This window comes from Xenopus laevis, chromosome 9_10S (assembly GCF_017654675.1).
Source record: "Xenopus laevis strain J_2021 chromosome 9_10S, Xenopus_laevis_v10.1, whole genome shotgun sequence".
Taxonomy (NCBI): Eukaryota; Metazoa; Chordata; class Amphibia; order Anura; family Pipidae; genus Xenopus; species Xenopus laevis.
The window spans coordinates 23,788,535-24,076,892 of NC_054388.1; the positions used below are offsets into that span (position 1 = coordinate 23,788,535).

At 42.6% G+C, this 288,358-nt stretch overlaps 3 protein-coding genes and 1 long non-coding RNA gene across 4 annotated transcripts; 3 read left to right on the top strand and 1 right to left on the bottom strand.

Moving 5' to 3' along the window:
- Positions 1–20,673: 20,673 nt before the first annotated feature.
- LOC121398764 lies at positions 20,674–167,651 on the bottom strand. Its single transcript, XR_005964516.1, has 4 exons — positions 167,222–167,651; positions 163,964–164,069; positions 20,950–21,086; positions 20,674–20,846 (listed from the first exon to the last, which is right to left on the bottom strand). It is a non-coding gene; the product is annotated as an uncharacterized LOC121398764 (long non-coding RNA).
- Positions 34,017–73,400, top strand: fscn2.S (fascin actin-bundling protein 2, retinal S homeolog). The gene is made up of 5 exons (XM_018238335.2): positions 34,017–35,449; positions 47,973–48,129; positions 52,018–52,139; positions 60,399–60,566; positions 71,899–73,400. Exons 1-5 carry the CDS (start codon positions 34,624–34,626, stop codon positions 72,102–72,104), a joined length of 1,479 nt encoding a protein of 492 aa, XP_018093824.1. The 5' UTR covers positions 34,017–34,623; the 3' UTR covers positions 72,105–73,400.
- On the top strand, positions 124,851–128,281 carry XB5964940.L (uncharacterized XB5964940 L homeolog). Its single transcript, NM_001095192.1, is given in 2 exon segments — positions 124,851–125,899; positions 126,344–128,281. Coding segments are annotated over 2 exon segments (1,473 nt in total). The 5' UTR covers positions 124,851–125,182; the 3' UTR covers positions 127,100–128,281.
- Positions 167,652–196,697: 29,046 nt separating the features above from the next.
- LOC121399034 lies at positions 196,698–201,370 on the top strand. Its single transcript, XM_041578817.1, has 2 exons — positions 196,698–196,770; positions 196,877–201,370. The coding sequence occupies exon 2, from the start codon at positions 197,811–197,813 to the stop codon at positions 201,357–201,359; it is 3,549 nt and encodes a 1,182-aa protein (XP_041434751.1). The 5' UTR covers positions 196,698–196,770; positions 196,877–197,810; the 3' UTR covers positions 201,360–201,370.
- Positions 201,371–288,358: the final 86,988 nt, after the last annotated feature.

Genomic DNA, 288,358 nt, shown 5'->3' on the forward strand with positions numbered 1-288,358 from the left:
ATCTGCTCCCTAATATTCCAAATCTTGAATTTGATATCCTTTTTGCAAGAATTTATCAGCCATTTAACCTGATTTATCCTTTTTATGTCTCATCTTTAGAGATAATTTTTCTAACTCTGAACATTCGATGATAGGGGGGCTTGGAAACTAGAGGATCCTAAAAGATTATTGCAGTCTGTAAGTTTGCTATAAATGGAAGTCACACATTTCTTATAAATACAATAAGGGGCACATTAAGTTAGCTCAAGTGAAGGATTAGAATAAAAAATACTTCGAATTTCGAAGTATTTTTTTGGCTACTTTGACCTTCGACTACGACTTCGACTTTGAATCGAATGATTCGAACTAATAATCGATTGACTATTCGACCATTTGATAGTCAAAGTACTGTCTCTTTAAAAAAAACTTCAACCACCTACTTCGCCACCTAAAACCTACCGAGCACCAATGTTAGCCTATGGGAAAGGTCCCCATAGGCTTTCCTAGCTTTTTTGGATCGAAGGAAAATCGTTCGATCAATGGATTAAGATCCTTCCAATCATTAGTTTCGAAGAATTTAATCGTTCGATCGATGGAAATGCGGTAAATCCTTCAACTTCGATATTCGAAGTCAAAGGATTTTACTTCGACAGTCGAATATCGAGGGTTAATTAACCCTCGATATTCGACCAATAGTAAATGTGCCCCTAAATGTCCACTTCCAGAAAATGAATATTATCGAATCGGTATCCATCGAAAATTTTATAGTGGGCTGGAAACAAATAAATGTCTTTTCAAAATAGTCCACAAAAATATTGGCATATGTTTGCACCCATGGTACAGCCTTGCACTTGTACATATAACATGATCAGTTGATATACCTGGAATGATAGCAATCAGTTGATATACCTGGAATGATAGCAATATGTTCCAAGAGGTTATGTTTTGTTGCTCTAGAGTAGTCAAAATAATGAAACCAAACATCTAATACACTGGTGCTATGATATTCAGAACAGGGACAAATGTACAGTAGTACATAATATATATATATATATATATATATATATATATATATATATATATATATATATATATATATATATATATATATATATATATATATAACAAACAAGGGAAAGTTGTGCTCACCACTATTTTTTAAAACCATTAGGCGGGGGTGCAATGAGGCTGTGACCACAAAATACATATAGACAAATACAAGAGTCCTCTGCACTCAACCCATTATCAATATATTCAAGACAGCGACATTTTGTGCATACTGCTACTAAAAAATGCCTTACCCTTTAAACAAAACAGGGATTGTTTGTCCATATATTGCAATATATTAAGCTGGCCAACTACGTCAAAGTCATCCCATATCTGGCCAGTCCTATGCTCAATTTTATCTGATTCATTAAGAATTCTATTGCTTCATTATACATTTTACAAAGGGACTAGGTTTTACCTGCAACTTACTTGCTGCTTTCAAAGTAAACCTCCATACTTGGCTGCCCTTTTATTAGACACCAGTGGGATCACCTGACTATAGCTGGGAAGGGTGGGAGCTACAACATGGAGCTGGTCACTGCTCCTGTATAACTATAACAAACAAGGGAAAGTTGTGCTCACCACTATTTTTTAAAACCAGTAGGCTGGGGTGCAGCAAGTAAGTTGCAGGTAAAACCTAGTCCCTTTGTAAAATGTATAATGAAGCAATAGAATTCTTAATGAATCAGATAAAATTGAGCATAGGACTGGCCAGATATGGGATGACTTTGACGTAGTTGGCCACCTAAAATCTATTGCAATATATGGACAAACAATCCCTGTTTTGTTTAAAGGGTAAGGCATTTTTTAGTAGCAGTATGCACAAAATGTCGCTGTCTTGAATATATTGATAATGGGTTGAGTGCAGAGGACTCTTGTATTTGTCTATATATATATATATATATATATATATATATAGAAGACTAGATGGAATGGTGCACACAAAACCAAACAACATCTGCCCGGGTGCAGGTGAAGAATAATCACATAGTACAAACAATACACCGCACTCCGGGGGCTTGTGAAAATGCAAAAAGATGTGGTTTATTCGACGTTTCGGCTACCAAACTGGAGCCGTCATCAGGAGCAAAAGAAATTAACACACAGAGTGAAGCGCTTTAAAAGCAGTTAAAATTGGCGCCAAAATCAAACAATAATGACATCATCAAATAGTGCCCAAATACAAATGTCAAAATTACGTGTAAAAAATACCAAACTTTAGTTATAGTGTAATCATATAAAAACTATTAGAAACATCATAGCAGAGCATACGTGATTATTTGTGACTTTATACGGTGTAAGTATCAAGTGTTAATGTTTAAAAGTGATATACTATACCACTGATCTCTGGCTGGGCTGGATCGCAGACATAGGATCGAGCTGGTATGGTGTATTAAAAGTACCACAGTGAGATTACGAGAGTGATGTAGATAAGCTGAAACGCTACAAAGTTGTGTATCATCGCGGCTGTCAGTCCCGGACTCTATGATCTCGGCTACAATTGTAACACATTTCCTACTAGGCACGCCCCTCTCCTTCAACTGACTGTCAGTACGTTCACGTTCTGTTACTCTAGTCAGGGGAGGGGGAAGCAGAGAGGAATCCTCTCTGCTTCCCCCTCCCCTGACTAGAGTAACAGAACGTGAACGTACTGACAGTCAGTTGAAGGGAGAGGGGCGTGCCTAGTAGGAAATGTGTTACAATTGTAGCCGAGATCATAGAGTCCGGGACTGACAGCCGCGATGATACACAACTTTGTAGCGTTTCAGCTTATCTACATCACTCTCGTAATCTCACTGTGGTACTTTTAATACACCATACCAGCTCGATCCTATGTCTGCGATCCAGTCCAGCCAGAGATCAGTGGTATAGTATATCACTTTTAAACATTAACACTTGATACTTACACCGTATAAAGTCACAAATAATCACGTATGCTCTGCTATGATGTTTCTAATAGTTTTTATATGATTACACTATAACTAAAGTTTTGGTATTTTTACACGTAATTTTGACATTTGTATTTGGACACTATTTGATGATGTCATTATTGTTTGATTTTGGCGCCAATTTTAACTGCTTTTAAAGCGCTTCACTCTGTGTGTTAATTTCTTTTGCTCCTGATGACGGCTCCAGTTTGGTAGCCGAAACGTCGAATAAACCACATCTTTTTGCATTTTCACAAGCCCCCGGAGTGCGGTGTATTGTTTGTACTATATATATATATATATATATATATGGACAGCACCTCGTTCCCAGCAGCTCGATTATCTCTGCCCCTGTGCACGGATCCAATTGTATACAGGGGCGATCCTGGCCCCTCCGCCGCTTGAGGCAGCAGTTGCTGCTGCCCCCCCTCCCGCCTCATTGGCGAAGCACCCCTGATTGTATATACAATAAAGAACAAAAAATGCCAGCACCAAGGGTCTTGTGTCCAAAAGCTTGTATTAAGACATGATATGTAAAAACCGACGTTTCGGTCCCTCTTGGGACCTTTTTCAAGGTAAAAATACACACATGATAAGTTCATTAAATAACCTCCACCCACATCACAGACTGTGCCTGTGTTTCCTTGTGCGTTTAACCTTTTGTATGGCTGTTTGCAGCAGTGAAGCAAAACAACTTTTTTTTTAAAAAAATTGATACATAAAAAAGTATTTCATATTAAAAAAATTAAAAAAACTTTCTTAAAAAATCCTTAAGCATTCTGAAAAAGTGCTGAGTGCCTAAAATAGTGTAAAAATTTTTTTATACCACACAGAGTGTATCACCTCCTCCCTTTAGAAACATAGTAATGAAAATTGTATAACTCGATTATACTGTTGCCAATCATGACCTAACGGTTATATATAAAAAAAATAATTAGTGCACTCAGAATACCTGATTAAAGCCTAGGTGCAGGAACATGAAGTCATGAATACGAATAAACAAAAAGAGTCCGCACTCATAGGTCTTGTGAAGAAAAAAAGTGAATTTAATCAACGTTTCAGCTCTTAAACGTGAGACGGCTCACGTATAAGAGCCGAAACGTTGATTAAATTCACTTTTTTTCTTCACAACTTGATATATATATATACTCCACCGCATGGGTCTGCACACACTTTCAGTCTTAAATTACAATTTTCTCAAGCTGGGTGCTGTGCTCGTTTTGGAAATGTAGAAAGATAACAGGTATAGCACGCACTCCAAGTAGAATAAGTATTTATTGATTAAACATTTGGTTTTGCATCTTGACAAAGGTTCTAGGCCAAGAACCGAAACGTTGATGCTTTTATAATGATACCTTTTAATCAATAAATACTTATTCTACTTGGAGTGCATGCTATACCTATATATATATATTTTATAGTTATCATATTACTCTCCAGAGTGAATAACCTTTTACCAAGTTAGTTGCCATTCTCTGGACCCCTCTATATATATATATATATATATATATATATATATATATATATATATATATATAGAGGGGTCCAGAGAATGGCAACTAACTTGGTAAAAGGTTATTCACTCTGGAGAGTAATATGATAACTATAAAATATATAAAGGGGATCATATAATAATCTCTCCGATGCTTTATTTACCAGTAGGTCCTTCCACCTGTCACAAGGTCACTAATTCCAATTAGAAGAAAAAGAATGGTTATGTCCAGGGGCGAATTTCTACCGAGGGCGCCCAGAGGCCAGCGTCCTCCCTCCCTTAGGATCTCGAGCATTCGTATGCTTTTGCTACCGGAGCACTAAGCGATCTCCAGAATCAGGCAAAACTACCGGTGTGGCTGGGTGGCATGCCGACCCCTTAATTTATGCTTCCCTAGGCCTGGGCCTTTGTGGCCTCGCTGCAAATCGGGGTCTGATTATGTCTGTATATTCGGAAGGGTTTTTTTTCAGTGAGAGCTGTGAAGGCGTGGAATTTTCTCCCTGAATCAGTCGTGCTGACTGATACATTAAATAGAAGGGGTTGGTGGCTTTTTAACAAGGGAGGGAATACGGGGGTTATGGAAGACAGCTCATAGCACAAGTTGATCCAGGGACTAGTCTGATTGTCATCTTGGAGTGAGGAAGGAATTTATTTTATATATAGACTACAGACTTATTGAATTTAGACATGTCTTTTTTTAACTTATCTTATTATGTTACTATATATATGTTATGAATGCAAGAGAAACATAACATTTTCCACACTGAACAGATTCTTCTTGTCTGACTGGTAAAATGGGAGAGCTGGAGCTGCTGGTGATGGAAGGAAAATATGATGTGATTGGTGTGGCCGAAACATGGCTGAATGAGTCGCATGACTGGGCAGTAAATATCAGTGGCTATACTTTGTTTCGGAGGGACAGAGGCAATAGAAAAGGAGGAGGGGTATGTCTGTATGTTAGGCAGGATTTAAAATCTCATATAAAGGAGGAGGTTGTGTTAGAAAATGAGGGGCCAGAAGTCGTATGGGTGGAGTTCTTCACCAATTGTAAAGAATCCAGCAAATTAATTGTAGGAGTATGCTATAGACCCCCTAATGTAAGTGAGGAGGAAGAGACAAAGCTCCTAATGCAAATAGAAAAGGCTGCTAGTTTAGGTAAAGTAATGATAATGGGGGATTTTAATTACCCAGATATTGACTGGAGCAACGGTACTGCTAGATCAGTTAATGGGAACAAGTTTATAAACTTATTGCACAACAATTTTTTAGCACAGGTTGTTGAGGAGCCTACCAGAAAAAATGTTATTCTTGATTTAGTGATCTCAAATGACCCAGAACTTATAGCAAATGTGCAAGTCATTGAACCCCTGGGTAATAGTGACCATAATGTTATATCTTTTAATGTCTGGTGCAAAAAACAAAAATATACTGGGGCAACAAAAACCATGAATTTTGCCAAAGCTAATTTTAGTGCCTTGAGGGCTGCCCTACAGAGCATTGATTGGGGCATTAGGTTTTCAGCTAAAAACACAGAACAGAAATGGTTGTCCTTTAAAATGATATTAAATCATTACTGTTCTCAATTTATTCCCTTAAGGACTAAACGTAGAAGCTCTAAGAATCCTCCTGTGTGGCTTAATACAGAGGTAAAGATGTTAATGGGAAAGAAGAGAAAGGCATTTAAAAACTACAAATCTGTAGGGACAGAAGCTGCATTTAATGAATATAAACACTGTAATAAATGTTGTAAATCAGCAATCTGGAAGGCTAAGAAAAGAAATGAAGAGTAAATTGCGGTGGAGGTGAAAACTAACCCTAAAAAGTTTTTTAAATATATTAATAGTAAAAAGATGCAGGTTGAGAGTGTTGCTCCATTAAATAATGGTACCAGTATGGTTGTAACAGATACAGATAAGGCAAATGTGTTAAATCAGTTCTTTTCTTCAGTGTATACAATAGAGGAGTCTGGGTTCACAGGCTCACTTAATAACAGAGGGTGGTTGTTAATGGGACATTCTCTACTTGGAGTAAGGTTCTTAGTGGGGTCCCCCAGGGCTCAGTATTGGGTCCACTTTTATTTAACTTGTTCATTAATGACTTAGGGGAGGGTGTTGTAAGTAATGTATCAGTGTTTGCAGATGACACAAAATTATCCAGCCCAATTAATTCCATCCAGGATGTGGCATCCTTGCAACAGGATCTTGACAATCTGGGCAGCTAAGTGGCAAATGAGATTCAATGTTGATAAATGTAAAGTCATGCACCTGGGATGTAAAAATATCCAAGCCACTTATACCCTTAATGGGACTGCACTAGGCAAATCCATTATGGAAAAGGACCTTGGAGTCCTTGTAGATGATAAACTTGGCTGTAGCAAGCAATGCCAGTCAGCAGCATCAAGGGCAAATAAGGTCTTGAGCTGTATTAAAAGGGGCATAGAGTCACTGGAGGAGGGGATCATTCTTCCACTGTATAGAGCACTTGTAAGGCCCCATCTAGAATATGCCGTACAGTTTTGGTCTCCATCACTCAAACAGGACATTATTGTATTAGAGAGGGTACAGAGAAGGGCAACTAAGCTGGTAAAAGGTATTGAAAATCTTAGCTATGAGGAAAGACTGGCCAAATTGGGGATGTTCACGCTGGAGAAGAGGCGCTTAAGGGGTGATATGATGACTATGTATAAATATATAAGGGGATCATATAACAATCTCTCTAATGCTTTATTTACCAGTAGGTCTTTCCAGCTGACACGAGGTCACCCATTCCGATTAGAAGAAAAGAGGTTCCGCCTAAATATTCGGAAGGGGTTTTTTACAGTGAGAGCTGTGAAGATGTGGAATTCTCTCCCTGAATCAGTTGTACAGGCTGATACATTAGATAGCTTTAAGAAGGGGTTGGATGGCTTTTTAGCAAGTAAGGGAATACAGGGTTATGGGAAATAGCTCATAGTCCAAGTTGATCCAGGGACTAGTCCGATTGCCATTTTGGAGTCAGGAAGGAATTTTTCCCCCTCTAAGGCAAATTGGAGAGGCTTCAGATGGGTTTTTTGCCTTCCTCTGGATCAACTGGCAGATAGGTAGTTAATAAACAAAAAAAAAAAAAAAAAAGGTTGAACTCGATGGACATGTCTTTTTTCAACCTTACTTACTATGTTACTATGTTACTATGTTACTATGTTTTAGTTCATTATGATTAGTACAACCAGACAACCATTCTAGGGAATCATCTCACAAACAGTTACAGGTCAAAAAAGGAAGGGCATTGTAAGTTAAACAAGTATAAAAATTGGAGCAATATTCTGTGCTGGATTCAAGCTGAGAAGGTTGTATCAAAAGCTGGCAATTGTCACAGAGAAAGCAGAAGCTATAAAGGGGAACAGAAAGAGAAAATTAGGAATTTACAGGAATAAAAAAACAGTTTACACAAAATGAAAAAATGAGTTACTGATGAAACAGAATGCATATGCAGACACCTCCAAAAAGCAGCTTGGCGCAATATATAGCATATCTAGTTACTGTGGTAGTGGTCATGATGGGACCAGTATAAATGTGGTTGTTCACCTTTAAATTCTCTTTTAGTATGATGTAAAAAAGTGATATTCTGAAACATCTTACAATAAGTTTTACATTTTTATTATTTGTGGGGTTTTATTTAACAGTTTGCAATTTCAGCAATCTAGTTGCTGGAGTCCAAATTACCCTAGCAACCATGCACTGATGTGAATAAGAGACTAGGATATGAATAGGTGAGGACCTAAATAGAAAGATGAGTAATAAAAAGTAGAAATATCAATAAATGTTTAGCCTTACAGAACATTTGTTTTTTTAGATGGAGTCAGTGACCCCAATTTTAAAGCTGAAAAGAGTATGGCAAGTCATTGAAAAACTAAAAAATAAATAATGAATACCAATTGAAAACTTGCTTAGAATTGGTCATTCTATAATATACTAAAAGTTAAAACATATAATGATACAGCTTAACGGTAGGTTCTTCACTAAGCTGATTATATCTCTGGTGCCCCCCAGCAGCTGCAAGATTTGTTTCATCTATATTTACATTATGAAGTAAGCGACCCGCATGGGAGGCTAGGTTGAACACCGAGCACCTGTGAGACGGCCCTTCGGTCACTTTCTCGGTGGGCACTAGAAGGCCCAGTCCCAACTCTGTGAAGCAATATCCAGCATCCAGAATTAAATAGCTACTCATGGGATCAGAGGCAATGTAATGTTCAAGGGTTTATTAATGAACAAGGCTTGATAACCATTAGGATAAAGGCCCACTTTTTGTGTTGAACGAGTGGTGCAACAACATTGCCCTCAAAATCTCTCTTTGTAAGATTTGTCTCTCTTTTGTTCTGATGAAGATGATCTGTTTTGCACACACACATATTGGAACTGCACATCAGTCAATAGCGCCACTGGTATCAATAAATAAATCAGCTGGGCCCCTTGGTAGATATAGGCTTGTAGTGTGAATGGTTACACTCCCGTTCTGAAGCCTTGATTACCCTGTCCCTAGTGTTCTGAATTTTCAGATGGCAACTACGCCGTATCAGCAATGCCACCCCATGACAACAGCACAGGATAATTAATTGTGGATGAAAGCAACACAGGAGTGAATTTTAAGTAAATTTAGTCTGAAGAATGTAAGATTTAGACAAGAAAATAAATCCATGTAGGTTATTTACCTTTTTTTATTGTCAACATATTCTGAGTACTTCTGAGTAGAGAGATTATACAGGTATAGGATCTGTCACCTCTGACACAGGCAGCACCTGTGCTATTTTTTTAGACTTTATCACAGTGACTTCTTGGACAGCCAGACACACAGGTGGATTCTTTCAGTAATAGCTCCAGGGCACCATCCTCTGCTCCCGCACACCAGCTGTTGCTGGAATGAGTACAGGCAGCCAGCAGAAACGTGTGTCTTTTACGCTATAAAGAATACATGGGGGAGGCTTAATAGAAGAACGGCTTCAGGTGCTATAGTAAACTTGCTGTTATACTGAGAAAGTACTTTAAGTATAGTATATGGGCACCATGATTTTAAAATAGAAAAATCACATGATTCCTACTAAAAACCTGAATACTTTAAAGGGGAAGGAAACCTCGTCGGCGCTAACCCCCCTCCCCCCCTCCCGTGTATTGCCCCCCCTCCCTCCTCCCCCCTGGCCTACCCCTCCCACTGGGCAAATGCCCCTAACTTGTTACTTACCCTTCTGCGCAGGTCCAGTCCAGGGAGTTCACAGGCGACATCTTCTTCCACGCGATCTTCTTCCTCCTTTGACCGGCGTTTTGGCGCATGCGCAGTAGGAGCATTTTGCCGGTACGGATCTACTGCGCATGCGCCAAAAGTCACGCGCATGCGCAGTAGATCGTACCGGCGAAACTATCCTACTGCGCATGCGCCGGTCAAAGCAGGAAGAAGATCGCGTGGAAGAAGATGTCGCCTGTGAACTCCCTGGACTGGACCTGCGCAGAAGGGTAAGTAACAAGTTTGGGGCATTTGCCCAGCGGGAGGGGTAGGCCAGGGGGGGGAGGGAGGGGGGGCAATACACGGGAGGGGGGTGGGGGGTTAGCGCCGAGGAGGTTTCCTTCCCCTTTAAGCTCACATTCCCAAACTGTATCAACTCTTGTAGTGACAATGATTCAATATAATTTGGTAATGATCTGTTGGTCTGCACCCTAGAGCAACAGTGCAAAAGTGTCCCATATCATCAAATGATACAGTGACTTCCAGCATGTAAAAGCCAAAGTGATCCACAATATTATTGCAATAGCTTCTCCCCAGCAAAAATGGCACAGAGACCCTCAGAACGAAATTGCACACTGTGCCACAGCATTAAATAGCACAGTGTCTTTTATCATTAAATGTCACAACAGTGGTTATTTATGACTGCAAAGGCAGTGTTAAAACTGCAAAAAACAGGTGCAATCGTCATTTGTTTGCACTCTGCATACTGCCTCTATGAAGACAATGTCCAAGTGTTCTAACAGTGAAAGAGTTATCCCTCATTTAGAAACAGCCCAGACATGAGGTTATTACAAAACTACTTGTTCTGTCTCCTAGGCAATAGGGAAGAAGAACTGAAAAACTCAGGACACCCTATGTGCTATATTGTTCCTGCCACTGATCATGACCTTTTTGTTTCTGGAATTGCAATTGCAGGTGTGGCCTGCTGGTCCTTTCATTTTGACATAGGTTTTGCACCATTTGCTGGTACCTTCATCTGCACCACGCAATGCACACTTACTGCTTTTGTAAGGCTGTGGCAAACAGGGTATATGGGTGACTCCTGCTGGTGTCAATACAAAGAGTTGAACAGAGAGCTGTGGATCCTACCTGCAATTACAATAATTAAAATGTCATCTTCAGTATAAGCCTTACCTCATCTAGCATCAAATTAACAGGATAAAATGGGATCTCCTATATGGATCATTTGTTGGACTGGGTGGTAGTTATACAGCCTCATCCCTTTTTGCAGATAGATTGAAGATTAGTGATGGGCGAATTTGCGCCGTTTCGCTTCGCCGAAAAATTCGCGAATTTCGCGCGAAATGGCGAAAAATTCGCGAAACGGCGCCGGCGTCTCGTTTTTGACGCCGGCGCCCGTTTTTTCGACGAATTTTCGCGGGCGTTTCGCGAATTTATTCGCTGGATGCGAATCGCGCAAATTCGCCGCAAATTCGCGCCTGGCGAATAAATTCGCCCATCACTATTGAAGATAGAGAACAAACTGAATCATCTTTATCTTCTGTAACCTTGTTATAATATCTGATTAAAAGTATATCTGCAGCTTCCTAAAACATAACATTTTTATGCTACCCCTGTCAGTACCAAATACTGCACTACCATAATCACTCATGTCATGAATCCCCCACCACCACTCCCAGTGAACAGCAGAGCCATCTGGCAGCCGACAACATGGCCCAAGGGTCTGAGACAGGAGACATTAACAACAGAGAGAAGACTCAAGATATATAATTATAACCTCTTAGTTACACTTTTTCTTGTTACGTATAAAAGTGTCAGTGTTTCAGACCCCTAAAAGACCCTAAAAAGGCTTTATATATTAATTATTCTGCCTGTAGTTGGTAATATGTACTTTTTGCATCAGTGTTCATGCTTTATACTACTTTTTCAAATGAAAAGAAATGTTCTAATATCAATAAGGCTGATTAGTAATGTTAGGGTACAAAAGTGATTATATTTTCTTTATGTTATCACAGAAATGTACGACTTTAAAATATAGCAAATGGACTGGTTTACTTTAATTTCATTTGTATTCTGTGTTAATAAGTTTGTCAAATTATTTTCACCAAACACCAAAACATTCACCATGTTTTGGATGTCACTTTGGCAAACTCATAGCTGGTATATAATTTATCTCTCTCTATATACTGTATAAGTGTAATACTTATTTTATGCTACAGATATGGGATCTATTATCCAGAAACCTGTTATCCAGAAAGCCCCAAATTATGGGAAGGTCATTTTTTAAAAAGATTTCCTCTTTCTCTGTAATATTATACTTGTAATTAATCCCAACTAAGATATAATTAATCTTTATTGGTGGCAAAAAAATTATATTGGGTTTATTTAATGTTTAAAATAATTTTAAGTATACTTTAAATAGGCAAATTATGGAAAGGCGTCTAATCTGAAAACCCCAGGTCCCAAGTATTCTGGTTAAGAGGTCCAATACCTGTATTATGAACTATAAAAATTACAAAAATATTTTGCCATTGTTCTATTTATAAACTTAATTGGCAAATTATAGCCAATGCTTTTAGGCCTATGGCACATTTGTGTTTGTGGGGTTATTTACATAGACCCAGGGGAAAATAGACTTGTGACAGAGACCTGTACTAACCGCCTGCCCTTGCACCTCTGGCAAATGCAGCCACACCAGAAGTACATCCCAAATTAACACTAAGAGGCAATTCCTTGCAAGTGCAGTGGCTGACGGGGAGATTTATTTTTATTAATTATTTATGCACGACTGCAGTTTCCTTCTGAAATAACTGATATATAAAACCTACATATCGCAAAGTTTCCTCTGGAGACTTCAGAAGAACAAATTGATGTGCTGGTTTTACCACCAGCGATTTCAGTTATTTCCAGTGGAGGCACATTTGTCACCTCCAGTCATAAAAGTATCCTAAAAGGAGAATAGGCCCAAGGTTCAATTGTGTCCACAAATCCCAGCCGGCTCCTACTTGTATCCCTCCAAGTCCGCAAATCTGTTACTGAAATAAAAAAGCCAGCGCCAAAGGCACGGGAGACAGACAAACAGGCAAATAGGGTAATATAGTTTTGCGATGTTGCCACCTCTTGTGTAAGAAACAGACCACTTGTTTCACCATATATGTGTTGCCCTCCTTTACTATCGACCTCCACGAAAGGGTTAAAAAACTTTCCTAAAAAACCTGTTTGGGTGGGTACTCACAAACAGGGAATATCAACTTGCACGTCCAGGTGGACGGTGCATAGATATGCTCTTTTTAAACTTTTCACCAAGGTAGAGAGAACCGACGCACACCCTTCACCAGATCAGCCCGGTGCTCAATCCCAGAGGATCCGGCAGCCTCCCTTATGCTAGAGAACAAAGAAGGATCGGCACACAGGCATTCAAATTTGCAGTGTTACCTGCTCGTTTAGGGGCAGATGTATGAAGGGTCGAATATCGAGGGTTAATTAATCCTCGATATTCGACTAGGAACTAAAATCCTTCGACTTCGAATATCAAAGTTGAAGGATTTAGCGCAAATCCTACGATCGAACGATCGAAGGATTATTCCTTCGATCGAACGATTAAATCCTTCGAATCGAACGATTCGAAGGATTTTAATCCAACGATCGAAGGAATATCCTTCGATCAAAAAAACTCAGGCAAGCCTATGGGGACCTTCCCCATAGGCTAACATTGACTTCGGTAGCTTTTAGCTGCCGAAGTAGGGGGTCGAAGTTTTTTTTAAAGAGGCAGTACTTTGACTATCGAATGGTCGAATAGTCGAACGATTTTTAGTTCGAATCGTTCAATTCGTAGTCGTAGTCGTAGTCGAAGGTCGAAGTAGCCCATTCGATGGTCGAAGTAGCCCAAAAAACACTTCGAAATTCGAAGTTTTTTTAATTTGAATCCTTCACTCGAGCTTCATGAATCGGCCCCTTAATGTGCGGACTGCAGTCCGCACATTAAACGAGCAGGTAATACTGCAAATTTGAATGCCTGTGTGCCGATCCTTCTTTGTTCTCTTTTTAAACTTTTGCCATGTGAGTGCATTTTAAGCTTTGTTTTTAAAAATATTAAAAAGGTATTTTTACACTATTCGCTGCTGCATGTCGATTCACAGTTTATACAAGGAGAAGCGCTTCATGATTTTACTTGCAAGTTGATATTCCCTGTTTGTGAGTACCCACCCAAACAAGTTTTTTAGGAAAGTTTTTTAACCCTTTGGTGGAGGTCGATAGTAAAGGAGGACAACACATATATGGTGAAACAAGTGGTCTGTTTCTTACACAAGAGGTGGCAACATCGCAAAACTATATTACCCTATTTGCCTGTTTGTCTGTCTCCCGTGCCTTTGGCGCTGGCTTTTTTATTTCAGTAACCTCCAGTCATACATCTTCTTTCTGCGGGCAAAAAATCAGTTCTCATAAAAGAAGAAATCTTTATGTCATTAAACCATAAAATGACAATATGCTAAAAATACATACAGTACATACTGTAAATTAAAATTCACCCAATAAAGGACCAGATTCAATTCAGTGAGAAAACAGTTCATCACGTGAAAACTCACGGACAAGATTTAATTTGAGATGCAAATCAGAAAGATATATCTCACGATTTTTCACGTAAAAACTCTATTGAAGTCTTTAGGAAAAAACTGGAAATTAATTTCTCCTCAAATTGAATATCCTCTATGAGTTTTAACGTGCTAAACCATGAAAATATTTTTGTTTTTAAACCATGAAATATATGTGTTTTTAAGTAATGAAAATAAAAAAGTAATGAAAGTATAATGCATTATTGCACTGCACTAGTAATACTGGTGTGTTTGCTTCAGAAACTATACTCTATTATATAGAAACAAGCTGCTGTGTAGCCATGGGGGCAGCCATTCATGTTGGAAAAAAGGAGAAAATGCACAGGAAACCCAGCTGATATCAGATAAACTCTGTAGAATACAATGGGATTCTTCAGAACTTATCTGTTACATTCTGTGTCCTGTGGTTGAATAGCTGCCCCCATGGCTACAAAACTTTTTTTCCATTCTAAGTTACTGTTCCTTAATGTGGCACAAAATTCGACAATGCAACTTGCAATTATGTGGGGGTTTTTATACACTGTTATAAAGTCATGGGTTGATTGAGTCCATGAAGTAGAGATAAGTTGCTTTATAGTGATAATTGGATGACTTAAAGAGACACTGACACCACAAATTAAACTCTTTTTTATATCTATCATAATATTGCCTTTGAAAGCTACTTATAACTTTGCCATACAGTATTTGCACAATGCATTTATATTACCTGTCTGATGCCCCATGTTCCTGTATGAGGGGGCTGCCATATTTGTGCAGCAAGCGTCCGTTAGCATTAAAAACTTTAACTGACAGGCTGAGATGGGTCAGGTTGGCAAAATAATCAGGTTTAGAAACTTCAACTAACAATAACTTACAAAAACAAAACTCTCAGCTAAAAACAATGAACACGACCTATAGGTAACTTTTAAAGGGATTCTATCATCGGAAAACATGTTTTTTTCAAAACGCATCAGTTAATAGTGCTACGCCAGCAGAATTCTGCACTGAAATCCATTTCTCAAAAGAGCAAATAGATTTTTTTTATATTCAATTTTGAAATCTGACATGGTGCTAGACATTTTGTCAATTTCCCAGCTGCCCCTGGTCATGTGACATGTGCCTGCACTTTAGGAGAGAAATGCTTTCTGGCAGGCTGCTTTTTTTCCTTCTCAATGTAACTGAATGTGTCTCAGTGAGACATGGGTTTTTACTATTGAGTGTTGTTCTTAGATCTACCAGGCAGCTGTTATCTTGTGTTAGGGAGCTGTTATCTGGTTACGTTCCCATTGCTCTTTTGTTTGGCTGCTGGGGGGGAAAGGGAGGGGGTGATATCACTCCAACTTGCAGTACAGCAGTAAAGAGTGATTGAAGTTTATCAGAGCACAAGTCACATGACTTCAGATTTCAAAATTGAATATAAAAAAATCTGTTTGCTCTTTTGCGAAATGGATTTCGGTGCAGAATTCTGCTGGAGCAGCACTATTAACTGATGTGTTTTGAATTTTTCTTTTTCCCATGACAGTATCCCTTTAATGTACATTGATATTTTAAAAAGTAGTTTTTTAGTGTCAGTATCAATTTAAGCTTCCACTCCAATAGTTTTTAGCTCTAGACGGCTAATAGTATCAATTAATGTCTGAGTCAGGATACCTCTCAGAATACTTCTCAGAAAAGCTAAAAGATGACAGTAATTTTACTAATTTTTTACTAATTTTACTAATTTTATTGTCCCCGGATATCGGTTTCAGCCACCTATGTGAATTTGTTTATAGCAATGCAAGTAACAAAGAACATTCTGCTTGCACAATAGCCTTTAAGGTCTGTAGTGTGTAATCTGCCTCCTTTGACTCAAAGCTAAAACCCACATGACCAAATTTTGCCATAAGACAGTAATCAAAATGACCACTCAGACAACATAATTAGCTTTGGAAAATAAAGGGGAGGTCATATTTATTAAAAAATCTTAATGAATAATTTTCCAATAAAAAATGTGGGCCCCCAAATCATTCTCATTTAAAGGATAAGACACTTATTTAGCCCCATTGCAAATAGGCAGGCCCACCACCATACATACACATATATGGGCTTCTCCTGTAGGGAAACTACCTGACCCAGAAGCAAAAACCAGTGCCAGTAAGCCCCTCAGTGGTTTACCCCCAAGGCCTGAAAGCAAAATTCAGTGCCAGGTGGATTCCCAGTGGTTGCCACAGTTCCAGGGCCTGCCAAGAATCAAATGGGGCCCATATTGCCGCTGCACCATTGCGAAATAGATTGGCATTCCCATTTAAGCGATAACACACTTTGCACAGTTGCAAATGGCCAGGCCCACCACCAGTTACCAGATGCTTAAGGGGCTTTTCCTGTAGGTGTACTCCTTGACCCAAAAGCAAAACCAGTGCCAGTGAGCACCTCAATGGTTGCCATTAGAATGGGCTTTGCCATTTTCCAATGTATTATTTGGCAACGGGTCCTGAAAAAAAGAATGGTATAGTAATAAGTTTTAGTAAAGGCTTGCAATTTAAACTTCACACTGTTAACAGGGACCAAATGGTAGATATGTGTTACTTGTTGGAGAATTACAAGATACAGAAGTGACACTGCTTAACTACTATGCACCGAATGTGGGGCAAGACGGCTTTTTTGACAAGTTACGAGAGATAATACAATTACATCATAAAGGTCATTTGATACTAGGTGGGGACTCCAATATCTGCCTTCATGCCACATTGGATAAAACTTATAAAAGTCCATCACACTCAGTTATAGATACAAAACAAGCTAAAAAAATATTGGGTATATTACAAACACTATTGGTGACAGCAGGTGCGCTCCGCCAATGAGGCGAGCTGAGGCGCTCGCCTCAGGCGGCAGCGCCAGATAAGTTTCCAGGGGCGGCAAAAAGCCGCTCCTGTCACTTTAAAGAGCCGAATTTCCGGTTTTAAAACCGGAAATTCGGCTTTACTAGTGCGAGAGAGCGCAGTTGCGCTCTCCGCACTAGTGTTTCTGCGAGGGGAGGGGCGGCATTTAAGGAGCTGCCTCAGGCGGCGTCTTCATTAGAATCGGCGCTGGGTGACAGATGCTTGGAGGGAGAGATGGCCTACTACTAAAGACTATACCTTTTTTTCTAACCCCCATAGAACATATTCTCGTATAGACCATATTTTTTTGTCACAAACGCTATTACCAAATATAGATGCAGCTAAGATCGTGCTGGCTACATGGTCTGACCACTCTTTAGTGCTAGTAGAATTGAGGTCTTTGTTATGTAAACCTACGCAATTTCGTTGGAGGCTAAATAATGCCATATTGGCGACACCTCAAACGAGATCGCACATTGAGGGCAGTATTCAGCAATATTTTGCTATAAATCAGGGCACAGTAGCTTCTCCAATCACGTTATGGGAAGCACACAAATCTGTTCTAAGAGGGGAAATTATTAGTATAACAAGCGCCTGTAAGAAACAGAAAACTGAAAAAATACAACAATTACAAAACAAATTGTTAATTCTGGAAAAGCAAAATAAGGAAACATTTTCTCCTAAAATTCAGGCTACTATACTAGATGTTAAAAGAGAACTAGATCTGCAATATACACAAGATGTAGAAAATGTACATCAATGGCAAATCAATAGACGATATAGTAAGGGAAACAAATCAGACACTCCCTAAGCCCGAACGTTACATTCTGTGATGACCCCAAATCCCCCTTTACATAAAATCCGAACCAAAACCGGTTCCATTACAGGCAACCCAAAGAAGATCTTGCAAGAATTTACTGATTTCTACTCCAAACTTTATAAAACCCCTTCAAAATTCAATGTAACCCAAGCAGACAATATCTTTGCTAAAATGAGATTACCTACCCTAACTCCTGAGCAAAAGCAAATAATGGATAATGATATCACGATGGAGGAAACTTCACTAGCAATTAAATTACTTCCAAATTCTAAATCACCTGGCCCAGATGGATTTTCGATTATGTATTATAAGAAATTTAATTCGCTATTATCACCACACCTTACAAACATGTTCAATAACTTGATGCATGGAGGTAAAATGCATTCAGAATCTATCTTAGCACAAATTGCATTAATACCCAAACCTAATAAAGATTTATTGGAATGCGGTAATTACCGTCCTATCTCAATCTTAAATAACGATGTAAAAATTTTAGGTAAGATATTGGCCACTCGTTTGAATTCCTTTTTGGCAACCCTGATTCACCCTGATCAAGTGGGGTTTGTCCCCAACAGAGATGGCGGAGAAAATATAAGACGTCTGATACAATTAATATATACTCTTATTCTTCACGAACTTCAGCGCTGGTGATGGCTTTAGATATTCAAAAAGCTTTTGATTCAGTCACCTGGGAATATCTATATTATGTGTTAAAAAATGGAACTTTGGAGACAAATTCCTCTTATCTATCCAAGCTTTATATAATACTCCACAAGCTTTTCTGAAATGGGGTCCCTTTGCCTCTGAGACAATTACCTTGCATAGGGGAATGAGACAGGGGTGCCCCCTTTCGCCATTGTTATTTATTCTAGCGATTGAACCTTTAGCAATATTGATCAGGCAAGACCCAAATATAAGTGGGATAACAATAGGCCAGCAGACTCACAAACAAATGTTATTTGCTGATGATATATTGTTGACAGTAACAAAACCGCTTACATCTCTACCACACTTGTTTGATAATCTTTATCAATTTGGCCTCATATCTGGACTGAAGATAAACCCTACGAAATCCTGAACATTACCCAATCTCAGAAAAAATTGATTCAACTTAATTTTGATTTACAATGGAGAGATAAGCACTAACATTATTTAGGGGTAGAAATAACTCCAACTCTTGAAGGTCTATATCAAGCCAACTATCCTCAATTATGGGCGGCAGCTGAGAAATCGCTTATGGCGTGGTCAAAACTGCATATATCCTGGCTTGGTAGGATAAATGCAATTAAGATGGTACTGCTGCCTCAAATATTGTATTTTTTCCGGGTCTTACCGATCGAAATAGCAAGGACTCACCTAAATAAAATGCAATCAAAACTTATGAAATTTGTTTGGGGAGGTAAAAAGGCAAGACTATCCCAGAAAACGATAACACTACCCAGAAACAAAGGCGGCCTTAATGTTCCCAACTTACTTTACTATTATCAGGCCGCGCACATTGTCCCGCTAATCCACTTTTATAGACCCAATCTCCCGCTCTGGGCTCAAATTGAAATAGCATGTTTGAAACCAATAAATCCTGCAGTGTTACCATGGATCCCTAAACAGGAGAGACCTACTGCTTCCACTCCTGTGCTCAAAATGGCATTATCAATTTGGGATCAAACCATACAAAGAACACCTTTGATGTCTCCTCATTTCCCAGCAATGCCTGTACTTGGGAATCCTATTTTTAAACCAGGGCTACAGGACAGAGACTTTTGTTGGTGGAAATCCCACAATATGATGTATGTCACTCAATTTCTAGGCTTGCAAGGCATTAAGAAATGGTCTGCTATAGTTGAGCAAGATAGTCCCCCAAAATCAGAATGTTTTCGGTATCTTCAAATACAACATTTTCTTAATATGGTGATTAAAGGGTGTACTAATATTTTGACCTCTTCTGCCTGGGAACAAATGTGTGTTAAATTCCCTTGTAGTGGAGGAATGATTTCCATTCTGTATAAAGAAATTTTGAATTCTTCAATTGCTACCCTTCCACCTTACACTAGACAATGGGAAAGAGAATTGAGCACTATAGTAGATGAATCTACATGGCAACAATCTTGGACTAACACGGCTAAGATCTCGATAAATATTTTGGCTCAAGAAACATTATATAAGGTAGTATCTGGATGGTATATGGTCCCCATGAAATTGCATAAATTTTATCCTACTTCTAGCCTGCTCTGCTTTCGTAATTGCGGCATGGATGGTTCTATGCTACACATTTGGTGCCAGTGTAGACAGGCGTTCAGATTTTGGTCCAGAATATTTACATTAATTGATGGTACTACTTAATGCGACTATTCCAGTCCCGAACAAATATCATCGCAAACTCATACGATTTATCTTTCTGGCAGCGAAACAGACTATTGCTACATCTTGGAAAAAGTGTTCAATTCCTATAATTCTGTTCAGGCTGAAAATGAACTGGATTATGGTTAATGAGAGAATGTGGAGTATCACTATGGATAAATATAATGTCTACACCAAAATCTGGATGCCTTGGATAACATATGCCAGGTTACGATAAAAATATAAGATGAGTACTTGATCATTTAAATTTATATAATTAAACAAGTGTAGCGAATTGTACGGTTAGATAGAGTTGAAACCTACAAGATGGAATTTTGCGTGGTTATCAACACTGTATTAGGAGCAATATTGTAACTTCACAGTAAACACGGACACGGAAACGGTTGTTTAAGTTTATTGGTTTAATATTTGTTAATATACAATTTCCAATGCTAAATTGTTTTGGTCTATGCTGTATACCTGTGTGAAATGATGGAAACAAAATTTTTTTCTTAACCCTTAGGGTATTTGAATATGATGTCACTGTCCTCCTCTGCGTAGGAGAGTATCCATTTTCTGAAAGTAAAAATGTACAAAAATCAACTATGATGAAAGTAAATGCTGTACTGTTATCTAATAAAAAAGTGTTAAAAGAATGGGCTTTGCCTGGGTTACCCACAAGGCTGGAAAGCAAGATCAGTGCCAGGTGGATTCCCAGTAGTTGCCCCCACAAAGTTCCAGGGCCTGCCAACCACCACACAGGACTAGCATTGCCGCCACTCTCCACAGATTCTCAGTTGTCAATCCTATAAAAAACTTAGGGAGGGAGGGTGGGAGAAAATCACATTTTAGTAATGATGCCACTCTGTTTACTACCACTCTAAGTACCCTTGCAATCCTAGTCCCACCCACAGATTTTCCCTCCTCTCTAGCAGCCTATTGTTTTCCAACAGAAAACCTCCCAGACTGGTCTCACCACCTCCCTCAGCAGCCAGCCCATTGCTTCGCTTGTAGTCAATGCACTCAGCCTGTTATTTAGTTGGAAATGAAATATTGTTAAAATGCATGTTGCTCCTATGTTTAACAGGGCTCAGTAAACATAAATAAAAAGTGCCTATAAAGACTTCCTGCATTTGCAAAAAGCACTATGTAAAATGCATGTTCTGTTTTTATATTGAGTAGGAACAGTAGGGCCTACATCAGGGTGGCACAGGGGGGACAGTTGTCCCAGGCTCAGCGGGTTTTTGTGTCCTAGGGGGGCCCGGCCATACTTCATTTACTTGATTCACTGGGCCCCTCTGCTGTCAGTGTGCTGCATGCTTCAGAAGAGAGGATGGGACCATGTGAAGCATGTGAAGCATGGCCAGGCCCCCCCTCAAAAGCCAAACTTTTATTGGGGATCCTGGCAAGCAATTTTATTTTAATTCGGGACGGGGGGTCTAATGGCTTTTAATAACTTGTGGTGGGCCCAGACCATCTTTTTTTTGTTTTTACTTTCAGGGGGGCCCCTAATCACCAATGGCTTTTTATAACATGTGTGGGAAGGGCTGGCCACCAATGGCTTTTTATAACATAACTGATGTCTGTGTAGCCTTTTTACTGTGGTGTGGACGAGATATAAGGTGGTGCTTGGGGGCGGACGGGGACCAGGGGGCCCAGAAAATTTTGCCCTACAGGGCCCTGTGAATTCACACAGTCATGTACAAACATTCCCACAAGTGCTCTAACGTCGACAAACTGGAGCTTGCAGTGGGTGGTGAACTTTCTTGCAGTGTTTTGGGGGATTATATTACAGCAGATCCCGCTATTCGGGCCTCCTGTGTCCTGGCTTCCCTCCACGACTAAGGGGTCTGCTGAATTATAGTTTTGCCACTGGTAAAACTGTGCTTTGCATTCATAAGTTTTCGCTACTGTTTTAGTGTTTTAATAATTGATTTGTGACAGGGTTATAATTACAGGGAGCACAGGGGACATAACTGCAGGAAAGACTCCAGGGAGCTGATTTATTAAAGGGCAAAGTGAAGGCCACTAGCGAAAATTCGCCAAAAAGAGAATCTGCAGGGACATCGGAAATTTACTAAAAGGCATAGAGGAAAATTCGCTAGCAAAAGAGCTCAGCACTAACAAAGTTCCACACACTTTTGCCAGGTGAATTTTTCGCTCAGGCGAACAATCATTTTCAAAATATCATTGAATATTTTTACATTTGCTTTCTTTAGACAAATTTTATATATGGCCTAAAACTCCTATAACAACTGAGTGTCCCCCAGTCTGCTTATTAACCTTGTAGTAATGCCCTTTACCAGGGCCACAATCATGGGGGCACAGCGGGTACAGCTGTACTGGGTCTGGCAGTTTTTTTAAGCTTGAAGGGGGGTCCAGTCGTGCTACACCCCCTTGAGTCACTAAGCAGTGCGAAATCCACTGAAAGCCCCACCAAATGGACTTGGAAGCCGAGGAAAGGTGCTGAAAGCTGACGAATGGAGCCAAAATCCAATTAATAGAACCAATGTTTTTTAACTTGTGGGGGGCCCAGGCCACCAATGTTTTTTTATAACCTGTGGGGGCCATGGCCACCAATGCATTTTTATAACTTGTGGGGGGGCTTGGTCACCACTGGCTTTTTAAAACTTGTGGGTAGGGCCTGGCCACCAATGTTTTTAACTTGTGGGGGCCCAAGCCACCAATATTTTTTTTACTTATAGGGGGACCTGGCAACCAATGGCTTGTTAAAGCTTGTGGGGGACTGGCCCCCAATGTTTTTTTAACTTGTGGGACTGGGTCCTGGCCACCAATGTTTTTATAACTTTTGGGGAGGCTTGGCCACCAATGTTTTTTAATTTCTGGGGGGCTCAGGACACCAATTTTTATAACTTGGGGGGTCCTGGTCACCAATGTTATATTTTTTAACTTGTAGGGGGGCCCTGACCACCAATGGCTTTTTATAACTTGGGGAGGTGGTGACCAATGGCTTTTCATAATGTGTGTGTGTGGGGGTATTTTTACTGTTGTAGCTCTGATGTCTGTGTGGCCATTTTAGTCCGGTGTGGGGTGTACAGTACCTGTGGTGGGGTTTTGGGCCGGGAGGGAAACAAGGGGCACAGAAAATTTTGTTGTTCAGGGCCCATGATTTCTGATGGCGGCCCTGCCCTTTACACCCTTACTTATGTCTAGGTATGAGGAAAACATAATTTAAGCAGGATCCTCTAGACACCTTTTTAACTTTTGCAATACCGTATACAATTTTAGTGCTGAGACCTAGCAACCTTGTACCTTTGCCCTATGTGATGGGAAGTCAGGTGCCACATTGATGAATCTTTATATAATACGTAGATATTTTTTTAATAGGTTATACTAACACTGTCCCCAGGACATTGGGGGATCAGGGTCCTACCTCTGACTGCTTGCCCAACTGTCAAGTAGATTTTACAAATTTTTACAAATGTGATTAGCTTAATGGCATCTGCCCCCAGAAAAGTATACATGTGTTGGGAGGTGGCACTGACTTCTTTTATTCTCCTCTCCCACTGAACAAGGGCATGATGTATGCCGGTAAGCCCCTTAGGGGTTGTTAAGTTGGAGGAATACTTATCTACAGGGTTAGACTGGACTGCTATAGTACCAAAGGATCTATTGGTGGTCCCAGCCCAGGCCTTAGTGGATCGTAGCTTGGGGCAATGCCTATTAGCCCTTTGTTAATTCCACAATAAGCCTATATAATGTGACATTGTTTGGTACTAATTGTTGTGATAGTGGGAGTTGAAGTCAAATTATCTGGTGACCCTAGAAGGCCCATTGATTTATTTATTTAGATCACTATTCAGGGGTTATGACCAAGCTGAGTTGGGTTGAAGACCATTTTTCTGTTCAAATCCACCACTGTTCAGTTATAAGCCCATAACAGACATTTTAATTTCAGGATTTACAATGTAAATGCCCACAACGCCTTGTATGTTGAGTCGACTACTGTTACTTTGTTTCAGTGGTAAATATAGTAAGGACCAGCAGTGCACGTAATAGCAAGAAAGATACTGTTTTCAATAGCAATTATATTTACATATATCATTAAAATCACAGAACATTTTAAAATTTGCATTGCTTAAAAGTGCTATAAAAATTGAAAGAGTGTCCCCAGACTTAATCATTTGACATGGTAGCACACAAGGGAGCTGTACACAACATAGAAAGGCTTTCCACTGGGAAACATATGTTCTTTGTTAAGAAATGCGTTAAGGTCAGGAGCAGCAGCAAATTGTAAATTGGAGCTTGTGAAATGCAGTTTAACTTGAAAGACCATATCTGTTTTTTCTTCTGGATCCAGTTCTTTTTATTTTCTTTGTCAATTGCAAATGACAACTACTGTAAATGTATAGGGTAATAATACTAAAAGAGGATTATTTGCCTATAGCTTTTGCTCTCCCTGTCCTTCTTTTTTGCACCAACTTGCACTGTGGTAATGCCGGGAGGCCAGGAAAGAAGCAGCTCTGCCAGCCGTGCGGGAGCAAATTGGGCCTCTGGGGCCCACTGGGTTTTTCCCAGTCTCCCACCGGCCCAGTCCGACCCTGGGTATGAGACAAAACAAATGCTGAGTGAGACACAAACAAAAGAGCATAGTTTCCAGGAAACCCTCGAAATTTATTTGGCTTTTTTGGATATAGACTGAAACATGTTGTGAAACTGAAGTGCCGCTCTTCAAACCCTGATCTCCTTAGGTCAGACCAATATGTTAAGAAAAGGACCATTCACTGCAGAGTAATGTAGAAACATATGAATCATTTAGCCACCAGAAAGTGCTAAGACCTAAGCAGTCTGTAAAAATGTATAAGAATGATACATTGTTTTCTATGGAAAAAAGGCCCTTGTGAGGGGACATGATTACACTTTACAAGTACGTTAGAGGATATTATAGACAAATAGCAGGGAACCTTTTTACCCATAAAGAGGACCACCGTACCAGAGGCCACCCTTTCAGACTAGAAGAAAAGAACTTTCATTTGAAGCAGCGTAGGTGGTTCTTTACAGTGAGGGCAGTAAGGTGGTGGAATGCACTGCCGGTTGATATTGTGATGTCTGATTCTGTTAATGCCTTTAAGAGTTGCTTGGATGATGAATTGGACAAACGTAATATCAAAGGCTATTGTGATACTAAACTCTATAGTTGGTATAGATATGGGTATATATAATTTATGTGAAAGTATGGATGGGTGTATGTATGGATGCTGGGTTTTCATTTGGAGGAGTTGAACTTTTCAACTATGTAACTATGTAACATTAAAGAAATACAAGTACCTCCATTCTTCTTGGCTTTTTAACATTTTGGTAGGCTGAGAATCCACTCCTCCACTGCTCCTCTGCGCCTCTTCTGTTCCATGTGCCTACACCCAGATACATTGCCGACACTTGGGTGCAGGCAGATACAGTGGATTCATTACCAAAATACAAGCTCTCATGTTTCAGTACCAAAATCTGCTGCATCTGGCTCCACCCGAGTGTGGGGTAATGCATTCAGGTGCAAGCCAATGAAACAGGGTGGATTCTTGGCCTGAATTTTTCCCTAGCCTTACATCATAAAAATACCTGATGAAGAAATGTATTTTTTTCCTCAAAAGCTTGCATACTTTCCTATATCTGTTAACTTTCTGTACCAGGTTAAGCATTTTTATAACAGTAATAATCCAGGTCTTCAAAGTTGTGCACAGGAGCATGGCTTTTGCCAGTGACATGCTCAGTGTGCTCTGGGCAGCTGTTGAGAAGCTATGCCTAAGGGTCATCACATGTCATCTTGCACAAAATGAGGTATATCTGTCATAGAAGCTGATCATTTAATTACAGTGCAAACTGCACTGATCTGCCATTGAGTGGAAATCTGAATTTATCATGACATTTAGATATTGAATAAATTGACCCTAAGATTAGGTAAGTGACAGCAACCCAGAAAATTTGCATTGAAACAGCAGACATGAAGATGGGGAGCTAATGGGGGCACATTCTAAGGAACAGATCTTCACTGCTGAGGGTCTTTAGCCACTATACAAACCGGTGCAAGTGGGTTGAGGTTATACTTTAAAATTAGAGCAGTTATTGAAACCTTACCTTACCTGTCTGGCAGTAGGATGTTAAGATAAATGTAGTTAAACAATAGCTGTGAGTTCACAGGCTGTATATTAGTGAACACAAATATTATATTTGCACACTCAAAAACCATCCGAGACTACTGTGATTATTGATGGGTTGTCCTTATGTTCTATATACAGCCATTGTGAATCATGTGGTAAAGCATGAAACAACTAGCCAAGAGCTCATGGCAATGCATGGGCAAGTCTTTTTACAAGATTATTATTATTATTAATAACATTTACTTATCTTCAAAAAATTAAGAATAGAAAGATACCATGTCTGTAACAATTAATTAGTATCTAGTGATAGATTAAATCCCTCCCAATAAGAAAGGTGATTAACTTAAATTAAAGTGCAGTGCGTGCCTAATCATTTAGTTCATCAACAATATTATATAAAAACCAATCACTTCCCAAATCAATTAATTCCCAAGCAAATTCATAGATATTAAGTTTAAATATAAAGTGCAAATTAGTGCATATACCCAATGACTGTTGCCCAATTAATGGTAACAATCAGTTCATTGACAATTCATGATTGGACGCGAATAAATTGAGTTAAAAAAGACCAAAATTCATTAGGAAGTGCCAAAAGTTATACACAAAGTGCTTAATAGTAGATTGATGTTCTAAAAGGAATCAAATTATGCTACAATTGCAAAGTGCCAGGCATATAAATATCTATTACTAGAAGGATAAGTTAATGAGAAGAGTCTAAATCTAATTGATTATGACCCGGGATTGGGCAAAGGCCAACCAGAGAGCTACGGTCTTATAGAAAGATTGTAAGATATAATGAAAAAAAGAGGGCGGAGCTGTCCCAAAACTAGCTGCCTATTATTTTCTAAGACTGGGACACCACAAAGAGGAGGCAGGACAGGGTAACCAGGACTGTGGCCTTGTAAATCAACTTGCCCTGATCTTAATTGAGACTATGTTAAACCTGAAAAGCCACAAATCACTGGCCCCTTAGAATGGAAGGAAGAATAAGTAGATATAAAGTCGACAGTAGCAGCAATGGATGAACCCAGCCCAATTAAAATAAACCAAAGATAAAAAGTTTGTTAAGCGTTTCGCTTAAAAGCTTTATCAAGGCGAAAATTTTTTAAAAAAAAGATTACATGGTATCTTTCTATTCTTAATTTTTTGAGCACTGATTTTCTGACGGTCGTCAGCCCCCGATTGTGACTTTTGAGATCTTGTTTTTTGTAGTGATAGAGTTCTTTTCCTTTTTATTTTGTTTTATTTACTTATCTTCAGCCAACTCACTACACACTACATTATAGATGCAATCCTTATACCAGGTGCTTACAACTAATGTATATTGAATTCCAGACCGACAATCAGCAGGGCTTAATTTAACCCTTATATCTGCCATATCCTCTCTTTCCAGTACTCTTTTTCTTTTCCAGAGTTTCAGGTAATCCCTACATACCACTGGAATTACCCATATGTTTACCAAACTTGAAAAGCTAATGTATGCTGTATAAGCTGGTACATTCACTCGGAAAGTTGAGTACATTTGCGGGTACATTTGGATGTAGTAATGTTGCCATGATATTTGATGCTGCATTATATTTGTCTTTCATAGTAAATTACATAGTAAGTTAGGTTTAAATAAGACACACATACATCAAGTTCAACCTTTGAAATCTATTTTAACATGCCTAACTGCTAGTTGATCCAGAGGAAGGCAAAACAACCAATTTGAGGCCTCTCAAATTTGCCTCAGAGGAGGAGAAAATTCCTTCCTGACTGCCAAAATGGCAATAGGACCAGTCCCTGGATCATCTTCCATAACCCATCTTCCATAACCCTCCCTTGCTAAAAATCAAACCTCTTCTTGAAGATATCTAATGTATCAGGGAGAGAATTACACATCTTTTCACGGCTCTCACTGTAAAAAAAAAACCCTTCTGAATATTTAGCTAAAACCTCCTATCTTCTAATCAGAATGGGTGCCCACGCATCAGCTGGAAGAACCTGCTGATAAATAAAGCATCAGAGATATTATTATATGATCCACTTATATATTTATACATTGTTATCATATAACCCCTCAAGCGCCTCTTCTTCAGAGTGAACAACTCCAACTTGGCCAGTCTTTCCTCATAGCTTTTACCAGCTTAGTTGCCCTTCTCTGGACCCACTCAATTTTAACAATATCTTGTTTGAGCGCTGGACCCAAAATTGTATGGCATATTCTAGATGAGGGCCTTACCAGTGCTGTGTACAGTGGAAGAATAAACACCTCCTCCTCATGGCCGGATTTGCCCTGGAGGCCGGCGTCCTCCGTCGCCCCCTCCCTCTCAGAAGATTGCGTGCATGCTCATCGTGTCTAGCTTGCAGATGGCGCACGCGCATGCGCATCCTGTCAGATTGAAGATTGTACATACGCATGCGGCTCCTGTTACCTTGATTCAGGAGCACTAGACATTTGACGCTAGCGCTCTGGCAAGAAGCTACAGCCAAGTTTATTAACTACAAAGACTCCAATGTCCTTTACCAATATGGATTTGTCTAGTGCATTCCCTAGCTAAATCAGTTCTTTTATTCAGTGTATACAATAGATAAGTCAGAGTTCCAAGACGCACCTCATAGCTGCACTGTTGTTTCACCTCAAACTAGTCAGTGACTGACTCTGTATATGCTTCATAAAGCTTTACTAAAAACTAATGTGGACAAGGTGCCAGGGCCATATGTAATACAATCTTTGGTACTAAGAGAGCTTAGTTCAGTTTTAGACAGGCCTTTAGTTCTGATTTTCTCAGACTCTCTTTCATCTGGCATGGTGCCTATGGATTGGAGGAAAGTTGATGTAATTCCTATATTTAAAAAGAGATTACAATCTCAACCTGGCAATTATAGGTCAGAAAGTTTGACATACATTGTGGGCAAATTATTTGAAGGCTTGTTAAGGGATCACATTCAAAATTTTGTCCTTGGTGAATGGCATTATGAGCAGTAATCAGTATGGCTTTATGAAGGATAGGTCATGTCAGACTGGTGGCCAGGGTGGTTGTGGCTGGGGGCAGGGCCAGATTTACATAGTGGGTGCCCCTAGGCCCACTGCCGTTCGTCGACCCTGTTCCCTCTCCTTTATTCGTGCAAATTTTCACCATCTGGACTGGAGCAATGGGGATTGGCTCACGGGAGATTTAAAAAAATCATTGTATCTCCTGCGCATTCCCAGTGTTTTTGAACCAATGTGGGTATGGTTGGGCAGCATGCCGCCCGCCTAAAATCCTGTAGCCCTAGGCCCGGGCCTAGGTGGCCTTTCCACAAATCCAGGCCTGGCTGGGGGGCCTTGACAGGGGGTGTGTGGGCCCATGAGGAGGCAGCCTAAGTGGGCCCACACACACACCCCAGTCTGGTGCTGTATATGCGCTGTATATGTTGTCTAGTTTTTTGGAATTATTAGGCTTGGGCATTTCATTGCCACCTCAGTTCACAGTTTATCTGCCACGTTTGTATAATGAAACCATAGTACAGGGAACATCTAGAGATCTCCTTGTACACACTAGGCAGATATGTCATTGGTTATGGTGTAATGCAGTGATCCCCAACCAGAGGTGTTAGTCACCAACCCTTTGGATGTTGCTCCCAGTGGCCTAAAGCAGGTGCTTATTTTTGGATATTTTTGCAAGCTTTAGTTGCATAAAACCAGATGTACTGCCAAACAGAGCCTCATGTCAGTTGTCAGTCCACATAGAGGCTATCAAAAGTCAATCACAGCTCATATTTGGTACCCCCAGGAATTGTTTGCATGGTTATGGTGCTCACCAACTTGTTTTTACATTTGAATTTGGCTCACCAGTAAAAACAAGGTTGGGGAGCCCTGGTGTAATGTCATGGGTCTTGTTACTGTAAGAAAAATTATCACATGAAACAAACGTAGACCTTGCTACCTGTACCACTGTTTAATTTACTTCCTGACCTACTGCTTTCTACAATCTGCCTCAACCACAAAAATGTATGTCAGTATGAACACAAAAGTGACATCATCTGAGAATGAACAGAAGGGAGGCAGCAATGAACAGAAGGGTGAGGTGCCTTTCATTTAACTCAGCAGTGCTTCCTTAGGAGATACCCTAGATCAAAATACATGATTGGAATAAAGGATTTCATTAAGTGGCCCCCTGCATGGGTCTAGAACTTTATTTTTGAAGCTTGCTTCTTTATACAGGGGTCGCTTGAGAAGATACTACAAGGACAAGAAACCCCCTTTGATCATTATAACTAGGCATCTTTAAAGGAATACAACATGTTGTGCATGCATTACCTAAATCTTATATGAATTTGATCATCATCATGATTAGCATCAAAATTAAGCATGAGCTGACGTATTAAATAACCTCTAAACTATATAGTTTATACAGTCCCAGATCCTACTACGTATTTATTCAGTTATATAGTAAAGAGATAATATTCCCTTAATTTGTATACGTATATATTTGACTCTGATGACGACTCATTTAATGTTTATGCATTTCTATGGAATTTGAACTCTACTCTGCTTTCAAGAATATTAGGACAGCTTACATTTTTAAAAAAATCTCATTTGATATATATATATTACATAACACATTAAATTATACTGTCAGTGTTATAGCAGGGTGCTAAATTGCACCAGTGCAGTCACCGGGGCAACCAATCAGAAATAGCTAACTGCAAGTTAGAAATAAAACCAAAGATCTGGTGGCTTCTATAGATAATTGCCCCTGGATATGTAATTAACTAATTCCTGTTAATGCACTGCAGTTACAGTAGTTATGAGGTTATCTGAAGACCTCTTATATTCTGTCTCGGTTTCCTCCACAAAACTTAAACAGCTAATTTAAAAAGAAAAATAATAAAAAAGATATATATATTTATATTTACACACACTTGATCATAATTTAATGACTGAATAACTGAAGCCATATATATATATATATATATATATATATATATATATATTATTTCTTTAACACCAACTGGCAAAATATACATAGTAAATTGACCCAAACCTTCTTTCTGCAGTAGTACACTCAGTTGCATTAAATGTTACAAGTATATGTTATCCTAAACCTACCGTGGAACTAGCTCAGCTGGCAAAGGATGATCTATCCTCTAAGGCTGGAAAGAGATAACATAGACATGAAAAAATCATTAGAACCCAAGCTGCTGGCCTTATATTCAGGAAGGGAGAGGGGTACCTGAAACACAACCCTCGCATTTAGGGAAACAAGTAATGACTATAGAATCCGACTATTGTCCTTATTCCATTATCATTATCTGAGGTAGATAAAGAACAATGTTTATCTTGCTAAATGTTAACTGATGCATTCATTCTGTTAAAAAAACTCACTAAACTACATTTGGCATTTACTACTTAAAGGGATTCTGTCATGATTTTTATGATGTTGTTTTTATTTCTAAATTACACTATTTACACTTCAAATAAATAGGAATTCCCCAACTCATAACACTTTTATCAATGTTTTCATGGTTATATCAGGGGTCAACTAGAAATTATCTTTGAATCCATATTGAACCACAGTTTCTCTTCATTTTACACATATTAATGACACCCACAACACATCACTTTCACACACACTGTATCAAAGAATCAAAATTGTATTATGGACCATCTGACTACCTGTGGGATCCCACCATACAAGCAGCCCTGACTGACTGAATGATAGCATCTTCAACAACACAATAACATTCACAGAATGGAGAAATGCCATTATAGTACAGGTATGGGGCCCTATTATCCAGAATGCTCAGGACAAAATAAAAAATATTTTTGTAATTAGGATCTCTATACATTGTCTACTTAAAATGTACTTAAATATTAAATACGCCTAATTATATAAATTAAATATAAGTTTGGATCAAGCACAAGGTAATGTTTCTTAATTGCAGAGAAAAAGAAAAGAAATTTTTAGAATCTGATTTAATTAAAATCAAAATCAGATCCTGACTGTTCCCACCAGTGTGTTTTCTAGGCAAAGCATTTCCATGTTTCTTTTTGGGAAGAGGTGACAGACAAATAAGGACCTTTTGACCTCCGTCTATATAAATGGGCAGGTGTGTTTGTGTGTACAACTCACAAGAACCTCTAAGTGGCTCAGCTGTACCCACTCTAAAGCAAAATCACCTGCTTTGAAAAATACCATCTGAAAAGACAGAGTTCTGTTTACAGTGTTAATCAGGTCATATTGGAAAAGCTCAGGACAATAGACCTTTTTATTAATAGAGCAAACAGCATAGTCCATAGGAGATTTGAATTTCAACCCTCTGAGTCTCTGCTATTTGCTCTGTTAGGGAGGAGGACTGTTGGCATATGCCAAGAGTGCCTTTATTAAAACGGGTAACAGAAAACTCTATTGTAGCTATTGTTGTTACAGCTTGAACTACCTGGGTTTCCAATTTCTCTTCAGTTTTACTGTATGTGCCTAGATTCTTAATTGTAGAAAGAGAAAAGTGAGTTGATTGTACCCAAGCCAATGCACAAGCTTTTTAAGTGGCTCTTTTTTAAGAACAGTTGTATACAAGGTGTAGAACAGTTTGGCCAAGTTATATAAAGGCTTTAGATGATAGTTATATAAAGGTTTAGATGATGCAAAAAAGCCCTTCCATTTATTTTGTGTCTACTGGTGTATCAAGGCAATGTGTTGAGGAAACAAAAAGAGTGGTAAAACACTTTTCAGACTTAGAAGCAATAAAAATAAGAAGCAATAAAAACAATTTTTATAGAGCAGAGCTTTTTTTGCAGAGCTTTAGGTCACTCACATCAGTCCCTGCTCCTGTCAAACTTACTATTGTTTTCTGCCACATTTAAACACACTATTTTACCAGGAACCAGGAAACTTTATGTGTGTTTTTGGAGTACAGGAGGCAGCTAGAGTATTGCAGAGAACCCCATACAAGCATGGGGATAGTGCCCTGAGTAGATGCAAACCTAGGACCCCAGCACTGCCAACATTTTATACCTGTATGTGTTTTCTTTTCTGCCAGTAAGGTATGAGCTTTTTTTTTTTTTTTGCATCAATGTGTTTGTGAAATACAGTACAATTAAATTAGAAGAAAAAGGCAGCATAATTGTTAGCAGCACACAGCATCTGGTCTGTTTGCCTAGATTAAAAAGCAATAAAGCGTCCTAATACCCCTTACCAAGTGAATGACATTGGGTGTGTACCAAAGAGCTTTCAAGGTTATATCTAAGCGGTCAATATAAGCCTTATAACAACACAGTATTAGAAAAATGAGGAACCTGTTTTTACAGTTGTACCAGTATTTAGTCAAGAGCCTGCATCCCCATGTGCAGTCTAGGGTGTATTCTTATGGAATCCCTCAGAGGTTCAAAGACTCAAACCTGTAGGAGTTTTGCACAGATGGAAATGAAGCACAGTTCAGAGGCAGAGGAATGCTAAACGGATTAAACAGAACAAAAATATCAGGATAATTGTTAAGGAGATTATACCCTGGGCTGCAGAATGGGGGCATAGGAGGTGACCTATACAGGCAGCCTAGGAATCAGAGAAAAAGGTAATATTATACAGGTGTAAAAACGAAAAGATACAGACAGAATGCAGCTGATGGGAAGAAGTATTGTATTACGATTGTTTTCATCCTGCAACATTTTAGTCAGAAGAATAAGGCACCTGCCATTGGATATTATTGTTGTTTTGCAAGGAGCCATAAACAAAATATTTTATAGCAAAACACATCCCTCTTTTCAATGAAACTAATTGTAATAGCTCTATAAAAACAAGGAGAAAGTGCTCACTCAGATGAGTTGAATATTTGAGAAGCAACTTGACAAAGGCACCATTGTTTGTGGCTTATGAAATATTCCACTATTGGTTACTGGAGGTTTGCAGTTCATTGAAAACCAGGGACAGAGCTTTTGTAATCCAAGATGTGGCCAATTAAACTGACTGCAGCTACTGAGCAGTCTGGATGCAAGCTAAACATGTAAAGACGAAAGTCTTTCTCTCCATTCAGTCTGAAAGAATGATGCAAGCCTAATTTCACCGTGCAGATTAGAGGAAGGCAACTGATACAGCCCAAAGTAGAGGCATCAGGAGCCGGATCAACAGAGCGTCATAAGGTGTTATGTGGAGGTGCTCTTAAATTCATTCAATTTAATCCAGATCTGACAGGGCATCTTACAAAGACACAGACTGCAGTTATCACAAGGCTCTTGCATTTGATCTGCAGAGAATATTTCCCTGCAAAAGGAAAACATGCCAACCAATGGAATACACCAGATTCTGAAGATCCAGTTTGGTTTGATCAACTGTGATAACAGGTATCTTACAGGAGAAGCATTTGCTTTTAAAGTGTATGCTTCGGCTCCAAGCCTGAAAAAGAAGCAAATATGGACTTTAGAACAAGATGAAGTGGACAGTTCAGTGGTCTACCTTAAAAGCCATCACCTGGCAAGGTATTTGTCTTCTGACAAAGATGGAAATGTGTCTTGTGAAGCGGAGAAGCCAGAAGAAGATTGCCGTTTTACTATCTCTGCCCAGTCAGATGGAAGGTGGGCCCTCCAGTCTGATTCCCACAAGCGCTTCTTTGGGGGATCAGGGGACAAGCTGTCATGTTTTGCACAGACCATAACTGAGACAGAGCTCTGGGCTGTACATTTGGCAATACACCCTCAAGCCAACCTTCTCAGTGTCAGCAGAAGGAGATATGCACATTTGACTCCCCAGGAAGATGAAATCTCCACAGACAGCAACATTCCTTGGGGAGTAGACTCTCTTATAACTTTGGTCTATCATAATAAAAAATATTGTTTGAAGACATGTGACAACAGATACTTGCGGAATGATGGGAAGTTGGTGAAGGAACCTGATGAAGGGACTGGCTACACCTTGGAATTTAAAGCAGGAAAGCTGGCCTTCAAAGACTGTAGTGGGAAGTATTTGACACCCATGGGACCCACAGGTACTCTGAAATCTGGGAGGAGTTCGAAACCTGGCAAAGATGAACTCTTTGATTTGGAGGAAAGTCACCCACAAGTTGTCTTTATGGCTTCCAATAGAAGATATATTTCTACAAGGCAAGGTAAATATATTCACCCCTTAACATCAAAGTCAGAGTATAACCCTCTAACATGCCACTGACAGGCAATGTTAGTTCAAAGAAGTATATTTCAGACCATAAATGCTGCTAATCGATATCCACATTCAATCCATTTGGTACAATAGTTTTTAACTTATGAATCCAATGAGTTGCCCTTCTGTTCAACCTATTCACTGTATCTCCCCCTCCCTCATTGTCCTTTACTATTTCTATGCCAGTTATTTTTAACTCATTATATTATATTTTGTATGCTATAACCAGAATTCTAATAAATGCTAAAAGGAAGTCAGTAATAAGATTTTTACATAAAGTTTGTTGCCTGAATGTCTGTTTGAACGCAGACAGTGCCCTTCCACTAATTGGTCTATCCTGGAGTGTAAGATGATGCGTGAAGCCCAAGCAGCAAGTAATACAACTCTCATTTGCCTCACTTGATACTCTGTCAGAAGCCACATGCTGTAACCAAGTCAACAAGAGAGGGGCATGTATCCTGCAGGATGAAGATATTTCAGTTTCATCAGCTACCACAAACAATGCATAGATTGTGGGCATCTGTTTCTGGAGCAGAAAAAAAGTTATTTCAAGCCAAAAAGTATTCATTCTATGCCATATACCTTACAGATTATAACTTTAGGCAGAAATAGGATCAACTTGTACAGATGAGTGGGGTACCAAGGCAAGTTTCAAACTACACTGCTGTTTCTGTATAAGAATTGGTTATGACTTTACAGCAGTTTATAGTAGGGAATACATAATTCAAGTTGTAGATTTTAACATAACAGGCCATATATTATTTGTTTGGAAGACAGTATCTAGCAAATGCTTTTGTGGTGATTTCTTCTGTCCATCACATACAAATTGTCACTCATCAGAGCTAAAATGTTATAATTCTATTAGTCTAGAAGACAGAGGTAACAATGTGTTGTAGGAGGGGTTTGAGCAGTTGGAGGATCTACTGTAAGGAAAATATTGGTGGAGATGAGGGGAAGGCATTGGTGTAGTAAGCATAGATACACCTTATCTATGCATATTACACTCCTCCTTGCAACCAGATATGAATTGGCAGCATGGCAACAATGGAAAAATAGCTAGGAGTAATTCATGCCCTTAGGAAAGTTACCTTGCCCTTTAGAAAGCCACAGACAGTTGTAATAGTGACAGCTCTTTCTTAACTAGAAAAAAAGCTGAAAATGTAATGGCTTGTTTAATAAGGTCCAAAACATCAGAAAAATCCTAGAATAAATAATATAAAAATGCGACTGAACAATAATTTAGGTATTTTAAGTACTGTATTGTGAAGGAAGAAAGAGTATAGTTGAGACAACATATTATTAAGCTATAAATATAAATGATTTCTGCAAAAAGCTAGATATCTGCCCCCTACAGAATAATTAAGACAAAATGAATTGACTAGGGAATGGGACATTAGATTCTGTGTTGATAAATGTAGAATAATACTGGATGACGCATTCATTTTATACATATACATTAAGGGGCCCATTTACTTAGTTCGAGTGAAGGAATAGAGGAAAAATAGTTTGAATTTCGAATGGTCGAATATGGCTACTTCGACCATCGAATGGGCTACTTCGACTACGACCTTCAACTTCGAATCGAACGATTCGAACTAAAAATCGTTCGACTATTCGACCATTCGATAGTTTAAGTACTGTCTCTTTAAAAATTTCTTTGACCCCCTAGTTCACCACCTAAAACCTACCGAGGCCAATGTTAGCCTATGGGGAAGGTCCCCATAGGCTTCCTAACAATGTCCTGATCGAAGGAATATCCTTATTCCTTCAATCGTTCGATCATAGGAATATCGCAAAATCCTTCGACTTCGATATACGAAGTCGAAGGATTTTACTTTGACAGCCGAATATCGAAGGTTAATTAACCCTCGATATTCGACCCTAGGTAAATGTGCCCCTCAGAGTTATGGTTGAAAGTATTTTACCCAATAGCTAAAAAAGAAATATTTTAACTTTCTTAGGTTGTAAACCAGCAGTGTCAATTTCATGGCTTTCCATCTTTTGCAATCTACAAATAGCAATATTTCAAATAGCTAAAAATTTGATTTTGATTTTTCTCTATAGAATGCGATTATAATACAGCAATGAAATTGAGCACAAAAGACATACTGGTATATAGTGAAAGATAAAAATTGAGATTGAAGAAAGATCAGAAGCTTTGAAAGAGTGGGGAAAATACTGTATGAATGTAATGTGAGCCAAGAGTAAGTGAACCTGTAGATTGGATAGGGTTCAGTATAAAAGAAGGAATGATGACTGAGCAGTTGTATTAAGGTTAGATTTCTGCAGAGAAAGTTGTCAAGAAGGAAGATCAGTGAAGAAGCTGCAGAAAATAATGAAGGCCTGAGTTAAAATTTTGCAGTAGACTGAGAAAATGTCAGATTTTAATTCCAGTTTCAAATGTCCAAAAGTTGTTAAGGAATAAGAGGCACACATTCAGTTTGTGGAAAGCAATTAAATTGTCCTGTTGCTCACCTATACAATACCTTGTCAAAATAGGCACATGCTCAATTAATTTGGTAAATAGTAAATAAGAAGTGGCTAGACATAAAAAAGCCCAAGACAAACTACGTTTTTAAAAAAAATAGTAGGTTTTTCAACTCCTTCAGCAACACTCAGCAGCTTACTGCTTAGTGATAGCCAAATTTCCTTGGATAAGTAATTTCTATGGGATAATTCAAAATGTTTCTGTCTATAAATTCCCAATGGCACTCAACAGTTTGCAAATGCTGACAATCGAGCTATTTAGCTTAAGGGATATGGAACCTTAAGCACCTTAGGCACATGACTAATCAGCTGGTTGGTTCATAATAAGCCAGTAATTCTGAGCCTTTAGAAGCAATAGCAAATATATTTTAAGAGATCAACGCAGTGCCTGCCCCTGTCAAACTCTTCCAATTAGGGATGCACTGAGTCCAGGATTTAGTTCGGGATTCTGCCTTTTTCAGCAGGATTTGGCCGAATCCTTCTGCCCGGCTGACCTGAATCCAAATCCTAATTTGCATGTGCAAATTAGGGATGGGAGGGAAATTGTGTGACTTTTTGTCAAAAAACAAGTAAGTAAAAAAAATTTCTGGTTTGGGTGCTAAATAGCAAAGTTAAGTGTGCTATTGTGCTTACAGCAAGTTTGTCACAACCTGCTTTACTTTGCAGTTAGTTTTCCCTCAGTTTTAGGGGTTGGGGTTTGATTAGTTGCACCTGAACAGACCCCTGTGACTCCATGGGAGATTGCTCTAGTGTTTAGCTGCTCTTAAGTGGGGGATCTGTAAGTGGAGTTACAAATACAGGAGTTACGTGGGGGATCTGTAAGTGGAGTTACAAACACAGGAGTTACGTGGGGGATCTGTAAGTGGAGTTACAAATAGAGATAGTTTAGTGGGAACAGAACAGCAGGAGGATGTTTAGGCAGCTAGCTGGGTGCCTGTTAGAAAATCTAAGGTGGGCAAAAGGAAAATGGAGGCTAAACCAGAGCTTATACATCTCAACAAATTTGCCAGATTGTGTGAAGAAGATGGGAGTGTGAACTCTGGATTGGCAATTCTAGATGGGGCTAATCTCTCTAACAGAGACCAGTTTCTCTAGTAGTGGTGGGGAGGAGACCAAAGCCAGGCCTAAGCAGATTGTGGTTGTAGGGGATTCAATTATTAGGAAATTGGATAGGGTAATTTGTCTTCCGGATTGCTACAACCGAACAGTTTGCTGTCTACCTAGTGCCAGGGTGAGGCATGTGGTTGATCAGGTAGATAAATTATTGGGTGGAGCTGGGCATGACCCAACTGTCTTGGTGCATATCGTTACTAATGACAAAATAAATGGTAGATGGAAGACCTTAAAGAGTGATTTCAGGGATCTAGGCTCTAAGATCAAAGGAAGGTCTTCCAATGTAATTTTTTCTTAAATTTTGCCTGTGACACTTGCAAGTTTAGGAAGACAGCAGGAGCTTAGGGAGCTACATGTGTGGCTCAAGTCTTGGTGTAGGAAGGAAGGGTTTGGGTTCCTAGAGCACTGGGCTGATTTTTCCTTGGGGTACAACCTATACAGTCAAAATTAGTGATGGGCGAATTTGCAAAACGACGCGTTTTTGACGCCGGCGGCCATTTTTTTCTACGCCAGCGACAATTTTTTTTGATGCCGATGAATTTTCACCAGCGAATTTGTGCGATTCGCCGCCAGCGAATAAATTAGCGAAACGCCCATTTCGCTAATTTATTCGCTGGCGGCGAATCACACAAATTCGCGCCTGGCGAATAAATTCACCCATCACTAGTCAAGATGGTTTGCACCTCAATGGAAGGGTGTCCACTGTGCTAGGGGAAAGAATGGCTAAGAGGTTGGAGAAGTGTTTAAACTAGGCAAGGGGGGGTGGGTGAGATAAAGAATTATGGGGAAGCTAGGGTAGACGGGGTAGTGGGATTAGTAAGGGGTCATGGGGGAAGAGTGAGTGGGGCATACCGTTTACCAGCTAAGGAGGTCCCTCTGTTACAAGGAAAACAGACTACTACTAACTTAACATAAACTATGCAAATTTCAAAAATAAAAGTAGTAACCTCCGCTGTATGCTAGCAAATGTACAGAGTTTGTCAGGTAAAATGGGAGACCTAGAATTAATTGCATGCTCTAAAAATTATGAATGGTATCACTGCGACCTGGTGGGATGAAATGTGACTGGACTGTGATTTTAAATTGTTACACCATTTTTAGGAGGGACAGAGGGATTAAAAAGGGTGGAGGAGTGTGTTTGTATGTAAAGCCTGAATTAAAGTCATGCACTAAAGAAATAACCATAGCTGGCGCTAGTGAGGGTGTAGAATCCCTCTGGTTTCTATTTACAAATTACAAGAGAATTAGCATTGGTGTATGCTATAAACCACCTTGTATAAGTGACGAGTATGAAGCTCAGCTACTCTTGTAGATACAAGCAGCTTCACAGCTGGGTCAAGTTGTTCAATTATCCAGACATTGAGGTAATGGGGTTGCCAAGACTGCCATGCTTGTTCAAGAACCTACTAGGAATAACTCTCTTTTGGACCTTGTAATAACTAATAATACTGAACTCATCTCTAGCATTTGCATGGGTGAGCATTTAGGGAATAGTGATCATAACATGGTCTCATTTAAGATTCTGTTGCAGAAGCAATTCTATAAGAGAGTAACTAAAACACTAAGGGGCAGATTTATCAAAGGTCAAGGTGAATGTCGAGCTATTTTTTGTGTACTTCGACTAGGGAATAGTCCAAATTCGATTAGAATTTGAAAGAAATTTGAAAATTAGAATATCGAAATTTATCATGTACTGTCTCTTGAAAAATTCGACTTTGACCATTCCCCATCTAAAACCTGCCAAATTGCTGCTTTAGCCTATGGGGGACCTCTTAGAACCTATTTGGATTTGAATCGTACTATTCAAATGCGTTATTACTTTGATACCTACAACCTAAAACAGACCTATTAGATCGAAAACTGACCTATTCGGCCAAATTCGAAATTCGACCCTTGATAAATCTGCCCCTGAATGTTAAGCTCAATCTCAGCAGCCCCCCCCCAAAGCTAGAATAAGCAGTCAGTTTGTTGTAGGTAAGAGCTACAATGACCATTAAGTGATTTGGAAAATCTATATTAATATTGCAGAATGTGTCGGTCAGTAATAACTGTTACTCCCTTAAAGGAGAACTAAACTCTAAAAATTAATATAGCTAAAAAAAAGTAATTGTTTTTACTGAACTTATTGCAAGAGCCTAAAGTTTCAGCTTCTCAATAGCAGCAATGATCCAGGACTTCAAACTTGTTACACTGGGTCACCACCTTGAAAATGTGTCTGCAACACTCACATATCCAGTGCACTCTGAGCAGCTGTTGTTAAACTTAGAGGTCATTGGAAATTATCAAGCAGAAAATGAGGTTGGACTGTAATATAAACTGATGCTACAAGGCTGATTATTAAATTGTGATGTTAGTTGCTTCTGTGCTGCAATGTAATAATTATCTGTATTAATTAGTAATCAGCCTTATATTGTGACATTTATATTCTGTGGAGCATATATAATATATTGTGTAAACCAAACTTCGCCAAAAAAAACACCAACGGTGTAAACAACTGTGTAAAATGAATGGCAAATTTATCAAGTTGATACATTTTATATCCAATAAATAACCCACCAGCACACCCTGGCCTTTTCTTTAAGCGATAGTCTGGTGCAAATTAGAAGGGAATGACACCCTCTAATATACTGCAAAGCAAAATTACTGGCACACAGGACACAATGCAAGAGGGGAGACCTATACGTATTTATTAATGTGTAACGCTTTGGGGGCATGCCCCTTCAGACAGATGTCTATTATCCCATTGATTCTTACACAATATAATAAATATGCCCCTATATGTACTGTACATTTTGAGTCGGTCCCTAAGCTCAGAAACTGATAACAGCACACAGCATGTGCAGTGAATCAGCACAAAAGAATATGGGAAGCTATTGGGGCATCTCCAGAGACAAGATCTTCACTTCTAAGGGTGGTGGCAGATGGGAAGATTAGTTGCCTAGCGACAAATCTTCTCTACTGCGGGCTACTAATCTCCCCAAATGCCTTCCCATTGGCAAGAATGCGAATCGCCGGTGGGATAGCATACGCAGCTCACGAGGAAACTTCGGGCGACTTCGGAATTTTGATGGAATACCATCCCACCAGCGATTCGCATTCTTTCCGGCAGGAAGGTATTTCGGGAGATTAGTTGCCCGCAGTAGAGATGATTTTCGCTGGCCGACTAATATCCCCGTCTGCCACAACCCCCTGTGGTTGCCTTGGACTGGTACAGAAGCCCAAAACATAATGTACAACATTTGTAGCCTACTTCTTTAATTAAGCATAAGTTCTCCTTTACCTGACACACAACAATAGGTCCTGTTGTCAATTACAACATCTCTTATACATCTAGCTTGTCTCCTAGCAGGCACAACAAACTTGGATTAAAATCAGTTGTATAAATGCAATACCCAGCAGCAAATCAATAGTGGGTATATGATTTGAACCTAAAATGTATAAACAATATAATGTTCTGAGATCTGAGCACATTCAACAGTTGTGTACAACAGTCCTGGAGCCATGATAAGATCTTCTTACAGACTTTCATCCCACAAATATTAGGAAATTAGATCTAGCTAGGAGTTATCCTAGACTCACATCTGTCTTTTTCACCACACATTCAAACACTTGCAAAATCTTGTCGTATTCAACTGCGCAACATTTCCAGAATACGATCATATCTCAGTTCAGAATCAACTAAAACACTGATTCAATCTCTCATCATCTCCTGTCTTGATTACTGCAACCTACTCCTCACAGGTATTCCAACAAGTCACCTTTCACAACTCCAATCTGTTGTAAATGTGGCTGCTAAACTCATTCATCTATCTCACCGCTCAACATCATGTCCCTCCACTGGCTCCCGATCTCCACTAGAATCAAATTTTAATTACTAACACTCACATTCAAGGCCCTTAATAATGAAGCCCCTCCCTATATTTCATCTCTGATCTCCAAATACACTCCTTCACGAAACCTTCGCTCTGCTTCTGATCTTCGCCCCGCTTCTCCTCTCATCACTTCTACCCATTCTCGTCTACAGGACTTCTCTCGGGCTTCTGCTTTTCTCTGGAACTCTGCCTCGAGCTGTCAGACCTGACCCAACTGTTTAAAGCAGCTTATTCAATGTACCTTAATCAACCATTGCTGTATCATAAATCACAAAATTGTTTCTAAAATCCCAATGTCTCAATTATACCCTAACCTTTAGTTTGTATACTCTAATTTGTAGGGCCCTCTAATCCTATTGTACTCTGTAACCCTTGTTGTTATCCACCATTTGTTCCCTGTTTGTTATAACTAAGGTAAAGCGCTGCATATCTTGTCGGCGCTATATAAATAAACGATGATGATGATAATGATGGCAATATAAATCATTTACTACATGTAAATTGTTTGATATCACCATGCTATCACCCTAAGCCCCCCCCCTTTCACGCATATGCCTTATTGAATTTTCTCAATATACAGTACATTACCGTCCTGAACATATTTTTGTATGTATTTCAGTTTGGTGATTATGCAACAAGTTCACAAGTTCCTATCTTAATAAACATGACACCATTACAACAACATGTTTTTTTAATTCTAGTGAAAATCTAGGAATGGCTACTTAGTCATCTCTCCTTTATGTTTAAACTTGTTATACTGCTAATAAAAGTGAGGAAATACCTGTCTATCAACGGTGTCTCTAAACCCAGCAAATGCAAGCAACTTTGAGTTCAATTCTAATCAGGCTGTTGTTGCATTTATTGATAGGATATCAGATTGATGAGGACATTGCTAGTGATGGGCGAATAAATTTGTCAGGCTTTTATTCGCTGCGAATTTGCACGGTTTGCCACCCACAAATATTTTTGCGAAACTGCAGCGAAATCCACAGACGAAAAATCGGCGGCAACAAAAAAAATAACTAACAATTAACTAAATTGACTTTAATGCATTTGGATAAAATAGTTGCTTGCGTGAAAAATTGTCGAGCGTCAAAAACATTTTGACGCCCATTGATTTCAATGCACGTCACAAATTTGTTTGCCATTTCGCAAATTATTCGGTGAAGCAAAACGGGACAGATCCAACCATCACTAGACTTTGCTAATCTTTGTTCAAAACTTGATCATGAGGAAGGAAACCACTCCACCTTGCTAGTTGCCGATTTAAATTTTGCCAGATGACTAGTGTAAAATGACCAATTACTTATGATAAAACACCTTAGAATGGCAAATAAATAAAATATACACCATGAAGGAAAATGTGCTTATTAAAAGTTGCCATAATATTAATATATAAACAATTTCATCAATCATATCCAGTGTATAGTGCATATAAAAAAATATCATGTTGGTGCATGTAATATTAAGATATCAATAAAATCATATGTTAATGTTAAAAACAACTACGCTGCGCAAGCTAGTCAAACCAATACTATTACTGTGCTGTTCTGGCTATTGCCCCCATTATTAATCTATCTAATAATACACGCTGTAGCATGGTTGGGAAAATCATAGATGGAAAGTATATCCCTCCCAGAATTCTCTATGAAGCAGTGCAGAGGGATGTGAAAATGAGGCTCTGAGTAGCAGGGAGGTAATTAGCCTCATCTGGAGTAAAAGGTGGGGTCTCAATTAAGGCTGCTCTCTGCCCTGGAGAGAGAGAGAAAGGAGAGCTACTGGAGTGCTGTGTTAAAAGTTTGCTTAGTAACTGCATGTTACCTGTGTTTAAAGCATAAGGACTTTTATTGCTGGGCACGAGTTTCCAGAAAGAGACAAGTTATCTGGTAGCAAGGACTGGCTACTAGCCAGTGCCGGATTTCACTTTTGGGCGCCCCTAGGCCGCGCGGTCCTAGCGCCCGCCTTCCCAGCGCGCCGGCCAAAAAACGTCGGCGCAGCTGGTGCAGTTGAACGGCGGCTGGGCGGCATGCCGGCCCTATTTCTTTGCCACCCTAGGCCCGGGCATATGCGGCCTTGCCGCAAATCCGGGCCTGCTACCAGCTACTGCCTTAAGTGTTTGGGGAGCGGCTGCTTCCAGGAGAAAAGCACAAGGAATCTCCAAAGGACTGTGAGTTAACAGTTAATTTTGTTTGCTGGACTTATATTGCCCCAGTGGGAGACTGTGGGACCTTTGGGAAAAGGACATTTTCATTTATCAGTACAGCTGGACTATTTTTTGTTTACTGCCTTCCCAAAGGGTATGAACTGTTATGTTGGTATTTAAGCTGCTGTGTTAAATAAATGCACACGTGAGATCAGCTGGAAACCTGTGTACTGTCTACTGTCTGTGTGAAAGGAGTTGCTGCTGCTACTACCTAAAGAGCCATTCCACCACAACGCCAAATATAGCATTGTAATCTATATAATACAAAAACCATCAATATAAGCCAAATGTAGCATATCACTTTCACAGCAACATAAGGATTTCTAAGACGCGCCGAGAGATCTGATTCCTCGCTTACCTCCCGGCACGTCTCTCTTCCTGCTCCAGTACGCAGGCGCTCACTTCCGGGGTAGCCAAGCATCATGACGTCACTACCTGGCGCCAGTTTGAATCTTTTGGCGCCAAATCCTTGTTAAAAGCCGGATTTGCCATTTTATCAATGCCCAAGCTAGGCTTCATGTTTTTCCTGCTTAAAGGAGAAGGAAAGGCTAAAATTAAGTAAGCTTTATCTGAAAGGTCTGTATAAATACACCAGTAAACCTTCGAAGTCCTCTGTCAAAAGAAACACTGCATTTCTTCCTTCTATTGTGTACACATGGACTTCTGTATCCAACTTCCTGTTTTCAGCATAAACCTCCAGGGCAGGGCTTGAGCATGCTCAGTTTGCTCCTCTACCCTGCCCTCCTCCCATCCCTGCTGTAATATGAGCCCAGAGCTATAAGTGAGAAGGGAGAGACTCAGGCAGGAAGTGATGTCACACCAAGCTTATATGGCAGCTTCTATCCTAAACAAACAGAGACAGTGTCTAGAGCTGTTTATTCGGGTATGGTAAAGCATTCTGCAGAATAAATATAGCGTTCTAGCTTGCACTATTGTGGCTAATCTTTTGAAAATAAACTGTCTTGGAGCTTTCCTTCTCCTTTAAGCGTATTTTTGACTTTGATCTCCTGGTTTTTGACTTCCGCCTAACCCTTGATTGCGATTCCTGTCGCCTGCCTTGAACCCTTTGCCTGATTCTTGACTACGTTTCTCCAACTCCTTGCCGGTGCCTCACTTTCGGACTTGTTTCTAGCTACACACATCCTTGTTGGTTTCCGCAGCAGAAAGCCTGGGGGCCCCAAAAGGGTGTTGGTGAACCCCAGAATCCACAGGGTCCACCTGTGCATTCGAGTGTATCTGTCACTGCACAAGGTTCCTGATAACGTGAGTGTTACAGGATTACATCATCCACATGAAATCCTATTTAATATTGTACATCAATCATAAGTAGATATGGATATAAAATGCTGATAAGAAAGCTGACCACACCTGCGGTTGGATTGTTAGATTGCTAGTATGATCAGCGCCGGATTTCAATGAGGGGCGCCCCTAGGCCGCGCGGTCCGACCAGGCGGCCGCGCGGTCCTAGCGCCCACCTCCCCTTCCCAGCGTGCCGGCGAAAAAACGCCGGCGCAGCTGCTGTAATTGAATGGGGACGCACACGTCCCCATAATGTGGCTAGGCGGCATGCCGCCCCTATTTTTTTGCCGCCCTAGGCCCGGGCCTATGCGGCCTTGCCGCAAATCCGGGCCTGAGTATGATAGACTACTATGGATTCCTGCTGGCACACCAGAACAGTATGGGTTCTGCTTTTCTGCTACGGAAGCTACAGCTCCTTCTGCTCCTGCAGCTTCTGGGCCTTCAAACGCACTAGATCTCTGCTGGGTACAGAAACAGCTATGTGTACAAAAAAAGAAAAAAATCTAATTCAAAAATTTGAATTTTTTTTTTGTGCAGATGTTAAAGACTGTATTTTAGGTGACTGGGTAATTTTTACTCACTTTCCTGTGATTAAACATGAGCCTGGTTTATACCAAAAGTACCCCAACAGAGCTCAATTGACTTGCACCATCAATGAGTCTCTCTATGAGCATAATCTAAGAAATCACTTTACATGCAGTAAAATAATGCCCCTTTATTGAAAGACTTAAACGAATGGGTAGGATATTGGGGGTCTTTTGTAAAAATATATTAACCAAAGCAAGAAAAAGATGTATATGCTTTGTTAGGCACTATATATATATATATATATATATATATATATATATATATATATATATATATATATATATATATATATTCTTATATTGTTTATATTAACATTTGCTCCTATCAGCGATATGCATCTGCCAACCCACTTGGCAGACCCACTACTACAAATTCCACCATCCCCCAACACCCTTTGGCTGTCCATACTAATAAATATTAAATATATTGATTTTAATATATTTAATATATGTAGACAGTCATATTCAAAGGCAGTTTGCATTTAGTCTTTATGTGACAAGTTTCTGTTTTGGCCTTCTCCAGGTTGGTATTTAAACTATAACTAAGTTGATACAATAGAAAGTCAAATAATTTAAAAGTCAAGAAAATACAAAAGTCTACTCAGTTAACTTTGAATATCATGGCCTACATCATAATTATATTTAATTTTAACCTGACAATACACTTTACAGCACTGGAACAAGTAGTAGCTCTAAGCTTATCCAATAGATGAGTAAATCGTAAAGGTTGAGTGAAGCCATGACTGCAGGCAACTGCAATTTAGATAAATTTAAGTTATTTTGAAATTTGGTTGATCACTAACAGAGCTATTAATTGTCCAGATTAATGTGCCAGTGCACTTAAATTTATTTATTCATGTGCTGTTGCCATATTTGATGACACAATTATTACAAAACTTATCACTTCTCTAGGTGAAAATGTCTCTGCTAATCAGGATGAGGAGACAGATTATGAGACTTTCCAGATGCAAATCAATAAGGACACCAATAAATGTAGTTTTCACACCAACGCAGGCAAATACTGGACTTTGGTGAGCCATGGTGGAATACAGGCAATGGCCACAGAAATGTAAGTACTCCAACAACTTCCCTAATAAATTTGTAACAGGATTGTCCTCAAGCAGAACTTAAAGGAATTTTTCAGTATACAAATAAAAACTGGGCAAATAGACTGTGCAAAAAAAAAAATCCATTATAGTTAGTTAGCCAAAAATGCAATGTATAAAGGCAGGAGTGACATAATAGCCTGAGCACTATTTCCTGCTTTGCAGCTCTCTTGGTTTCCACTAGGGATGTAGCGAACTGCCGATTTGGTGTTCGCGAACGCCGTTCGCGAACACCGGCAAAAAATGCGAACGTTCGCGGACAGTTCGCGAACTTCGAACACCCGCTAAAATCGTTCGATTTGAACGATCGAAGGATTTTAATCATTCGATCGAAGGATTTTCATTCGAATCGAACGATCGAAGCCATTCGATCGAATGCTTTTCATTCGATCGAATGCTTACAATCGTTCGAACGAATGGAAATCGTTCGATTTTTAGCGGTCGAAGGAATTCGAATGGTCGAATGGTCGAACGATCGAACGCGAACTCAAAATGCGAACGTTCCCAAACGTTCGCGAACATTCGGCGGACGCGAACGGTCGAAGTTCGCGCAAACAGTTCGCTACATCCCTAGTTTCCACTGAAACCAGTCAGTAACCAATCAGAGACTTGAGAGGGGCCACATGGGTCATAACTGCATTTGAATCTGAGCTGCATACTAAGGATCAATTTCAAACTCACTGAACAGTGAGTGTTAGAGAGTTGGAAAGTATGAAGTTCTGTTATATTCTGTTGAACATCTTTTTATTTTGCACATCTATTTATCCAGTTTATTTTTACACTGAATCGTTCCTTTAAATCTAATATGGCAGGAAATAAAGAAGGAGACATTGGTTACTCAAGTAGACATGAGGTCCAGATGTGCCACCCTGAATCAATAGCTATAGGAGCAGATCAACTTTAATCTCAAATACCAGCTGTTTATTAAAATATATCCTTTAGGGAAATTTATCATACACAGTTAAATTACATATAAATGAAAAGGTTATGTTGATTAAAATGAGTGGACTACCATTTCTAGGGAATACAGGCGAAAGGTCTGATGGTGGGCCCTAATTCACGGTAGACCATTGTCAAATGCCATTTTTGCTCATTTGATTAATACAGGGCTGGAGTTAGGTATGGGAGTATATCTCCTGGTACATATGTATCAATCCTGAATTCCTTCAGGACAAAAAATGTTCATGCCTGGCTTTAAGGCACATGTTTGAATTGGTAGAGGTGTATTAAAATCCCAAAACTTGTAATAATCACACCACTAACAACAGAACTAAAGGGCACCATGTAAAGATAGCTCCCATACATCGGATTCACATTACAAATGAATATAAAAACTAGATGCAGAGGTCATAAATGAAAAACATGGGTATCTTTCTGGTATAAAAGCCAATTCCAGTGTATGGCTAAAGACAGTGGCACACATTGATAAATATATATCTAAGAGTGAAATTAGAGAGCACCACAGCCCGCTAGAGTGAAATACCACCTCTCTATCTAACAAAGGGTGAAAGTTCACCATTTGATAAGTACGACTATAAAAGTCCCGCAGAAAGGAATGGAGAGAGACGATATTTCACGTTAGTGGACTGTGGCGATCTCTAACTTCACTCTTTGATAAATATACCCCATACCATTTTCTACATTGAAGTAAATATAACAGATTATGTCAAATCCATTATGGAAAAGGACCTAGGGGGTCTTTGCGGCTAATAAACTTGGTTGTAACAAACAATGCCAGTCAAGAGTAGGGTTGCCACCTGCCCGGTATTTTACCAGTAAAAATGATGGTTGATCTCAATGTAATTAGAAAGGAAATAAAATAAATATATAGGAAGGCCGGTATTTTTGTCCAGAAAATGTGGAAACCATAGTCAAGAGCTGCAAGAGCAAACAAGGGTTTTAGCTGTATTAAAAGGGGAATAAATTAGCTGAGGATAGGGTCATTCTTACATTTTACAGAGCACTGGTAAGGCCCTATGCAGAATTTGCTGTGCAGTTTTAGTCTCCATTGCATGAAGGGGATATTATTTGAGTCCAAAGAAGTTAAACTAAGCTGGTAATATAATGTTTCAGTCATAAGTAAAGGCTGGCCAAGTTGGGGTTGTTTACACTGGAGAAGAGACACTCAAAGGGAGGGATATGATAACTATGTATAAATATATATGGGATCATATAATATCTCTAATGCTTTGTTTACCAGTGGGTCCTTCCACCAGATGCATCCACTGTGATTAAAAACCTTTTTTCAGCTTAGTTGTCAGATAATTCACCAGAAATAAAGACTTTTTGCAATTACTTTCTATTTTCTATTTGTGTTTTTTTTTAATATTAAAGTGTAAAGTTTAAATATTCACTTTCTAAAGCAGCTCTGGGAGGGGGATTGCTGACTCTGCAACTGTTTTAAATTGATACGTTTTTTATTATTGTCAATGCTAAACATAATCCCTGAGTTTCATTAAAGGAGACATTTTGTGTAAAAGAATGTACTGGTGCATTATACTAATTTAGTTATAGAAGAATTGTGCTTCAAAAAAGTGTTTCAGGCTGATTTATTGAATATTTCTGCAAAAACCCTAATAATCCCTCCCTTCACTTCCACTTCCTACTCCCTGAATTCCCAGGCTGTAAAGGGGAGCTGGCAGCACTCCGCTCACTGCACTGTAGGATAGGAACCAATCAGCAGCTAACAGGACCTGATAGGGAACTGAAGCCAGTGTTTGCTGGTGTGACTGCAGGGCTGTGATTGGCTGCCCCCTCCTACTGTGCTTCTGGCAGGAACCGTTAGGACACGCTCACCCCTCATTTGAAACAGGGACAAAGACCAGTGAACAGCTATAGGGAGCTCTAATAAAGGGGCTATTTTTAAATACAATAATTTTTAGCACCATGTAAAAGCAACACCATATATTACTCATAATTGCCTACAAAATTATTTTTTTTTCATTTATATATATATCCTTTAAAGGAGAATTCAACCCTTAACTTAAAAAAACCCTACCCGCTACCCTACATAGACCCCCCTCCCTCCTCCCCCCCGACTAAATTTTACCCCGGGCAAATGCCTCTAACGTTTTACTTACCCCTCGGTGCAGATTCAGGCATTGGAGTTCACGGGCGCCATCTTCAGCAGCTTCAGTAGTCTTCAAAATGATACTGGCGCTTCAGCAATTTTCGTGAACTTCGGCACATGCGCAGTTGTTCCAAAAGTTAATCCAACGGCGAATTCACCAACATGCTGGTCTTATTACGAAGACTACCGAATCGGCTGAAGATGTTGCCCATGAACTCCGATGTGCTGATCTGAGGCTGATCTGCTTCCATCTGCCCCATGTTGTGTCAATGCTGACAGACATGCCGCCCTTCAGATCAGCACAGGGGCAGATTTTGCTGTAAAATGCATTTCTGCAATATGCAATGTGTGCATAACTGGGCCCGATACCTTGCGTGTCAGTGTGCATAAAATATGAGGCAAATGGAAGGAGATAGTAGGAGTTTCACCAATATATCTTGTAAGCCGGTGTTTTTATTTATGGCTTTTTATACATTAGAATACAGTTTCCTCTAGCCAATATTTATATTGCCCTTTTCTGTCTCTTGATATGTTTTCCAATAATGGAAAAAAGGAATGACTACAAATATCTGAGGGCCAGCAATATGTAAATTTAGTAGCTGTAAAGCACTGCAGAAAATATGTATCATCTTATAAATACTTGGTAGTTTTTTTTATATACGGAATTTACATACAAATTAATAAATGTCCTCAACAAAAAAAGTGGTCTACAAATACTTAAAATCTTCATGTTGGGTTAGATGAAAATTAAGCAAGGCTTACATTCTTCTGTCTGTTACAGTGCTGCCAACACAATGTTTGATATAGAGTGGCGAGGCAGAAGAGTTGCCCTGAAAGCCAGCAATGGAAAATACATCTGTACCAAAAAGAACGGACAGATAGCAGCTGTGGGAGACACTGTTGGTGAGTCATCATACAAGTATTTAAGTAGGTATTTACAAACAAACCAAAGTTTACACCCAGCAACTGGCATGGGCCATTGAGACAGAACTACTTGAACTTAATATAAGTTGAAGCTCAGACACTATGGAGCATATATATCAAAGAGTGAAGTTGGAGATCACCACAGTCAACTAGTGTGAAATTCTGCAACTTTCAATTCATTTCTATTAAATTTTTAAAACAGTATTTATCAATGGGCGAGAGTGAAAGTTCTCCCTTTGATAAATATACCTTTAAAAATGCTATAGAATTAAATGGAGAGTTGAGGAATTTCACTCTAGTGCACTGTGGTGATCTCTAACTTCACTCTGATAAATATGCCCCTTTGGCTTGTCATGGTTCTGGGTTTATAATTGGACATCTAGGAGGTTATTTACTAAATTCTGAAAATTTCTATTTATTTTAGTAATACCACTTCTACGAAACTCCCATCCACATTTTTCCCTCATTTAAATCTTCATCAATTTAGGTGCGAGGAAAAACAGAATCATACATTTTTTTTCCGAATATGATGCCCAAAAACAGTTATCGGACTGTTGCCCGAAAACTAATTTTTTTCGGATTATAGTACGAAATCCAGCACAGATCATGATATCTTCCAATTTCAAACAGGACATCTGCCATTGACTTCTACATGACTGACAGATTTGAGATAAGGGAAAATTTAACTACAATACTTACCAAAATTTTCCTTTCCTGGTTACTATGGGCAGCCTATACACCTCTGGGCTTTCCCCGCCCTCTTACCAGTGATAGGACAGAATTCAAAAATGATATACCACCTACCTATATAGCACACATCCTCCTCGTAAGCTTTGTCTTTGTGTCCGAGACTGACTCTTTTTTAGGGGGGAATGCAGTGTATAGGCTGCCCATAGTAACCAGGAAAGGAAAATTTCGGTGAGTATTCTTTTACAGCAAATCAGATTTATTACAATCAAAGCTGCCTTTAACACCTTATTCCCAAACTCTTCATGAGCTCTGGGCTGTACTTCCACATGATAATGGTTCAGGAACGTCCTTGCTGAACTCCATGATGCAAATCTGCAAATCTGCTCCATTGAAACCTCTGCCTGTAATGCCCATGAAGTACTCAACGCACTTGTCGAGTGTGCCCTTACCCCTTTGGGGAAATGCTTTTCTTTCTTTTGATAAGCCAAGCGTATGCAATTCACTATCCATCTGCTGATGGTAGATACTGAGGCTGCCTGCCCCTTCCTGTTGCCACTTGGTATAATAAAAAGTCTATCAGACTTTCTCCAAGCCTCTGTTCATTTTAGGTACACTGATATGCACCTCACTAAATCAAGTGTATGACATTTCCCTTCTTGCTCTGAGGTGTCTTCGAGGAAACAAAGGAAAAACGGTCTCATGATTCAAATGTTGCATTCTGACCACCTTTGGTAGATACTCTGGCACTGTTCTAAAGCGTTAGCTTATTCCCTTGAAAGACCGTAAATGTTGGCCTTGCTGAGAGGGCCTGTAAGTTACTGACTGTTCTAGCTGAGACCACCGAGCGTTAAGAAAACCGTCTTTAAGGTAAGTAGCATATCAGCTATCTCTTTGACAGGTCCGAACGGCTCTGCTGTCAGCACTTCCAATACTAATGGCAAATCCCATGAAGCCGATAACATTCTGCTTGGTGGTCTAAGGTGCATTACACCAGTTCAGTCCAATCTTATTATTTTAGAGTCCTTTGCCCATTGCACTCCTGTTAATGCTGATAAGGCAGATATCTGCAGTTTTATGGTTCTCAGGCTTAATCCTTTATCAAATCCTGTTTGCAGGAAATCCAAAATTTGTGAAGCTGAAAGCTCCTCTACTGTTGAGCCCTTTTGCAGCAACCAAGGCAGAAAAACTTCCCAGACTCTTTCATACATTTTGTTTGTAGAGTCCCTTCTAGCTGCCAAAATTGTGTTTATTACAGAGTCTGAATACCCTTCTCTTATCAATTTTTGCCTCTCAATCTCCATGCCTTCAGAGATAGCTTCTGTGGAGCTGGATGCAACACTGGCCTCTGATGCAACAGATCTTTCCTGTCTGGTAGGGGCCATGGTTTGTTCAATAATGACTTGAGGAGTGGATTCCAATGTCATCTTGGCCAATCCAGAAGGATTGCAATTATTTTGACCCCTTCTGCTCTTATCTTCCTCAAGACTCTGGAGATTAGCAGTATAGGAGGGAATATGTACATCAGTCCTCCCTTCCAACTCTGCATCACCGCATCCGTTGCCATTGCTACCGGAGTTGGGTATCGTGAGAAGAATCTTTTGATTTTGAAATTTTTCTGAGATGCCATCAGATTCATGAGCGGCAAACACTTCTTGACATTCTTGACATCTCCCATTCGTGATCTGTCACAGTTACTTTGCTTAGATAATCTGCCCTTACATTTTGGATCCCGGGAACATCTGTTGCTGATAAATTCTGGAGATGTATCTCCGCCCATTGCATAATTTGTTGAAGTTCTAACATCAACCTCTAACTGCGTGTTCCATCTTGCTTCTTTATGTAGGACACAGCTGCCAAATTGTCCATTCTCACCATGAGAGAAGTTCCCTGTAGCTGTCCTCTGTTGTTAACGTCGTCCATCGAATTACGGACAGAGTTTGACCTCTGGATAAATTGAAATTGGACATCCACCATTCCATCTTTGTCTTGACTATCCTCGATGTCTTGATCTGATTCCAGTCTTGATTGGCGCGTTCCCACTGCTCCAGAAATGTCCACTGCAGTGGTCTCAAATGGCACGTCGCCCACATCACCATTGGTGCTGTTGAACTTAGTAAACCTAACACACTGCTTTCTTTTCTTGCTGTCATATAATCCTTTTTGCATAGACTGCAAATTGAGGCTTTTATTCTCTCTTTTTTCTCTGCTGGCAAAGTGACTAATGCTTGTGCTGTCAGGAACCTCACTCCCAAATGGATAAGATCCTGCATTGGTTCTAACTGACTTTTCTGTAGGTTCAGGACCCAACCGTGCTGCTGCATCTTTTGCCTTTATCAATATATCGTCTAAATAGTGATATATCATAATGTCTCTTTTCCTCAGTTCTGCTATTAGGGCTTGAAGCACCTTTGTAAACACCCTCAGGGCAGTCGATAGGCCAAAAGGGAGGCATGTGAACTGATAGTGCTGATCTTGCATTATAGCAAACCTTAGGAACTTTTAATGGACCTCCGCTATGGGCACATGTAGATACACGTCCTTTAGGTCTAGCGATAGCAGCCAATCCCCTTGCTGCACTTCTTTTATTATAGTAAAGATGGATTCCATCCTGAAGCTCCTTATATGCAGGAAAGCATTTATCAATCTCAAGTCTAGCAAAGGTTGAACATTTCCGGTCTTTTTCTTTAACAGAAACAAAGTTGAATATATTCCTCTTCCCCAAAACTCTTGAGGTACAGGTCTTATTGCCCCATCTGTTAGGAGCTGCTGAATATAAGATATTAGAATCTTTCTTTTTTCCCTCTGTTGCGGAATCTCTGACATAACGAACAGATCCTGTCTTGGTTTTTCTATGAATTCTAAATAGTATCATCTCTCTATTGTACGAAGTACCCATTGATCTGTGACTTCTAAAAATGCTTGAAGCCTCCTGGGTATCCCCGAAACTTGGGCTGCCATACCTTTATAGTGGTTTATTTGTGAATTTTGTGTTCTCTTGCTTAGGCTTCTGGGTCTTGAATAATGATGATTGACCTCCTCTCAACAGCTTGTCCTGTTGTTCTGGACCTTTGTTCCCTAAAAGAAGGTCTGCTGCGAAAGGAATGTCTGCTCTGGGACGCATCTGTTTTCTTTCCTGAGGTAGGAAGACGCTCTTCCCACCTGTTACTCTCTTGATGATCTCATCTAATTTTGGTCCAAAAAGCATTTGCCCCTCAAATGGCAGGTTACATAAATTCATCTTAGAGGCTTTGTCCGCATTCCATGCCCTTAGCCAAAGAGCTCTCCTTGCTGCCATAGATAATGCCATTGCCCTTGAAGATGATCTTACCAAGTCTACTGAGGACTCTGTGATGAAATCTGTCGCCAGCTTAGCTTCTGCTAATGCGTCAATGATGTCTCTTCTATGAACCCCTTTTTTTCAGGGCTGATTCCACATTCTGCAGCCACATCTGCATTGCACTCGAGACTGATGTTAGTGCTAAAGCTGGCCTGCAAGTTGCCCCCAATGCTAAATAGGACTTCTTAAGTGATGCTTCCACCTTTCTATCCATGGGGTTTAAGAAAGACACCACTTCTTCCACTGGTAGTGAAGTTCTTCTTGACAGTCTTGATACAGCTGCATCCACCCTAGGCGGCTTATCCCAAATTTGCTCCTCCTCTACTGGAAACTTTTTTTGTAGCTTTGATTGTATAGGAAACTTTGCATCAGTTTTTCCCATTCCTTTACAATCACTTCTTTGATTATTTCGTGCAAAGGGAATGTAGCCTTTTCTTTTCTCAAATTTAAACGGATTAGAAGATGACTGTTGCACTTGTATCTTCTCTGGCAAATTTAGCCAAATTTAGGGTTCTACCAGAGATACTTCAAAGTTAGAGAAACTTTCTTCCTCCAATGTCTCCTCTTCCTCTGAAATCTCTCTTTCTTCCCATCTTGGAGAATTCTCTCTAGACTCTTGTTTTGGGCTCTACACCATTTCTTCTCTGGATTTTTTAGCTGACTTAAGTCCTTCTGTTACCACCTCCTTTATCCAGTGTATAACATCTGCTGTATCAGCTTGCTGACCCGACAACCTTCTTGTGCATCTCTGACACAACTTAGAATGCTTCATTGCTGGACTATCAAAACACAATTTTTATGTTTCTCCTTACTGGTCCTCTTTCTAGGGGGGGGACGACACACTGTGGAGAAAACAAATAATTTTAGCACTCTTTTGCCTGCCTAACCAACACTACAAAGTTACTGTAAGGTGACTCACCTCCTATTTTCATTTGTAGCATTTTCTGGGCTATTTGGCACTTGATCTTCCATATCTGCCTAACAAACAATAAAAACCTCTGTGATAATCAAAAGAAAACACAGGATTAACCCTTAAATAAAGGCTAGAAAACTTACTGCTCGCAAAGAAGAAAAGTTCTCCATTGAATTTGGCGCCAGAAGAAAAGTCACCTGCTGGAAGTCGCCTTTTTATGACGCCAGCATCCATTCAGTAACACACGCCTAAAGAAAGCGGCTCTATTATGCCAGTGAATAGACAGACGCTGGCGTGACACCAGGTGCCTCTGACGTCAGACCCCGCTGCTTGGAACGCAAAAATTTCTGAAACTAACTAAGTGCCACCCTGTTGCCGGTTTAAAAACACGGCTAAACCAAAATCCCTGCACTGGATATTCCAGATAAGCTGGGTGGTGAAAATCAATGACCCCTGGGCTGCTAATAACGGGGGTCCGACCCGCTGACCTCCTCTATAAGGAAGTGCTTTGCTAGGTCCTACCAGGGAGAGAGGCTGAACTCCCCAGGTATGGGATCCCAAATATGGGTCCTCATGAGCCACAAAATAAAAATATAGAGCTTCCAAAGACTCCAAACAAATCCTTCTTACTGACGAGGACAGAAAAAAGACAAAGCATACAAGGGGGAGGTGTGCTATATAGGTAGGTGGTATATCATTTTTGAATCTGTTCTATCACTGGTAAGAAGTATTTTTTTATTCAGACTTTTAGCAGCCTCGGGTATAATAAACCTGTTTTTCTACAAAAAAAAATTGTATTTTCCTATTTAAAACTCTGACCAGAAAAAAAAAAAAAAAATCGGACAACAATAAGACTGTTTATAATGAAAACCATTTTACACTAAGGCCAAGGTCACATTGGGCTGATTCACAGCCTTTCGATAAGCAGTGGCTTAAGAATCAGCCGCTACGCTTGAATCAGAATTTTTCTGTGCCTGCACCTGGAATCACTATGTCAGGCTGGGTATATGGAGTGTATTTCAGCTCTTGAGTATACATTTTACATATGCAGAATCCCCTCCCCAGTCTATTCAGACATGCAGGCTCAGAATCAGCCAAGTGTACCCTTGGCCTTAGATCCTACAAAATCTGATCCCCATAGCTATAAAGTAAACAAATTAGATCAGAAGTCAGATGGTGTGGTTATTTCCTGCATCTACATCCAACATAATGTCACGGCCGGCACCCGATACCAGAACAAGTGCCAAGTACCCTGGTCTTGGCTCGGCTTTACCAGTAGTGTGACCACCGTTGGACTTCGGGAGGAGCCCTCAGCTTACTTGGGTGCCACCTGGACTTAACGAGAGGTGCAAGGCGAGATGTTCTGGCTGGCAAAGGGGCACGGCTGTTAGCAGAGTCTTTTTGGGCCAAAGGTCACGGTACAAAGGATTAGGCAGAATCGTAGTCAGGCAGGCTGGGTCGAGGCAGGCAGGCAGATAGCAAGGATCGTCAAACAAGCAAAAGGGTCAAAACCGGGTGATCAATCAAGGGGTTAAACAGAAGAGTAGTCGTAAGCCGGCAAAGGTCAGGATCCAGAAGTCAGAATAGTCAAAATAGCCAGGCAGGGGTCACAACAGGAATCAAACAGGTTCAGAAGAAAGCAGACAAATAGCACAAGGCTCTGCAATGATTACAGAAAAACTGGCCCTTAAAAAACATTTAAACTTCGCGCCATTGCGCGCCGACGTAATCACGCCTATAAATTACAGGAGTGCGCGCCACGCGCACACTAGGAAGCCGACACACAGAGGAAAGAGGAGCGGCGTGGCGGGCATCCCCGCCGCACCACTAGACTGCAGGGCAAGGTATTTTTATTACACATTCATTGTATTTCAGCCACCATAAGATTTTACCTTGTCAGATGAAGACAAAGCATGCAGTGTTCATCTCCATCAGTTGTTTCACGTCACATGGCATGTCATTTTTGTATCTGTCCCATTATATTTTGACCCATGTGACTACATTGTTTGTAGGATGCATTCTGTTGATCCAGTACATACTACACAATCTCCAGTGTAGTTTAGCCTAAAACTTTTACAACTGATGCTTAGACCAATATTTGTGCTCCGAGATGCCAAATGTATTGTGTTTCTACTGACACAAGATACATTTATGATTGGAACTGACAATATGATGATGATATTGAAATCATAATGATTATGATATTGAAAGTTATGAGTTAACCTAAAGTATCAGATAAATTTGAAATGTTGCAATATAAATCCAGGATATTCAGATGAATAAGAGCTCGTAGATGGATAGCTCTTAGTGATTCTTGTTACTGAACACTAATGGTGGGCAGATGCTGGCTATACTTACATTTAGCAGAGGGATTCCCATGCACAAATTAAGCACTAATAGACTCTAAAGTCAATATTTTCAGTGCCTTTTACCATTCCTTAACACCCTGGCTGTATACTTGTATAACTGGGAAGGCTCACATTCATAGTGAAAATTAACCCTAAAGAAGAGCGTACACAATTAGTGCAAGGCATTACCACAAATAAATATGGAAGATTTGCCAGAGAAATAGATTTAGAGAGCAGTTATGCAAGGTGAAATGCATAAAAATTATTTTGCTAAGGAAAGAGTGATAAACATAGGGGTGATCCTAGGGCTGCTCCCACCTGAGGCAGCAGCTCTAATGCCACCCCCACTTTCACCCTTCACTCTCCCGATTAAAACTATAGCATGAGAGCAGGTCAAAGGAGGGCTGTATCGCTATTTCAAGTAGTGATATAGTGCCCTCTGCGCTACTGGAGCCGAATTTCCGGTTTAAAACGTAAGATTTCAAAGTTACAGCACTGATGAAGGAACTGGTTTCTGTCTAGTCTCAGTGGAAAAAAGTGGGAGGAAACCATCTACTTGGAGGCCCAAAGACAGGTGTTGAACTAAATTAAGTACAGGCAATCAGGTTATTAACAAAATCTAATTTTTTAATTTATAGAGAGCAAAGCCTATACTTGTAAGCAGTCTACAAGAGAATACATAATACATTCCAGAATACCTGCATATAGAACACAATTATGCATGAGAAATATTAATAGAATAGTCAGTTTCCATGAAAACATACCCAATGGTACATCTATAGAGCCAAGCTTAGATTTGTAGGAAGACCATAGCTACCTTGACCTAAGACGGCAGCTATGTGCTCATATACATTGTTTAAAACATATGATAGCTCTAGAGGTTGGACAGGTTGGCTGTAAATAATGTAACAGCCATGTCTTATTATCTTGCTGTCAATGTATTTTTGCAGGTGAAGATGAGGAATTCATACTGAAGCTGATTAACAGACCTATATTGGTACTGCGGGGAGATCTAGGCTTTGTTTGTTACCATAAAACCTCCAATATGTTGGATGCAAACCGCTCATCCTATGATGTCTTTCAGATAATCTTTAATAATGGAGCATACCAAATTAAAGGTCAGTATGTGATTACAATGTGTTTAGTCTCAGTTGCATTTTGCACTGTGTTTTCTATTATTGAGGTTGCAATGTATATAATACTTGTTGCTGTACTCCCTGTTTGTTAATAGACAACGTTAATTTTCAAAAACTGGTGCCCCACCCTATACAGAATATCTGTGTTATGGCCTTGAAATGAATACTCTTTCTTTAGTATCAGCAAGAACTCCCTCTTGTTGTAAGGCAGGGGTCCCCAACTGTAATGCAGGGTATCCTAAACTCAGAACAGACCCCAAGGACCTGGTTGTAGCCCACTCTTCCACCTATAACAGCCACCTTTGGCTTCAGGACTAGCCCTTCGCTACTCATACACCACTAGGTCTTACTGTAAGAGGCCCAAGGATAGTGTTCTGAGCGAGCAAGGGAACCAATCGTGAAGTAATAGAACAGGGAACAATAAGCGTAGTCGAAAGCCAGACCAGGTCAGTAACAGTCAGACAATGCAGTACAAATAAAGGAGATGGAGGAATAGTCGGGATCAGAGGCCAGGTCAAACACACCAATTTCGCAGTCCAGAACACGATCCAAGAGAGTAGTCAAAACAAGGCAAAAGTCGGGACAGGCAGCAAACTAGACTGAGATCAAAAGGAGATCAGGAACACACTTTAAATGCACCAGGAACTATAAAAAAGACCTTATGTTGGGCAATGAGTTACAAGAAAAGGGCCTTTTAAATATTATAATTGCGCACCAATGCATGATGACGTCATTCGGTGCAACGCATCAAAACCCGGAAGTGGCAAGCGCGGGCTGCACAAAGAGCATTCTGCGTGCAGTAGAGGATACGGTGGGCTTCTCTGCCGGGAGCACCACAGGCATCCCTGCTTGCCCTCTAGACCACTAGGTATTTCCTTTACATTACTCCCCCTCTAGAGGGGGCTACTGGACCCCTAGGATTGTTAGGAAACCTGGCATGAAACTGCCTTACCAACCAATCAGCCTGAACATCAGAGGCAGAGACCCAAGACCTCTCCTCAGGACCATAGCTTTTCCAATGGACCAAGTACTGTCTCTTACCCCTAGAAAGATGTGAGTCTACCAACCTTCTCACCAAATACAACAATATGATAGATGTCAGGTTATGAGTTAACCTAAAGTATCAGATACATTTGAAATGTTGCAATATAAATACAGGATATTCAGATGAATAAGAGCTCAATAGATGGGTAGCTCTTACTGATTCTTGTTACTGAACACTAATGGTGGGCAGATGCTGGCTATAGTACAGTACTTACATTTAGCAGAGGGATTCCCATGCACAAATTAAACACTAATAGACTCTAAAGTTAATATTTTCAGTGTCTTTTCTTACTATTCCTTAACACCCTGGTTGTATACTTTAAGAACTGGGAAGGCTCACATTCATAGTGAACATTAACCCTAAAGCAGAGCGTACACAATTAATGCAAGGCATTACCACAAATAAATATGGAAGATTTGTCCGAGAAATACATTTCAGGCTGACCTTCAACAGAAACTGGAGGAGGAGGAAAAGACTGTCGTACAGCACTAGCCAACTTTAATAAAGAGACATGAAAAGAATTAGAGATTTTGAGTTCAGGAGGCAGATCTAACCTGACAGTGCTAGGATTAATGATTTGAGACACCTGAAAAAGACCAATGAATTTAGGCCCTAACTTGGCGAAAGGAACTTTCAATTGGATCTTCCCACAACATAGCCAGCCTTATCACCCACCTGAGGTGATTCTTTCAGATGTCTATCAGATTATTTTTTTTGAGCGGCCACTGCAGAAGATAAGGAATTCTGAACTCTTAGAAAGGTGATCAACCAAATAATTCACCACAGGCACATCATAAGACTGATCTGAGAAAGAAAAGGCTGTAGTATTATAGCCAAAAACAGTAAAAAATTTAGATTATTCCGTGGCTGATTAAGGCATTATTACGGAAGAAAATCTGCCCAGAGTGACTGATTACTGGAAACATAACACCTGAGGTCCTGTTCCAAAGACAGATTTGTTCTGTCTGGCCATTGGTCTGAGAATGATATGCAGACGAGAAAGATAAATCAGTCCCCTTGAGAGAACAAAAAGCCCCCTATCAGAAACAATGTACAGTGGGGCCCCATGATATTTAAATATATTAGATAAGAAGCGTTCAGCAAGAGACTTGGCAGAGGGGAGGATGGGAAGGGGAAAAAAAGAGACATTTTACTGAAAGATCCACTACCACCCAAATGACAGTATTCCCTCTGGAGGGAGGTAGCTTCACAATAAAATCCATGGATATATGGGTCCACTGTTTACCAGGAATAGGAAGTGACTATAGCAGTCCCTGAGGTAAAGACCTGGAAGGTTTAGAACATTGGAAACTGGGCATGACTCAATATATTTACCAATATCCTGTTTCAATCTTGGCCATCACAACAAGAGAGACAGAAGTGAGCAAGTCTTACTGCGGCTAGGATGTCCAGCTACCTTGAAGTCATGAGTTTTCAACAAAACCACCTCACAAAGGGCTTCTGGAACTAACAATTTAGGAGGCACATTAGGTGGCAAATTAATCTGGGCTTTATAGAAGGAGGAAGACAGATCCGGACTCCGGGCTGCCACAACCACCTCCATATGCACTATAGGATCTGGTCAGGGCCGGAACTAGGGGTAGGCAGAGTAGGCACGTGCCTAGGGTGCAAAGCTGGGGGGGCGCCAGGCACGTAGCTGCTCTTTTGCCTACCCCGTGTCCGGTCCCATCTCTCCTAGACTGTCGCTTTCGCGTAAATGCGCTTCTGCACCCGTCGTTTCGCACATGCGCGCTGGAGCTCAGTTTCGTAAGCACTGAGCCGGCGCCGTGGCCCGCCAAGTTGCCTAGCCCGGCTCTGGTACACATTCTTCCTTAGGAGTGGAGACAAAACTTCTAGAAAGGGCATCTGTCTTAACATTCTTTTCCTCCGGCCTGTATGTGATAACAAAATTGAAATGACAAAAGAACAATGCCCATCTGGCCTGCCTAGGTTTTAAGTGCTTACCAGATTCGATGTATAATACATTTTTATGATCCATGAAAACTGTGACAACATGCTTAGCACTGTAACGTTCACAACGGGGAACCGCTGTAACCGAGGATAGCCACTCCATGGGGAGTGGATATGGTGGGAGCCCAGGGGTGTAGCCATAGGTGATTGGAGGCAAAGACATGATGATGAAAGTAATAGGTTTATTGGCAGTCAAAACACAGAAAAGGCAGGAACAGGCAAAAAAGGCTAATCAAGGTATCCACATGGTGAGCGAAAAAATGGGGAACACAGGAATAAAAGGTACTCACTCAGGAAACAAGGTTTTCAGGAACAAGGCATACAAGGTTTTCAAGGTTCAGGTTCAGGTTGGCAGGTCAGGAACAAACAGAATACATTCAATGACTCAGCCCTGAGCAAAGCTCAGGGCGTGGTTTATAAAGGGAAGGTGATTAGGAATGGGAGACACATGAGGGTAAACGAGGTGGGTGGAAAACATACTGTGAACAGGCAGATAACAGAAACACTAAACACAAGAGTTCAGAACCAGTCCCGAGAGCCCCCAGTGGCTCAATGAGGTAAGTGCTGCAAATGACCAAAACAGCACCACCAGAGTTCCCAGGCTGATCCTGACATTACCCCCCCCCCCTTGAGGATCAACCTCTGGGCGATCCCAGGATCAAATGGTCCTCCATCCTTTTTAGTCCAAACACTGGGGAAATGGACAGAAGCCTCGCCAGAAACGAGAACAGGAGCTTCTTGAGGATTGACCTCTGGGCGATCTCAGGATCAAATGGCCCCCCAGCCTTTTTAGTCCAAACACTGGGGAAATGGACAGAAGCCTCGCCAGAAACAGAAGCGTGAACAGGAGCTTCACCAGGATGGGAAAACAAAACAAAGAAGCTACTGGGGTCAGGAGCCAGATCAGAAACATTGGCAGAATTAGGAGCCAAGACATCAGAGTCGGAAGCCAGGACATGAAGATAGACAAGACCAATACAGGCACCCATTACAGGTGGTGGACCAGGAGCTTGAACACCCATCACGGGTGGCGGACGAGGAGCACAGGCACCCATCACGGGTGGCGGACCAGGAGCACAGGCACCCGTTAGAAACAGGAAGAGGCAAGCCAGGACAGCAATACCACCACTTACAGCAATAGACCTGATAGAGACAGGATTAACCGCCCTACCAGGTCCAGTAGCAGGGAAAGTGGAACTATACAGGGCAGGCTGGTTCTCAGGCCCGGACGCCAGGGCAGGCCGGTCCTCAGGCCCGGAGGCCAGTCCTCAGGCCCGGAGGCCAGGGCAGGCCAGTCCTCAGGCCCGGAGGCCAGGGCAGGCATTTCCTCAGGCCCGGAGGCCAGGGCAGGCCGGTCCTCAGGCCCGGAGGCCAGGGCAAACAGGTCCTCAGGCCCGGAGGCCAGGGCAAACAGGTCCTCAGGCCCGGAGGCCAGGACAAACAGGTCCTCAGGCCCGGAGGCCAGGGCAGATAGTACAGAAACTGGCTCAGGAAGAAGCAGTCGTCTGGGAGCTGGCACGGGAACGGAGTCTGGCTGGGCTGCAGGCACGGAGGCTGGAACCGGCTGGGCTGCAGGCACGGAGGCTGGAACTGGCTGGGCTGCAGGCACGGAGGCTGGAACTGGCTGATAGAGACAGGATTAACCGCCCTACCAGGTCCAGTAGCAGGGAAAGTGGAACTATACAGGGCAGGCTGGTTCTCAGGCCCGGAGGCCAGGGCAGGCCGGTCCTCAGGCCCGGAGGCCAGTCCTCAGGCCCGGAGGCCAGGGCAGGCCAGTCCTCAGGCCCGGAGGCCAGGGCAGGCCGGTCCTCAGGCCCGGAAGCCAGGGCAGGCCGGTCCTCAGGCCCGGAGGCCAGGGCAAACAGGTCCTCAGGCCCGGAGGCCAGGGCAAACAGGTCCTCAGGCCCGGAGGCCAGGACAAACAGGTCCTCAGGCCCGGAGGCCAGGGCAGATAGTACAGAAACTGGCTCAGGAAGAAGCAGTCGTCTGGGAGCTGACACGGGAACGGAGTCTGGCTGGGCTGCAGGCACGGAGGCTGGAACCGGCTGGGCTGCAGGCACGGAGGCTGGAACCGGCTGGGCTGCAGGCACGGAGGCTGGAACTGGCTGGGCTGCAGGCACGGAGGCTGGAACTGGCTGATAGAGACAGGATTAACCGCCCTACCAGGTCCAGTAGCAGGGAAAGTGGAACTATACAGGGCAGGCTGGTTCTCAGGCCCGGAGGCCAGGGCAGGCCGGTCCTCAGGCCCGGAAGCCAGGGCAGGCCGGTCCTCAGGCCCGGAGGCCAGGGCAGGCCGGTCCTCAGGCCCGGAGGCCAGGGCAGGCCGGTCCTCAGACCCGGAGGCCAGGGCAAACAGGTCCTCAGGCCCGGAGGCCAGGGCAAACAGGTCCTCAGGCCCGGAGGCCAGGGCAAACAGGTCCTCAGGCCCGGAGGCCAGGACAAACAGGTCCTCAGGCCCGGAGGCCAGGGCAGATAGTACAGAAACTGGCTCAGGAAGAAGCAGTCGTCTGGGAGCTGGCACGGGAACGGAGTCTGGCTGGGCTGCAGGCACGGAGGCTGGAACCGGCTGGGCTGCAGGCACGGAGGCTGGAACCGGCTGGGCTGCAGGCACGGAGGCTGGAACTGGCTGGGCTGCAGGCACGGATGCTGGAACCTGAAGCATTGGCATGGTAACGGGCACAGGCAGCTTTCGGGGAGCCGGCACAGGCAGCTTTCGGGGAGCCGGCACAGGAGCAAGGACTGGCTGGGGAGCCGGCACAGGAGCAAGGACTGGCTGGGAAGCCGGCACAGGAGCAAGGACTGGCTGGGAAGCCGGCACAGGAGCAAGGACTGGCTGGGAAGCCGGCACAGGAGCAAGGACTGGCTGGGAAGCCGGCACAGGAGCAAGGACTGGCTGGGAAGCCGGCACAGGAGCAAGGACTGGCTGGGAAGCCGGCACAGGAGCAAGGACTGGCTGGGAAGCCGGCACAGGAGCAAGGACTGGCTGAAGAGCCGGCACCAAAGCTGGAGACTGGAGAGCCGGCACCAAAGCTGGAGACTGGAGAGCCGGCACCAAAGATGGAGACTGGAGAGGGTGCTGGGAAACCGTAGAAAAACGAATAAACTGGGGTTCAGGTCTGAGAGAAAAAGAGGGTGACCTGGGTTTGGCAGCTGCCACAGGAGCAGAAGGTTGTGGAGGAGACAAGGGCCAAAAAACTGGAGGTGGCCGATCTGACACAGGCCAGATAGCAGTTTGTAGTTCATCTTCATCCGAGTCTAGATCCTCCCAGTCCTCATCGAAGACTGAATCCTCCCAGTCATCATCGGAGACAAAATCCTGCCAGACATCATCAGTGAAATGGATAGCGTCTTCTGCCTTATCCTCTCCACCGAAAGGGAGTTGCAGTTTAACAACGGAGTCAGAAGGCATGGAGGGCTTTCCCAAAAGCTTCCTGCAGTTAGGCTGAGTCATTCTGTAACGTTCACAACGGGGAACCGCTGTAACCGAGGATAGCCACTCCATGGGGAGTGGATATGGTGGGAGCCCAGGGGTGTAGCCATAGGTGATTGGAGGCAAAGACATGATGATGAAAGTAATAGTAGGTTTATTGGCAGTCAGAACACAGAAACCAAAAGGCAGGAACAGGCAAAAAAGGCTAATCAAGGTATCCACATGGTGAGGGAAAAAATGGGGAACACAGGAACAAAAGGTACTCACTCAGGAAACAAGGTAACAAGGTTTTCAGGAACAAGGCATTCAAGGTTTTCAAGGTTTTCAAGGTTCAGGTTCAGGTTCAGGTTCAGGTTCAGGAACAAACAGAATACATTCAATGACTCAGCCCTGAGCAAAGCTCAGGGCGGGGTTTATAAAGGGAAGGTGATTAGGAATGGGAGACACATGAGGGTAAACGAGGTGGGTGGAAAACATACTGTGAACAGGCAGATAACAGAAACACTAAACACAAGAGTTCAGAACCAAATTAAACCCAAAATTTGTACTACTACATCTGGATTCTCCAGGACTCAGTCCAACGGGGCGACCCAAACCCCTAAGTGATCTATTGCTCAACCTAATTTTGTTGTTTACAGCCACTACTAAGAAATTGTTGTTCTTAAATTGGCTGTCTGAATCCACTCCTTCTTTACCAGATATACAGTCCCTTTTAAATCAACTCTGCTGGCAAGAAGCGATAAGGATTAAATCAGCAGAACCCCATCTTAAAAGAAGATTTACTGAAACTTGGTCAATATTCTGGGACCAAATTGATTCTAGTTTTAAACCACGTATTCTGGACTTGTTACAGTTATAATTTTCTTATAGTGGTTAATCTGATGTGTTCATAAAAAGTAGTTGTCATTCCTTGTATGACCTTACATAAATTCACTGAGCGTAATTAGTTTGTTGGTTTTGGTTTAATTTACTTGTTTGTAATCTAGTATAGTGTTTAGGTGGCATCACCAATTAAAAACTATATTTTATTTTCTTTCTGTGCATTTAGCCACAACAAGTTGTACAGGTGTGCCTTATTGTATAGCTTTGTTCTTTGATCTTTGTTTGAAATCCTGCTTGTTTAATTTGAAAACAATAAAAACAGTTAAACAGAAGAGTTCAGAACCAGGCCCGAGAGCCCCCAGTGGCTCATGAGGTAAGTGCTGCAAATAACCAGAACAGCACCACCAGAGTTCAAGTCCCGGGCTGATCCTGGCAAGCACCCTCTAGAAGATGTCTCTATTCCTTGAAGGCCCATTTTGTGGCCAATAACTCCCTGTTACCATGGTCATAATTCATTTTGGCAGGAGAAAACTTTCTAGAGAAGAAAGCGCAAGGATGAACCTTATTGGTAACAGGGTGTCATTGAGACCAAACTGCCCCTGTGCCAGTCTCAGAAGCATCCACCTCCACTAAGAAAGGTAGTGTAGAGTCTGGGTGCTGGAGTACCGGCCCAAAACAAATGCTTTCTTTAACAGATCAATGCCTCTTCTGGTTACGTATTAGGATCAGCCCCTTCTTAGCAAGTGCAGTGATGGGAACCACTAAAGTGGAAAAATCTTTAATAAATTGCCTGTAGTAATTGTGAACCATAGAAACCTTTGAACAGCACGCAATGACAGGGATTGCGTCCAATCTAGAATGGCCTGGACTTTGGCTCCATCTGGACAAAATGTACCACAAAAAGTGTACGGAGGGTACCTCGAATACACATTTCTCAAGTTTGGCATAAAGCTGGTGTTGCCTTAACCTATTTAGGACTTCCTGAACATGGTTACGGTGGTCAGATAGACTAGAAGAAAATATCAGGATGTCATCTAGCTACACCACAACATACTGGCCCAGAAGATCATGAAGATATTGTTACTAGTTCTTGGAAGATGGCTGGGGTATTGCATAAGCCGAAGGCATTACCAAATATTCATTATAAAGGAAACAATTAATAGGAATGGGTGAACTCTACTCTTACTGCAAAAGATCACTTCGCTGCATCACCATCTTGTTCAGAGGGATCCACTTATACCAAATACTCATAATGCTCATCTCGAGTATTAAACGCCATCTTCCACTTGTCTCGTAGGGAAATTCACCAGACTATTCTTGATAGACGTGGCCAGGCCTACCCTGAACTGACTCTTTAAAGCTGTCTCATTCCAGCCCATCTCTACTGCCCACAACGGAATTCCATGCAATAATCCTTCTACCTGCCCTCTAACCTGCCTGAGATTACGGATAGCAGCATCGGCAGAAGCAGCACGATCAGGATCATCATAAAGGACAGACATTGCCTTAAAGAAGGCTTCTAGGCAGAGACAGGCTGGGTCACTAGCAGACAGGCTAAATGCCCAAATCTGGGTATCCCGTTTGCAGCAAGGTTATTACAAAATTAACCTGTGACTCCTCAGTAGGAAAGGAGTAGGGAAGGAAGCTGAAGTGAAGCTTACAAGCTTCCCAAAAAAGCAAAAAATCTACTTTGGTCACCACTGAACGTCTCCGGGAATGGCAGTTTGGGCTCCACCATAGAGTTAATGGTTGGAGTTGACGGTAGCCTGCCTGGCGAGACTGGAGCAGACATGGAAGCTACCGGTTGCTGCTGGATGGTGTCTAATCTTTCATACAGTCTGCAGACATTGCACTGGTCCTATTTAGACTCTTGTTCCCCGAAATGCAGAAGTAGGCTCACCAGGATTGCTTCGGAAGTTGTAGGGGGGGGGCGGTAGCACCTTCAGCTTCCATGTTCGGCCCAACGTACTGTAACACAGGGTATCCCAAACTCAGAACAGATCACCAAGGACCCGGGTGCGGCTCACTCTTCCATCTATAACAGCCGATTTTGGCTTCAGGACAAGCCATCTGCTACTTGGATACCGCCAGGTCTTACTGTGAAAGGCCCAAGGAGGGTGTTCTGAGCGAGCAAGGGAACCAAGCGTGAAGTAATAAAAGGGTGAACAATAAGCGTAGTCGAAAGCCAGACCGGGTCTGTAACAGTCAGGCAACGCGGTACAAATACAGGAGACGGAGGAATAGTTGGGGTCACAGGTCAGGTCAAACACACCAATTTCGGATCCAAGTAGAGAGTAGTCAAAACAAGGCAAGAGTTGGGACAGGCAGCAAACTAGATGGAGTCAAGGCAAACAGGAAGTCAAAAGGAGACCAGGAACACACATTAAATGCACCCAGGAACTATAAAAAATAGACCTTACGTTGGGCAATGAGTTACAAGACGAGGGCCCTTTAAATATTTGAATTGTGTGCTAATGCATGATGACATCACGCGGTGCATCGTGTCAAAAACCGGAATTGGTGATCGTTTTGCCTGAAGAGCACTTGGCATGCAGAAGAGGATGTGGCTGGTTTCCCCCTGGTAGCATGGTGGGTGTCCGCGCATTGCCCCCTAGACCACCAGGTATTTCCTTTACACCAACCTTTTTTTACTGGTGAGCCACATTCAAATGTAAAAAGAGTTGGGGACTAACACAAGCATGAGAAAAGCTCATAGGGAGCACCAGATTAGGGCGGTGATTGGCACCAGGTGGACTGGCAGCATTCAGGGATTGGTAGTGCATGGTATTTATGCCTCAAAAACTTGCCTCCAAACCAGGAATTCAAAAATGAATACCTGCTTTTATGAACCTGGAAGCAACATTAAATGGGTCAGCGAGTAACATATTGCTTGTAAGCCACTGGTTGGGCATCACTCTTGTAAGGAATAAGCTTGGCCAGTGAAAGTGGATTTTTGAAGCCCCTGTTAGCAATATGTGTTATATTTTTACTGGATATTGTTATTTTAACTTCATTTATACTGATCTATAAACGCTTTCAGTAGTACCTTACAAGAATTAACCAAGTTCCTTTCAACACGTAAACACAGAAAATATAAGGCCATCTCATAAAACAAATTGTGGTATGCACAGAGAATATAGGATCATATTTAATTCCATGAAAAAAACATATCATGTGCTTTATCTTATGAAAACTTGATAGAAGTCTGTGAGGCTAGCTAAAATTTAATTAGGAGATACATTTTATCTTATCAAATAAATATTTCTCCCAGTGTCCCATTGTCTGAAAACTTTAGAACTTACTTGAATTCACCCACTTTTTATAACCATGGATTTTAAAAGTGCAGGGAACTTGGGCTGAACATTAAAGGGATTGTTTACATTTAAATTAGCGTTATAGAAGTCTGTGAGGCTAGCTAAAATTTAATTAGGAGATACATGCAGGGGACTTGGGCTGAACATTAAAGGGATTGTTTACATTTAAGTTAATGTTTAGTATATTAAACGTTTGCTCTAAACTTTTAAGCAACTTTTAAATTGGTCTTCATTATTGGTATATTGGTCTTCATTATTTAATTTTTATAGTCTTTAATTATTTTTCTTTCTTCTGACTCCTTTCAGCTTTCAAATGGGGGTCACTAACCAAATGCTTTGTAAGGCTACAAATGTATTGTTATTGCTAAATAAAAAGTTAAATAACTCAAAACCACAAATAATAAAAAATTAAAATTGTCTCAAAATTTCACTCTCCCCAACATTTTTTACCCACGAGCCATATTCAAGTATGAAACAAGTTAGTGAGCAAACAATTAGTAGCTCCTAAGTAGACTACAGAAGGATTTGTTTGTCATTATACCTGGTATGCAAGCAAAACTTGCAAAAACCCATCACCTGTCTTGAGGCTACTGGGAGCAACATCCAAGGGGTTAGTAAGCAACATGTTGCTCATAAGCCACTGGATAGGGATCACTGCTCTACATCATACTAAAAGTTAACTCAAAGCTGAACAACTACTTTAAATTAATTAAATCTTTATTTTCTCCTCAGGTAAGAGTGGAAAGTTCTGGTACATTTCTAGTAATGGCACCATTTGCAGTGATGGAGATATCTCAGAAGACTTCTTCTTTGAATTTCGGGAGCACAACCATGTGGCAATTAAGGGAAAGAATGGAAAATACTTGCGTGGCGATCAAGCGGGAACCTTAAAAGCCGATGCAGATTCTGTGAATAGCGCAACCCTGTGGGAGTACTAATGCACACTCAGTACTGCTCAGGCATAAATAAGTTGCTCTTGGTGCAAGAAGCTAAGAAAGGCAGAGTAATGCAGGGGGCACCAAGATACCCATGAAGTGATCTTTGGGAGATGGGCAAAGCCCAATACATACGTTTATATTTAACTATAGTAGCTATTTTTTTTAAAATTAGATCATTGTCATTTTTGTCAAAAATGTAATGTAATCTAAAAACATAGGGTCTAAAAAAAAATGATGGGCTATGCATTTAATTAGATATTTACAAAGGAATGGTTAGTTTTTGTTATTTATATTAGCTTTAAAAATGTTTAGCATGGCCTAAGGATGCAGCATCTAAACTGATTTTAAATGTACCTGTTACTTCCCATAATAATAAGCTATATACTGGGCTCAAAGAACTTCAGTAGTGTCAATAAGCTATTTCAGTCTACCTGCACTGAACATCAGGGGTGTTTCTCATCTTAAAACTCAGGGTGCTTTCCACAAGTCATTTGCCCAGTGCTCTAAATCTTGCTAACTTCTTAATATGTATATATTTATATTTTTAAAATATATCAGAAGCTATTGGCTTTAAACACTGACTTCATGGGCGTAACTATAGAGGAAGCAGACCCTGCGGTTGCAGGGGGGCCCAGGAGTGTAGGGGGCCCAGTGAGACCCTAATTAATGAGCAATTTTAATATATCTTGGTAAAATAGGCCAACTTATAAATATTTTGGGGCCCTAAATTGAATTTGCTATGGGGCCCAGTAACAACTAGTTACGCCACTGACTGACTTTGGTGCCAGTGTGCAGCGTGTAGTAGTGATCTCTGTGGGTGGTAATACAGACTGGTGCCATGTTTAATGCACATCCCATGTACAAACATAGTAACATAGTAAGTTAGGTTGAAAAAAGACACACGTCCATCAAGTTTAACTCTCTATTTTAACCTGACTAACCACTAGTTTATCTAGAGGAAGGAAAAAAAATTTGCCTCAGAGGGGGGGAAATTCCTCCCTGACTCCAAAATGGCAATCGGACTAGTCTTTGGATCAACTTGTAGCATCAGCTATCTTCCATAACCCTGTATTCCTGTGTAGGTTAGAAAAAGAGATACCCCTTCTTAATCAATTCTGGATTGTTAAAAAATAAGCTGGAGTATCTATGTACAGATTTTTATAAAAAAAACTGGATGATTACACCACGTACTATGTCTTAATTAAAATTGCTGAGTTATGATATTGCATTAATTGTCCACATGTGCAGAGCTTAATTAATTAGAACCATATACTAAGTAAAAGTGCTAGTGCAATAAATTAAATAAATTCATTAACCTCCCCTCCCCTCCTAAACTGGAGTAATCATCCAGTTTTTATATAAAATCTGTACAGAGATCGTCCAGCTCAATTTCTAACAATCCACAATTGATTAAGAAGGAGTATCTCTTTTTCTAACCTACACACAAGTACGTACTGACGCGAGGCAGACTCCTTTCTTAATCAATTTATGAAATATACTTGTAGATAGATCGCTCTCTCCACAGCTCTCACTGTAAAAAAACTCATGATCCCCTTATATATTTATATAGTTATCATATCGCCCCTTAAGTTCCTCTTCTACAGCATGAGCAACCCCAATTTGTCCAGTCAATCTTTCCTCATAGCTATGATTTTCCATACCTTTTACCAGCTTAGTTGCCCTTCTCTATACCTAGACCAAAACTGTATGGCATATTTTAGATGGGGCCTTACCAGTACTCTATACAGAGGAATAATGACCCCCTCCCCATGTGAATCAATGCCCCTTTTAATACAGCTCAAGACCTTATTTGTGCTTGATGTTGCTGACTGACATTGCCTGCTACAGCCAAGTTTATTATCTACAAGGACTCCAAGGTCCTTTTCCATTATGGACTTGCCTAGTGTAGTCCCATTAAGGGAATTAGTGGCTTGGATATTTTTACATCCCAGGTGTGTGACTTTACATTTATGAACATTGAATCTCATTTGCCACTTAGCTGCCCTGATTGCCAGTTTGTCAAGATCCTGTTGCAAGGATGCTGCATACTGGATGGAATTAATTGGGCTGGATAGTTTTGTGTCATCTGCAAACACTTATATATTACTAACAATACCTTCATTAATGTTCAAGTTAAACAAAAGTGGACCCAATACTGATAACCTTACTCCAAATAGAGAATATATCATTAACAACCACCCTCTGTGCCCTATCCTGTAGGCAGTTTCCTATCCATGTGCAAACAACTTCATGAAGCCCAACAGTTTAGTTTAGAAAGTAGTCTTTTGTGGGGCACGGTATCAAATGCTTTGGCAAAATCCAAATAGATCACATCTACTGCTCCCCCATTGTACAGCATCTTACTTACCTCATCATAAAAAGCAATCAAATTTGTCTTACATTCACTAGGACAAAATTTTGAATGTGATACCTTAACAAGCCTTTCAAACAATTTGCCCACCACATACGTCAAACTTACTGGTCTATAATTGCCAGGCTGAGATCGTAATTCCTTTTAAATATTGGAATGATATCAGCTTTTCTCCAATCTATAGGTACCATACCAGATGAAAGTGAATCTGAGAAAATCAGAAATAGGGACCTGTCTAAAACTGAACTAAGCTCTCTTAGAACCTGGGGGTGTTTGCCATCTGGTCCTGGTGCATTGTTTACATTAATTTTTATTAAAGCTTTATAAATTATATCCTGAGTCAGCCAATGACTATATTGAGCTGAGCCAACAGTGCAGCTATGAAGTGAGCCAGGGAACTCCGACTCCTCTATTGTATACACTGAACAAAAGAACTGATTTAGCACATTTGCCTTTTCTGTATCTGTTACAACCATACTGGTACCATTATTTAAAATAAGCAACACTCTCAACCCGCATCTTTTTAGTATTAATATGCTTTAAAAATGTTCAAGTTTACAGTATGTGTCCCTGGTCCTTTGAGAAGCTAACAACACCCCTAGTAGACATAGTAAAGAACAGTTAAAAATGCCCCTTAAAGAGATCCCATACCGGTATGCAACATGTAGCAGTTATCACCATGGAAGGTAATACAGACTGGTGCCATGTTTACTCCACACCCCTTTTACAGATCTGTGTATCTGGTCTTTTGAGAAGCTAGTATCATGCTTGGTAGACATAGGAAAGAAGAGTTAGATATGTTCCTTAAACAGACTCCATGCAAAGGACCCATTGTATGTCTCCCAAACTTTTCTTATTGCAGAAAGATACTAAATGTAAGGACACTTTAAAAAATACAGATAGTTTTAAAATCATGTATTATTGGCATTATTTCAAATAAAGATGTATTTGTTGGCCACTCAAAAGTGTTTCTTGTATTAACAATACCATACAGTGGAGTAAGTGAAACATTGTGGCACAATTTGTTTGCAATGGGAGTAACATCCCAGCTCCATGAACCTCTGCCATTCTAGGTATCAGCCACACCTAGGGTTGGTGATACAAGCCCTATATGATTTAGGCTGCTTACAGCAAGCTACAAAGCTAAAGTGCAGCATTTTAGCAAGTGATAAGGAAAGTCGTCAGGATAGAATAGAATGTATATGTCTGCCTGTTGGGTCTGTGTGGGTTTTTCCAGGTACTCAGGTTTCCTTCCACACTCCAAAAAAAAATCTGTAATCCGACCCATGCCTGCCTTGACTCTTCTGATTTGATCTGTTGGTTTTGACCCTTGCCTGTCTGACTTTGCTTGTATTCTGCCTGCACCGACCCGGCCTGGTTTTGTTTTCTATCTGCTCCTTGAACTGTGACCTTCTGCCCAAAAAGACTTTGCTAACGAACGTGCCCCTCTGCTCGTCCAGAACCCTTAGCTTGGCTCCTCTCTTAATAAGACCTGGTGGCATCCAATTAGCCGAGGGCTCCTCCCAAGGTGAAAGGTGGCTTTTAAAGGCGGAAGCAAGAGCCGAGGCCAGGGAGCCTACCATTGGTTCTGGATTCTGGGTGCCGATCGTGACAGTACAACTGGCCCAAGATGGACGCCGAAGGTCACGCTGCAGCTGCTCCTCCTGCTACTGAAGCTCTTCTCACCAATCTTCTGCAGCGCTTGGAGGATCAAGAGTGGAAGCAAGATTACCTGGTTCAAGGTCTGCATAACCTATCTCGCAGATTGGACACTATGCAACAGATGCCGAGTTCTGTAGCTCAACCTCATGCTGCCGCTCAAGTGGGTCCTTCTGCAACCATGGGTAACAGCTATAAATCCCATGAGCCAAAAATTTCCTTCCCCGATAAATTTAGTGGGTATAGGACACAATTCTATGTCTTTCAGGAGGCATGTAAATTATACCTTAGCTTTTTCCCCTCACTCCTTTGCTACTGGAGAGGAAAAAGTGAGGTTTGTAATGACCCTATTACAGGGCGAACCACAAATATGGGTTATCTCCCCTGATCCTAGAAACCTTCTTCAATTGTATGACACTACTTTACGATGACCGGGATCGTGCCTCTTCAGCCGATACCGCGATTCGTAAATTATGCCAGGGAAGAAGGGCCGTAGCGGAGTATTGCACTGAATTCCGTCGGTGGTCTGGTTGGAACAATATGGCTCTTCGTAGTCAATTCCGGTTAGGGCTTTCTGAGGCTGTAAAAGGCAGTCTAGTAAATTACCCTCTATCTGCTAATTTGGATGATTTAATGTCTATAGCCATCCAAGTTGATAGAAGACAAAGTGTGAGAAGTGCTGAAAAGGGTACTTCTTTTTCAGTGACTCTGCCTCAGGAGGAACCCATGCAATTGGGTATCACTCCTGAGGAAAAGGCCTGCAGGCAGTCTCAGGGTCTGTGTATTTATTGTGGGGATAAGGGCCATTTTCTTAACCAGTGTCTTAAGAAGCCGGGAAACTTCAAAGCCTAAATGGAGAAGGATGGCTCCATTTGGGTTTAGAAGTTTCCTCTCACCAATTTTCATCTAGGATCATGGTACCTGTAATGTTAACCTGGCCCACGGGTTCTGTTAAGATCTCTGCTTTTGTGGATTCTGAGACGGCGGGAAATTTCTTGGATGCTGCCTTCGCAGTAAGGTATAACATTCGCTTAACACCCCTTATTCCTCCTATGAGAGTCTTGGCCATCGAAAAAAGTCCCTTGGGGTCAGGTTTGGTAACCAAAAAATCTGTAGCATTAACCATGTGCACTAATAACATGCATTTTGAGGAGTTATCCTTCCACATTGTCGAGGGTTCTTCATCTTCTCCTTAGGTCTACCATCGTTACGGGTACACAATCCCCATATAGATTGGGTATCTGGGGAAATTATTCAGTGTGGTCTTCAATATAAAGGCTCTTGTCTAAATCTTCCTCAAATGGTGGCTAATTTCTGAATTATTCGATAAGGTTCAGAACACTACCATCTATACTAAACATGATCTTAGAGGTGCATATAACCTCATTCGTATTAGGGAAGGGGATGAATGGAAAACGGCCTTTAATACCAGAGATGGCCACTACGAATATTTGGTCATGCCATTTGGCCTATGTAATGCTCCCACAGTGTTTCAAGAATTTGTCAATGACATTTTCCGGGACTTACCACGTAGTGGTATATCTTGATGATATTCTAATTCTAAACATGTTCGAGAGGTTTTGCTCAGGTTAAGAAAGAACAATTTGTTCGCAAAACTAGAGAAATGTACCTTTGAAGTTTCTTCTGTCCAATTTTTGGGGTTTAACATTTCTGGTAAGGCATCCTATAACCAATAAAGTGCATCCATTTGCATTTTTCTCAAAAAAATTCTTGTCTGCTGAAGCCAATTATGACATTGGTAATAAAGAATTGTTGGCTATTAAATGGGCCTTTGAGGAATGGCGACACCTGTTGGAGGGGGCTAAACATAACATATCAGTCTATAGTATACTGACCACAAAAATTTGTCATATATCGAGTCTGCTAAGCAGTTGAATCCCAGGCTGACTAGATGGGCTCTATTTTTTACTCGGTTTAATTTTTCTCTTACTTACAGGCCTGGTTCCAAAAATACTAAGGCTGATGCACTCTCTAGGAGTTTTGAGTCAAAAGTGTCTGAGTGTGTTCCTATCATACCCTTTGAGATGATTGTGGTGGTTTTGGGGTCAGATCTACACTATTATCTCAGGCACAGACTTCTGCTCCTGTGGATACTCCTCCTGGGAAGTTATTTGTGCCTGAGGATCTAAGGGATCAGGTTCTTAGTGAGGCTCACAATTCTAAAATGGCGGGACATCCTGGTATCTCTAAAACATCTATGTTATTGTCTCATAATGTGTGGTGGTCTTTCACTTAAACAGGATGTAAAAAATTTTGTTAATTCTTGTCCTATCTGTCAGAGGTCAAAATCTTCTAGAAACCTGTCACAGGGATTGCTAAGGCCATTGCCTATTCCTGATAAACCCTGGTCCCACCTATCTATGGATTTTATAGTTGACCTCCCCCCTTCTCAAGGAAAGATAGTAATTTGGGAAGTGGTGGATAGATTCAGCAAAATTAGTAATTTTGTTTCCCTCCCACACCTCCCATCTTCTAAGACTTTGCCTGAGTTATTTATTTCTAATATTTTTAGATTACATGGTTTTCCAGTCAATATTGTCTCTGACAGGGGGGTATAATTTGTTTCTAAATTCTGGCGAGCATTCTGCTCATTGGTTGGGATTGATTTATCATTTTCTATCACTTATCACCCCAAACCAATGGTCAGACTGAGAGGGTTAATCAGTCTCTTGAGCAGTTCCTGAGATGTTATGTTTCTGATAATCAATCCTCTTGGGCTGAGCTATTACCTTGGGCAGAATTTGCCTATAATAATGCAACTCATGCATCCACTGGTCAATCTCCGTTCTTTATTGTTTATGGTTTGCATCCAAAAGCTTTTTCTTTTTCTGGTTCTTTATCCTATGTACCTCTGTCAATTCCTCTGTTAAACAGTTTTCCAAAATCTCGTCTGGGGTACATGAATCCCATTCTGCTCAAAAGAAAGCGGCTGATAGGTTCCGCAGGGAGGCACCTAATTATCAGGTAGGAGACTCTGTATGGTTGTCCACAAGGAATATTAAACTTAAAGTTCCTTCACTCAAAGTGGGTCCCAGATTTACCATATTATATATTATATTTACCATAATATATTATTTATATATTGGTAATTTTGATTCAAGCACAAGAGCACCTTATTATTTATTAACTGAATAATTCCAATAAGGAAAGATAATGAAATACAACTTTTAAACATAATCCCACATTAAAATATAAAAAAAACTTTGGTTTTTTTTATGATTTTTTTTTAATACAGGATATGATGTCACTGACATAGTAATGTTGAGGATGTAGTTTCATCCTAAGAATTCACCAGGTAGAACCAGGCAAAGTAGACTTTGGCGAAAAGGGTATGATATTGGAAAGTAAAAATTTTGATAAATTTGTGGATTAACGATCGTTCACCTGAGAAAAAATTTGGTTGGCGAAACAGCACAAGAGTTTTCTAGCGCTGAAGTTTTTTCTGCTAGTGAATTGCTTTCTTCGCCTTTTAGTAAACAGGCGATGTTGTTGAGAAATGTCATTTAGGCGAGTTTTCACCAAAAAAACACAATTGGCCCTTTAGTAAGTGTGCCCCAATAAAACTCCCTGTACAAAAATGTGTTTTTGTAGATATTTTACTTCTAATAATATGTTATTGCAGTGTTTAAAAAAAAAAATCTATGGATCATAATTATAATGGTCACTTTATAACTCTAGAAAAAGCACAATACTTTGACCTGAGTTGTGGTTGTAAAATTTTAAGAAATGTTAAAATAATGTTAAATACTGTAAAATGTTTACTGCACTCTAGATGTTTTCCCCCTGCTTAATGACTTCCTTGCAGTGCTTCTAGTTACACCTCAGAATGGTCTCAAACTGGGATATCATGTTTGTTAAAGGAGCTATAGCTTGGTAATTACCTATAAGTATGTAGGTCGATCCAACAGGAATAGCATTAAATGGAGGAATCGGGCCTCGTGAACATACAGTAAACCATGGATGGCATATAGCATTCTTCTGCAAAGGGGAGCACTGGAAAACAGCACTTGTTTCAGCAACATGGGTTTGTCCCATGCTAGTACTTTTTAAAAAATAAAAACTACTCTTGCTAAGATTCTAAAGAGTTTTGTTAAAAACATCGCCTTGAGGTACCATTCACAGAAAGAAAAATATTTTCATTTAGATGAATCCCATTGCTTCAAAGTTCAGAAAAATTGCCAAACCAGTCATTTGTGAAGTTTATATTGAGTCCCCAACTTTTGCAACATTGAAATATAGTATAAAAAGAGTTGGGGAGCAACACAAGCATGAAAACAGTTCCTGTTGGTGCCAAATAAGGGCTGTTATTGTCTATTTCATAGCCCCTATCAACCTAGAGGAGGCTATGTTTGTCAGTGTACCTGGGTTTAATGCAACCAAAACTTGCTTCCAAGCCAGGAATTCAAAAATAAGCACCTGCGTTGAGTCCACTGGGGGTTAAAAGGGGTTGGTGAGCAACATATTGCTCATGAGCCACTGGTTGGTAATCACTGATTCATACTGTCTGATAGAGATGTCGCGAACTGTTCGCCGGCGAACTTGTTCGCGCGAACATCGGGTGTTCGCGCTCGCCGGAAGTTCGCGAACGTCGCGCGACGTTCGCCATTTTGGGTTCGCCATTGTTGGCGCTTTTTTTTGCCCTCTCACCCCAGACCAGCAGGTACATGGCAGCCAATCAGGAAGCTCTCCCCTGGACCACTCCCCTTCCCTATAAAAACCGAAGCCCTGCAGCGTTTTTTCACTCTGCCTGTGTGTGCTGAAGAGATAGTGTAGGGAGAGAGCTGCTGCCTGTTAGTGATTTCAGGGACAGTTGAAAGTTTGCTGGCTAGTAATCGTTTTGATACTGCTCTGTTATTGGAGGGACAGAAGTCTGCAGGGGTTTGAGGGACATTTAAGCTTAGGTAGCTTTGCTGGCTAGTAATCTACCTTCTACTGCAGTGCTCTGTATGTAGCTGCAGTGGGCAGCTGTCCTGCTTCTGATCTCATCTGCTGACTGCTGCAATAACAGTAGTCCTTGTAAGGACTGCTTTTATTTATTTTTTTGTTGTTTTACTACTACTACTACTACTACTACTATAAGAGCCCAGTGCTATTAGTCTAGCAGTGTTGGGGAGTGGGACTGGTGTGCTAATCTGCTGCTCCTAGTAGTTCAGCAGCACCAACTTTAATTTTTTTTTTTAATATTCATTTTTTTTTTATTTTACTTTTTTTTATTTTACTACCGCTGTAGTAGTGTATAAGTTGACCTTTTAGGCATTATTTGCCCTGTAGGCATTATTTGCACACTGTTTTCTTCAACCCGCCATCGAGCTGTGTGACCTTGTTCACATTCTGTCTAAATATCCATAATATTACCGTCTCCAGAAAAACACCGGAGTCACTTTTTTCAAGCAGCCATAATATATTTTACGTAATCCGTATCCACCGCTGTAGTAGTGTATACGTTGGCCTTGTAGGCATTATTTGCACACTGTTTTCTTCAACCCGCCATCGAGCTGTGTGACCTTGTTCCCATTCTGTCTAAATATCCATAATATTACCGTCTCCAGAAAAAACACCGGAGTCACTTTTTTCAAGCAGCCATAATATATTTTACGTAATCCGTATCCACCGCTGTAGTAGTGTATACGTTGGCCTTGTAGGCATTATTTGCACACTGTTTTCTTCAACCCGCCATCGAGCTGTGTGACCTTGTTCACATTCTGTCTAAATATCCATAATATTACCGTCTCCAGAAAAAACACCAAACAATGCCTACAAGGTCAACGTATGGCAGTTGTTTAAAGAGAACAGTAGATTACTAGCCAGCAAAGCTACCTAAGCTAAAATGTCCCTCAAATCCCTGCAGACTTCTGTCCCTCCAATACAGAGCAGTATCAAGCAGATTACTAGCCAGCAAGCTTACTATCATCTGTCCCTGAAATCACTAACAGCTCTCCCCCTACACTATCTCTTCCAAGCACACACAGGCAGATTTTTCAGATACATTTTTGCCCTTGATCCCCCTCTGGCATGCCACTGTCCAGGTCGTTGCACCCTTTAAACAACTTTAAAATCATTTTTCTGGCCAGAAATGTCTTTTCTAGATGTTAAAGTTCGCCTTCCCATTGAAGTCTATGGGGTTCGCGAACCGTTCGCGAACCGCTCGCATTTTTGCGCAAGTTCGCGAATATGTTCGCGAACTTTTTTTCCGACGTTCGCTACATCCCTACTGTCTGAGAGACCATAACAGAAGGCAACCGTGGCAACTTGCTGTGCCCCTACTCTGAGCTGCTCCCCCTAGCCCATTTCACATCCACTGTCCAATTGATGTTATAGACCCTTACCCAAGTGGATCTCCTTGCCCTGTGTCTTTCTCCTCTCTCCTGGCTGCCAAAATAAATAAAACCCTTAAGAAATTGAGGGATCCATAGTAAAATTAAAGCAGGCTCCTTCAAACAAGTTTGGTTTCTACAACCCTACATGTGGGATATGTAAAGTCAGGCCTGATTTAGCAATCTGTGGGTTCTGGTAAATGTCAAGAGTGGCTGCTGTAAAATGGCATAGACATTCACTATTTAGTGTGATGTGGGGCTGTTTGGGTCTCTGTGTACTTGAGATGTGAGGGTGTATTTTCAAATCCCAGTTCAGACCTAGGTCCAGATTACAAATATTACATAGTACCATGATTAGAGCTAAGGCACATGGGGTTTTGAGCATTTTGTCTTTAAGGCTAGTGACACATGCTATGAATCGAGGAGATTGTCGCCTGGTGACAAATTGCCTCTTGTCGGGCAAGTAATCTCCCCAAAAAGCCTTCCCGATGACTAGAAACGAAATCGCTGGCCGGATGACACTCGGGGCACTTCTTTTTCCGATGTTGCCCGAAGTTGCCTCAAGAGGAAACTTTGCTCAAAGTTTGTCGCCGGGCGGCTAAAATTCCCCGAATCTTATTGTGTGTCAGTAGCCTAAAGCAGTTTGCAGCTCAGTCAGCAGGAGGCAAATTACTTTCACATGTCACATTTGTGAGCAACAACCACCTGATAAGCATGTAAACTCAAATGTGTGGCCATTCCCTTTAAATACATTGTTGTAGGTCTCTGCGCTCCAGAACAGCTAGCAGAAGCCAATAGTCTTCCAGCCGAGACACCATTTCTCACAGTGCTTTGCATGCTTTTTTACAGCTCTATTAACCAGCTTTACATCTGCTACATAGTCAAATTCTGCTTTCAATAGCAATTAAGTTTGCAAATATCATTAAACCCCACCATATATACACCAGTGAATACTGGAATGTGGTTTGAAATTACATTGTCTTTCATAAGGCAGCATTTTATTTTTGGTTGTATAACCCATTTAAATCTTTTGTGATGTTACTGTGTTCTATGGGCAAGGAATTATTTTGCAATTTGTTTCTTACTAGGAAGCCAAACAGTCTGCCTATTTAGGGGTGGTGAGTCCATAATTGCATAATCTGGCATTTCCTTTGCAATAAGTGCAGCTGCCTTCTCAGCATCAGCATCACATTTATTCTAAGTCGGGAGCAGGCAACATCCTCCAACATCGTTCCTTAAGCAAAGAAGTGGCTCATCAAAGGTTATATAATCCCTATTCTAAATAAGTTTTGGAGTATCTCATCCATGATGGCCATTATTTGACCTCAGAGGGGACATTAAGCACTTCATACAATAGACAATCTTTGACTCAAGTATTGACATTCACTTCAGAGAAGTAACTAGAGGGAGCGGGCCCTGGCGTGGGACGTGCAGCCTGGCCCCGCCCCCCTCCGTACGGCCGGAAACGGACGCATTTACGGCCACATTTCCCTTAGAAGAGAGTGGCATGCGAGCTGCCGGGGGGCCCTGAGGGGGTGTGGGCCCTGGCCCAATCACATCCCCTGCTCCCCCGGTAGTTACGCCACTGATTCACTTCCAATATGGGGAAGTACAGATACAATTTGTATATTAAATAACAGAACAGTTATTGGACCAACTACCAGATATTTAAGGTGCAGTTCTCTTCCAAATAAATAACACTCTGGTAAGTATACAGTTAATCACACCAACAACTGGCTGCTGCTAAGTATACAAAATGCCAGGTAACCACTTTTGTATTTCTTCTGATATAGGACCTCTTACTCAAAAAGGACTGTGAGCCCTTACACCTATGTCTGTGCACAATCTGACATGTTCAGTCTGCTGGGAGGTACAGTCAGGCACACACCCACAGTACTGCATAAGTTATATAAGAATATAGAGCAAACTACTTGACTAGTACTAGTAAAAACTCCATGAATCCACTGCAGTATATGTAGCAGGAAGCATATGCTAGTTTGAGCAGCGCTGAAGCAAGTAGCGAAAGCGCTACTGACTGGGAGTGGGAGTTTCCCCTTAGTAAACAGTGGCGTAAATTCGCCAGCGTGTTCGCGCCTGGCGTCTTTGCGCCTGGCGTCTCTGCGCAGGCGCAAGAACGGGGGTGACGTCATCGCGCAGCGCGCATGCGCGCTTGTACACAGGAACGGCCTTATAAGGCAGCGACTCCCACTGAGCTTCCTCTTGGCGCCCATAGCAGCTACAGGCACAACTTGCTACAGGCACAACTTCTGAGATGGAGGACGCACTCCTGCAGCAGATCCAGGCTAGGATGGCACAAGAGGGTACAGAGTGGTTGCAGAACCTCCTCTACACTGAAAAAGATAAGGCAGCAGGAAGATCAGGGAGAGAAGGGGTAAGAGGCACCAGGGCTCGCCCTGTTCGCCGTTCTCGCCCACCCACTAGATTAAGCCCCAGTCCCCCTACAGCTCGTAAGAGAGCTCAGCCAGCCATAGTACCGGTTGTAACTTCTACACCGGCAGTAACAGCCCCACAGTTACAGATGACTGCACAAGTTCATGCATCTGCAGAACCAACCTTAGCTGGGTTGCAGTCACGTTTACACTCCCCAGGTCATGTTAGTTGTGGTCAGGGGCATATGCAAAGTCGTTCCCCATCGCCTTCCATGATCCCCCCGGCCATGTGGTGGCATACCAACCGGGGTTCGCACGGTGATGGGGGGCCCAGGGGCTAATTTAGTTGAGGAGCTTCATGATTCCATGGCATACAGCTCTGAGGAAAGAGAGCTGCCCAATTTTGATACGGCACCATCACAGGCCATTAGGCCTCAGCCTGTACACACACCTGTGATTCATCAATCTCCTCCGCCCATATTCAACCCTCCTCCCTTATACCATCCCGGCTCCCGGCTTCCGGCCTCACTCCCTGCACATAGGGTTTCAAGCCAGTACAGGCTAGACAGGCGGGGATCACATGGGATGGGAGGGTCGGTAGCGGTTAGGGATCTTGCATCACAAGGTTCTGGCGGGTGTAAACGTCATTGTAGCGCTGATAGGTCCCCAGATAGGTTTTTGGACAATAGGGGAGCCTCCAGGCATAGGCGCTACGGTCCGGGGTACAGTGACCACAGCTCATCCGCCTCCCGCGCACGCGACACCTCCTCCTCAGAGAGAGACTCTGTTCGCCTTAAAAGGAAGGCAGCTACTACAGTTCCTGCACAACAGACAGCGACGGCTACTCTACCGGTTCCCAACCCATTGTTACAGGCTGGAAGTGATGGCATTTTGCCGAGCAGCGTACAACAGCATACAGGTGAGCATGCTTGTTTGGGTGCTTGGGATCAGCTGAGAGGTAATTCAGAAGTCCTTAATGCTTTACGGTCTATTATGGGTAATTTACTAGGAACTGCTTCGGCAGCATCCCAACCCTCTTTAACTTGTCCTTTGAAAGACTCCTATTTTTGTGGTGTTACACCATTAGGGTGCCATATCTCCACTGATATCAGGGAAAAAATTTGGCGCAATGAATATATTGACATATGGTCTTTAATTTCACCGGATCAGCCCACAGTTGACCGGGAGAGGCGTTTTGAAAAGCCTGACGACAGAAAAGTAAAAGTAGCAAAGACTTTTGGAAATTGGCTACAAGCCTTTTCGGTGCTGACCTGTGTAGTGGGCCAGAAATTTCCCAATAAATGTTCTGAGCTTTTCGTGTACTTGGATTTAATCTATGGGGCCTACAAGACACATGGGGGCGCTGCGTGGTGGAGATATGACGAGGAGTTCAGGAGGCAGTTAGCGCTTAAACCGGATCTGGGTTGGGATAGCAAGGCGACTGATGTTTGGCTTCGGTTAATGACCTCACAGAGGTCACAACCCTTTCAATATCCCGCTGCACAACATACCCTTGGGGCACCCAGTGCAGCGGCCACTAGACGCCCGGTTCCTGCTGGTTGTTTAATGAGGGACACTGCAGGTTCTACAGCCTGTGTAAGTTCAAACACGAGTGTTCCACTTGCGGAGGAGCCCATTCAGCACTCCGATGCTTTAAGAAATTCAAACCTACTACCCGTATTGGCACCGGTAAGCCAGAGGACCCCGGTGAGCGTACGAAGGATGTCCCCGTGGTTAGACAGTTATCCCAAGAAGCAGGAAGCCGCCCTACTTAGAGTTGGCTTTACCTATGGGTTTTTCATCCCTTTTCAGTACTCGCCCTTTCTTACATTTGCTGAAAACTTGAACAGTGCCGTTGACAACCCGGGGGTAGTTGCGCTGAAACTAGCTAAAGAAGTCCAGCTTGGCAGGGTAGCCGGCCCTTTTGACTATTTGCCTTTTCCCAATTTGCGGATGTCTCCTTTGGGCGTGGTACCCAAGAAGGAACCCGGAAAATTCCGGTTGATACACCACCTGTCTTACCCAAAGGGTACATCTGTGAATGATGGGATTAGCAAAGCGGCAGCAGCAGTGTCATATATTTCCTTTGATAGGGCTGTCTCCTTGGTTAGGGCAGCCGGCTCAGGGGCGCTCCTTGCTAAGTCGGACATAGAATCAGCTTTCCGGCTCCTCCCGGTCCACAATGATTGCTTTCATTTGCTGGGGTGTCATTTCAACAATGCTATTTACTATGATATGTGCCTACCTATGGGCTGCGCAATCACCTGCAGGTACTTTGACGTTTTCAGCTCATTTTTGGAATGGGTAGTAACGTACTGAAACGGGGTTCAATTCCGCGCTGCACTACCTTGACGATTTCCTTTTTGTGGGGCCCCGATCTTCCAAGGTGTGTGGTTCGTTGTTGAACGCATTCCACTTTTTCATGCAGAAATTTAGGGTGCCAGTGGCACTGGATAAAACCGAAGGCCCCACTACAGTTCTTTCTTTTTTGGGCATAGAAATAGACTCCAATTTGATGGTTTTTAGGTTGCCACAAGACAAATTGCAAAAATTGAAGGACGCCATCACGGTGGCTCGACTCTGCAAAAAGGTGACACTTCAACAAATGCAATCATTATTAGGGCTATTGGTTTTTGCCTGCTGCATTATGCCTATGGGCAGAGTGTTTTGCCGAAGGCTGTCTCTGGCCACTCGTGGTGTTGAAAAACCCTATCACCACATTCGCATTACTAAACAGTTGCGAGAGGACTTAAGTGTCTGGCACTCTTTCCTAGGCATCTACAACGGCCATACTTGCTTATTGGGTGAGGAGGTCCAAAACAGTGAGGTGTCCTTATACACTGATGCAGCTGGTTTGACTGGTTTTGGAGCCGTACTTGGGAATTCCTGGTGTGCGGGTCCTTGGCCAGCCACCTGGCTCGAGCTTGGTTTTTGCAGGAACCTAACTTTATTGGAACTATTCCCCATCGTAGTTGCCCTTGAGCTCTGGGGTCCCGGCCTGGCCAATCGCAAAATTTGTTTTTGGACGGACAATATGAGTGTGGTGCATTGCATTAACGGGTTATCTTCCTCCTCACTTCCTGTTTTGGCGTTGCTGAGACATTTGGTGTATTTGTGCTTAGCCCATAACATTTGGTTTCGTGCTAGGCACGCATTCCAGGGAAGGTCAACTCCATTGCTGATGCTCTTTCTCGTTTTCAGTGGTCAACGTTTTGACTGCTGGCTCCCGAGGCGGACGAGGAGGGTACGGAATGCCCAGCTTCCCTGTGGCCCCTGGTGGAGACGAATTTATGAGTTTGATACAGGCATCGGTTACGGCGGCGACCAGGCCCGGACTGGCAATCTGTGGGCTCTGGCAAATGCCAGAGGGGCTGCTATAAGGTGCCATAGAAAGTCAGTATTTAGTGGGCTGGTGGGGCTGTTTGGGCCTCTGAGTAGGCTGATTGGGCCTCTGTGTACCTGAAATGCCAGGGCCTATTTTAATTCTCAATCCGGACCTGGCGGCGACATGGAAGTGAGGGCAAATGGCTATTCTGCCACAGTGGCTCAGAGACGTCTGTCAGGGCTTGCTTTTTATTTTAAGTTGGCGGGTTGGCATGACGTGACGAAACATTTTGTAATTTCGCAGGCGCTTAAAGGGTGGAAGAAGGAAGTAGTTAAAAGGGAGAGCCGCCGGGCCGTCTCTTTTGCGCTGCTGCGACAGTTAATTTTGGGTCTGCAGCAGGCAGTTAGTTCCCCTTATGAGATTTCCCTGTTTCAAACTGCTTTTAGCTTGCCATTTTTTGGTGCTCTTCGCATCAGCGAACTGGTCCCCATGAGTAAGGTCAAAACAGGTGGCCTCCAGGCGGAAGACGTTATTCTTGGTAACTCCTTCATCCGCTTCCGAATCCGTAAATCTAAAATGGACATCTATGGGCAGGGGACTTGGGTGACTCTTTCAGCAATTGATGACGTAGCTTGCCCGGCAAGACTTGCGACCGCATTTGCGGCGGTTCGGAAGCAGGGTGTGTGTTTTTTGTCTCATGAGGATGGTTCACCGCTGACTAGATATCAGTTTGACACTATTTTTAAGAAATGCTTGACTGCGTTTGGGGCTCAACTCCAAGGAGTTTGGGACTCATTCCTTTCGAATAGGGGCAGCCACGGAGGCTAGTGTTCAGGGCATGAGTGAGGATCAATTGAAGAGCATAGGCAGATGGAAATCGAAATGTTATGCTGGTTACATTCGACTGCAGCTTCTTACTAACTGAATTTTCTTTACAGACGGATCATCTCCTGTGGTGCTTCTGGTGGGGCACTCATACATCTGTCGAGCGGCACAGCGTGCGGAGATTCGTCCAGGGGGAAAAAACCTTGGTTTTTCCGGCACACGTGTGATTTGGCGAGGCATCAGTGGCATGCAAGTACTCCCTCAGGTGGTTCGCTTTAGCCGAGCTTATGATGGCCCGCTGGTACTGGTAATTCACGCTGGGGGTAATGATTTGTGCCAAGTTCGGGTAGCTGAGCTTATTTCTCTCATAAAATCCGATATTGCTCGTTTCCCCACATTTTTTATGGATTTTATGGTTATAGTTTGGTCGGAGTTGGTGCCCAGGTTGGCGTGGAGGCGTGTCCGCAATGTTGCTGCAGTTGATAGATCCCGCACCCTGCTTAATCAAAGAATCTTGCGTTTTGTGCGTAGCCAGGGCTGGGTGGTGGTTAGGCACCGGCAATTGGAAACGGATACCCCCTTGTTAGCTGACGGGGTTCACCTTAATGAGGTCGGTTTAGATATATTTTTGTCGGGCTTGCGCGATGGCGTAGGGAGAGCCATTTCTCTTCTGGGTGGAGGTCGGAGTTCTGTGTAGGATTACACGAACTCCTAGTGGCGGTTATTGAGCCTTTGCCTGTATTCGGCCTAGTATAAAAGGCGACACCACATGCCCACTGCACACAGTGGCCGGCATTCGGGGTAAGATATATAAAGTCATATACTTGACAGTTAACGAGATACGTTTTGAAATGGCAAGGATCGGGAATTAAATAAATATATATAAATAAAGCTGTGGCCGACTTTCACCCACTATTCTGTTTCAGTGTGTTTTATTCATAAATTAGCATCAAAGGGCTTATCCCTAGCTGGGGCATAAATGTTAAGTTCCATAGGCTTAAACATCTTCACAGTCTGAGCAGCGCTGAAGCAAGTAGCGAAAGCGCTACTGACTGGGAGTTTCCCCTTAGTAAACAGTGGCGTAAATTCGCCAGCGTGTTCGCGCCTGGCGTCTTTGCGACTGGCGTCTTTGCGCAGGCGCAAGAACGGGGGTGACGTCAGCGCGCATGCGCGCTTTTACACAGGAACGGCCTTATAAGGCAGCGCCTCCCACTGAGCTTCCTCTTGGCGCCCATAGCAGCTACAGGCACAACTTCCCGCCCACCCACCCAGTGATAAATGATTCCATTGTTGTGTTGTTATGTTTTATAAAAAAAAACAAAAAACAAAAAAAAATAATAATAAAGGGGGACGAGGTCTGATGTTGTTCATTTTAATGTATATATGTTGGATTTCATTGTTCTTGTCACAGCGTGGCGGTTATTGATCCTTTGCCTGTATTCGGCCTAGTATAAAAGGCGACACCACATGCCCACTGCACACAGTGGCCAGCATTCGGGGTAAGATATATAAGGTCATATACTTGACAGTTAACGAGATACGTTTTGAAATGGCAAGGATCGGGAATTAAATAAATATATATAAATAAAGCTGTGGCCGACTTTCACCCACTATTCTGTTTCAGTGTGTTTTATTCATAAATTAGCATCAAAGGGCTTATCCCTAGCTGGGGCATAAATGTTAAGTTCCATAGGCTTAAACATCTTCACAGTCACTTATCAATTTGCAAGTTACTGTTAACGACTCTGTTAAAAAAAATAGGATGGCTAGTACTATTTACTTTAATATAGAGCAGGGGTCCCCAACCTTTTTCCACCCATGAGCAACATTCATATGTAACAGGAGTTGGGGAGCAACACAAGCATAAAAAATGTTCCTGGCTAGTGCCAAGTAAGGGTTGATTGACTATTGGTAGCCCCTATGTGGACTGGCAGCTTACAGGAACCTCTGTTTTATAGGACACCTGTTTTTTATACAACCAAAACTTGCCTTCAAGCCTGGAATTCAAAAATAAGCACCTGCTCCAAGGCCACTGGGAGCAACATCCAAGGAGTTGGGGAGCAACATGTTGCTCACGAGCTACTGGTTGGGGAGCACTGATATAGAGTATTCTTGCATGCTTTATGTAGCAGTGCTGTAGCAGTGCTTGATGGTATGTAGGTCTCATGTTTGGGAGAAAGGTCACAGCAAGTTTCCTCATCTTATATTACCTGTTGACTAAGTGTCACGACCTTTAACTTTACCCATTACACATGGCTCCATTGTAATTGATTTACAAAAAAACAAAAGCATTTACTCTGAGGCAAAGTGAATGCCCTTATATAGATGTAACTGCAATCCTGTTATGGCTATGGGCTGCAGATAGACAAACACAACACAGAATGAGTATAATTCAAGGAAGTGAGATAGAAAACCATTTTGCTTTACATTCAGCATTCTGTAAAAACCTGTAGAGAAAATCGGCAGCCTGGCTAATTAAGTTTAAACATTACCATGCCAGAAAACTACTGGGAGCAGAAAGATCTGCAGCATGAACTCATTATGCATTAAGGCTGTCGGAGGCAACATGCAAAGTTTGCCAAAATTGCTAAATTTAATTTATTGCTGTGTTATTGTTCTTCCTGCTTCCCAAATGTTGCCATTAACATGGGTATCTTGGCTTTTTGCAGTGCTTGTTTGTATTAGCTTATGCTATTATACTGTTTTATTAGGAACGTGAAGGCATAATATGAAATATTATTTTTAAGTGCTCTGAATACCACCAGTATATGATCATTAAGCATATATGCTTATAACATTGCCATACTTTTATGGTTTCTTAGGGCAGTAAGATTTGTCACTGTGGTTAAATCTATGCTACTACATACAAAACCTCTCCTGAAAATGACTTGCCATAGTATAACATTTAGAACCTATAACTTGTGGCGATCTGGCTTAATCGCTGTAATATGTGAAGGGAGGCAATTTCCAGTGATTAAGCCAGATTGCTGTCTGTACAGAATACTTTAACATCATCACTCTCATTTGTTACTATATCCAGGATCCTACAGTCCCCTCACTCTTCCTAAGGCTACTGCAACTCTTAAAAGACAGCTCTGCAACAGATCGTTATAAATTGACTAAATATATTGACAGTGTCAGACTAGGGTGTCCGGGGTCAGCATATGGAGGCCCCCATCCCAGTCACAAGCAGGGAAAGCTGTGATCTGTGCCCAGAGTTCCAACAGAAGAAGAGGGCCCTTTACATTGATAATAGAACAAGGTTTGCCAATCTAACAGGACAGAACTAGCAGAGGGTGCATTTAGCTAGAAAAAAAATAAGATTGACGTTGCAGCCTCTGTACAAGGTGTCACTTGCCCATGAGATGCTAGAACTACAACAAGTGGGCAATACTACCCTGATCATCCCTAATCTAGACCAGGATGCACCGAATCCACTAATCTTCGCAAAAAATTCTGCTGAATACTGAACTGGGTGGGAGGGAGAAAACATTTTTTACTTCCTAGTTTTTTGACAAAAAGTCACGCAGTTTCCCTTCCCGCCCCTAATTTGAACATGAAAATTAGGGTTCGGATTTGGTTTGGCCAGGCAGTAGGATTCGGTGTATCCCTAGTCTAGAAATCACTTAAAATACAGAAATACACAGCTGCTTGTTCTACCCAGCATATATATATATATATATATATATATATATATATATATATATATATATATATATATATATATATATATATATATATATATATATATATATACACACACACACACCCTGGTATTTAGGATGTCCCATGAGCATAAAGAGTTAACACTATAAGGCTGCACATAAGAAACCAGTGCAGAGCAACTACTACAATGTTATGCAGTAATCCGAGTGGAATGCAAGGAACCCGGCAGTTCTGCTCAGGGACAGGGAGGGGTAGGAAAGAGTTCACATGGACACGCTCTGTAGTTTCACCTTATAAGGAGAGAGCCAGAAAAGAGGAAGTTAAGGATTTGTCTATGTCAGGCGTCCCAGTCTCTTATTATTCCTATTTTAAAAATAAAAGGTTGCATATCATTGCGGAGCCATACAAGCATTTGATGCACCAAACAGAGCAAAGTTAATTTCTATTGGCGGGCACGCTGCTGTTTTTTGGCCCGTTCCGTAACAAACATATTCACAGGGATCACAACAAAATACTTATCACTAAGGTAGAACAAAGCAAAATTGTATTCAATGAGAGTATATTTTGGTAATGCCCAGGATAGTATGTGAGGGAAATAAGGGGCAAGTGGAAGGTTTGGCAGCACTGTATCAAAAAAAGCCTAGTGTGGATGGAACTAGGGATGGGCGAATTTTTTCGCCTCGTTTCGCCGGAAAAATGACGCCCATAGACTTCTATGGAGACGTGCGTCAAAAAAAAGAGACGCGCGACAAAATAATTTCGCCGCGCGACAAAATTTTTTGACGCCCATAGACTTTAATGGGCGTCTGCGACATTTCGCCGGCGGCGAATTTTTGGCGAAGCGAAACGGGTCAAATTCGCCCATCCCTGGATGGAACCTACCGCAACAATAAGATTAGGCAGGACCATAAGCAGAAGGTGATTTTTTTTGTTTGGGTCAGTGCTGACACTGCTGGGCCAAGCCAAACAGGCGCCCTATGCAACCGGGCCACCGCGCTCCCCTCCATGCTAGCGCACGCTCCCCTCCGTATGCGCCTGATTGCAGTGTGCGCAGATTGCCAAAGGGGAGGGCAGGGGAAAGTGCCAGAGGGAAATGGAGGGGAAAGCAGCAAACATGCACTAGGGGTAGTCAGAAGACAGGTATCCCTCCTCCCTATTAAAATTCTATATTAAGCCCTCTTTCTAACAACTCGCTGTCTAGTTTAGAAGCTTATAACAATACTGGTTTGGGCATGACATATGCTGTTACTTTGGAGTCCAGGAAAGAGAAATTATGGTAAGTATAATAGAATTTCCCTCATTCCTGTACTCCTCGAAACAGCATATACCATGGGATTTACCAAAGCTAATATGGGAAGGAATAAAGAGAAAACAACATATGTGGCTCTTATATGATTTCTTCCGCAAATCTTGGTATAATAATGTCCTGGGTCAATTTAAATTTTGACACTGACTTAGGTAGAAAAGCTGGATAGGGTCTTAAAATTATTTTATCCACCAAACGGCTAAACAATTCTGCATTGGTAGATAGAGCCTGACGTTCACTAATTCTTCTTGCAGACACAATCGTGATCAGAAAAACAACTTTCCAGCAGAGAAAATTAGCCGCTATTTTTTCTGAAGGAGAGAATGGAGGTTTTGACAACATCTCAAGAACTGTTGGCAGATCCCAGGGAGGACAAAAAGACCTAGACTTGGGTCTTAGTTTTGTTATAGCTCTGCAAAATCTCTGAATGAGTTCATCGTTAGAAAATCTAATACATGAAATGGCAGAAAAAGCAGATATCTGCACTTTTAAAGAACTTGGGCTAAGGCCCTTGTCAAGCCCTGTTTGTAAGAATTCTAACATTGGTAGGTTTTGATGGGTTCAAACCCTCCTCCTGACACGACTGCACAAATCTATAGTAAATATTTCTGGTAGATGACTTTCTAGCAGCTAGTAATGTAGGTATGACCCAATCTAAACAACCTGAATTCTTAGCCTTGACCTTTCAATTTTCAAGCCATTATGTTGAACACCTGGGAATTTGGATGGATTAAAGGACCATGTTGGAGCAGATTGGGAAATTGACTCAAATACATCGGATGACATACTGACAATTCTGACAGAATCCCGAACAAAACCCTGTGAGGCCAAAATGGAGCAATCATTAAATTGTTGCATGCTCCACTGCAGTCCTCTTCAATAGTGGTAGGATTAAAGGAATTGGAGGGAAGGCATATCCCAAGTTGAAGTGCCAGGGTGCTGTTAATGCATCTACTGCTTCTGAGGCCTTCATTGGGAACCTTGTCATAAATCTGGGAGTTTTCTTGTTGAAAGAGGTTGCAAAAAGATCTATTTCTGGAGAACCCCAAATCCTGGTGATGAACCTGAAAGCCGTCTGTTGTAATTCCCATTTTCCTGGTTGTATCTGGGCCTGGCTCAGAAAATCTGTGCAAACGTTTTGACTTCCTGGCAAATATAGAGCAGATATATTGTTCAGATGCTGTTCTGCCCATTCCATGATAGGAGCAATCTCGTTGAGAAAAGATGTATTCCTGATACATCCCCCCCCTGTTTCTTCACATATTGGACTGCTATAACATTGTCCAGCCTGCATAGGAGAGAGTGACCTCTGAGGACTGGGGCAAAGGTTTGAATTGCTTTCCATAAGGCCCTTATCTCTAATATATTCAAAGACAGATCTGTCCGTCTGAACTCCCATACTCCTTGAGCCAGATAGGTTTGGAATTGAGCCCCCCAGTCTGTTGCTAAAGTATCTGAGGTCAAGACTTCCTAATGAATCTTGCACATATGGCAGCTCCTGCTTACATTTTCTGGGATCAACCACAAAAGGAGCTGTTGCTGAACTTCTTGGGGCAGGTGGAACTCTTGATAAAGATCTGTCTTGTCCCAATTCATGAGAAACCAACTCTGTAATGGTCTGGAATGCCATTGAGTCCACGGAACTAGTTCTATACATGATGTCATCAGACCCAATATTCTCATAACTTGTCTTGCCAATACTTTGAAAGAACTTAGAAATTCCTTCATCTCTTGAACAATCATCAGTCTCCTCTGAACTGAAGAGAAAGCGTCATCTGTCACGAATCTACAATGGCTCCCAAAAACTTTATCACCTGTGTAGGTATTAGATTGCTCTTCTCCCAGTTGATAAGCCATCCAGCTTGGAGACCTGGAAGAACCTTTTCGACCTGTAACAGTACAGATCTTCTGGATGAAGCTTTTATTAATAGGTGTCCAGATAATGGAACATTCGTATCCCTGACAACCTTAGTTGTGCAATCACAGCAATTAAGATCTTTGTAAATGACCTTGGAGCTGTCAAAAGCCAGAAGAGTAGGGAAGTGAATTGGAAATGCTGGGACCCAATGCAAACCTCAGAAATCTTCGATCCCTTGGAGATATGGCCACGTAATAGTAAGCATCCCTGAGATCTACTAACCAATTGTTTTTGAGAATGCTTGCACTTATGAGTCTGAGTGATTCCATCTTGAAAGATTGTATATTCAGATAACGATTTACCAGCCTGAGATCCAAGATCGTCGATATTCTCCTGATGGTTTTTGTACTTGGAACAGAGGCGAATATCTTCCTAGTCCCTTCTATTCTCTTGGAACTGAGGTAATTACCCCTTGACAAAGCAAATCATCTATGGAGTCCCACAACGTCTTCCATTTTTCTGGTTCTGTAGGAATTCGAGATTGTAGGAATCTCTGAGGTGGAAGCTTCTTGAACTCCAATCCGTACCCTCCTTGTAGGATATTAAACACCCATGAGTAGGTGCACCACATTGCCCAGGTTTCAAAGAAAGTACCTAACCTTCCCCCTACAGTCGATCTCTGGATGGGCCTCATTTCAGAATCCTCTGTAGGGACGAAAAGTGGTAGAAGCTGAAGAACTAGCTCTGTCCCTCTGACTTCTTGACAGGGCACTTTGACCTCCATGCCATGACTGTGTTCTACCATTAGAGCTGCCCGGCCTATAAGCCCTAAAATCTCTGAAGTTTTGTCTGTAATTCTGTTGAAAATATCCAGTACATCTTCTCATCCAGCTTCTGGGCAAATAGCATAGAACCTACGAATGGCAAAGTACAGATGTTAACTTTGGAAGCTGCATCGTTGGCCCAACCTCTTAACCAAAGGCTACTTCTGGCTACCACCGACAGCACTGTAGACCTAGTCATAAGTCTAACCAGATCCATAGAGGCTTCAGCAAAAAAATCTGTTGCCAGCTAAATCTCTGATAAAGCTGCCACAATGTTGGTTCTTTCAACTCGATTAATTAATGCCTCTTCAATATTAGCCAACCATATTATCATAGCTCTAGAGACTGAAGTCATAGCAATAGCTGGTCTAATCTGTCCCCGCTAGAAACTTTTTCCTCAATGCCGCTTCCATCCTTCTCTCCATAGGGTCTCTAAAAGACGCGCCGTCCTTCACTGTGAGAACTATATTTCTAGCCAATTTAGAAACAGCAGCATCCACTCAAGGAACTTCCCATACAAAAATCTCAGCTTCCTCAAACGGATACATACTTTCGAACTTCATAGATACCTTCTTTTCAGGCTTTCTCCATTCAGCAGAAATTAAATCTTTAACTACTTCATTAGCTGTTTATTAGCTCTTTTGCCAAATAATTTATCCGCCTTAGACTCGGCCACTTCCTTAGGTGTTAGGTCCAAAGCTTCTTTGCATTAGAACATGAGGCACTGCGAGAGATCATGGAAAATGATACAATAATTGTGAAACCAGCCGAAAGGTAGAGCAATTGTATTAATGGATAAGCAGGCATGCATTAGTGAAATAATGCAGCAATTGGGTGATGTTAATACTTACAAACGAGTGGATTCCAATCCCCTCTTTTCTATACAGAGAAAGATAGCAGATATCATACAAGAGGCTCTAGATTTATCCATAATTGATGTCACACTGGCACGATTTCTACAACAAACACACCCTGTTACCCCCATCTTCTACACACTGCCTAAAATACATAAAATGTTGGACTGCCCACGTGGGCTTCCTATAGTCGCTTGTGTAGACTCTGTGCTTTCACCATTTTCCATTTTTGTCGATAATATTGTTGGATGCTATGTCCATGAACACAGGTCTTATTTAAAAGACACCAATGATTTCCTTGAGAAACTTATATTCCTCAAGATGCAATAATGGTCATGCTCGATGTGGAGAGCCTCTACACCTCCATCCAACATGATGGGTGTGTGAAGGAGGTCCGCATGGAGTTGGAACAGGATGAGTCCATGGATGGCTCCCAAAAATTTTTACATCTAGATTAAGGGGAGTGAATTAGGGTCCAATGTGGCTCCGTCCTATGCAAACATTTTTATGAACAACTTTGAAAATAGATTTATCTATAAGGATCAAAGATTCCAACAAAATTGTAAAGTGTGGCTACGATATATCGATGGTCTATTTGCTATATGGACGGGGCCAAAGGGGCCCCTACAAACCTTTTTTTTAATGCATTAATATAGCCTTGCCCCATATCAAATTCACATACTGATAATAACCAAATTGCTTTTTTGGACACAATGGTGATAAAGGAGGAGGGAAACTTAATTACTGACCTCTTTGTGAAAACAACAGATAAGAACAAATTGTTACATTTTGATTATTTTCACCCAATACAAACTAGGAAGTCATTGCCCAAATCCCAATTCCTAAGAGTCAGGCCACACAGGGTGTTTTGGGGAGATTTGGTAGCCTGGTGACTAATCGCCTAGTTTTTGCGGCGATTAATCTCCCCAAACGCCCTCCCTGAATCTGAGCTGGCTAAAAAGAAAAAACGCCGGCGCTAATCACACGCGGCGATTCATTTTCCGAAGTCGTCTGAAGTTTCCTCCTTCGGGCGACTTCGAAAAATGTTTTTTTAATTTTAGCCGGAGCAGATTCAGGGAAGGAGTTTGGGGAGATTGGTCGCCGCAAAATTGAGGCGATTAGTCGCCAGGCAACCAAATCTCCCCAAAACGCCCTGTGTGGACTTACCCTAAGAGTTAATAGGATAGTGTCCATGGACCACAGAAAGATTGAACAGCTTAATATAATGGAAGAGAAATTTGTCCAGAGAGGATACCCCACATCTCTTTTAAAAAAAAACAGAGGGCCTCAATAATTATGGTCAACTATATGTGGGACAAACTACTAGGATGGTCAGGGAAAGGATTCGAGAACACAAGTTCTCGAATCCTAAAAAAATTGGACCAAGCTGTTTCTGCCCATTTCACTGAAAAAGGCCATGGAGTTCAACAGTTAAAATTCCAGATAATAGACAGTGTACCAGCATTACGCCGTGGTGGTGATAGAGCCAAAGAGCTCTTTATTAAGGAAGCAAAATGGATTCAGACTCTGGTAACTCTAGAACCCCATGGTCTAAATCAAGAGTACGATTGCATCCTATATAAAGATAGTTTTTATCTTTATCTTTGGATATTTTTAAATAATTGATTTTAATGTTGTTGTCACTTCATCTTTTGCAGATTATGGATGAGTCTAGAAAAACCACCAAGACAGATTTGTATGAAAAACAGATCAAGTTAGCCATATGAGTAGAAGTGTTTTATTGTGGATCTGTTGACATAACATGTGAGAAAGCCACGAGATGGCACTGTGTATGAACACTATAAATTGTAACAATGTGATTCAAACAGTATCTTGATAAAGGGCCGAGATTGGACCAGAAACGTTGTATGTTCCGGATCAGAATTCGTATGTTCTAATAAAGGCTTTTTAATTAAAAATATTCTCTACGTGGCAGTGCTGTGTCATACATTGGATTCATATAGTTGAAGTGGAGAGTGGACTTTGAGACACTGGCACCTACAATCATTGAAACCAAACGTTGGTGAGTGCTGACTGAACTATAACTTGGTTAGATCCAAAGCGTCTTTGACTGCCTTTATAAGGGGTTCTACTAATGTTAAGTCCAAACCTGATTCATAATTCTGTTCCTCCTCAGAATCTGATAACTCAAAGTATTGATCAGCCATTTCATCCTCTTCATCAGACCCTTCAGAATGCAATTCTTGTGGTATCACAGCTCCTCTGCTATTAGTTGCAGAATCTAAAGTAGATGTATCTGCTTTTTTCATCCAAGAAAAAAATTCCTTCATTTAATCAGCTGAGATAGAAGGAATCTTTGGAGCCTAATTGACTGAAACAATCTACACAGAACTTCTTTCCCTTCATTCTCAGATTATCACATGCATGGCAAGCTCTCCTCTTCCTAGTTGCTGATTTTGACCTTTCACTGGGAGCAGGTTTGCTAAGGAACAAGCCATAGAAACCCATTAGACAACTGTTATACCCTCTCTCTTTTTTAGCCACCTTAAATTCCAAAATAAAATGACTCACCTACTACCTCTTTCTGGTGGACCACTAGGGGAATTAATAGACACAGTGAAACTAAATAAAGAAAAAAGAGATTCAAATACTCCCTACTATCCTAAAGCTGGCCATAGATGTTGAGATTTTTAAAAGATCAGATCCTGATCGTGAGACCACGATCTTCTCGGAACGATCGTACGATCGTACGTATTTACAATCAATTAAAAAGACCAATTTGCCAGGAAAACAAAGGGGAGCTCTGCCTGCTTGTCCCAGCAAACATAGATAGATTGCACTGGGACCGACAAAGATTTTTTGACCTGGCCGATCAATTTCCTGACAGATATCGGCCGAAAAATCGTAAGATGTACGATCGTTCGAATCCCACTAACCACACGATAATTTCGAAGGATTGGTCGGACTTCCCTAAAATCGGTCGTTCGGCAAGAAGAATCGTCTCTTCTATAGGGAGCTCAACACCAAGTAAGACATAAGAATAAGAAACTTACAGTAGGAGCGAAGAAGGAAACAGCGAGCTGAACAGCCATTATCGGTGCAGGAAAAACACACTCCAAACCGAGTGCACAAACCTGGAAGTAGACACGTCATGCGCACAGTGTTGCACATCACCACATATCCCTACACCGAGTCTAAGCCTAGCAACTAGTTCTGAATGGAACAATGTAGTTTTTCCCCAGACAGTAAAGCCTTAGAAGGCAAGTTGGAAGATATGCAAATAAATACAAGAGTTTGGAGGGAAACTAGACTGAATATGGGATGACTATGACGTAGTTGGCCAGCTTAAATATATTGCAATATATGGACAAACAATCCCTGTTTTGTTTAAAGGGTAAGGCATTTTTCAGTAGCAGTATGCACAAAATGTCTCTGTCTTAAATATATTGATAATGGGTTGAGTGCAGAGGACTCTTGTATGTGTTTATTATAAAGGTACCCCCTAAACCTATAATTCTTAAGTGCACTGTGTACCATAAACCAACAGTGTCACTCCTATTCGGCTATGTGGAGTATGCCTAAGTGTATTCATATTACTATAAATCAAATAAACATGACTATATGTGAGTCTATATGACTTTTAGACACATTGAGAAAGGCCTCAGGGGAGTCCGAAACATTAGTCTCGCAATTAAAACTTTTCAGATTAATATAAATCCTGAGAGTGCGGATATATATAATAATAATAGAAGATGGACCAGCACTCCAGTTCGATCAAACAATCGTGTTTTTATTCAAATATAACTGTGTATCCAGTGTAAATCTTGGTGCACGCTCCTGTAGGGGACCCTGTCACGTCCGCATTGTGGGGGTAAGTCCTAGGGAGCTTATTAGGTTTGGGATGGTGTTTGTGGATGTGTATATATATATATATATATATATATATATATATATATACAAAAGTAGGAAAAGTGAAGCAGCACACGATTCTTTGCAAAAAGTGTATATTACATATCAAAACATCAGTACAGAAACGTTTCAGGCAAGCTATATGCACATTACCAAGCCATATGACTTGATAAAGGGGCGTATAGCTTGCCCGAAACGTCGCTGTACTGATGTTTTGATATGTAATATATACTTTTTGCAAAGAATTGTGTGCTGCTTCACTTTCTACTTTTGTATATATATATATATATATACACATATATATATATATATACATATATATATATATATATACATATATATATATATATATATATATACATATATATATATATATATATATATATATATATATATATATATATATATATATATATATATATATATATATATACACACACGCATCCACCATCCCAAACCTAATAAGCACCCTAGGACTTACCCCCACAGTTACAGATAAATAAGTATATCCTCCCTTACCCACAGGATTATACCCTTTTGTTACACTGATGCCCAATATGGTACATCCCACTATCCCCTCCATATAAACCCACAGGCTGTACTTTGGGGGGCTGATTATTATAGAACATTGATATCATCAGGTAAGTCTACATGGAATGTATACATGGAATTGCCCCTTTGCCATCCTGCTATGGGTTCTGGGGGTATGTATACATGGAATTGCGCTTGTGCCATCCTACTATGAATTCTGGGTGTATTTATACATAGAATTGCCACTGTGCCATCTTGATGTAAGTTCTGCTGGTATTTATAAATGAAGTTGCCATTCTGCTATGATTTCTAGGTGTATTTATACATGGAATTCTACTGTGCCTTCCTGCTTTCTGGGTGGGGGGTATACAAGAAATACAGGGTTCAAGAACTTGGTACAATTGCATCTTGGAGTCAGGAAGAAATTTTTTGAAGCAAATTGGAGAACCTTTAGAAGGGGTTGTTCTCCTTCCTTTGTAATCCTTCTGCCCGGCTGAACCGAATCCAAATCCTAATTTGCATATGCAAATTAGGGTTGGGGATGGAAATTGTGTGACTTTTTGTCACAAAACAAGGAAGTAAACATTTTTTCCCATTCCAATCCCTAATTTGCATACGCAAATTAGGATTCAGATTCGGTTCGGTATTCGGCCAAATCTTTCGCAAAGAATTCGGGGGTTCGGTCGAATCCAAAATAGTGGATTCCGTGCATCCCTAAATATAACATTGCTGTCTAACTAGCATAAAAGGGATCCATGCAGTGAGAGATATTTGAATTTTTCACATTACTAATGCAGCTCCTCATACCTTGCATTTTGGCAGAGCAATAGAGTGAGGCAGTGCATGGGGAGGTGCTAGGCTTGGAGTGCCTGTGCTCACTGATTCTTACTATATAATGCATTCTTGTACTTATACTCACTTTTTTTTATTGTATACTGTGCTTGGCTTGCCAGTATTCTCTGTATCTTACTGCTCATGGTGCCATTGTCCATTGCTGTCTATGTATGTATTTGGTGTGCCAGTGCCTCTGCTTCTTACTATATAATGTTCTTTATAGTGCTTATGGTGCCTTCTTTTTATGTTTTTGGGAGATCAGTACCTACTGCTTCTTTGTATGTCTTTTGAGTACCTCACAGTTTCTGCATGTAATGTACTTTAGGTGACAGAATCCTTTTCCCCATAATGTGCTTGCAGTGCAGCATTCGCAGCTCTCAGTTAAAATTGTAAATGTGGTGTTAATACCCCCTTCCTGCAGTGCAAGACTTTAAGCAAATTTTGACCCCAATGCTATGGTTTGATTTTCCTGAAAATTCAGTGAACGCACATGGGAAAGTGGGTGAAGTCCAAAGGGAGTGGCCAAAAGGGGGCTATTTCTATATCCTTCTGCCCTATAACAGTGACCTCAGTGACATATCTAGGGTTAATGTATTATCAATTTTCTGCAGATATTGGCATGTGTGGGGTTATGCAATGCTCAATTTATTTTCTGCAGTGCAATGTTTGTTATCCTTTTTTCAGTGATATTTCTGGGATTTCTGAGGGTAATAACAGAACTATGATCACTGGGACCCCACCCCCACCCCCAAGGGGGTTTGGGTCCAGGTGTAATTGGACCTCCCCCACCCCCCGGTAGTTCTGCCCCATCTGAGGGTTAATGTTTTGTCCTGAATCCATTTTCCTGTCTTCCGCATGACAGTAGTCACTAATGGGTTAATCCCTCATGCAGCAGAAGGACAAGAAGAGCAATTAAAAGAACCTACCCAACCCACTTACCCCATCTCTTGTTTCCTGCTCAGAGGAGGATGATGACCTGATTTTTTTCAAGTTCAAGTTCAAGTAGTAGTGGAACCACTGATTAAAGCAGTCAGGAAGGTCTTAGAACTGGAGGATACAGAGCAGAAGAAGAAGCAGGATAAGACTTTTAAAGCTTCAGGGAAAAGAGCTTCAGCTTTTCCAGTAGATAAAGTTTTGAAGGATATCATTAAGGAGGAATGGGCAGTTCCGGATAAAAAAATTTCAGTGCAGAGACATTTTAAAAAAATGTACCAGTATGCTGAGGGGAATGTGAGAAGTTGCACAAGCCCTCCTAAAGTAGATGCTGCCATTGCACGAGTAGCGCGTAAGACCGCATTGCCTGCTGATGAGGGAGTTTCACTTAAAGATCCAGTGGAAAGAAGGCAAGATACAGTACTAAAGAAAGCTTATTCGGTTTCAGGGTTACTCTGTAAACCGATTGTGGCAGTGACGTGTGTGGCAAAAGCGTCTAAGATCTGGCTGCAAGAATTGGAAACAGAACTACAAAGTGGCTCGGATAAAGGCAAAGTAGTTCACCTAGTTGATGGTGTTAAGGTGGTCATTGATTTTATCACAGAGGCATCTTTGGATGTCCTGAAGTTTGCAGCCAGAAATATGGGCTATGAGGTGGCAGCCAGAAGAATGTTATGGCTGAAGCACTGGCAGGCATATACCCCCTCCAAGTTTAATCTGTGCATGCTTCCCTTTGAGGGTGAATTGCTGTTCAGCTAGACAACATAATATCAAAGGCATCTGCAGGCAAAAGTTCTTTTCTGCCTCAGGAGAGGCGGCAACCAATGCATGCAGACAGGATGGCCTACAAAAAGGCTAAGTGGTACAGGCCGAAATGGCAGTTTAAGCAACCCTTTTGGAAAAATCTGAGGCATTTTCAACCTAAGAAAGAGTGAAAGGACAAGTCCAAGTATTTCTGATGGTGCTGACGCCCAGCTACTGCCTGTGGGGGCAAGGCTACTCCAATTTCAAGCAGTTTGGGCAAAGACAACTTCGAACAAGTGGGTTCTAGAAATGTTGACACAAGGATACCATTTGGAGTTTTTAAAGAAGCAAATCAAGAAAGTTTTTCTGGAATCAAGACTTCCTTTATATTGATTCCACACAGAATTAGAGTGCTCACCTGAACGTAATTACCCTCTCGGGTGCCGGGTGCTAAACAGTCCACAGGACCTCCTGCTCAAGGTCCAAATAACTCGAACATCCAAAGAAAACTGTAGCACACCGATCAAACTTGTCTTGTGAAGAAAAGTGTTTTTATTGGCTCACGGCAGACATAAAGTTTGGCAACGTTTCGGGCCACGCAGGGCCCTTTATCAAGCCTTGATAAATGGCCCTGCGTGGCCCGAAACGTTGCCAAACTTTATGTCTGCCGTGAGCCAATAAAAACACTTTTCTTCACAAGACAAGTTTGATCGGTGTGCTACAGTTTTCTTTGGATGTTCCTTTATATTGATGGCCCAAGAGGCTATGGCAGGCATTCTATTAGAGCTCTTAGAGAAAATAGTTATTCTGTGGGTTCCTGGAAGTCAGAAAAGTCAAGGCATGTATTCTCCTATCTTCCTAAGGAAAAATTCATCAGGGGAATTCCGAGCTATTTTAGACCTCAGATGTCTAAACTCATTTTTGAAGGTGAGGTATTTCAAAATGGAAACGACCATTATTTCCCAAAGTCTAAATTTAAACTACTGGTTTGTAAAAATAGTCATGTTCCAATCTTCAACGATCATCAGAAGTTTCTCAGGTTTGCAGTGATGGGGGAGCACTATCAATATCGGGCACTTCCCTTTGGGCTACCGAGGACTTTTTCAAAGGTTTTGGCTCCAGTCGTTGTGTCAGGATGCTTTCAGGATGAAATGGGAATTCAGGCTGGTCTACATTTTTCCAACAAGTCCCTCTTATTTCAAGAGTGTTAAACAAAATCTGGAAGGATCAGGCAACAGTCATAGCAGTTTTGCCATGGTGGCCAAGAAGGCCTTGGTTTGCACAATTGTTTGCAATGAAAATGGACAATCCTTACAGGTTACCTTGTCAGCAGAATTTGCTGGTTCAGGGCAAGATGTTCCACCCAAACCCACAAAAATGGGCTTTGACAGGGTGGCTTTTGAGCGGCAGGAGTTGACAGAGCAAGGTCTTGAGGATAATACTAGTAACATGCTCTTGGCAGCAAGAAAGCCTTCGACAAATATCACCTATCACAGAATCTGGGAAAGATTCAAGGAGTGGTGTTCTGGAACAGATAATTCTTTTTCGTCACCGAGTGAGTCAGCAGTAGTGAATTTCCTCCAGTCAGGCTTGGAAAAAGATCTCAGCCCAGCCACTCTGAAGTGCAGGCATCGTCTTTGTCGGCATTGACGAAGGTAAAATGGGCAGAGTGCCCTTTGGTGGGTCGGTTTATTCAAGGGTTCAGACAAGTGAGACCTATCGTGCCATCATTTGGTCCTTCAGGTTCTCATGGAAGAACCATTTGAGCCTTTGGATTCCATTAGCCTGGATCTCTTGTCTATGAAGACAACTTTTTTAATAGCTATAACTTCGGCTCGGAGAGTGGTTGAAATCCAAGCGTTGCTTTGGAAAGAACCATATCTGAAGATGTTGCAAGATAAAGTTGTCTTAAAGGACCAGTAACATCAATTTTTTTTTCTCAAAAATTCGTTAGTACACAACGAAAAAATAACACCAACACAAATTAAAATTTAAAATAACAAAGCCTTTATTAAGAAATAACTTACAGAAACTCCACTTCCTGTCCACGGCGAAAGGGCGACCATTCTTCCTGCAGAGCTCGATTTGTCCTCCCTGGTTAGCTCCAACATTCTACTGACAGCGTGTGAAGCGAGGTGAAGCGAGTTGAAGCTGCGGATCAAGACCCTGCGGGACCGACACATGAAGCCCTTGCTGCTGTAGGAGTGCGGGAAACCAACTGGTGCAGGCAGCCTAAGATGCAGGCAGTTTCCTGGGAGCAAGCGGTTCTCCCTCCACAGGCAGCTGAGGCTCGGTATCTCCACAGCTCAATGCGAGGCAAAGGACAGGGGAAGACTTACGGCCAGTCTGGAGCTGCCTCAGTGCAGCAGTGCAGCGAGACGCCATCCAATTTTAGATGTGCGGGTGGTTCTGCAAGAAATAATCGGCTGTCGCGGTTTGCTTGTCCTCTATTTAGCGCCGCTTCCCACTTGACGAAATTTGTCCCAGCAGTGTCGGACAGGAGGGAGGTGCGGGACTGAGCTGCATGTGCCCTCCTCAACTGAGTCCGAATCACTCACTACTCATCAATGAGAGCCGCGCTCCTCCGGCCCTAAGGGTTATGCCTGCTGCAACACGTGACTGGATAGTAGCGCTCCTCCATGCCCGGCTCTCCCTGACTCTGGACTGAAGAGCTGAAGCCGGATAGAACTGCAAGTCCTGTGCGGGGTCCTCTTTTGGCTCCTTCTGCCCGGCTCCCTCTTGGCAGGTGAGTACATACGGACACACAGGCTAATAATGACCAGTGGGCTAAATAGAGGACAAGCAAACCGCGACAGCCGATTATTTCTTGCAGAACCACTCGCACATCTAAAATTGGATGGCGTCTCGCTGCACTGCTGCACTGAGGCAGCTCCAGACTGGCCGTAAGTCTTCCCCTGTCCTTTGCCTCGCACTGAGCTGTGGAGATACCGAGCCTCAGCTGCCTGTGGAGGGAGAACCGCTTGCTCCCAGGAAACTGCCTGCATCTTAGGCTGCCTGCACCAGTTGGTTTCCCGCACTCCTACAGCAGCAAGGGCTTCATGTGTTGGTCCCGCAGGGTCTTGATCCGCAGCTTCAACTCGCTTCACCTCGCTTCACACGCTGTCAGTAGAATATTGGAGCTAACCAGGGAGGACAAATCGAGCGCTGCAGGAAGGATAGTCGCCCTTTCGCCGTTTCTGCAGAGGACAGGAAGTGGAGTTTCTGTAAGTTATTTCTTAAGAAAGGCTTTGTTATTTTTTTTTTTTTTGAAAGAAAATTTTTATTATTTTTCAAATTTCACACAGACAGCAAACAGTTTGCCCTCAGAGGGCCATGACATGTTCTTTCATGACAAAATAAACATCTCAAAATGAATTTCCATAATACAAGCCCACAGAAAACAGAACTTTTCCTATGCATGACCGTAAAATATTTGACCCAATGATACCGGCAAATCACCAACCTGCCCCTCCCCATCATACAGATATATCAAATCCCCGACCGTCCCACCAAGACATCTTTATTGACTTTATTTGACAGCATTTAACATCCCCAAATTTTAATTTGTGTTGGTGTTAGTATGAATTTTTGAGAAAAAAAAATTGATGTTACTGGTCCTTTAAGATTGCCAGAGAAATTTCTCTCGAAGGTACTCTCCTTGTATCATGCCAGTAAAGTATTTCCGTTTTCTTTCCCAATCCTGCTACAGAGGAAGTGGCATAATCTAAATCTGGTGTTTGTGTATTTGCATAGGACCAACTCATTCAAGAAGTGTTTTAAACTCCTTCTGCAATTCAAGGGCCCTTCTAAGGGGCAGCAATCTTAAATAAGGGTGATTGCAAGCTGGATAAATGGATGCATCAGGAAAGCATATTCAAATAAGTCAATGCAGGTTCCCCAAGTCCACTAGAGCTGTAGCTAGGGATGTAGCGAACGTCGGAAAAAAAGTTCGCGAACATATTCGCGAACTTGCGCAAAAATGCGAGCGGTTCGCGAACGGTTCGCGAACCCCATAGACTTCAATGGGAAGGCGAACTTTAACATCTAGAAAAGACATTTCTGGCCAGAAAAATGATTTTAAAGTTGTTTAAAGGGTGCAACGACCTGGACAGTGGCATGCCAGAGGGGGATCAAGGGCAAAAATGTATCTGAAAAATCTGCCTGTGTGTGCTTGGAAGAGATAGTGTAGGGGGAGAGCTGTTAGTGATTTCAGGGACAGATGATAGTAAGTTTGCTGGCTAGTAATCTGCTTGATACTGCTCTGTATTGGAGGGACAGAAGTCTGCAGGGATTTGAGGGACATTTTAGCTTAGGTAGCTTTGCTGGCTAGTAATCTACTGTTCTCTTTAAACAACTGCCATACGTTGACCTTGTAGGCATTGTTTGCCCAGTTTTTTTGGACGCAGCCACTGAAGCACAGTTGCCAGAAAAAATATGCCATATAAATGCTGAAAATAGTCATTTTTCGCCATACGTTGACCTTGTAGACATTGTTTGCCCAGTTTTTTTGGTTGCAGCCACTGAAGCACAGTTGCCAGAAAAAATATGCCATATAAATGCTGAAAATAGTCATTTTTTGCCATACGTTGACCTTGTAGGCATTGTTTGCCCAGTTTTTTTGGTCGCAGCCACTGAAGCACAGTTGCCAGAAAAAATATGCCATATAAATGCTGAAAATAGTAATTTTTTGCCATATACGTTGAGTCAACGTATGGCAAAAAATGACTATTTTCAGCATTTATATGGCATATTTTTTCTGGCCTCTGTGCTTCAGTGGCTGCGGCCAAAAAAACTGGGCAAACAATGCCTACAAGGTCAACGTATACACTACTACAGCGGTGGATACGGATTACGTAAAATATATGAATGCTGCTTGAAAAAAAGTAACTCAAGTGGTTTTTCTAGAGACGATAATATTATCAATATTTAGACAAAATGTGAACAAGCTCACACAGCTAGATGGCGGGTTGAAGAAAACAGTGTGCAAATAATGCCTACAAGGTCAACGTATACACTACTACAGCGGTGGATACGGATTACGTAAAATATATGAATGCTGCTTGAAAAAAGTCACTCCGGTGTTTTTTCTGGAGACGGTAATATTATGGATATTTAGACAGAATGTGAACAAGGTCACACAGCTAGATGGCGGGTTGAAGAAAACAGTGTGCAAATAATGCCTACAAGGTCAACGTATACACTACTACAGCGGTGGATACGGATTACGTAAAATATATGAATGCTGCTTGAAAAAAGTCACTCCGGTGTTTTTTCTGGAGACGGTAATATTATGGATATTTAGACAGAATGTGAACAAGGTCACACAGCTAGATGGCGGGTTGAAGAAAACAGTGTGCAAATAATGCCTACAAGGTCAACGTATACACTACTACAGCGGTGGATACGGATTACGTAAAATATATGAATGCTGCTTGAAAAAAGTCACTCCGGTGTTTTTTCTGGAGACGGTAATATTATGGATATTTAGACAGAATGTGAACAAGGTCACACAGCTAGATGGCGGGTTGAAGAAAACAGTGTGCAAATAATGCCTACAAGGTCAACGTATACACTACTACAGCGGTGGATACGGATTACGTAAAATATATGAATGCTGCTTGAAAAAAGTCACTCCGGTGTTTTTTCTGGAGACGGTAATATTATGGATATTTAGACAGAATGTGAACAAGGTCACACAGCTAGATGGCGGGTTGAAGAAAACAGTGTGCAAATAATGCCTACAAGGTCAACGTATACACTACTACAGCGGTGGATACGGATTACGTAAAATATATGAATGCTGCTTGAAAAAAGTCACTCCGGTGTTTTTTCTGGAGACGGTAATATTATGGATATTTAGACAGAATGTGAACAAGGTCACACAGCTAGATGGCGGGTTGAAGAAAACAGTGTGCAAATAATGCCTACAGGGCAAATAATGCCTAAAAGGTCAACTTATACACTACTACAGCGGTAGTAAAATAAAAAAAAGTAAAATAAAAAAAAATGAATATTAAAAAAAAAAAATTAAAGTTGGTGCTGCTGAACTACTAGGAGCAGCAGATTAGCACACCAGTCCCACTCCCCAACACTGCTAGACTAATAGCACTGGGCTCTTATAGTAGTAGTAGTAGTAGTAGTAAAACAACAAAAAAATAAATAAAAGCAGTCCTTACAAGGACTACTGTTATTGCAGCAGTCAGCAGATGAGATCAGAAGCAGGACAGCTGCCCACTGCAGCTACATACAGAGCACTGCAGTAGAAGGTAGATTACTAGCCAGCAAAGCTACCTAAGCTTAAATGTCCCTCAAACCCCTGCAGACTTCTGTCCCTCCAATAACAGAGCAGTATCAAAACGATTACTAGCCAGCAAACTTTCAACTGTCCCTGAAATCACTAACAGGCAGCAGCTCTCTCCCTACACTATCTCTTCAGCACACACAGGCAGAGTGAAAAAACGCTGCAGGGCTTCGGTTTTTATAGGGAAGGGGAGTGGTCCAGGGGAGAGCTTCCTGATTGGATGCCATGTACCTGCTGGTCTGGGGTGAGAGGGCAAAAAAAAGCGCCAACAATGGCGAACCCAAAATGGCGAACGTCGCGCGACGTTCGCGAACTTCCGGCGAGCGCGAACACCCGATGTTCGCGCGAACAAGTTCGCCGGCGAACAGTTCGCGACATCTCTAGCTGTAGCAGCCTCTTGGGTTTTCACAGCTCAAGCCACTCCAGAGGAAATCTGCAATGCGGCAGTATGGTTTTTTCAGTTAAAGAAGCCTCTTTTGGGGGGTGTTCTGGCGGGGAAGAAAGGGTAGGCTAGTTGGGACATGAGAGCAGGATATGAACCCGACCCCATACTCTGCAAAAAGACTGAGGACACTCACCCCCAAAAGCAGTCTATAAGCTCATGAGTTTAAATGGTCTGATATTATTGTATAAGTTCAGATATATTTGCATGTTTTTTTTTTTTTTTTTTTTTTTTTAGTAGTACTGGGATTTTGCTGCCTAAGTTAGAGTACATCTGTCAGTGAGACGGATAACTACGATCTAGGCGTACTCAGAAATGGGTGTCAACCATGTTTTAGTGTTTTTTGTAGGTTTTTTTTTTTTTTTTTCCCCCTCTTCGTGTTTTTTTTTTCTTTTTTTTTTTTTTTCTGGTTCTTTTCTTTTCTACAGCGGCTGGGTCAATGGAGGAGGTATAAAAAAGAAGCTCGGGTAGCCTTCCATGAAAATATATTGAAGTTTAAATGTCTATTAAGGTAATTTCACATAATGTACAGGGGTTGAACTCTCCAATTAAGCGCAGGGCAGCTTTTCAGATGTACCATCGACTTTCCCCGGATATTTTATGTCTCCAAGAGACTCATTTTACAAAATGCTCTTTCCCTAAATTTTTTCATAAGAACTATACCACCTGTTTTTTGGCCTCTGCGGATAAAAAACATAGAGGGGTAGCAATATGTTTTAAGAGAAACCTCCCTTTTTTGGTAACAAAGACTAAAGTGGATGATAACGGTCAGTATATAGTAATAGAAGGAAAGCTGTTAGATCAGGAGTATGTTATTTTATCTACCTATGCTCCAGTAGACTCGCCTTTACGTTTTTTTGAGTCAATGAGTAGATTTATCTCATACCCCAGTACAGCTAGAACAATTTGGGCAGGAGACTTTAATCTTGCATTTAATCACCAACTAGATAGATCCTCAGCCGGAAGTACAACCCACCATAAAAATAATACACAAAAGATCAATAAGCTCTTACAGGATTTCAACTTGTTGGATTCTTGGAGAGAAATGAATGGCAACAAAAGAGATTACTCATTTTATTCACATCCACATAAGAGTTATTCGAGGATTGATTATATTTTGATTAATACCATAGATGCAGAATCCATTCGAGACTCAAAATTATTAAATTGTACCTGGTCGGACCACGATATAGTGTCTTTAACTTTAGATTTACAATCCCCTGGTATTGTGCGTCCAACCTGGAAACTTAATGAGAGTCTATTAGCGGACCCAGAGTGTGTATGTTTCCTAGATCAGGAGACTGAGTTATTTTTTAAAGAAAATACTAAATCAGAAGTAATACCTGAGTGGATCTGGGTAGCCTATAAGGCCTTCATTAGAGGATGTCTAATTAAGTATGCGATTAGAAAGAAGAAAGAGAGAAACCAAATACAGGTGAGATTGGAGAGGGAACTCGCAGATCTAGAGCAGAACAATAGGCAAAATCCCACTAAGAAAGGAAGAAAGCTTATTGAGGAGGTAAGGCAGAAATTAAGGGCTGTTCAGATAGTAGGAGCCGAATACGCTATGCGGAGAACAAATTTCGGTTTTTATAGGTGGGCTAATAAACCTGGCAGAATGTTAGCGGGCCTCTTGAGGGCTGGTCAGCGTAGGAATTTGATTAGTAAAATCAGAACGAAAGATGGGCACGTTTCGGCTAACCCAGATAAGGTAGCTAGAGAGTTCGTAAAATATTACCAACATCTGTACGCAGTCGGAGAAAAGAAGAAGCAGGGAAAAATAGATGCATTTTTGGGAAAGTTTGCTCCGAGACCACTTACTGAGGAAATGAGAGAGATGTTAGATCTCCCAGGAAGAAATAAAAGATACTATTAAGGGGTTAAAAGCGGGTAAAGCCCCAGGGCCGGATGGCTTCTCATCATTATTTTACAAAAAATTTCAGAGCAAGTTAATTCCTCATTTATCTAGACTTTATCAACATATCACAGCAGGTAATTCGATTCCAGCAGAGATGACAGATGCCAAAATATCGGTAATTTTGAAGCCGAATAGAGATATGTTGACCCCTAAAAATTATAGGCCGATCTCTTTGCTTAATATTGACATTAAAATCCTGTCCTCTATATTAGCATCTAGGCTGAATAAAATTTTAAATACTATTATACATAAGGATCAGATTGGCTTTATCCCTACTAGGCAAGCACCGGATAATATCAGGAAGATCATAAATTTAGTGACTTACGCAAATAAAACTAAAACGCCGTTATGTCTGCTGGCATTGGATATTGAGAAGGCATTCGATACTTTGGATTGGCAATACCTGTTTAAAACCTTAGAAGTGGTCAATTGTGGTGATTCTATTATTAATACGCTTAAAACATATTATAAGCAACCAACAGCTAGACTTAATCTCCCTGTTACAGCTCCCCCAGAGGTTATCAAGATTGAACGGGGAACAAGACAGGGATGCCCCCTGTCTCCTGCCCTTTTCGCTTTGGCGATGGAACCCCTGGCAAGAGCAATTAGGGATAATGTGGATATTAAAGGTTTAAAAGTGAAGGGTAAAGAGTATAAATTGTCACTGTTCGCGGATGATCTTTTGGTACATCTGATAAACCCAATGACATCACTGCCCAACCTTATGCAGACTTTGAGGATCTTTGCAAAGATATCAGGACTCAATATTAACATGGAAAAGTCCGAAATGCTGCCCTGCAATATCCCACAACACATAGTTAAATTGATAGAATTAAATTTTGGATTCAGAGTACAATCGGAATATTTACAATATCTGGGGGTAAAACTTACCTCCTCCCCAGCTGCACTGTACAAGGTTAATTTTCTACCTATGTTTAAAGTACTTATACAGAAGTTACAGCAATGGGATAAATGTTCAGTATCATTATTGGGTAGGATTCATTGTATTAAAATGACGTTGCTACCGAAAATTCTGTACCTTTTCCGAACTTTACCCATATTAGTCCCATTAAGGGACATACGGAATTTCCAGTTGGGCATAAATAATTTTATATGGCATAATAAGCACCCACGAATACCGGCACAAGTTATGAACTTACACAAGGCAAATGGGGGCCTCTCTGTCCCGAATATCAAAAAATATTATCAGGCGGCCAGGATAGCCCAATGGGCTCCTGTCCATGCCGGACAACAGGCTCCCCTCTGGGTACAAATCGAAAATGATCTGCTACATCCTTTTTTAATGCACCAAGTTTTATGGTTATCTAAAATACCTTATAATCACTTTAAAGATGCATCACAGGTAACAATTGAAATGTTAAAGTTCTGGCAATTGCTAGCAAGGAAATTTGGGCTTAAGTCTTCCCCTTCACTGTTAGGTCCTTTAATATATAATTATGATTTTCCACCGGGTTTATCAGGAAATATTTTTAGATGGTGGATAGACAAGGGAATCACAACTATAATGTCTTTAACGCAGCGAAGACGACCACTTACACTTTCACAAGTTATGGAAATTTATCAACCTCCACCACAGGAAACCTTCAGAACTTTACAGTTATTGCACTTTATTGTTAAACAAGCATCACGGTGTGAGCATAAGATTTTCACGATTTCGAGTTTTGAATCAATATGTAGCAAATCCCCGCTTGGGGCAGGTATACTGGGCTCTGTATATAAAAGTTTGAATAAGCCAGTTTTGGGTAAGGAAAAACAACGATACATGTATAAGTGGGAACAGGAGCTCAATTTCTCATTGTCGATACAACAGTGGTACCAGTGTAGTATAGCGGCGAATCAGGGTAATATCAGCACCACATTTAATGAGACCTCTTTAAAAATATTACATAGAGCATACTTAGTCCCAGCCAGACTGCAAAAGTTATATCCCTCAAGTGACCCACATTGCTTTAGGGGCTGTAAAGAAAAAGGGACTATGTCCCACATTTGGTGGGATTGCACTATAGTATCGAGATATTGGGATTTTGTAGGGAACTATATTTCGGGAGTTTTGGGAGTCAGCTTTGAAAAAGATCCGACAGTGATGTTGTTGGGGAGGAAACCTGATTATCTCCCTAAAACATCATATAAATTGACCCAATTTATTTTAATGGCGGCCAGATTGGTGATTGCCAGTAATTGGAAGAAACCTTATATATCTTTGGAGCTTCTGAAATCTAGAATAATATATATAGCAACTAATGAGAAGTTGAATTATAAGCTACAGAATAACATGGAGACGTATGACAAAATCTGGATGCCTTGGCTACTATACGAGAATGATACATTATTATCTCCATCTTTGCATGTATAAGTAAGTTTAAGCCCAGCCGCTGAATAGGATAGAGAACCCCCCCTTTTTTTTTTTTTTTTTTCTCTCTTTTTGTAATTGTTTGTATATTCTTTGAAAATGTGTAATAAAAATATTTTGATCAAGAAAGAAGCCTCTTTTGGACAAAAAGTCCTTTCTTAGGTTCAGCAAAATAAAAAAATTCATCCCACCCATAGTCTGGTTACTGCTAGGATAAATCCCATTAGTGACTACTGCCACGCAGAAGGACAGGAAAAAGGGAAAATTCTATCATACTTCCTGGAATTTTCTTTTCCTGGACTGAAGCATGGAAGTAGGCATGGCCCCACCCCCTTCGGTACCTGAGCTCGGACAGGGTTAAAAGATGAGGTAAGGGGGTTGGGAAGGTTCTTTTAATTTCAAAATTAATTTCAAAAACGGGCGCCGGCATCAAAAACTAGACGCCGGCGCCGTTTCGAGAATTTTTCGCCGTTTTGCGAATTTCGCGCAAAATTTGCAAATTTTACGGTGAAGCGAAACTGCGCAGATTCGCCCATCACTACTTGAGTTAATTGGCTCATGTGACCTAAGAAGTATAGTTTGTTTGGATTGTTTGTGTGCACAGTGAATCGTACGAGCCCAGGGGGCGGCCCTTATTTTTAAAATGGCAATATTCTATTTATGATTACCCAATGGCACATACTACTAGAAAAATATATTATTATGAAATGGTTTAATTACATGAAGCAGGGTTTTACATAGGGTTTTGCATATGAGCTGTTTTATGCAATATCTTTTTATAGAGACCTACATTGTTTGGGGGTATAGTTTTCCTTTAAAGGTAACAACTATGAACTATGATAATAAGAAAATACTCTAATGGTGGGATTACCCTTTGGGAATCAAACAGAAATGCAGCTAGAAACACATTTGCACCCAGAACATGTTATAGTGAAAAAGGTCCCACACCAAATAAGGGCAAATAAGGTCTTGAGCTGTATAAAAAGGGGCATAGAGTCAAGGGAGGAGGGGGTCATTCTTCCACTGTATAGAACACTTGTAAGGCCCCATCTAGAATATGCTGTACAGTTTTGGTCTCCATCACTCAAACAGGACATTATTGTATTAGAGAGGGTACAGAAAAGGGCAACTAAGCCTGTAAAAGGTATTGAAAATCTTAGCTATGAGGAAAGACTGGCCAAATTGGGGATGGTTACGCTGGAGAAGAGGCGCTTAAGGGGTGATATGATAACTATGTATAAATATATAAGGGGATCATATAATAATCTCTCTAATGCTTTATTTACTAGTAGGTCTTTCCAGCTGACACAAGGTCACCCATTCAGATTAGAAGAAAAGAGGTTCTGCCTAAATATTCGGAAAGGTTTTTTTACAGTGAGAGCTGTGAAGATGTAGAATTCTCTCCCTGAATCAGTTGTAAAGGCTGATACATTAGATAGCTTTAAGAAGGGGTTGGATAGCCTTTTAGCAAGTGAGGGAATACAGGGTTATGGGAAATAGCTCATAGTACAAGTTGATCCAGGGACTAGTCCGATTGCCATTTTGGAGTCAGGAAGGAATTTTTCCCCCTCTGAGGCAAATTGGAGAGGCTTCAGATGGTTTTTTTTTGCCTTCCTCTGGATCAACTGGCAGATAGGTAGTTAATAAAAAAAAAAAAAAGGTTGAACTTGATGGACGTGTCTTTTTTTCAATCTTACTTACTGTGTTCCTATGTATGTTACCTGCACTTATTATTGCAGTCAAAGAGAACAAAAGGACCCAAGGGAGGTAATGCCCTTGTACAGCCATTTTTAGCCTCCCCAAACAAAAAAAACACCCTCTGCCTATGAATATGCACGCTGGTCCAAATGTATTACCTAGCTCCACAGTATTGTCCACAGTTAGAGAAAGAAATCCAACGTCAACATATGACCTGTAGCTGCTCCTCAAACTGGTGGTTACACCTTTATGTAAATAAAAATTGGGTAAATAGATAGGCTTTGCAAAATAAAAAATGTTTCTTATATAGTTAGTTTGCCAAAAATGTAATCTATAAAGGCTGGAGTGACTGGATCTATTGACCCAGTTTTTATTTTTACACTGAACAATTTCTTTAAAAAGACTGTGTTACATTGAAATGCATTGGCTGAACATTTCTAATACAAATGCTATGCTATGCGATATACTGTATGTGGGGCAAGAATGTGCTACTCATTTGAACTTTACTGACAGTTACCTTGTGTACAAGTGTACATATACATCAGTTCAAATAATAGCATCCTTTAAGGGAAAAATTATTAACTTTTTTTTGTAAAACAAAGGGGTTTCTGTATACAGTAAAAGGGCTGTATGTACATTCTGCATTTTACTGCATATAGGCAACCAATTATTTTAACTGTAGTTGCTTGTGATAACATTTCAATAAATTCAGGCATCTGGAACTCAGCATTTTGCTTAATAGGTAATTTTCCTAACCTAATAGTATCTATTGTACGTCTCTTTTGATATTAATTCACACAACAACAGTGTTCCACTCCAGTCTTTGGAAGGTTTTTTAAAATAAACCTGAAAATGCAAGGGCATCCACTGCCTGCACTTCTGCCTACTGACCCATCCATATTTAAGAAGGGGGACAGCAAGAGAGAAAAAAAAAGCAGGAATGGATTTTAATATGAAAGTAACATTTGCCTATACACAGCGTTGGACTGGGGATCCTTCAGTGCCTGGGCCCCCAGTCGCGACCCCCCACTTCGATACATTTGTAAGATAAACAAAGATATAATTGTTACTATTTAAGATAAGCAAGTACTGTGACTCCCAGCTTAAAGGGGTGGTTCACCTTTAAGGTAACTTTTAGTATATTGTAGACTGGCCATTTCTAAGCAACTTTTTAATTGGTTTTCATTATTTATTTTTTATAGTTTTATAATTATTTGCCTTTTTATTCGGACTTTATGCAACTTTCAAATGGGTGTCGCTGACCCCTTCTAAAAAGCAAATGCTCTGTAAGGCTACAAATGTATTGTTATTGCTAATTTTTATTATTCATCTTTCTAATCAGACCTCTCCTATTCATATGCCAGTCTCTTAGGGCAGGACTCCACGGACGATTCCAGCACAAACCAACACGCTGCACAAAAACGCAGGCATCATGACGGATGCAACGGAAATAAGGTAATTCTATTGTCGGATCGTGTCGCAGCGTTGACCAACAACAGACAAAGGACAATATTTTACCTAATCTAGGTAGATAATCTTGCAAAATCTGCTTTGTTCTGAGCACATATGGTCAGGCCTGGGATAAAACAGGATATGCAATGACCCAGCCTTGCTTCATTTATCTCCAAGTCTGGTTGCCTAACATAGTAATGAAGTTGTGCAGACTCCTGGTGTAGTCACCAAATTCTCATACTCCTTTGGAATTCAGGGGCTGAAACTTTCCTAACGCAGCCATATGTCAGTTCTGTGGGCCTCAGGAACAAGAGAATAGAAGGGTGGTTTTATGAATGCTGGAGTGCTTTGCTTACCCAATGAAAAACTGCAGAGCCCACTATAAAGGCTGTTATGTATGTCCTCTTGGGAGAACAAACTCACATCAGTATAGTGCAGCTGCCAAGATCGGTGCTAATGGGTTAATGGGCTTGAGAAGCTGTACTGCAAGCATTAACGAGGGTAGGGCAAGGGACCTGAATGTAATGTTAATCCATTCTGACTGCATTCTTATTGGCTCAGCCACTGTCATATGTCCTTATATTATATCATTATGCTCTGATGATTTGGATTGTGTAATGGAAGGGTTTGCCATACTCTTGAGGAAATTAGGGAGACTGAAGCTTAAATGCAGAAAATGTAGCTGCAATTGGGTTAGTCTATACAAATAGGGTAAAATACAGTTCAATTAGCAGAGGCATTCTAATATAATGATATTTTAAATTTTGGCACAGATTTGGAAACCACTTTGTATGAGAGATTATTTCAACTGCAACGGCTCTTAAGCAAGCAACAGGAGATCATATAAAGAGATCTGACGTCAGTAGTCCGTGCACCCAATATGTGCAAATTGCTTGTTTCCTTTCTCTGCTCTGCTGCTGCTATATGCATGTCTGTTTCCTCCAACCTACCCACCTTCCTCTTTCTATTCAACAATATAAGCTGCTCTCCTTTTGCCCTACCCAGACTTCAGATGTGGATCTGTATCAGAGCAAATAAAAAGAATAGAATATGGTACAGGGAGAGAGAGAGAGTGAGTAAAGGAAGCCATACACAGTGAGATCTGCTGGTTTGGTGATGTTGCCAAACAAGTGGATCTCTCCCCGATATGCCCATCTGGAGGCGGGTGATATAGGACTGATCTAATCGTGGGCCCTAGGGCAGGAGTACGTGCGGTCGGATCGCAGGACCACATCAACGAACAGATGCGGTAGGCATTCCGACAGGATTTTTAGCCCTGCTCGATCAACATCTGACCAACTTTCGATCAAGCTTTTATCGACCCATGTATGGCCACCTTAAGTGTGTCTGTGTTGCAGCTGCTGCTTTGCTGCTTGCAGCTGAGATGAGTGAAGAATTTTACAATCTCTAAAAGATTCATCACAGCTCCTGGTTCTGGTTTCACAGAAGGTAGTAGATCTATACAAAAGAACAAAGATACCGGCACACGAGGCTTATTTGCAGGGAAACCATTGCTTTAATTCAAAGTGCGGGTGTGGCCCCGAAACGTTGCATATCCGCACTTTGAATTAAAGCAAGGGTTTCCCTGCAAATAAGCCTTTTGTGCGGTATCTTTGTTCTTTGGCTCAATTTGGAGGTTGTTGTATCCTTTACCACTGAGCACCAGGCTGTCATCTCCAGGAGGTTGCCGTGGGTGTGCGATTGCTCTACCTTGTTCCAGTAGATCTATACAAGCCAGATAAAGGAAGGAAGGGAAGGATGGATTGGTCATATGGCTCGTTCTTTCCCACTTTTCCAGGTGCGCATTGTTTCATTTGTTTTTTAAGGATTCAAATGTAAAATGCATGTAACTGTAGATAAGCCAAACCAGCCACAATCAGGAATAAAGCCTAAACCTCTTTAGGATCCAAGGCACACACCCAGTCAAAGGATTTGGTTTATGTACCTTACACATGGTTAGATAGGAATAACTGTTAGTGTTCATTGTTCTGTCATGGAAATTCAGGAACTGGAGATCACTTGAGTTGAAAAGATAAAGTTTATTTGACATGAGCTCTGTGGATTCTGAACTCACAAAGAGTCAGAACTCCAAAAATAGAATTCACAGGGTTTTAATAAAAATATAAAAAAGGGAATTACCAGTGGGAGAGCATAAAGATATCACTTCACGGCACAGAAAAACAAAGAACTTCTCTTACAGCTAAGTAGGTGGCTCTGCCCTCAAGGCTAGGGTACTAGTGACCAAGATGCAAAGGTTTTGGGAGCCACTCCATGGCTTAATAAAAATGTACTAAAATAAAGTGCTAATGATCTGGCCAAATTAACAGACATAGAGAAAAAGAAGAGAAATCGATCAATGCACATTCCCTGGTCCCCTGTCATATAGTAATCTATGCAGATGCATGTATTTACAAAGACAGTGACTAGTGACCAAGACTAGCTTGAGAACAGAATCCTTCCAAGTCATGCTCATGGGGAATCTGCATACACATAATGTTAATACCCAACATGTCTTGGGTAAAAAAGGGAATCGTAATCATTGTTTTCTCTCTCTAGGGTTACTATATTTGGGTGGCAAATTCCTACTGGCTTAAGTTGATCAACAAGGTAAGATACAATGCCAAATGAATGGATCTTTGCCTGACCTGACAAGCCATAGTGATAGCACTGTGTAGTTCTTAGTTTAGCCTGACTCATGAGGCAGAGTGACTTTCCCCATCCATTTCCTGCTTGTATACGTGCTGGAGGAGGGGTTAGAGGGAAGCACAGGGTGAGAAGGAGAACGTACAAAGACTGAGCCATAAAAGGAGAATATGCAGGGAAACTGGTAGAGATGAATGGGAGAGGCCAGTGCACACTCATGGGTTCCTGTATGCTTTTGGGAAGTGAACACGTCTATTTATTACAAGCTTTTATTTGAGAAACGCTCAGCAGCACAGTACAAATAAAGTAAAAACACTGTGAATAATAGATACAGACTAACAAAAAGATTAGAGGGTGTCAGAGAATTGGCTTTACTTTATAAAGCTCAGTCCCTGTGGAGCTTTCTCTTACACACCCACATGGTAACTAAGGTCAAGAATAGGCCATGCAATTCACCAAATTGATATTTACTGATAACTTCAGATGCTGTGAAAAAAGAACATTCATAATTATAATATATGAATATATATAGTATATACTGTATATACTATATGAATAGGTATTCATATATTGGTTGATTTAGGATTCATTTGATCAGTCAACCCTTAGCCAGAATGGGTGGCTATTGTAAGATATGGTCAAAATTTAAGATTCAGAGTTTATTGTCAAAACTTTGAATCTTGATTAGATTGTAAGAATGTGGGGGTCTGGTCCTTATTACCTTATTACTGGTTTGTAGACATATCATTTGTTATATACCTTAAGCTGGCCATACACAGATATTTTCATTCATACAATTTACAGACCATGTGTGGTGGGCTCTGGATTATTTTCTTGACAATTTTCGTACTATGGCGATCGGTTAGGTTAGAAAATTTCTGTTGGATAATGATAATATGTGCATGTATATATATCTGACAATATCCATGAGTGACCTCTAATGTACTTTCATACGATTATTGTCTGGCAATGTTTGTTATTTGGCAATAGTATGATCGGTATGCAAATGTTCGTCGTACGTCAAATAAAATCTGAATGTGTATGGCCAGCTTTATACAGACAATCTTCAGAAGTCACCCTTTCATCTGCGAAAACAGTCCGGTCACACATTCTTAGTAATTTGCACATAAATTACAATTAAGCCCTGCCATTGTAAACCATTGAAATGTAAAAATTCTGTACTGGAATATTCTAGCTTGCTTTATTCTGTTTCATTCAGAATTTTTAAATATAGCAATATAAAGTATCTCAAAAATCAATATGATATTTAAGTAATATTTACCAAGGGACAGAATGCTAACAATGCTGTTATAGATGTAGATCATAGTGGGACAACATCACTAAAAGTAGGCCCAGCGTTAGTTAAGCATGGGCAATCCTTGTGTAGGTTAACACCTGGGGTAGAAATAAGGATGGCTGAAGAGAATTATATTGTTAGAAGCCGGCATATGCTGAAGAAGGGTGACCACTTTAATAAGATACGCCTCTTTCACTGCCTAAACCATTAGGGTAGAACTACATGGACAACTTCTATGCGTTTTAGGCGGATCCAACGTGCTTTGCCAAAATGCAGGGGTCAAATCGGATGCAACAGAAAATAAGGTAACAAATACAAATGTTGGATCTTGCCACAGCATTTAACCGACACGACTGTCGGATACAGATGCAGCATGCAGCGTCTGCAGCGTCTGCATCCGACAGTCTCGTTGTGTCGGATGAACTCTTCAACACCATCCGACATTGGTATTGCTTACCTTATTCTCCGTCGCATATGATTTCAGCCTTTTGTTTTGGCACAGCTTGTCCGATACGCCGAAAACGCATAGAAGTCATCGGTGTAGTTCTATCCTTAGACCAAAGTCCATCTGCACAATATGCACCTACATGGTAACCGATTTCATCGTTATAGAGTTATCATTTTCAGGTGACATCTGTAGTCTGTTTGCAGTTTAAGGGCTGAAGACCATGAACAATTCATGTCGTATGGTATCGCTGCAACAAGTCAGTCATAGCTGTTGGAGAATAACAAATGTGCTGTGAGCCTCAGTAATGGAACTACACGGCTGCAGTACGTGCAGAATCCCCCAAGCAATGTTAACGGTGGATTCACGATTGACACCCCCAGTAGTCACGCCACTGGTGAGCCTTAATAGTTCACTTGATGCTGCTCCTTAGGGCTGAACGCCACAAACTATTCTTGTCGGATGGTGTCGCTGCGACAAAACGCAAGCGACAAGTCAGACATAGTTGCTAGCATCCAAATATAAAGTGATCTGAATTGTTAGTGGAGTCCCATTACTAACTTCTGAACTTTGAGCAGTTATCTACTCCTCCCCAAGCAAAACCATCCTGCTGGATTTTTGCACTATACTTTAAAGCTGAGCTTTCCCACCAGAGGCCTGGAGACCAGGATTTGGCTCTCCAAGGGATTTGTATGGCTCTCAGCTAGGGTTTCCACCTGGCCGGTATTTTACCGGCCTGGCCAGAAATAATGATGGCTGATCCCAATGTTATTAATAGGGAAAAAAGATAAATATAAAGAAAGGCTGGTATTTTTTTTAGAAAAGGTGACAACCCTACTCTCAGCCAGCCCTATAGTTCCACTGACTTGTTATTAGGGATGCACTGAATTGATAATGTTTGGATTGGCCAACTACCGAATTAATCCTATGCCTAATTTGTACATAATAATATGAATAACAACAAAAATCACACCATCATTGACCAAACATTGACAAGTAACATTTTTTAGAGGGTTTGGATTTGGCCTTGATGTGGACAAATTCCTGAAAAAAAGCTATTGAATTTGGCTAAAAGATGGATTTGGTGCACCCCTACTTATAGGAGGATATTATTATTATGTATTTATAATACACCAATATATTACACAACACAAAAATGGATAAATGGCTGTATACTGTATATTATGTACAAAACACACACAAACTCCACCAATAACTAATTCGAAAGGTAAAGCCTGCCCTGCCAAAAAGAGCTTATATACATTGCTTTTATGGCTTGTAACATTAGAACTACAGGTTACTAGGGGATCTGTTATACTTTTAGTGGGCACAGTGACTGTGATAAAACAAACTTTTAATCGGGAGGGAAAAATGTCAAGTATTATGTTATGGCTTAGTTGCTTCTAACTGCTTCAACAAATGGTATGTGTGTGATAACCTTTGCTCCTTTCCCTATGTGGTTTTTGATGTTGAATAGCCAGTCCTGCATTCTTTGGTAAGTGACCCCTACTGTGAGGGCAAACAAACCAGCACCCTCTGTAACTCAATACACATAGATGACCCCAAGAGATGTGTACTGTCTGGATCCTACATTCAGACTAAACTGGGCATGCTCCCCAAATGGCACCCCATTGGCCAAACAGTATTAGCTGTGATTGGCGCCATTATAATTCATGGTCGGATTGGTCCTTATAATGGCACACCTGGCCTATCATGTGATTGGCCCTTGTGGAAGCTGCCTTTGTGGTTGGCAGAAGGACTCAAACCCTGTTCTGCATTTACGACAGGGGCTGTTCCCTTTCTGGCTTACAAAGGTGGCTGTTAAGAATTCCAATTTGTTAGTCTTTTTATACAAATGGAAGATCACAGAGACTGCCCAGCTGTAAACCATCACAGCTGTACCCACATGTTCCAGTGACCAGCAGTAGCAGTGCCCAACCCTGGCATTATCCTCATGCAGACTCAATGAATGCAGGCTGGCTACCATCTAGACTCTGAGAAAAACCTGTTTTGTGAAGTTGCCATGCTAAATAAAGGGCTCATTCCCTAAAAGGAGTTTTGTTTGTGAGTCCTACCCTATGCCCACGTCCTCTCACAGCTTTGTGCTATAACACTGGTGGCAGCGGTGGGATAGGGTACCAGGACATTGGAGGAACAAAGTACCAGCTCCCTTTCATCCCTGCATCATGGAAGCTCCACCTGGAATATACAGTGTCTCATGGGATACATTTAATGACTCCTGGACTCCACAGATCCCTACTGATCCCAGGGAGAACACCTTGTTTTGGCAGAGGTGTGACTATCTTGGACTCTCTGCAGATGAGGCTCTGACCCATGGGGTAGAACAGCTGGTGAGGATGGAGGCAGACCTGGAGGCTGATTACTATGTCCTGCAGAGTACAATGCACCAACCAGGTGGGAGATACAAGTATAGTTCCTACACAGTGTGCCCCCTTCCCCACAGCTGGGAGGAATGGCAAGAGCTCTGGGACCAACAGAAGTTCTGTAAATACAACACCTTTGTGGGTGACCCAGAGGAGGAGTTCTGGAGCCTCTATACAAGCCGGTTTAGATACATTGGCATGAATGATACAGAGGAAAGGAGGGACTGGTTAGCTGAACTGGTTTATCGGGAGCTGGATATTATAAGAGACTATGTGGGGATCCTACAATTTAAAGATCGTCGTAGGGAAGAAATGCTCACAGAACCTGAGCTTGATTGCTGCCCGTTTAAAGGCTTGGCAGAGGCTACGGCTTCCCCAAGTGAAAACCCTGTCTGTGTGGAGTCCAGTGGCTGTGTGATCCCTGGACTGGCAGAACCTGAGCTTGGTTGCTGCCCGTTTAAAGGCTTGGCAGAGGCTGCGGCTTCCCCAAGTGAAAACCCTGTCTGTGTGGAGTCCAGTGGCTGTGTGATCCCTGGGCTGGCAGAACCTGAGCTTGGTTGCTGCATATCTAAAGTCTTGGCAGAGGCTGCGGCTTCCCCAAGTGAAAACCCTGTCTTTGTGGAGTCCAGCGGCTGTGTGATCCCTGGACTGGCAGAACCTGAGCTTGGTTGCTGCCCGTTTAAAGGCTTGGCAGAGGCTGCGGCTTCCCCAAGTGAAAACCCTGTCTGTGTGGAGTCTAGTGGCTGTGTGATCCCTGGACTGGCAGAACCTGAGCTTGGTCGCTGCCCGTTTAAAGGCTTGGCAGAGGCTGCGGCTTACCCAAGTGAAAACCCTGTCTGTGTGGAGTCCAGTGGCTGTGTGATCCCTGGGCTGGCAGAACCTGAGCTTGGTTGCTGCATATCTAAAGTCTTGGCAGAGGCTGCGGCTTCCCCAAGTGAAAACCCTGTCTTTGCGGAGTCCAGCGGCTGTGTGATCCCTGGACTGGCAGAACCTGAGCTTGGTTGCTGCCCGTTTAAAGGCTTGGCAGAGGCTGCGGCTTCCCCAAGTGAAAACCCTGTCTGTGTGGAGTCCAGTGGCTGTGTTATCCCTGGACTGGCAGAACCTGAGCTTGGTCGCTGCCCGTTTAAAGGCTTGGCAGAGGCTGCGGCTTACCCAAGTGAAAACCCTGTCTGTGTGGAGTCCAGTGGCTGTGTGATCCCTGGACTGGCAGAACCTGAGCTTGGTCGCTGCCCGTTTAAAGGCTTGGCAGAGGCTGCGGCTTACCCAAGTGAAAACCCTGTCTGTGTGGAGTCCAGTGGCTGTGTGATCCCTGGGCTGGCAGAACCTGAGCTTGGTTGCTGCATATCTAAAGTCTTGGCAGAGGCTGCGGCTTCCCCAAGTGAAAACTCTGTCTGTGTGGAGTCCATTGGCTGTGTGATCTCCGGACTGGAAGAATTGGGAAAAGATTGCATGGAGGAGAAAGAGGAAGATATCCCAACACCAAAGGAGCAGCTGCTGGTTAAAGAGGATCAGATGAACACCCCACAGAAAAGTGCACGTTTGGCGAGTCCCAGTGTCATCCCCTCAACATTTCCCAGGTGGAGGGATCCCATACTGTGTGATGTTGCATGGGCTAGGGCCCCTAGAAAGGTTGGGGGTAATGTGGAACTAAAGAAAAGGCCGGGGAAAAAAAACTTTAGGAATACTCTCTGGGGTCCACTTGTTACTGGGGTTACCTGACAATGAGTCACCTGGCCTGACTGCTGGGAAGGGGAATACAGACTGTTTCACCTTTGAATGTCCCCTTCTCCCTGGAAGGCCCCTTTATTGTCCTGGAGGCCAGAACTGTGACATTTACTGGATAACCCAGATGGAGGAGAGGGGATTAATGATGGCTGCCCTGAAATATCTTCCCTAAATCCTGTGGGTTCAGGTTACATTCAAATTTTTTCACTACCATGTGGTGTATTCACAGTATACCAGTTTTGCTCTGGAACGTAATGACTTTTGCTCAGTGACTGGGAATTGTTTGTGAAATCTGCAACCAAACTGTGTATCATGGACTGTAACTGTGTGGGAGGGGGGACTCTAAGAGACTATTTTTATTCTCTACTACGGACATTTTATTTTATGGGAATTGGCTAGTGAGGCTGCTGGGAACCTGTATAGGCCCCCAGCAGGCTCACTATTTGGAAGGGGGGAGAAATTGTGATAAAACAAACTTTTAATCGGGAGGGAAAAATGTCAAGTATTATGTTATGGCTTAGTTGCTTCTAACTGCTTCAACAAATGGTATGTGTGTGATAACCTTTGCTCCTTTCCCTATGTGGTTTTTGATGTTGAATAGCCAGTCCTGCATTCTTTGGTAAGTGACCCCTACTGTGAGGGCAAACAAACCAGCACCCTCTGTAACTCAATACACATAGATGACCCCAAGAGATGTGTACTGTCTGGATCCTACATTCAGACTAAACTGGGCATGCTCCCCAAATGGCACCCCATTGGCCAAACAGTATTAGCTGTGATTGGCGCCATTATAATTCATGGTCGGATTGGTCCTTATAATGGCACACCTGGCCTATCATGTGATTGGCCCTTGTGGAAGCTGCCTTTGTGGTTGGCAGAAGGACTCAAACCCTGTTCTGCATTTACGACAGGGGCTGTTCCCTTTCTGGCTTACAAAGGTGGCTGTTAAGAATTCCAATTTGTTAGTCTTTTTATACAAATGGAAGATCACAGAGACTGCCCAGCTGTAAACCATCACAGCTGTACCCACATGTTCCAGTGACCAGCAGTAGCAGTGCCCAACCCTGGCATTATCCTCATGCAGACTCAATGAATGCAGGCTGGCTACCATCTAGACTCTGAGAAAAACCTGTTTCGTGAAGTTGCCATGCTAAATAAAGGGCTCATTCCCTAAAAGGAGTTTTGTTTGTGAGTCCTACCCTATGCCCACGTCCTCTCACAGCTTTGTGCTATAACAGTGACTATATATATGCAAGAGCAATATAGAAAGAACATCAAATTGCTCAAATTACAAGGCTTGCAGAAAGTGTTGATCCAGTCTGCAGCTTGGCTCTCACTGAGATGCAAGCTAAAGGGTCTTTTATGGATTTTTAAAGCCTTTGGGCGGTATCTACAGAAGGTCGCTGCTGGTAATGAACATCTTGTATTTTTTTTGGTATGGATGCGTGATCTTAGCATTTTTTTGCAGTAGTTATAAATGTTATAATGCAGTGTAAATGACTAGCTGCTTACTGTGGAATAACAATGAGAATGTTAATTGTGGGAATTCCAGATCCCTACTACTTCAGCTCAGTCCATTGCTAGACTAATGGTATGTGGAAAAAGACTGTGCTGCCTCCATATGGTGACAGAAAAGTATTGCAGGGACTTGGCCTGCAGCTGATGTGCTTTTATTGCTGAAGGAATTGCTAGATTCTGATTAGCTTTTTATATGTTATTTAGCAAATATATAGTGAATAAAGTACCCCCTCTTGTAAAATATAAGGATATTATAAGTTACAGAGGAGTTTCATGACCATATAAAAACACGAGGCCGAAGGCCGAGTGTTTTTATACAGGTCATGGAACTCCGAGGAAACTTCTAATATCCTCATATTTTGCAAGAGGGGGTACTTTATTCACTATATATTTGCTAAATAACATATAAAAAGCTAACCAGAATCTAGCAATTCCTTCAGCAATACTCATACTTTATTTATTATAATACACAAGTTTTAGGGAGTCATGTGACAGAAATGACATCAGAAATCACCGTTTATAACTGATGACATCAGAACTCACCGTTTATAAGGATATAATTTACAAGATATTCATGGCTTTTGTGTATTATAAAACAAGTTAATGCTGGGTGAGGCTGGCAGCAGTGGCTCTTCATTCCTAATACCTAAGAAATGCCCAACTCTTTTCACAGACTGTGCTACAGCAATGATCTCAGCAGGAAGCTCCCTGTCATTTGGGCTGTTAATAGCACTTTTGTGTTTTGCAAACTTAAACAATAAAATTCATTAGGCAACAAGTCTCTCCTGACAAGGTAAATAAATGCGATGCATTGCACATAGAACATACAGTAAGGTCTTCCTACAGTGAAATATATGGTGTATCTATATTACCAAATACTGTTTGTAGTCCAAACAAAAAGGTATCCATGAGCATAACAATACTATAAGGCAGCTAAAATGAACAACAATGTTTTCTCATCATGATAAAAAAAATATACACAATATTGAGATGTTAGATGCAATAACAGTGTATAGTTTAGAACAGTAATACAACATGTGCTAGATATCCATTGTTTGATATGAATTTCTTTACCAGAGTGGGGATGTCTAAAGGAATTACCAGGTGACATGTATCTACATGTGGGAATTCAAGATCCCTACTTCTTGAGCTCAGTCCAATTTGAGAGGTAAAGCCTGCCCTGCCAAAAAGAGATATATACATTGCTTTTATGGCTTGTAACATTAGAACTACAGGTTACTAGGGGATCTGTTATACTTTTAGTATGGGCACAGTGACTATTGGTATGTGGAAAAAGACTGTGCTGCCTCCCCATGGTGACAGAAAAGTATTGCAGGGACTTGGCCAGCATCTGATGTGCTTTTATTGCTGAAGGAATTGCTAGATTCTGATTAAATTTTCATATGTTATTTAGCAAATACAAAACAGGTCAATGCTGGGTGAGGCTGGCAGCAGTGCTCTTCATTCCTATGACCTGAGAAATGCCCAACTCTTTTCACAGACTGTGCTACAGCAATGATCTCAGCAGGAAGCTCCCTGTCATTTGGGTTGTTAATAGCACTTTTGTGTTTTGCAAACTTGAGCAATAAAATTCATTAGGCAACAAGTCGCTCCTCACAAGGTAAATAAATGCGATGCATTGCACATAGAACATACAGTAAGGTCTTTCTACAGTGAAAGATATGGTGTATCTATATTACCAAATGCTGTTTGTAGTTCAAACAAAAAGGTATCCATGAGCATAACAATTCTATAAGGCAGCTAAAATGAACAACAATGTTTTCTCATCATGATAAAAAAAATATACACAATATTGAGATGTTAGATGCAATAACAGTGCATGGTTTGGAACAGTAATACAAGATGTGCTAGATATCCGTTGTTTGATATGGATTTCTTTACCAGAGTGGGGATGTCTAAAGGACTTACCAGGTGAAATGTATCTACATGTCTACATGAAATGTATCTACATGTAGTACACCCTGTGCATTTATAACATTAGGCGACAAGTCTCTCCTCGTAAGCTTACAATCCAAGGTCACCTTCACATAATTCCATTGAGTCAATTTCATCAGGATCCAGTGAATCTGATTTTTTTTTTTTTGAGTGTGGAAAGACCCCGGCACCCCTATAAAACCCACACAGACAAAGTAGAACAGACAAACACCATGCAGATACTGTCCAGGTCTGTTTCTAACACTGAAATAGCACAGACAGCTTCTTTAGCAAGTGGTGTAACTATAGAATCTTAGTACAACAACATCTTCAGTTCTACAACTTGGACATCACAGGGAGAATAAAGAGTAAATCTAGGTTTTAGCAAGGTGGACAAATAGGAATCATTCTAATTTAACCAATTCACTGTTGGGCGATAATCCATCCATATGATTTTATAGTATATATTATAGAAGTAGTGGAGATCGCACTCACAGGTCTTAGGTGAGTGCTCCTTCACCCCTGTCACTGATGAGGAAGTCTCAAAGCTTCTGGCCTCTTCTCACCTTACCACCTGCCCGCTTGATCCAATTCCCTCAAAACTTCTCCGCAATACCAATCCTTGTCTAATCAAAGCCTTAACTCACCTATTTAATCTTTCCCTCTCAACTGGACTGTTTCCTTCTCAACTAAAACATGCTCTTGTCACCCCCATTCTGAAAAAACCCTCTCTTGATCCCTCCAATCTTGACAACCTCCGACCTATCTCTCTGCTACCTTTCATCTCTAAACTACTTGAGCGCCTAGTCTACAACCGACTTACCTCATTCCTCTCTGACAATAACCTGCTGGACCCCCTACAATCTGGTTTTAAGCCACAACACTCCACGGAAACTGCCCTGACTCGACTGACTAATGACCTTTTAACCGCTAAAGCCAACAATCACTTCTCACTACTAATACTGCTTGATCTCTCAGCCGCATTTGACACTGTAGATCACCCTCTCCTCCTCCAGTCCCTCCAGTCACTTGGCCTTCGTGACACAGCCCTGTCCTGGTTCTCTTCTTACATCACCAATCGTTCCTTCAGTGTCTCCTACAATGGAGTAGCATCTTCTCCCCTACCTCTTTCTGTTGGAGTTCCCCAAGGCTCTGTCCTGGGACCATTACTATTCTCCCTCTATACTTCCTCCCTTGGCAAATTAATAAATTCTTATGGTTTCCACTACCACCTCTATGCTGACGATACTCAGATCTATCTCTCATCTCCTGATCTCAACCCAGAACTCCTAACTCGCGTCTCCTCCTGCCTGTCCGCTATCTCTACCTGGATGTCACAACGCTACCTTAAATTAAACCTCTCTAAAACTGAAATGGTTCTCTTTCCTCCAACTAACACCAGTAGCATCCCCGAAGTATCCATCATAGTTAACAATTCCACTATCACCCCCTCTCCCCAGGCCCGGTGCCTTGGGGTTATCCTAGATTCTGCCCTGTCATTCACTCCTCATATCCAGTCACTTATTAAATCTTGTCACTTCCACCTAAGGAACATATCCAAAATACGATCATTTATCACCCAAGACGCTGCCAAAATTCTTATTCACTCTCTCATCATATCGCGTCTAGACTACTGTAACTCTCTTTTAATTGGCCTCCCCCTCCAGAGACTGTCACCTCTCCAGTCCATAATGAACACTGCTGCGAGGCTCATACACCTCAGCAACCGCTCCTCCTCTGCCTCGCCATTCTGTCAATCCCTGCACTGGCTTCCATTACCTTTCAGAATCAAATTCAAATTAATGACACTGACTTTCAAAGCACTTCAAAACTCTGCCCCACCCTACATCTCTGAACTCATCTCTATATACTCACCCACTCGCTTACTACGCTCCTCTACTGACCTGCTACTCAACTCTTCTCTCATTACCTCCTCACATGCTCGCATTCAAGACTTTGCAAGGGCTGCACCCCTCCTCTGGAACGCTCTCCCACGGTCTGTCCGACTTTCTCCCAACCTTTCTACTTTCAAGAAATCTCTGAAAACGCACTTCTTTCGAGAAGCCTACCCTCACTCTGCTTAACTACCAAACGCAATACCACATTTCTCACCCACTTAATTCGATCTTGCCCACTCCCACACCTTGTGTATTACTCCCTTCCCTTTAGACTGTATGCCTATGCATAGGGCCTTCCTCACCTTTTTGTACCTGTATTGACTGTGATGTTTGTTACTCCATATATTCTATGTATGTAATTCATGTGATGTAGTTGTATAATCACATTTACTTTACAGTGCTATGCAATATGTTAGCGCTATATAAATACATGTTAATAATAATAATAATAGGTGTAGTAAATAACTTTTTATTGTGGACAATCGCTGACGTTTCGGCTGATACAACAGCCTTTATCAAAGTGAAAAATGTGTCAAACAAACTGAAAGAAATACACAGTGTGGCGGGAACAAAATCAAAAAAATCAAAAAGAGGACCGAAGGCAGAGGAAGTGACATGTGAATGACAACATAAGTGAAAAAACAACATACATAAAAAACAAAGAAAAAAACTAATGAATGGGAACAAAAATCAAGTGAAACTAACAAAAATAATTTAAAAACGGTTTCTCAAACGAAGGGGGCTGTAGCAATAAAATAAAATACGGATTAGATGATAGTTATCAAAAGCAAAATTCAGAGCCGCTCCATCACATGTATGCGCTCAGGGTAGTGACACTACACTGCGCTAATGTAATATTAAGCAGTGTCAATGGAAATAGACACTATGGGGCAAATTCACTAAGATGCGATGTTGCGCCAGGCGCAACTTCGCCGCGCTTCGCCACACTTCGCCAGGCGTAGTTTCGCCAGGGCTCCGCAAATTCACTAAAATCCGAAGTTGCGCACAGGGGTAGCGTAAGGTTGTGAAGTTGCGCTAGCATTGATTCGCTATTTAAAGCGAAGTTGCGCTAGCGAAGGCTAATTTGCATACGGCGCGAAATTCAAATTTCAATGGAGGAACACGTATCTGCACTACAAATGCCTAGAAAACCTTCAAATCAGCAAATAAAATTTTTATTTTGCCCTACACATGTGCCCACTGTCTAGGTAAGTTGCCATGAGTCAGGAAATGTAGGGGGGAGGAAGGGGAGCCCCAAAAAATTTTCGATCTTTTTCAGCCTATCAGCCATCATGTAGAAAACACGCCAGCGTTTTTTGGGACTTAGAAAAAAAATTGACTTTTTTTTAAACAATCCCTATCTACTCTATTGCGCTTCGCCAGGTCTGAGGTGGCGAAGGAAGTCTAGCGTAAAAGGTAGCGTTCAGTACACTGTGCAAGTTAGTGAATTTGCGTAGTTTCGTCGCTAGCGAAGATTCGCCTGGCGTAAGGTTGCGAAGTAACACTAGTGAAACTACGCCAGCGTTCGTTAGTGAATTTGCGCAGTAGCGAAAATGCCAAACGCTAGCGAATTAACGCTAGCGTTCGGCGCTTCGCGCCTAAGTGAATTTGCCCCAGAGTCTTTGTTTCGACAAAATGTTACTTGCTCGTATGTCAATCAAAAATAGAAGCGTAATAGTCAGCGGAGGAAACAGCTAAAAGGGTTTAGACACAATGTTGCTGGGCATCGATATATGGGGGGAACATCTATTGAGTGGTACTATTAGAAACAGGAGAAAGAGGATTCTTAGACCACGAACCAGAAAGGCGAGATAGAAACAAATGCTGTAAGGACAGAGAAGAGAAGCGGCACCAAAGAGGAAACAGAGGGCATGAAACGAGAAAAGGAGAACGAACCAACAAAAGATAAAAAATATAGAAAATAGAAAAAATAGAGACAATCGGAAAAATGACAGGAAAAGTAAAAGCAAACGGAAACGATGAAAATTAAAAATATATAGTGAATAAAACATGAATAAAACATGAAAAAATAAAGAAAAAAATGAAGAAATGAAAAATGTCGGCACAATATCGTACTGGGCAAGAAATTTTTTTTATGTAAAGGAATAAATGTACATATACACTAGAGGGTCCGACCATCAGTATTCATCATATCATATCAGGGGTGGAGTGGCATATTTGACCAAAAGCAACGAAAAAGTATAGAGCCAAGAGGAAAGGACCATTCTACAGGGACATGGATGGCTAAGAGAGTGTAAGGGCAAGCCGTTAGTAGTGGCAGATACCCGAGTCTGCGCGGAAATGAAAGTCTAAAATAACAGTCTCTAATTATCCATCAACAACCAGGGTCCCGAGCTTCTGTGTAGGTCCAATCCTGTGTCCCATAACAATGTGAGTACCACAGCTGATGAAGCAGGATCCAGTGTGGTGGGGTTTGAGTATCTCGCATCCTCAAAAGCCATACTCAATAAGGAGTGAAATCCACAGTACTGCAGCTCAACCATACTGCAGTGTCATAGAACAAATGTGGGTGACAGACAAAAGTCACTATCTTCGTAGTTGTGTGATGACTATCAAACATGATGGAAGAATAGTATATTGTGGAAGAATAGTATATTGGACTTTTGGTGCCGCAGCATGGTTTTCAGGCGTCATCGATCAGTTGTCGAAACCGGCTTGCGGTGATCCAATCAAAACTGACCGCGGGCAGCTGTGGTGAGTACAGTGCAGAGTGGCCAGTGCTGATGGTTGGAGTCCTGGTTGGGTGCACTCAAAACTAGCCAACAAACATCTGGGTGCAGGTTAAAAGAAAATTGCATAAAATTAGTAACAAACCGTACTCCAAGGACTTTATACGTGAAAACCCAAAAAAATTATTTCACCGTTTCGGCTCCTTTACTCGGGCTGCACTTCCTGAAGACGGGCCGAGTAAAGGAGCTGAAACATCGATCTATAAACACAAAATGGCACCAAAAACAGCAGCATGTGACATCATACAATTCGGTGTATGTCTGTGGGAGGGGGTGTATAAATTAATCCCAACCGTCAGCCGCTCTTCCTATAGAGCTACGTGTCTCAAGTGCCCACATCATAAAAAAATGTGAAACGAGTAGTATCCTTTTCACCTGCGTGATATGTGCTGCTTAATATTCAATTCTACTCCACCATACACCCGTGCATGCTGGTGAGTTAGAAAAGAAGAACACAACTTACCCTGGAGGTCTCAGAGCAGCAGATGAGTGGAGACCTATATATTGCCCTACCAGCAGGAGACATAAACCAGAAGCTGCGCCGGTAACCCCTTCTCCCAACTCGCAACTTTAGGCCAAATATGTGCAAACACTCTGTTAGTGTATACCGACCTCCGTCTCTGTTCTAGGCCACGCCCATTGTTTAGTGCGGAATGGGTATTGCTCACGTCATCTGTGAGCCCGAACATATCAGCGTATTAGCTATTTGCTCCGGCACACTACTAAATCTGCGCCCCCATAAAATGTTGCGCACTGGTGCTAGAGCTAGAGTGTAGTGTAACACCCACCCTGCTCGCACCCAGTTACGCCTCTGCATGTATAATACACAACATCAGGTAAAAAGGTGGGCTTCTAGCAATGTGGTGAGCTGGCAGGTAATTTTGCCCTTTATACCCCGCACTGACCTAAACTCGAAACCAGGAGGGAGCAACCGCACTCGAAATAACCATTAACCCTTGATGCCATAGGGGTGTCCGACATCTGGATATGTCTTCCCTACCCCAGGCCTGCCTTCAAATGCTGCTGCTCCTACAATACCCCGGGAGATCAGAGCCTGTCAGTACATGTTCTCTGATTGTGATCTCATTCTGTGAAATAAACACAAAACAACCATTTGTTAATAGCTCATTAATTAAGAATGTATCATCCTGATGGCAATTACTACTAAGACAGTGGAAAAAATAAATATGAACACATGGACCTTATATTGCAAAGACACCGCTAATTTTCTTTGTACAATTATAATATATCTCTATGGGACAGTAGTACCCCTTAGGTGGGTGAGCTGTCTCCTTAGGTCAGTGTCACTGGATTTCTCTCCACTACCAATAGAGTCTCTGAAGGCTGCCCTGGGACCGCTTTAATAAAATGGAGACATCGACCTTCCCAGTTGCCAAAGCACTTCTAATCGCACTGCGATGGTTATTCATTCGCTCCCGGTACATGGTTGTGGCTTTAACTATATAGTACAATCCACACGGGCACCACGCCATATATACCACGTGGTCAAAAGTGCAGGTCACCCTATGTTATATCTTAAATTTCACACCTGTCCTTGGATGTGTGAAATGGGTGCCTTGTGACATTCCTCCACAAGTGAGGCAATTGGCACACTTATAACATCCAGATTTTAACGGTCGGTCTAACCAGGTGGCACCTTTTTTAGAGTCCTTAGTCAAATTTTTGACCACTAACATGTCACTCAGATTGCGTCCTCTTCTATAGGCTACTATCGGAATCTTCCATAGAAAGGTTAGTTGGCATCTTCGTTGACTATTTCCCAACAATCTTTTAGAGCTCCCTTGATCTGCAAACTGGCATCAGTACATTTGGTTACAAAAATGCCCAATCCCTCCTTCGGTGGTGTCACCTGTTTTCGTAATAAATCATCTTGGGTATGGAGACGGGCCCTCTCCAGTAGGGATGTAGCGAACGTCGGAAAAAAAGTTCGCGAACATATTCGCGAACTTGCGCAAAAATGCGAGCGGTTCGCGAACGGTTCGCGAACCCCATAGACTTCAATGGGAAGGCGAACTTTAACATCTAGAAAAGACATTTCTGGCCAGAAAAATGATTTTAAAGTTGTTTAAAGGGTGCAACGACCTGGACAGTGGCATGCCAGAGGGGGATCAAGGGCAAAAATGTATCTGAAAAATCTGCCTGTGTGTGCTTGGAAGAGATAGTGTAGGGGGAGAGCTGTTAGTGATTTCAGGGACAGATGATAGTAAGTTTGCTGGCTAGTAATCTGCTTGATACTGCTCTGTATTGGAGGGACAGAAGTCTGCAGGGATTTGAGGGACATTTTAGCTTAGGTAGCTTTGCTGGCTAGTAATCTACTGTTCTCTTTAAACAACTGCCATACGTTGACCTTGTAGGCATTGTTTGCCCAGTTTTTTTGGACGCAGCCACTGAAGCACAGTTGCCAGAAAAAATATGCCATATAAATGCTGAAAATAGTCATTTTTCGCCATACGTTGACCTTGTAGACATTGTTTGCCCAGTTTTTTTGGACGCAGCCACTGAAGCACAGTTGCCAGAAAAAATATGCCATATAAATGCTGAAAATAGTAATTTTTCGCCATACGTTGACCTTGTAGACATTGTTTGCCCAGTTTTTTTGGTTGCAGCCACTGAAGCACAGTTGCCAGAAAAAATATGCCACATAAATGCTGAAAATAGTCATTTTTTGCCATATACGTTGAGTCAACGTATGGCAAAAAATGACTATTTTCAGCATTTATATGGCATATTTTTTCTGGCCTCTGTGCTTCAGTGGCTGTGGCCAAAAAAACTGGGCAAACAATGCCTACAAGGTCAACGTCGTTGACCTTGTAGGCATTGTTTGCCCAGTTTTTTTGGCCACAGCCACTGAAGCACAGAGGCCAGAAAAAATATGCCATATAAATGCTGAAAATATGTCATTTTTTGGTCGCAGCCACTGAAGCACAGTTGCCAGAAAAATTATGCCATATAAATGCTGAAAATATAAATTTTTTTGGTTGCAGCCACTGAAGCACAGAGGCCAGAAAAATTATGCCATATAAATGCAGAAAATATGCATTTTTTTGGTCGCAGCCACTGAAGCACAGTTGACAGAAAAATTATGCCATATAAATGCTGAAAATATAAATTTTTTTGGTTGCAGCCACTGAAGCACAGAGGCCAGAAAAATTATGCCATATAAATGCAGAAAATATGCATTTTTTTGGTCGCAGCCACTGAAGCACAGTTGCCAGAAAAATTATGCCATATAAATGCTGAAAATAGTAATTTTTTTGGTTGCAGCCACTGAAGCACAGAGGCCAGAAAAATTATGCCATATAAATGCAGAAAATATGCATTTTTTTGGTCGCAGCCACTGAAGCACAGTTGACAGAAAAATTATGCCATATAAATGCTGAAAATATAAATTTTTTTGGTTGCAGCCACTGAAGCACAGAGGCCAGAAAAATTATGCCATATAAATGCAGAAAATATGCATTTTTTTGGTCGCAGCCACTGAAGCACAGTTGCCAGAAAAATTATGCCATATAAATGCTGAAAATAGTAATTTTTTTGGTTGCAGCCACTGAAGCACAGAGGCCAGAAAAATTATGCCATATAAATGCAGAAAATATGCATTTTTTTGGTCGCAGCCACTGAAGCACAGTTGACAGAAAAATTATGCCATATAAATGCTGAAAATATAAATTTTTTTGGTTGCAGCCACTGAAGCACAGAGGCCAGAAAAATTATGTCATATAAATGCAGAAAATAGGCATTTTTTTGGTCGCAGCCACTGAAGCACAGAGGCCAGAAAAAATTAAACCAGTAGGGTTTGCACCCTAGTTTGTAACGGTGGCGCGAGGGAGGAGGAGGACGCTAAAGGACAGCTGTGTGTGGAGTCATGAGGCTTGAAGAGAAGGACAGCTGCATAGAAGTCAGAACAAGTCTTCCGGCGTGCAGTAACCCTCCGAGATCCACCCCTCATTCATTTTAATAAAGGTCAGGTAATCGACACTTTTGTGACCTAGGCGAGTTCTCTTCTCAGTTACAATCCCTCCTGCTGCACTGAAGGTCCTTTCTGAGAGCACACTTGAGGCTGGGCAAGACAAGAGGTTCATGGCAAATTGTGACAGCTCTGGCCACAGATCAAGCCTGCGCACCCAGTAGTCCAGGGGTTCATCGCTCCTCAGAGTGTCGATATCTGCAGTTAATGCCAGGTAGTCCGCTACCTGCCGGTCGAGGCGTTCTTTGAGGGTGGATCCAGAAGGGTTGTGGCGCTGCCTTGGACAGAAAAACATTTGCATGTCTGACGTTACAGACTGGCCAAAGGGCTTTGTCCTTGCAGGTGTGCTCGTGGCAGGATTACTGGCACCTCTGCCCCTGGAATGTTGATGAGTTCCTGAAGTGACATCACCCTTAAAAGCATTGTACAACATGTTTTGCAGGCTGGTTTGTAAATGCCGCATCTTTTCGGACTTGTGGTATGTTGGTAACATTTCTGACACTTTATGCTTGTACCGAGGGTCTAGTAGCGTTGCGACCCAGTACAGGTCCTTCTCCTTAAGCCTCTTGATACGGGGGTCCTTCAACAGGCATGACAGCATGAAAGACCCCATTCTCACAAGGTTGGATGCAGAGCTATCCATCTCCGCTTCCTCATTATCAAGGACTGCATCATCCACGGTCTCCTCCCCCCAGCCACGTACAAGACCAGGGGTCCCCAAAAGGTCACCACTAGCCCCCTGGGAAGCCTGCTCCTGTTGGTCCTCCTCCTCCTCCTCCACAAAGCCACCTTCCTCCTCTGACTCCACTTCTGGCACCTCTCCCTGCGTTGCAGCATGTGCCTGGGTTCGTTCTGGTGATTCCGACCAGAAATCGTGCGCTTCCAGCTCCTCGTCACGCTGGTCTACAGCCTCATCTGTCACTCGTCGCACGGCACGCTCCAGGAATAAAGCGAAGGGTATTAGGTCGCTGATGGTGCCTTCGGTGCGACTGACCATATTTGTCACCTCTTCAAAAGGTCGCATGAGCCTGCAGGCATCGCGCATAAGCACCCAGTAACGGGGAAAAAAATCCCCAGCTGTGCAGATCCAGTCCTACCACCCAGTTCAAAAAGGTACTCGTTGACGGCCCTTTGTTGTTGCAGCAGACGTTCCAACATAAGGAGCGTTGAATTCCAGCGAGTCTGGCTGTCAGAAATCAAACGCCTGACTGGCATGTTGTAGCGCTGCTGAATGTCAGCAAGGCGTGCCATGGCTGTGTAGGAACGTCTGAAATGGGCCGACACCTTTCTGGACTGGGTGAGAACGTCCTGGAATCCTGGGTACTTGGAGACAAAACGTTGGACTATTAAATTTAACACATGTGCCATGCAGGGCACATGTGTTAAATTGCCTAGTCTCAACGCTGCCAACAGATTGCTTCCATTGTCACACACCACTTTTCCGATCTGCAGTTGGTGTGGGGTCAGCCACCGATCGGCCTGTGACTGCAGAGATGACAGGAGTACAGATCCGGTATGGTTTTTGCTTTCCAGGCACGTCATCCCCAAGACAGCGTGACAACGGCGTACCTGGCACGTCGAATAGCCTAGGGGGAGCTGGGGGTGCACAGGTGTGGAGGAGGAGAAGGAGGACCCAGCAGCAGAGTAAGAAGAAGAAGAAGACGAGGTAGAGAGCGATGGAGGAGTAGAGGTGGTGGCAGAACCGCGTGCAATCCGTGGCGGTGACACCAACTCCACTGTTGTTGTTGAGCTACCCATTCCCTGCTTCCCAGCCATTACCAAGTTCACCCAGTGGGCAGTGTAGGTGACATACCTGCCCTGACCATGCTTGGAGGACCATGCGTCAGTAGTCATATGGACCTTTGGCCCAACACTAAGTGACAGAGATGCGGTAACTTGGCTCTGCACATGTTGGTACAGGTGTGGTATTCCCTTTTTAGAAAAAAAATTGCGGCTGGGTACCTTCCACTGCGGTGTCCCAATTGCTACAAATTTGCGGAAGGCCTCAGAGTCCACCAGCTGGTATGGTAAAAGCTGGCGGGCTAAGAGTGCAGACAAGCCAGCTGTCAGACGCCGGGCAAGGGGGTGACAGTCAGACATTGGCTTCTTACGCTCAAACATGGCCTTCACAGAAACTTGGCTGGTGGCAGATGACTGGGAATGGGAACAGGTGGTCAAGGTGGAAGGCGGAGTGGAGGGTGGTTCAGACGGGTCAAGGAGAGCAGAGGTAGAGCAGTAAGATGCTGGACCAGAAGGAGTGTGGCTTTTAGTTTGCCTGTTGCCTTTGAGGTGTTGCTCCCAAAGTGCTTTGTGCTTGCCGCTCATGTGCCTTCGCATAGAAGTTGTACCTATGTGGCTGTTGGGCTTACCAAGGCTCAGTTTCTGACTGCACTCATTGCAAATTACAATGCTTTTGTCAGAGGCACACACATTAAAAAAATCCCACACTGCTGACTTTTTGGAAGTGTGCGATCTGGCGGTAACAGTAGAAGTTGGCGGAGTTGGCGGTATTGGCGGCAATGGCGGGTGCGTTGGCCGGCTGAACACAGGTGCCGATACATGTTGTTGCCCTACTGATCCCTGCGGGCTGTCCTCCCTGCTTCTTCTAAGTCTTATTCTCCTACTGCCTCTCTGACTCTCCGTCTCTCCATCTGAACTACCCTCCTCTTGCTCTCTTCTACTAGGCACCCACAAAACATCAATCTCCTCATCATCATTCTCCTCAGATGCATCAATTTCTTCTGACACATCACAGAAGGAAGCAGCAGCGGGGACCTCCTCCTCATCACTCATTATGTCCATCTCTATCGTGTTCTCTGCCAGAATTAAATCTGGTGTAAGGTCCTCATCTCCTTCATCTTCTTCTGGCAATAATGGTTGCGCATTACTCAGTTCAAGAAACTCATGGGAAAATAACTCCTCTGACCCCAGTGAAGAAGGGGCACCGGTGGTGGAGGAAGTGTTACGTGGGGTGGCCATAGCAGTGGAGGATGAGGAGGATGTTGTGGTAAAGTTAGAAACGGTAGAGGATGGGGTGTGCTGTGTAAGCCAGTCAACTACCTCTTCAGCATTTTGGGAGTTCAGGGTCATTGGCTTTTTAAAACTGGGCAATTTGCTAGGGCCACAGGATTGCATAGCAGCACGGCCCCTAGCACGGCCTCTGCGTGGCGGCCTGCCTTTGCCTGGCATTATTTTTAAAAAAACAACAACAACAACAAAAACTCAGTTGGTTTTTCTGGAAACGATAATACACACAGCTAGATGGCGGGTTGAAGAAAACACTGTGCAAATAATGCCTACAAAGTCAACGTATACACTACTACAGCGGTGGATACGGATTACGTAAAATATATGAATGCTGCTTGAAAAAAAGTAACTCAAGTGGTTTTTCTAGAGACGATAATATTATCAATATTTAGACAAAATGTGAACAAGGTCACACAGCTCGATGGCGGGTTGAAGAAAACAGTGTGCAAATAATGCCTACAAGGTCAACGTATACACTACTACAGCGGTGGATACGGATTACGTAAAATATATGAATGCTGCTTGAAAAAAAGTAACTCAAGTGGTTTTTCTAGAGACGATAATATTATCAATATTTAGACAAAATGTGAACAAGCTCACACAGCTCGATGGCGGGTTGAAGAAAACAGTGTGCAAATAATGCCTACAAGGTCAACGTATACACTACTACAGCGGTGGATACGGATTACGTAAAATATATGAATGCTGCTTGAAAAAAAGTAACTCAAGTGGTTTTTCTAGAGACGATAATATTATCAATATTTAGACAAAATGTGAACAAGCTCACACAGCTCGATGGCGGGTTGAAGAAAACAGTGTGCAAATAATGCCTACAAGGTCAACGTATACACTACTACAGCGGTGGATACGGATTACGTAAAATATATGAATGCTGCTTGAAAAAAAGTAACTCAAGTGGTTTTTCTAGAGACGATAATATTATCAATATTTAGACAAAATGTGAACAAGCTCACACAGCTCGATGGCGGGTTGAAGAAAACACTGTGCAAATAATGCCTACAAGGTCAACGTATACACTACTACAGCGGTGGATACGGATTACGTAAAATATATGAATGCTGCTTGAAAAAAAGTAACTCAAGTGGTTTTTCTAGAGACGATAATATTATCAATATTTAGACAAAATGTGAACAAGCTCACACAGCTCGATGGCGGGTTGAAGAAAACACTGTGCAAATAATGCCTACAAGGTCAACGTATACACTACTACAGCGGTGGATACGGATTACGTAAAATATATGAATGCTGCTTGAAAAAAAGTAACTCAAGTGGTTTTTCTAGAGACGATAATATTATCAATATTTAGACAAAATGTGAACAAGGTCACACAGCTCGATGGCGGGTTGAAGAAAACAGTGTGCAAATAATGCCTACAAGGTCAACGTATACACTACTACAGCGGTGGATACGGATTACGTAAAATATATTATGGCTGCTTGAAAAAAGTGACTCCGGTGTTTTTTCTGGAGACGGTAATATTATGGATATTTAGACAGAATGTGAACAAGGTCACACAGCTCGATGGCGGGTTGAAGAAAACAGTGTGCAAATAATGCCTACAAGGCCAACGTATACACTACTACAGCGGTGGATACGGATTACGTAAAATATATGAATGCTGCTTGAAAAAAGTGACTCCGGTGTTTTTTCTGGAGACGGTAATATTATGGATATTTAGACAGAATGTGAACAAGGTCACACAGCTCGATGGCGGGTTGAAGAAAACAGTGTGCAAATAATGCCTACAAGGCCAACGTATACACTACTACAGCGGTGGATACGGATTACGTAAAATATATGAATGCTGCTTGAAAAAAGTGACTCCGGTGTTTTTTCTGGAGACGGTAATATTATGGATATTTAGACAGAATGTGAACAAGGTCACACAGCTCGATGGCGGGTTGAAGAAAACAGTGTGCAAATAATGCCTACAAGGCCAACGTATACACTACTACAGCGGTGGATACGGATTACGTAAAATATATGAATGCTGCTTGAAAAAAGTGACTCCGGTGTTTTTTCTGGAGACGGTAATATTATGGATATTTAGACAGAATGTGAACAAGGTCACACAGCTCGATGGCGGGTTGAAGAAAACAGTGTGCAAATAATGCCTACAAGGCCAACGTATACACTACTACAGCGGTGGATACGGATTACGTAAAATATATGAATGCTGCTTGAAAAAAGTGACTCCGGTGTTTTTTCTGGAGACGGTAATATTATGGATATTTAGACAGAATGTGAACAAGGTCACACAGCTCGATGGCGGGTTGAAGAAAACAGTGTGCAAATAATGCCTACAAGGCCAACGTATACACTACTACAGCGGTGGATACGGATTACGTAAAATATATGAATGCTGCTTGAAAAAAGTGACTCCGGTGTTTTTTCTGGAGACGGTAATATTATGGATATTTAGACAGAATGTGAACAAGGTCACACAGCTCGATGGCGGGTTGAAGAAAACAGTGTGCAAATAATGCCTACAAGGCCAACGTATACACTACTACAGCGGTGGATACGGATTACGTAAAATATATGAATGCTGCTTGAAAAAAGTGACTCCGGTGTTTTTTCTGGAGACGGTAATATTATGGATATTTAGACAGAATGTGAACAAGGTCACACAGCTCGATGGCGGGTTGAAGAAAACAGTGTGCAAATAATGCCTACAAGGCCAACGTATACACTACTACAGCGGTGGATACGGATTACGTAAAATATATGAATGCTGCTTGAAAAAAGTGACTCCGGTGTTTTTTCTGGAGACGGTAATATTATGGATATTTAGACAGAATGGGAACAAGGTCACACAGCTCGATGGCGGGTTGAAGAAAACAGTGTGCAAATAATGCCTACAAGGCCAACGTATACACTACTACAGCGGTGGATACGGATTACGTAAAATATATTATGGCTGCTTGAAAAAAGTGACTCCGGTGTTTTTTCTGGAGACGGTAATATTATGGATATTTAGACAGAATGTGAACAAGGTCACACAGCTCGATGGCGGGTTGAAGAAAACAGTGTGCAAATAATGCCTACAAGGCCAACGTATACACTACTACAGCGGTGGATACGGATTACGTAAAATATATGAATGCTGCTTGAAAAAAGTGACTCCGGTGTTTTTTCTGGAGACGGTAATATTATGGATATTTAGACAGAATGGGAACAAGGTCACACAGCTCGATGGCGGGTTGAAGAAAACAGTGTGCAAATAATGCCTACAAGGCCAACGTATACACTACTACAGCGGTGGATACGGATTACGTAAAATATATTATGGCTGCTTGAAAAAAGTGACTCCGGTGTTTTTTCTGGAGACGGTAATATTATGGATATTTAGACAGAATGTGAACAAGGTCACACAGCTCGATGGCGGGTTGAAGAAAACAGTGTGCAAATAATGCCTACAAGGCCAACGTATACACTACTACAGCGGTGGATACGGATTACGTAAAATATATTATGGCTGCTTGAAAAAAGTGACTCCGGTGTTTTTTCTGGAGACGGTAATATTATGGATATTTAGACAGAATGTGAACAAGGTCACACAGCTCGATGGCGGGTTGAAGAAAACAGTGTGCAAATAATGCCTACAGGGCAAATAATGCCTAAAAGGTCAACTTATACACTACTACAGCGGTAGTAAAATAAAAAAAAGTAAAATAAAAAAAAATGAATATTAAAAAAAAAAATTAAAGTTGGTGCTGCTGAACTACTAGGAGCAGCAGATTAGCACACCAGTCCCACTCCCCAACACTGCTAGACTAATAGCACTGGGCTCTTATAGTAGTAGTAGTAGTAGTAGTAGTAAAACAACAAAAAAATAAATAAAAGCAGTCCTTACAAGGACTACTGTTATTGCAGCAGTCAGCAGATGAGATCAGAAGCAGGACAGCTGCCCACTGCAGCTACATACAGAGCACTGCAGTAGAAGGTAGATTACTAGCCAGCAAAGCTACCTAAGCTTAAATGTCCCTCAAACCCCTGCAGACTTCTGTCCCTCCAATAACAGAGCAGTATCAAAACGATTACTAGCCAGCAAACTTTCAACTGTCCCTGAAATCACTAACAGGCAGCAGCTCTCTCCCTACACTATCTCTTCAGCACACACAGGCAGAGTGAAAAAACGCTGCAGGGCTTCGGTTTTTATAGGGAAGGGGAGTGGTCCAGGGGAGAGCTTCCTGATTGGCTGCCATGTACCTGCTGGTCTGGGGTGAGAGGGCAAAAAAAGCGCCAACAATGGCGAACCCAAAATGGCGAACGTCGCGCGACGTTCGCGAACTTCCGGCGAGCGCGAACACCCGATGTTCGCGCGAACAAGTTCGCCGGCGAACAGTTCGCGACATCTCTACTCTCCAGCTGTTCCCTAATGAGAGCATCAGAATAGCCCCTAGAGGCAAACTGTTTTGCTAGCGTACTAAATTGTAATTCTGCAGTCTCCCGACTGGAATTATTCCTATTGACCCTTAGGAATTGTGAATACAGGACCCCCCAGGCCATATGTGGTGGGTGATGGGACTGGGCTTGAATAAGACTATTCCTATCTGTTGGCTTTCGAAATAATGTGGTACATAACCTATAGTCATAATTTATACACCCCCTCCCACAGACATACACAGGATTGTATGATGTCACATGCTACTGTTTTTGGCGCCATTTTGTGTTTAAAGATCGATTGTTTTTTGCACTGTACACACTTCCTGAAGAAGGTTCAAGTGTAGGAGCCGAAACATAGTTACATAGTTAAATTGGGTTGAAAAAAGACAAAGTCCATCAAGTTCAACCCCTCCAAATGAAAACCCAGCATCCATGCACACACCCCTCCCTACTTTTAATTAAAATTCTATATACCCATACCTATACTAACTATAGAGTTTAGTATCACAATAGCCTTTGATATTATGTCTGTCCAAAAAATCATCCAAGCCATTCTTAAAGGCATTAACTGAATCAGCCATCACAACATCACCCGGCAGTGCATTCCACAACCTCACTGTCCTGACTGTGAAGAACCCTCTACGTTGCTTCAAATGAAATTTCTTTTCTTCTAGTCTAAAGGGGTGGCCTCTGGTACGGTGATCCACTTTATGGGTAAAAAGGTCCCCTGCCATTTGTCTATAATGTCCTCTAATGTACTTGTAAAGTGTAATCATGTCCCCTCGCAAGCGCCTTTTTTCCAGAGAAAACAACCCCAACCTTGACAGTCTACCCTCATAATTTAAGTCTTCCGTCCCGCTAACCAATTTAGTTGCACGTCTCTGCACTCTCTCCAGCTCATTTATATCCCTCTTAAGGACTGGAGTCCAAAACTGAACTGCATACTCCAGATGAGGCCTTACCAGGGACCTATAAAGAGGCATAATTATGTTTTCATCCCTTGAGTTAATGCCCTTTTTTATGCAAGACAGAACTTTATTTGCTTTAGTAGTCACAGAATGACACTGCCCAGAATTAGACAACGTGTTATCTACAAAGACCCCTAGATCCTTTTCATTTAAGGAAACTCCCAACACATTGCCATTTAGTGTATAACTTGCATTTATATTATTTTTGCCAAAGTGCATAACCTTGCATTTATCAACGTTGAACCTCATTTTCCAGTTTGCTGCCCAGTTTTCCAGTTTAGACAGATTACTTTGCAAAGTGGCAGCATCCTGCATGGAACCTATAGTTCTGCACAATTTAGTATCATCTGCAAAAATAGAAACAGTACTTTCAATGCCCACCTCCAGGTCATTAATAAACAAGTTGAAAAGCAAGGGACCTAGTACAGAGCCCTGCAGTACTCCACTAACAACACTGGTCCAATTAGAAAATGTTCCATTTACCACCACTCTTTGTAGTCTATCTTTTAGCCAGTTCTCTATCCAGGTACAAATACTATGTTCCAGGCCAACATTCCTTAATTTAACCAGTAACCTTTTGTGTGGCACTGTATCAAATGCTTTAGCAAAGTCTAAGTAAATCACATCCACTGCCATCCCAGAATCGAGGTCTCTACTTACATTCTCGTAAAAAGAAATTAAGTTAGTCTGGCAAGATCTATTACGCATAAAACCATGCTGGCACAAACTCATAGTATTATGATTTGCTATGAAGTCCAGTATCTTATCCTTTATTAACCCTTCGAAAAGCTTTCCTAATACTGACGTCAGACTAACTGGCCTATAGTTTTGAGGCTGAGAACGGGATCCTTTTTTGAATAGAGGCACCACATTAGCAATTCGCCAGTCTCTCGGCACTATGCCAGATCTCAATGAATCCTGGAAAATTAAGTAAAGAGGTTTGGCAATCACAGAGCTAAGCTCGCTAATTACCCTGGGATGAATACCATCTGGCCCTGGACCTTTGTTAATCTTAACATGTTCAAGTCTCTTTTGAATTTCTTCATGTGTGAACCATGCATCATTAGTTGTATTACTAGAATCGGGAGTGTTAAGAAGGAAACCTTCACTTACTGGTTCTTCATTTGTGTAGACAGATGAAAAATACGAGTTCAGAATCTGCGCTTTTATTTTATTTTCATCAACCAGCTGACCCCCCTCTGATAGTAAGGGTCCCACCCCTTCCTGCTTCATTTTTTTACTATTGACATATTTAAAAAATAATTTTGGATTTTTTTTACTGCTTGTTGCAATATCCTTTTCTATAGCAATTTTAGCTTGCCTTATAGCTTCTTTGCATGATTTATTGGCCTCCTTGTACCTTATAAATGTTTCGGCTGTACCAGCTAACTTGAAAGCCTTAAAAGCACGTCTTTTCTTACCCACCTCAACACCAACGCTTTTATTGAACCAAAAAGGTTGTGGAATATACTGACAAGTATATTTATTAAGCAGCATTTTAAAGACTTCCCATTTTTGTTCCGTGTTTAACCCTGTGAAAAGCATTTCCCACTTAATATGTTGCAGAGATGCCCTTATACTGTCAAAGTTTGCACGTCTGAAATTTAGTGTTTTAGTTACTCCCTTATAGAATTGCTTCTGCAACAGAATCTCAAAGGAGACCATGTTATTGTTAGTTATTACAAGGTCCAAAAGAGAGTTATTCCTAGTAGGTTCTTGAACGAGCTGGAATAAAAAGTTGTCATTCAGCATATTTACAAACCTACTAGCTTTTTCTGTCTTAGCAACCCCATTACCCCAGTCAATGTCTGGATAATTGAAGTCACCCATAGCAACAACTTGACCCAGCTGTGAAGCCGCTTGTATCTGCAAGAGTAGCTGGGCTTCATACTCGAAACTTATACGAGGTGGTTTATAGCATACACCAATGATAATTCTTTTTGATACATTTTGCCCAGTCGAAATCTCTACCCAGAGTGATTCTACACCCTCACCAGTGCCAGCTATTTTTATTTCTTTAGCGCATGGCTTTAATTCAGGCTTTACATACAAACACACTCCTCCACCCTTTTTAATCCCTCTGTCCCTCCTAAAAAGGGTGTAACCATTTAAATTCACAATCCAGTCACATGTTTCATCCCACCAGGTCTCAGTGATACCAATTATATCATAATTTTTAGAGCATGCAATTAATTCTAGGTCTCCCATTTTACCTGACAAACTCCGTGCATTTGCCAGCATACAGCGGAGGTTACTACTTTTACTTTTGAAATGTGCATTACTTAGTGAAGAATTATACGTTAAGTTAGTATTATTCTGTTTTCCTTGTAACAGAGGGACCTCCTTAGCTGGTAAACTGTATGCCCCCCACACTCCTCCCCCATGACCCCTTACTAACCCCACTGCCCCGTCTACACTAGCTTCCCCATAATCCTTTATCTCACCCACCCCCCCCTTGCCTAGTTTAAACACTCCTCCAACCTCTTAGCCATTCTTTCCCCTAGCACCGCGGACCCCCTTCCATTGAGGTGCAAACCGTCACGGCTGTATAGATTGTACCCCAACGAAAAGTCAGCCCAGTGCTCTAGGAACCCAAACCCTTCCTTCCTGCACCAAGATGTGAGCCACGCATTAAGCTCCCTAAACTCCCGCTGTTTTCCTAAACTTGCACGTGGCACAGGCAAAATTTCAGAAAAGATTACATTGGAAGACCTTTCCTTGATCTTAGAGCCTAGATCCCTGAAATCATTCTTTAAGGTCTACCATCTACCATTTATTTTGTCATTAGTACCGATATGCACTAAGACAGCTGGGTCGTGCCCAGCCCCACCCAATAATTTGTCTATCCGATCAACCACATGCCGAACCCTGGCACCAGGTAGACAGCAAACTGTTCGGTTGTAGCGATCCAGACGACAAATTACCCTATCCACTTTCCTAATAATTGAGTCCCCTACAACCACAATCTGCTTAGGCCTGACTCTACTCTCCCCCCCACCACTACTAGAGAAACTGGTCTCTAAGCTGTTAGAGAGATCAGCCCCATCTAGAATTGCCAATCCAGAGTTCATACTCCCATCATCTTCACACAATCTGGCAAATTTGTTGCGATGTATAATCTCCGGATCAGCCTCCATTTTCCTTTTGCCCACCTTAGATTTTCTAACTGTCACCCAGCTAGCTGCCTCAACATCCTGCTGCTGTTCTGTTCCCCCCAAACTATCTGACCCGCTAGGTCCTGCTCAGTGAGCAAAAGACTCCTTTCAAGATTGTCAATCGACCGCAGTGTTGCAATTTGTTGCTCTAGTGCTCTAACTTGAGCCTCCAAAGTGGCAATTTGCTCACAACCACCACAGAGGTAAGCATTTTGGATCTCTTGTTCCAAATCTGCATACATATGGCAGACTGTGCACTGAGTCAGACCTTCAATCTTGCTAGCACTCATTATCCCAGTTACAGATCAAAACAGGAAAAAATAAATATATAAAATAAAAATGAGGGTTTAGAACAAAACTTTTGACCTAGTTTGAACCTCCTTAAGTTTTCAACTCCAGTGTTTATAACTCCACTTACAGATCCCCCACTTAACGAACAAACACTTAAGAGAAGCTAACACTAGAGCAAGCTCCACTGGAGTGCCAGGGGTTCTAAAATTAATTATTTTGTTTTAAACCTTACAATTCCTGCGAGTGTGTTTTTTGTTGCAGATTGGTATTTATATATATATATATATATATATATATATATATATATATATATATATATATATATATATATATATATTTTGACCCTGCACCCACAATATTAAGCGACTGGTTCAGAGTGCATACATTTGGCTATATATATATATATATATATATATATATATATATATATATATATATATATATATATATATATATATTTGTTTTCAAACAGTTCCGTAGGGCACAGTAGGAACAAAAGTAGTACACAATGTTATATATAAAAAGTTTAATACAGGACCCCTCAGGACATGTGTGGAGGTTGGCGTGAGTGGGCATGTATTAAACTTTTTTTAATCTGTGGGTTTTTTATATAAAGTTGTGCCCACCTTATCTCCCTCCTGGCGGAACAATTTTCTTCAAGAGGATACCTGTCAAAAGTCAATGAACAACTGGAAAGGGCGAAATTGAAGACTCAGGACTCTTTATTGGGTCCGGATGACAATATCCGGAGTAACACACTGGACCTGATTTTCTCCACAAAATGGACAGATTTGAGTGTAGATTAGTGATGGGCAAATTTGCGCCGTTTCGCTTCGCCGAAAAATTCGCGAATTTCGCGCGAAATTCGCGAAACGGCGAAAAATTCGCGAAACGGCGCCGGCGTCTCGTTTTTGACGCCGGCGCCCGTTTTTTCGACGCCGGCGCCAGTTTTTGACGCCGGCGTCCGTTTTTCGAAAAAAAAATTTGACGCCGGCGAATTTTTTCGGCGAATTTTCGCGGGCGTTTCGCGAATTTATTCGCTGGACGCGAATCGCGCAAATTCGCCGCGAATTCGCGCCTGGCGAATAAATTCGCCCATCACTAGTGTAGATGTATAGAAAGTACTCAGTAAAAGATGGGAAATTATTAATGCAGACAGTAACCTACCATTTACAGATAACAAGAAACCCTTTGTTGCATTTAGGAGAGGAAAAAACTTGAGTGATCTATTGGTGGTAAAGGACTTAACTAGGGACTGTAAAAAGAAAGCCACTTGGTTAGACAAACCCTTGAAGAAAGGATGTTACAAAGTGCCGGATGTTTGATGTGTAGTGGGATGCAACAAGGTTCTACCTTTACACATACAAGGACCGGATTAAAGTTTTTTATAGGCCACAGGGTAACCTGTACGACTGACCATGTGGTATAACTGGCCTGGTGTACATGCGGTTTATTTTACTTAGGCAAAGCTGCGACTATGTATATAGAATGCATGAGTAACCACAGGAGTGCCATAAGGATTCCCCTAGCCACAGGTAAAGCAGATCAACCTGTGGCCAGACATTGGTTAAAATGCCTTACCCCTTATCCCTTTGTATAAGTATCTAGACTCTGTTGCCCCCTCTCCGAGGGGCTAGAACATGGTCGATAATCATATGACGAAATTGGGGTAAGGAGTTTTAACCAATGTCTGGCCACTGGTTGATCCTCTTTACCTGTGGCTAGAGCAATCTTTATGGTACTCCTGTTGTTACTCATGCGATCAATGTGGATTTATAAGTTGGAAACCCTGGCACCGAAAGGGTTAGAGAAACACTACCCATGTCTTCCTTTTTCTAAATATATGTCCTATAGTGAAGCTTGTGTGTTTGCTGCATCGGATTGTACATACACTACAGACTCATAGAACTCCAGATATTGTGAAGGGTTTCACTGAATGACTTAAATATTTATGATTAATAATTTAATGTCCAGTTTGTGCTCCAGAGATTGTTTTTTGAAAACTACTTTGTATTATAGAAACGAAAACAATGTAACATCATTGAACATACATTGTTGCTGTTGTGCCTGATTTTTCCTGGAACCTTCCAGGGAATGGGATGTTCGGTTATGTAAGACGCATGTCCCTGAGCAGAGTTTCATACCAGGGGGCCAGCAAATCCAATGAAGGTACAGTACAGGGGTTGTGCCTCCAAACATACTAAGGTAACCAGCAGGATTGCTTTTGGCTTTGTGAATCTTTGGGACCCGGGGTATGGGTAGCAGCGCGCTAGGGCGGAACCTAATATCATTTGAATAGAGGAGATGGACTCCAGGTGAAATGAAGGAGGAGGAGGGACTGGGGTTAACCACTGGTGCCCACCCCCTTGCCTGGAGAAAGTACGGAACGCATTTTAGGACATTCTGCGGCGAAATACCCTTCTTTCCTGCGATGGCCTATGCCTTCTGAATGGCGCATCGGGTGCTTTTACAGCCACTCGTCGTCCAAATCTGCAGTCACACCTCCGTCCTCTACCCTCCCTTCTCAGCCATCAGTCATGCTAACTCCGCCCTCAGCCTTCAGCCCTCAGCCTTCAGCCTTCAGCCCTCAGCCTTCAGCCTTCAGCCCTCAGCCCTCAGCCTTCAGTCCTCAGTCCTTAGGCTGAGGGCGGAGTTAGCCTATGGCTATTTATTTATACAATGGCGTACAGTGGCTATGTAACGTTGTGGTACCCACTGTATATAGTAAGGTCAGATGGAGTGTGTGTGAGAGAGATCTGTCCAGTCCCTGAGTATTCAGGAGCCTTAAGGCTTGGGGGAAGAAACTGTTACACAGTCTGGTAGTGAGGTCCCTAGTGCAGTTCCCAGCCCAGACAGTGATAAAGCTGCTCAGGATGCTCTCTATAGTCCTTCTGTAGAAGGTTTTGAGTATGGATGGTGGGAGATGGGATTTCCTCAGCTTGTGCAGGAAGTAGAGGTGCTGTTGGGCTTTCTTGGCTAAGTAGCTGGCATGGTGGGACGAGGTGAGGTTCTCCGCCAGGTAGACACCAAGGAATTTGGTGCTTTTGACTATCTCCACATTAGAGCCGTCTATGTACAGTGGCAGCTGGTCACTCCTAGTCTTCCTAAAGTCAAGGTTGTTGGCTCTGTACCAGTCTGTTAACCGCTGCACCTCCTCTCTGTATGGTGACTCGTCATTATTGCTGATGAGACCCACCACGATCGTGTCATCAGCGAACTTTATGATGTGATTTGTGCGGTGCGTGGCTGCACAGTCATTTGTCAGCAGAGTGAACAGTAGAGGACTAAGCACACAGCCTTGAGGGGCTCCGGTGCTCAGTGTGGTAGTTCTGGAGATGATGTTTCCAATCCTGACTGACTGAGGTCTGTCAGTCAGTAAGTCCAGAACCCAACTGCAGAGGGAGGTGTTCAGCCCAAGCAGGCTTTTCAATCAGATGCTGAGGAATGATAGTGTTGAATGCTAAACTGAAGTCTATGAACAGCATTCGAACGTATCGTCTGTTGCATCGTCTGTTGAGCGGTTTTGATGGTATGCGAACTGTAGGGGTTCCAGTGCTGGAGGCAGCAGGGTTTCTGTGTTTCTTGACAAGCTTCTCATAACACTTCATGATGATGGGGGTGAGCGCCACAGGACGGTAGTCATTGAGGCAGGACACTGGTGACAGGGACAATGGTGGTGGTTTTGAAGCACTTCGGTTTTGTTATGTGCTTCAAACCGTGCATAGCAGCTGTTCAGCGCATCTGCAACGGAGGCGTCACTGTCACAGGCAGATAGTGTTGATCTGTAGTTTGTGATAGCCTGGATGCCCTACCACATGCACTGTGTGTCACCATTCTCCTGGAAGAATTCTCTCCTGATAGAATTCATTCTCCTGAAAGAACTTTGGGTACTGTATACATATTGGTTTTGACCAGCACCCAGTTGTCTTGTATGGGTTGTGAGTGCACCAGGTTGTACTAGTGTATATATAGGCACAATTATCAACCTTGCCATACTCTTCCTCAAAAATATCTGGTATTTAAGAGCATGATTCCTGTTACTGGAATGTTAACCTACATATAACATACTGTATATAACAGTAATAGATGCAGCAGTAACATAGTAAGTAAGATTGAAAAAAGGCAGACGTCCATCAAGTTCAATCTTTTGACTTTTTTTTTAACCTGCCTAAACGCCAGTTGATCCGGAGGAAGGCAAAAAACCCCATCTGAAGCCTCTCCAATTTGCCTCAGAGGGGGGAAAAATTCCTGCCTGACTCCAAAATGGCAATTGGACTAGTCCCTGGATCAACTTGTACAATGAGCTATCTTCCATAACCCTGTATTCCCTCACTTGCTAAAAAGCCATCCAACCCCTTCTTAAAGCTATCTAATGTATCAGCCTGTACCACTGATTCAGGGAGATAATTTCACATCTTCACAGCTCTCACTGTAAAAAACCCCTTCCGAATATTTAGGCGGAACCTCTTTTCTTCTAATCGGAATGGGTGACCTTGTGTCAGCTGGAAAGACCTACTGGTAAATAAAGCATTAGAGAGATTATTATATGATCCCCTTATATAGTCTTTCTTCATAGCTAAGATTTTCCACACCTTTTACCAGCTTAGTTGCCCTTCTCTGGACCTTCTCTAATACAATAATGTCCTATTCGAGAGATGGAGATCAAAACTGTACAGCATATTCTAGATGGGGCCTTACTAGTGCTCTATAAAGTGGAAGAATTACCGCTTCCTGCCATGAATCAATGCCCCTTTTAATACAGCTCAATAGCTTATTTGCCCTTGATGCTGCTGACTGGCATTGCTTGCTACAGCCAAGTTTATCATCTCCAAGGTGCTTTTCCATAATGGATTTGCCTAGTGCAGTCCCATTAATGGTATAAGTGGCTTGGATATTTTTACATCCCAGGTGCATGACTTTACATTTATCAACATTGAATCTCATTTGCCACTTAGCTGCCCGGATTGCCAGTTTGTCAAGATCCTGTTGCAAGGATGCCCCATCCTGGATGGAATTAATTGGGCTGGATAGTTTTGTGTAAAAAACACTGATACATTACTTACAATACCCTCCCTAAGTCATTAATAAACAAGTTAAATAAAAGTGGACTCACAAAAATGGACACAATTTTGAATGTGATCCCTTAACAAGCCTTCAAATAACTTGCCCACCACAGATGTCAAACTTACAGGCCTATAACTGCCAGGCTGAGATCGTAATCCCTTTTTAAAGGCATCAGCCTTTTCTCCAATCCATAGGTACCATACCAGATGAAAGTGAATCTGAGAAAATCAGAAAAGGGGCTGGTCTACAACTGAACTAAGCTCTCTTAGAACCCGGGGTGTATGCCATCAGGCTCTAGAGCCTTGTTTACATAAATTTTTATTAAAGCTTTATGAATCATATCCTGAGTCAGCCACTGACTAGATTGAGCTGAGCCATTAGTGCAGCTATAAAGTGAGCCTGTGAACCCAGACTCCTCTATTGTATAAACTGAAGAAAAAAACTGATTTAGCACATTTGCCTTTTCTGTATCTGTTACAACCATACTGGTACCATTATTTAATGGAGCAAAACCTGCATCTTTTTACTATATATATTTAAAAAACTTTTTTAGTGTTAGTTTTCACCTCCACCGCAATTAACTCTTCATTTTCTTCCTTTCTTTGCCTTCTGGATTGCTGATTTACAACATTTATTAAAGTGTTTACATTCATTAAATGCAGCTTCTGACCCAACAGATTTGTAGTTTTTAAATGCCTTTCTCTTCTTTCCTATTAACTTCTTTCCTTCTGTATTAAGCCACATAGGATGATTGTCAGAGCTTCTACATTTACTCCTTAAGGGAATAAAATGAGAACAGTAATGATTTAATATCATTTTAAATGACAACCATTTCTGTTATGTGTTTTTAGCTGAAAACGTAATGCCCCAATCAATACTTTGTAGCCATGCTTAAAGGGATACTGTCATGAGAAAACATGTTTTTTTCAAAACGCATCAGTTGATAGTGCTACTGCAGCAGACTTCTGCACTGAAATCCATTTCTCAAAAGAGCAAAAAGATTTTTTTATATTCAATTTTGAAATCTGACATGGGGCTAGACATTTTGTCAATTTCCCAGCTGCACCTGGTCATGTGACTTGTGCCTGCCCTTTAAGAGAGTAATGCTTTCTGGCAGGCTGCTGTTTTTCCTTCTCAATGTAACTGAATGTGTCTCAGTGGGACATGGGTTTTTACTATTGATTGTTGTTCTTAGATCTACCAGGCAGTTGTTATCTTGTGTTAGGGAGCTGTTTTCTGGTTAACTTCCCATTGTTCTTTTGTTTGGCTGCTGAGGGGGGGGGGGGAGGGAGGGAGGGGGTTGATATCACTCCAACTTGCAATACAGCAGTAAAGAGTGATTGAAATTTATCAGAGCACAAGGCACATGACTTGGGGCAGCTGGGAAATTGACAATATGTCTAGCCCCATGTCAGATTTCAAAATTGAATATAACAAAATCTGTTTGCTCTTTTGAGAAATGGATTTCAGTGCAGAATTCTGCTGGAGCAGCACTATTAACTGATTCATTGTGAAAATAATTTTTTTTCCCATGACAGTATCCCTTTAATAAAGCTATACACTGTACAAAAAAGCCACCAGTGCCTTTTCTTTCTGCTTGCTAACCTTACTGTTTACTGCAGCACTTTAAAGAGATATTGACACCAGAAAATAATCTTTTTTTTATATCCATCATTACTGAATACAATTTATAATTTTGCCGTAAAAGTATTCGCCTGATGCTTTTTCATTACCTTTCTTACCCTCATGTTTCTCTATGAGGGGGCTGCCATATTTGTGCTGCAGTAGTTGGTTAACATGGGAATCTCTAACTGACTCGTTTAGGAACTTCAGGTAACAATTATTTACAAAAGCAGAACTATCAGCAAAAAATGATCAACGTGACCTATAGGTTACTTTTACTAAGCTCGAGTGAAGAATTTGAATGAAAAAAATTCGAATTTCGAAGTATTTTTTGAGGTACTTCCACCATCGAATTGGTCAGATTCGATCGAATTGGTCAGATTCGATCAAATTCGATTTAATCTAATGATTCGAATGGTCGACTAAAAATCCTTCGAACGATCGCTTAAAATCGTGCGAATCGTTCAATTAGAAGGATTTTATCGTTCGATCAAGCGATTTTTATTTGATCATTCGATCAAAGTATTTGTCCTAAAATCCTTCTAATTCGAATTAGAAGGATTTTACTTCGAGGGTCGAATTCGAGGGTCGAATTCGAGGGTTTTTTAACCCTCGAAATTTGACCCTTGAAAATTTGCCCCTTAATGTAGATTAATATTTTGAAAAGAAAATTTTGTGTCAGTATCACTTTAAGATCATCTGCTTGAGTGGTTCAGCTTCTTTAGTTTGCACATTGCAGACCCCTCTCAAGATCAAACACATGATCTAGCTGTGGCCATTATTCCTCCTATGTGAATATTTAGCTTCTTGAACATTGGTATTGTGTTAAAGGCTCCATTATTCAGCTGTGTTTCATTTAGTTGCTTTTGATTCCGGTTCACTGAGACTGGATCCACCTTACTTGGACTATTATGGACCTAATGAAAAGTCTATGGAACACAAACAAATGATCAAGCATAAGAAGCTATTGTCTGTTTATGTCCCATTGGCCACTTTTGAATCTAATCTTGACATATCCAGAAAAACAGTCTATTGCAGTAAGCCATTCTCAAAGATGAAACCAAACCCTCATATCATGGCTATAATGCAAAAACGAGAGGTGTGATGAACTTCAGTCAGACGCAGTGGATTGCTGCAAAATTGGTTGTGTTTTATTTAACACTACATGTTTCGAGACATAGGAACATCATACATCTTAATACCTTAAACTCCACCCCTCATTAGTGTTAACCTGGTTCAGGTCATTGCTGACAGGTAATTATTTAGCCTAGCCTTATCCAGGGAAGAAATATTCTGTAAAATAGAGTCCCACAATCTAAGAGTGTAAAGATAATTCCATGTGCAAAGTGACTTGAACACATCTGTAAAGCTCCATGATATTCCATTTTGTGACAGGTAAATCTGTAAAATAACATCAATTAAAAACTATTAAAATCAATTACCTAGGTACTGCTCATAAGAAAGTCTAACCACAAACTAGCTGTATTTAAACATAGGATATCAAACGATATCTCAATACTAGATAAATAAAAAACAGTCTTACCCTTAAGTTATCTAGTATTGAGATATCGTTTGATATCCTATGTTTAAATACAGCTAGTTTGTATTTCTATTTTACAGATTTTCTATTTTACAAATTTACCTGTAGGGTTTATTTAATGTTTAAATTATTTTTTAGTAGAAGTATGGAGATTCAGAAACAACCCTTATCCAGAAACCCCCAAGATCCAAGCTTTCTGGATAACCTGTCCCAGTGAATTTTTTTCTCCCCAGAATTTTAGCATCATTGCAACCAAGCACTACAATGTTTTCTATGTGTACCCCTGACAAGTGCAGCGTTGACTTGTGTGCAGCTACAGTGAGTTTCAGCCCCAAAATGAATACTTTTGGGAAACAACTGAATTATTATTGCAACACCATGCCTGAGAGGAATACAGTATAGGCTCACAAGTACAAACCACAGTCTTCAATATTATGATCCAGATTTCCATATAGTAATATAAAATAAATGTGGGTGGTTCATATTCAAGTTAACTTTTAGTATGTTATAGAATGGCCTTTTCTTAGCAACCTTTCAGTTAGCCTTAATTTTTTAAAATCTTTTATAGCCTTTGAATTATTTGCTTTCCTCTATTGACTCTTTAAAGCTTTCAAATGGGGGCCTTTGACCCTAGCAACTAAAAAAAAACTATTGCTCCATGAGGCTACAATTTTATTGTTACTTGTTATTACTTATATTTCTATTCAGGCCCTCTCCTAGTCATATTCATCTCTCTCTTGCAAAACCAATGCAAATTGTCTCAGAATAGCATGCTCTACAGTCTATATTATACTAAAAGTTAAACGTACACTACCCTTTTAATAGGCTTTAACAGACTTATGGAACGCAAACTTTTTTTGCTGGGCCCTTCACTAAGTAAGTTAGGCTTTTATTTCTGAACTGCATTTAAAGTAGGACTATAAATACAGACATGACAGTGCTGAAGCACTTTATAAATAAATAATAACCATTCCAAGGGGAACTCACTCTCATATTACTGCCAATTATGTCAACACAGTGCATCTTCAGGATCCAATGGTTTAATCTAGTAATGCTGCTTTGTTTGCGCTTGATGGTGTACACAGATAGATGGATGGAAGCATTTACATATCCCATGAAAGGAAATGACTTGATACAGGGAAATTTCATATATTGCTATTACATCACTGTTTAAAAAATTACCCATGGGAAAAGTGAACACTATCGGGGGAAGAATGAGAACCTATTCTACTGACAGCTGGATACCAACACAAGGCATGTCCTTTTAGAAGAATGAGACACGCATGACATAGTTAAAGCTTCAAAAATAAAACAATGGCATTGTGTAGCTAATATTTAAAAGCTTTACAGGTCAGCATACTGTTTGCTTGGGGGGGCTTTATTCCATGTCAATGTAGAGAGCTGTAGCTGGACCAAGTGTCTGGATAGGATTATCAGAAGCACTAGTGTGTTTCAATAATTAATAGGCTGTCAGCGCATAGGGAAAGCTGCCTGCCAGCAACCAGTCCATTAGCTTAAATCTATAAAGCTACAAACCAAATGGAGAAATAAAAGAAGCTGTGGATGCTACATTAACCCTCTTAACTGTTATGCTTGATGGACCCCACCATTTATAAATATTATTGAAGAACTGTTATTATTTTTTGTAAGGTCCTTTACTTTCATTGCATCCTGACCTTTAAACCAAATCCAATAATCACCCTCCTGATTTATTTCTTTATCTAACCACAGCTAGAACTGAAAACTCATAATTATACCACTAAAAAGAATATTCAGCTGGTTTAGCAAGAATCCCTATTTGACATTACAGGTTGCTTAAGCCCCTTTCAGAAGATTTAATGGAAACAATTACAAAAAAATTAAGTACAAAGACTTTACTTTTTGGAAGAGATCCATGCAGGAGCTTGCTGGCTCATTCTGCCATGAACATAATCAGCTAGGACAGAAAAAGTCTATATTGAGGGAAGAAAATTCGACCGTAAAGCAGTCTTAATCAGGGGCATAGAAAATTTAAATTAAGCAAGGTAAAAGGCAGAATGAATTGTCTGCGTAAAACATTTTTTTCCTGTGTATCTCTATGCCTAACACACTGCAAGGCGCAAAACTCTGCGGCATGTGACGTCACTGCTGCTTCTTAAAAGACTGGAAAGTAAGCTGGTGCAGTCTGGGTCATGATCCTGAACGCAATGCGTTACATGGTGTATGCGCTTCCTGTCTGGTGCGCATGTCTGAACTCTATATGGTATTGTGGAACACAGGAGTGTTGCAACAAGCTGCTGTCATAAAAGAAATGGAATGTTGCATTAAACCACTCTGCAAGGTCACTGGGGATCTGTCTATATCCTATACATGTTTCAGGTAATGTTTCTTGTACCGTGTTAGCCCGTTGAAAAAGTAGTCCAGACCAGGCACAAATTAGACCTAAGGTTTGAAGCAGATAACAGATTCCTGTAGTAGTTTATCTCCACAGAAAAAAATATATGCATCTGCTTCTAGTCTTGGTAATTAGCCATAATGAATGCAAAGTGTGGGGATACAAACGTATGCAATCAGCTTTGAAGAAGCTTTGATAAAGAAGTGATTATCATTTTAGTTAGCCAATTGAAGGTATTACCTTTACACCATTTTTGTTATGCTTCATATCAAAAGTTCTACCCTATAACTTTATCCTATACATGCAATCTAAGCATAACAATTAAGATATTCTATTTAAGATTAGCTAACAAAGTCATGTAAATAGCCCTTCAAATAAATTAATGATATCATCTTATAGATTACCAAGTAATGCCATTTGTAGGCAGATCCATTCAGCTAAGTAAAAACCATAAAGGTGGCCCCACACGGGCCGATAAAAGCTGCCGACAGACAGAGTCGAAGGGCTTCCTCGATCGAGATCTGGCCGAAAGTCGGCCAGATCTCGATCGGATGGGACTATAAATCCCGTCGGATCACGGCCGCATCTGTTCGTTGATGCATAAAATCCATTCTGCTTCTCTCCTAAGCAGTAATGTGTTCCTATCCACACCACTCCTAGCTGTCGTCACTTGGTCCATGTCCATAATGCGTAAAGATGAAACTGTATGTTTATGTTAATTACATTGTAATACCAAAGGGGTGGTTTCCTTCCCAATTCTAATAACACTTTTGTGCTTAAGGAACCTATCTTTTAGTTTCTGTACTGTTTTCCCAATGTAGTACAACCCACTTGGGCAAATAATTACATATATTACATGGGTTGATTCATATGTAATTCTATGTTTTATTACGAACCTTTGTAGGGTCCGTGAATGGATGTCCCCTGTATCATACTTTTGCATACAGAACAATTTTAGAAACAAAAGTTACCAGGTTATGGGTTAGAGAGGAAGTGGGGGGTCGAATAATGAGACCTGTCATTGGCCTTAAGCAAAAAATCTTTCATGTTTCTGCCCCATTTGTAAGCAAATATCGCAGGATTTCTAAAGTTTTGACCTAAAATGGCGTTTGTTTGATGCCAATGTTTTTGCACAATATGTTTGATAAATCGACTGGCTGTAGTGACTTTGCTAACAAATACTTTTCTATCTACATTTGATTTCTGTCTGTCTGTTTCTGTGTTTACCTGAGATATTGCCTGTTTGACCACCTCTTGGGTATACCCAAGCTCTCAAAATCTATCTGCCCTTCATTTAATGAATTCTGAAGTAATACACTTGACCCTGGTCAATTGAGAATAAGGTAAAGCCCTAATCAGTGAGGGTGGATGGAAACTACTTGCATGAGTGTTCAGATCCGTAGCGGCAAATATTGGTTATCAATTTACCTGCCTCATATCTATCATTATATCAAGGAAGGCTACAGATGTTGTGCTCCATGATGCCATGAAGTGAATGGTAGAAGGAATCAAGTTCAAATAGCCAAGGAAGGCTTGGCAAATGACGGGGCCACATTACTCCCTATCACGTACCCTGCTTCTGTCTGTAAAAAGTATTCTCTGGGCTAAAATAATTGTGGTCCAAGATATAACATAATAATTCATAAATTAACGAAACCAAGGGATCCTTCTCATCTTTATTCAAAAGTAATTTGTATATTGTGGATTTACCCAGTTCATGTGGAATATGAGTGTACAAGCTCGAGAGATGTCCATAGTGACCAATATGACAGGGGACTGTGAAAGATCTTAAGAAAATCAAAGAATCCTTAATAAAGGATGGTATTTCCACAACATGCGTTTGAAGGAAGGAATCAACAAATTGGGCAAGTAGCTGACAAATGGAGCCTGAAGCAGAGATAATGGGTCTCCCAAAAGTGTTAGATGCATTTATGGATCTTAGAAAGTAAGTAAAGACATGGACCTCATGGGTGATTCATAATAAGAAATTCACCTGTTTTTTCATCTATGATGTGTGCTTCTTGTGCTTTTGTTACCATCTCCCTTATCCTTTTCGATATGTGACGGTGGGGTCAGAAGATAATCTTTCATAGCAGACAATGTCTGACAATTGGCTAAGGGCCTCTGTTTTATACTGGATATAGACCATAATTACTATCCCTCCACCCTTGTCCGAAGGTTTAACAATTCTGGATGTATCCCTAGTTAAGTCCCTTATGGAGATCATTTCTCTCTGTTGTACATTACTCTGGTATTTATCTTTGTGTTTCACATAGTTATTAATATCGGGTTTGACATTATTGGCAAATGTACTCACAGACTTGTCCTGTATAGGTGGCATGAGAACAGATTTAAGGTTAAGTTGTTTAGACATCTTAGAGGCCTGTTGGTCAGCCCCCGGATCCACACACTCCACTGGAGGTCTAAAGGCAAAGAAGGAATTAAGATTACGTTTTTAACAGAATTTAAACAATCAAAAATCAAAGTAATTAAAATTTCTACTAGGGACAAAACTCAGACCCCTACCTAGGACACAAACTTGTGTGTCTGATAATGGTGTGGAAATGTGGGAATTTATTTGTCCCTCTTGAGTTCTTACTGGGCTCGATGTGGTTCTCTGTGATCCCTCCTGGTCTATATGACTGCCCTGTCCTTGGAATTTCCTCTCTTGTTTTTTTTCTTTGATGGCCTTGTTTGACCCTGGATTAAAATCAGTCTTTCATTGCTCGCCAGGGGAGTCACAAAGACTTTGACAAAGCTTGCACAGAGCAAGCGAAACACGCGTCAGGCGCACACTTTTTTTTTTAACTTGTTAGGCAGGGCGACAGAATTTTAAAATTAACTGTCTTTTGGAAAAGGTCGATGTGCGGGGTGAATGTGCAGGGGTTGAGGGTGGTGTCAGGTAGAAGGGAAGCTTAGCAGGACGTCGGATCTCTCCTTTAAATCCACCTCAGAGAAACTGGAAAATGTAACATAGTAACATAGTAAGTAAGGTTGAAAAAAGACACATGTCCATCGAGTTCAACCTTTTTTTTTTTGAATTAACTACCTATCTGCCAGTTGATCCAGAGGAAGGCAAAAAAAACCCATCTGAAGCCTCTCCAATTTGCCTTAGATGGGGAAAAATTCCTTCCTGACTTCAAAATGCCAATCGGACTAGTCCCTGGATCAACTTGGACTATGAGCTATTTCCCATAACCCCGTATTCCCTTACTTGCTGAAAAGCTATCCAACCCCTTCTTAAAGCTATCTAATGTATCAGCCTGTACAACTGATTCAGGGAGAGAATTTCACATCTTCACAGCTCTCACTGTAAAAAAACCCTTCCGAATATTTAGGCGGAACCTCTTTTCTTCTAATCGGAATGGGTGACCTTGTGTCCTACTGGTAAATAAAGCATTAGAGAGATTATTATATGATTATTATATGATCCCCTTATATATTTATACATAGTCATCATATCACCCCTTAAGTGCCTCTTCTCCAGCGTCAACATCCCCAATTTGGCCAGTCTTTCCTCATAGCTAAGATTTTCAATACCTTTTACCAGCTTAGTTGCCCTTCTCTGTACCCTCTCTAATACAATAATGTGCTGTTTGAGTGATGGAGACCAAAACTGTACGGCATATTCTAGATGGGGCCTTACAAGTGCTCTATACAGTGGAAGAATGACCCCCTCCTCCCTTGACTCTATGCCCCTTTTAATACAGCTCAAGACCTTATTTGCCCTTGATGCTGCTGACTGGCATTGCTTGCTACAGCCAAGTTTATCATCTACAAGGACTCCAAGGTCCTTTTCCATAATGGATTTGCCTAGTGCAGTCCCATTAAGGGTATAAGTGGCTTGGATATTTTTACATCCCAGGTGCATGACTTTACATTTATCAACATTGAATCTCATTTGCCACTTAGCTGCCCAGATTGCCAGTTTGTCAAGATCATGTTGCAAGGATGCCACATCCTGGATGGAATTAATTGGGCTGGATAATTCTGTGTCATCTGCAAACACTGATACATTACTTACAACACCCTCCCCTAAGTCATTAATGAACAAGTTAAATAAAAGTGGACCCAATACTGAGCCCTGGGGGACCCCACTAAGAACCTTACTCCAAGTAGAGAATGTCCCATTAACAACCACCCTCTGTACCCGATCCTGTAGCCAGTTTCCTATCCACGTGCAAATGCCTTCATTAAGCCCAACAGACCGTAGTTTAGAAAGCAGTCGTTTGTGGGGCACAGTAACGCTTTGGCAAAATCCAAATAGATCACATCTACTGCCCCCCCCCCACTGTCCAGAATCTTACTTACCACATCATAAAATGCAATCAAATTCGTTTGACATGACCTATCCTTCATAAAGCCATGCTGATTGTTGCTCATAATGCCATTCATTAGGACAAAATTTTGAATGTGATCCCTTAACAAGCCTTCAAATAATTTGCCCACCACAGATGTCAAGATTACTGGCCTATAATTGCCAGGCTGAGATCGTAATCCCTTTTTAAATATTGGAATAACATCATCTTTTCTCCAATCCATAGGCACCATACCAGATGACAGTGAATCTGAGAAAATCAGAAATAAGGGCTGGTCTAAAACTAAACTAAGCTTTCTTAGAACCCGGGGGTGTATGCCATCAGGCCCTGGAGCCTTGTTTACATTAATTTGTATTAAAGCTTTTTGAATCATATCCTGAGTCAGCCACTGACTAGATTGAGCTGAACCATTCGTGCAGTTATTAAGTGAGCCTGTGAACCCAGACTCCTCTATTGTATACACTGAAGAAAAGAACTGATTTAACACATTTGCCTTTTCTGTATCTGTTACAACCAAACTGGTACCATTATTTAATGGAGCAACACTCTCAACCTGCATCTTTTTACTATTAATATATTTAAAAAACTTTTTAGGGTTAGTTTTCACCTCCACCGCAATTAACTCTTCATTTCTTTTCCTAGCCTTCCAGATTGCTGATTTACAACATTTATTACAGTGTTTATATTCATTAAATGCAGCTTCCGTCCCTACAGATTTGTATTTTGTGCTAATCCCATGGGGAGGGGGTAAGATCTACATCAGCAGGAGTAAAAGAATATAATTTTCGTTACATGGGAACATAGGCAGGGTGTCTATACATCGGAAGAAATAATAGAAAATAGAATATATTTTCGCTACATGGGAACATAAGCAGGTTGCCTGATTTCCCATACATATTTGGGCCATTGCATTAATCCTGCGGGGAGGGGGGGGAAGAGCTATGAATGGATAGTTAATCCGCAAGAGCAATATATTATACTCTGCTCCAGATACAATATACTGGCGAATTCCTCCTCACTCGAGAATATTATCCACTATCTCTACACTATAATATCCATCTGGACAATTTATATTCATGTATGGTTGACAATGCACTGACTTTGATCAGTTATTTAAGGACATTTAACCCTCATTCGTCCGTCTACAAGCTAGTGATCATATAGTCTGCATAGCTTTTCTCTCCTAACTCAACTTTTAACTTTTTTTTTAATTTGAGCATAGTTTTATGTATTTAGTAATAAAAGCTAAGATTTACCTTGAAATCTTTGGTTGGTCGGAAACTATGTTGAGATGGTGCAACACAATGCGTCATTCCATCTCTCTCTCTCTCCTCTCTCTTGGTTCACTCTGTTGGTTCATCTGTGAGATCAGTACCACTACCAGATGAGGATGATCCTCTACTTGTTTGTCGGGGTGTAAATTTACGAAATCTTCTGAAGTAAGTTTCACCCTTCAACCATCTACAGATGTTATCTGTTTTATAGTCCAATGGATCTGCCTTGCTATCACTACGAATGGCATTACTTGGTAATCTACAAGATGATATTAACTATTTGAAAGGTTATATACATGCCTTTGTTAGCTGATCTTAAATAGAATGGGTTAATTGTTATGATTAGATTGCATGTATAGTATATAGACAGATCCCCAGTGACCTTATGGAGCAGTTTAATGTAACATTCCGTTTCTTGTATGACAGCAGCTTGTTGGAATGCTCCTGCATTCCACAATACCATATAGAGTAAAGAGATGCTCACCAGACAGGAAGCAAATATGCCGTTGAGCGCATTGTGTTCCGTATCATGTGCCAGACTGCACTGACTCCACTTTCCTATTTTTTAAGTATACATATATTGGAGACTTGGATGGGCAGCCACCTGCTGGATCAACACCTCAAATTTATACATGAGTGTGCTCCTTCCAACATTTTGTAACTGCACAGCAACAAGACTGAAATAATAATGGGGATAACATTACTTACTGCCACTGTTTTCAAGATAGCAAAGGAATCATTAAAAGGAGGGGTGCCATATGTTAAGCACCGGTCTTACATTTAATAACTTACCCGAGAACCCAGGCTGATGCTCCTGTTCAATGAAAACTGCAATGACAATGGGTACTTCTGTAGGAGAACCACATTGCCATCTTCTTTTGTCTCTGCAGCTGTTGGCAGGGTACATATGCACAGGGGAGTGAGATACCGGCTTTTTGTCTTTATATTCTGCTATGCATGTGCACCCGAAAAGGAACACAGAGTAGAATATGAAGACAAGATGCTTCTACAGCAATACCCCGGGTTGGTGCAGTTTTTAACAGAAGCACTGGCATAGGGTCGCAGGAAAGCGATTATAATCAATGGGAGAAGGCCCAAATATAAAAAGAGTTGGGGAGCAATGCAAGCATTAAAACATTCCATGGGGTTGCCAAATAAAGGTTGTGATTGACTATTTGATAGCCCCTATGTGGACTGACAGACTACAGGAGCCTCTATTTGGCAGAATACCTTGTTTTTAAGCAACCAAAACTTACCTCCAAGCTTGGGATTCAAAAAGAAGCACCTGGTTTAAAGTCACTAAGAGCAACATCCAAGGGATTGGTGAGCAACATGTTGCTTGTCAGGGCCACTGGTTGTGGATCACTGATCTATGGCATCTTGAAACACAGCTATAACCAAAGACTTAACCCACAAATAGCAATTCATAGTAAATAATGAAAACCATTCAGTAGATAAACGGCATTATTTATTCGCAACTCTGCCAGCATAGCTAAAATACTTAACCCATAAAAACAGAGACCGTGCCATTCAAGGTGTGGGCTCACATTACATACACACATATTTAAACTTTGTGGTGCTTTGAAAAAAGCCCCCTAGTGTGTCAGCTGCATATCAAATGAATTAATTAACTAAGGCTTCAGATACTGTAAATTATATATAAGAAACGCTTGGAAAATAAACTATGCATCACTTTTGATCTGGGTTTCCTTGAGTAGTCACAGAGAAGCAAAGCACACAAGAGTGCATTACAAACAGCCAGATGGGGTGTGACAAGAGGTTAAATGTCCTGCAGCAGTAGGGATGATTACAGAATAAAGCCTCAGGAGTGCTTTAAGGGGGCAAGTATGGTTTACACAATGAGCCGAGCAGGATGCACTAGACTAGACAATTCAGCTAGGATGAAGACAGAAATGCAGAAAAGTAAATGGAGGAAAAAAGGTAAAAGCAATTACCTTTATTATCTTCATCTACATTACTCATTCCATGTTCTCATGTAATCCCTTAAATATGTTGGCTTGGACACAATCATTTCAGAGCAGGCCATATATGGTCTCAATAAAATACAGTACCTATAAAAAATGGAAAGGACCAAGTATGCACAATAATTGCTAACAGAAAAATATCTGATTTTAACAATACATAACCAGAGATAATTTTACTGGTATAATTATATCCAGGATCTACATTCATAGCATTTGTTTTTGGCAGTTGCTGTAATATTAATGATCACCTTCCAATAAGAAGCTGAAATCATGGTTATACCTTACTACAACCCAATTACCATTCTCCGATATGTTTATCTGAGAATGTTCTTACATAGTAAAAATCTGGTTGAAAAAAGACAAAGTCCATCAAGTCCAACCCCTCCAAATGAAAACCCCGCATCCATACACACACCCCTCCCTACTTTCACACAAATTATATATTCTTCTATTAAGGCAGGCCATATGGGGAATTGTAGTTACTAATTTTGGGTAGTTTATCGAGTTATTTTTCAAAAATGTAACAATTTTTTTTAATAAAAAATAAATAAAAAAACAAACTAATACAAAAAGTCACACTAGTCACACTATGTGACCTGACTGAATCCAGACTCCTGGACTATTTACAACCCACCAGGTCTGGACTGAGAATTAAAATAGGCCCTGCCATTTCAGGTACACAGAGGCCCAATCAGCCCACACAAAGGCCCAAACAGCCCCCACCAGCCCCCACCAGCCCACTAAATACTGACTTTCTATGGCAACTTATAGCAGCCCCTCTGGCATTTGCCAGAACCCACAGATCATCAGTCTGGGCCCACCCTAATTCATTGTATTTACTCTACATTTGATCTCTATCTATCTGTAACGTCCTAATTTATTGCCCACTGATCTAACAGAATACATGCTGTGCGTTTCTAGCTTTCATTTGTATTTTGCCTGACGAAGGGGGCCTTGGTGCTCCGAAAGCTTGCAATGTATTTTTTTTATTGTTAGCCAATATAGGTATCACTTCTACAATACTTTTTGTATTTGTTTGTTTTTTTATTTGTTTTTGTGCTTAACAATTTTTTATAAAAATTAATAACTTAAGGAAAGAATTCCAACTCAGTAGTTTTGAGGACAAAGGTATAGTTACCCACTTGGGATTCATCAGAATATGTTCTTTCCAATAATGTGTAATTTCCTAGGGTTAATTTATTGTTAGTTGAATGTTTGGCCTTGAAATCAGAAGTATGCAGTTTCGTGGAGCGATGGTTTGAAAATTTGGTAGTGTACTGCTTGGAGTTTATGACTTAAGCTGGCCATAGATGTTGAGACTTTTAAAAGATCCGATCATCATCGTGAGACCATGATTATCTCGGAACGATCGTACGATCGTATGAATTGTCCATCAACTAAAAAGACCAATTTGGCAGGAAAACAAAGGGTAGCTGCCTGCTTGGCCCTGCAAACATAGATAGATTGCACTGGGGCCAACAAAGATTTTTTAACCTGGCCAATCAATTTCCTGACAGATGTCGGCCACAAAATCGTAAGATGTTCGACCGTTTGAATCCCACTAACCACACGATAATTTCGGAAGATTGGTCAGACTTCGCTAAAATTGGTCATTCTGCAAGAGAAATCTTTGCGTCTATGGGGACCTTTATACAAGTGAGAATTCTCTATAAAACTAGATATATTTGCTACTGGCAAGTTCAGGAGACATAAAACTTTACAAATATGCTGTGGTTTTGTGTGTAAAATAAATTATGTTTCTCATATATGTTTTTGTATTATGGGAAATATGATTTTTTGCCATTTTTAGACACTTAGAAGCCTATATCTTTTTACAAAAGTGGAATTATTTTGAAAGCCTAGGTCAGGGATCCCCAACCTTTTGAACCCGTGAGCAACATTCAGAAGTAAAAGGTGTTAGGGAGCAACACAAGCATGAAAAATGTTCTTGGGGTGCCAAATAAGTGCTGTGATTGGCCATTTGGTAGCCCCTATGAGGATTGTCAACCTACATTGAGGCTCTGTTTGGCAGTATACCTGGTTTTTATACAACCAAAACTTTTCTCCAAGCCCGGAATTCAAAAATAAGCACCTGCTTTGAGGCCATTGGGACCAACATTCAAGGGGTTGGAGAGCAACATGTTGCTCACGAGCTACTGGTTGGGGATCACTGGCCTAGGTTGTCAAAAAAAAAAACAATATATTGTTTTCCTGGGTAAACTAAAAGACCCCCCAGTAAAGGCCCATAAAGTGAAAGGGCACAAAATGTAAAAAAAAGGGTCTGCCAATAGAAGTAACAAATCGGCTGGCAGTGAAAAGGGTTAAAGGGGAGTGCATTTATGTATATATGATATACGGAGCGCACTCCCTTTGCCCAAAATCAAAGCCTGGGTGCCAGTCTAGGAATAATAGATATCGAGTGCAAATTGATGGCACAGCACAGACATCTTTACAACAGGATCTGCTTGAAAATAAGTAGAGGTTTATTAGACAAAATAAATAATAAACCTCTAATGATTTTCAATCAGATCCTGTTATAAAGATATCCGCGGTGTGCCATCAATTTTCCCTCGATATATTATAGATATATATATATATATATATTATAGATATATATATATATATTATAGATATATATATATATATATATATATATATATATATATATATATATATATATATATATATATATATATATATATATATATATATAACAAACAAGTTGGAGGGGGTGGGAGCTACAACATGGAGCTGGTCACTGCTCCTGTAGAACTATAACAAACAAGGGAAAGTTGTGCTCACCACTAGTTTTTAAAATCATTAGGCGGGGGTGCAATGAGGGTGTGACCACAAAATACATATAGACAAATACAAGATTCCTCTGCACTCAACCCATTATCAATATATTTAAGACAGAGACATTTTGTGCATACTGCTACTGAAAAATGCCTTACCCTTTAAACAAAACAGGGATTGTTTGTCCATATATTGCAATATATTTAAGCTGGCCAACTACGTCAAAGTCATCCCATATCTGGCCAGTCCTATGCTCAATTTTCATTTGATTCATTAAGAATTCTATGGTTTCATTATACATTTTATAAAAGGGACGAACACGTTTTACCTGCAACTTACTAGCTGCTTTCAAAGTAAAACTCCCAAACTTGGCTGCCCTTTTATTAGACACCAGTGGGATCACCTGACTATAGTTGGAGGGGGTGGGAGCTACAACATGGAGCTGGTCACTGCTCCTGTAGAACTATAACAAACAAGGGAAAGTTGTGCTCACCACTAGTTTTTAAAATCATTAGGCGGGGGTGCAATGAGGGTGTGACCACAAAATACATATAGACAAATACAAGATTCCTCTGCACTCAACCCATTATCAATATATTTAAGACAGAGACATTTTGTGCATACTGCTACTGAAAAATGCCTTACCCTTTAAACAAAACAGGGATTGTTTGTCCATATATTGCAATATATTTAAGCTGGCCAACTACGTCAAAGTCATCCCATATCTGGCCAGTCCTATGCTCAATTTTCATTTGATTCATTAAGAATTCTATGGTTTCATTATACATTTTATAAAAGGGACGAACACGTTTTACCTGCAACTTACTAGCTGCTTTCAAAGTAAAACAACCAAACTTGGCTGCCCTTTTATTAGACACCAGTGGGATCACCTGACTATAGTTGGAGGGGGTGGGAGCTACAACATGGAGCTGGTCACTGCTCCTGTAGAACTATAACAAACAAGGGAAAGTTGTGCTCACCACTAGTTTTTAAAATCATTAGGCGGGGGTGCAATGAGGGTGTGACCACAAAATACATATAGACAAATACAAGATTCCTCTGCACTCAACCCATTATCAATATATTTAAGACAGCGACATTTTGTGCATACTGCTACTGAAAAATGCCTTATCCTTTAAACAAAACAGGGATTGTTTGTCCATATATTGCAATATATTTAAGCTGGCCAACTACGTCAAAGTCATCCCATATCTGGCCAGTCCTATGCTCAATTTTCATCTGATTCATTAAGAATTCTATGGTTTAATTATACATTTTATAAAAGGGACGAATACGTTTTACCTGCAACTTACTAGCTGCTTTCAAAGTAAAACTCCCGAACTTGGCTGCCCTTTTATTAGACACCAGTGGGATCACCTGACTATAGTTGGAGGGGGTGGGAGCTACAACATGGAGCTGGTCACTGCTCCTGTATAACTATAACAAACAGGGGAAAGTTGTGCTCACCACTAGTTTTTAAAAAACGTATTCGTCCCTTTTATAAAAGCCTTTCTCAAAGCCATTGCAAATACTAATACATAGTTCTGCACCCAGGCACCTTATACCAGTATACGTGCTATGCCGGCACTTCCAGTTCTATATATATATATATATATATTGGATATTGTGCAGTATTAGTGTTGCAAGTAAATACCCACCCCCATTTTTGAATTCTGGTGCCAAGATAACGTCATCAACCTATATAAATAAAATCAATTCAAAGGGGCAAATTCACTAAGATTCATAGTTGCGCCAGCGTCCGCTTCGCCGCACTTTGCCAGGCGTATTTTCGCCAGCACTACGCAAATTCACTAAAATACGAAGTTGCGCTCAGGGGAAGCGTAAGGTTGCGAAGTTGCACTAGCGTTAATTCGCCAAGCAAAGCGAAGTTACACTAGCGATGCTTAATTTGCATACGGCGCCAAATTGAAGTTACAATGGAGGTATATGTAGCATCACTACACAAGCCTGGGAAACCTTCAAAACAGCAAATACAATTTTTATTTTGACCTACACATGTGCCCAATGTATAGTTAAGGTGCCATGAGTTAGGAAATGTAGGGGGGAAGGAGGGTAGCCCCAAAAATTTTTTCGATCTTTTTCAGCCTATCACCCATAAAAAAAGAAAAAACGCCAGCGTTTTTTGGAACTTAGAAAAATTGGAAGCAATCCCTATCTACTCTATTGCACTTTGCCTGGTCTGAGGTGGTGAAGGAAGTCTGGTGTAAAAGGTAGTGTTCAGAAAAATGCGCGCATCAGTGAATTTGCGTAGTTACGTCCGTTGTGCAAATTCGCCAGGCGTAAGGGTGCGAAGTAACACTAGCGAATTTACGCCAGCATCCGTTAGTGAATCGGCGAATTAACGAAAATTCGCTACACGAGCGAATTAACACTAGCATTAGGCGCTTCGTCTATCAGTGAATTTGCCCCAAAGTTTTTCTCCTTTTCCATTCAAGTAACTGGTAATATTTCTTCATACCACCAGGTGTCAATGTTTTCACTTTTTGTATGTATAAAAATGTATCCATCTTCAGAATAGCAACTTTGTATTTACATGGAAACAATAAAAAAATATTTTACTTACAGAGTTGAAAGTTATTCGCTTCTTATTCAGATAGATACAATGCTTAAATTCCTGTAAAACTGAGAAATACATAACTTATAAACCATTCCAAACTATGTTTATATTATGGAAAATTAAGTTATAATTGTCCATTTAGTCCTTTAGGGATAACACAATCCAGTTCATAAATCCAAAAGGCTTCCCATTTTAACAACAGCTTCTCCATGGTCACCACCCGTGGGTGGTGTGGGTATATGATCAATGGGCATGCATTTGAATTGGAATGGATCATGCATGGATTCTCGCCAGTGCTTTTCTACTAGTTGCTGGGTAGTGATGGGCGAATTTGCGCCGTTTCGCTTCGCCGAAAAATTCGCGAATTTCGCGAAACGGCGAAAAATTCGCGAAACGGCGCCGGCGTCTCGTTTTTGACGCCGGCGCCCGTTTTTTCGACGCCGGCGTCCGTTTTTTTTTCGCCGGCGCCCGTTTTTGACGCCGGCGTCCGTTTTTCGAAAAAAAAAATTTGACGCCGGCGAATTTTTTCGGCGAATTTTCACGGGCGTTTCGCGAATTTATTCGCTGGACGCGAATCGCGCAAATTCGCCGCGAATTCGCGCCTGGCGAATAAATTCGCCCATCACTATTGCTGGGCAATATACTGTTTATCAGGATACACTTTCCTGTCTGTGTCCAGTGCTGCCATAATACTGTCCCTATGCATGTTGATCCTTTCTTTAAGCTGTCTAACAGTTTTGCCACAATAAATAAGACCACATGGACATTTAATGATGTACACCACCATGGTAGTGGTGCACGTCATTCTGTGTCTAATTTCGTTCTTTTTACCCGTCCTTGGGTGCCTAAATTCTGTTCCTAATATCAGTGTATTACACAACCAGTGCACCTGTATACCCCTGGACGAGGTGTTAGAAAATGCTGCATTTGGAATTGTGTATACTTCCCCACTGGGTCAGAGGGACTCAAGTGTTCCTTAAGACCGGTATACCTGAAGTAGCTGAATCTTGGTTTGCATGGGACCCTCATACCTAGGATGTCATCATTGGTCACTATTTCCCAATACTGTAGTTGAGTACAGCCTTTTTTGCATCTCTACTGTGGGGATTATATTTGATCACATAATACATGTCACCTTTATTTTCAACTTCTGACGATTCACATTTTTCTTTAGCAGCTGTTCACGATCTATCAGTGGTTTCCTTTATCAATTTCTGTGGATAAACCCTCTCCAAAACTTTTGCCCCATTCTTTCTAGATCCTCCTCTTTCTGTTTGGAATCAATATGGACCATCCTCATCATTTGGGACAACAAAGTGTTCCTGTCTGTGGCCTTAGTATAGTCCCTCAATTCAATTTGTAAATCTGGACATCTAAAAAACTGATCTGTTGTGAGTTGTAGTTTGATGTAAGTTTAATTGGTGTATCCAGTTTATGAAATTTTTCATTATTAGATCTTGTTAGGGATGGCATAGTTTGTGTATACTAGCAGGCATTGGATCTCTCGGTGAACCATTATCAGAATTAGTAGATTTTTGTCTACAACCTTTAGTGTTGCATTCTCCCTCCTACATCAAAGATAGTGGTCAGATAGTTAATACTATGATGCACATAAGTGGCAATCACATTTCGAATGGGCCGCAGTTGATGTCACTGCCCTATATTCATTTATCCCTCACCATTACACACTATCATTTACCACCTTGATAATTACAGTAACTATGATACACCCTTGAAAAACTTTCTCTATGAGGCCATTGAGTTCTTATTGACACACAATTTTTTCCTCTTCAATGATAAATATTACCTCCAGAAACAGGGTACTGCCATGGGAGCGTAATTCACTCCATCATATGTGAATTTGTATATGATATGGTGGAATATAGATACATATATAGCAAAGATAATCCTTACAAAAAATACATCTATTATTATTCTTGCTATATAGATGATCTTATATTTATTTGGACTGGAGATAAACAAAGTTTTGAGGACTTTGTGCTATATTTGAACCACAATACTCTCAACTTTCTTTTCAATTTTGAATTTCATTATAAAGCGATTAACTTTTTGGATATTATGCTTAATGGCCAGGATGACAGAGTTACAACTACCCTCTATCATAAGAATTGCGCTGCAAACACTATTTTGCAAGCTTCCTCGTCTCACCCTAAACACCTCATTAAGAATATCCCAACAGGACAATTCTTGCGCCTCAGATGCTTATATTCCAACTTTCAAGAATTTGTGAAACAGTCCTGTAGTCTAAGGGATAGACTCCTCTCTAGGGGTGTCACGACCGGCACCCAATACCAGAGCAAGTGCCAAGTACCCTGGTCTCGGCCCAGCTTCACCAGTAGTGTGACCACCTTTGGGCTTTGGGAGGAGCCCTCAGCTTACTTGGGTGCCACCTGGACTTAACGAGAGGTACAAGGCGAGATGTTCTGGCAGGCAAAGGGCATGGCTGTTAGCAGAGTCTTTTGGGCCGAAGGTCACGGTACAAAAGGATTAGGCAGAAGGATGGTTAGACAGGCTGGGTCGAGGCAGGTGGATATCAGAATCGTCAGGCAGGCAAGGGTTAAAACCGAGTACTCAATCAAGGGGTTAAGCTAGAAGAGTTGTTGTAGGCAGGCAAGGGTCAGGATACAGATTGTCGGATTGTCAGAAAGCAGGCTGGGTCAAACACGGATAATCAGATCAGAATACAAGACAGACGCTCAAGGCTCAGGAAACCACAAGAACTAAGTTCTATTACCGTCAAAGGGCTGTACAATGAATGGCCCTTAAATAGCATTTACATTTCACGCCATAACATGCGCCAAAACGCGCTGGCGCAAGCACACCAGTGTGCCTGCGCCTTTAAGAGGCGCGCAGACGCGCTGCGCGCCCTAGAACAACATGGCACCTGAGCTTTAAGGACCATGCGGCGGGCATCCCCGCCGCACAGGTACTTTTATTACATTACCCCCCTCTCCAGGGGGGGCCACTGGACCCCCAGGCTTACCAGGAAATTTTAGATGGAATTTCTTCCTGAGTTTGTCAGCCTTGATGTCCTCTACTGAGACCCAAGAGTTCTCCTCAGGGCCATAGCCCTTCCACTTAATAAGGTGTTGTAGCTTACCACGTACGAGGCGGGAATCGAGGAACTCTTAGATCTCAAATTCAGGCTGACCTTCAACCAACACTGGTGGAGGAACAGACATCGAGAACGAACGAATATCAGAGGCATGTTTCAGGAGGGATACATGAAATTAATTGGAAATCTTAAAATTAACAGGTAATTGAAGGTGAACTGAAGATGGGTTAATGATTTCAGAAATGGGATATGGACCGATAAACCTGGGTCCCAGTTTGAGAGAGGGCACCTTTAACTTGATATTTTTGGTAGACAACTTTATACTGGAGTGCCTCTCTACATGATCTGTCAGCAGCTTTTTTTGAGCAGAAGTAGCTGCTGACAGAGATTCATACACTTGAGACCAAACCTTAGAGAATTGTTCGAAAGAAGAATTGGCAGAAGGTACAGGGGAACCAGACCCAGAAAAAGAAAAAGCTTTGGGATGCAACCCATTTACAATAAAGAAAGGGGACTCCCCAGAGGAAGAATGGGTAGCATTATTGTATGCAAATTCTGCCCAGGGTAACAGTTCTGCCCATGTGGACTGGTTGTCAGACACATAACACCTGAGGTACTGTTCCAGGGACTGGTTTACCCTCTCAGTTTGACCATTAGTTTGGGGGTGATAAGCAGAGGAAAAGGATAACTCAATCCCAACCAAAGAACAGAAGGCACGCCAAAACTTAGAAACAAATTGAACCCCCCTGTCAGAAACAATATTTTCAGGAAAACCCTGAAACTTAAAAATGTGGGTAACAAATAGGTCAGCCAAAGTCTTAGCAGAAGGGAGGTGTGGAAGTGGAACAAAATGGCTCATCTTGCTAAACCTATCCACCACCACCCAGATCACCTTTTCCCCTGAGAAGGGGGTAAATCAACAATGAAGTCCATTGACAGATGGGACCAAGGGTTTTTTGGAATGGGTAAGGGGAATAACAGACCCTGGGAAGAATTTCGAGAAGCCTTTATCTTTGGCAGACTGGGCAGGAAATAACGAAGGCCTTAGCATCCTGTTTGAATGATGGCCAGGTGATGGCAGATGTTTGAAGAGGGAGCAATAGAGAAGAAAGGTCAGATTCAAGGGTTGCTATAATCATTTCTCTGGGAATAATGGGAGTACACTCACTAGAGTCAGAAGAAATGGATGCGAAACTCCTAGAGAGTGCATACGCCTTGGTGTGTTTAGTCCCAAGCCTGAAAGTCAGAGAAAAATTAAACCTTGTGAAAAATAGAGCCCACCTAGCCTGCCTCGGACTAAGGCGTTTAGCAGACTCTATGTATAGTAGATTCTTGTGGTCAGTATAGACCGTCACCAGATGTTTTGCACCCTCCAGGAGATGCCGCCATTCCTCAAAGGCCCATTTGACTGCCAACAATTCCCTGTTACCTATATCATAATTCACCTCTGCGGGTGAAAACTTCCTGGAGAAGAAAGCACAGGGATGTAACTTGTTGGTAGTCAGGTGCCTTTGGGAAAGGACTGCCCCAGCTCCCACCTCAGAGGCGTCAACCTTCACAATAAAAGGAAGCGCAGTGTCGGGGTGACAAAGGATTGGGGCAGAACTGAACTCCTTTTTAAGGAATTCAAATGCTTGAACAGCCTCAGGGGGTCACATGCTGGGATCAGCGCCCTTCTTGGTTAAATTAGTGATGGGAGCTACAATGAGGGAAAAATTCTTAATAAACGGACGATAATAATTAGCGAAACCGAGGAACGTTTGGGTTGCACGTAACGAAAGAGGTTGGGTCCAATCCAGGACTGCTCTCACCTTGCCTGGATCCATTTCTAAACCCTTGCTGGAAATGTTAAATCCCAAAAACTGATTAGAAGAAACCCCAAAAAGTACATTTCTCCAGTTTCGTATAAAGATTAGTCAGTCTTTGTAAGACCTCACGAACATGTTTTTGATGTTCCTTCGAGTTGGAAGAAAAAATCAGAATATCGTCAATATAGACCACTACGAATATCCCCAACAGGTCCCGGAAGATGTGGTTGACAAACTCCTGAAACACAGCGGGAGCGTTACAGATACCGAATGGCATTACAAGATATTTGTAGTGGCTATCCCTGGTGTTAAATGCAGTCTTCCACTCATCACCCTCCCTGATACGTATCAGGTTATAAGCCCCCCTAAGATCAAGTTTGGTAAAAACCTTAGCATCTTTAACCTGATCAAAAAGTTTGGAAATCAAAGGGAGGGGATAGCGGTTTTTTATGGTGATTTTATTGAGCCCCCTATAATCAATACAGGGGCGAAGCCCGTCCCCGCAGGGGAACTAGAAGGTCTGATGAAACCCCTTTCTAAATTTTCCTCTTTCATTGCCCGAAGCCCAAGGGGTAGGTTCTACCACGAGGAGGAGTTGACCCAGGGACAAGATCTATTGGGCAGTCATACTGCTGGTGTGGGGGTAAGGTTTCTGCTGCCTTTTTAGAGAAGACATCAGCAAATTCTGCGTATGCAGGAGGTAACCCCTCAAGAGATGTAGTTGCTACTAAAGAGGGAAAGCATACCCCACCACACATAGTACCCCATTGAACCACCTCCCTAGAGACCCAATCAATCAGAGGATTATGCCTCTGCAGCCACGGTAAACCCAAAATAAGAGGAGAGGAAGCACCCTCTATGAGGTAAAAAGCTATCTCCTCACAATGCAAATTATTAATACACATGGAAAGAGTTACTGTATCCTTAGAAATTACACCTGACCCTAAGGTATTTTGTCTACTGCCATTATTCTCATGGGGGCACTTAGAGGAACTAAAGGGATACAGAATTTAGCTGCAAAGGCAGAATCCAAAAAATTACCCTCCGCCCCTGAGTCCACAAATGCGGACACCTTGACAGAGCCCGTAGGCCAGGTTAGTTTAACTGGTAACAAAACCTTAGAGGCAGATTGGCGAGAGGAAACTCCTGCACCCAAATGGAGCTCCCCTTCTCCATTTAGGCTTCTGAGTTTCCCAGCCTCTTAGAACATTGGTTCAGAAAATGTCCCTTTTCACCACAGTACATGCAAAGACCCAGGGAACGCCTGCGTGCCTTTTCCTCAGGAGTTAGATGGGATATGCTTAATTGCATAGGCACCTCCTGAGGTAGAGGCACAGAGGGGTTAGGAGATTTTACATTGGTCACCACATTAGATCTTATATTAGTAACCCCAGAGAAGTTTGTACTCTTCTCACCCCTTCTCTCCCTTTGCCTTCTATCTACCTGGATGGCGAGGGACATGAGACCATCCAGGTTAGAAGGTAGGGGGTAATTAACCAGACTATCTTTTACTGAATCAGATAACCCCAAACGTAATTGACTCCGTAGAGCCAAATCGTTCCACCCAGTTTCCACTGCCCACCGGCAGAATTCGGTGCAGTACACCTCCGCATCCCTTTTCCCTTGGCGCAACTTACGAATCGCGGTATCAGCAGAAGATGCACAATCCGGGTCATCATAAAGAATTGCCATGCTGTTAAAGAAAGTGTCAAGGGAATAACGAGCAGGGTCAGAGGAAGGCAGCCTGAGGGCCCAAATTTGTGGGTCACCCAAAAGCAGGGTCAATACGAACCTTACTTTCTCCTCACCAGATTGGAATGAGTGAGGGAAAAAACTAAGGTATAACTTACATTCCTCTTTAAAGACGAAAAATGTAGTGCGATCCCCACTGAATTTCTCGGGGAACACAATTTTGGGTTCATGGGATTTAGATGAGTTACCCCAATTGGCAGAAGAACTCACAGGAGGTGCAGGAACAGGATTAGGCGGCTGCTGTGAAGGCCCTAACTGACGGGTCAGATTGTGGAACCCTTGAAGCAAATAGTTCTGCTTTTGCTCTGGCTCTTCCATGGGTTGCAGCAAAGTAGAGAGCAACATCTCAGTGGAAGTTTGAGGAGATGGTGTAGCAGAGGTAGCAGCAGCTTTGTGACTGTCGTCCTCCATGGGCCCGTGATAATGTCACAACCGGCACCCAATACCAGAACAAGTGCCAAGTACCCTGGTCTCGGCTCGGCTTCACCAGTAGTGTGACCACCTTTGGGCTTCGGGAGGAGCCCTCAGCGTTCTTGGGTGCCACCTGGACATAACGAGAGGTACAAGGCGAGATGTTCTGGCTGGCAAGGGGGCACGGCTGTTAGCAGAGTCTTTTGGGCCGATGGTCACTGTACAAAAGGATTAGGCAGAAGGATGGTCAGACAGGCTGGGTCGAGGCAGGCGGATATCAGAATCGTCAGGCAGGCAAGGGTCAAAACCAGGTAGTCAATCAAGGGGTTAAGCTAGAAAAGTTGTCGTAGGCAGGCAAGGGTCAGGATACAGATTGTCGGATTGTCGGAAAGCAGGCTGGGTCAAACACGGATAATCAGATCAGAATACAAGACAGACGCTCAAGGCTCAGGAAACCACAAGAACTAAGTTCTATCACGGGCAAAGGGTTGTACAATGAATAGCCTTTAAAGGACCAGTAACACCAAAATTTTTTATCTAAAAATTCCATTCCAAATGCTAAAATAATAGCCATACCATAATACATTAATATAAATTACCTAGCTGTTTTTTCAAAAAATGTCAAAATAGCCTTTCTCCATGGCTCTCTGTAAAACGGCGAAAAGGCGACCAGTTCCCACAGCGTGCTCGCTCCCGACGTGTTCCTCCACACAGAACGGGAAGTGAGGAACAGGAAGCCTGGAGGTAAGGTATTGACAGTCCGAGAGAGAACTGCCAAGGGGAGGAAGAGAGAGAGACTACAGGGAGGGAAAGGCAGTGTGTGCAGACAGACTGCCGTGAGAGAAATGCTGGGCGGGAGGGAACAGAATCGCTGGGGAGAAGAGCGGGCTAGAGGCTGCTCTAAGATAAGAAATGCTACGTGGGATCAAACGGAACGGCTAGACAAACAGCCGTTCTGTTCCCTTTACACAGCATGTCTCTCTCTCTCGCCCCGCAGACTCTCTTCACAAGCCTTTCACTTCTTTCTACAATTTATGTCTCTCCTCCCCCCCTGCAGCTTTTCTGTATCTCTACCTGCTCGTTTGTCCAGCTCTTCTCTCACGGCAGTCTGTCTGCACACACTACCGTTCTCTCTCGGACTGTCAATACCTTACCTCCCGGCTTCCTGTTCCTCACTTCCGGTTCTGTGTAGAGGAACACGTCGGGAGTGAGCACGCTGTGGTAACTGGTCGCCTTTTAGCCATTTTACAGAGAGTCATGGAGAAAGGCTATTTTGACATTTTTTGAAAAAAACAGCTAGGTAATTTATATCAATGTATTAGGGTATGGCTATTATTTTAGCATTTGGAATGGAATTTTTAGATAAAAAATTTTGGTGTTACTGGACCTTTAAATAGCATTCAAATTGTGCGCCAAAATGCGCTGGCGCAAACACACCAGCATGCCTGTGCTTTTAAGACCAGAGCTTTAAGGACCATGTGGCAGGCGTCCCTGCAGATGGTGCGGCGGGCGACCCCGCCACACAGGTACTTTTATTACAAGGGGTTACCATCTGTCTATACTTACAAAAGCATTTGAAAAAGCCCTCAAAACTGAAAGAGATTCCCTTTTGCAAAAATACTCCTCAAAAAACATACCATTTTCAACGTAAACCGTCAGGAACACCACTTCCGATATTAAAATGAGGTTGGCCTGTCATATAAGCTGATGCTACAGGGCTGATTATTAAATTCTAATGCTAGTTGCACTGGTTTCTGTGCTATCATGTAATAATTAACTGTATTAATTACTAATCAGCCTCATACTGGGACATTTATATTCTATGTGTACTGCATATTTTGAGTCAGTCCCTAAGTTCAGTAACTGACAGCAGCTCAGAGCATGTGCTGTGAATCAGCATAAAAGTAGATGGGGAGCTATTAGGGCATCTTTGGAGACACAGATCTTCCCTGCTAAAGGGCTGTGGTTGCCTTGGGCTGGTACAGAAGCCCAAAACATAATGTACAACATTTTTAGCCTACTTCTTTAGTTTAACTTTCCTTGTCCTTTAAGTTTTAATCCTCTGTAATGTCCAAACATTAGCAGTGAATACCTATATATAAAGAAGGATACTTCCTAACTATATAAGAAAAAAAGAGATTGATACTCTATTTATATTCTCATATCTATTTATTCTATACAAAGATATTCATAGATCTAATTTTGACATATCTTAATATTTATATATCATATCCTTTGGACATTACATTATAGATAAATAGTAAAATAATTTTTTAGACTATCTATTTAACTATTCTCATATATGATTATTCCACTTGACTACACTCTTTTTATAATAACATATATTCTATTTGATAACATTTTCTCTACAGTTGTTTATACAATTATTGTTAACAATTTCCTTTGGTTTTAAACCTTTTGCCTTTGATATTGTCTTTTTTTTTTTTTTTAAATTGAGCACGTGATATCTTTAAATTTTAATTTTCCCTCCTCCCCCTCCTTTTCTGATTGGTGGCTCAGCCTTTAAATAGTGTTTCATGTTTGTAAATGTTTAAGCATATGATTAAGTGTCCTAGTGACACGAAAAGTGACAGGCAATAAGATGATTGTACAAATAAAATATCCATTTTTTATCTACATTCTTCGGTCTGATCTATACGTGAGTTACCATTGTGCCCTGCACCTACATTTACTTTTGTTTATGGATTGTCTGCTCCCTTCAGCTGAGGGCCTAGGGCTGGAGCACCTGGGCCATGTCTCTATTTTGGTGAGTGATTCTACACGAATGATGTTGTTTTATGCTTAAAGTGTTTTTGGTCCTGACTATGGTTTGTGTATACGCCAATCCCGACGATCTGGAAAACACCTCTCCTTGAAATTGGGGGAAGGTATATCCAGATTGCGAGAAATGGTATGTATCATGAGGCTAAATCAGTCACAAAATTGGTTTGGGCCAGATATGGAGCCCTTTACTGCTGGTATACAGTACATTCCAAATTGATGAAATCTGCACCATTTAGTCTCAGAGCTCCTTTGTTGTCATTGTTAGGAGTTTAGAGAAAATTATCGGCTCAGTCCCCAAAGTAAATGTAAATAAATCAATTAATAAATAAATTAAATTAAATTAACTTAACAGCTCACCCAGCACAGAGCCAGACCCAGGTGTAAAAACCCTGGGTCTCTCGTTTGTAGGGTGTAGCTTCAACCAGTGTACGGCACAAACAGTATAAATCTCGGCAATCTTGTATGTATAGAAACTCACCGAAGATGCTTGGTGGCCCGGGTGCAGCGCCCCGAACCCGTAGCTGGGGGAGTAACTCAATGTAGACAGCGAAGAAGCACGCACTCCAAGGGCCAGTAATTGTGATTAAAAGCCTTTATTCAAACAGGTTCTATTGTTTTAGCTGTTTGAATAAAGGCTTTTAATCATAATTACTGGCCCTTGGAGTGCGTGCTTCTTCGCTGTCGTCATTGTTAGGAGGTCTGGGATTAAAAAGCCAGATTTATGAGGCCACTATCCTTTTAGCACAGCTCTGTTAGAGCAGTAGACACTGCTAAACCAAGAATCTCACGGAAGACTTTGAAGTACTTAGACAAGTGATCTTGCGTGGAATGTGGCTAGAACCAGGGGCCCAGTGATTCAACTTTTGTGCAAGGACTGCAGCTCTTCTGTAAACTTCACCTCCTAAAAAAAAGCTAGTTTAACTGTTTTAATTCGCTATAAGTAGACTTAGCATTGTGTGTGTTGTTTAGGATTGATTGTTAGTGTAATTTTCATTAGTAAAGTAGTACGTGTTATAAGCCTGTGTGTGTGTGTTTATTTCCTTGACATTTACTGCAATTTCTGAACTTAATAGTGCCCTAAGCACTACAATACATGCATACATACATACAATGGGTTGAATGCAGAGGACCTCTTGTCTAAATTTTGTGGTCTGGTTTGTGGTCACAGCCTCATTGCCCCCCTCTTAATGGCAATGAACTGCCCCCAGCATTGGCTGGTATTTTACTACCTAGTTTGAGTAACAACCCAAATTGTTTTAGTTAGCTGGCTAAGGATGTAACAATCGATAGAGGAGACCCAGAGACTACTCCCAACAGGGACCCAACTTGTCTTTAGTTTCAGCATATTTGTGCAAAAAAAACACAATGTTTGCAGTAAAGATTTTACTTGAAGATGCCATGCCTAACTACCATAAAGCAGACCCTGCCTAGAATATGGGGTCTGCTATTTGGTCTCCCTCCTAGGCCACATCTAACTCTATGGAGAGGGCAGGTGACAGAGCTGGGGGGTAAGTGGCTGTGAGAAGTTGCTCCCCCCCAGTCTTTTGACGGGGGTGGTGTTGGTACCTTTATGTTACTCCAATACTAAGACATGACGAGCATTAATTAAGTAAATCCATAATGTCAGTACTGTCTTTGAGAACTGCTGCATAGAATGTTGCAGATCAGGGTTTCTTAATCTATGGGTCTAATCAACTCTTAACAATTACATATCGCTAGAATGATAGTTTTACAGTTTAAATTTGGCAATGCTGAAAAACGCAGCATCTCATATACTGTAACCGCTACAATGTAAACTGTAAGGCTTTTTTTTTTTTTTTTTAAATATGGGATACTAAACAGCTTTAGTATCACTGTGATGACACACACAGTGTTTCCCCTCTGTACACCATATCAGAAAACTTCCTGCTTAGTCTCAGTTTCTGTCCCTCTCTGATAAACCACGCATTGCCATGACTTGTAAGTATATATATTTATTTCTATAGCACAACTTGTGAAGGCAGCTCTGTACATTCAAACCATACATGAACTAAACAGATAATGCCACAGTACACACCCAGGGGCAGATCTATCAAGGGTCGAAGTGAATTCGAGGGAATTTTCGAAGTTAAAAAATTCGAAATTCAAAGTAATTTTTTGGATACTTCAACCATCGAATAGGATACTACGACTTCGAATTTACTTCGACTTCAATTCAAAGTAAAAAACGTTCGACTATTTGACCATTCGATAATCGAAGTACTGTCTCTTTAAAAAAACTTCGACTTCAATACTTCGCCAACTTAAACCTGCCGAAGTGCTATGTTAGCCTATGGGGACCTTCCAGAGCATATTTCTAAGTTTTTTGTATTCGAAGGAAAATCGTACAATCGTACGAATTGGACTTCAAATTTCGTAGTATTCGATGGTCGAATTTCAAAGTATTTTCCACTTTGAAATTCGACCCTTGATAAATCTGCCCCCAGTGTCTAGACCTTTGCCCAGTCCATTTTTTTTTGTAAAGATGACAGACTGACTGGACAGGATAGAGACAGATTAAGGAATAATACAATGCTGTACTTAAAAGGAACACTAACACCAACAAATGAAAGTATCCTAAAGGAATGACAATATAATTTACTGTTGCCCTGCACTGGTAAAACCAGCATGTTTGCTTCAGAAAATAACTATAGTTTATAAAAACAAGCTGCTTGACCTCACCTGGACCACCAACTCTGCTTCCATCACAAAATGGCTCAGCAGCGTCTTCACTTCCTGAGATGACTGAAATGGGCCAGCCTTCTACCCTCACAGTGTTCTACATGGGCACCATAGAGAGCATCCTGATGAGCTGCCTCTCAGTCTGGTACAGTAGTGCCAGCACTGGTGACAGAAAAATCTACAGCGGACCGTCAGAGCAGCTGGCAACATCATTGGAGTGGCTCTTCCATCACTGCAGTACATCTTCCACAAGCGATATGCAAGAAAGGCCTCCTGCATTGCACTGGACTCCACACACCCCTCCACAAGCTATCAGACTACTCAACTCACTGCCTGCCCTCCCACTACATTCCAGACACACCTGAACTGTGAACTGAACATTTGTTTTACACTTTTGTACTTTACACACCTGGACTACCTCAGAGACACTCTGATATCTGTACTAGCTGGAGCCAGGTCGTCTCGTTTCTGATGTGTAGACATGGGGGCAGCCATTCAAAGCTGAAAAAGGAGAAAAGGCACAAGCAGATAACAGATAAGCTCTGTAGTATACAATGAGATTCTTAGGAACGTATCTGTTATCTACTGTGTATCCTGTGCTTAGGCCTTGTGCACACCTCTAATTTATATATCAGGATTCAGGGCAATCAGAACAACAGATAGCACAACAAAAAAAAAGTGGATACAAGAGGGCTGGATACAGTGCACTCAATAACCGATATGTTGAATGCAATTTTTGATCTCGATGACTAAACCGAAGTTAAAGTATACCAACCTTGAATGTGAGTTTAAAGGTACAGTAACACCAAAAAATGAAAGTGTTTTAAATTAATGAAAATATCATGTACTGTTGCCCTGCACTGGTAAAAATGATCTGTTCGCTTCAGAAACACTGCTATAATTCATATAAACAAGCTGCTGGGGAGCAATGGCGGAAATTGAAAAACGACTATATGGCACAGGATAACTAATGGATAAAAGATAACACCATTAGGGAGACAGAGCTAATTTGCTATCTGATGTGTAACCTGAGCCTTTTCTCCTTTGAATGGCTGCCCCCATTGCTACACAGCAACTTATTTATATAAACAATAGTAGTGTTTCTTAAGCAAACACAATCAGTTGCAACAAAACTGTACCGGATTCAGTCAGTGGGTACAAGAAGCTCTTTCATTTTATATGTGAGTAGTTCTAACTGTGCTTGATTGCTCAAATAAAAACATATATTAAAGAAGAGTTAACAAAAAACATTTCCCATATTACTGAATTAACTGAAGGGCAATACTGATCATGTATGTAAGCTGTGGAACTGTAAAAAGAGAACATGTTTTTTAAGCCAGTGAACCCCAATCAGTGGCTTGTGAGCAACATGTTACCCACCATGTTACTCCCATTGGCCTCATAGGAAGTGCCTGGCTTAACTTAAAGTTTTGGAGGTATAAAACACAAGTTTATTTCAACAGGGCCTCCTGCAGGTTGGCAGTCCACATGGGACTAACAATGAGCCTATTACAGTCCTTATTTGGCCAGTAAAAGTTGCTTACTTCCCAGACTACATTGGTATATTATTGGCCTGGGTATGGGGCCGAAACTGCCTGCTTTACCAATATCTGGTCAAAAATCAGTAAGATATCTATTAAACATGTGTTCAATAATAAAAAATAGTAAAGGTCAATCACTTACCTCCCTGGCAATAAACTGTTGCTGGATTCTATTCTAATTTATTTTAGGGAGTTGCAGTCATCCTGGTTATACTTCTCTACCAAGCTCTGGGAGTAGTACTTTAGTGTAAATAAACCACCAATACCACTTATCCATCAGAGCCAAGGATGGAAATGATGGCACACACCACGATTTTTTGTATGCTATGAAAAGCAACAATCTATGCATCGCTTCATGAATGAAACCTCCAAAGAATTTACACGAAACTGCCTTTTTGTTAAACAAGCCTGTTACTACAAATGTGTTTTTACTGGACTGGAATTTAATAACATTATTGGAGGAACAGATTTCATTAGTCCTTAGTTATGAAAGCCCTTAACAGGCCAGCAGTTGATGAAGAGATTTTCAAGACATGCTTTGAGATCCAGCATTTGGTCTATGTCCCCTAAGCTTATAAGAAACTAAAAGACAGAATATATAGATATTTAATTTAGCAGTCATTTAGCCACAGTTCATAAATATCTAGGTGTCAGGATAAGCCCAGGTTCGATCCCTGGTTTCCTGGGTTCTGGACACGGCACCTTGCCAGATGAGCCACCAGGGGCTCTTGGGGCTCTTGGGGCTCATCATGAACTCTTGTTCTTACTTATGCTATCTGCCTGTTCACAGTTTGTTCTTCTGTTCCTCCCTATTCTCCACCCACCTCGTTTACCCTCATGTGTTCCCCATTCCCAATTACCTGCCCTTTATTAACCCCGCCCTGAGCTTTGCTCAGGGCTGAGTCATAAATGTTTCTGTGCTGTTGTATCCTGGATCCTGTGCCCTAAACGCTTTGGACTTTGATTACCTTGTTCCTGAAATCCTTGTTTCCTGTGTGAGTACCCCATTACCTCGTATCCCGTGGAACCCCTGTTTTGACTTTGGCCTGACCCTATCTTCACCTTGCCCTTCTTGCCTTTGTTACCCTTTTGTTGCTATTAAATCATCGTTTCAACCCTGCCCATGCCTCCTACCATCTTTGGCTACACCCCAGGGCTTCCCCCATATCCGCTCCCCAGGGAGTGGCTCTCCTCGATCACCCTGGTTCCCAGCGGTGATCATTACACTAGGACAGCAAACAAATTATCACCCTAAATTGCATCCTAATTAACTTTCAAGCTTGTCTTCTAGAAAGCAACCTGGAATTCTCCTCCACTTTCATCCAACTGGCTGTTATCCTCGGCCCTCTTAACCATAGTTTTTCACAGTTTGAGAACTATGAATGAATTTAAAGATACATGATCCCCAAGACATGGCCCCCGGTCTGAAAAATAGCCAGTAATTAGTGTGGAAATTTAATTTTGACTTCTAATAAATTATCACCCATTAAAGACCTTTGTCAAACTGCTTCTCTATCTATAAAAGAAATCATTAGTATTCCACTTTTGAGATAAACCATGGGGATGCAAATTCAGTCCCATAGGGATTTAGACATGTAGACTTGACAATATTATTTATTTATTATTATTTATTTATAAGTAACAACATATTCCGCAGCTGTTGTCATTGCGTCTGAATCACGATCTTAAATGGAACATTTAAAACTGCAGCCTGGAGCTATGAAGTATTAGACAAATGACACATTGTTGGGCAGGGTTAATATTATATTTTTTTTTGAGGAATGTATATGGAGCATCTGGGCAGGCTAAAAAGCAGACTGAAATTCACTGAGGTGACGCATTTGAAGACATTTTTTCTCCAAAACAAAATTAGCTTTCTACACAAAAACTGCCAGGGGATAGTTATTATAAAATCTGGTTTTGAGGCAGCAGCCCTAGTGGGCCCCGGTCCCCGAGTCTGACCCTGGTGGTTCAGGTTGGAAGATGTGACTAACTTATATACACTGTAAGGGTTACATGTCCTTTAACTTACATTGAGAACTGCTATATTCTTTTGGGGTAAATGTGGTTGTAACCCTAAATGGTATGACCCTTGTTATACTCATATCTGCAGCCATCACAACAGCAGCCATGTTCACCATATAAACCTTCACAAATAATATCTTCGTTAACACTTTCTTCGGCTACCCCATAGGTCTCAGTTACCAGAGTTGAGGAATTTTATCCTGAATGGTTTCTCTCCTGAAACCATAGGTGTTACATATATGGGATCAGTTATCCAGAAACTCGATTTCCAGAAAGTTCTGAATAAAGAGAAGGCCATTTCCCACAGACTCTGTTCTAATCAAATAATTCAATTTTTTAAATATTATTCCCTTTTTCTCTGTAACAATAAAAAGTACCTTGTATTTTATCCTAAAATACAAGTAATCCTTATTGGAGGCAAAATAATACTCAGCGCCGATTCTGGGGCTGCTGCCGTCTGAGGCAGCAGCCCAGATGCTGCCCCGCTCCGCGCTTAAAAATTAGCGTCGGAGTGGGTTTCAGGGGGCAGTATCGCTAGTGCATTGAGTGCTAGAGCGCTCTTTGCACTAGCAGAGCCGAATTTCCGGGTTAAAACACGGAAGTTCGGCTCTTAAAGTTACAAGAGGGTTTCCCCTTGCCTCATGGCAGAAGAGGCCCTGATAATACTAGTAGGTTTATTTAATTTTTTTTAGTAGATTTAAGGTATTGAGATCCAAATTAAGGAAAGATCACTTATCTGGAAAACAGATCCCAAACAGGTCCCAAACCTGAAGAATTTATAAACCATCTAAATAGATTTTTAATAGTTCTTGGCAGGTTTGAGTTCATCATTTTTTGTGAAAAAAAGCAGCTGAGTAGACATGACAAAAAATATGATTGATTTGCAGAAGAATTTTTTTCACCATGAAGAAATAATAGCATCTTGACATCTAATAAATCTGCCCCTTCGGTAGTTTTAGCAGGTTTTTACATATAAATAAATACAAAAGAGCAAGAAAACTTGTTTAACAGTAATATTTTTGTTTCCATATATAAAAATAAAACATAATATATTTACCTGAAGGTAACTGATCACTGCCAAATGCAAACAGGCCAGAACATCCAAATGGATAGTTATTATGAGACTTCAATTGCTAGACCCATAGGGGACAGGTTATACACAGACACCTGAAAGAGAAAGGCAAAAATTTCTGTAATACGTTTCTGTTTTCAAAGTTGTGTACACCTATTGTGATCATTCATTCCTAATGAAGTTTTGGTTCTGCTTCACAATATTTAGTTTAATGGACAATGATAGTCTAAATACCAATTCAAGCAAGAGTAAAATGTTTACTGAATTTAACTACTACATATAACTTTCATAGACATTTTCATGTGCCTTACCTTACTGTTACCGGTACATGGGTATAAATTAGAAAAGACTTACCTCCACAACTTGCAGTCTAATTTCTCTTCCAGCTGGGGTTATGCCATGCACTTTTACTGGATTCTGGTATAATGGCAACACTGCAGACAGGAGCCAGTGAAGCAACAAGTTGCAAATCGAGCCATCTGTGAAAACAGAAAGCAAGGATAGTAAATAATAAAGGTCAGTGCAATGCAAAAGGTGAGTGCATGTATTGAACTGTATTTGCATATACAGTTGTATTGTGTATACCCATATACATCAAGACAGACAACATGCATAGGTGGGTACTTCCCTCGGGTAACATAGGCTCTGTAAGGAATAATGATGTCTTTATTAAAGGAGAACGAAACCCTAAAAATAAACTTGGCTAGAAATGCCATTTTTACTGTATATTCTGAGCGCACCAGCCTAAAGGTTCAGCAGGCCTTTAACAGTAATGATCCAAGCATTTAAATTTGTCACAGGAGCTCCTCATCCTGGATTTTAAGTATCTGTGACATTACAAATGTTCAGTGTGCTCTGAGCTGTTGTTGAGAAGCAAAACTTAATTAATGGTTACCCATGCCATATTCCAAAGGAGTGCAGTGTCCAGTAGTTAGTCCTGGCTCTCCTTTTGGATAGAACTGGGCCAGTAACTAAGCCAGGGTGACTGACCCTAACAGGCGCTGGAACCTGGGGATCTAACCTACCCTGATCAGAGAAGGGGTCAATTCCCTGAGTCCCTAACTGGGCCCTAGATTTGCAATAGCTACAGTGAAGGCCTATTAGAACAGGAACCTGAGGGGCCTAAATGAAGAGTGAAGTCCTTCCCTGACTGACACTAAGTGGAATCTGCAATCGGTGCAGCTTTCCCTGCGCTTTACTAACTTTACCTCCCAAGGGATCTCTGTCTCCCTGCTGCTGCCAGATCTGTGTCTGCTCTCTCCTTGCCTTCCTGCCTTGCCTTCTTCTTTCCCAGCATTCCCCACACAGTCATATGGCATCATCAGCCTTACTGTTTCCGGATTGCCTAACTCTGCCATCTGCAGGCTGGAAGTGACCTTAGCATCATACTCATGTGTCTGCCTATTACAATATTCTACATCTGCTTTATATTGTTAGTTGGCTGCTCAGCTCAGGTAGGTGATGGCAGCACAGAGCATGTGTTGCGAACCAACAAAAAATAGTTTAATAACTAAAGGGTTCTGGTGGCCATGGGCTATTAAAGAATCCCAAACCATAAGGTGTACCTCACCCTATGACTTTGTTAAACTTTAGTTTAGAAGCAGAGTCATTAGCAATGGAGAGCACCAAGTTCTGAAACTTGATGTGCCAAAGCAATAGCAATGAGGAGTAACTGCTTAAAATTACATTTGACTGTGGTTTTGTTTACTCAGTGGTAACAACAGAGTTCTAAACCTAACAAGCTTTGGTAGGTGATGCAATATACCTCCCAACATTTTGGAAATAAAAGAGGTACTAAATTGTTTGACCACACTCATTTTTGTGACCACACCCCTTATTTACCATGTTTATTTTACAAAATTTCGCAGGTTATGAAAGTTTGAACATATTTCTGTGGTTTTTTTTTACAGTTTTTACAGTTTTGCTAATGAAGGTGAATAATTGCCTTTTAAGCTGTGAGTCTAACTTTTCTTAAGGGACCTCCTTATCTAAATTGTTACAATTACTTATTTGCTTATCTCAAAATTTTTACAAAGTATCTTAGCTGCACTTGGTGGCTGTATGGGCTCTCTGCCAAAAGGCAATTAAGTTAGAAACTTTCTTTCTTTTTCTGACTATTCAGTGCAGAGAAAGTCCGGACTTTTCAATACAAACGTAGGACTGCGGGTTGAGCTGTAAAAAGCTGCGAGTCTAACTTTTCTTAAGGGACCTCCTTATCTAAATTGTTACAATGACTTATTTGCTTATCTCAAAATTGTTACAAAGTACCTTAGCTGCACCTGGTGGCTGTATGGGCTCTCTGCCAAAAGCCAATTAAGTTAGAAACTTTCTTTCTTTTTCTGACTATTCAGTGCAGAGAAAGTCCGGACTTTTCAATACAAACGTAGGACTGCGGGTTGAGCTGTAAAAAGCTGAAAACGGGACAGTTGGGAGGTATGGATGTAAGTTTATATAAAGAACGTCATGTCCTATCCTCAGTATCCCTTGGGCCTGCTCCAGGCCCTAACTCCCACCAGGGACTCCGTATTTTTTTGAATTTAGTAGCACTGCCTCTAGCTTCATAGGTAAATTTAAATATTGTCAGGTTGATTCGGTTAATCCTGGAGTCCCTTGTGGGTATGTTGGGCCCCATCCAATGCATGATTACACATTTTTTAGCATACAACAGCAAGACCCGGAAACGCAATCTTGCATGGGCCGTAGGTTCCAGGTGGTCCACTACTCCCAATAGACACACCATGGGGGAGAGTACTAGTGTGTTCGCTAGTGCGGCCATTATTTGTGACCAAAAGTCAACTATTACTAGGCATTCCCAGATCATGTGCAAGAAATTGGCCATATGAGTCCTACACCTGGGGCAGGCTTTCTTCTCTCTTAACCATCTTCTTTCGCTTTTGGGGGGTTCTGTAGAGCTGGTGGAAGAACTGAATTAATCTGTCCCGTATTACTATTAAGTTAGTGTACATATTTTCGGTGGCCTTGTCCCAATCATCTTGGGTGAGCTCTGGAACACTTTTCTTGCCATTTCACCTGTGCTACATTGAATGGAGGGGGAACAGAGGTGAGCATGTTGCGATAGAGCAGGGGTGCCCAGGACGTCGATCGCAGTCTACCAGTAGATCCCCATCAAGTTCCTGCTAGACCGCGACCTGGGGCCTGGCGCAGTGTTTGGGTGCCAAGCTAGGCACTTTGGATGCTCATTGCTCACGGTCTCTGGTTTCCCTCTGTGGGTTCTGCCCGGGCTTCCCTGCTCTCCTCAGGAGAGGTCTGGGCACAGCATCCTTCCCACTGGACAAGTATCTCCCCTAGATTTCTGTTATACTGTTTAGGGATGTCGCGGACTGTTCGCCGGCGAACTTGTTCGCGCGAACATCGGCTGTTCGCGTCCGCCGCAAGTTCGCGAACGTCGCGCGACGTTCGCCATTTTGGGTTCGCCTTACCTGGCGCTTTTTTTTGACCTCTCACCCCAGACCAGCAGATACATGGCAGCCAATCAGGAAGCTCTCCCTCCTGGACCACCCCCACACCCCCTGGACCACTCCCCTTCCATATATAAACTGAAGCCCTGCAGCGTTTTTTCATTCTGCCTGTGTGTGCTTGGAAGAGCTAGTGTAGGGAGAGAGCTGCTAGTGATTTCACTGATTTGAGGGACAGTTGATAGTAAGTTTGCTGGCTAGTAATCTACTTGATACTGCTCTGTATTGGAGGGACAGAAGTCTGCAGGGATTTGAGGGACATTTTAGGGTAGCTTTGCTGGCTAGTAATCTACCTTCTACTGCAGTGCTCTGTATGTAGCTGCCTGCTGTGGGCACTGATCTCTTCTGATCTCATCTGCTGACTGCTGTAATAACCCAATAGTCCTTGTAAGGACTGCTTTTATTTTCTTTTTTGTTGTTTTACTTTGCTACTTTAACAGCCAAGTGCTATTAGTCTAGCAGTGTTGGGGAGTGGGACTGGTGTGCTACTGTGCTGCTCCTAGTAGTTCAGCAGCACCAACCCGAGAATATTTTTTTTTTTAATATACATATAATTTTTTTTTTTATTTTACTTATCTTACTGTTCTTTAAGGTGTCCAGTGCTGTTTGCTGTTCTTCATAGTAGTGCACCAATAGTAGTGCACTTGCAGGCATTATTTGCCCAGTGGCCATCTAGCTGTGTGAGCTTGTTCACATTCTGTCTAAATATCAATAATAATACCGTCTCCAGAAACACCACCTGAGTGACGTTTTTCAAGCAGCAATAATATATTCCGTATCCACCACTGCTGTAGTGTATACGTTGACCTTGTAGGCATTATTTGCCCAGTGTGTTCTTCATTTTCAAACCACTGCCATCTAGCTCTGTGAGCTTGTTCACATTCTGTCTAAATATCAATAATAATACCGTCTCCAGAAACACCACCCGAGTGACGTTTTTCAGGCAGCAATAATATATTCCGTATCCACTGCTGTAGTAGTGTATACGTTGACCTTGTAGGCCTTGTTTGCCCAGTGTGTTCTTCTTCTTCTTCATTTTCAAACAACTCCCATCTAGCTGTGTGAGCTTGTTCACATTTTGTCTAAATATCAATAATAATACCGTCTCTAGAAACACCACCCGTGTAGCTGCCCGCCCAAGCCAATCTAACATTTGAACTACATAATTGATTGTGACTGTTAATAAGAGAAGTTTATAGCAACTTAGCGCTAGTTTTCTGTACAGAACAATATATACCTCTATACGCTCTGTTGTATGGCAAGCAGAAAAGTTATTCCTGCTGTTAAAGTTCATTTGTGTGTAAAGTAACAGCCAGCAGCTATAATATAGCCAGCTAGGCACAGGACATTACAGGGTTAATTTGAGTACTCCAGCCACCTGACAGTCTAGTCCAATCAGAACCCAGCCTCACTCTGAGATCTTCTAGAATCTAGCCAAACATGCCAGCAGCCATCTTAGAGACAGAATATTCAGAGAGCATGCCAGAGTAAAGAAACTGCCCTTAAGATCCTATGAGGCGAAAATAGGTGAGCTATCTTTGTTTATGTGTACTGATTAATGCTGCTAATGACAATGTTAGTGATTATATGTTAGAATATATACTGAATGCTCTTTTTGTATGTTTGCCCCTAGTTCTACCACATTCTACACATTCTACACATTCTACGTGTACTTACTGCACTTATATCGCACCAATATTGCTAAAACTCATCATCTTTGTTCCTGATTCCCTATCCTGATGATGTTACCAATAAAGAAAGTTTATTTTTGTACCAGTGGTATGTTCTTAAAGTCTTTCAAGGATCCGAGGACAGTTACAGTAGAACTATTACCCTCTGAGGAGGCGAGAAGACGCACCTCATCAGAGCTAGAGCAGAAGCCATATCAAGTGTGCCTCAAAGTGTAATTACAAGCCCTTAAAGAGACGGTGCGCAAAAAAAAATAAAGGTTAAACAGCTCTGTAAAGCTAACCTGCCTTTTCTGTGACAATAGAGCTGACAAAATACCACAGAAGAAGCACAAATAGAGCCCAGTATTGCACCCAAGTAGATGTATGCCTTTCCTGCGGCCTTCAGAGTCAGAGCATTGCCACAGTGAGATTGCACATATCGAAAAGCGTGTTACCGCCCAGAGTGAAACAACCACGTGCTGCAATTCACCCAGAGACATCAAGCAGAGCAACAATCCTGACAGCTGCATATCTGCAAGGAAAGACACAGACCGTCAGCATCCTGTAAGCAACTGCAAGCAAGCCAAAGTCCCTCACCTTGCATCTACTTCTGCAAAGACTGATCCTGAGTGATTCCTAACTTCTATAGAGAGACACTTATTTTGAATCAGCAAGCCAAGTCACTGTATCCTGCTCTTCACATTAAGGTCAGAGTTTCCTGTTTATTCCTTATTGATGGTTATGTGCTGACCTTGGCACATTAAGAGACACTGAATAAAAGGTAATAAGAACTTTGAGAGAATCCAGAGATATTTGCATTATAAGGACTTTATGTGAATTTGAATAAAGTTATTTATTCCTTTGTGTTTAACTGATATTTAACTCTTTCAAGTCAAAATGTCTGTTTCTAGTGATTCAATGCCATTGTTAGAGGGTGAAGCGTTAAATAGTGAGAGATATTCCCTACAACAGAAGGTATTAGAGTTGAGGGAAACCTTAAAGTCAGAGACAGATCCTGAAGAGATAGAAAGGATAAATTGTGACATAAAAAAGTACCTGTCTAAGATAGAGAATTTAGAAGCTGATCTTAGGGATTCTAAAGCAGTCTCAGAACAGAGAAGTCAGTTGAGACAGTCATCTCATGAGAGAAGACCTACCCCAAAAATGCTAGAATATATGCAACAAGAGGCTGCACAAAGAGAAAGGAAATTCAACCAAATGTACATAAAATGGAAAACGCATACCAATGAGGTTCGCATGAAGCTAAAACAAGAGTGTGCAGAGGATGAATTATCCAACATGATGGATGCTGTAGAGAAGCATGAGTTAGATATGAAGACAATATATGATGAGCTAAGGTCATACACAGCACCCTCCCAGGACATTAAGAGGAAGATCGACACATGCACTGCAATAACAGCAGATTTATTAGGGCTTATGAGAATACGATCAATTGAAACCGACTTTGATGTAGAGACAGAGAGGACAAGGCTACTAGAGCTTTATAAAAGGGATTATGCAAAGTCTGTATATGGATCTACAGTTTCAAGAGTAGCATCTTCTAGCAAACATTCTAGCCACTCATCTAAGTGCACAAGTACCTCAGCCAAAAGAGTAGAAGCATCTGCACAACTTGCCGCTAAAAGAGCTGAGATTGAGATGGAAGCTGTTATCGAAGCACAACGTCAACAATTAAAAAAGTTAAAAAACCAAAGAGACATCGAGGTCATGGAAGCTAAACTTAGAGTATATACTGAAGAGGAAATAAAAGAAAATGGTGATAGATCCAGAGCAGTACTTCCCGAGAGAACAGATCCCTGTCCTTCTATCCTCACTGAGGAAAACAAAGGGAAATCTAAGTCAGTGTGTAGTGAGAGAACAGATCCCTGTCCTTCTATCCCCACTAGTCATCATAGTGACCAAGGAAATGTTGCAGCTATTGCCCAAGCAATACATGAGACAATGGTTCTTACAAGACTTCCAACTCCTGAACCAACTGTATTCTCAGGAGACCCATTGAAGTTCATAGAGTGGAGTACAAGCTTTGAAGCACTTATTGCACGCCGCTGCTCCAATCCAGCAGACAAGTTGTTCTACCTACAGAATTATGTTAGTGGAGAAGCAAAGAGGGCTCTTGAAGGTAGCTTCTACAGGAAGGATGAAGAAGCCTACAAACAAGCATGGGAGAAGCTAAATGCACGGTATGGCCATCCCTTTGTAGTACAGCGAGCCTTTAGGGAAAGACTTAACAGTTGGCCAAAGATAAGCTCTAAAGAGTATGTTAGACTTAGAGAGTATGGTGACTTCCTGCAAGCATGTAGCAACGCCATTCCTCACATAAAGGGTTTGCAAGCACTGAATGACTGTGAAGAAAACCAGAAAATGTTACTTAAGCTGCCTGATTGGGTGACCTCAAGATGGAATCGTCATGTAACTAAACAGTTAGACCAAGGCAAGGACTATCCCAGTTTTGAAGAGTTCTCTTCATTTGTCAATTTAGAAGCACGTATAGCATGCAATCCAGTGTCATCCCTTCACATTCTGAAACCTTTGGAAGGAAAGCCAACGAGAGAGAGAAAACGTGCAAAGGCAACTTCATTTGCAGTCGATACAATGACTAAAGACCATGATACCAATGAGAGTAAGCCTAAGGTCATTGATGTACCGAATAGAGAGAAAGTACAGACAGAGAGTCACACACCTCTTCAATGCATGTTCTGTGGAGAGAATCACTACATCTACAAATGTCAACAAATGAAGGAAAGGTCTGTAGAGGAGAAGAAAAGATTCATACTGGATAACCAACTCTGTTTTGGTTGCCTAAGAAAGGGACACAGTGCCAAGGACTGTAAAAGAAGAGCCACCTGTGGCATTTGTAAAGGACGTCACCCAACCCCATTACATGAAGATCGCCCAAAAAGGGATAAAGCTTCAACACTCAGTACTCTCATTGAGGGAGAAATCATATCCACACCATCTTGCTGTATGGTTAAAAGTGAGAGTAAGAATACGTCAATGATCATCCCAGTGTGTATCTCATCTCCAGGAACAGAAAGCAGTAACACATTTATTGATCAAGAAGTCTGTGAGAAATTGCAAGTGGCAATGGAGCCAGTGAAGCTTAAGCTCTCAACGATTATGGGAAAAGACTCATTGGAAGATAGTCAAAGAGTCACAGGACTAAAAGTCAAGGGACTTTGCTCAGATGTCACCATAGATCTACCTCCGGTCTATACAAGAGACTTCATACCCCTTGATCGTGAACACATACCTACCTGTGAAACAGCCCAAAAGTGGAAGCACCTATCAGTCATCTCTCATAAAATAACCCCTCTGAAGGAGTACCGTGTGGGGCTTCTGATAGGTTATGACTGTTCTAAAGCACTGATGCCACGACAAATAATAACAGGAGGTGATGATGAACCATATGCCATCAAAACTGATTTAGGATGGAGCATTGTTGGAGGACCACAACAGGCTGCAAGCTCAAGACAAGTAACCGGGTTATGTAATCGCATATCTGTCAAGATGTCACTAACCCCAAGTCCTGCTACAGTGATCAAGATTCTTGAGTCCGACTTTGCAGACACCAGCTCAAAGGAAAAGAGCATATCTCAAGAAGATATAACATTCCTACACATCTTGGAAGGAGGCATTCAGCTAAACCAACAAGGCCATCTAGAGATGCCCTTACCTTATAAAAAATGCCCTGACCTTCCATACAATAAGAATCTTGCCTTAGTACGACTAAGACGTTTAGAGAGGAAGCTGGGAAGAGAGCCAAAGTTCAAAAGCGACTATTTCAAGTTTATGGAAGGCATCATACAAGACGGAGATGCAGAAAGAGCTGACCATCAACCAGACCTGGGGAAGGTTTGGTACATTCCACATCAAGGTGTCTATCACTCGAAGAAACCAGATAAGATAAGAGTGGTGTTTGATTGCTCAGCAAGGTATGATGGTGTTGCATTGAACGATTATCTGTTAACGGGACCAGACCTCACGAATATGCTATCTGGAGTTCTCTGTAGATTTCGGAAATACCCCATTGCTGTCATGTGTGACATTGAAAAGATGTTCCACAGGTTTCATGTGAAAGAGGAAGATAGAGATTTCCTGAGGTTCCTATGGTGGGAGAATGGAAACACTAATACAGAGCCTGTGGAATATCGCATGAAAGTTCATCTGTTTGGAGCAGCATCATCCCCAGGTTGTGCCAATTACGGTATGAAACACCTTGCCAAACAATACGAAAGAAATTATCCATCTGCAGCAAACTTCATTACAAAAAACTTTTATGTTGACGATGGACTTGTTAGCCTGCAATCTGCTGACTCAGCAATCAAATTAGTGAAAAACTCAAGAGTTGTGCGCAAAGGGAAATCTGCGCCTTCACAAGTTCATCTCAAACAACAGAGAAGTGTTGGAATCCATTTGCGAATCTGAACGAGCATCAGCAATGGAAAATGTAGACCTCAACTACGATGATCTTCCAGTCCAGAATGCACTTGGCCTGAGATGGGATGTGGAAAATGATGAGTTCTTCTTTAAGGTCTCTATTGAAGAGAAACCAGCAACAAGACACAATATTCTCTCCACGGTAGCTTCTATTTATGATCCATTGGGATTCTTAGCCCCAGTGATCCTCAGAGGAAAGGGAATACTCCAAGAGCTGTGCAGACAGAAGCTAGGTTGGGATGACTCTATACCAGAAGAACTGAGGCCAAGGTGGGAGAGTTGGATTAAGGATTTACAAGATCTGCAAGGAGTCAGAATACTAAGGTGCTTTGCACCCTATGACTTTGGAAAGTATGAGAGAATCGAACTGCATCACTTCTCAGACGCTAGCAGTTACGGTTATGGCCAATGTTCATACATCAGGGTGATAAGAGATGAAAAGGTACATTGCTCCCTTATCATGGCCAAGACCAGAGTTGCACCTACCAATGTTCTCACAATACCAAGACTGGAACTAGCAGCTGCTGTAGTTTCTGCTTCAGTGAGCAAGTTCCTGAGAGACGAATTAGAGTTCAAGGTAGATGAAGAGTACTTTTGGACAGACTCACAGGTGGTTCTAGGCTACATAAATAATGAAGCTCGAAGATTTCATGTCTTTGTGGCGAACAGAGTTCAAAGAATTAGAGAAATTACTGATCCAGACCAGTGGTACTACATTGAGTCAGAAAGGAATCCAGCTGATCATGCTTCAAGAGGTCTTAAAGTTTCAGAAATGAAGGACTCAAATTGGTTTACAGGCCCAAAGTTCCTATGGGAAAGGGAAATAGTACCCAACAAAGATTGCCTAGAGCTATCAATGTGCGATCCTGAAGTGAAGGTCATTCAAGCCTTAAACACAACAACCAAGAGCCAGGAAGATTGGTATGCCAGAAAGAGATGGCGACGTGTGCAATATTTGACCGAACATGATCAAATGCATAACAAGAAGGAAGAAGTAAAATCCCCTTAATTTATGCAACCCAATTTAACAATGAATGCATAAATTAAAGGTAATTTGGTGGGAGTATAGCTGCCCGCCCAAGCCAATCTAACATTTGAACTACATAATTGATTGTGACTGTTAATAAGAGAAGTTTATAGCAACTTAGCGCTAGTTTTCTGTACAGAACAATATATACCTCTATACGCTCTGTTGTATGGCAAGCAGAAAAGTTATTCCTGCTGTTAAAGTTCATTTGTGTGTAAAGTAACAGCCAGCAGCTATAATATAGCCAGCTAGGCACAGGACATTACAGGGTTAATTTGAGTACTCCAGCCACCTGACAGTCTAGTCCAATCAGAACCCAGCCTCACTCTGAGATCTTCTAGAATCTAGCCAGACATGCCAGCAGCCATCTTAGAGACAGAATATTCAGAGAGCATGCCAGAGTAAAGAAACTGCCCTTAAGATCCTATGAGGCGAAAATAGGTGAGCTATCTTTGTTTATGTGTACTGATTAATGCTGCTAATGACAATGTTAGTGATTATATGTTAGAATATATACTGAATGCTCTTTTTGTATGTTTGCCCCTAGTTCTACCACATTCTACACATTCTACGTGTACTTACTGCACTTATATCGCACCAATATTGCTAAAACTCATCATCTTTGTTCCTGATTCCCTATCCTGATGATGTTACCAATAAAGAAAGTTATTTTTGTACCAGTGGTATGTTCTTAAAGTCTTTCAAGGATCCGAGGACAGTTACAACCCGAGTGACGTTTTTCAAGCAGCAATAATATATTCCGTATCCACCACTGCTGTAGTGTATACGTTGACCTTGTAGGCATTATTTGCCCAGTGTGTTCTTCATTTTCAAACCACTGCCACTTAGCTGTGTGAGCTTGTTCACATTCTGTCTAAATATCAATAATAATACCGTCTCCAGAAACACCACCTGAGTGACGTTTTTCAAGCAGCAATAATATATTCCGTATCCACCACTGCTGTAGTGTATACGTTGACCTTGTAGGCATTATTTGCCCAGTGTGTTCTTCATTTTCAAACCACTGCCACTTAGCTGTGTGAGCTTGTTCACATTCTGTCTAAATATCAATAATAATACCGTCTCCAGAAACACCACCTGAGTGACGTTTTTCAAGCAGCAATAATATATTCCGTATCCACCACTGCTGTAGTGTATACGTTGACCTTGTAGGCATTATTTGCCCAGTGTGTTCTTCATTTTCAAACCACTGCCACTTAGCTGTGTGAGCTTGTTCACATTCTGTCTAAATATCAATAATAATACCGTCTCCAGAAACACCACCTGAGTGACGTTTTTCAAGCAGCAATAATATATTCCGTATCCACCACTGCTGTAGTGTATACGTTGACCTTGTAGGCATTATTTGCCCAGTGTGTTCTTCATTTTCAAACCACTGCCACTTAGCTGTGTGAGCTTTTTCACATTCTGTCTAAATATCAATAATAATACCGTCTCCAGAAACACCACCTGAGTGACGTTTTTCAAGCAGCAATAATATATTCCGTATCCACCACTGCTGTAGTGTATACGTTGACCTTGTAGGCATTATTTGCCCAGTGTGTTCTTCATTTTCAAACCACTCCCATCTAGCTCTGTGAGCTTGTTCACATTCTGTCTAAATATCAATAATAATACCGTCTCCAGAAACACCACCTGAGTTGTTGTTGTTTTTGTTTTAAAAATAATGCCAGGCAAAGGCAGGCCGCCACGCAGATGCACTAGGGGCCGTGCTGCTATGCTATCCTGTGGCCCTAGGAAATTGCCCAGTTTTAAAAAGGCAATGACCCTGAACTCCCAAAATGCTGAAGAGGTAGTTGACTGGCTTACACAGCACACCCCATCCTCTACCGTTTCTAACTTTACCACAACATCCTCATCCTCCACTGCTATGGGCACCCCACGTAACACTTCCTCCACCACCGGCGCCCCTTCTTCACTGGAGTCAGAGGAGTTATTTTCACATGAGTTTCTTGAACTGAGTGATGCGCAACCATTATTGGCAGAAGGAGATGAGGACGTTACACCAGATTTAATTCTGGCAAAGAACACAACAGAGATGGACATAATGAGTGATGACGAGGAGGTCCCCGCTGCTGCTTCCTTCTGTGAGCTGTTAGAAGAAATTGATGCATCTGAGGAGAATGATGATGAGGAGATTGATGTTTTGTGGGTGCCCAGTAGAAGAGAGCAAGAGGAGGATAGTTCAGATGGAGAGACGGAGAGGCAGGAGGAGAATAAGACTTAGAAGAAGCAGGGAGGACAGCTCGCAGGGAACAGTAGGGCAACAACATGTATCGGCACCTGTGGTCAGCCGGCCAACGCACCCGCCATTGCCGCCAACGCCGCCGACTTCTACTGTTACCCCCAGATTGCCAGCCTCAAAAAGGTCAGCAGTGTGGGATTTTTTTAATGTGTGTGCCTCTGACAAAAGCGTTGTAATTTGCAATGAGTGCAGTCAGAAACTGAGTCTTGGGAAGCCCAACAGCCACATAGGTACAACTTCTATGCGAAGGCACATGAACGGCAAGCACAAAGCACTTTGGGAGCAACACCTCAAAGGCAACAGGCAAACTAAAAGCCACCCTCCTTCTGGTCCAGCATCTTACTGCTCTACCTCTGCTGTCCTTGACCCGTCTGAACCACCCTCCACTCCGCCTTCCACCTTGACCACCAGTTCCCATTCCCAGTCATCTGCCCCCAGCCAAGTTTCTGTGAGGGCCATGTTTGAGCGTAAGAAGCCAATGTCTGCGAGTCACCCCCTTGCCCGGCGTCTGACAGCTGGCTTGTCTGCACTCTTAGCCCGCCAGCTTTTACCATACCAGCTGGTGGACTCTGAGGCCTTCCGCAAATTTGTAGCAATTGGGACACCGCAGTGGAAGGTACCCAGCCGCAATTTTTTTTTCAAAAAAGGGAATACCACACCTGTACCACCATGTGCAGAGCCAAGTCACTGCATCTCTGTCACTTAGTGTTGGGCCAAAGGTCCATATGACTACTGACGCATGGTCCTCCAAGCATGGTCAGGGCAGGTATGTCACCTACACTGCCCACTGGGTGAACTTGGTCATGGCTGGGAAGCAGGAAATGTGTGGCTCAACAACGACAGTGGAGTTGGTGTCACCGCCACGGATTGCACGCGGTTCTGCCACCACCTCTACTCCTCCTTCGCTCTCTACCTCGTCTTCTTCCTCTTCTTCGTCCTCTGCTGCTGGGTCCTCCTCCTCCACACCCCCAGCTCCCCCTAGGCTATTCGACGTGCCAGGGACGCCGTTGTCATGCTGTCTTGGGGATGACGTGCCTGGAAAGCAAAAACCATACCGGATCTGTACTCCTGTCATCTCTGCAGTCACAGGCCGATCGGTGGCTGACCCCACACCAACTGAAGATCGGAAAAGTGGTGTGTGACAATGGAAGCAATCTGTTGGCAGCACTGAGACTGGGCAATTTAACACATGTGCCCTGCATGGCATATGTTCTGAATTTAATAGTACAACGTTTTGTCTCAAAGTACCCAGGATTCCAGGACGTTCTCAGGCAGTCCAGGAAGGTGTCGGCCCATTTCAGACGTTCCTATACAGCCATGGCACGCCTTGCTGACATTCAGCAGCGGTACAACATGCCAGTCAGGCGTTTGATTTGCGACAGCCAGACTCGCTGGAATTCAACGCTCCTCATGTTGGAACGTCTGCTGCAACAACAAAGAGCCGTCAACGAATACCTGTTTGAACTGGGTGGTAGGACTGGATCTGCAGAGCTGGGGATTTTTTTCCCCCGTTACTGGGTGCTTATGCGCGATGCCTGCAGGCTCATGCGCCCTTTTGAAGAGGTTACAAATATGGTCAGTCGCACCGAAGGCACCATCTGCGACCTAATACCCTTTGCTTTCTTCCTGGAGCGTGCCGTGCGACGAGTGACAGATGAGGCTGTAGACCAGCGTGACGAGGAGCAGGAAGCGCACGATTTCTGGTCGGAATCACCAGAACGAACCCAGGCACCTGCTGCAACGCAGGGAGAGGTGTCAGAAGTGGAGTCAGAGGAGGAAGGTGGCTTTGTGGAGGAGGAGGACCAACAGGAGCAGGCTTCCCAGGGGGCTGGTGGTGACCTTTTGGGGACCCCTGGTCTTGTACGTGGCTGGGGGAGGAGACCGTGGATGATGCAGTCCTTGATAACGAGGAAGCAGAGATGGATACCTCTGCATCCAACCTTGTGAGAATGGGGTCTTTCATGCTGTCATGCCTGTTGAAGGACCCCCGTATCAAGAGGCTTAAGGAGAAGGACCTGTACTGGGTCGCGACTCTACTAGACCCTCGGTACAAGCATAAAGTGGCAGAAATGTTACCAACATACCACAAGTCTGAAAGGATGCTGCATTTACAAACCAGCCTGCAAAACATGTTGTACAATGCTTTTAAGGGTGATGTCACTTCAGGAACTCTTCAACATTCCAGGGGCAGAGGTGCCAGTAATCCTGCCACGAGCGCACCTGCAAGGACAAAGCACTTTGGCCACTCTGTAACGTCAGACATGCAAATGTTTTTCAGCCCAAGGCAGCGGCAGAACCCTTCGGGATCCACCCTCAAAGAACGCCTCGACCGGCAGGTAGCGGACTACCTGGCATTAACTGCAGATATCGACACTCTGAGGAGCGATGAACCCCTGGACTACTGGGTGCACAGGCTTGATCTGTGGCCAGAGCTGTCACAATTTGCCATGAACCTCTTGTCTTGCCCCGCCTCAAGTGTCCTCTCAGAAAGGACCTTCAGTGCAGCAGGAGGGATTGTAACTGAGAAGAGAACTCGCCTAGGTCACAAAAGTGTGGATTACCTGACCTTTATTAAAATGAATGAGGGGTGGATCTCGGAGGGTTACTGCACGCCGGAAGACTTGTCCTGAGTTTCTGATTCTGACTCCCCATGCAGCTGTCCTTCTCTGCACGCCTCATGACTCCACATACAGCTGTCCTTTAGCGTCCTCCTCCCTCCACCACCGTTACAAACTAGGGTGCAAACCCTACTGGTTTAATTTGAATCCAGGTAAATCCTGAGTTTTTCTGGCCTCTGTGCTTCAGTGGCTGCGACCAAAAAAAACAGAATATTTTCAGCATTTATATGGCATATTTTTTCTGGCCTCTGTGCTTCAGTGGCTGCGACCAAAAAAAACAGAATATTTTCAGCATTTATATGGCATATTTTTTCTGGCCTCTGTGCTTCAGTGGCTGTGACAAAAAAATGAATATTTTCAGCATTTATATGGCATATTTTTTCTGGCCTCTGTGCTTCAGTGGCTGCGACTAAAAAAAACAGAATATTTTCAGCATTTATATGGCATATTTTTTCTGGCCTCTGTGCTTCAGTGGCTGTGACAAAAAAATGAATATTTTCAGCATTTATATGGCATATTTTTCTGGCCTCTGTGCTTCAGTGGCTGTGACAAAAAAATTAATATTTTCAGCATTTATATGGCATATTTTTTCTGGCCTCTGTGCTTCAGTGGCTGCGACTAAAAAAAACAGAATATTTTCAGCATTTATATGGCATATTTTTCCTGGCCTCTGTGCTTCAGTGGCTGCGACCAAAAAAATTTATATTGTTAGCATTTATATGGCATATTTTTCCTGGCCTCTGTGCTGCAGTGGCTGCGACAAAAAAAAAATTTATATTGTTTGCATTTATATGGCATATTTTTTCTGGCCTCTGTGCTGCAGTGGCTGCCACAAAAAAAAATTAATATTTTCAGCATTTATATGGCATATTGTTTCTGGACTTCTGGTTCAGTGGCTGCGACAAAAAAAACATAATTTTTCAGGAAAGTACACATGCCTAATTTTCAGGGTTCTGCAACAGTGGCAAAATCGCATCTTTTATGGTCACCGCAGGTGATCAATAAAGTAGACCAAAACTGGGCCCACACTGCAGAATCAGTGTTTTTTGGTTCGCTTCACTGTACATTGAATTACCTCTGCCTGACCGTGAACGTGCGCACAAGCACGGTGACTGCTAAACACACCACTACAGAAATATTGCCACCAACAGGACGAACATCCTGGAGGTGACAAGCAACTAGTAATTAAAAACTATTATTTGCTCACTTGACGGTATCATTCATTAAAGCTCTTTGCGTCTTTTTGCGTTGCAGTAAGCACCGCGTTTCGTCTTTGCGTGTGAACAGGCTGTAACTTTTACACGACTTGATTGGCATGTAGACGCCGGATGTTTTAAAGCATTTTATTACACAGGTTTAGAAATGTAGTGTGATTTCTGCCCTTTACAGCACAAAACGCAGCGCTGTGTCAACAATGGATTTTTTAGAAACATTTTTGCCCTTGATCCCCCTCTGGCATGGCACTGTCCAGGTCGTTGCACCCTTTAAACAACTTTAAAATCATTTTTCTGGCCAGAAATGTCTTTTCTAGCTTTTAAAATTCGCCTTCCCATTGAAGTCTATGGGGTTCGCGACGTTCGCGAACCGTTCGCATTTTTGACGCAAGTTCGCGAATATGTTCGCGAACTTTTTTTCCGACGTTCGCTACATCCCTAATACTGTTCAGTGCTATGTCCCACTCTGTAGGTCGTGTTGCGGCTAAACTCCTAACCACCATCAGGGTATGGGTGAGAGCAGCTCCACTGCGTATAATCCATATATCCGGAATGCATTATACATACGTAGAGAACCAGTTCGTTTTATGTCTCTTTATTTGCCACTCTGTACGTTTGACCGTAAATGGACATCACAGGCCTTTCCTTGTGTAGAAGCCAGAGTGCGCAGCATTTCTCCCTAGCAGCAGCAGCAGCCGGCTGTGAGGCACCAATTAATGCTTCAGCCCTCCGGTACCTTGCCGCCATTCTGCTCATGCTCTACAACTGGGGCACGGTGCGTTGTGGAAGCTACAAGTGAGGAGGGACAAACCCTCCCTGGCTGCGCTCAAACACGTCCCACTCAGCGGCACGCTGGCACACACTTGGACGCACCCCCCCGATCGGAGGCCGGCTCCTGCTGCTGCTGAAGAAATGGGAAAATGGCACAACCATCCAGGGCAGGACACAGGACGGGCAACCTCACCTCTCGCCCGCTGGCCACCTCTACTCCACAGATAAAGCAGTACACCAGTAGTCCCGGCTGGTCACCTATTCCGGGCGTTGTCGTACCTTCATCTTACTCCAAAGCTGCCATCAATTGCTGCTTGCTGGACATTGGGATGGATCAGTATCAGTCCTGATCATTGTGCCAAGCCCTCCGCTGCCAGTCTCATGCCACCCAGGGCAGCAGCGGATTCCCCTCACAAATTCAAAGCACAACGGAGTTTGTGGAAAAAACCTGTATATCCACAGATCACTATGAGGCTTGTTTTATTACCCACAATGTCTTCTATGTCTAAAATATTAGAACTGACACTACTCCATACAAGCCCCATACCACTGATGCACACTTTATTTCTTTAATTACCCAGTACCTGTCTACAACTGGGACTTGCTAGTCACTGAAAGAAATATTTTTTCACAGCCAGAGTTATGGAGGGAAAATGTGATTTCCGGGAAGCAGGGCCGGGGGGTAGGCAGGGTAGGCAACCGCCTAGGGTGCAATAACTGGGGGCGCAATTCTAGGGGAATTTTTTTTCTGTTTTTTTTTTTAAATTTTTACTATTCAGTTTGTTTGACCTTCATTAATGACATGATACTTTTCAAAATCGCATGCCCCAACCCCCTCTGGGGTTTGTTTCAACCGATTTAAATTGTGAAGGCTGACTTGGCACCTTCCATTCCTGTTGCGCATGCGCAGTAGACTGCGGCGCGTGACGCATCCATACATTATGCGTCAGTCACATCATTGCAATGGATCAGGCAGCAGAGAGGACCTGTGCATGCTAGAGGGAGAAACTCGTGCTGAAGACCTGTCTTGCTGGTGCTGGGCCTGGGCTCTTTTATTACTCCTCTGACACTGACTGATGTTTGCTGGCACAGGTACAGATCATGGGGGGCTTGGGCCTGGGGAACTGGAAATATTTATGGCTGCTGGGCTGGCATAGGTACATGTGAGGGGTGGGCTTGGGCAGCAGTAGTATGGTTGGGCTGATTGCCTGCTGCTGGGCTGGCACAGGTACAGACCATGGGGGGGCTGGGAGGGCCTGCAGCCTTGGGGGAAATATTGATGGCTTCATTTGCACTTTGTTTAACAGGATTTTGTATTTTTTGATGCACCTTATTTTTGTTTATAAACATTACATGTTTATAAAAGGTTCTTTCTTTTATTAAAAAAACATAATGATAAGATGGGAAATGTTAATGCAGTATGGCGGGGGGGGGGCAATGATTGGAACCCTTGCCTAAGGTGCCAAACTACCTTGGCCCGGCCCTGAGTTCTTCCAAAGAAACATAAAATAATTTTCTAGAAAGCCCCTAATTTAAAACAAAAACTGGTACACACTTGCACAAGCAAGAGCATACAAAAAGAAAGGAGATATGTCAAGGTTTCTTTCCATGTTGTCTGTGCAAAGAGTGTATGGTTTTAAAATTAACGTAACTGGGGAACAATTCCAAATCCAGGAAGTTATCAAATGTGATACCAAAAACGTGAAACTCTTTTCCCGCGACAGGATCACCATTATCGTAACTATCTCCACTAATATACATGTGACTGTTTAATACGTTAAAATGTTTTTGATATACTGTTAATTAGCTGATGGTTATGTATCCCAAAGCAGCTAGATATCCTAGAAATATTACTGATGATGTGATATTAAATTTAGATCCTCCGTCCACCGAGAAATACTTATATAAGTTGCAGAAAGCTTGCACCTTCTTCTAAATCTCTGTCTACAGACCTTCCCGGTAACAAATATATGGCCCATTTTGGCTTCAGTCCCCCCCCCCCAGGGGTTTTGACAGGTATACTGGTATACCTGTCACAAAGTAGCCATTGTTACATGCTTAAATTACCCCAATGTTGATAAAGTTCAATAGTCTAAAAGTTCTGTTTTGTAAGTTTATGGTATTTCAAAGACATGTCATTGATCTACAATTTCTAATTAGTGTACAATACCGATATATGGTCCAAATTTCCAAGGGGAAAGGGAACACTATTAGGTATGGGTTTCTAAAAAAGAAAATGCAGTACTTACCGAACACATTTAATGGCTGACATCAAGGTAATATCGTTTAATATCAACGGACTTAATATCCCTGAAAAAATAAATAATCTATTTAGGGAACTGAAGAGGCAGAAGGTATCTATTGTAATGTTACGAGAAACACATCTTAAAGGAGAAACTGAAATACTTAAGATATATCATAATTACTCACAATGGTTTTATAGTAATAATAAAGATTCGAAAACGAAAGGAGTGGCTATATGTATACATAGGCAACTTGACTTCCAACCACAAGAAATCTTGAAGGATAATGAAGGGAGATATATCTTTGTAAAAGGTCCATTATACCATACCAAATGTACATTGGGATGTATATACTTACCAAATCATAATCAAGCTGACACTTTGATTAAAATACTGAGAGAAATTAAAAGTTTTTTGGAAGGTTTTACGGTTAAAGGGGGAGAACTTAATATGACCCTTAATCCTAAACTAGATTCTTCAACAGGTACCTCGGTAATTCCCCTCTCTGCTATAAATAAAGTAAAAAAAAACTTTATTAAAGGGATACTGTCATGGGAAAAAAAAAAATTCCAAAATGAATCAGTTAATAGTGCTGCTCCAGCAGAATTTTGCACTGAAATCTATTTCTCAAAAGAGAAAAGAGATTTTTTTATATTCAATTTTGAAATCTGACATGGGGCAAGACATATTGTCAATTTCCGAGCTGCCCCAAGTCATGTGACTTGTGCTCTGATAAACTTCAATCACTCTTTACTGCTGTACTGCAAGTTGGAGTGATATCACCTCCCCCCTCCCTTCCCCCCCAGCAGCCAAACAAAAGAACAATTGGAAGGTAACCAGATAGCAGCTCCCTAACACAAGATAACAGCTGCCTGGTAGATCTAAGAACAACACTCAATAGTAAAAACCCATGTCTCACTGAGACACATTCAGTTACATTGAGAAGGAAAAACAGCAGCCTGCCTGAAAGCATTTCTCTCCTAGGGGGCGATTCACTAAGGAGCGAAAATGCGCCAGCGACGCCTTCGCCGCACTTTGCCAGGCGTATTTTCGCCAGCGCTACGCAAATTCACTAAGGTCCGAAGTTGCGCTCAGGGGTAGCGAAAGGTTGCGAAGTTGCGCTAGCGTTAAATGGCGAAGTTACGCTACCGATGGTTAATTTGCATACGGTGCCAAATTCAAATTACAAAGGAGGTATATGTAGCAGCACTACACAAGCCTGGGAAACCTTAAAAACTGCAAATAAAATTTTTATTTTGCCCTACACATGTCCCCACTGTATAGTTAAGTTGCCATGAGTTAGGAAATGTAGGGGGAAGGAGGGGAGGCACAAAAAATTTTTCAATCTTTTTCAGCCTATCACCCATAAAAAATGAAAAAACGCCAGCGTTTTTTGGACTTAGAAAAAATTCCTGTGTAAAATTACAATGTAAGTAAGTGAAGATTGAGGTTGTTCTATGCACTCCAAAGCACTTCGCCAGGTCACAGCTGGCGAAGGCAAGTCTGGCGAAGGAAGTAACGTTCAATAAAAGTTGCATCCCAATGAATTTGCGGCGTTACGTTTATTCGCCAGTGCGCAAATTCGCCAGCGTTTAGTACGAAACAACGCTAGCGTCCCCCCTGAATTAGCTAAGTTACGTCCTTTCGCTAGGGCGATCATGCGCTTGGCGATAGCGTGCGAATCATCGCTAGCTATTTCTCTTTCGCTAGCGTTAGTACTGCTGCGCAAGTTAGTGAATGTGCGAGTCTCCGAAATGACGTCACGCTGGCGAAATTACGCCAGCGTTAGTCACTTCGAACTTTAGTGAATTTGGGCCCTAAAGTGCAGGCACGAGTCACATGACCAGGGGCAGCTGGGAAATTGACAATATGTCTAGCCCCATGTCAGATTTCGAAATTGAATATAAAAAAAAAACTGTTTGCTCTTTTGAGAAATGATTCTGCTGGAGTAGCAATATTAACTTTAAACTTAGACTATTGGATACATGGAGATGTTTTCACGAAATAGAAAAAGATTTCTACACCTTTTATTCCCATGCTAGACAAACGTACTCTAGAATTGATTACATTTTAACGTCACCACAACATCTAAATTGGATAAAGTCTGCTATACATCAAAATATAGTTTGGTCTGATCATAAAACAGACCAATTACAAAACGTATTAAATAAACTAACTCAGGCAACACTTGAATTCCATCACTTTTTAAATGTTCAAACTAAAAATATTTTATCCAGAGTGCGCCAAAAGTATTTTGAACATGGAAATAAGACAGGGAAACTACTAGCGAGGGCCCTCACGAATAAACGGAATAGCTCATTTATTAAGCAAATTAAAGACCCTAACAATAAATTGCAATGGGCTCCTGAACAAATTGCTGAAGTCTTTAAAGTTTACAATGAAAAACTATATAATCTTAACCATTTAAAACCAGAAGGTAAAGCTAAACTAAGGGAGAAGATTAAAAAATATCTCGCAGAGAATCCAATCCCGATGGTACCAGATAAATATAAACAGAGCTTACTAGAACCCATAACTGGTCTAGAAATACAAAATGCCATAAAAACTCTCAAACTGGGTAAGGCACCAGGACCAGATGGATACACTGCTAAATTTTATAAAGTCTTTGAAGGTATTGTAAATCCAATAATGTTACCCTTTGTTAACTCCATTTCAGAAACCTCTCCTAGGATGCAGAGAAGGCATTTGATAGAATTAGTTGGGATTTCTTGGAACTAGCATTACAGAATATGGGGATCCCACCTCAATTCACAGAGAAAATAAATTTACGTTTTGTAAATGGTACCCTCTGCTCAGTTAAAAGTGAATGGCCTTTTGTCAAACCCCTTTAATATCGAACGAGGCAGGGGTGCCCCCTTTCTCCGATGTTATATGTGATCTGCATGGAATTTTTATTTATAGCAATCAGGACAGTGGTGTAACTACCAGGGAAGCAGGGGGTGCAATTGGGCCAGGGCCCGCACCCCCGCAGGGCCCCCCCCCCGGCAGTCACGCGCCCCACGCGCCCACTGCAGCGCCGCACAGAAGAGGGTGGACCTAGTTCCGTCTCTGAATCAGGAAGAATAAAGATATTAAAGGGTTATGTTTATCTAATATAGAACACAAGGCACTGGCTTTCGCTGACGAGTTTCTCTTGATTATAACAAACCCACTCATAACTCTCCCTAATATGATGCAAGAGTTAACTTTATATGGTCAAATGTCTAATTATAAAATAAACATGAGGGAAGTCTGAGGCCTAATCGATCAATCTCCTGACTGCTCTCCAACAACAACTGCAATCCTCTTTTTCGTTTAAATGGCAAGAGAATAAATTGAGATACCTAGGGGTGGAGATTTCGGCAGAGTTGTCCAGATTATTTGAATTTAATTACACACCATTGTTAATAGAAACAAAACACCTTTTAATGACATGGGCGGAAAAGAATTTTACATGGAAGGGGAAAATTAATAGCATAAAGATGATAATACTGCCGAAATTTATATATGTCAGGATAAGCCCAGGATCGATCCCTGGTTTCCTGGGTTCTGGACACTGCACCTTGCCAGATGAGCCACCAGGGGCTCTTGGGGCTCATCATGAACTCTTGTTGTTACTTATGTTATCTGCCTGTTCACAGTTTGTTCTTCTGTTCCTCCCTATTCTCCACCCACCTCGTTTACCCTCATGTGTTCCCCATTCCCAATTACCTGCCCTTTATTAACCCCGCCCTGAGCTTTGCTCAGGGCTGAGTCATAAATGTTTCTGTGCTGTTGTATCCTGGATCCTGTGCCCTAAATGCTTTGGACTTTGATTACCTTGTTCCTGAAAATCCTTGTTTCCTGTGTGAGTACCCCATTACCCTCGTATCCCGTGGAACCCCTGTTTTGACTTTGGCCTGACCCTATCTTCACCTTGCCCTTCTTGTCTTTGTTTACCCCTTTTGTTGCTATTAAATCATCGTTTCAAACCCTGCCCATGCCTCCTACCATCTTTGGCTACACCCCAGGGCTTCCCCCATATCCGCTCCCCAGGGAGTGGCTCTCCTCGATCACCCTGGTTCCCAGCGGTGATCATTACAGTATGACTCAGCCAAACAGGAAGCCCTTGGAAAAGCCCTCCATGCTTTCCTTTACCGGTGTGGAACTACAACTCCCTTGGGGTGGGGAGAATGAGGCAATAGTCAGCTCCCATTTCTCTGATGATGTTTGGCAGGATTTTGTATCTGATGATGACTGGGAGGATTCTGTCTTTGATGAGGATTGGGAGGATTTAGACTTGGATGTAGCTGAAATTCAAACTGCTATCAGGCCTGTGTCTGTTAAAATCGCTTCCAGTCCTTTGGCCCTTGTCTCCTCCACAACCTTCTATTCCCGGGCCTGCTAACCCCTCAGCAACTGCTTCCCCAGGCAGCGTCGGCTGCCCACTGTACCTGAGGGGGTTTCCCAGCAGCCTCAGCTGCCCGAGGCTCCAACTAAGCTTCCCCATCGACTGGCTCCCCAGAGTCTGCCTCCTGTACTTGTGCCGGCTTATGTGACCCTAGAAGAGGGGCTTCTGCCTTGTCCTGTGCCTCCAGAAGTGGGGCTTCTGTCTTGTTCTGTGCCTCCAAAAATGGGGCTTCTGCCGTGCCTTGTACCCCCAAGAGAGGAGGCTTCGCAGCAGCATCGGCTGCCCACGGCTCCTGAGGTTTCCCAGCAGCCTCGGCTACCCAAGTGTCCAGCTAGACCTTCCCGACGACTGGCTCCCAACTGGCTGTCTGCTGTGCCGGCTTCCCAGCCTGTCCTGTCTGCTGTGCCGGTCCCCCAGCAGCTGCCTCCTGTTCCAGTGCCGGTCCCCCAGCAGCTGCCTCCTGTTCCAGTGCCGGTCCCCCAGCAGCTGCCTCCTGTTCCAGTGCCGGTCCCCCAGCAGCTGCCTCCTGCTCCAGTGCCGGTCCCCCAGCAGCTGCCTCCTGCTCCAGTGCCGGTCCCCCAGCAGCTGCCTCCTGTTCCAGTGCCGGTTCCCCAGCAGCTGCCTCCTGCTCCAGTGCCGGTTCCCCAGCAGCTGCCTCCTGCTCCAGTGCCGGTTCCCCAGCAGCTGCCTCCTGCTCCAGTGCCGGTCCCCCAGCAGCTGCCTCCTGTTCCAGTGCCGGTCCCCCAGCAGCTGCCTCCTGTTCCAGTGCCGGTCCCCCAGCAGCTGCCTCCTGTTCCAGTGCCGGTTCCCCAGCAGCTGCCTCCTGTTCCAGTGCCGGTTCCCCAGCAGCTGCCTCCTGTTCCAGTGCCGGCTCCCCGAAAGCTGCCTCCTGTTTCAGTGTCGGTTCTCCAGCCGCTTCCAGCCTGTGTGCCAGCAGCCCAGCCGCTTCCAGCCTGTGTGCCAGCAGCCCAGCCGCTTCCAGCCTGTGTGCCAGCAGCCCAGCCGCTTCCAGCCTGTGTGCCAGCAGCCCAGCCGCTTCCAGCCTGTGTGTGCCAGCAGCCCAGCCGCTTCCAGCCTGTGTGCCAGCAGCCCAGCCGCTTCCAGCCTGTGTGCCAGCAGCCCAGCCGCTTCCAGCCTGTGTGCCAGCAGCCCAGCCGCTTCCAGCCTGTGTGCCAGCAGCCCAGCCGCTTCCAGCCTGTGTGCCAGCAGCCCAGCCGCTTCCAGCCTGTGTGCCAGCAGCCCAGCCGCTTCCAGCCTGTGTGCCAGCAGCCCAGCCGCTTTCCAGCCTGTGTGCCAGCAGCCCAGCCGCTTCCAGCCTGTGTGCCAGCAGCCCAGCCGCTTCCAGCCTGTGTGCCAGCAGCCCAGCCGCTTCCAGCCTGTGTGCCAGCAGCCCAGCCGCTTCCAGCCTGTGTGCCAGCAGCCCAGCCGCTTCCAGCCTGTGTGCCAGCAGCCCAGCCGCTTCCAGCCTGTGTGCCAGCAGCCCAGCCGCTTCCAGCCTGTGTGCCAGCAGCCCAGCCGCTTCCAGCCTGTGTGCCAGCAGCCCAGCCGCTTCCAGCCTGTGTGCCAGCAGCCCAGCCGCTTCCAGCCTGTGTGCCAGCAGCCCAGCCGCTTCCAGCCTGTGTGCCAGCAGCCCAGCCGCTTCCAGCCTGTGTGCCAGCAGCCCAGCCGCTTCCAGCCTGTGTGCCAGCAGCCCAGCCGCTTCCAGCCTGTGTGCCAGCAGCCCAGCCGCTTCCAGCCTGTGTGCCAGCAGCCCAGCCGCTTCCAGCCTGTGTGCCAGCAGCCCAGCCGCTTCCAGCCTGTGTGCCAGCAGCCCAGCCGCTTCCAGCCTGTGTGCCAGCAGCCCAGCCGCTTCCAGCCTGTGTGCCAGCAGCCCAGCCGCTTCCAGCCTGTGTGCCAGCAGCCCAGCCGCTTCCAGCCTGTGTGCCAGCAGCCCAGCCGCTTCCAGCCTGTGTGCCAGCAGCCCAGCCGCTTCCAGCCTGTGTGCCAGCAGCCCAGCCGCTTCCAGCCTGTGTGCCAGCAGCCCAGCCGCTTCCAGCCTGTGTGCCAGCAGCCCAGCCTGTAAGCCAGCAGCCCAGCCGCTTCCAGCCTGTGTGCCAGTGGTCCCGTCTGCAGTTCCTGTGCCAGTGGTCCCGTCTGCAGTTCCTGTGCCAGTGGTCCCGTCTGCAGTTCCTGTGCCAGTGGTCCCGTCTGCAGTTCCTGTGCCAGTGGTCCCGTCTGCAGTTCCTGTGCCAGTGGTCCCGTCTGCAGTTCCTGTGCCAGTGGTCCCGTCTGCAGTTCCTGTGCCAGTGGTCCTGTCTGCATCTCCTGTGCCAGCAGCCTTCCCGGTCCCAGACGTGGCTCCAGGTGGTCCTCCGGTCCCAGACGTGGCTCCAGGTGGTCCTCCGGTCCCAGACGTGGCTCCAGGTGGTCCTCCGGTCCCAGACGTGGCTCCAGGTGGTCCTCCGGTCCCAGACGTGGCTCCAGGTGGTCCTCCGGTCCCAGACGTGGCTCCAGGTGGTCCTCCGGTCCCAGACGTGGCTCCAGGTGGTCCTCCGGTCCCAGGCGGCTCTCCAGCCTTTGACCCTGGCGGCTCTCCAGCCTTTGACCCTGGCGGCTCTCCAGCCTTTGACCCTGGCGGCTCTCCAGCCTTTGACCCTGGCGGCTCTCCAGCCTTTGACCCTGGCGGCTCTCCAGCCTTTGACCCTGGCGGCTCTCCAGCCTTTGACCCTGGCGGCTCTCCAGCCTTTGACCCTGGCGGCTCTCCAGCCTTTGACCCTGGCGGCTCTCCAGCCTTTGACCCTGGCGGCTCTCCAGCCTTTGACCCTGGCGGCTCTCCAGCCTTTGACCCTGGCGGCTCTCCAGCCTTTGACCCTGGCGGCTCTCCAGCCTTGGATCCTGATGGTCCTTCTGCCTCTGATCCTAGCAAGACTTTTTGTCCCCCATCTCCAGTCATTGGACTAAAAAGGATGGGGGTCTTTCGTTTGGGTCGCCCAGAGGTCGACCATTAAGGGGGGGGGGTACTGTCAGGATAAGCCCAGGATCGATCCCTGGGTTCTGGACACGGCACCTTGCCAGATGAGCCACCAGGGGCTCTTGGGGCTCATCATGAACTCTTGTTGTTACTTATGTTATCTGCCTGTTCAGTTTGTTCTTCTGTTCCTCCCTATTCTCCACCCACCTCGTTTACCCTCATGTGTTCCCCATTCCCAATTACCTGCCCTTTATTAACCCCGCCCTGAGCTTTGCTCAGGGCTGAGTCATAAATGTTTCTGTGCTGTTGTATCCTGGATCCTTTGTCCTAAATGCTTTGGACTTTGATTACCTTGTTCCTGAAATCCTTGTTTCCTGTGTGAGTACCCCATTACCTCGTATCCCGTGGAACCCCTGTTTTGACTTTGGCCTGACCCTATCTTCACCTTGCCCTTCTTGCCTTTGTTTACCCTTTTGTTGCTATTAAATCATCGTTTCAACCCTGCCCATGCCTCCTACCATCTTTGGCTACACCCCAGGGCTTCCCCCATATCCGCTCCCCAGGGAGTGACTCTCCTCGATCACCCTGGTTCCCAGCGGTGATCATTACAATATATCTATTTAATTCCTTACCAATGACAGTTCCGAGAGCTTATTTTGTAGAGCTCAATCAAACAATCTTTTACTACATCTGGCAAAAAAGTAGGGGCAGAGTTTAAAGAGAGACTCTATATAAATCTAATGTGCAAGGTGGACTGGCTATGCCAGACTTAGAAACATATTATCAGTCAGCGGTTCTCTCAGCAGTGCCTGATTATTGTAGTTTTGACTCCCGCAAACAGTGGCGATTACTAGAAAACTTGGACTCAAAACGAATTACATAGCCTGGCATGGATACGGAAAGAGAATGTGCCACGTTATACCAAAGATCATTAATTAACAACTGTTTAAATATATGGTTTAAACTCAATGTTACGGAACAATTAACCAAAAATCCTTCACCAATTATGCCACTATTTAATAATGTAGAATTTCAGGGTTTATTAAAGCATTTAACATTGTGTAGGGATTAGCCCAGGAACGGGATAACGGTGGCTCCCTGGATGAGTACACCGATTAAAACAGGCACAGTAGAACAATGGGTTTAAGTGAAACACACGTGTGGATTTTTATTTAAACAGCCCTATTTACACCAATTAGAGTTGTACAAAACGAAAAGGGTTAAAAATAAAACAAAACAGCGAAATAAACCCTTGGCAGCTAACTATACATTCAGGCTTCCCTGACTCAGCCCGGAAACAACCTTGCGTTGCTCTGGTCTCTTCATTAGCAAAAGCAGTCTTTACCACACACAAAAGAAAGGTTTGTATTTCACCCAAAACCCCAAAAGTTTGCTTACCAAAAAAATAAGTCTTTCACAGAACTCCCCAGCCTGATATCTCACTTCAGAACTGGTTCCAGGGTGGAGCAAAACCCTAAGCAGGCTGGGAATTCTTATAGCAACCTGGATCAGCAGATTCGATTCTGCTGAGCTAGTTAACTGGTCTGTGAGCTGACTGCATTACCAGATACTGAGAGCAAACTGCTCAAACCTGGGACAGACATACACACCATCCTGCACAAATCCACAAACTTTTACTGACCTGCTGTCACATACCCCCCCCCCTTGTTTCGACCCAGAGGTTGGAACACAGGCCACTAGGTATGAATGAACCCGAGATAAAGCATCTACATTAGCCATTTTAGACCCAGGACGGTGTTTAACTGTAAAACTAAATTCTTGTAAGGCTAGGAACCACCGGTTAATCTTACTGTTGGTCTCTTCCATTTTAAGGGAGCATGATCGGTAATTAAATCAAAATGTTTCCCTAACAAATAGTACCTCAGAGAGTCTAAGGACCATTTTATCGCTAAGCATTCTTTTTCAATTGTTGCATAATTTTTCTCATGGTCATTCAACTTCCGGCTAAGGAAAACTATGGGATGTTCCTCCCTATTCTGCACTTGTGACAATACCGCCCCTGATCCTACATTTGAGGCATCAGTTTGTACCACAAACTCTTGGGAGAAATCAGGAGAATATAGCACTGGCTGGTCACATAGAGCCTGTTTTAAGGTTTCAAATGATTTTTCCGCCTCTGGGGACCATTTAATCATGACTGAATTTTTACCTTTGGTCAAATCTGAGAGGGGAGCCGCTAAGGTGGCAAAGTGAGGAATAAAACGACCGTAAAAGCCAGTAATCCCCAAGAAAGCTCGAACCTGTTTTTTGTTATTAGGGCGAGGCCAATTCTGGATAGCCTCAACTTTATTGATTTGAGGTTTTATTACACCCCTTCCGATGGTATATCCCAAATATTTGGCCTCTTCAAGGCCGATAGCACACTTCTTAGGGTTGGCTTTGAAATTGGCCTCCCACAAAGCATTCAACACTGCTTGTACTCTTGGCAAATGAGTTGCCCAATCAGCACTATGGATAATTGGAATCATCCAAGTAGGCCTTAGCATATTTTTGATGATGCCGAAGGATTTTATCCATTGCCCTCTGAAAAGTAGCAGGAGCATTTTGTAACCCAAAAGGCATCATCCGATAGTGGAACGCCCCATCTAGAGTTACAAAAGCCGTTTTCTCCTTGGCTCCTTCAGAGAGAGGTATCTGCCAGTACCCTTTGGTCAGATCTAGCGTAGTCATATAACGGGCAGATCCCAGGCGGTCGATCAATTCATCGATACGAGGCATGGGATAGGTATCAAATTTGGTGATGGTGTTTACCTTTCGGAAGTCGTTGCAAAAACGCCAACTTCCATCTGGCTTGGGTACCAGCACAATTGGACTGGACCAGTCACTATTGGATTCCTCTATTACTCCAAGTTCTAACATTTTGTTAACTTCTTCAGTTATCACGTTCCGTCTAGATTCAGGAATACGATAAGGTTTCAGTTTAACCTTTTCCCCAGGCTGGGTTATAATGTCATGTTTTGTAACAGTTGTCTGCCCAGGAAATTCTGAAAAGATATCTTTATTCCTAAGCAAGAGATCTTTGACTTCCTGTTGCTGAGCTTTTGACAAAGTATCTGCTATTTTTATTTCAGAGATCAAACATTCATACTGAGTGGGAACCAGGTTAGTGTTTGCAGTCAAGGATTTTCTCTCTTTCCAAGGTTTCAGCAAATTGATATGGTAGATTTGCTCTGGTTTCAGTTTTCCTGGCTGACTAACCTTGTAAGTTACCTCACTGACTTTCTCCATTATTTCATAGGTACCTTGCCACTGGGCTAAGAATTTGCTTTCTACAGTGGGAACCAGTACCAACACCCTATCACCAGGTGAAAACGTACGGACCTGGGCCCCACGATTATAAATTCTTTGCTGAGCCAACTGCACCAAATGTTCCCTTACCATGGGCATTACCTGTGCAAGTCTGTCTTGCATCTGGGAGACATGTTCAATGATACTTCTATGAGGCGTACATTCACTTTCCCAAGTTTCTTTAGCGATGTCTAACAGCCCCCTAGGGTGTCTACTGTACAACAGTTCTAAAGGGGAGAATCCCGTGGAGGATTGTGAGACCTCTCTGATAGCAAACATCAGATAAGGAATAAGGAAATACCAGTTTTTCCCATCTCTATCCACCACTTTCCTCAGCATCTGCTTTAAAGTTTTATTAAATCTCTCCACTAAGCCGTCTGTTTGAGGGTGATATACTGAGGTGCGTAATTGCTTTACCTTAAGGAATTTACAAAGCTCTTTAGTTACCCGGATATGAAAGGAGTACCTTGGTCTGTAAGGACTTCCTTGGGAATGCCCACCCGACTGTACACCTGGAGCAATTCTTTGGCTATGGTTTTGGCTCAGGAATTGCAGAAAGGTATGGCTTCTGGATAACTGGTGGCATAGTCCATAATTACCAGTATATACTGATGCCCTCTAGTGGACTTTAGTAAAGGACCAACCAAATCCATAGCAATGCTCTCAAAAGGCACCTCAATGATAGGTAGTGGCACTAGGGGACTGTGAAAATGTGGCCTAGGGGCAGACATTTGGCAAACAGGACAGGAAGCACAATAGGTTTCTACTTCTTTAGCTATTCCCGGCCAGTAGAACCTCTGTATAATTCTCTCTCTGTTTTTTTCTGTTCCCAAGTGTCCTCCCAGTAAATGCCCATGGGCTAACTCCAATACCAGCTTCCGGTATGTTTTAGGCACCACTAACTGTTCAATTATTTTTTCTTCCCTTTTTGACACCCGGTACAACAGGTCTCTTTCCATTATAAAGTAGGGAATAGCAACTCTCTCACCTGGGTTAACAGACACCCCATCTACTTCTAACACATTCTCTCGGGCTCTTATCAGAGTAGGATCTTTAAGCTGTTCTGTGGCAAAATTTTTACCAATGTACTTCTAAATCAGGGAAATCAAGAGCGGGTTGAACATTCTCTGCGGATGCCAACTCTTCCCCTGGCTCTATTGTTTCCCCCGCTAATACAGTCAGGGGGAACTCTGGAGAGTCCTCACTCTCAGAGGAATCCCCAGGAACACTTTCCTGCGCAGAGAAAACAGATTGGTGATCAGGACAATCCCACAGCTCCCAAAACTTAGGAAAATCCCTTCCCACAATAGCTCCATGTGGTAAGTTGGTAACCACGCCCACCTGATGGCATAGGTTACCAAGGGAGGTTTTAAACAACACAGTTGCCATGGGATATTCTTTAGTATCCCCATGCACACAAACGACAGCTATTCTCCTACCAATGAGAGACTCTGGTGACACAAGCTGGGGTTTTACCCAGACTTCCTGAATCGAGTAATGCCACAGCCTTTTTACCATTCACATAAAGATTACATAAATGTTTTTCAGTTCCCTGCAGGGCGGTACAGATGACTGTTGCATACATGGATTGCTGTCTGTCTCTAACAAAGTCACATTGCATAGGTTCTGTTACCACAGGACAGTTTGCGGCAATATGTCCTTCTTCTCTGCAGCGATAGCAAACAATCCTTTTAGTTATCTCCTGTGAATTTGGCCGTCCAGAACCCTCACGCCATACAGGAGAATAAGTTCCCACATTACCTCTGGCTTTAACTTTTTCACTCTCTTTACCCCCATCCCTTGGTACAATCTTACCAGAATTTGGGGACGGTCTGGTCTTGGAGTGGAAGGTCCGTGAATCTTAAAGCGATGCTGTTAGATTCTCCGCAGCCAAATACCTTTCAACAAGATCCACCAATTTATTAGCTGTGGCTGGATCTCCATGGCTCACCCACTTTTGGAGGGCGACAGGCAGGGATCTCAAGTACTTGTCCATGACGACTCGTTCCACAATCTGGGGTGCTGACAAAGTTTCTGGTTGTAGCCACCTCCTGGTCAAATGTATCAGGTCATACAACTGCGATTGGGGCGGTTTACCCCCCTGATAAGTCCAGTTATACACTCACTGAGCTCGAACAGGTAGGGTTACACCTAGCCGTGCAAGTATTTCAGCTTTTAAGCGTTCATAGCATAGCGTTCTCTGGCTTCCATAGGTTCCAGATCAAAGTAAGCTTTCTGGGGCTCTCCAGTTAACAAGGGGGCCAGCAGTCCAGCCCACTGTTCCTTTGGCCAACACTCCCTCTCAGCAGTTCTTTCAAATGTTGTCAGAAACACCTCAGAATCATCATCTGCAGTCATCTTGGGTAACAATCTGCTTACCCTGTATGATGCTGTATTGCTGGGACTACCTTCTGCTGTAGCCTGCTGTCTCAGTGGGAGTTGTTTCACAATGGCCTCAATCTGCTGTTGATGGTGCTGCTCCTGCTGTAACATTAGCTCTCTGTGGCGGGCTTCCGCCTGGGCTTGTTGTTGTACAGCCATACTCTGCTGAAACTGCTGCTGCGCCTCTTGCTGACGAATCTCTGTTCGCTGCACGGCCAAGTGTATCTGTTCATTTGCATTCGCCAACACCAGCTGCCTCAATAATTCCTCTATACTGGCCATTTCCACACAGAATTGCCCACATCCGACACCATATGTAGGGATTAGCCCAGCAACGGGACAACGGAGACTCCCTGGATGAGTACACCGATTAAATCAGGCACAGAAGAACAATGGGTTTGAGTGAAACACACGTGTGGATTTTTATTTAAACAGCCCTATTTACACCATTTAGAGCTGTACAAAACAAAAAGGGTTAAAAATAAAACAAAACCGCAAAATAAACCCTTGCCAGCTTGGCAGCTAACTATACACTCAGGCTTAGCTGACTATCAGTCCAGAAACAACCTTGCATTGCTCTGGTCTCTACGTTAGCAAAAGCAGTCTTTACCACACACAAAAGAAAGGTTTGTATTTCACCCAAAACCACAAAAGTTTGCTTACCAAAAAAAAATAAGTCTTTCACAGAACTCCCCAGCCTGATATCTCACGTCAGAACTGGTTCCAGGGTGGAGCAAAACCCTAAGCATGCTGGGAATTCTTATAGCAACCTGGATCAGCAGATTCGCTTCTGCTGAGCTCGTTAACTGGTCTGTGAGCTGACTGCATTACCAGAAACTGAGAGCAAACTGCTCAAACCTGGGACAGACATACACACCATCCTGCACAAATCCACACACTTTTACTGACCTGCTGTCACAATTGATTATCCACAATTAAAACATATTTTAATGTCTAAATCTGGTCAAACACCAGAGGCTGAACTCTCTAGAGGGCAGTGGTCAGTCAGAGATACGTGGAGGGATCAGCAAATACAAAATTTTCAGTTAAAACTTAAGCTCAGTGGAACAAGAGTTAGGGAATTAACAGAATTTGAGCATTTAATGTACAATAATGCTTTGACAGTATGGTTGTAAACTATTATGAATATGTTCAATAAAAAGAATACAGAAAAAAAAATGTCCTTAGTAGATGGCGACGTTTTCGTGGAGCTCACCGTTTACTGGTATCAGAGACCTTGTGAGAAAAGCTCATACAACTTGCACATGAGAGTCATCAAGGAATTATACGTACCAAACAAAGACTACGAGAACTATACTGGTGGCCAGCAATGGATGCTCATGTGGTGAATGCCATTCATTCTTGTGTTACTGGTCAGAATTATGACAAAACAGCTATCACACATACACCACCACTTCAGCCAGTACCATTCCCTGATTCAGCATGGGAAAAACTTGCTATTGATATTGTCGGTAATTTTGCAGATGCTCCTATAGACTGCAGATTTGCTATAACCTTGATAGACTATTACAGTAAATGCCCTGAAATTGCATTTGTTTCTCATATAACATCAGCTACAGTAATAACATTTCTGTCTACAGTCTTCAGCAGAGATTGGAATCCAGAGGAGTTAATATCAGACAACGGACCACAGTTTGTCTCATCTGAGTTTGAATCCATTCTGAGAGAGAGGAATATTGCGCAAACAAATCTTCAGTGTATTACCCACAAGCAAATGGAGAAATCGAGTGATTCAACAGAAGTCTGAAAGAAGCACTACAGACAGTAAATCTTACTGGGAAAGTATTTACAACAGAGTTCCTACATAACTACAGAGCAACATGCCATGCAACAACCAAATCATCTCCAGCTGAATTATTACATGGCAGACAGATGCACACTAAGTTACATGTTGCAGACATCAAACTTACACAAAATACTGTGCCTACAAAATAATCTACTGCTAACATTGTGAAATGTCAACAAGCCAAATGCAAGGCTTATACTGACAGAAAACATGGTGCCAGAGAGGTACACTTTCAGCCTGTATCTTTAGTCAGAATTAAGAAACCAGGAATACTGAAACAAGGACAATCTATATTTACTACACCACTTGAAGTGAGACGCCAACGAGGACCATACACATATGAACTGTCTGATGGACGCATATGAAATGCAAGCCATCTTGCTCCTGTTAGATATGACTTTGGAGAAGCTCCATTTGATGAAGGACATTTTCCTATTCCTGATGTCAGCTGCAATAGGCCTGAAGAACCTATAAGACATACAGAGAGAATCAGAAAACTACCTGCATGGACCAAGGACTTTGTGATGTGAAGAATGAATAATATTGTTTTAAAATGCATACTGTTTAATTGTTTCTGTTTATGATATGAAATGCTTTCCTACTATAGGGGGAATATGTGGTGTTTATACAAATTGCCTGTAGATGTCACTGTGCTCAAGACTTATGCTGTGCATACTTTCTATACAGCTTGTGGTGTTAGAGTTGCTTACTGTAGTGTAATGGCTCCATGAACCTGCTAATAATGCACTGTTATACTCTACTCATCCTCGGCTACCCAAAACATAATAGCAAATTAATCAACTTTTATGCTTTCCACTACCACCTCTATGCTGACGATACTTAGATCTATCTCTCCTCTCCTAATATCAACCCAGAACTCCTAACTCGTTCTTCTCCTGCCTGTCCACTATCTCTACTTGGATGTTGCAATGCTACCTTAAATAAAACCTCTCTAAAACTGAAAAAACTGAAATGTTTTTTTCCCTCAAACTAACACCTGTAACATCCCAAAAGTATTTATCATAGCTAACAATTCCACTATCACCCTGTCTCCCCAGGCACGGTGCATTGGGGTTATTCTTGATTCTGCCCTGTCCTTCACTCCTTATATCCAGTCACTTATTAAATTATGTCACTTCCACCTAAGGAACATATCCAAAATACTTATCACCCAAGATGCTGCCAAAATTCTTATTCACTCACTCATCATATCACGTCTAGACTACTGTAACTCTCTTTTAATTGGCCTTCCCTGCCAGAAACTGTCACCTCTCCAGTCCATGATGAACACTGCGATGAGGCTCATAGACCTTAACAACCGCTTCTCCTCTGCCATGCCACTCTGCCAGTCCCTAAACTGGCTATCACTATCTTTCAGAATAAAATTCAAATTAATGACCCTGGCATTCAAAGCACTTCATTACTCTGCCCCACCTTACATCTCTGAACTCATCTCTATATACTCACACAACCGCTTAATACACTCCTCTACTGAACTGCTACTCAACTCTCCTCTCATTACATCCTCACATGCTAGCATTCAAGACTTGGCAAGATCTGCACCCCTCCTCTGGAATTCTCTCCCACGGTCTGTCCGACTTTCTCCTAACCTTTCTGCTTTCAAAAGATCTCTTAAAATGCCCTTATCTAAAGAAGCCTACCCTCACTCTGCTTAAAGGGGAAGGAAACCTAGTCGACGCAAACCCCCACCCCCCCCTCCCGTTTGTTGCCCACCCTCCCTCCTCGGGTTTGCGCCGACTAGGTTTCCTTCCCCTTTAACTACCAAATGCAATTCCACATACCGTACTACATCTCCCACCTACTTAAATCTGATCTTGCCCACTCCCACACCTTGTGACTTATTCCATTCCCTTTAAATTGTATGCTCTTTTGCACAGGGCCTTCCTCATCTTTTGTATCAGTATTGGTTGTGATCTATGTAAAGGCATACGTTCCATGTATGTAATTCATGTGATTTTGTTGTATAAACACATTTACTTTACACCGCTGTGCAATATGTTGGAGCTATATAAATACATGTTGATAATAATAATATTATTATTAATAATAATAATAAATAACCACACAGGGGCTTTACAACAGAGCCTACACCCAGCAGATACTTCACTGGGCAATTGGCCCCCTGCCAGCCTGAAGCCAAACCCCAGGGCTAAATTAGGACCCTCCTTCACCAAGCTCCTGATATTCCCTGGCATACACGCATCTCTTTCTATTCAGACTTCTCAATAACAGTGCACCTCAGAATCAAGCAGTGCCTGCGAGAGAGTCAGATACAATACAGCATAATTTTCCTTGCCAATCTGAGGAACCTGGACAGCGGTCGAACCCACATCTTTGCATCACTGGCCGATGCTAATAGCTGCCTGGATGTGAGAGGCATGCGGAGACAGCCCCTGGTAGCAGCCCAAGACAAGACTTATCAAGTCCTGCTATAAACTACCTATCACTATAACCTACCGCTCCTCAGCAGATACTTGTGACTCTGCAGTCTCCAGCTACAGTAAAGTCCCAATTCTGTTGCGGACAGGGGGTAAAGTCCCAATTCTGTTGCGCATATAGTAAAAGAAAACTGCCTTTTCTAGACATCACTGACCGGGTATACCTCTTTCAGTTTTCTGCACAGCAATCGGTGGCAATGAGTCAGACATTTACTCAGACAAACTGCAATAACTGACAATTACCACGTGGTGGAACCAGACACTTACAACATAAGGATGGATATCTAACCAGGCAGACTACAAGATCACATTACAACCAGGCCAGGAGGGACAATGGCCATTCCAAACTTACAACTAGTTATGATCCGGGTTTGAAATGGGGGAAATGTTATATAGCCCTCTTCTGCTACTGTATGAGATCTAGCATGCATTTAGTTGCGGGTGCCTCCGCTATATGGGAGAGCAGGTACACTTTAATATGGCGTGCCTCCACCCAAGGTCAGGACCGGCTGAACTGTAATACCCCTCTCTGGGAACTTCTCTGATCCGCAATACATATACACAGTGGAACGGTTGATGTGTTTATTTGGCAGGACACTATACCTTTACATTGCAGTGATACTGGCAGCCAGCCAGGAGCAACTTCACTCAAATAACACAGCTAATGATCTCTGGACTGATGAAGGGAATCTCCACTTATGTGGCAGTTGCTTCAAAGTCCTGACAAGGACCCCCTTTTCTTCTGCATCCTAAAGAGAGCGAGCTTTTCTGCCACTGTGGTTGCCTACTAAGTTTCCCACACACAAACTCTGGGAGTATGTACATTTTACTTGTACTCTGCTCTCCCAGCAGCACTTCCTTTCTCCCTCTTCCTTCCTGTCAGCTCACAGAGGTTGGGGCTCCCCCTGCCATGCTTGCACAGAATCAATACAGAGAAGAGTGTACACAGCTCTCCTACATTCTCCCCCTGCTTAAAAATTGTCACCTTCTGGCTGACATAAAATAAACAAAACTTGAAGCATACAAAATCTTCTGGGCCTGCTTTAGATCACAGTGCACATTAACATAGATACTAGCTGAAAATGCAACATACTCAACAGCATACTTACCAAGGCACATTATATAAACCAAGTCAATAACAGTATAGTCCTGGTGGTGCAAACACTGGCAGCATATTTACCAAATTGGACACTGCCCCCACCTAGGCATGGTAAAGTCCAGCATGTGCTGCATAAGAATGATTTCCCAGTGTATCATAAGTCAGTATAGGTGGGGGCTGCCGAACCCTTTCACCCCTCCTCAACTCTCTCTGGGGTAGTCCTCAAGATGAATCCTCATTAGAAGAATTTCAATCATTCGGCAACTACCTCTGGTGAGTTTCATTTCTTGGTACAAACTCTGGGGATGCAGGATTTAAATTATCCCTGACAGAATTAGGTCAATCATCAGAAGGAATTGAGTCACTCTGGGCTATATCACTGCCACTCTCAACAGGTTCAGACCTTTGCGTATCCAGAGGGGTCTGTTGAAGTGAAGGTGGAGTTTCAGTGGTGTTGTGAAAGTCAGATATACCCTCCATTGGATCCTCAATGATCTCAGATCACTGACATTTTGGGGTTTGGGCCAGGTTGCCACCACTTCTATCTTGGCGGGATCCGTTCCTATCCAGGTTACTGAGGAGCGGCAAAACTTACATTTCAGTCCTTCAGCTATTAACCGCTCAATCACATTCATCAATCGCTGCTCGTGCTCCTCTAGGGTAGTTCCAAACACAATGATATCATCCAGATATACCAGGCACTCTCAGGGCCACATGTTACCCACCACCTTCTCCATAAGTTTCTGAAAGGTAGCTGGGGCCCCACAAATACCTTGGGGCATCCTGGTATACTGATAAAATCCTAAGGGGCATATAAATGCAGTCTTGTGCTGATCCTCAGGTATCATAGGCACCTGATAATAACCAGAGCGTAGGTCCATGACATTAAACCATTTTCTACCATTAAGGGCTTCCAGAGTCTCCTCAATTTGAGGTAGTGTATACTGGTCGGGTACCGTGCATCTATTTAAAGTATGATAGTCCACACACAAACGTATTGAGCCATACTTTTTCCTCACAATGACTATTGGGGAGGTGAAGGGGCTCTGACTATCAACAATAATTCCTTGCCCCTTCATCTCCTGCAAAGTGTGCCGGAGATCATCTCGGTCCTTAGGAGGGACTCTCATTGGCCGTTCCCTGGCCGTCCGAGTGGGGTTGGATAAGCAGATGGTGTGCTGTGTACTCTTAGCACACCCTACATGCCTTTCAACTGTTAAGAAGACTTGTCTGCGTGCCAGTAAACCTTTACTCAGCCTCTGCTTCCACTCCTCAGAAACAGGGGAATCCACCAAAATCAAATGCCAAGTTTGACACAGAAGCAGATACGGGAGTGGACTGAACATCAATAAAGTCATAAATCTCATGGATGGGGTAGCAGTACACCAACTCCTGTTTAGGTTGGATTACCACAGCATATGGAGAAAGATTTTGAACAGTCACTTGAACAACTAGGGGTATTTTCTTTCCCCACTCCTTTCTCTCCGGAACAACTTGCCATCCATTCTGGGCCACAGCCTCCTGGGGACTTTCAACCAGCACACATCTGTAGCCTTGTAACAACCCCTGGTTTTACATCAGTTAGCGCTCTCACAGTCCTAATGGACCCCGGAGGGAGCTCAACAGTTTGGCCAGCAACATGGCATAACAATCCATACATAGGGGCTCCTGTCCCAGTCACTGAAGGGTTATGGGAACAGCCTTAGGATCTCCCGTATCTGGGCAGACAACAGCTTCAACTTCCTGGAGCTGAGGACGAGTACTTTGAGGCATCTGCATAGTTACAGTGACTTGTAGCAACCCATGTATGGGGTAGGCCTGCTGATTCAGCCAACACAACTGTAAACCTCTAGCAGACTGTAAAAGTTTGTGGGATGAGCCTGGAGCTGAGGACAAGTACTTTGAGGCATCTGCATAGTTACAGTCACTTGTAGCAACCCATGTATGGGGTAGGCCTGCTGATTCAGCCCCCACAACTCTAAACCTCTAGCAGACTGTAAAAGTTTGTGGGCTAGATGTTTCATGTAGTACCTATAATGGATTACTGTGACCTGTGTCACGAGCACCGGTCGGCGTGTCCTCCCTCTTCAGTGGCGAATTCAAAATGGCGGTGCTCATAGCTACCACGTGGGTAGCGGAGGCGCTGGCACTGTGACGCCGGCATCAGAATGCCGGCGCAATGACGTCACGAACTGGCGCCAAATTCAAATAAAAGGACGCCCAGGTCGCTGGTTCAATGCCCAAGTATAGGAATTGTTTGCTGCATTCCTGGGTTTGTTATAATTCTTCTACTATTGATTCCTGGATTCCTGACCTTGCCGTGACTTTGACCTCTCTGATTTCTGCCTGCAATTGAACTCCTGCTTGAATATTGACTCTAATTTCTCCTGATCCCTATCTGTATTGCAAATTGGACTTTAACCCCTGGTGTGCTTCCTCCTTGGTCCTGACTACTCCCGCTGGGAGCCGATAGGCCCCCTGACAGTATACTTGGGCCATGGACCCTTCAGAGGAAGCTCAGCCTGATTCCGGCAGGGCCTTTCGTGATCTGCATTCTTGCATGGAGGCTTACAAAGCTCGGCAATCCCATTTCAGACAAGCGTTGGAGGCGGTCCTGGAAAACCTATCCATTCTTACACCAACAACACCAACGCGAGTTCCAGTTGCTGCAGTCTCCGCTCCACATTCTTCCACTGCTGGTCCACGTATTCAGGCACCTCCTCTCTACAGTGGAGATCCCCAAGCATGTTGTGGTTTTGTGAACCCGTGCCAGACCCAGTTTGTTCTGCAACCCACTCAATTTGAGTGAGAGCGAGCCAAGGAGGGATTTGTAATTACTCGTTTGACTGGGAAAATGCTCGAATGGGCATCTCTGCACTGGGAGAAGGAGTCTCCTTTAATTGATGATGCCAAGGTTTTCCTCCAGGAGTTCCGGAGTGTGTTTGATGCTCCCGGTCGGGTTGCGACCGTTTCATCACGGCTGTTTCAGATTCGCCAGGGGAGTTGCAGTGTTGCTGAATATGCTATTGAATTCCGTATGCTTGCTGCAGAGACTGGTTGGAACAATGAAGCCTATGATGCTGCCTTCTACAATGGGCTCTCTATCCGCCTTAAACACGACCTGGTCTCCCGTGAATTGCCTACACTGGTGCAGGACCTTATTGCTTTGGCTGTCAAGATGGACACTCGGCAAAGAGAGCATCAAGCTTAGGACCGTATCAAGAGATTCCAACCTATGTTGGCTCCCCACTTCCAAAGACCCCTGTTGCCTCCATCACCCCAGCAGCCTTCTGTTATTCCCCCATCGGAAGGTCACGTCTCTCTGAGCAGGAGAAGCTCCGGAGGCGTTTGGCAGGACTATGTCTGTATTGTGGTGGTCAGTCTCATTTTGCCAACTCCTGCCCTGTGAAGCCAAAGGGTCTTCTTCTTTAAGGTAAACCTGGGAAGAAATATATGGGGGGCATAACTCCAAAATCCCAAGAGGACTTTCACAGCTTTCTCCTACCGTTACAGATTCGTTTGGCCACTAAGACTATTGTTGGCTCTGCCTTCCTTGATTCCGGGGCTGCAGGAAACTTCATGGATGCTCTTTTTGCCAAGTATATGGATGTTCCTCTGTATCCATTGACTTCTCCCCTATGGGTTACGGCGATTGATGACAGGCCTCTAATGTCCGAGATAATTTCTATGACGACAGGGGAATTGCCTGTGCAGGTTGGGACTTTACATAAAGAAAAATTGTCATTCCTGATTATTTCCTGCCCTTCTGTTCCTGTTGTTTTGGGTCTACCCTGGCTTCGCTTACATAACACCTCCATTAATTGGTTTTCTGGACAGATCTCTTGTTGGAGTCCATTCTGTCAAGAACATTGTCTTCCCGCTAATCCCCTCCACCAGGTGATGGTCTCTTCGACAGATCTGAAAGCCCTGCCATCCTTCTAAAGGAATTCTCTGATGTCTTCTGTAAAAAGTCTGCAGAATTCCTTCCTCCTCATCATCACTATGAATGCCCCATCGATCGCCTTCCTGGAACCATGCCTCTCAGGGGTCACACCTATCCTCTCTCTCCTGCGGAAACCTCTGCCATGAAAGACTATATCCAGGAGAATCTCCAGCGGGGGTTTATTCGTCCTTCTACCTCTATGGCAGGGGCTGGCTTCTTCTTCGTGGAGAAGGACGGTGGTCATCTTCCAGGAGTTTGTGAATGACATTTTCCGGGATCTCTTAGTGAGGTTTGTGGTCATGTACCTTGATGACATCTTAATCTTCTCCAAGGACTTGGAAAGTCATCGCTCCCAGGTGAAAGAAGTACTCTCTCGGTTGAGGAAGAACTCCCTCTTTGCCAAGATTGAGAAATGTGTCTTTGAAGTAGCCAAGATCCCTTTCCTCGGTTATATAATTTCTCCAGAGGATTTTGAGATGGATCCTGCCAAGGTCTCCACGATCCAGGAGTGGCCCCTGCCTTTGAGCACCAAGGCAATTCAAAGCTTCATCGGATTTGCGAACTTCTACCGACAGTTCATCAAAGGGTTCTCCTCCTGCATTGCCTCCATCCTTTCTCTCATCCGAAAAGGGGGAAAACCCAACTCATGGCCTCCTTCTGCTATCGAAGCATTCCAATCCCTGAAGGATGCTTTTACCTCTGCCTCTGTCCTCCGACATCCAGACTCTGTGTTACCCTTCTTCATTGAGGTGGACGCTTCCGAGGTCGGAGCTGGTGCTATCCTTTCCCAATGACATCCGGCTGATGGGAAATGATATCCTTGTGCATATTTCTCCAAGAAATTCTCTCTTGCAGAGCAAAATTAAGTTGTTGGAAATCGTGAACTCTTGGCAGTAAAGCTAGCTCTCAAAGAGTGGCGTCATCTCCTTGAAGGGTCCTCGATTCCGGTCATTATCTACACCGACCATAAGAACATAGAATTTATCTAAACCTTGAAAAGACTGAACCCTTGACAGGCAAGATGGGCTCTCTTCTTTTCTTGATATAACTTTGTTTTGAACTATCGTCCGGGATCCAAGAATCGGAAAGCGGATGCACTGTCCTGAAGTTTCACTGTAGTAGATCGTCTCCCCGAAAGGCAAGAACCAATTATCCCTCCTGCCAAGATTATTGCGTCCTTTTTTCCACAGTTTGCCTAGCAAATCCTGTTGGGCCAGTCTTCCGCTCCTGCTGATACCCCTATTGGGATAGCGTTTGTACCCTCTGAACTTCGCCTGCCCATCCTACAACAGACTCATTGTTCCAAGCAAGCTGGACATCCTGGTCCTGAAAAGACTCTTGAGCTGTTACAACTCCTAGTCTGGTGGCCGACTATCCGTAAAGACGTGAAAGACTTTGTTGCTGCCTGTACTATTTGTGCCACTTCCAAGGCTAACCATACTCACCCTAGTGGATTATTACAACCTCTACCCATACCCTCTCGTCCATGGACTCACTTAGCTATAGACTTCATTGTAGAGCTTCCATCCTCAAGAGGGAACACTGTGATCTGGGTAGTTATTGATCGCTTCAGCAAAATGGCACATTTCATCCCTTTATGAAAACTTCCCTCAGCGGTGGAACTATCCCAGCTCTTCATCCAATTTATTTTCCGTTGCATGGCTTCCCATCTGAGATGGTCTCTGACAGGGGATCTCAATTCACAATACTAAGTTTTGGCTTCCTTATGTAAAGACTTGGGTTATCACTCTCACACAGTTTTCTTCCGCCTACCATCCCCAGACAAATGGGGCAGCGGTGCGGGTGAACCAAGCATTAGAGCAATTCCTGAGGAATCATGTTTCCCTCTGTCAAGATGATTGGTCTGATCTCCTCCCGTGGGCGGAATTTGCTCATAACAATTTATTAACATTAACATGTATTTATATAGCGCCAACATATTGCGTAGCACTGTAAAGTAAATGTGATTATACAACTACATCACATGAATTACATATATAGAATATATGGAGTAACAAACATCATAATCAATACAGGTACAAAGAGGTGAGGAAGGCCCTATGCATAGGCATACAGTCTAAAGGGAAGGGAGTAATACACAAGGTGTGGGAGTGGGCAAGATCAAAGTAAGTGGGTGAGAAATGTGGTGTTGCGTTTAGTAGTTAAGCAGAGTGAGGGTAGGCTTCTCGAAAGAAGTGCGTTTTCAGAGATTTTTTGAAAGCAGAAAGATTGGGAGAAAGTCGGACAGACCGTGGGAGAGCGTTCCAGAGGAGGGGTGCAGCCCTTCCAAAGTCTTGAATGCGAGCATGTGAGGAGGTAATGAGAGAAGAGTTGAGTAGCAGGTCAGTAGAGGAGCGTAGTAAGCGAGTGGGTGAGTATATAGAGATGAGTTCAGAGATGTAGGGTGGAGCAGAGTTGTGAAGTGCTTTGAAAGTCAGTGTCATTAATTTGAATTTGATTCTGAAAGGTAACGGAAGCCAGTGCAGGGATTGACAGAATGGCGAGGCAGAGGAGGAGCGGTTGCTGAGGTGTATGAGCCTCGCAGCAGTGTTCATTATGGACTGGAGAGGTGACAGTCTCTGGAGGGGGAGGCCAGTTAAAAGAGAGTTGCAGTAGTCTAGACGCGATATGATGAGAGAGTGAATAAGAATTTTGGCAGCGTCTTGGGTGATAAATGATCGTATTTTGGATATGTTCCTTAGGTGGAAGTGACATGATTTAATAAGTGACTGGATATGAGGAGTCAATGACAGGGCAGAATCTAGGATAACCCCAAGGCACCGGGCCTGGGGAGAGGGGGTGATAGTGGAATTGTTAACTATGATGGATACTTCGGGGATGCTACTGGTGTTGCTTGGAGGAAAGAGAACCATTTCAGTTTTAGAGAGATTTAATTTAAGGTAGCGTTGCGACATCCAGGTAGAGATAGCGGACAGGCAGGAGGAGACGCGAGTTAGGAGTTCTGGGTTGAGATCAGGAGATGAGAGATAGATCTGAGTATCGTCAGCATAGAGGTGGTAGTGGAAACCATACGAATTTATTAATTTGCCAAGGGAGGAAGTATAGAGGGAGAATAGTAATGGTCCCAGGACAGAGCCTTGAGGAACTCCAACAGAAAGAGGTAGGGGAGAAGATGATACTCCATTGTAGGAGACACTGAAGGAACGATTGGTGATGTAAGAAGAGAACCAGGACAGGGCTGTGTCACGAAGGCCAAGCGACTGGAGGGACTGGAGGAGGAGAGGGTGATCTACAGTGTCAAATGCGGCTGAGAGGTCAAGCAGTATTAGTAGTGAGAAATGATCGTTGGCTTTAGCGGTTAAAAGGTCATTAGTTAGTCGAGTCAGGGCAGTTTCCGTGGAGTGTTGTGGCTTAAAACCAGATTGTAGGGGGTCCAGCAGGTTATTGTCAGAGAGGAATGAGGTAAGTCGGTTGTAGACTAGGCGCTCAAGTAGTTTAGAGATGAAAGGTAGCAGAGAGATAGGTCGGAGGTTGTCAAGATTGGAGGGATCAAGAGAGGGTTTTTTCAGAATGGGGGTGACAAGAGCATGTTTTAGTTGAGAAGGAAACAGTCTAGTTGAGAGCGAAAGATTAAATAGGTGAGTTAAGGCTTTGATTAGACAAGGATTGGTATTGCGGAGAAGTTTTGAGGGAATTGGATCAAGCGCGCAGGTGGTAAGGTGAGAAGAGGCCAGAAGCTTTGAGACTTCCTCATCAGTGACAGGGGTGAAGGAGCACAGAAGTACTGGGGAGTGTGGAGGGAGGGTGGTGGAAGTCTAGGGGGGTTGAGTAGTGTAATGTCCCTTCTGATAGTGTCAATTTTGTTTTTGAAGTGCTCAGCAATATCTTGAGCAGAGACAGATGTGCATGGAGGGGGTGGAGAAGGGGAAAGGAGAGTGTTAAAGGTGGAGAAAAGTTGTGCTGGTTTTTTAGAAAGGGAGTTAATGAGTGAAGTAAAGTAATGCATGCCACACTTCCACTGGAAGGTCTCCGTTTATGACTGTGTACGGACAACATCCTCAAGCCTTCCCTCAAGACTTCATCTTGTCTAATGTTCCTGCTGCGGATGATCAGGCAGCCCATATGTCTGCTATTTGGGCTGCGACCAAATCGAGTTTGGAAAAGCGTGCTCTTGTGCATAAGACTTTTGCCGATTGGAGACATAGATCTTCTCCAAGGTTGGTGACAAGGTGTGGTTATCCAGTAGGAACATTCGCTTAAGAGTGCCTACTCCCAAATTGGGTCCAAAATTTGTTGGTCCATTCTCCATTGTGGAGATTGTTAATCCCGTGGCTGTCAGACTTCAGCTTCCCTCCGAGATGCGAATTCCCAATGTGTTCCATGTATCCCTGGTGAAACCAGCAATTTCCAATCGCTTCTCTTCTGATCAGTCTCCTCCTTCAGCTATCTCTGTGGACGTCCAACAAGAGTACAAGGTGGAAAAGATCTTAGACTCCAGACTCTCCAGGGGTTCTCTCCAGTTCCTTATTAGGTGGAAGGGTTTTGGTCCTGAAGAATGCTCTTGAAAGAAACACTCTGATGTACATGCCCCTCGACTGGTAAGGGAATTCTACAATCATTTTCCCTTGAAACCAAGGCTTGGTGGTCCAGTGGCCCCCCCGTATATGGGGTAGGCCTGCTGATTCAGCCCCCACAACTCTAAACCTCTAGCAGAATGTAAAAGTTTGTGGGCTAGATGTTTCATGTAGTAGCTATAATAGATTACTGTGACCTGTGTCACGAGCGCCGGTCAGCGTGCCCTCCCTCTTCGGAGGCGAATCCAAAATGGCGGCACCCATAGCTACCATGTGGGTAGCGGAGGCGATGTGAACGCCGGCCCGGTGACATCACGAAACGGCGCCAAATTCAAATAAAAGGACACCCAGGTGGCTAGTTCAATGTCCAAGTTTAGGAATTGTTTGCTACATTCCTGGGTTTGTTATGATTCTTCTACTATTGATTCCTGGATTCCTGACCTTGCCTGGACTTTGACCTCTCTGATTTCTGCCTGCAATTGAACTCCTGCCTGAATATTGACTCTGATTTCTCCTGATCCCTATCTGTACCACAAATTGGACTTTGAACCCTGGTGTGCTTCCTCCTTGGTCCTGACTACTCCCGCTGGGAGCCAATATGCCCCCTGACAACCTGTGATCCAGTATCAAACAGGGCTTGTACTGGGTGTCCATCTAAGAGAATGTGCACCACGGACTTAGGGCCCACCATACTTCTATGCCTTGTCGCACATGATTTTATAACCTGGTTGGGGCAGCTATTTGGCCTCCCACATGACACTGTCTGCACCGATTTGGGGGACTCTTTCTCTGGATAGTTTTTAATAAAATGCCCATCCTTACCACACCCGAAACAACTGGTAGGGTTGGCAGCAGGTATCCCTTTGTGCCACTCTGATGGAGACATTCTCTAGATCGGGGTCATCTGTGGTACCCCCTTCTAGTAACCTTCTAACCTTCACATTAGGTAAAGCAGGGCTCTGCTTTAGTACAGGTGGGGAACCAGCAAAGTGTAGGGTTGCCTCCTCTTGCATAATCACTTTCATCAGGTCAATAAAGCCTGTGTCTGTTTTATCCCTCAGGAGTATTTGCAAAGTGGAATACATGGGGGGAAAGGGTGATATCCCCTTTAACAATTGTTTAAGGTGTAGTTTGTCTACTTCCTCTGCTGCAATGACTTTCTTAGACAAGAGTTTCCGCAGCATGTTCTCTAGCCGGATTGTGAATGCAGACACATCCTCTGTAGGCTTCTGCTTCAACTGTTTAAAGTCAGTCAATAACTGGTCAGGGTCCTTCGTGCTTTCCATATGCAGAAGTGAGGATATCAATTATGTCCATAGCAGTGTAGTCTCTGTGACTGGCTTTAAAATTTAACACAATACTAGCTGCTGGTGGACGTACATGATCCATAATTCTCTGTCTCTTGGTTTGTTCTGAGCAAGCCCACTCATCTAACGCTTTTGGAGCAGATTCCTTCCAGGTCTCAAATCCCTCCTCACCGGTAGGGACAGGTTCTATGCCTACCGGTATAGCTTGCAGGTGAACTGGGTGCTTCAACTTTACAAACGGCAGTGACAGCCTGTGGATACACCAGGGTGCATCCCACTGATAGATCATCCTGGGGGGAACACAACCTATGGCCCCTTCTCTGTATTGAGTGTATCGCTCACTTTGAAAAGCAGGACTGCATAACCATCCATGGTTGAGCCCTCATCTGCTATCAGGCGTGCAGACTCTAAATATCTATATTTAAATAGGACATTCTCCAGTTTTTCAAGTGTAAGTTCAGGCGGTACACGATCAATTGCAAATGCATGGTTTGGGTTCACCTTTTTCTTTAAGGCCCAGGCATAGGCCTGGTCTGCTGTTATAATTGGCATATCCGCAGTGATTTCTGCTATTGCATGAGATCTAGCACACATTTAGTTCCCTACTAAGTTTCCCACACACAAACTCTGGGAGTATGTACACTTGTACTCTGCTGATCTCCCAGCAGCACTTCCTCCCAGCAGCACTTTCTCTCTCCCTCTTCCTTTCTGTCAGCTCACAGAGGGTGGGGCTCCTCCCTCTGCTTGCACAGAATCAATACAGAGGAGAGACAATGGTACACAGCTCTCCTACAGTTAAAATGTTGTTTAATTTTTGTGTTAACTACTGCTTTCTCCTGCAAACTAATGTCTCTGGTCAAACTCATGCCGCAAACAAAGTCCATACTGCCCTCTCAGGTATACAACTTTAAATATGTCAACATATAACATAATTTCATGGAATATTAGGGGCATTAATTCAAATTTAAATGCAGTCTGGTGCATAACTACCTCAAAAAGTACATACCCTCTATCCTTCTATTCATGAGGCAGAAAATCCTTTCTCTTAAAAGACCCTGGGTGGGATGGTCCTACCACGCCACATTCTCAAAACATGCACGGGGAGCATCAATCCTGAAACATTAACTTCTTGTTAAACCAAGTCATCACAGACCACAGATATATCATCCTCCAGGGCATGCTGTGTAACAAAGCCATTACTATTGTTAATATATATGCCCCCACCATACAATGGGGCCCTACTAAATCTGATCAATAGCAAACTAGCAGCCTCACCCCTATATATCCTGAATGACTTCAACTCCACAATGCATCCCCTTGCTGATCACCTACATTCCCAAGAGCCTGGCCCAACTAAACTTGCACAATGGGTGGAAGCCTTCAATCTTGTAGATGCCTGGAGATGGAAACACCCAGTGGCTAGACAATACTCCTGTCACTCAACCATGCACCAGACCATCTCAATAATAGCTCTAGCACTTGTAACTGACGTCCATCCCCTTGTTGAGAGGTCACAGCTCTTACCACGAATTCTCTTTGACCATTCTCCACTCCTGCTTTCCCTCCATTAGTCCACCCCAATGGGATCCAAACTATGAAAACTAAGTAATCTCCGGTTGACCAACGAAACTATAAAGGTGGCCAACTCTGAAGGATACTCAAACTACTGGGTGCAAAATGTAGACTCAGGCGCAGTTCTGTGGGATACAAGTAGGGCAGTAATGTAGGGCGTACTGATGGGTGCTATAGCACAAGCCTGTCGACAAACCCAAGAGATAATAGAACAGTCAGAAGCTGAGACATTACAAGCAGAAAATTAACACATAGCAAATCCTACAACCCAAACATATGCATTACTACAAACAAAACACAATACCCTAGAATGTCACAATACCCTACTAACAAAAAAGTCCTCCTCTACCAATCCCAAAAACTGTTTGAGCAGGGAGACAAAAATGGGAGACTGTTACTCCATACTGCATACTTCACAAAAACACAAAGCCCTAAACATAAGAAGAGTAGATGGGACAGTAGCTACAGACTGCAAACTTATAGTGGAAGAATTTGCAACCCTAATCAGAACCTCTATCAATCCACCATAGGACACCCAAACACACACAGTTTTTAGACGATATACCAATTCCCAAACTGCTTCTGCAAGACAGAACCTCCCTTAATCAACCAATAACCTTAGAGGAAGTCAAAGCACCCATAGCATCTCCCTCATAAATACAGATGCAAAGATCCTTGCAGAAATATTGGCTACAAGACTCTTAATCATAGATCTCATCCATCCTGACCAATCTGCCTTCATGCCAGGTAGATCCACATACATCAATATTAGGAGACTTATCATTAACATATCAATCCTCAATGAAAACATGGGAACCAGAGGGTAAGCTTCACTAGACTCTGCAAAGGCATTTGACTCTTTTGAATGGCCCTACCTCTGGGAAACCCTTAGCAGATTTGATTTGGGCAGCCACTTTATAAAAAGGCTTCAGATGTTTTAACACCAGCAAATGGTATGGGTCAGAGTAAATGGTCTGATATCCACCCCATTTTGCAGGGCCAGAGGCGCCCGCCAGGGTTGTCCCCTCTCCCCCCTTCCTCTTTGTGCTAGCAATAAAACCCCTAACCATTGCAACTTATCATTGGCCTCAAAAAAGAGGCCCCCTCACAGAAAAAATATCACTGTACACAAATGATATGCTCATCTACCTGGCAGACACCCAGAACTCCTTAACCGCATTGCTCAATGTAGTGGAGCAGTTTGGATCAATATCCAGTCTCCTATCCTCACTAGACCTTCAAGCCCCTCCCAATCTCCTACCCAATGCCCCACTCAAATGGGTTCACAAATTCAAGTACCTAGGCCTCAACATACAATTTGACCTCACATAACACATACGAAAAAACCTAGACCCTATAATCACAAAACTTGGCACTGACCTACAAGCTTGGGCAAATCTTCCACTAACGATGATGTAAGGGCTTACCCTGGTGGTCTAGTGGGTACTAGGGCCCGGCGGGGACGCCCGTCTTGGAGACGCCCGCAGCTCTAGTCCTCTCTCCTCAAGCGCCAAGTTCTCTATGGCATGTGCGGCCGTTCTGGGTTTACTTCTGGGTTTCTTCTGGGTTCCTTCCCTGACAAATTTAGTGGGGACAGGAGTAAATTCTTTATTTTTCAAGAGGCCTGTAGATTGTACTTCAGCTTTTTCCCTCACTCCTTTGCTACGGGAGAGAAAAAAGTAAGGTTTGTGATGACATTGCTACAAGGTGACCCACACATTTGGGCACTAAGGTTACCCCCTCTGATCCTGCCCACTTTTTGCTAGAAGTATTCTTTAGTACCATGGCAATGTTGTACAATGACCCAGATCGTGCTACCTCTGCTGATACTGCCATTTGTAAACTCCAACAGAAGAAAAGGGTAATAGAAGAGTACTGTGTTGCTGCTGCTGGTCTGTTGAGACAGGGTGGAATGACACTGCTCTTTGTAGGCAATTTTGGGTGGGGCTTACTGATTCTGTCAAGGACAGCCTGGTTAACTATCCTCCTCCATCCACTCTGGACGACCTCATGTGGTAAGCCATCCAAATTGATAGAAAGGAGAGGCAGGCTAAAAGGGGTACATATTTTCCTGCTTTAGGAAATACCGACAAATCACCAACTCCCTCGTTACCTCTTCCTCAGGAGGAACCCATGAAATTGGGGGTCACTCATCTGTCCCCTGAGGAAAAGGCTCGAAGGCGATCCCAAAGTCTGTGTGTACTGTGGGGATAAGGGTCATTTCCTTAACCATTGTCCTAAGAGGCTAGGAAACTTCAAAGCCTAAATGGAGAAGGGGAGCTCCATTTGGGTCGACAAGTTTCCTCTCCCCAGTGTACCTCTAGGATCTTGGTACTGTCAACTTGTCTTGGTTTGGGGGTTCAGTTAAAATATCTGCATTTGTGGATTCTGGGTTAGCAGGGAATTTCCTATTATAATATTCCATTTTTATTGTTCCTGTTACACCTCCTATGAGAATTTTGGCAATTGATAAGAGCCCACTTGGGTCAGGTCTGGTAACCCAAAAATCTATGACCTTAACTATGTGTATGTCCCTTGTCTTTTAGGTGTAGAAAGACATCTGAGTCTTGCCCTGTAGAGTTTGCCCTCCTATGCTGAGCCATTCACTTGGTGAGCAGTTGTTTTGTCTCCCCAATGTATAGAATTGTGCACTCCTCGCTACACTGGACTCCGTATACCACATTGCTTTATTTTTCTTTTGGTGTTGGATCCTTTGTGTGTACCAGTTTTTGTCTCAGTGTGTTGCTAGGTTTGAAAAACAAAGGGACGTGGTGTTTGTTGAAAACACTCCACTACTTATGGTATGACTATGTTTCACCTACTATGTGTCTCAGGGCGGTTATTTCTATCTGTGTTCCTGTTGGGCTTGGTTGCTGCTGTTTTGACAAAGGCCCAGTCTGGGTAGCCACACGCTTTCAAAGCAACAGATATTGACCCGCATGAGTGGGTTTCCTGTATACTTCCGTTTTCAAGTTACCCCCTCTTGGATGCATATCAAACAGTCCAAAAAGGCAAGTTTGTTCCCGTGGACATCTTCCCTAGTGAACCTGATGTTATTGTCCACTGAGTTAATATGTCTGTAAAGGCTGCCACTTCATTGGATCTGATCTTTACCTAAGTATCATCAACATACCTGAACCAGTGACTCGGTGTACAGTAGTTCCCTGGAATGTTAGTAAGGCCCTCCTTTCCACTTCCTCCATGTACAAGTTGGCTACAATGGGAGAGACTGGAGAACCCATTGCACAGCCATGTTTCAGTCTATAAAAATGGTTCTTGTACTTGAAGTATGTGGTGTTAAGGCAAAAATATAGCAACAAACATACTTGATTTGGACTGAGCTTCGTTCTGCTGCTGAGGGTGTTATCTTATTGCAGTCAATTTCTTACAGTCTCAATTGCCTCTGTCGTAGGTATACATGTGAACAATGACGTGACATCATATAATACCATTGTTTCTTCTGCCTCTAGTGTAACGCCATGAATCTTGGTTACAAACTCTTGGGCATTCTGGATATGATGCACTGTATTGCCTACCAACGGGGCTAAGATGTTCTCACATGCTGTTCTCCGTCAGTTTCAGAAAACTTCACACATCCATTCATGCAACTCTCATCAGCTGCTCGGATGAGTAGTAAAAAGTCTTCAATGATTACTCAGCAAGTCCAGTTGTTTTTAGATTTACCTATACTAGATATATCATGACCTGGATGAATGAAAATATTCATAGTCATATCCCCTAAAATGGTGGCAGTTACCTCCTTAGAAGGTTTCCTGGTGGCCTATGCTGATTTTGCAGATGTGTTTTCCAAAAAACGCAGCTGAAACACTACCCCCACATAGGCGCTACAACTGGCCAGTTGATCTGATCCCAGGGTCTACTCCCCCTAGAGGGAGAACTTATCCTCTTTCTTTGCCTGAGGCTCAGGCTATGAAAGATTATATTAAACAAAACTTAAAAAGAAGTTTTATTAGACCTTTCAATTCCCCTGCTGGGGCTGGTTTCTTTTCCACTAATTTCTGAGCTGTTTGATCAAGTCAAGAATGCTACCATCTACACTAAACTTGATCTTAGGGGTGCAAATAACCTCATTCATATTAGGGAGGGGGATGAGTGGAATATGGCCTTATGTATGTGGCCAATAAATCATGCAAGGAAGCTATAAGGCAAGCTAAAATTGCTATTGCAAGGATATTGCAGCTAGCAGTAAAAAAAAATCCAAAATTATTTTTTAAATATGTTAATAGTAAAAAAATGAAGCAGGAAGGGGTGGGACCCTTACTATGAGAGGGGGGTCATCTGGTTGATGAAAACAAAATAAAAGCGCAGATTCTGATCTCATATTTTTCATCTGTCTACACAAATGAGGAACCAGTAAGTGAAGGTTTCCTTCTTAACAGTCCCAATTCTAGTAATACAACTAATGATGCATGGTTCACACATGAAGAAATTCAAAAGAGACTAGAACATGTTAAGATTAACAAAGGTCCAGGGCCAGATGGTATTCATCCCAGGGTAATTAGCGAGCTTAGCTCTGTGATTGCCAAACCTCTTTACTTAATTTTTCAGGATTCATTGAGTTCTGGCATAGTGTCGAGAGACTGGCGAATTGCTAATGTGGTGCCTCTATTCAAAAAAGGATCCCGTTCTCAGCCTCAAAACTATAGGCCAGTTAGTCTGACGTCAGTGGTAGGAAAGCTTTTCGAAGGGTTACTAAAGGATAAGATACTGGACTTCATAGCAAATCATAATACTATGAGTTTGTGCCAGCATGGTTTTATGCGTAATAGATCTTGCCAGACTAACTTAATTTCTTTTTATGAGAATGTAAGTAGAGACCTCAATTCTGGGATGGCAGTGGATGTGATTTACTTAGACTTTGCTAAAGCATTTGATACAGTGCCACACAAAAGGTTATTGGTTAAATTAAGGAATGTTGGCCTGGAACATAGTATTTGTACCTGGATAGAGAACTGGCTAAAAGATAGACTACAAAGAGTGGTGGTAAATGGAACATTTTCTAATTGGACCAGTGTTGTTAGTGGAGTACCGCAGGGCTCTGTACTAGGTCCCTTGCTTTTCAACTTGTTTATTAATGACCTGGAGGTGGGCATTGAAAGTACTGTTTCTATTTTTGCAGATGATACTAAATTGTGCAGAACTATAGGTTCCATGCAGGATGCTGCCACTTTGCAGAGTGATTTGTCTAAACTGGAAAACTGGGCAGCAAACTGGAAAATGAGCTTCAATGTTGATAAATGCAAGGTTATGCACTCTGGCAAAAATAATATAAATGCAAGTTATACATTAAATGGCAGTGTGTTGGGAGTTTCCTTAAATTAGAAGGATCTAGGGGTCTTTGTAGATAACACGTTGTCTAATTCTGGGCAGTGTCATAAAGTTCTGTCTTGCATAAAAAAGGGCATTAACTCAAGGGATGAAAACATAATTATGCCTCTTTATAGGTCCCTGGTAAGGCCTCATCTGGAGTATGCAGTGCAGTTTTGGACTCCAGTCCTTAAGAGGGATATAAATAAGCTGGAGAGAGTGCAGAGACGTGCAACTAAATTGGTTAGAGGGACGGAAGACTTAAATTATGAGGGTAGACTGTCAAGTTTGGGGTTGTTTTCTCTGGAAAAAAGGCGCTTGCGAGGGGACATGATTACACTTTACAAGTACATTAGAGGACATTATAGACAAATGGCAGGGGACCTTTTTACCCATAAAGTGGATCACCGTACCAGAGGCCATCCCTTTAGACTAGAAGCAATGTAGGGGGTTCTTCACAGTCAGGACAGTGAGGTTGTGGAATGCACTGCCGGGTGATGTTGTGATGGCTGACTCAGTTAATGCCTTTAAGAATGGCTTGGATGATTTTTTGGACAGACATAATATCAAAGGCTATTGTGATACTAAGCTCTATAGTTAGTATAGATATGGGTATATAGAATTTAATTAAAAATAGGGATGGGTGTATGTATGGATGCTGGGTTTTCATTTGGAGGGGTTGAACTTGATGAGATGACTTAGACCTTTGGCAGACTGGACAGGAATTGACAAATGTTTTAGTATCCTGTTTGAAGGAAGACCACCAGACATGACGGGATAAAAGAGAAATGGTTTTTGCAATACCTGGATGACCTGCCACTTTAGAATCATGAACCTCTCTTGACACTTGTTCCCTAAGCTCCTTAGGAACGAACCATTTACCAGATGGGGTATCAGCAGGAGCAGATGACTGTAAAGGGGACAACAAGGAAGAGAGGTCAGACTCCAAGGTCGCAACAATTATTTCCCTGGGGATGATGGGAGTGCACTCACTAGAGTCAGAGGAAAAGGATTCAAAACTCCTAGAGAGTGCATCCGCCTTGGTATTTTTGGAACCAGGCCGAAAAGTTAACAAAAAATTGAATCTAGAGAAGAATAAAGCCCACCGGGCTTGCCTAGGATTTAGGCGTTTAGCTGATTCAATATACAGTAAATTTTTATGGTCGGTATAGACCGTCACCAAATGTTTAGCACCTTCTAGAAGATGCCGCCATTCCTCAAAGGCCCATTTGACTGCCAACAATTCCCTGTTACCTATATCATAATTAACCTCTGTGGGTGAAAACTTCCTGGAGAAGAAAGCACAGGGATGTAACTTGTTGGTAGTCGGGTGCCTTTGAGAAAGGACTGCCCCAGCTCCTACCTCAGAGGCGTCAACCTCCACAATAAAAGGAAGCGCAGTGTCGGGGTGACGAAGGATTGGGGCAGAACTGAATTCCTTTTTGAGGAATTCAAAAGCTTGTACAGCTTCAGGAGGCCAAATGCTGGGATCAGCGTCTTTTTTAGTTAAATCAGTGATGGGAGCCACAATAATGGAAAAATTCTTAATAAATTGACGATAGTAATTTGCAAACCCCAGAAACCTTTGGGTAGCACGTAATGATTGGGGTTGGGTCCAATCCAGTACAGCTCTCACCTTGCCTGGATCCATTTCAAGACCCTTGCTGGAAATATTAAACCCTAGAAACTGAACCGAAGTAACCTCAAAGATACACTTCTCCAGTTTTGCATAAAGATTATTCTCCCTGAGTCTGCACAAGACTTGATGAACATGATTTCTATGTTCACCCAAATTAACAGGATTTCTATGTTCACCCAAATTAACGGGAGGGGATAGCGTTTTTTTATGGTGATCTTATTGAGACCCCTATAATCTATACAGAGGCGTAGACCACCATCCTTCTTCCCAACAAAGAAAAAACCCACCCCCGCAGGGGAACTAGAAGGCCTAATGAACCCTCTCAAGGTTGTCCTTAATATATTCTTTCATTGCCTGGGCCTCCGGCAAGGAAAGAGGGTATGTTCTACCCCGAGGAGGAATAGACCCAGGAATTAGATCTATAGAGCAATCATACTGCCTGTGTGGAGGAAGGGTTTCTGCAGCTTTCTTAGAAAACACATCAGCATATTCAGCATATGCTGCAGGTAAACCTTCTTAAGAAGTGGTTGCCACCACCTGAGGAATACATGAACCACCACACTTAAGACCCCATTGCAGAATCTTCCCTGATACCCAGTCAATATGAGGATTATGGGTCTGGAGCCAAGGTAACCCCAAAATAAGAGGAGAAGACGCACCCTCAATGATAAAAAGGGCTAACCTCTCACTGTGATGATTATCAGAGCACATGGAAAGAGACACAGACTTTTTAGTTACCAGGCCTGAACCTAAAGGTTTTTTATCAACTGCCAAAATCCTCATAGGAGGGATTAGGGGGATTAAGGGAATACCAAATTTTGCCGCAAAGGTGGCATCCAGAAAATTTCCCTCCGCCCCTGAATCCACAAAAGCGGACACCCTGACAGAACCCGTAGGCCAGGTGAGTTTAACAGGTATCAGAATCCTAGAGGTAGACTGGGGAGAGGAAACTTCTGCACCCAAATGGAGCTCCCCTTCTCCATTTAGGCTTGGAAGTTTCCCGGCCTCTTAGGACATAAATTCAGGAAATGACCCTTTTCCCCACAGTAAATGCAAAGACCAAGGGAACGCCTGCGGGCTTTTTCCTTAGGGGATAGATGGGATATGCCCATTTGCATAGGTTCCTCCTGAGGTTGAACCATGGAAGGGTTAGGGGACTTAACATTGGACACCATATTAGAAAAGTTATACTTAACATTGGTAACCACAGAATGCATAGGAGAACCCCTTTCACCCCTTCTTTCCCTCTGCCTCCTATCTACCTGGATGGCAAGTGACATGAGATCATCCAGGTTACATAGTTACATAGTTACATAGTTAAATTGGGTTGAAAAAAGACAAAGTCCATCAAGTTCAACCCCTCCAAATGAAAACCCAGCATCCATACACACACCCCTCCCTACTTTTAATTAAAATTCTATATACCCATACCTATATTAACTATAGAGTTTAGTATCACAATAGCCTTTAATATTATGTCTGTCCAAAAAATCATCCAAGCCATTCTTAAAGGCATTAACTGAATCAGCCATCACAACATCACCCGGCAGTGCATTCCACAACCTCACTGTCCTGACTGTGAAGAACCCTCTACGTTGCTTCAAATGAAAGTTCTTTTCTTCTAGTCTAAAGGGGTGGCCTCTGGTACGGTGATCCACTTTATGGGTAAAAAGGTCCCCTGCCATTTGTCTATAATGTCCTCTAATGTACTTGTAAAGTGTAATCATGTCCCCTCGCAAGCGCCTTTTTTCCAGAGAAAACAACCCCAACCTTGACAGTCTACCCTCATAATTTAAGTCTTCCGTCCCTCTAACCAATTTAGTTGCACGTCTCTGCACTCTCTCCAGCTCATTTATATCCCTCTTAAGGACTGGAGTCCAAAACTGAACTGCATACTCCAGATGAGGCCTTACCAGGGACCTATAAAGAGGCATAATTATGTTTTCATCCCTTGAGTTAATGCCCTTTTTTATGCAAGACAGAACTTTATTTGCTTTAGTAGCCACAGAATGACACTGCCCAGAATTAGACAACGTGTTATCTACAAAGACCCCTAGATCCTTTTCATTTAAGGAAACTCCCAACACATTGCCATTTAGTGTATAACTTGCATTTATATTATTTTTGCCAAAGTGCATAACCTTGCATTTATCAACATTGAACCTCATTTTCCAGTTTGCTGCCCAGTTTTCCAGTTTAGACAGATCACTTTGCAAAGTGGCAGCATCCTGCATGGAACCTATAGTTCTGCACAATTTAGTATCATCTGCAAAAATAGAAACAGTACTTTCAATGCCCACCTCCAGGTCATTAATAAACAAGTTGAAAAGCAAGGGACCTAGTACAGAGCCCTGCGGTACTCCACTAACAACACTGGTCCAATTAGAAAATGTTCCATTTACCACCACTCTTTGTAGTCTATCTTTTAGCCAGTTCGCTATCCAGGTACAAATACAATGTTCCAGGCCAACATTCCTTAATTTAACCAGTAACCTTTTGTGTGGCACTGTATCAAATGCTTTAGCAAAGTCTAAGTAAATCACATCCACTGCCATCCCAGAATCAAGGTCTCTACTTACATTCTCGTAAAAAGAAATTAAGTTAGTCTGGCAAGATCTATTACGCATAAAACCATGCTGGCACAAACTCATAGTATTATGATTTGCTATGAAGTCCAGTATCTTATCCTTTATTAACCCTTCGAAAAGCTTTCCTAATACTGACGTCAGACTAACTGGCCTATAGTTTTGAGGCTGAGAACGGGATCCTTTTTTGAATAGAGGCACCACATTAGCAATTCGCCAGTCTCTTGGCACAATACCAGATCTCAATGAATCCTGAAAAATTAAGTAAAGAGGTTTGGCAATCACAGAGCTAAGCTCGCTAATTACCCTGGGATGAATACCATCTGGCCCTGGACCTTTGTTAATCTTAACCTGTTCAAGTCTCTTTTGAATTTCTTCTTGTGTGAACCATGCATCATTAGTTGTATTACTAGAATTGGGAGTGTTAAGAAGGAAACCTTCACTTACTGGTTCTTCATTTGTGTAAACAGATGAAAAATACGAGTTCAGAATCTGCGCTTTTATTTTGTTTTCATCAACCAGCTGATCCCCCTCTGATAGTAAGGGTCCCACCCCTTCCTGCTTCATTTTTTTACTATTGACATATTTAAAAAATAATTTGGGATTTTTTTTACTGCTTGCTGCAATATCCTTTTCTATAGCAATTTTAGCTTGCCTTATAGCTTCTTTGCATGATTTATTGGCCTCCTTGTACCTTATAAATGTTTCGGCTGTACCAGCTAACTTGAAAGCCTTAAAAGCACGTCTTTTCTTACCCACCTCAACACCAACGCTTCTATTGAACCAAAAAGGTTTTGCTTTGCAACGACGTTCCTTGCTTACAAGTGGAATATACTGACAAGTATATTTATTAAGCAGCATTTTAAAGACTTCCCATTTTTGTTCTGTGTTTAACCCTGTGAAAAGCATTTCCCACTTAATATGTTGCAGAGATGCCCTTATACTGTCAAAGTTTGCACGTCTGAAATTTAGTGTTTTAGTTACTCCCTTATAGAATTGCTTCTGCAACAGAATCTCAAAGGAGACCATGTTATGATCACTATTCCCTAAATGCTCACCCACACAAATGTTAGAGATGAGTTCAGTATTGTTAGTTATTACAAGGTCCAAAAGAGAGTTATTCCTAGTAGGTTCTTGAACGAGCTGGAATAAAAAGTTGTCATTCAGCATATTTACAAACCTATTAGCTTTTTCTGTCTTAGCAACCCCATTACCCCAGTCAATGTCTGGATAATTGAAGTCACCCATAGCAACAACTTGACCCAGCTGTGAAGCCGCTTGTATCTGCAAGAGTAGCTGGGCTTCATACTCGAGGTGGTTTATAGCATACACCAATGATAATTCTTTTTGATACCTTTTGCCCAGTCGAAATCTCTACCCAGAGTGATTCTACACCCTCACCAGTGCCAGCTATTTTTATTTCTTTAGCGCATGGCTTTAATTCAGGCTTTACATACAAACCCACTCCTCCACCCTTTTTAATCCCTCTGTCCCTCCTAAAAAGGGTGTAACCATTTAAATTCACAATCCAGTCACATGTTTCATCCCACCAGGTCTCAGTGATACCAATTATATCATAATTTTTAGAGCATGCAATTAATTCTAGGTCTCCCATTTTACCTGACAAACTCTGTGCATTTGCCAGCAAACAGCGGAGGTTACTACTTTTACTTTTGAAATGTGCATTACTTAGTGAAGAATTATACGTTAAGTTAGTATTATTCTGTTTTCCTTGTAACAGAGGGACCTCCTTAGCTGGTAAACTGTATGCCCCCCTCACTCCTCCCCCATGACCCCTTACTAACCCCACTACCCCGTCTACACTAGCTTCCCCATAATCCTTTATCTCACCCACCCCCCTCTTGCCTAGTTTAAACACTCCTCCAACCTCTTAGCCATTCTTTCCCCTAGCACCGCGGACCCCCTTCCATTGAGGTGCAAACCGTCACGGCTATATAGGTTGTACCCCAACGAAAAGTCAGCCCAGTGCTCTAGGAACCCAAACCCTTCCTTCCTGCACCAAGACTTGAGCCACGCATTAAGCTCCCTAATCTCCCGCTGTTTTCCTAAACTTGCACGTGGCACAGGCAAAATTTCAGAAAAGATTACATTGGAAGACCTTTCCTTGATCTTAGAGCCTAGATCCCTGAAATCATTCTTTAAGGTCTTCCATCTACCATTTATTTTGTCATTAGTACCGATATGCACTAAGACAGCTGGGTCGTGCCCAGCCCCACCCAATAATTTGTCTATCCGATCAACAACATGCCGAACCCTGGCACCAGGTAGACAGCAAACTGTTCGGTTGTAGCGATCCGGACGACAAATTACCCTATCCACTTTCCTAATAATTGAGTCCCCTACAACCACAATCTGCTTAGGCCTGACTCTACTCTCCCCCCCACCACTACTAGAGAAACTGGTCTCCCGGCTGTTAGAGAGATCAGCCCCATCTAGAATTGCCAATCCAGAGTTCATACTCCCATCATCTTCACACAATCTGGCAAATTTGTTGCGATGTATAATCTCCGGATCAGCCTCCATTTTCCTTTTGCCCACCTTAGATTTTCTAACTGTCACCCAGCTAGCTGCCTCAACATCCTGCTGCTGTTCTGTTCCCCCCAAACTATCTGACCCCGCTAGGTCCTGCTCAGTGAGCAAAAGACTCCTTTCAAGATTGTCAATCGACCGCAGTGTTGCAATTTGTTGCTCTAGTGCTCTAACTTGAGCCTCCAAAGTGGCAATTTGCTCACATCCACCACAGAGGTAAGCATTTTGGATCTCTTGTTCCAAATCTGCATACATATGACAGACTGTGCACTGAGTCAGACCTTCAATCTTGCTAGCACTCATTATCCCAGTTACAGATCAAAACAGGAAAAAATATAAATAAATATATAGAAAAAAAAATGAGGGTTTAGAACAAACTTTTGACCTAGTTTGAACCTCCTTTCGTTTTCAACTCCGGTGTTTGTAACTCCACTTACAGATCCCCCACTTAACGAACAAACACTTAAGAGAAGCTAACACTAGAGCAAGCTCCACTGGAGTGCCAGGGGTTCTATTTATACAGTCTGTTCAGGTGCAACTAATCAAACCCCACCCCCTCAAACGGAGGGAAAACTGCAAAGTAAAGCAGGTTGTGACAAACTTGCTGTAAGCACACTAGCACACCAAACTTTGCTGTTTAGCACCCAAGACAGAAAAAAAAAAAAAAAAAAAACCTTTTAAAAAAAAATTAAACCACAGTAGTTAAATATAAACCTTAATATAAAAAAGCAGTTAAGAAATACTTATCCTTTTCAGATGATTTGTTTGCTTTAAGTTGCTTTAAACCTGTCAGCAGCCTGATTCAAACAGACTCACTGGAGTCCCAGGGGTTCTATTTATACAGTCTGTTCAGGTGCAACTAATCAAACCCCACCCCCTCAAACGGAGGGAAAACTGCAAAGTAAAGCAGGTTGTGACAAACTTGCTGTAAGCACACTAGCACACCAAACTTTGCTGTTTAGCACCCAAGACAGAAAAAAAAAAAAAAAAAAAAAACCTTTTAAAAAAAAATTAAACCACAGTAGTTAAATATAAACCTTAATATAAAAAAGCAGTTAAGAAATACTTATCCTTTTCAGATGATTTGTTTGCTTTAAGTTGCTTTAAACCTGTCAGCAGCCTGATTCAAACAGACTCACTGGAGTCCCAGGGGTTCTATTTATACAGTCTGTTCAGGTGCAACTAATCAAACCCCACCCCCTCAAACGGAGGGAAAACTGCAAAGTAAAGCAGGTTGTGACAAACTTGCTGTAAGCACACTAGCACACCAAACTTTGCTGTTTAGCACCCAAGACAGAAAAAAAAAAAAAAAAACCTTTTAAAAAAAAATTAAACCACAGTAGTTAAATATAAACCTTAATATAAAAAAGCAGTTAAGAAATACTTATCCTTTTCAGATGATTTGTTTGCTTTAAGTTGCTTTAAACCTGTCAGCAGCCTGATTCAAACAGTTGGAGGCTAAAGGGTAATTTACCAAGCTATCTTTGACAGAATCAGACAGCCCAATACGAAACTGGCCACGAAGCGCCATGTCGTTCCACCCAGTCTCCACTGCCCACCGGCGGAACTCGGTGCAATACACCTCGGCATCCCGTTTCCCCTGGCGCAATTTACGAATCGCGGAGTCGGCAGAAGATGCACGATCCGGGTCATCATAAAGTACAGCCATGGTTTTAAAAAATGAATCAAGGGAAAAACGGGCAGGATCTGAGAGGGGCAATCTGAGAGCCCAAACTTGGGGATCACCCTGTAATAGGGTTATTACAAACCTCACTTTTTCCTCGCCAGTAGTGAATGAATGGGGGAAAAAGCTGAGGTATAATTTACATGCCTCTTGGAACACGAAAAATTTTGACCTGTCCCCATTGAATTTATCAGGAAACACAATTTTGGGTTCATGGGTTTTGGATACATTACCCAACAGAGCAGGAGAACCCACAGGAGTGGCCACAGGAGGGGTGACTACTGGAGCTGGAGACTGAACAGAAGCATCCAGTCGCCAGGTCAAATTGTGGAAACCTTGCATCAGGTAATCCAGGGGTGATCCTGGCCCCTCCGCCGCCTGAGGCAGAAGCAGTTGCTGCTGCCCCCCCCCTTCCCAGGAAATTCGCTCTTAAAGTACCAGGAGCAGCATTTTTGCTGCCCCTGGTACCTATTGGGGCGCTGCCGCCTGAGGCGACAGCCTCAACTCGCCTCATTGGCGAAGCACCCCTGAGGTAATCTTGCCTCTGCTCATGTTCTTCCAGGCGCTGTAACAGTGTGGTAAGTAGCGCTTCAGTGGTGGAAGGAGCAGCGGCAGCTCGACCTTCTTCGTCCATCTTAGCCCCGTCATAATGTCACGGTCGGCACCCAACACCAGAACAAACACCAGGCACCCTGGTATCGGCTCGTGCTTCACCAGTAGTGTTACTGCCTTTGGGCCTCGGGAGGAGCCCTCAGCTTACTTGGATCCCACCTGGACTTAAACGAGAGGTGCAAGATGAGGGTTCTGGATAGGCAGAGGGGCACGACAATAAAGCAAAGTCTTTGAACAGAAGATCGCAGTACAAGGCGTTTAGGCAAAGGAGTAGTGAGATCAGGCCGGGTCGAGGCAGGCAGAGAATAATCATTATCAGACAGGCAAGGGTCAAACCAGGGAGTCAATCAGAGGGTTAATCAGAGGCGGTAGTCAGTAATCAGGCAAGGGTCAGAATCCAGAAATCAGAATAGTCAAATAGCCAGGCAGGGGTCAAAAACAGGAATCAAACAGGTTCAGAATATAGCAAAAGCTCAAAAGCACCAGGAACAAAATCCTATCATGGGCAATGATACTTTTTGAATTTGGCGCCTCTCGCGCTGATGTCATTACGTCAGCGCGCATGCGCCTTTAAATCAGAAGTGCGCATGCGCGCGCGCACTAGGGAGCCGGCACAGGACGAGGATCGGCGCGGCGTGACGGGCGTCCCCCCACTAGACCACCCGGGTGAGACTTCGTTACAATTTGGTAATGCTGTTTGGTCTATGCAATGCCCCCGCAGTGATTCAGGAATTTGTTAACGACATTTTCCGGGATTTACTTGGGCTTTTTGTAGTAGTGTATCTTTTCTTTTAAGTTGGGTGGCCATAACAGCATGTGCGTGAAGTTTTACTCAGGTTAAGGAAGAATAATCTGTTTGCTAAATTAGAGAAATGTACCTTTGAGGTTTCTTCGGTACAGTTTTTGGGGTTCAACATAAATGGGAAGGGGTTGGAGATGGATTCTGTATTGGAGTGGGCTCAACCCCTCCCATTACATGCCCAAACCCAAAGGTTTCTAGGTTTTGCAAACTACTATAGGTAGTTCATAAAAACATTTCTGTGGTTGTATCTCCAATTACAGATCTGACCAAGTGCGGATCCCAACATGTGGCCTTCTGAGGCTATCCAAGCCTTTGAGTTCTAAAAAAAAGGGATTTGTGTCTGCCCCTATTCTTCGTCATCCTGACACAACCCTACCCTTTATAGTGGAGGCAGATCCCTCAGAGGTTGGGGCAGTTTTTTTCTCAAAGGCATCCCATAACTAACAAGGTACATCCTTGTGCTTTTTTTTCTAGGAAATTTACGTCTTCTGAGGCCAATTATGACATTGGTATTAGAGAGAATTGTTGGCTATCAAATGGGCCTTTGAGGAATGGAGACACTTGTTGGAGGGGGCTAAACATACCATCATGGTTTACTAACCATAAAAATCTTCTGTATATTGAATCTGCAAAACGTTTGAATCTGAGACAGACCAGATGGGCTTTATTCTTTACCAGATTTAATTTTTCTCTAACTTACAGGCCTGGTTCTAAGAATATTACGGCGGATGCACTCTCTAGGAGCACTCTCAAATTCGCCTATTCCTGCTTGTACCGTGACCTTTGGCCTTAAAGACTCTATCTACAGTCGTGCCCCTCTGCCTATCCAGAACCCTCATCTTGCACCTCTTGTTTAAGTCCAGTTGGCATCTAAGTAAGCCGAGGGCTCCTACGGAGGCCCAAAGGCGGTCACACTACTGGTGAAGCATGAGCCGAGACCAGGGTGCCTGGTGTTTGTTCTGGTGTTGGGTGCTGACCGTGACATTATCATGGGCCATGGAAGACAACGGTCATGAAACTGTTGATGCTCCATTCGCTGCAACTCCTCCAAGTACCACTGAAGCGCTCCTTACAACTTTGCAACAGCGCATGGAGGACTACGACGGAAACAGAACTATCTGCTGCAGGGTTTTCACAACCTAACCCGCCAGCTGGAGACTCCGCTGTTCCTGGTTCATCTTCTTCTGTGGGTTCTCCTGCCATGTGGGGTAACTCAGCTAAGCCCCATGAACCCAAAATTGTGTTCCCAGAAAAATTCAGTGGGGACAGAACAACATTTTTTATCTTTAAAGAGGCATGTAAATTGTACCTTAGCTTCTTTCCTCACTCCTTTGCAACGGGTGAGGAGAAAGTAAGGTTTGTCATGACCCTGCTCCAGGGTGATCCCCAAATTTGGGCTCTCAGACTGCCAGCCTCCGATCCTGCCCATTATTCCCTCAATGCTTTTTTTAACTCCATGGCAATTCTTTACGATGACCCGGATCGCGCATTATCAGACGATTACGCAATTCGTAAATGACTCCAGGGAAAGGTGATGCGGAGGTGTATTGCACCGAGTTCCGACGGTGGGCCATAGAAACTGGGTGAAACGATGTGGCTCTACGTAGCCAGTTCCGTATTGGCTATCTGACTCTATCAAGGACAGCCTTGTGAATTACCCCTTATCTTCCAATCTGGATGACCTCATGTCCCTTGCCATCCAGGTAGATAGGAGACAGAGAGAGAGAAGGGGTGAAAGGTGTCCTTCAAATTTTTCTAAAGGTTACCAATCTGAAATCTAACTTGGTTACCAGTATAAAGCCCTCTGCACCTTTACCTCTGGAAGAGCCTATGCAGTTAGGTAACTCATGTTTAACTCCTGAGGAAAAGGCACGCAGACGTTCTTTGGGTCTTTGTATATACTGTGGAGGGATGGGTCATTTCTTAAACCAATGTCCTATGAGGCCGGGAAACTCCCAAGCCTAAATGGAGAAGGGGTGGACAAAAGACCCCTAGGGTCGGTGTCATGTCTCCAGCATAAGCTTCTACCATGTTAAAATATTCTACAATTCATTTGCTCAGAGCTCCCTCCTATGGACACTTCCTGTAAGTGCACAAGGTCACTTATTCTTCAACCCATAGTGCTTACAGCAGTATTCTGAACTAATTAGGCTACCATACTGCCACCATGTGACCTAATGCTATGCCTTGTGGGAGCCAGGACTCCATTTTACACCATCCATGCTGCTGAGAAGACACAGTTTGCATCTCTCTTTATAATAGAATCGCTGGTAAACTAAATAGTTGCACCAAGCACCTTTACAACTGCCAGCACCCCCCAGAGACATTGCTGCATAGACATTTCATGCCAGCTAACATTTGATGTTGCATGTTTATGCATATATGTTCATGTGCATGTTTGATAGTTCATTGCAAAGCTTACTTATTATATTTTCTGTTATTGTATTACAGTTTCACCTCTTATTCCACTTGAATATCCAGTAAAATCTACAGACTCCAAGCTTAGTCTCTTTATTGGATTGTGGGAAGGTTTAGCTGCATGTCAATCTACACACAGCCCCAGGGTAATACGTAGCGAGGACAGAACAGTGAAACAGCGCTACCTGAAAGGCGTGATTGAACTGTATCTCACTGCATGCGCAGTAAAACAGCAGCTGCCACACAATTGATCAATCCGGCTACGCTGCGAGCGCAGATAACATCACATTATAGCGATCCAGATACCGCCACGGCTATTAACTCATTGCAGCACAAAGAAGCCACTACAGCTAAACAGGCAAAGGCTTATCCAGCCTTGCATAATGTCACAGAAGAAGTCATCTTCACTAGTGACCAGGTCCCAAGTTTCAGGCTCCTGTCATCGCTCATCTGTTACCAATGCAGCTGACATTGCCCGCGCAAAGGCAGAAGCCGCGAAGGCCCGTGCCGCCTTTGCAGAGAAGGAAATGTAGCCAAAAATAGAGCGAGAAAGCCTAGAAGCAGAAACAAAGGTAAAGAGAGCACTCTTAGAAGCTGAAAAGAAAATAGCGAGTGAACGACTTGAAGCTGAGGCAAGGATGAAGAGCGCACGCCATAGAGAAAGAAGCTGCAGCGCTATGGCAGAACCAGAGGCTCTAGAGATGATTGTGTACCCCGACAGTGAAAGACACAATGAGGTACCTGATCTTGAGACTGAACCCCATGACCCACTACAACGCACTAGTGAGTATGTCTACCAGTACTCCAAGCAGGACACAGATTCTGTTTCAGCACAACAACCAGACCAACATGCTGCTCCAGGGCCAGACCAAGGACGTCATACACCTCCAAAGGCCAGCAGCAAGTCACAAAGGCACCAAAGAGACTACGCTGAGCAAAGTGATCCTGCCTACAACACCCACTTCAGCCAGGTACCCAAGCCTAGGGTTAAGCCTGCACCTACCTCCTCAGCTGTGTCACAACGGTATGTCACAGTCCAGCCTAAAAGAGAACCTCCAGACAGGTATGACTATACAACACCTTCTCACTATTACACTCATCCAACCTCTTATCCTGGCACTAACCAGGTCACAATGGACTTTGCCAAGTTCTTTGCACGGCGTGAACTAATCACAAAGGGACTTTTTGATAAGTTAGCCCAGAAGGCTTCAGAGCCTGGCGATCCTCCTTCCAAAACACTATCAAAGGCTTAAACCTTTCATACAGCGAGGAAATAGACCTCCTAATCAGATACCTAGGTACCGAGTCTGCAGAGCATGCCAAAAGGATCAGAGTCATTAACATAAATCACCCAGAGACTGGTCTCAGAATGGTCTGGCCCAGACTTAATGAGTGCTATGGCTCAGCAGAGGTTGTAGAAAATGCACTCTTCAAGAGAATTGATAACTTCCTTAAAATAACCAATAACAATAAAAGTTACCAAAAACTTGGGAATTAAGTGACTTGTTAATGGAACTACAAGTAGCCAAAGCTGAAGGAGACTTACAGGGGCTTGCATTCCTAGACACAGCCAGAGGTGTTAACCCCATAGTACAAAAATTGCCCTATAACAAGAGCGGTGGATGGCACACGGGTCAAAATTCAAAGAAATGCACAATGTTCCATTTCCTCCTTTCACTGTTTTTATGGACTTTGTATACCAACAAGCCAAGATGAGAAATGACCCCAGCTTTGATTTCACTTTGCCACATACCACCTCTTCAGTACCTAATACTCGCAAAGCAGCAGTAACAGTACACAAAACTAATGCTTCCTCTCATGAGGAGACAAGGAATAAAGACCCTGGTAAGCAGTGTCCTTTACACCAGAAGCCTCACCCCCTTCTGAAATGCAGAGCCTTCAGAGAGAAGTCCATAGAGGACCGCAAAGCTTTCTTAAAGGAAAACAACATCTGCTACAGGTGCTGTTCATCAACATCTCACCTTGCCAAGGACTGTAAGGTCAGTGTAAAATGCATAGAATGTGACAGCACGCATCACAACACAGCTTTACGCCCTGGGCCAGCCCCATGGACTGTACCTTACACCAAGAGCACCAGCAAGCATGGCGGGGAGGAAGATAGCACTGCCACAAACAAACAAGAAATCACTTCCCAATGCACAGAAATCTGCAATTGTGCCGTAGGAGGCAGATCCTGCTCCAAAATTTGCCTGGTCAGAGTATGCCCGACAGGCCAAACAGATAAAAGCATTAAGCTCTATGCAATCCTGGATGACCAGAGCAACAGATCTTTAGCCTGCCCAGCCTTCTTTGATGCATTTAAAATCAAGGGCCCAAACACTCCTTAAGGTGGCCATACACGGGCCGATAAAAGCTGCCGACAGACCGTGTCGTCAGTTTATTGGCCCGTGTATGGGGGCCCCCGACGGGCTTCCCCGATCGAGATCTGGCCGAAAGTCAGCCAGATCTCGATCGGATGGGATTAAAAATCCCGTCGGATCGCGGCCGCATCTGTTCGTTGATGCGGTCCCGCGATCCGACCGCCCGTTTGGCGAACGCTAGGATCCGATCATTGGGCCCTAGGGCCCACGATCGGATCAGCCCGATATTGCCCACCTCAAGGTGGGCATATCGGAGGGAGATCCGCTCGTTTGGCGACATCGCCAAACGAGCGGATCTATCCGTGTATGGCCACCTTTACTCTCTAAAGACATGCTCAGGAGTTGTCGAGACAGTAGGAAGAAGGGCATCCGGATATCAAGTAGAGTCCATAGATGGAAAGGTATGCCTACCCTTACCAACTATAATTGAATGCAACCAGATCCCAGATAATAGATCCGAAATCCCTACACCGGACATAGCTAAGCATCATGTACACCTGAAACGCATAATGCACTTAATCCCCAAACTCAACCCTAAGGCTCAGATAATGCTTCTCCTTGGAAGGGATATCCTGCGGGTCCACAAAGCAAGGGACCAGATAAATGGCCCTCACAATGCACCTTATGCCCAGAAGCTAGACCTCGGATGGGTCATAATTGGAGATGCTTGCCTTGGAAGCGTACACAAACCAGCCTGCGTAAACAGCATGCTCATAAATACATTAGAGAATGGACGCCCCTCCATTTTTCCACCATGCCACAATCAGTTCTTAATAAAAGAAAAACCTTACAGCACCAGCCTGGGACACACACCCCTCCACCTTTCTGATGATAGTTTCACCCATGACAGTGATCAGGATCATTTAGGATGCACAGTGTTCCAGAAAACAAGAGAGGACAACCAATTAGCGATGTCTATTGAAGATAAACTCTTTCTAAAAATAATGGAGCAAGGACTAGTTAAAAACAATTCAAACAGTTGGGTCGCCCCTCTACATTTTAGGCCTCAGAGGCAACGCCTACCTAATAACAGAGAGGAAGCCCTTAGACGTTTCTCTTCTCTCAAACGCAACTTTCAAAGAAAACCAGAGATGAGAGATCACTTCTTTTCTTTCATGGAAAAAATATTTGGGAATAACCATGCAGAAATAGCACCCACTCTCAAAGACTCAGAGGAATGCTGGTACCTATCAATATTTGGGGTGTATCACCCAAAGAAACCAGGAAAGATTAGAGTGGTCTTTAATTCCAGTGCCAAATTCAAAGGTGTTTCCCTAAATGATGTTCTCCTCACAGACCTCAATAACAAACTTTTAGGAGTTCTCCTTCATTTCCGCAAAGACTCTATTGCCTTTATTGCTGACATTCAACAAATGTTTCATTGTTTTCTTGTCAGAGAGAAAGACAGAAATTTCCTGAGATTCCTTTGGTTCAGAGATAACGATCCTTCTAAAGATATCGCAGAGTACCGCATGAGGGTGCACATCTTCGGCAACAGTCCTTCACCCGCAGTCGCAATTTACGGGCTCAGGCGCTCTGCTCAGGAATGCGAGGTAAGGTACGGGTCAGATGTTGCACAATTGGTAGAAAGAGACTTCTATGTAGATGACTGCTTAAAGTCCTCTCCCTCAAGTGAAGCCGCAGTCAGCCTTCTCAAATAGCACAAGAAGCACTTGCCTGCTCCAACCTCAGACGCCACAAAATAGCTTCTAGTAGCAAAGCAGTGATGGAAGCCTTCCCTTCCCAAGACCATTCAAATGATCTAAGAGACTTAGACTTGGGAGCAGATTCCTAACCTGTGCAACGGAGCCTTGGGCTTCTGTGGGACTTAAAGTCTGATACCTTTGCCTTCCAAGTTAACAGAGAAGAAAAACCCTTCACTCTCAGAGGTGTTCTGTCCACAATAAATAGCCTGTATGATTCCCTAGGATTCGCTGCTCCTGTCACCATACAAGGTAAAGCACTTTTAAGAGACTTAACCCTGAAAACATCTGATTGGGACACCCCACTGGCTCCTGACAAAGGTAATTCGTGGGGAGAATGGAGAAGTTCCCTAAAGGCTCTCGACAACCTTTGTGTTAGATGTCCATATGCCCCGGTACCTTCTACAGAGGTAAAAAGCCAAAGACTTTGTGTGTTCTCTGATGCTTCGATTAAGGCCATAGCTGCTGTAGCATACCTTAAAACTGTGGATATCTATGGACAATGTCACATTGGGTTTGTTATGGGCAAGGCAAAACTGGCGCCAATCCCAGAACACACTATACCCAGACTAGAACTCTGTGTTGCAGTCCTAGCCGTAGAGCTAGCAGAGCTCATCACAACAGAGACAGACATAGAACTCAAAGAGACTATATTCTACACAGACAGCAAGGTAGTACTAGGCTACATCTATAATGAAACCAGGAGGTTCTATGTTTTTGTCAGCAATAGGGTGCTCAGAATCAGACGATCCACACATCCAGGACAGTGGAACTATGTACCCACGGACTGCAACCCTGCAGATCATGCAACCAAAGCTGTTGCCGCAAGTCAGCTTAAAGACACGTCTTGGCTCACAGGAGCAACATTTTTGTACAACACAGAGCAAACTAATCCTGAAAGCGAGACATTTGAACTAGTAGATGCCAACTCAGATGGTGAAATTCGTCCACAAGTGTCTACATGTCATACAACGACCACTGACAACCAACTTAAGTCCAGCAGATTTAACAGATTCTCAACTTGGAAATCACTCATCAGAGCTGTCACTTGCTTAACCCACATAGTTCACTCCTTCAAACATACTTCATCTACAAATGTAAGTACCTGCAAAGGATGGCATCACTGCCAGAAGGTCTACACAGTGGCAGAACTTCAGAAAACAAAATATGTCATCATCCGCACTGTACAACAAGAGACCTATTCCAAAGAGATTGACTTTATCAGATGAAACAAGCCTGTTCCCAAAGATAGCACTTTAAGGAAGCGTGACCCGTTCCTTGAACAGACTGGCCTATTGAGGGTAGGTGGCCGTCTCAAAAGCATGAAATTAGAGTTTGAAGAGAAACATCAGGGTCATCTATTTACAGAGGGAGCCGTGCGAATGGCTGGATTGTGGATAATTGGAGCAAAGAGATGCATTAACAGTATTGTTTGTCGTAAACTCCGTGGGAAGCTGCAAACACAAAAGATGGCCAATCTTCCAGCTGACAGACTCAACCTTTCACCAATGTTGGATTAGATGTGTTCGGCCCTTGGTCCGTCTCCACACGTCGCACGAGAGGAAGTCATGCCAACAGTAAACGTTGGGCAGTCATATTCACTTGTATGACCATCAGAGCTGTCCATATAGAGGTCATTGAGTCAATGGACACTTCAAGTTTCATAAACGCTCTGAGACGCTTCATTGCAATACGAGGTCCCGTGAAGCACATTCGTTCTGACAGAGGTACTAACTTTGTTGGAGCAAACAAGGAGCTACATATTCCTTCAAACGTCAATGTTAAAGATGTTGAAAGATACCTAACTGATCAGGACTGCATGTGGACATTCAACCCACCTCACTCTTCTCATATCGGAGGAGCTTGGGAAAGAATGATCGGCATAGCCTGAAGGATCCATATTCTTACAAGTGGGAACTGCAAGGCTCACCAATGAGTCTCTAATTACATTCATGGCTGAAGTTTCAGCTATTATAAATGCCAGACCTCTTACTTCTGTCTCAAATGACCCAGAAGATCCTTTCTTGCTTACACCAGCCACTCTGCTTACTCAAAAGACTATTAGTGTTCCTTCTGGAGAGTTTACCACCAAAAACTTGTACAAACGCCAGTGGAGACAAGTACAGTGTCTCGCAAACACCTTCTGGGACAGATGGAGAAAGCAGTATATTTCTACTTTACATCCACGAAACAAGTGGCAAACTATCAAACCCAATCTCAAACTTGGTGATGTTGTTCTCGTGAAAGACTGTCAATCGCAGAGAAATGAATGGCCCTTAGGTCTGGTCACCAAAACATTTCCAAGTAAGGATGGAAGAGTCCGAAAGGTTGAGGTCAAAACCTCCAAACAAGGAGAAACAGAATTGTTCTTCAGACCAGTAATAGAACTGACTTTACTGTTGTCTCCTGAGGAATAAAGTGGTGGCATCTATAGATGCCAGACGGGGAGTGTCATGTCTCCAGCATAAGCTTCTACCATGCTAAAATATTCTACAATTCATTTGCTCAGAGCTCCCTCCTATGGACACTTCCTGTAAGTGCACAAGGTCACTTATTCTTCAACCCATAGTGCTTACAGCAGTATTCTGAACTAATTAGGCTACCGTACTGCCACCATGTGACCTAATGCAATGCCTTGTGGGAGCCAGGACTCAATTTTACACCATCCATGCTGCTGAGAAGACACAGTTTGCATCTCTCTTTATAATAGAATCGTTGGTAAGCTAAAAAGTTGCACCAAGCACCTTTACAACTGCCAGCACCCCCCAGAGACATTGCTGCATAGACATTTCATGCCAGCTAACATTTGATGTTGCATGTATATGCATATATGTTAATTTGCATGTTTGATAGTTCATTGCAAAGCTTACTTATTATATTTTCTGTTATTGTATTACAGTTTCACCTCTTCTTCCACTTGCCTATCCAGTAAAATCTACTTTTTTGGATTATGGGAAGGTTTAGCTGCATGTCTGCCCCTACACACTGCCCCAGGGTAATACGTAGCGAGGACAGAACAGTCGGGTGTAGTGTCTAAGAAGACCATCTATTTGTCTATGTGTGTTAACAACTCACATTGTGAGGAAATACCTTTTTACATCATTGAAGGTGCTTCCTTTCCTCTTATATTAGGATTGCCGTGGTTGCAAAAACATAACCCACATATTGATTGGGTAACTAGGGAGGTTCTTAGTTGGGGCCTAAAGTGTCAAAGGTCCTGTATCTCCTCTGTAGTGGCAACCACTGTTCTTGAGGGATTACCTGCAGCATACTCTGACTTTGCTGATGTGTTTTCTAAGAAAGCTGCAGAGACTTTACCCCAACACAGGCAGTATGACTGCCCAATTGATCTAATTCCTGGGTCTACTCCCCCTCGGGGTAGAACATACCCTCTTTCCTTGCCGGAGGCCCAGGCAATGACAGAGTATATAAAGGAAAACCTAAAAAGAGGATTCATCAGGCCTTCTAGTTCCCCTGCGGGGGCGGACTTCTTTTTTGTTGGGAAAAAAGATGGTGGTCTTCACCCCTGTATAGATTATAGGGGTCTCAATAAGATCACCATAAAAAACCGCTATCCCCTCCCTTTAATTTCTGAATTATTTGACCAGGTTAAGGGTGCTAAGATCTATTCCAAGCTTGATCTTAGGGGTGCTTATAACCTCATACGTATTAGGGAGGGGGATGAGTGGAAGACTGCATTTAACACCAGGGACGGCCACTACAAATATCTTGTAATGCCCTTAATTTTCGTGAGGTCTTGTGCACACTCAGGGAAAATAATCTTTATGCAAAACTGGAGAAATGTATATTTGAGGTTACATCCGTTCAGTTTTTGGTGTTTAATATTTCCAGCAAGGGTCTTGAGATGGATCCGGGCAAGGTGTGAGCTGTACTGGATTGGACCCAACCCCAATCGTTGCGTGCAACCCAAAGGTTCCTTGGGTTTGCAAACTATTATCGTCAGTTTATTATAATTTTTCCCTAATTCTGGCCCCCATTACTGATTTGACTAAAAAGGGTGCTGACCCCAGCATTTGGCCTCGTGAAGCTGTACAAGCTTTTAACTTCCTCAAAAAGGAATTCAGTTCTGCCCCCATTCTTCGACATCCCGACACTGCGCTTCCTTTTATAGTAGAGGTAGATGCTTCTGAAGTTGGGGCAGGGGCAGTCCTTTCTCAAAAGGCATTCGATAACCAACAAAGTGCATCCCTGTGCATTTTTCTCTAAGAAATTTTCAATTGCTGAGATCAACTATGACATTGGAAATAGAGAATTGTTGGCTATCAAATGGGCCTTTGAAGAATGGCAGCATCTGCTGGAGGGAGCAAAACATGTGATCACAGTCTATACTGATCATAAAAATCTTCTGTACATTGAGACGGCCAAGCGACTAAATCCAAGGCAGGCTAGATGGGCACTGTTTTTCACCAGGTTCAACTTCTCTCTTACGTTTAGACCTGGTTCCAAAAATACCAAAGCGGATGCACTCTCTAGAAGCTTCGTGTCCGATTTCTCAGAGTCTAGCGAGTGCATCCCCATCCTCCCCAGGGAAGTAATTGTAGCAGCACTAAAGTCTGACCTTTCCTCCTTATTGTCCCCTGTTCAATCGTCTGTTCCGGTAGATACTCCCTCTGGGAGGTTGTTTGTTCCACAGGAGTTAAGGGAACAAGTGTTGAAGGAGGTTCATGATTCTAAGATGGTGGGGCATCCGGACATTTCTAAGACGGTGTCTCTGTTATCCTGCTATGTCTGGTGGCCTTCTTTCAAACAGGATGCAAAGGTCTTTGTTAACTCCTGCCCGATCTGCCAAAGGTCAGAATCATCCCATAACTCTTTCCAGGGTCTGTTAATCCCTTTAACTATTCCAGAGAAATCTTGGTCCCATCTTTCGATGGACTTCATCGTGGATTTGCCTCCTTCCTAGGGGAAGACTGTGATTTGGGTGGTGGTGGATAGGTTCAGTAAGATGGACCGTTTTATTCCCCTTCCACACCTCCCTTCTGCTAAAACCTTGGCCGATCTATTCATTACTCATATTTTTAAGTTACATGGTTTTCCTGAAAATATAGTTTCTGACAGGGGGGTTCAGTTTGTCTCGAAGTTTTGGTGTGCTTTCTGTTCTTTGGTAGGGATTAAGTTATCTTTTTCCACTGCTTATCACCCCCAAACCAACGGTCAAACTGAAAGGGTGAACCAGTCTCTTGAGCAATATCTCAGGTGTTATGTGTCTGATTTCTAATTCTTTTCATGTCTCCCTCCTGAAACCTGCCACTCATGTTCGTCATTTGTCTGTTCCTCCCCCAGTTTTGGTTGAAGGTCAGCCTGAATTTGAGATCCAGGAGTTCCTTGATTCCCGAGGTAAGCTTCAATACCTTATAAAGTGGAAGGGCTTTGGTCCTGAGAGAACTCTTGGGTCTCAGTAGAAGACATAAAAGCTGACCGCCTCAGGAAGCAATTTCACACCAAATTTCCTGGTAAGCCTGGGGGTCCAGTGGCCCCCCCTAGAGAGGGGGGTAATGTAATGGAGACTCACCCTGGTGGTCTAGTGGTGCGGCGGGGACGCCCGACGCACCATCGGTGGGTACGCCCACCGCGCGGATCCTCTTCCCTGGTGCCGGCTCCTTCCTAGTGAGCGCTGGGTTTTGTAGGCGCATGCGTGCTGGCGTGCTGGCGTCAGCGCGCAGTGGCGCGAAATTTAAAGGTAAAAAGGAACATTTTTACTATTTCTCATTGCCCATGATAGGATTCGTTTCCTGGTGGTTCTTGTGCCTTGTGCTAGTTCCTGTTTTGCCTGAATTCTGTTTTGAACTTCTGTGTTTTGACCCCGGCCTGGCGTGTTGTTTGATTCCGATTCTGCCTCACCCTATCTGATTGATTACCCGGTTTTGACCCTTACCTGCCTGACGATCCTGCTATCTACCTGCCTTGATCCTGCCTGTCTGACCATAAATTTGCCTATTCCTGCTTGTACCGTGACCTTTGGCCTTAAAGACTCTATCTACAGTCGTGCCCCTCTGCCTATCCAGAACCCTCATCTTGCTCCTCTCGTTTAAGTCCAGGTGGCATCCAAGTAAGCCGAGGGCTCCTCCTGAGGCCCAAAGGCAGTCACACTACTGGTAAAGCACAAGCCGAGACCAGGGTGCCCGGTGTTGGGTGCCGACCGTGACAGCTATGTTGCTGATAATCAATCCTCATGGGCTGAGTTATTGTCTTGGGCAGAGTTTGCCTATAATAATGCATCTCATGCATCCACTGGTCAATCTCCGTTTTTTATTGTTAATGGGTTGCATCCGAAGCCTTTTTTGTACTGTGGTCGTTTATCCTCTGTACCTTCTGCTAACTCTTCTGTAACACATTTTTCTAGAATATGGTCTGGGGTACATGATTCACTTTAGGCAGCTACTTCCGCTCAGGAAAGAGCACCCAAATATAAGGTGGGAAATTAAGTCTGGTTATCCATAAAGAATATTAAACTTAAGGTTCCTTCTCTCAAGTTGGGACCTAGGTTTATTGGTCCATACCCTATTTTTGAAATTATCAATCCTTCCTCTGTCTGACTCTTTTGATGTCTCTCTCTTAAACCAGCCATACAGGTCCAACAACAATCTTTTCCTCCTCCAGTGTTTGTAGAAGATCAGCCCGAATGTTTAGTCCAGAAACTCCTTGACTCTCGCCTTGTGCGGGGTAAGTTACAGTACATGGTGTTGTGTTTTTGCATAAGCTGTGTTACGTTTTATAAAGTTAATTACTTTTGAAGAATGTTGCAGCCTTGGGAATAATGGGGGGAGACTGGGAAGCTAGTCTCTGTGTGTGTGAAATAAAGATGGTGAACTGATAACAGCCTGCCTGCATTACTGGGATATAACAATGGTGACAAGGACATTTGAACCCTCTGTGCATCCCCCTGAAAAGTTTCTGCAGCACCCAGGAGAGCCTGCAGTGTATTGGGATCTATGGTATGAACACTTTTCTATATACTACTGGCATCTGGCCTGCATGAGACCTCCCCTGATAGGAAAAGGGCCCTGTTACTTCACTCCATGGGCTCTGAAGCATACTGTATTTTTACAGATTCCTCATACACTGCCACAGTACAGGCTCTGAAAAATTACTTTAAACCTGCCCCAAATGCTTTAGTGGCCAGAGGTCAGTTTCGCAGGCACTGTCAGACTGAAGGGGAACTTATACGTCACTATATTGCAGCTGACTGACAATACATCTAATGCACGCTGCTTCAATTGTAGAGGCAGCCGCAATAAAGGTGGCATGAAACTGTGCCCAGCACAAGGGAAACACTGCAGGCGCTGTAACAAATTGAACCACTTTTCTAAATTCTGCTGCTCAGTGCCAGACACAACAGTTCATAATCTAGAACAAAATGACTGTACACCTGTGACCTGATAATAGTGAGATTAATGCGATGGGTAAGGATAATGCAAATTTCAAACTCTGCCACTGCTTTTTTTCTAATGCCGCTATTCCACTGCTTTGGACACTGGGGTAAAGGTTTATATTATAAACTCTGCTACATACAATGCACATTTTTGGCATTACCAACTCCAAGATACACTAACATGCTTAACAGGTTACAGTAATAACCAAATTTCAGCCTTGGGCAAAGTAACCTTACCTGTTACACACCAAAACAAGCATTTGGGAAGCATTTTCATTTTTTTTAACAATTCTTTATTTTAGCATCTCAAATTGTACAAGTTGCATTGCATATCAACAGTAAGAAAGTATCTTATTTGTGAGATTGCTGCATATTCAATAAACTTTAAATAAAGAAAAAACATGGTGTCATGGTGTCAATGGTGTCATGCTAACATTCTTTGTTTCTAGAAGGTAATGTATTGAGTAAGAACATAAAGGGATTACAATCAAAATGAAGGAAGTAAAGGATAATTCCAATAGCCTACCCCTTCCCCTATTCCTTTTCCTTTTATTTCATTTATTTTCCCCATTTCACTTTGGTTATTTATTAATTCATTTAGCTATTTCCCCACGACCTCCCAACCTTCGAACCTAGTTAAGTCAGCGTGTATCCATACACCTAAGTACTTGAAAGATGCAACCCAATTCAGGCCATGAGTGTGCTGAGGAACAATACTCAGGAGCGGGTCAAGTGGAAAAAGCACCGATTTTGACCAATTTATCTTTAGACCTGAGAATTTCGTATGTGTATTAATTATGCATAGTGCGTGTGTCAGGTCTTGTTGCAGATTGGCCAGGTACAGAAGGGTATCATCTGCATACATGCTTATCACCTCTTTCAATGCGCCAAGTTTTAGGCCAATTATAACAGGCGAGGATCTTATACGGCAGGCCATGGGTTCCATGGCTAATGCAAATAAAAAAGGAGATAAAGGGCAGCCCTGCCTTGTACCTCTAGTGATCTTGAAAGTGCCTGATAGATTTGTATTAGTTCGGATCCTTGCTACTGGGAGATAGTACAGTGCTTTAACCCATTTTATAAATGTTGGGTGTATCCCAACCAGGGCAGCCATCAGGGGGGGACAGGGGGGGAGAGTTGTAGGGGGCCCGAGGGTAAGGGGGGCCTGCCATGCCACACTTACTTGATTAGCTGGGCCCCTCATCTTTCTGAGAGCTGCTGACTTCGGAAAGGCATGGACGTTTAAGGTGCCCTAGCCACCAATTTTCTCATAATGTGGGGGGGGCCCTGGCCACCAATTTTTCTTTTCTTATGTGGAGTCCTAGCCACCAATATTTTGTAATGGGGGGCCCCTGGCCACAAATGTTTTTTTATGGGGGGCCCTGACCACCAATATCTTTTTGTTTTTTATTAACATGTGGGAACCCTAGCCACCAACATTTTTTTGTTTTTTTACTGTGTGGTGCGGACCTGTGGCGGTGGGGAGGGGAGACCTGTAGGTGGGGCTTGCGGTGGGTGCAGCCCAGGGGGCCCAGGGAATTTTGTCGTATGGGGCCCTGTGATTTCTGATGGCGGTCCTGATCCCAACCCTAGACATTGTGGCCCAGAGGTACTCCCATTCGACTGAGTCGAATGCTTTTTCATTGTCTAAAGAGGCTATCAACCTAGTCCCTGGGTTGTCATGAGTCGTGGCAATGTTAGTGAATAGCCTCCTTATATTGATGTCCGTGGTGCGTCCTGGCATAAAGCCAGTTTGGTCTGGGGAGATGATGTTAGATAGGTGAGGTGCCTGCCGTGTAGCTAGAACTTTCGCCAGGATTTTGGCGTCTACGTTAATAAGTGAGATCGGCCTATATGAGGAGCAGTCAAGAGAGTCTTTCCCAGGCTTTGGGATAAGAATTATGAGGGCCTCCCTCATAGAAAGTGGTAGGGGCTTGTCTTCTGTTATCCCATTATATAGTCGTGTGAGGATGGGCGCTAAGAGTTTCACATTTTGTTTATACCAGTCTACGGGCAAGCCGTCTGTGCCTTGTGTTTTTCCACTTGGGAAAGCTGTTATCACTGTCTCCTCTTCAGCTTGTGTTATGGCTTGCCCTAGTGCTGCTAAACACTGATGGTCCAGTTCAAACATATCTGTGTCTCGTAGGTAGTTATCTATCTCTGTAGGGGAAACCTCTAATTTGGAGTGGTATAATTCAGAGTAGTAGTTTGCAAATCGTTCATTAATTTTAGCCGGGGCAGAGACCACCTCGCCGTCTAACAGTTTCACAGCTGGTATTGTCGTGTCGTGTCCCGTTTCTATCCCCATATTCGAAGATATTAGCCTGTTGGTATAATATGTGTTTTTTAGTAAGTTCCAATTTAGCTAAAGTCAGTTCCCTCTGGCCATGTTGCCATGCTTGCTGGGCTTGCTGTGTTGGGGAGTTTACATAGTCAGCCTCCAGATCTGGCATCCTTTGTGACTTTTGCGATATATCTGCTTGTTGAATTTTTGTTATTGCTGCAATGTTACTAATATATTCACCCCGTGTGTGTGCTTTAAACGCATCCCAGGTGAGATCAATTGGGCTAAGTTCTGCATTGAGGTCCCAAAAGTTCTTAATACTACATTGAATACTTTCCTGTATATCAGCATGTTTGGCCCAACAGGGGCTCAGTCTCCAGATTCTGTCTTCTGGAGCGGGGGATGGCATTAAAGTAAGTAGGAGTGGGGAGTGATATGCCTCTGGTTAGTATTTCCACAGACTTAACCCATTTGTTAAGTTCTACACATCCCAGAGCCAGGTCTATCGTTGACATGTTATTATAACCTTGGGAGTAGCAAGGTGCGATAGGGAGGGTAAGCAATTTATTCATCACTTCCTGAAGGAAGTCCTCCTTGGGTGGTGGAGGGACATAGATATTCCCTATGGTAAGTTTTTTCCCCTGCATCGTGCCATGGAGAAGGATATATCTCCCCTCCTTGTCAGAGATAATTTGTTCTGTTATGAAAGGACAAGATCTGCTGAGCAATATGGTGACTCCCCTGGAGTAACTAGAGTGGAGTGAATGATACGTTGATACAGGAGATGAGTCTCCTGTAGGAAAATCTTGTCAAAGACAAGACACCTCTTTATCGCGTCACCCAGCCCCCTCACGTTCCATGACATGATCTTAACTGAGGCCATTGTGCAGTGAGGACACATGACTAACTGTAGTGAAAAAAAAAGAGTTGGCGGGATTACTCTTCCCTTTGTTCACCCATACATTGCTCACAGATTTCAAGACACCATAACATCCAATAACCTTAACGAAAAACATACCCATAAGTGTAAGCAAAACAGTTTGCAGACTGATAACTTGTACCCGCTCCCACCCCACCCACTCCATATTCCTACTTGAAGTGAGTTTACACCCTTAGCCAACAATTAACTATTTGGGGGTTGGTGTACCCACCGAGTCCAGATCGGTTGCAACTATTGTCCAAGAACCTGCTACCCCAGTGCAGGGGGGAAGTGTTAAACAAAAGTCCTGCATACAGTCAATGTTACATGTTGTTACCTGTCCTGAAGAGGATTCACAGGAGAGACTGTCCATAGATGAAAGAGACAGTTGCAGCCATGTCCCACTGATGTCAGAGAAGAGCAGTTGCAGAAGAGTGTTAATAGAGTAAATAGGAGTGATTAAACTTCTTGATCTCTCCTTGGTGAAGGCCTGGGTCTCTCTTCCATCCACGTTATAACTTCCTCCGGAGATGAGAAAAAAAGGGTTCTCCCTCTGTCTGTGACTCTTAGCCTTGCTGGAAACATCATCGCATATGGTAGTTGTTTCTGTCGCAATTGCCTTTTCGCCTCTGTAAATTTCTCCCTTTGCTTCCTAACCTCAGTGGAGAAGTCAGGGTAAATAGAGATTCGTTGGTTTTCAAACATTATGTCACCTGCTTTCCGAGCTGCCGCCAGGGCTGCATCTCTGTCCCTGTAATTCAGCATACAGCTATAAATGGTCTTGGGGGAGCTCCAGGAGGTGGTGGCCTGACCCTTTGTGCTCTTTCCACTACAAATGTGGAGGAGAAAGCCGATTGGCCAAATGTAGTTGTTAACCAGTGTTCCAGGAATTTTTCAGTTTCACCCCCTTCGGTTCTTTCGGGCAGACCCAGTATTCGTATGTTGTTACGCCTTAAGCGATTTTCTAAATCATCAGCTTTGCTTTCCAAAATGGGCAGTTGCCTGTCCGTAGCCGCCATGTGGCCTGACATCGGCACCATGGAGTCTTCAAGGTCACTGACCCTCCTTTCTGCTTCCCCTGTTCTCTCTCTAATGTTTTGCACATCATGTTTCAGGATTGCAAAATCAGTTTTTAGTTCGTCAATTTTCCCTATCAGGGCCGCATGATTGGATGTAATGGCCTGATACAGCTCAGACAGTGTGGGCTCTGGGGCTGCAGGAGGGGATGCTGTGTGTAGGGGCTGTGCCCCTCCTACCTCCGTGCCTTGCCGTGAAGGTGATCCTTGTGGTGCAGGTGGAGTGCCTCTCGACTCACGTTGGGGTAATGGGTCCCTAGCAAACTTTGCTAGCCTCCCTGCTGCACTTGGCCCCTGCTCCGGCGAGTTAGCAGCTACAGTGCGGTGCGCTCGGGCTTCGGCGCCATTTTGGGAAGGCATGGTGCGCGTCGTGCTCTGGTCTTGCGCTGTATATTTCGGTTTCGCCCTCCGCATCGCCAGAACTGCCAGGCCAGGTACAGGAGATGATGGACATGTTGGTAGCACTAAAAAGGTAAATGTAAACGCAGGATATCTGCAGTATTTGGCACCCCGCACGGAGCGCGCAGTTGTTGCTTCCTACCCAGACGCCATGCAGGACACGCCCCCCCAGCATTTTCATTTTTTGTCACAGAGAAGGGTGCACACCTACTGGGGCCGGATTTGTTTCATGCACTGGGATTTAAAGTTCTTGATCAGACAAATGCTGAAATGATCTGAAAGATAAATATCCTCAGGTTTTTACTGGGCTGGGTCGCATATGTAATTTTCTCACAATCCACTGTTAAACACCCAGGTATCTCCAGTGATGCAGCATTTGCACAGGCCCCCTCTAGCGATCTGTGCTGCAGTAGAAACAGAGCTGAATAAGCTATTGCAGGAGGATATTATAGAACAAACTGACTCTTCCCCATGGATTTCCAACCTAGTAATCGCTATAAAAAAATATGGGCAAATCCAGCTATGTGTGGAGGTAAACAAAGCAATAATACCTGACTATTACCCTCTGCCCACTACAGAAGACCTAATTTCCCATTGCCATGAGAGCTGCTAAGCGAGTGTTGCATGTGATCCAAGTTTTGCATGTGATTTAAGTGTTAAGCAGTGTTAAAAACCTTAAGGCATTGGTGTTTTCTGTGCATGCTGGGGGTGCTGGGTGCAAAAGGGAGTTAGTGCAAATAACTGACTGCTGTATGTTCTGACTGTTATCTGACTGAGACCAACAGCTTTTTCTATTGTCTGTTTGGGGTAAACTGGTACTGTAGATACATTTAGTGCATTTATTTTATTTTTGTGTTATTTTACTGCTGGTAGCAAACAACATTTGTTTCCCTCTTTCCCTCTTTCTGCTAATTAAGGGGGAGGAGTTAATCAGGTAAATTCTGATCAGGCTTTGTGTTCTGTGGTTTGAAACCTTAACTCTGTGACTCCAAAAGCGAGTGTGGGAGCTGCTAAGCGAGTGTTATATGTGATCTAAGTGTTGCATGTGAATTAAGTGTTAAGCAGCATTAAAAACTTGTGAGGAATTGCAGTTGGGAGACTGTAAGTACCTAGTGTAAATATGAGTGCAAGTGGGTTTGCTGGCATTACTCAGTGTGTGTCTTGTCACATGTATGTGGTGTTGGAGCAGCAGTTCCATGCAGTATTTACATGTGAGCGATGTCGGTGTGTTTTCATCTTGGAATCTGAACTGCAGACTCTAAGGGGGGAACTTGCAGCACTGAGGGCAGTGGTAAACATGGGAGAGGAAAGGAGGCTCGCAGCACAACCACTGGCAGGGGCTAGTGGAGTGGGGGGACGGGAAGGTGCAGTGGAGGCTAATGAGGGAGGAAGGTTTGTGACAATCAGAAGGGGAAGTAGGGGCAGAAGGGTAGGGAGGCTGGTCCACAGCTTGTCCAAAACAACAAATTCACCATTTTGGCTGAAGATGCTGGAGAGGAACGCTCTGAACTGGCGTTTATGGAGTAGGCTGACTCTCTGAGCACCCTGGGAGGCAGTGGCTCTAAAATGGGTGGTGGGGGGGAGTGCAAGGAAGGAAAGGCAGGTTCTAGTTATAGGGGATTCAATTATTAGAAAGGCGGATAGGATAATCTGCCGTAAGGACCATTTGTGCCGAACAGTCTGCTGCTTGCCTGGTGCTACGGTTCAGCATGTGGTGGAACGAGTGGACAGATTATTGGGAGGGGCTGGGGAAGACCGGTCAGTCTTGGTACACATAGTTACCAATGACAAAGTTAGAGGAGGTGCAATTTTAAAAAACTAGGTGTAAGGTTGAGGGCGAGGACTTCCAAGGTTATTACTTGTGCCATGAGCAATGCTAAAAAGAAAGAGGGAGTTTAGGAGATTAATGCGTGACTGAGAGATTGGTATAGGGAGGAGGGTTTTGGGCTTTTGGCGAAATAGCCTGATTTCTCAGTCGGCTACTTCTCTTTGCTAGGGATGGGCTGCACCTCAATGATGATGGTGCAGCTGTTTTGGAGGAGAAGATTGCTAGACGGTTGGAGGAGATTTAAAACTAGGCGTGGGGGGTTCAGTAAAAGATTCAGTGGAAGACAGGTTAGATGAGATAGTGGGCAAAGGAAGAGAAAATGGGGTAGGAGATTTGGTTGGGGGTACTGTTAAGTATAGGAAGGACCGCATGTCATTTGTTCAATATAGTATTAAATGTGTGTTTGCAAATGCAAGGAGTCTGACTGGTAAAATGAGAGAGCTGAAAGTGCTGGTGCTGGAGATAAAATATGATGTGATTGGTGTGGCTGAAACATGGCTGAATGAGTCGCATGACTGGGCAGTTAAAATCAGAGGCTATACTTTGTTTCGGAGGGACAGAGGCACTAGAAAAGGAGGAAGGGTATGTCAGGATTTAAAAGCTTACAGTATATAAAGGAGGAGGTTATGTTAGAAAATGAGGGGGCAGAAGTCTTATGGGTAGAGTTCTTCAACAATTGTAAAGAGTCCCGTAAATTAATTGTAGGAGTATGCTATAGACCCCCTAATGTAATGAGAAGGAGGAGGCTAAGCTCCTGAAAAGGCTGATAGTTTGGGTAAAGTAATGATAATGGGGGATTTTTATTACCCAGATATTGACTGGAGCAACAGTACTGCCAGATCAGTTAATGGGAACAAGGTTATAAACATGTTGCATGACAATTTTATGGCCCAGGTTGTTGAGGAGCCAACCAGAAAAAAATGCTATTCTGGATCTAGTGATCTCAAATGACCCAGAACATATAGCAAATGTGCAAGTCATTGAACCCCTGGGTAATAGTAACCATAATGTTATATCATTTAATGTCTGGTGCAAAAAACAAATATAAACTGGGGCAACAAAAACCATGAATTTCAGAAAAGCTAATTTTAGTGCCTTGGGGGCTGCCCTTCAGGCACAGAACAGAAATGATTGTAATTTAAAATGATATTAAATCATTACTGTTCTCAATTTATTCCCTTAGGGAGTAAATGTAGAAGCTCTAAGAATCACCCTATGTAGCTTAATATAGAAGTAAAGAAGTTAATATGAAAGAAGAGAAGGGCATTTAAAAACTACAAGTCTGTTGAGACAGAAGCTGCATTTAATGAATATAAACACTATAATAAATGTTGTAAATCAGCAATCCAGAAGGCAAGGAAAGGAAATGAAGAGTACATGCGACGGAGGCTAAGACTAACCCCAAAAAGTTTTTTTAAATATATTAATAGTAAAAAAAGATGCAGGTTGAGAGTGTTGCTCCATTAAATAATGGTACCAGTATGGTTGTAAAAGATACAGAAAAGGCAAATGTGTTAAATCAGTTCTTTTTTCAGTGTATATAATAGAGGAGTCTGAATTCCCAGGCTCACTTCATAGCTACACTGATGGCTCATCTCAATCTAGTCAGTGGCTGACTCAAGATATGATCCATAAAGCTTTAATGAAAATTAATGTAAACAAGGCTCCAGAGCCTGATGGCATACACCCCTGGGTTCCAAGAGAGCTTAGTTCAGTTTTAGACCAGCTCCTATTTCTGATTTTCTCAGATTCACTTTCATCTGTTATGGAACATGTGGTCTTGAGCTGTATTAAAAGGGGCATTGATTCACGTCAGAAAGTGGTCATTCTTCCGCTTTATAGAGCACTGGTAAGGCCCCATCTAGAATATGCCGCACAGTTTTGGTCTCCATCACTCAAACATGACATTATTGTATTAGAGAAGGTACAGAGAAGGGCAACTAAGCTGGTGAAAGGTATGGAAAATCTTAGCTATGAAGAAAGACTGGCCAAATTGGGGATTTTCACGCTGGAGAAGAGGCGCTTAAGGGGTGATATGATAACTATGTATAAATATATAAGGGGATCATATAATAATCTCTCTAATGCTTTATTTACCAGCTGACATGAGGTTACCATTCCGTTTATAATAAAAGAGTTTCCGCCTAAATATTCGGAAGGGGTTATTTACAGTGAGAGCTGTGAAGATGGGGAATTCTCACCCTGAATCCGTTGTACTGGTTGATACATTAGTTAGCTTTAAGAAGGGTTTGGATGGCTTTTTAGCAAGTGAGGGAAAAAAAGGGTTATGGAAGATAGCTCATAGTACAAGTTGATCCAGGGACCATTTTGGAGTCAGGAAGGAATTTTTCCCCCCTCTGAGGCAAATTGGAGAGGCTTTAGATGGGGTTTTTTGTCTTCCTCTGGATCAATTGGCAGTTAGGCAGGTTAAAAAAAAGTTTTTCAACCTAACTTACTATGTTACTATGTACTATGGGTCAAACTTTTTCACAAAGCTGGACCTCCGTAAAGGCTATTTACAAATACCCCTCTCTTGGCAGGCCAGAAACCTGACAGCTTTCATTACATATCTGGGACTTTACCATTTCAAATGCATGCCATTTGGGTAGTGTTCTGCTCCAAGCCGTTTCCAGAAAATCATGGCAACTGTTTTTGCAGGAATCCCAGGGGTAACCATTTATCTGGATGCCATTCTCATCCATGCACAGTCTCTGAAGGAACACAATGCAATCGATCAGGTATTTCACAGGCTGATGGACTATAACTTCACTTTGATTGAAACAAAATAGGTTTTCACACAAACTAAAGTTGACTTTGTGGATCATAGACTCTCATAACTGGGAATTCAACCCTTGCAATCCAATGTTGAGGCTATACATATATCAATTACCAGAGCCAAAAGACAGAGCAGAACTCGCTTCATTTCTAGGATGCACAAACTATTATCTATGTTTCGTAGCTGACTATGCAGAAATCACAACACCATTATGTGCAATGGGAGTCAACACCAGTGTGTTCCCAAGCAGTCTGTACACTGAGACATCGTATTGCTTCAGCACCAACCCTTGCGCATTTTTCAACAAAGGCACCTAAATTTGTCTCTTGTGATGCTTCCGCTGTTGCCATAAGCGCAGTCTTATCACAGAATCATCATGGAGTGGAGCACCCTGTTGCTTTTGCTTCTCCAGCTCTCTCTCCAGCTGAGCAGAAATACACAGAAGGAGTGTGGGAGGCATTGGCCTGTGTATGGCCTTGTGAAAAGTGGCATCATTTCCTTTATGGCAGCAAGTTTACCCTGAGAACTGATCACCAAGCCCTAACTTCCTTGCTGTCTACATCAGGATCAGGCCATCGCCCTCTTTGTATTCACAGATGGCCAGACAGGTTCACTTTAAAGTTTGCTACAGACCAGGAAAATGGAATCAAGTTGCAGATTACCTGTCATGTATAGTCCTCAAATCTGAGGAGACAAAGACTGCACAGGAGGAAGAAGACACATTGATGATATCCAGTTCATTAGTCTTCACAGTTACACCACAAGATTTGGTGACCTCATTTCAGAATGACCTACTTATGTGGAGAATGACCAACTGTTTTACCAGGGCACCTTCAGTCATACTACCAAGTGAGAACAGAGTTGTCACCCTGGAAAGATGTTTGTTTAGTACGAGGGCACAGGGCAGTAGGTCCAATTGCACTGAGGCCAGCAATCCTCAGGATGGCCCATGAAGGACATCTGGGTGTAGTAAGAACAAAACAGCTTTGCAGAGAAGCAGTATGGTGGGCTGGCATAGACAATCAAATTTAAACCTGGATTCAAAACTGTGAACCATGCTTATTCAGTGGGAAAAATTTAAAGAAAATGGCTGCTCCACTACAAGTTTGGCCTTTTCCACAAGCCCCATGAGATACAATTCAGTTGGATATATGTGGAGAAATAACTGTAGCACCGCAACACCAGGTATTTGTTGGTTGCATATGATTTATAATCTAAATGGCCAGATGTAGCTACAGCAGGTGTCATTACCTTAAAAGTTGTCATCACTACCTTAGAAGAATGGTTTTCATGGTGGGGACTTTCACTAGAAATCATTACAGACAACGGCCCACAGTTTGTGTCAAAAGAATTTGAAGATTTCCTTCAACTGAAGGGCATAAGGCATATTTTGATACCATGATACCATCCACAGGAGGTGTGGAACATTTTAATCAAACTTTAAAGAATGGCCTTAAGATTTACCTATAGTAGATAAATGGCCTTAAGGTACACCTACATGACGGCCTTCTATTTAGAAAGACTTTAACTACAGTTCTACAGCACTGCAGGTTTGCACCCCATAGCGCAACTGGGGAATCACTGATGATAGGCCATAATCTAAGGCTGCTCCTAACACTTTTAAGTCCACAGATGAAAGTAACGGAACCCAGAGACTTGCGAGATGTTGTGTATTTGTATAAGCTGTGTTAAGTTTCATAAAAGTTTATTACTTTTGAAGGATATTAGAATGTTGCAGCCTTGGAAATAGTGGGAGGAGACTGGGAAGCTAGTCTCTGTGTGTGTGTGAAATAAAGATGTTAACTGATAACAGCCTGTCTGCATTACTGGGATATAAAAAGTACAGTGGAAGGGATACGGGCCTGAGGAGAACTCTTGGGTTCCTGTTTCTGATGATAGGGCTGGCCACAGGGCCGCCATCAGGGGGGGGACAAGTGTCCCGGGCCTGAAGGGGGGCCCTTACAAGCCCTTTTTAACTTGTAAGGTTTTTTTAAGAAATATTCTTGGGGCCCAATTTTTTAACTTGTAAGGGGGCCCTGGCGCCAAGGATTTTGTAAAAAAACCTTTTATGGGGGACCTGGCGCCTATGTTTTTTTTTAACTTATAGGGGGGCCCTGGTCACCAATTATTTTAAAAAACCTTTATGGGGGGCCCCGGCACCACAGTTTTTGTTTTTTACTTATAAGGGGGCCCTGACCATCAATAGCTTTTTCTAACTTGTGTGTGGGGGGGGTTAACTTTTTTAGCACTGATGACTGTGTGTTCTTTTATCTGTGGTGTGGAGTGGGCGGGATCTGGGGTGTGGCCCCAAAAATTTTGTTGTACGGGGCCCCGTGATTTCTAATGGCGGCCCTGGCTGGCCATCTTCGGAAACAATTTCACCTCAGGTTTCCTGACAAGCCTGGGGGTCCGGTGGCCCCTCCTAGGGTGGGGAAATGTAAGGGCTTACCCTGGTGATCGAGCGGGACTTGGGCCCGGCGGGGATGCCCACAGCCATAGTCCTCTTTCTTCAAGAGCTAAGTTCTCTACATAGAGCACGGCCGTTCACTTCCGGGTTACACGCCAGCCGCGTGACATTATCACGCTGAGTGGCGCGAAATTAAAACATTTAAAGGGGCTTCTAGCTCAAACTCATTTCAACTCCCGTTGTAGGTTCTACTTGCTAGTGTTCTGGGTGTGATTTTCTCATGTTTGATTCCTGGTTTTGATCCCTGTCTGTCTGATTATTCTGAACTCTGCCAATATTGACCCTTGCCTGCCTGACTATCCCGAACTGTGCTAATCCTGACTCCTTCCGTGTCTGACGATTCTACCGGTATTGACCCTTGCCTTTCTGACCTTGCTTGAACTCTGCACGCATCAACCTGGCCTTTCGGTCCCTGCTTGAACTCTGCCCACACCGACCCGGCCTGTCCGACCTTGCTTGAACTCTGCCCGCACCGACTCCAGCCTGCCTGTCTACGCTCTATACCTAGAACTGTGCCTTCCATCCAAAACCTTGATAATGAATGAACCCCTTTGCCAGTCCAGAACTCTTGCTTGGCTCCTCTCTTATTAAGACCTGGCGGCATCCGACTAGCGGACGGCTCATCCCGAAGTGAAAGGCTGCTACAGGCAGAAGCAGAGCCAAGACCAGGGATCCTAGCACCTATTCTGGATTTAGGGAGCCGGTCGTGACATATGATCTAAACTCCTATATCACCTGCATAACAGTCCACTTGACCTCACACAGCACATACAAAAAAACCTAGACCCTATAATCACAATAGTTGCCACTGACCTACAAGCCTGGGCACATTTTCCACTAACTTTGTGGTGCAGAATCAACCTTATTAAGATGATCTATCTTTCTAAACCCCAATATAACCTGCATAACACCCCAGTCCATATCCCTTGTCCCTCTTTAAAAAGGATCAACCGCCTGGTTCTTTACTTTATCTGGAACCATAAAGTCCCTATAATGGCCTGGGAAAAAGAGGTTGAAAAAGAGGACAGAGGCCTAACTCTGCACAATTTTCAGCTATACTACTGCTAACTGGCTGGAACAGAGACCAGCATGTAAAGGAATGAATATCAGCAGGAGCTGCGCCATAAGTGAGGAAGAGGGAGAACGGACATGTGAGTTGTATAGGAATACTACCTAGCAGCCCAGCTATATTACCTACATTGGTGGTACCACCCTGACCCTTACAACCCGAATATGGTGCTACAAGCCACAATAGTGGGTTCACTAGAAGGCCTCAAAAATCTACCATACAGAAAGCTCACAGACATTGGTAATCTCCCACCTACTATCACAACACCACATAGAACCTGGACCCAGACTTTGAGAATCCTCAAAAAGGGGAGGATTTATCTCCAAATTACCACTATGGGGCAACTCCCACCTTCCCCATTTCTGCAACCTGGAGGACTTTCTTTATTGGCCAAAACAGGGAATTAAACACCTAGGGGATCTCATACAGAATGATACATTCCTCACTCATGAAGCACTCCAAGCTAAATATCCTGTCCCAAATGTACAACTATTCAGGTATTTTCAAATCTGCCATACATTTAAGTCACAATTTGGTACGCTTTCCCCCACTCTAACCACATTGACAGTGGAAGAAACAATGTCAGACGAACTACCCACTAAACTGGCATTTTAGCAACATCCTCAGTTCTGTTTACCCTCCATTCAATATAGCAAAGGAGAAGTGACAAAAAAGCATTTCAGAGCTCACCCAAGATGATTGGGATGAGGCCACAGAAAATATGTACACTAGTGTAATAGCAGTATGGGACAGATTAAATCAATACAAGGTCTTCCACCAGCTCTACATAACACCCTAAAAGCTAAAAAAGGTTAGGCAAGAGAGATGACAATGCCTGCCCCAGACGCACACGGCCAATTTCTTGCACATGATTTGGGACTGTCCAGTAATAGATGTCTTCTGGTCGCAAATATTGGTCTCCTTATGGACCACCGTAGAATTCCCGCAAGTACTCTCCCCTATGGTGTGTCTATTGGGAGTTGTGGATCACCTGTACTTATAGCCCACGCAAGGTTGAGGTTTCGGGTCTTGCTGTTCTATGCAACTTCTATGGACTTTTGGATTAACCTAGTTAACTTGACGATACCCAAGGTCAAACTTACTTACAAAGCTAGAGGCAGCGCTACTAGATTTGACAAAATATGGAGTCCTGGTGGGAGTCAGGGCCTGGAGCAGCTCCAAGAGATACAGAGGACATGGCATGATATACCTTACATAAACATACATCAGTTTCCAATTGTTGTGAAGTTATGAACCATGTTGTTACCAATGTGTGGACAAAGCCTGAGACAAATGTTAATATAATGAGAACTGTTTATTGCTTGTATTTGTTACATAAAAATAAAAAGGAATACAGAACTAATGTTAAGAAAGAAACTTAACCATTTCCAAAGGGAAAAAAGTCTACTATACACTAACCTTTTAATATCAGCCAAACGCTTAGCAAGTCTTAATGGCTCAATGTTGACATCCCACAGCATTCGCCACAGATTGTATTTCAGTCCATATGACTTTTTTGCAAGCCACTGAGATGCGCTGGGAATCCTTACCAAACAGTTTGGTCCAGTGCTTGACAACATTATGTACTAATACAGTGTTTTCTGCAAAATACAATCAAACACCCCTGTGGACCTTTTCAGAAAAATTTGAGTTTATTAGATTAGAGTTTGTTATCACTAAGGGGTACTGTAAAAGGAGGTGCTGCTGAACTTGGACCCTCACCAGGGTCAGAGCTGGGAATCTGAATAAGAAAGAGTGTTTGTGTTAACATAACTAGTCAAAGAAGAAGATCTTGTGTAGTGTGCAGCATGCAGCCTTGAACAGGTTCTTGATGACCTAGGACAATAGATGATCTTTGTCTTCTTCTTTGTTCCTTGGACATTTGGAGAAAATAATAAAAAAGTCTTCCACCAAGTTCAACGAAGTTCTAACAAAGTTTCCCGCCAAAGAAGTTACGCTAGTAAAAAACTGTTAAACAATTTTCAGACCAACGAAACGTCACTGACGAAAGTACGCCAACATTCTTTTGCTGAGATATAAATACATATTTTAATGAATACGCGTAGTCGTATTGAATTAAAGTCTGACATAGTTGTGCAAAGTATGACAAAGCTTTCCAAAGTGAAAATTTGGAACTAAGAAAATGTGCTTCTTTGAGTTTATTTTACAGTGATGGTGGGAAAATTTAGGAATAAAATTTGAGCAAAGCTGGCCACAGACGCAAAGATCCAATCGTACGAATCAACGTACGATCAGACTTCCCCATTTCCCGACCTGCCACTAACCATTTCAATCAAATAAAGTACAAAAGAACAGATCAGCCGATGTTCTGCCCCTGACAGCAATCGTAATCGTAAAATTAAAGTTATGTCTGACCAAAGCTAGTGACAGTCTCCCTCTGAAAATCGTACGATCGGCAATACATGCAGAGATATTACCTACAGTCGACAGAAATCAGTCGACAGTCGACTGGCAATCTGCAGCAGACTCTGGCAGTGCATGTGTTTTTATGCAGCTAATACTTGCCTCCAAACCAAGAATTCACAAATAAGCACCTCCTTTGAGGCCACTGGAAGCAACATCCAAGGGGTTGATGAGCAACACGTTACTCATGAGCCACTGGTTGATGTAGATAGTAATTAAACAATTTGGATTTGGTCTTGAATTAATTTAGCAATTTTTGATCTATGTTTTTATACTATAACAACCAGATAAAATGTAAATTCTAAAATGAAGAGTGGCAGAATGAAAAGTTAACTACAAACAGATATCAATATATTGATTGCAAATTGTCTTAGAATAACACTGACTGCATTGTATTAAGGCACAAAGCATATTCTGCTAGAGAGCAGCTCCCAATTCAAGCATTACTGCTTCCCAACGCTTACCAAAAATACTGGGACCTACAGTAAATCAATGACACACAGACTATTAAATGATACTGTATTGCTCAGTAGTCAATAAATTGTGATCCTTATTTCCCCTCATTTTCCAGAATCCCAGTTTGACAAAGGCTGTGTTAATCAATATCTGTAGGGCATACAGTACTACTATCTATGATTCAAATTACTTGAATTTCATAGAACAATAAAAGAATGCCTGTACAAGCATGACTGCTGGAATATTTTTACGCTGAAACTTTTACATTCATAGTTGGCTAAGGTCTGCCAGTTTTCTCAGGTCTACTGTATCTGTTTAATGCAAAAGCTATTATCTGGTAACATGTACATAACTGGACACACCCTGTCATTCGGTTACAAATACCTAATTTAGTTGCCATAATTCAACTTTTGTTGTGCATTGCAGACATGATGTTAGGGGGTTATTTACTAAAAACCAACATTTTTATGGTTGGGGTTTTAAAGGAGAAAACACACTTTTTTGTCCTTTTTACAATTGGAAGATCTCATGATCTGCTTTGGGTTTCATACGATAATTCAAAAAAATCTGGCGTTTTTGGACGTCAAATCCTTTAATCGCACCGATATTTTTGAATTATTTTATTGAAGTCATCTGGTATGGTGCCTATGGATTGGAGAAAAGCTGATGTTATTCCAATATTTAAAAAGGGATTACGATCTCAGCCTGGCAATTATAGGCCAGTAAGCTTGACATCTGTGGTGGGCAAATTATTTGAAGGCTTGTTAAGGGATCTCATTCAAAATTTTGTCCTAATGAATGGCATTATGAGCAACAATCAGCATGGCTTTATGAAGGATAGGTCATGTCAGACGAATTTGATTGCATTTTATGATGTGGTAAGTAAGATTCTGGATAGTGGGGGGGCAGTAGATGTGATCTATTTGGATTTTGCCAAAGCGTTTGATACTGTGCCCCACAAACGACTGCTTTTTAAACTAAGGTCTGTTGGGCTTAATGAAGTCGTTTGCACATGGATAGGAAACTGGCTACAGGATCGGGTACAGAGGGTGGTTGTTAATGGGACATTCTCTACTTGGAGTAAGGTTCTTAGTGGGGTCCCCCAGGGCTCAGTATTGGGTCCACTTTTATTTAACTTGTTCATTAATGACTTAGGGGAGGGTGTTGTAAGTAATGTATCAGTGTTTGCAGATGACACAAAATTATCCAGCCCAATTAATTCCATCCAGGATGTGGCATCCTTGCAACAGGATCTTGACAAACTGGCAATCTGGGCAGCTAAGTGGCAAATGAGATTCAATGTTGATAAATGTAAAGTCATGCACCTGGGATGTAAAAATATCCAAGCCACTTATACCCTTAATGGGACTGCACTAGGCAAATCCATTATGGAAAAGGACCTTGGAGTCCTTGTAGATGATAAACTTGGCTGTAGCAAGCAATGCCAGTCAGCAGCATCAAGGGCAAATAAGGTCTTGAGCTGTATTAAAAGGGGCATAGAGTCACGGGAGGAGGGGGTCATTCTTCCACTGTATAGAGCACTTGTCAGGCCCCATCTAGAATATGCCGTACAGTTTTGGTCTCCATCACTCAAACAGGACATTATTGTATTAGAGAGGGTACAGAGAAGGGCAACTAAGCTGGTAAAAGGTATTGAAAATCTTAGCTATGAGGAAAGACTGGCCAAATTGGGGATGTTCACGCTGGAGAAGAGGCGCTTAAGGGGTGATATGATGACTATGTATAAATATATAAGGGGATCATATAACAATCTCTCTAATGCTTTATTTACCAGTAGGTCTTTCCAGCTGACACGAGGTCACCCATTCCGATTAAAAGAAAAGAGGTTCCGCCTAAATATTCGGAAGGGGTTTTTTACAGTGAGAGCTGTGAAGATGTGGAATTCTCTCCCTGAATCAGTTGTACAGGCTGATACATTAGATAGCTTTAAGAAGGGGTTGGATGGCTTTTTAGCAAGTAAGGGAATACAGGGTTATGGGAAATAGCTCATAGTCCAAGTTGATCCAGGGACTAGTCCGATTGCCATTTTGGAGTCAGGAAGGAATTTTTCCCCCTCTAAGGCAAATTGGAGAGGCTTCAGATGGGTTTTTTGCCTTCCTCTGGATCAACTGGCAGATAGGTAGTTAATAAACAAAAAAAAAAAAAAAGGTTGAACTCGATGGACATGTGTCTTTTTTCAACCTTACTTACTATGTTACTATGTTACTATGTATATGAAAAAAGGTAAAATTATGGGTTGAAGTTTGGTCAAAGTTGTTTTAATGAAATAATGAGAAAAAAA

Excerpts from the sequence above, each read along its gene's own strand:
- fscn2.S (XM_018238335.2), top strand. The coding sequence starts at position 34,624 with ATGCCAACCAATGGAATACACCAGATTCTGAAGATCCAGTTTGGTTTG. Across the intron at positions 48,130-52,017 it reads CAGGCAATGGCCACAGAAAT|TGCTGCCAACACAATGTTTG; the intron begins GTAAGTACTCCA and ends TGTCTGTTACAG. Across the intron at positions 52,140-60,398 it reads AGCTGTGGGAGACACTGTTG|GTGAAGATGAGGAATTCATA; the intron begins GTGAGTCATCAT and ends GTATTTTTGCAG.
- LOC121399034 (XM_041578817.1), top strand. The coding sequence starts at position 197,811 with ATGTCTGTTTCTAGTGATTCAATGCCATTGTTAGAGGGTGAAGCGTTA.